The 256267-nt window shown below is 44.4% G+C and overlaps 10 protein-coding genes across 25 annotated transcripts; 8 read left to right on the top strand and 2 right to left on the bottom strand.

The window, feature by feature from the left end:
• Nucleotides 1-8124: 8124 nt before the first annotated feature.
• SPACA9 (sperm acrosome associated 9) lies at nucleotides 8125-11037 on the top strand. The gene is made up of 3 exons (XM_075258985.1): nucleotides 8125-8286; nucleotides 8566-8768; nucleotides 10633-11037. The coding sequence occupies exons 1-3, from the start codon at nucleotides 8143-8145 to the stop codon at nucleotides 10976-10978; spliced, it is 693 nt and encodes a 230-aa protein (XP_075115086.1). The 5' UTR covers nucleotides 8125-8142; the 3' UTR covers nucleotides 10979-11037.
• Nucleotides 11038-14216: 3179 nt separating this feature from the next.
• Nucleotides 14217-32183, bottom strand: TSC1 (TSC complex subunit 1). 2 transcript variants are annotated; one of them, XM_075259632.1, is made up of 22 exons: nucleotides 32092-32183; nucleotides 28304-28471; nucleotides 27736-27839; nucleotides 26993-27145; nucleotides 26598-26742; nucleotides 25042-25196; nucleotides 24871-24944; nucleotides 23510-23676; nucleotides 23303-23412; nucleotides 22846-22969; nucleotides 22449-22543; nucleotides 22314-22374; nucleotides 22052-22144; nucleotides 19850-20408; nucleotides 19325-19368; nucleotides 19076-19242; nucleotides 18575-18757; nucleotides 18328-18438; nucleotides 18045-18167; nucleotides 17743-17930; nucleotides 17428-17589; nucleotides 14217-16627 (listed from the first exon to the last, which is right to left on the bottom strand). In XM_075259632.1, the coding sequence occupies exons 2-22, from the start codon at nucleotides 28407-28409 to the stop codon at nucleotides 16186-16188; spliced, it is 3366 nt and encodes a 1121-aa protein (XP_075115733.1). In that variant the 5' UTR covers nucleotides 28410-28471; nucleotides 32092-32183; the 3' UTR covers nucleotides 14217-16185. The 2 variants fall into 2 exon arrangements, with proteins under 2 accessions (XP_075115733.1, XP_075115732.1); XM_075259631.1 differs by having other exon boundaries at nucleotides 32031-32121.
• Nucleotides 32184-45217: 13034 nt separating this feature from the next.
• On the top strand, nucleotides 45218-56291 carry GFI1B (growth factor independent 1B transcriptional repressor). 2 transcript variants are annotated; one of them, XM_075260519.1, is made up of 8 exons: nucleotides 45218-45362; nucleotides 45452-45757; nucleotides 48824-48938; nucleotides 51349-51480; nucleotides 51566-51834; nucleotides 51925-52062; nucleotides 52772-52937; nucleotides 55807-56291. In XM_075260519.1, exons 3-8 carry the CDS (start codon nucleotides 48827-48829, stop codon nucleotides 55983-55985), a joined length of 996 nt encoding a protein of 331 aa, XP_075116620.1. In that variant the 5' UTR covers nucleotides 45218-45362; nucleotides 45452-45757; nucleotides 48824-48826; the 3' UTR covers nucleotides 55986-56291. The 2 variants fall into 2 exon arrangements, with proteins under 2 accessions (XP_075116620.1, XP_075116619.1); XM_075260518.1 differs by having other exon boundaries at nucleotides 45218-45757.
• Nucleotides 56292-63753: 7462 nt separating this feature from the next.
• On the top strand, nucleotides 63754-79607 carry GTF3C5 (general transcription factor IIIC subunit 5). Of its 3 annotated transcripts, XM_075260283.1 has the most exons (12): nucleotides 65676-65821; nucleotides 66051-66264; nucleotides 67152-67350; nucleotides 68457-68652; nucleotides 68736-68840; nucleotides 69190-69304; nucleotides 69497-69577; nucleotides 70401-70498; nucleotides 71664-71746; nucleotides 72041-72183; nucleotides 74078-74265; nucleotides 79584-79607. In XM_075260283.1, exons 1-11 carry the CDS (start codon nucleotides 65693-65695, stop codon nucleotides 74221-74223), a joined length of 1509 nt encoding a protein of 502 aa, XP_075116384.1. In that variant the 5' UTR covers nucleotides 65676-65692; the 3' UTR covers nucleotides 74224-74265; nucleotides 79584-79607. The 3 variants fall into 3 exon arrangements, with proteins under 3 accessions (XP_075116385.1, XP_075116386.1, XP_075116384.1); XM_075260284.1 differs by lacking the exons at nucleotides 65676-65821; nucleotides 79584-79607 and adding an exon at nucleotides 63754-63777 and having other exon boundaries at nucleotides 74078-74642; XM_075260285.1 differs by lacking the exon at nucleotides 79584-79607 and having other exon boundaries at nucleotides 65666-65821; nucleotides 74078-74642.
• Nucleotides 79075-90572, top strand: LOC142185046 (bile salt-activated lipase-like). The gene is made up of 11 exons (XM_075260281.1): nucleotides 79075-79267; nucleotides 79584-79737; nucleotides 79989-80111; nucleotides 80918-81115; nucleotides 81668-81798; nucleotides 84079-84186; nucleotides 84306-84423; nucleotides 87038-87224; nucleotides 87336-87539; nucleotides 88180-88377; nucleotides 90193-90572. The coding sequence occupies exons 1-11, from the start codon at nucleotides 79205-79207 to the stop codon at nucleotides 90365-90367; spliced, it is 1659 nt and encodes a 552-aa protein (XP_075116382.1). The 5' UTR covers nucleotides 79075-79204; the 3' UTR covers nucleotides 90368-90572.
• Nucleotides 90573-92527: 1955 nt separating this feature from the next.
• Nucleotides 92528-109738, top strand: LOC142184752 (bile salt-activated lipase-like; the record flags this gene model as incomplete). Its single annotated transcript, XM_075259813.1, has 10 exons — nucleotides 92528-92759; nucleotides 103045-103167; nucleotides 103883-104080; nucleotides 104492-104622; nucleotides 105298-105405; nucleotides 105512-105629; nucleotides 105802-105988; nucleotides 108121-108324; nucleotides 108646-108843; nucleotides 109385-109738. Coding segments are annotated over 10 exons (1674 nt in total), but the record flags the coding sequence as incomplete, so codon positions are not given.
• Nucleotides 109739-109774: 36 nt separating this feature from the next.
• RALGDS (ral guanine nucleotide dissociation stimulator) lies at nucleotides 109775-195905 on the bottom strand. 8 transcript variants are annotated; one of them, XR_012711853.1, is made up of 19 exons: nucleotides 137251-138240; nucleotides 122332-122508; nucleotides 120487-120680; nucleotides 120249-120323; nucleotides 119282-119475; nucleotides 119049-119170; nucleotides 118332-118547; nucleotides 118146-118249; nucleotides 117971-118055; nucleotides 116825-116902; nucleotides 116588-116674; nucleotides 116459-116491; nucleotides 116230-116351; nucleotides 115975-116070; nucleotides 115523-115787; nucleotides 114574-114819; nucleotides 113948-114062; nucleotides 111652-113348; nucleotides 109775-111619 (listed from the first exon to the last, which is right to left on the bottom strand). XR_012711853.1 is itself a non-coding variant. In XM_075260271.1 (19 exons), the coding sequence occupies exons 2-19, from the start codon at nucleotides 137431-137433 to the stop codon at nucleotides 113173-113175; spliced, it is 2568 nt and encodes an 855-aa protein (XP_075116372.1). In that variant the 5' UTR covers nucleotides 137434-137457; nucleotides 166307-166319; the 3' UTR covers nucleotides 109775-113172. The 8 variants fall into 8 exon arrangements, 7 of the variants coding, with proteins under 7 accessions (XP_075116372.1, XP_075116377.1, XP_075116376.1 ...); XM_075260271.1 differs by adding an exon at nucleotides 166307-166319 and having other exon boundaries at nucleotides 109775-113348; nucleotides 137251-137457; XM_075260276.1 differs by lacking the exon at nucleotides 137251-138240 and adding an exon at nucleotides 195083-195905 and having other exon boundaries at nucleotides 109775-113348.
• Nucleotides 195906-209985: 14080 nt separating this feature from the next.
• On the top strand, nucleotides 209986-213498 carry LOC142185052 (ficolin-2-like). The gene is made up of 5 exons (XM_075260289.1): nucleotides 209986-210089; nucleotides 212059-212183; nucleotides 212470-212596; nucleotides 212907-213041; nucleotides 213244-213498. Exons 1-5 carry the CDS (start codon nucleotides 210017-210019, stop codon nucleotides 213495-213497), a joined length of 714 nt encoding a protein of 237 aa, XP_075116390.1. The 5' UTR covers nucleotides 209986-210016; the 3' UTR covers nucleotide 213498.
• A 3346-nt stretch (nucleotides 213499-216844) lies between these two features.
• Nucleotides 216845-233614, top strand: RABL6 (RAB, member RAS oncogene family like 6). 3 transcript variants are annotated; one of them, XM_075259801.1, is made up of 16 exons: nucleotides 216845-216918; nucleotides 218620-219055; nucleotides 221500-221634; nucleotides 223237-223284; nucleotides 224084-224139; nucleotides 224853-224944; nucleotides 225258-225398; nucleotides 226490-226595; nucleotides 227353-227456; nucleotides 228122-228462; nucleotides 229072-229222; nucleotides 229314-229511; nucleotides 229590-229809; nucleotides 230442-230610; nucleotides 230691-230746; nucleotides 231452-233614. In XM_075259801.1, exons 2-16 carry the CDS (start codon nucleotides 218926-218928, stop codon nucleotides 231644-231646), a joined length of 2142 nt encoding a protein of 713 aa, XP_075115902.1. In that variant the 5' UTR covers nucleotides 216845-216918; nucleotides 218620-218925; the 3' UTR covers nucleotides 231647-233614. The 3 variants fall into 3 exon arrangements, with proteins under 3 accessions (XP_075115902.1, XP_075115901.1, XP_075115904.1); XM_075259800.1 differs by having other exon boundaries at nucleotides 229069-229222; XM_075259803.1 differs by lacking the exons at nucleotides 216845-216918; nucleotides 218620-219055 and adding an exon at nucleotides 219156-219205 and having other exon boundaries at nucleotides 229069-229222.
• Nucleotides 233615-239295: 5681 nt separating this feature from the next.
• On the top strand, nucleotides 239296-251013 carry AJM1 (apical junction component 1 homolog). Of its 3 annotated transcripts, none has more exons than XM_075260845.1 (2): nucleotides 239296-239309; nucleotides 246915-251013. In XM_075260845.1, exon 2 carries the CDS (start codon nucleotides 246971-246973, stop codon nucleotides 250250-250252), a length of 3282 nt encoding a protein of 1093 aa, XP_075116946.1. In that variant the 5' UTR covers nucleotides 239296-239309; nucleotides 246915-246970; the 3' UTR covers nucleotides 250253-251013. The 3 variants fall into 3 exon arrangements, with proteins under 3 accessions (XP_075116946.1, XP_075116945.1, XP_075116944.1); XM_075260844.1 differs by lacking the exon at nucleotides 239296-239309 and adding an exon at nucleotides 239321-239422; XM_075260843.1 differs by lacking the exon at nucleotides 239296-239309 and adding an exon at nucleotides 239522-240046.
• Nucleotides 251014-256267: the final 5254 nt, after the last annotated feature.

The following is a 256267-nucleotide window of genomic DNA, read 5'->3' as shown; positions in this document are numbered from 1 at the left end:
CTGGGGGCAGAGATGTGGGGACATGAATCTGGGGGCAGAGATGGAGGGACATGAATCTGGGGGCAGAGATGGGGGGACATGAAACTGGGGGCAGAGATGGGGGGACATGAAACTGGGGGCAGAGATGGAGGGGGACATGAAACGGGGCAGATGAAGGGTGTATATGAAACTGGGGGAGAGATAGAGGGGGGACATATAATTTATGGGTGACTGTAGGAGGATTATACTGTGTGCGGGCACATGAAAAATTGAGAATGGGCGGAGTCAACACAAAAGTGGGTGGGGCTAAATTTGCCGTGGCACGCCGCACATTTTGGCCCTCTTTCAGTTCTTCAAAAGTTGGGAGGTATGTTAATTAGACTTTATAACCAAGTCATGCATGATGTTAAGGATGCTGCTAATTACATCCTGGAGAATAGATTTGCATATTTTATACAGAGTAGTCACTGACCGGTCAGAGCGTCCATGCTGACCCCTGACTATGATTTAAGGGTCAGTACACACAGGACATCTCAGCATGTGTGTATGGGGTGTATTTTCTGTCTGCAGTCATTGGTTGTACTTCCCCTTTAAATCCCGCCCAGCCTCAGTCTATGGAGTCGATCCCTCGGTGTTCTTAGGTCAGTGCGCACTTCTGCTGTGTTTGCTTGTGGTTTGCAGGACATCGGGGTGTGTACACATTAGCAGTGTGGATTTCCTCCTGGATTGTGATCTGTTTGTGTTGTGCTCCTCGCTCGGCGCCTCCCATTATCCTCGGGTAACCGCGTCTGATATGACGGCAAATAGTAACCGCGTCCTGTGTTGTAATCACACTAGAGCCCTGTGGACAAGCCCCTGCTATAGAGAGAACGTCCTACAGCTGTGGGGTAAACACCTTAAGGCTAAGAACCCACGGGCCGTATCCGCAGCACTAAAGTGCGTTCATGCATTGCGGTTCTTTCCGCAGCGCTTTTAAGAGAAAGTTCAGAGTTTTCCTCTGTGGACTTTCCCTTAACATTATATCTACGGGAAAGCCGCCGGCGCTTCCATAGATATAATTGACATGCTGTGATTTGCAAAGCCGCAATAGCTTTGCAAACCACAGCGTGTACGCGCTGCGATCTTTTCCGCAAAGTTGGCATGAGATTTGCATGAATCCCATCCACTGTACAATGCCGCAATTTTCCCCACAGCGTATCTGCTGCGGGCAAATCGCGGCGTTTCCAGTTCGTGGGGCCCCGGCCTAAAGGCTGCGTTCACATGGAGTGTTTTGGTCAGGAATTTGCCTCAAAATCCACAATACAAAGCACAGCCGCTGCAGAACCCCACAATACACAGCACAGCCGCTGCGGAACCCCACAATACACAGCACAGCCGCTGCGGAACCCCACAATACACACCACAGCCGCTGCGGAACCTCACAATACACAGCACAGCCGCTGCGGAACCCCACAATACACAGCACAGCCGCTGCGGAACCCCACAATACACAGCACAGCCGCTGCGGAACCCCACAATACACACCACAGCCGCTGCAGAACCCCACAATACACACCAGAGCCGCTGCAGAACCCCACAATACACACCACAGCCGCTGCAGAACCCCACAATACACACCACAGCCGCTGCGGAACCCCACAATACACACCACAGCCGCTGCGGAACCCCACAATACACACCACAGCCGCTGCGGAACCCCACAATACACACCACAGCCGCTGCGGAACCCCACAATACACAGCACAGCGGAACCCCACAATACACACCTCAGCTGCTGCGGAACCCCACAATACACACCACAGCCGCTGCGGAACCTCACAATACACACCACAGCCGCTGCGGAACCCCACAATACACAGCACAGCCGCTGCGGAACCACACACCACAGCCGCTGCGGAACCTCACAATACACACCACAGCCGCTGCGGAACCCCACAATACACACCACAGCCGCTGCGGAACCCCACAATACACACCACAGCCGCTGCGGAACCCCACAATACACAGCACAGCCGCTGCGGAACCCCACAATACACAGCACAGCCGCTGCAGAACCTCACAATACACAGCACAGCTGCTGCAGAACCCCACAATACACACCTCAGCCGCTGCAGAACCCCACAATACACACCTCAGCCGCTGCAGAACCCCACAATACACACCACAGCAGAACCTCACAATACACACCTCAGCTGCTGCAGAACCCTAAACTACACGCCTCAGCCGCTGCAGAACCCCACAATACACACCTCAGCCGCTGCAGAACCCCACAATACACACCTCAGCCGCTGCAGAACCCCACAATACACATCACAGCCGCTGTGGAACCCCACAATACACAGCACAGCCGCTGCAGAACCCCACAATACACAGCCGCTGCAGAACCTCACAATACACACCTCAGCTGCTGCAGAACCCTAAACTACACGCCTCAGCCGCTGCAGAACCTCACAATACACACCTCAGCAGCTGCAGAACCCCACAATACACATCACAGCCGCTGTGGAACCCCACAATACACAGCACAGCCGCTGCAGAACCCCACAATACACAGCACAGCCGCTGCAGAACCCCACAATACACACCTCAGCTGCTGCAGAACCCTAAACTACACGCCTCAGCCGCTGCAGAACCCCACAATACACACCTCAGCTGCTGCAGAACCCTAAACTACACGCCTCAGCCGCTGCAGAACCCCACAATATACAGCCGCTGCAGAACCCCACAATACACACCTCAGCTGCTGCAGAACCTCACAAGACGCCCACATACTGCAGTTCCACACTGAGGACACTTTTTATATACTTTTTCTTCTGAAGTGCTAGACTATAATTGAAATGGTAGATTGTGAAGGTAAATATTAAGTTCCGCGCCGCCGCTGCCGCCATACTCCTACTCGTTGGTACCCAGAGCGGCGCCGTCTGATTTGCCACCTTTTATCTGTTACCCAAGCTGTCTATTGATTGAGATAACATTCACTATGAGAGCGGCTTCTCTGCCTCTTGTGCGCGTCTCTGTAGCCCAGAAAAAAAAACCTTTGATTTTCCTCACTTTGAGAGAGTTCAAAAACAATTCTGAGTGCGCCGGCATCAAAGGCGCGAGCTGGCATCTGCCGCATTGTAACACGCCACTAGAAAGCACAAACCTGCGAGAAGAAAGCCGCGTATCGCCATCAAGGAGCCAAAGCTGAGCATTAGATGTGTTCAGTGTGTTGTACAATGCCTCTGAGGCTGCAGGACGCCGTCTCTGAGCTGCTGACAAATCGCTGGCGGGTGACAGAGCGTGCGCCTCTTCATAGCGCTCCGCAGGAAGGGTCGCAGCCACGGAGGCCTCGGCTCAAAACTACTCTGCAAATGCAGTTACAGCCTGTCTGATCCTCCAGTCACAGCCAAAGCTGCATTCTGGACAGTATGGTCACTTCTCTCTGCACAGTCAGTGGAACATGAAGTTTCAAACTTTTTGGGCTTCAGCCCTTCACTATTCACAGACTGACGCTGATCCCAATACCGGTCACAGCTGAGGGTTTGTTACAGCGGCGTTCAGACTAGACAATCCTATGTGAGATTATTTCACCTCTCCTGATATGATGGTTTGTTACAATGTGTCAGACTGGAGTCTCTTATGGCAAACCCTCAGCTGTGTCAAGTTTGCAGTCAGGAGTTTCCAACCATCAGATGTAAAGAAGAATATTGCAAGCAGAGGCAATGCAAAAGACAAACCATAGTGGAAAGCTGCAGATCTGTTACATTGTGTCAGACTCAACCCCCCCCTTCCTCATATAACACTACTACTACTGACAGATACTACTACTCCCAACATCCATCACAGCAGAGCATGATGATATACACAGATCCTCGCCAGCGCGCCCTGCAGGCTGACACCTGAAAGTAATAGCAGAATGCTGAATACAGCTCTGGGAGAGACCACAGCATGTCCTAGGATATCCTGAAAACTAAATGCAGCTTAGGATGTGACTGGAGAATAAGACATGTCAAATTTAACAGAAACACCCGCAGTATACAGAATGCAGCTCTGGTTGTGACTGGAGTATATCACTCAACAGTAGGGATGTGATTGAAGCTAGATTGGAAAGTGAGTGGAGTATAAGATGTCATGTCGTGGTGGGTATGAACAATAGAGACATGGATTATGCACGCAGCCCTGGATGTGACTGGAGAATATGATATCCTGTTAGGACAAGGATCATGAATGCAGCTTTGAATGTGACTGATGTATCAGATTGAATAAACTTAGAGCTATTACTATAACCAGAAGGATTATGAATGCAGCTCTGGATGTGGCTGGAGTATACTGTACAACATGGAGTAGCAGAAATGTGAATGCAGCTCACTTGGGGGGTGACTAGAGTATTAAACACATCTTGACAACCAGCGGTAAAAGCAGAATTATGGATGCAGGCCTGGATGTGACTGGAGTATACATGATAATGTCCTGAAAGCGGACAGTCATACCATACCTAATGTGAATGCAGCTTTGAATGTGACTAGAGTATACAATATGATGTCCTGAGGGTTAATACTTTCCAAAGTTCTGCAGGTGACTGGAGGACACAACATAATGTCCTGTGATCTGTCAGTAAAACAAGCAGGATTATAAGTGCAGCTTGGGGTGTGACTGGTGTATAATACATGTGGATACAGAAGATTTGTATAATGTATTGAAGGAGATGAACAAAAATGAGGAGAGCCGGGTGTGTGTGTGTGTGTGTGTGTGTGTGTGTGTAGGGGGGGTCCGAGTCCAGACAGCTCTGACAACCGCACATGAATGAAGAGGTTGTCAGACCCGACCCTGTACATTACACTCGTATACCCAGACAGTATACACAAGTCTACGTTGCTGATTCACATCAGGTTTCTCTGGTTTGCAGGTCCCTGACCAAGAAGCTCCTCAGAGCAGAGGATGATGGGATTGTGTGTTATTGTACCATCTTGTACCCCCCTCGCCCCGCTGTCATCCCCTCGCCCGCCTCACGTCTCTTGTTGTGTTTGCAGCCTTTATCTGGGCGGCTGTGGAGTTTACAAGTCATTATCTATAATCCTGCAAGTAACTAACCCAAGGACTCCAGGAGCCGAGGAGCAGAGGGCCCGGGCAGGGAGAGGGGCCCGGATCACTACTGACAAGCCACCATCATTACCCGGCTTATAACAAGGCGAGCAGCGGACGGGGAGCGCACGCCATTAAACATTGATATCTCCAAACATCTGCTCCCCCCGCTCACTAGATCAGCCCCGATAGATGGTCATTAGGACAAGGCTCTGCTGCGCCACCCACTGGGCAAAGGGTAGATGGGACTGAACCACGTCAGAGATTTATGGCCTCTAAGAACAGGAGCAAAATCTACAAGAAACCTGCCAAGAAAGGGGGCAGCGTTATTATAAGACATATTGAGGGGGGGGGGGAAGGAGCTAATGCCACATATAGCGCCTGTATACTGCCACATGTAGCGCCCATATACTACCTGTATAATGCCACATATACTACCAGTATAATGCCACATACAGTGCCCGTATACTATCTGTATAATGCCACACATAGCACCCAAATACTACCAGTATAATGCCACATATAGCGCCCGTATACTACCTGTATAATGCCACACATAGCGCCCATATGCTACCAGTATAATGCCTAACACAGCGCCCGTATACTTCCAGTATAATGCCACATATAGCGCCTGTATACTGCCACATATAGCGCCCATATGCTACCAGTATAATGCCTAACACAGTGCCCATATACTACCAGTATAATGCCACATATAGCGCCCATATACTACCTGTATAATTCCACATATAGCGCCCATATACTACCTGTATAATTCCACATATAGCGCCCATATACTACCTGTATAATTCCACATATAGCGCCCATATACTACCTGTATAATGCCACACACGGCGCCCATATACTACCTGTATAATTCCACATATAGCGCCCATATACTACCTGTATAATTCCACATATAGCGCCCATATACTACCTGTATAATTCCACATATAGCGCCCATATACTACCTGTATAATGCCACATATAGCGCCCATATACTACCAGTATAATGCCACATATAGCGCCCATATACTACCTGTATAATGCCTAACACAGCGCCCGTATACTTCCAGTATAATGCCACATATAGTGCCTGTATACTGCCACATATAGCGCCCATATGCTACCAGTATAATGCCTAACACAGTGCCCATATACTACCAGTATACTGCCACATATAGCGCCCATATACTACCTGTATAATTCCACATATAGCGCCCATATACTACCTGTATAATGCCACACACGGCGCCCATATACTACCAGTATAATGCCACATATAGCGCCCATATACTACCTGTATAATTCCACATATAGCGCCCATATACTACCTGTATAATGCCACACACGGCGCCCATATACTACCAGTATAATGCCACATATAGCGCCCGTATACTACCAGGCTTATGGACCATGTAGGAGTTATACTACTCTCATACCATAGTGTCCATGTAGTATCAGTTTTATTGCCCATATACAAGTCATCCTAGCTATATACCACCAGTCTTACAGCACACGTGCATTATACTACCCATATAGAATCATATCGCCCATATAAGAGTTATACTTCTATAATACCAGCCTCGCTCCCTATATAACACCAGGTGTGGGGCTGTCTGTAATAGTGAAGTAGTATAAAGTATGTGCCCCCCTCCGTCTCCCCTCTGACCTGTTACTCTCTCCCCCCCCCCCCCCCCATCTGATGTGACCAGTAAAGCAGACATGCAGAACATTGCACAATATCTGGGCAGAATCTGATTGGTTGCCACGGACAACAGCTCCACTTCTGATGCGCCGCCCCTTTAATCACAGGCTGACAGGCGGCGGAGTTCCTGGCTACGTCACAATCGTCTCCTAGCAACAAGGCAAACAATCAGACAGGACTGTACACACATAGGAGAGCGCAGAGCGATCAGAGCGAGCGGGGCCCGGGGCAGGACGCAGCCAGAGCCACAGTTATAACTGAAGGTGAGAGGAGAATCTACAAAACAGGACCCTGTTCACACACAACTGCAGGGGATAACGTGGCTGCCGGGACGATTCAGTTCTCTTCATCTTTTTGTGGTTTTATATACCTGGGGCTCAGGGAAGTTCTGCGGCTGCTTAATAGGATCTCTGCTTCATGTCAGTGAAAGGGAACGGCCGAATACAATTGTAACAAACCCTCTGCTGTATTACACCGGAGGTAATGGAGACGTTCCATTCACTGACAGCAAGCACAAGTCTTACACACTCACATGAGACAAGATCTATTAGAGAGTGACAGCTGCACAATACCGCAATCCACGTATATATGACGCTACACAAAACCGCAGTGCACATATATATGACGCTACACAATACCGCAATCCACGTATATATGATGCTACACAAAACCGCAGTGCACATATATATGATGCTACACAAAACCGCAGTGCACATATATATGACGCTACACAATACCGCAATCCACGTATACATGACGCTACACAATACCGCAATCCACATATATATGATGCTACACAATACCGCAGTGCACATATATATGACGCTACACAATACCGCAGTGCACGTATATATGACGCTACACAATACTGCAGTGCACGTATATAACGGTCTAAGATACCGCAGTGCACATATATATGACGCTACACAATACCACAGTGCACATATATATGACCCTACACAATACCACAATCCACGTATACATAACGCTACACAATACCGCAGTGCACGTATATAATATAACGCTCTAAGGTACCGTAGTGCACGTATATATGACGCTCTACAATACCGCAATCCACGTATATATATATAACGTTCTAAGATACCATGCTGCACGTATATATGACTCTCTACAATACCGCAATCCACGTATATATATATATATAACGTTCTAAGATACCGTGCTGCACGTATATATGACTCTCTACAATACCGCAATCCACGTATATATATATATAACGTTCTAAGATACCGTGCTGCACATATGACGCCCCATAATACCGCCCTCCTTTATGGCTTCCATCTATTTTAATAGAAGGCTCAGCAAATACCAGAAAGCAGAAACACTGACTAAATAGTCTGATCTCCAGGGTCCTAGCACCGCACAACACGATGGATGAGGCCAGGCAGACCCTGAAGACTCTGCAGCAGCAGTGTAAACTCCTAGGACAGCAGCAAGTGACCTTCATCACCGCCCTGGAGCGCACACGTGAGCACGCCCATGACAGGATCAAACCCGTGCGGACCCTGGCGCAGGTAACTTTAACGTGTAAGGTCTTATCCTATCCCTTATACTAGAAAATATGGTAACATATTCCCTATTATCATTCCTACCACCAGGTGGCATTGTACTACATGTACTGCAGAGGGCTTATGGGTATTCTCCCCCTGAACTGCACTCCATGTGGCCTGGAGTGGTAGTGCAAGTTAAGTTCAGAGAGAATGGGGTTATATTTTATACAAGGGCATAGAAGTATGAAATGTGGGAACCGACCATATTGTCTACAGGTGACTTCTATTCCAATTATATTGTAGGTGCAAAACTACCTGGACAACTATTGTCATAACAGCACAGACAAGCGAATCCTATCCTTGTTCCTTGATGTCTGCAACAATCTGGTTGATTTTTGCGTCAAGCTGGATGCCATGCAGAGTGAGACTAGGTCAGCAGGGGGCATCCTAGAAGTAACCATGACCCTGCTCAGCCCAACCAATGACCTATCTGGTCTAAGAGCCAAGTGAGTCACTAACTAGCGGCACAGACATGATCGTAACAAACCTCACAGTAGTGATATTGCCCATATTGGTGTACATAGAAGGAAGTATTATAGTAGTTATATTCTTGAACATAGAAGGAAGTATTATAGTAGTTATATCCTTGTACATAGGAGCAGTATTATAATAGTTATATTCTTGTACATAGGAGGTAGTATTATAGTAGTTATATTCTTGTACATAGGAGGTAGTATTATAGTAGTTATATTCTTGTACATAGGAGTAGTATTATAGTAGTTATATTCTTGTACATAGGAGTAGTATTATAGTAGTTATATTCTTGTACATAGGAGGTAGTATTATACTATTCCGTTATCGGGCCAGCAGCAGCGCATTTCAGCACCAGCTTTCGGGACAGCAGTTCAGTTCAGCAGCGGGAATTACAATGACATCCGAGGACTGCTGGCCCGATGCTTGTGCCCAGTAGCCAGTACATCAATGACCCCCCCTCCATCTCCTCCTCCTTCCAGTGCTGCCCCCCAGCTCTCCTTACATCTACCCCGTACCCTCTCCCCGCCACATGACTAAGCCGATGCTGGCCCGATGATAGAGGCCGTGCTTGTGTGTAGTAGGCAGTACATCGATCGATGCCCTCATCCTCCTCTTCCTTCCAGTGCTGCCCCCCAGCTCTTCTTACATCTGCCCCGTACCCTCTCCCTGTAATAGGCCTCACCGTAAATCTTGAGCAATGAATGCTACTAGATAGCCGCCGGACGCTGCAGAAAGTTTGTCCCTCCGGCTCGCTGTAGCTCACCGTTCCTATAGTCGGCGTGTTTCTTGTCAGGGCCTGGATTGAGCCCCGGTGTCTTTCCTTTCGGTCTCGGTACTAGCGCTGAGGTGAGGCCTAGTCGTGTGGCGGGGAGAGGGTACGGGGAAGATGTAAGGAGAGCTGGGGGGCAGCACTGGCAGGAGGAGAAGGATGGGGGAGGGGGGTCATCGATGTACTGGTTACTGGGCACAAGCATCGGGCCAGCAGTCCTCGGATGTCATTGTAATTCCCGCTGCTGAACTGCTGTCCCGAAAGCTGCTGCTGAACTGCGCTGCTGCTGGCCCGATAACGGAATAGTACCGGTAGTATTATAGTAGTTATATTCTTGTACATAGGAGTAGTATTATAGTAGTTATATCCTTGTACATAGGAGCAGTATTATAATAGTTATATTCTTGTACATAGGAGTAGTATTATAGTAGTTATATTCTTGTACATAGGAGTAGTATTATAGTAGTTATATTCTTGTACATAGGAGTAGTATTATAGTAGTTATATTCTTGTACATAGGAGTAGTATTATAGTAGTTATATTCTTGTACATAGGAGGTAGTATTATAGTAGTTATATTCTTGTACATAGGAGGTAGTATTATAGTAGTTATATTCTTGTACATAGGAGGTAGTATTATAGTAGTTATATTCTTGTACATAGGAGGTAGTATTATAGTAGTTATATTCTTGTACATAGGAGGTAGTATTATAGTAGTTATATTCTTATACATAGGAGTAGTATTATAGTAGTTATATTCTTGTACATAGGAGGTAGTATTATAGTAGTTATATTCTTGTACATAGGAGGTAGTATTATAGTAGTTATATTCTTGTACATAGGAGGTAGTATTATAGTAGTTATATTCTTATACATAGGAGTAGTATTATAGTAGTTATATTCTTGTACATAGGAGGTAGTATTATAGTAGTTATATTCTTATACATAGGAGTAGTATTATAGTAGTTATATTCTTGTACATAGGGGGCAGTATTATAGTAGTTATATTCTTGTACATAGGCGGTAATAATAAACTAGTAATATAGGATTAACCCTTTTACTCACCAGATATCCTCATGATGCTGTTAATCATCTCAGTTGCGATGAGGCCAGGAACTTTTACGGTGGAGTTGTGAGCCTCATCCCCATAGTTCTGGACAACATCCGAGAAGCCATGGCCAGGATGGAGAAAGTGCAGCCACACCACCTTGGTAACAGCGTCAGACTAGGTTCTGGTCAGGGGAGCAGGCAGCATAGTGATAAGGCAGGAGGGGGAAACCTCACAACCACCACTGGGGCTCAGACCAATGTCAGTCAGGCAGATTCATCTTTCCAAATGTCAAACAAGAAGAAATACAATGGAGAAACCTTAAAACCCGCCTGGAGGCCGGCCGGACGCCTCTATACCACATAAAGGTCCATACACTCTGCAAACTCCTCCATGTAAGGCAATAAATACTGGGCTGAGAATCATTCCGCTGTGGATACATCCAGTTTTCTCCTTTATACACAATATTGTATTCATTATGATTCCATGACATTAGCCTGCAGTGTAAAGCATGGAGGGTTTCTGTCTGGCTGTCGTGTAAAAACATTTCTATATAATCTATGTATATTAGTATAGACTAGGAGGAAGTGAATATACATACAAAGTAACCATGCCAACACCACAAACCCTCCATACTTTATACTGCTATATGTAACCTTTAATTTCTATTACCATATATCGTGTATTGATCTACCCAGAGGTTTATACATCGACATATTATATAAGACACTCCAGCTTACCATCATTATTATTGTGACAATTACAATATACAAGTCGTTGATTCTGCGCAAATCTGTTTGATACAGTCAGTTAATTCTTAATTGGATCCGTTCCTTGGAAAGCTGAGTGACAGCTATTGAAGGGGTTGTCCATATACACTATTAAGGGCATTATAGAGGGTAACCTCCCCCCCTCCCCATATAGCTGCTGTTCCAATGACTCCATACAGGACCATGTTACCCTATAGAGACCACTGGGGCATTGTATAGCCAGACACCGATCCACCCAGCTGTACCAGCTTTTGCCATCACCCATGGAGGGTAAATCTGCCTCTACGTATGTGATATAAGAGGAAAGAATGTATCGAGACATAAGCAGGTAGTTACCACTCAGGGCAGTAGAAAAGCTGAGTATCAATGGTGGTTATACAAGTTGTCACTCAGCTTTCCCTTATCCTGATATAACCATGAAAGTAAATCTTAGATCTTTTCTTTTTTGCCCTCTGACCTCCACCATACACTGTGCCCAGCTTTACCCCCATTCCTGCATACTTGTAACCCTTTCGTTTCCAAAATTTACTTTAAATCTTAATTTTTGTATTCATAAAATTTGGTGCTAATTTCTTTTTCTATTAAAGTTGATGTGACTTGACTGATGTACTCCCTTCCCATCACCCGTGTGCACCGTCTCATATCTCTAGTGCTGTCTGGTCGGGTCTTTCTACCATAACTACAACTCCCAGGATGTCTTGGTCTATATGGGAGTTGTAGTTTTGCAGACAGTACTTGCAAGTAAAAACCATGTTGCGATTTCCAAGTCACTGTCGGCTCCTGCTACATGGCAGACATCTTGGAAATTCCTATAATCTGTCTTGCAGATGTCGGATTACACTGGGCTACATACAGTAAGTTTAGGACTTACCTTGCTGGATATCCCTCCATGATCTCTCTACGGGGTATAATACGTATATAATTCACAACTGCCCACTTTGCTCCTCCTACATGGCTGCCATCTTTTTCTCCTGTAGGTTAGAGACGTCTCCTCCGAGCCACGGCTGTGTCTGTAATAAAGTCTCACATCTATCATATGCGCCTTACAATGGATTTGGTCTTAGCCTAGTACAGAGTCACAATAAGGAGAACAGAAGGAATCCTAGGCATTCTAAAAGGAAGTCGGGTCAGACATGCCTTTAAATCAGTAGAGCTGGAGACAGGACAACCTGCCATCTTTTCCGTGGAGTATATGAGAGCACGGACATCATGAGAGGTCACCGGGGATAGAGTTTATTGCTAGACAGCCATTCCCTATAAGCACCGACCAGTTCAGCATAGTACACGAGGCCACGCTATTACAGCGATCTCCAAGGCGGAGGCTCTCTAGCTATGGTCGCAGCAGACGGGGAAGGCTGGGAGATGTGGTTTTGCACCATCGGGAGCCACAGGTTGCAGATTGTTGGTCTAGTCAATAGCCAACCTGAATGGAGGTGTCAATTTAATGGGAACTTTGCAGGCTTTATCATTTGACATTGTATCCTTAGACTAGGTCATCAATTGAAGATCAGTGAGTACAATATGGTGGACCCCAACAGATCTGCTGTTTGAAGCAAGAGCAGAGCACCACTTCCACGGCCACATGAGACTCATCCTCACATTACCTGACTACAGCTCAGTCCCATTTAATCAAATGAGGCTGAGCCAAGTACAGCCACGGGCAGTCTTTTCTGCGCATGGGCCACAGAACTCGCCCAAACCCTGCAGGCTGAGTGATGGGGTACATTGGGTGATGCCCACCAATATTCAATTCACAACCTAAGGATAGGTCACCAATTGAGAAGCCCAGAAAATCCCTATAATGATGTGGAATTATAAAAGGACGTTCCCCCTCATGTTCCAATGTGAGGGGGCATTCACATGATGTAATGCGGCATGGATTCTGACACGTAAACTCGTGTCAGAATCAGCTCTGCAAAACAGAATCCCAGTGACTTCAATAGGCTCTGTTTATCGCGCGTAATACATTGAAGTCAATGGGATTCTGCTTTGCAGCGCTGATTCTGACATAAGTTTACGTGTTAGAATGAACACCAGGTTACATCGTGTGAATGCCCCCTTAACGGGGTTTGCTAGAACCATGATACCTGTTCTTAGACTATGCCATCACTTTCAGATTGAGAGTGTTCAGACTCCTGTCACCAACCCACCGGACAGCTGTATGCTCAAATCACTGACCTCACATCTATAGGTCACATGGCCATGAATGGGACTGAGCTGCAATACCAAGTGCAACCACTATACACTGTACAACGTGTGCTTGGTTAGCAAAGAGCTGACACTAAGAAGAGATGTCACGTCCACTGGTCACATGGGTTTGCTGAAGCTTATTCTTATCTTTATGCATACGATTGAGCTGCAGTACCAAGCACAGCCACTATACGATGTAGCGCTGTGCTTGGTGTGCACTGAAGGGGTCACAGCACTTGTCCAGCCGTCGGCATCTCTTGTAAGAGCCGGCCAGCGGAGATGCTGAGGAATCCCTTCCTTCCTGATCTGACGTCAATCAATATTATAGTCCCAGATAATCCCTTTAATGGATTGAAATCTTTGTGCGTACCAACTAGTCTGTCTCCAAATGTCTAAGGACAAGTTGTGAGCACATTACGGACTTGGCAGGACATCGATACACTTAACCAGTGGTCTCTAACCTGCGGCTTGTAGCTGTTGTAGAACTACAACTCCCAGCATTCAGACATCCCACTATACTATATATAAAGAGAGTTACCTGGTTGCTAGAGGATCTACTTATTGCTATCATTTCACGCCTGCTTCCTGTCTGACCTGCGCTGAACTATACGAAACAGAAGCCCCTGAAACAACACAAAGGAAAGTAGTGCAAAACAAGAATCTGTTTTATTTGTTCACAGTTAAACACAAGCAAATAGTCTTATACAGTTCTGGACCTCCTGGGGTGTAGTCAGCTCTGGACTAATACTCGGTGTCTGCAGCCTGTCCACCTGCTTACAGGATCGTGGATTCGTGGTGTGAACCGTAGTCTGCTGGTCAATGGCAAGAATGTGACATAGCAGGGGGTTAAACCAAGCAAAAATACTCACACATGTCTTTTGAGGGGCAGCGGTCAGAAACCACAGAGGATACTATGGCTTGCAGAATTAAACAGGCACCTTCTTTCTAAAACAGCACCACTAGTTCAACAGGCCAGGCCTGGTACTGCGTTACTGAACTGGGGCTCAGCTGCAATACTAGACATGGCCTAGGAACAAGAGTGGCGCCGTTTCGGGAAGAAGGTAGCAATTACAGACTGCAGCCAATAAAAGGTCTAAAAACCAGTGATACCATTAAGGCCCTTCATAGCTCAATGACCCCCTCCTGCCCCCGACAACCCTGCTGAAGATCGGGTAAGCTTACAAAATTGCAGCCAAGGGGGGCATGAGAGTGATGCAAATGGAGTGCTGATGAAAAGCGATCCATTATAAGGAAGGTTATGACAAGCTCCTTCTATGGTTTGAGCATATTAGGATAAATAAGGTAACTGGCTCTCTTGTGGTTGCACTTTACGACATGCTGCAATTATTCTCAATGTAAACTTTACAATCTTGCCATTTAAAGGGGGAGAGGAATCAAAGCTGAAGAACTAGTGAAAATGTTCACTCCGCAAATTTCCAGCAATGGCAATGATCTGGGAACTTGAGAACCGGCCATTATTATATGGGTTCATCAAGCTGTAAACTAGGACGTGGTCTGTAGGATTACACACAGGTAAAGGGGGTGACTGGGTTAATGCTTAAAGTCAGTGCTCCCTGATCTGCCGCTCTCCAGCTGCTACATAAGTGCAACTCCTATCACACTTCCAGGCTCTGACCAGAGTTTTGCAATAGTTGGAAGGCTGCGGGGGAAGGAGCAGGACATGATGTGCAGGGTGTAGGGTGCATTGTGTAGTGTTTACTTCGAGGTTAGGGTTCTACTTTAAAGTGCAATAATCTAAACTGAAAAACTAAAATTCACGTTCAGGCGAATCCCCAATGGTAAGGGGCTATCCCAGCGTACTGCAGACTGAAATGATGAAGGATCGGGCAGCAAGCTCCGCTTGCTAACAGTGGAGGGAGAATTCTGGATCGGGACTGGGCTGTGGGTTGCAAATGCAGATTTTACAAAGAGGGGATATAATGTGGAGAAGTAGATCGAGCCCAGGTAAACTGTTGGTCCCTTACGTCATTTGGCATCCAACTAACATATAAGGCCACTTCTATAAAGCAATAAGCTGGACTGAGCTGCCATATTCCAGCGTCATATGTGGGTAGGGGGACGAGACGCTGGCGATATGTCCTAAGTTATTAGTTGCAGGATGGCTTCTGGGGGGGGAGGGGTTGGACAGAGCAGAAACTAAAGATCTTCTTTCCAGTACTTAAATACTCAGGAGGCAGCGATGATGGCCACAACAAAACAAGAAATCATGAGCAACGATCATTCCAGACCCAGAAAGCAAGAGTGGGGGCCACAACTGTAAGGTGGAGGGCGAAGTAAATAGAAAATGTAGAAATCTAGAAGTACGTTCTGCTCCCTGGATGTAGTACTTGCTTATTCCTCATCGGTCCCATCTGTTCATTGCAAGAAGGGGAATGAAACAAAGTGGGAGAAAACTGAGATGACCGGGATTAATAAAGTGGGGAGGGGGACGTGAAGAGATTTCTTGATCCCTTTCAGTTCCAGTAGTCTGCTACTGTTGCACTGCAGAAGTAGCATGACATCCATTGAAGGTTCAGACACGAAGGAGTGAAGCCAGGAGCCAGAAGGAAGGTAACACTGATTGCTCGCCTCCTAACTGTGGTTATGATGTGTCTAGTCATAGTCCATGATCTGAAAATCCCGTACAGATGGGCCGGCCACATTACTCGCTGAGGAGACCCCGGCCTCAGATGCAGACCCCTGGCAAAGCTCGCTTTTCAGGATCTCAGAGAGGCTGCTCATTCCTTCCTCATCGCAATGGCTCTCACTCTTGTTACGAAACAATTCACGGGCCCGGAGGCCTAGAAAGCTCTTTGTGTTTGGATAAGAGCCAAAAGTCAGAGGGCCACGAGGAGGTAACTCCAGCGCTTCTCTCAAGCCAAGCGGCAAGTTAGTGCCCTTCTCTGGGGTGGACTGACTGCTGCTGCTTCCACTTCCATTCTGGCTCTTTCCTCCGCTGGAGAGGGGGCTTGTGTGCACGACAGCTTGGCCACCATTACTTACATTCAATTCTTCGCTGGAGTCAGGACTGGCAACACCAGCTTGGTCAGAAGACCTACAAAAAAGTATATATGACAGATCAGAAAATGTCAGCACCAATACAATGAGCAGCGCTCGCCCTCACTGTCCGCTAGGAGCTGAGATAAGGAAGAAGGAAACCAAGCAATGAACCGGAATCCTTGTTACATGGAGAACAATTTTGGGTTATTTTTTTACATCTTCATAGTGTTTTAGCCTGAGCTGGATTTGTAACCACTCAAAGGTCTACAATGAAGCTGGGCCATGTGATCATGTTGTAGAGTCAGCTCATGGAAACTCCCAGGCAAGCAGCTCATATCAGCAAACATGGCCCCTACAGCAGCCGCTGCAGAGATGTATTATAACAGGTCACACAATTACTTCAATAACCAATCACATAATAGGGGGCCGGGGATGATTCTTCAATAAGACCCGATTAGTCAGTGACACTATACGCAGCTAAATCAAGTGGGTCCAAACCAGGAGGCCGCCACTAAAGACGTCCATATTGTCCTAATAGATCATATGGAAATAATGTATTGCTGCATTTATAAGGGGCCAAGATCAGAAAAACTTGTCTGCTTTCTTAAAAATGAAAAAAATAAAAAGTTGAATGATCCTTGACCATGGGTCATGTCCTGGACTGCAGCTCAGCTCCACTGAAGTATAAGTCACTGAGCTGCAATACCACACAACCTATAGACGCAAGTGGAAAACGGCAGCCATGTTTTTCTAATCCCAGACAATCCATTTTACAATCCCTTTGGTTTTCTTTACTACAGTAATTCTGTACAGGTAACGTTTAGTAACTCACAAGGTAGTTTCACCATCTCTCACCTCTCCTCCGCAACCTCTGCAGTCTCCGCTTTTTCTTCCGATCGCCTCTTGGCCATTCCTTCCCTCTCAAGCTTGCAATACAAACTGAGGATCTCCATTTCAAAGACCTGACTTATCCTTTTCTGGGCATTATACTTGCTCTCTGCCGCTTGGAGCTGTCCCCTTAAGACAAAGGACATAAAACATTACATATCTCACACACAGTGAATGTGGCAGGACCCAATGTATGATCAGACCACACATCTGGGACTTATTAGCCGGCTGTGCTATTGTGCGTCAAGGGCAAGCATCACTGACTAATAACCGACTACATACCTGTGCTTCAATTTGATATCTTCCAAGAATTTCTTTTGCTCCTGGAATAGCAGCTCCTTCTTGGCCATCTGCGCCTCCAGCTCCACGATCTTCTTCTGGGCACTCTCCAGCTTTTGACTATGCTGCACCACCATACACCGGGCTTTTTCCAGCTCCTTTTTAAAGGCCACCTGTAGCATCTCTACTTCCTGGAGGAATAAGAATGTGCAATAATCAGTACAGGTGCCATATTGTGCTTTATAACATGGTACACAACCTCTGCACATTGACAGACTGGTTCCCGGATAGACCGGGGGACATACCTTATCAGCATTGGTGTTTTTGTGCTGCAGTTGCTCCACATAAAGCTCATTCACCTCTCCAAGAATCAAAAGCTGTCGGTTCAAGAACTCCATCTGATGCTGCACAGACTCACTATTGGAAAGCTGCAGATTGAGAGACGGAAACTCAGGTCAACCACAGAAAACAACAAAATTCATCAGATACAGGGAAGAAATTAGGCTGAAATGAGCAGCAAGATAGTTGTATAGCAGGAAGCCTATGCATAGAACAGGTCCTGACCAGGACACTTGGATAACATCTTACCTTCTGAGACACCTGGCTTAGTTTCAGCTCTGTGTTGCACACCTTATTGTTTGACAGCTTCAGCTCAGACCGCAGGTCTGCTATTGTATTGCGACTATCCTCAAGCTTAGTCTAGAAATACAAAAGACAGTTGTTAGCGCAGGATCAATACAAGCTAAGGGCAAGCGATCACAGTGAAGTCAGGTTTCTCTAACGGTTGTGACAGGATAGTACAGTCTGACAAAAGCGATTCGGTTCAGGTCCTGACCTGCAGCTCCTGGCTCTGATTGTAGAACTCCTCCCTGTCATGCTGGAGTTGTCGGATCTGGCTATGGAGCTGAGTAACTACCGTGTCCTTCTCTTCCTGAAGTCGCCTGTATCGCACCTGCTCTTGTATAAGGCTTTGCTTTGCTACCACTAGGTCTGTCTGTTGCATCTTTAATAGATTTTTCTGGAAAAGAAAATTTTTTTTTTTTTTAAAAAAAATTCAGTTTATACTCTCCACAAGTCACAATGACCGTTCTTATGAGGATGTGAGCAACACAAAGGATGCCGTAGTTACAACAGATGGGAAGAGGAAACGAGTTACCTCCTTTCCCCCTCATCCCAGAGTCTGATTTAGGTTCCACATACACAAGTGTGTGATTGGTCAGTGTGCTAGCCATGTATAACAGCGAGCACATTGACCCATTTTGTACCACCACAGGTCACTGCAAAAATGATTAACAATTTGGTAAATCAGGCACACCACCTGAAGACGCCAACTTACCATAGTACCATTCTCTTCCTCGAGGGCAGTCACTTTGATCACCTTGCGCAGTAGCCGTCTGTTTCGCAGCGCGTGCTGCTGCCTTTTAAACCGCTCATACAACAGCTGGTTGTGAAGCAGCACCAACTGGTTCCTTACCGTGTGGATCTCATCGGTTGGGGGTGAGCCTGTAACAGCAGGAATGCACAATGATGTAGCTGAAGTGCCTTTCCAACCCCCAATACGCACAGCAATACGCTGAAGGCATACCTCCAAAGTGAGTCCAGTCAGCTGATTTGCTGGGTAAAGGCAATCTGCGGGACAAAGCAAAGAAAAGTAATGGACATCACAGACCCAGAGACTGCACGGAAGACCAAAGAACCAGAGTTTCACCCTCACCCTTCCACATAAGTCATAAATAGGACTATAAAGCTACATCAACAAAACTTAACTGGTGCAGAGAATGCATTGTAAAGCTTTATTACTCCCCATTAGCAAGAGCCTGACTTGTGCCACTTCCAATGATCAGCTGTCTGAAGGTGCTGCGTTCCTCGTACCAGCTCTGCAGCCGTATTGTTTACATGGTGTGTTAGCGCCATATTTATTGTAGTGGCTGTTTTGGGTATTGCAGCGATGAGCCCTGATGTAGACAGCACAGAGGATGCAGCCCCTACAAACAACTGATCAGAGGGGCCCCAGTGGTATAAAATTGATGGCCCATCATACAGATACACCATCAGTCTTAAAGAGTAGGATAATCCCTTTTACTTCTACTTAGTGAAGGTTAGGACTTACTTGTTCAGCTCTTTGGTGTGTGCATCAGCCCCTAAATGTATGAGCCGGTCGAGCACCTCTGCAGGAGACACCGAAGTGCTGCTTTCTTCAGTTTCTTCGTTGCTCCCTCTGAATTTTTTGTACAGCTCTTCTGTCTTTTTGGAGATGAAAAAGCTTGCAGTTTTAGGGAGAGCCAGCTCAAAAAGGTGCTCGTAAGGGACAGGATTGAAACAGGATCTGCAGCGGGCCTGAGTTTTGCAAGGGCTAGGGGTGAGGACGTTCCTGGAATTGGACAAAGAGCTAGTAGTCTGTGTCTTCCCTGAGTTGTCATTCTCCTGTCCACTGAGGGGCTCAATGGGGGTGAATGCCTGTTTTGAAGAGTCCTGGGAGTAGGTGGAGGGCAGCTTGCTTGCAGCCGAGTTATCCGGGGTCTGCGAAACATTGTGAGAGTTGCTTTTTCTTTGAGAGTTGGGCTGACTGTCAGATTGAGGACAAAATGGTGAATCAAAGCCCCCGCGGCGCACAGCTGGCTCATGGTCGGATTTGGTGGTGATCTGAAACAGCTCCTGGGATATAGCAGCTGGAGCACAAGGAATCAAACAGGATCAATTAGCAAATCATTCATTGAAACAAAGGATAACATTTCTTCCATAACAAAAAAAGTTTTCCAACCCCAAATTGACCTTTCATACTAATGACCTACCCACAGGACATGTCATCAGTATATGATCTCATAGGAACGACACCCGGACCTTGTACAAATCAGCTGTTGCAGCAGCCAGAGGGTGTCGGAAGCTACTGGTGGATAGACAGGTTGCATATAGCACTGCTCCTATTCAAGTAGTGCAGGACCGTATGGCAGCAGTTATGGGGAAGAGCAGCATTACTCCTATTACTTGAATAGGAACAGTGCCGCAAGAACAGCAATGCAACAGCTGATCTGTGCAGAGCCCAGTTCTCAGACCCCTCACATAACATACTGAGAACCTGACATTAAAAACCTGTGAAGTAGAAGGTGTACCTACACAAGCGCCATAGCTGCATCAGACAGCAAAGGTGTTGGGCTTTAGGACAGGTCATTAAGATTAAACTCCTGAAGGGTCACACCCCTGAAATCCTCACCCACCTCCAGAATGAGGATCCCCCTAAGTAGCATCCCACCTTAAGAGGTGACCACTGGCAGCGAATAAATGAGAGGAAGTAACACATGGGCGCTGCTCTCTACATTCATGGGAGTTGTGGAAACGTCAAGCATGCTGGCTTGGCTAATCCCAATAAAAGCGAATGCACGGTCTCCTTCTCCTGTCTGGCTGCAGCAGCCACACTGCCCAACACTAGTGCACTATGTCTGCATCTATCCAACACTTACTATGGCATATCTTGTGGCTATGCAATAAGATGGGATACCCCTTTAAGAACAAACTATTATAGTGACACATATTTTGAGCATTTACTGGAGTGCAAGGGTTGGGGTTCGAGCGGCTTCACCAAAAATATAAGGTGCAGTTGCAAACCAGTGTATAACAGTGCACTCCTGAAGTTATAGACATGTCTATAGAAGGTTCCTGAGACCAACAAGCCACCACCATGATCACCCGGTCATCGTGCTGCCTCTAAGGTTACCTGTTACACATACAATTTACCTTTATTCCTTTGCCCTAAAAGATGAAACATGAACAGGATATTGCAGACAATGTTGCAGAATGTTTTAGTAGACTTTACACCAAACATATATATATGTAAATATGATAAATAGCAGGCTTAACACTTGAAACTAAGACTGGGGAGACCATACAGCGGGACTCAACCTAAATAGGATAGCCCAAACAAGACTGGCTTACCAACACTGGTTTTAAGCCTCTGTGCACACTTTGGGAACACATGTTCACTGTATGCAATAAGCAAGCTCTGTGCATATACCTGAACATATCCATGGGCCCCACATGCACAGAAAGGGTCCCTTCGGCATATGCTGAGTCAAATGGATGGTATGGGCATAGTCTTCCACACTTCTATATACAGTACAATATTTCACCCTCCCCCTTATTTACAATCAGTCATTGGGTATGCTCCATTACAAGGACATGTCAGAGGCTTCCATCAAGAAATACTCCTAATACCTCCAAGTGTGAACAGAAACCAAGGTGCTGCCGTATTACTACTATTAGATCTCCTGTTCCAAGAAACATTGCAGCAAGAGCCACATGATGCACCACTCCTCACCTTCCTCTGCAGTACTGTGGCTTGCAGATAGAAGAGTTATCACCTCCTGAAGGTCATTCAGCGACACCATATTCTCAACTTTGGGAGTTTTGTCTGAAAAGAATGTAAAAGTGGGAAATCAATATATAGAACATTCACAACTCACAGCAACAACTATTCACTGCGGCTGGAAACAAAAGATGGTGTAAGACAACACACGAAAGGACAAGAGCTCCCCCAAGTGGGCAAATCTGAAGTGCCACCCTCTGCTCCAGCCCCTTACCAGAGCCCTTGTCTCCCTTGTTGAGCGGCTGTTTGGGTTTTTCCTGACTGTGGTCTTCATTCTGATACAGGAGAAGCATTGTTAGAAGGTTGGATAGGGGGAGAGCAATGAACAAGGCCTGGTTTTATAAGTTACCTTTCTGGGGGTTGTTGAGGTGTGCATCGAATCGTCAGAGCTGAGAACGGGAGGAGGGGAGATTGCTGGTGTTCCCATAGGGACTATTTTACCACCTGTAAAAACAACCATTGCAATAGATTAGTAAAGAGCTTTTGGGGACAGATCCTAGACTGTCAGCTGGATTTCTTTCTATGCTTAAAGCCCTGACATCTGAACCATCACTACTACCCTTCTCACCCCCATTTCTGATCAGTGATCCAGGATTAATAATTGATAACCTATCCTCAGGCTAGATCATAAATTGAGGATTGGGCCATGGCTACCATATACGTGTAGGTCCCTGTGCAGTCTAAGAGTATTTTCTATACATTCCCCCCCCCCCTTCTGAAAGAGCAACACACACGTCATAACCTACCAGGTGTGCTTATAGCTTTGCCAGGAGGACGGGAAGCAAAGGAGGAAGAGTCTGGCTGAGCACTGACTGGTGAGCTGGGGGGTGTAGTCATTCCACAAAAGGTAGAAGGGCTCCAGATAGATTCCTAGTAGACACAGATCATATGAAGTTATTAATGACTTATGTACAGGAGAGAAATTTTCGGCGGTTTACTATATACAGCCGACGATTAACTCTGCAAGGACAACCCTGTATAAACTTGTTGGGGTGCACCGGAGTGGGGAGCCAGTTGTTAGTAACAGACGAATACCCCAAGTTGGGCCACTTTGTGAAATGTACAGGCACCTGACATAGTAAAGTATGACCACCCCCTGCTCTAGTCCCAAGAGCAGCAATTGTCAACAACATGGCAGCACCACCGCTAAGAAGATGTCTTGGTCACCATATAGCATATCACCAATTGCCTGGCATAACCTACCGGTGCCATCTCTGCCTGCTGGTGATAAGCTTGGTTTCCGACATGCTGCAGTAGGGGCTCCTGTGTGCAAAGCCTAGGAGTGGAATAGGGCGTGGAGGAGTTGTTGCTTCCTAAAAATAAGTAAATGACAAGTCCGTCACAATACTGGTGATATCTTAAACCCCCTCAAGTCTACGGTGAAGACACCGGCCCATGCCAGTTACACACCATAGCTGCTGCAGGTGTCAGGGTAGGGGCTGGAGCCAAGGTCTTGTTGCCTATGTCGAAACCGGGATGAAAGGGGAGAGTAACCCTCTTCATAGGAAGCTTCATTGGGGTCCAGAGAGATTTTGGCACATTCAACAACGATGTCATGAGTTTCCAACCTTTTCCACCTGCAAATAGACAGCTAGTAAATTAAACTGGATACTAGATCCTTGTGTCTAAGGCTAGGGTGACCGCACTGACGGCCAGTCACAGTAACAACCTCAACACTTGTAGCACTAAATAGCAGGAAGAATTGTAGAAAACTTTTTTTTCTTCAATGGCTTCAACCTGTCATCACAAGGGATTGAAACCGCAGACATGAAGCCATTGCATGATATGTGTGAAAGATGTGAACATTTAAGGGGTTAAGGTTTTTTTTTTTTTACTATTTATTGACTATTGTTAAGATTAAGCAATCAATATTAGATCTGCAGTTATCCGACACCAGGAACCCCTGCAGATCAGCTGTACAGAGACAGTATCACTTACATTCCTAGGGCTGATGCTCACTCCAGATACAGACCGTCACGGCAGTTTGTAGTAGCGGGTGTAGGTACTGCAGCACTGTCCCATATGTTTCAATGGGGTAATGCTGCAGTACTTGCAGATTGTATGGAGAGACACCAAAAATTTCTAATATTGATGGTAAAGGTCTAGTTTCTGTGGGTGACTAATGCGCTGCGTCTTTGAAAAAGGAACATGTATTTGGAAATGCATCTTATTCATCCTGCTTCTCATTCACTTTGCAGGGACTGTAATCATGAACTCTTTTCCTGTGGAGTTTCCACAATGTTTGTCTCACCCTAAGGCTGGATACGTTGTGATTTGCCTATGGCGTTTTACAGTACGTGCAAAGTGGATGGATTCATGTGAATCCCATATCCCCTTTGCATTTAAAAATCGCAGAGTGGAGACACTGCAATTTCCAAAGCCAACGCGCTTTTGGAAATCGCAGCATGTCAATTATATCTATGGAAATGCCGGTGGCTTTCCCATAGATATAATGGAAACAAAGTTCGGACGAAAACTTGTGAACTTTCTGTTCAAAGCGCTGCAATGTGTTCCGGCCATGGTCTTTCCCACAGCGCTTTAGCGCTGCGTATCGTCCCGTGGGGCCTAAAGGAGATTTCCAGGTTTAATAATTTGACCTAAGTGATTAAAAATAAATAAAAAAATTTGAAGACTGGCCAGATTCCCAGGCGTTGGATCCTCGAAGAGGCCGCAGCTTGTGTCTGGTCCCTTCTCTCCCACTGAGCTTCAATTGAGAGCCTATCATAACAGGTCATCAATAAGACATGGAAAAACAAAACTATAATAAGCACCTGCTTGGGTCCAACTCATGGTCTTTGGAACCAGTGACCAGCTCTGGATGAATTCGGACATGTTCCATCATTGGCTGGAGTGTAAATAAAAAAAAAAATGTACATTAGGAGAAAAAAAAAAAAAAAGAAGTTTTTCCAACTGCACTTGAATATAAGACTTCCACTTTTTACCTTTACTATCTCTTCAAACGTCTCAAGGTTTTCCTTCATACTGTAATGGGAGCGGAGGAAGGAGACAAAGTTACACGGATACATCCCGTAGAGGCGGTGGAATAGGGCATAGACACTGGCGTGTAGATGGACGAGGCAAGGCTCTGCTACATGACCTGGCAGGAACAGAAACAACAGATGTGTGATTAATCTACATGCATCCCTGGAAATCCAAGCTGGAGGCTCAGTTATAGTGGAAACATTGCACATTAATAAACAGGACACTGTGTACAGTATCAATAGCCCCTATATATAGATAGCATTAGCAGCTCCAACACAGGCGTCTTCCAGAAGGGTCCAATTCAGTGGCAGGAATCAGAGTCTACAAGGTTGAGCAATCACCAATGAACTGTACAACATATGCATACACCATTAGCATGCATTGTCTACATGCCAGTTGCATACCACATGACAGCATACATTGGTTTTTCCTATGGTAGCATAGCACTGGTTTGCTCACGTAAAGGACAGGTAAACGTTTGCAACCATTTTGTTTGATTTGTCCAGTGCATTTAACAAGGGAAGTAATGGTCTCCATTAATGGATGAGACACTTAGTCTACATCTCCAAAACAGACCTATACCTGCAGGTTATAGACCGAGTGACCATGTAGTCAAACTCCCCTCTGTCACCTAGCAAACAGAAGTTAGTACAAAGCAAGAGATGAATGTGAGGGAGTGACTGCAAGGTCAGAGTACAAAGGGTTTGTGTGTGGTCTGAAGACATGTCTGCATAGGAGCTGCAGAGAAAACAAACAAACAAGAAGCCATTTAACTTGCAAAGTTGCACTGGAGACATGGAAGAAAACAAAAGCTGCAAAACTTTGCATACTCTGCCGTGCAGTGATTGAGTCAACATCAGTAATACCTTGCAGGAAGATCTCAGATTGCAAAAAAGCAAAATACTAAGTTTTCAGCAAGTGCATGGAGTATTGTCATCTAGGAGGGGACTTCCTGCCATATCAGGTGCCAAACAGACTTGTATTCACGAAGGACAATCTGCCCCCTCATCACATGCAGAAGAGAGATCATCAATGGCTATAAAACATCAGCAGACAGGGGTCACAGCAGGGATCCCACCTTTAGGATTTATAAAGCGTTACCGAATATGTAGGCGCTATATAAACTTTAATATTCTATATTTCCAGGATGTGCTATGAATATAGTATAAATGTCAGATAGGAACACTCCTCCAGAGCCGCAGCCATCAATCCTAGAGGAGTCAAAGATACGGCTGCAAATCTTATGCCAAATGCAAAAGCCAAGTGTAAAGTTAGACAGCAGTGAAGCTCCAGAATGTGCCTTTAGTGCCAGGGTATGCGGCATTAGCACTGCTCTATATAAAACCTGGAGAACAAAGACGCATTGTCCTGCACGTGACAGCAAAACAGCAACAATAGCCTCAGAACGAGCGCTGCTCTGAATGTGCCAAGTTAATAAACTTCAGACCTTGTCACAGGAATAAAAGTTTCAACACTCAAACCAGGAGAGGGGGGGGAAAGTCTTTAAACTCCTCACCTGGGTTCTTCAAGCACCAGGCTGACAGGCGGCCAAAAATGTCAAAGAACTCGTGCAGATACTGTTTCCCGGACTGCGGAATCATTGGCAGCACTGTGATTAACACTAGGACTGCGGTGGTGAGAATGACAACATCTGTGTCTGTCTGTAAAACACAAGCGGTGAAGACATCAGCGGAGGGCGACCATCATCCTGCTCAACTGAATTCTACAATGGCGAGACTTTGGTGCAGGGTAATATTGGGAAGGGGGGGGGGGGGGTTCATGAGGCAGTCTCACTGCATAAACTAAGCAAGCCTCCTATTAAGGGTCCAGAATAATTCCAGCAATCACCACTGCAGTAGCCATATTGGTTGACATTGACACTTTACCAACCAAAATATCCCATGCAAATACCTTAAGACACTTTAATAAGGACTGCAGGACAGGTGCTTGTGATAATTTGTGCTTCCAAGATGGCTGACGACGAATCACATGGCCCAGTAGTGTCAGGGTTGGTAAACGGGTAGCTGCTTTACCTAAATATTCATTTATCTTATCCAATAAGTGCTGTCCAAGAGAAAGGAGAATTAGTTACTTCCAACTTGCAGCGATCCACAAAAATAACAAGAGACAAGGATTAATAGTTCACATACACCCCATGACAGTGGAACTATAGCTAAAGGTTCTTCCCTTTTAAAGGGGTATTCCCACCTAATAAAGGAGTAGTATAGTAAAATAGACATGACTATGGATCCAAGGAGTGAAGGAGGTGCAGCAGTGGGGTAGGCCTGTGTCCCATCCTCATTACTTGCACACAGGATAGCTGAGGGTCGCTGACCAGCTCCACATCACTGCTGCACTGCCATCACAGACAACAGAATATTGTTATTGCTAATTTCACACTACCCTCATGGGCCCTGGATTTACCAGCCTGCACAATAGATAATCCCAGCATTCAGTTACATGAGGAGTCTCGCCTCTCCACGCCCAGGTCAAGCTCTGGTATAAGAGGCAAAGTCAAAAGGTAAACTGCCCCGCTGACTCTCCCCTTGTACCAGACTCATTTACTACCCAAGTATTCTCCATTTCTTTGTAGTGACAGCCTGTCAGTACTTCATGGTGCCGGTTATGGCAGCCGTCCTATACACAGCCCTCACCTTGTCATGAGGTTCTTGTACCATAGAGAGGATCAGCATTGCTTGTTCAGAATTATTTTCCAGGTAATGATCCACCAGGTTGTTCACAAGGACTGGAGAGCGATCTAAAGATTGAGAGGAGAAAAAACAAATTACTGATCACATTTAAGGCGGGTTGTCCAGGTTAAGCATTTTATGGCCCATCCCCAGGTTGTGCTGATCAGTGCAGAGCCCCCAAACTGATCAGCTGTAGAGAAATTCTGCTGGTGCAGTCACTGGGAGCGTGGCGACAGCTTCCAGCCTTGTATAGTGTATTGGACGGGCGCTGGATACTGTTCAGACACTGATGAGTCCGGGGGCCTGCTGTTGGCCTACACAGATCAGGTACTGGCTAGACCACAAGAAGTTTAACGTAGACAACCCCTTCACATGTGCACAACATGGCGGCAGGCAGAGCATGGATGCTGTGAACTTCTACACCACCCTGCTTAGCTTCACCATAATGACCTAGCTCTCAGGACGGTCCTGATAGGTGAATCTTTCTCTATTACAGCCTCTGGCAGGTACAGGACCACCACCATGTACCTACCTGAGCTGAGGTGCTCCCGGATCAGCTTGTGTATATCATCCAGTTGTTGCAGGTCTGTGGACTCCAGCAAGTCAAGATGCTCCCACACGTTGATTGGATGGGCCATGCTGGTGATGGACACAGGAGGTTCAAGGTCACAGCAGGGTCCTCATCTGTGCCTCCTCCAAACTGCAAAGACATGTTCAGGTTTACTGCCCCTTTAAATAACTAATTCAGCTTATGTTTGTGCTGGTAAAAGACAAGTGTCATCCGTCTGACCTTGTTCTCGCACAGCAGACCCAGAGCAGCCATCAATAATATAGATTTATCACAGGTAACGCACCATATGGAGATAAACAGAGGCGCTGCCAAAAATAGAGAGGATTCTGATACTCACAGCCCCGCTCCCACCATCAGGAATCAATAGAAGGCTCCCCCAAAACCACAGGGAATAATCCCATTAGTATACAGACAGCCCAAACCCAATGGAAATCAATAGGAAGTACACTCTTAGCCGAGTCATCTGCTTCTGGGAAAGCTGAGTGACCACTTACATAGCCATGGTAAATGCTTGCACAAAGGCTACCCAGCTTTTCCTGATGGGTACACCACTGAGGTTGCAAAAAGTAGAAGGACATCCATGTTTGCACAGACCCTACCCATGGAATGGGCAGGGATAGGCCTATGTCTTGCCGCTCAGCCCTTACACAGATCCATTATAGCTATGCCGATCTGTACGCCATTATTACAGACACACAAGATATAGTAAAACTAGTTGTGTGCACGAAGCCTAATACCAGCAGTATATGTGACCAGAATCGCAGCCCAAGGCCGGGTTTACACAACAGTTTTATTTATTAACACTTGGGGTGCACAGTCACATAGCGGCAGCTGCACCCAGCCAACCACAGTTATACCGTATAATCATTGGCGACCGCAGAGCCGTCGGTATAAGGTCAGACCCTTGAGGTTGGGTTTACATTATGGTCTGCCTGGACCTGTATGTTAAAGACCATTCCACAGAAAACTTCTGGTTACAGATATGAGCAGCACATGTCTATTATAACCACGTGTAAACACAGCCGTAAGGGCAGAGAGTAATCCCAGCAGTATAACTGATAGCTGTGGGCCGGGCCCCGCCATTGTTAGTAATCTCAGGAGTCGGCTATCTCTGGTTCCAGGAAACCTATAGATAGCAGGCATCCAAAATAGAGCAATAGGAGAGATAGTATTGACATATATATAGCATACATGTATACATAGTAACCCTTTCTATAGGTTGGAGGTCATGGAGGGGCTTCTCAGGACCAGGTCCATTAGTTATTGTGCGCCATGTAATGCTTTGTTATGTGCATCAAGCGTTTTTGCAGCACAACCCCCTCCCAAAAATCAGGTCCTGTCATCCGAGCGCTCTGCATACACTGGGCAAGGCTCACCTGTTATACAGATTCATCCCTGTAGAATAAAAGATGTCAGCTACTGCTAATATATGGATCTATATATCTGCTGGATGTCAGTGAATGGAAAATAATTCTCCCTGCTCCTAATATTTCCCACAACTGAGAGTTTGGTACAACTGCATGGTATAGACTGTTTCCTGTGGTAAACAGATCTGCACTTTGCTACAATGTATCAGTCTGGAGTCCTGCGAGGATTTCTTACACTGGATACATTGTAACAAGTTCTCAGACATAATAAAGCCACAGACAGCATGGAAGGGCGGATTCACACAGTCAGGTTTTCAGATGCAGTTTTTGAAGCCAAAAAGCTGAGGCTCCTCTTCAATCCACTCCTGGTTTTTGCTTCAAGAACTGCATCTGAAAACCTGACCATGTGAATCCAGCCCAAGATATTCTCATTATTACAGGCGGTTTCCATTTTTGATCACTGCTCATTTTAAGGCTCCATTTACATGAAAACTGCAATAGAAATCTCCCCAAAAAACTGCACATGGTCTCGATGCAACTTTTTGTGCAATTTCTTAAATGTAATAAATAAATTTCACCTGCAAAACAAACTACCAGAAGCAGCTGCGGTTTTCACCATCTCTACCATTGCAGTGAGTCCTCAGTAGAAACAGCGAGTGCACAGGAAAGGGGCGGAATAAAATACTGAAGACACCTCAGTAAGGGTAGGTTCACATGGTCAGGTTTTCACATGCAGTTTTGAAGACAAAAGTCAGGTGTGGGTCATAAAAGGAGCAAAAGTAGAGAGAACAGGTTATATGGCTGCTTTTTTTTTTTTAATCCACACCTAGTTTTTGCTGCATCTAAAAACCTGACAATGTGAACACAGCCTCACTGGTGAAGAGAAGATCAGCACATGCACCAACATAAGAACAGCAACTAAAATACATAACAGGTGATGGAAATAAGGACTCACTAGGAAGTCAGAAGAGAACGAGGCTGATCCCATCACTCGTGATACAGTCTGCTGAGCTGTGTATCTAATCCTATCCTGTGTGATACTGTATACTGAGCTGTGTATCTAATCCTGTGTGATACTGACTGCTGAGCTGTGTATCTAATCCTACCCTGTGTTATACTGTCTACTGAGTTGTGTATCTAATCCTATCCTGTGTGATACTGTCTGCTGAGTTGTGTATCTAATCCTATCCTGTGTGATACTGTATACTGAGCTGTGTATCTAATCCTATCCTGTGTGATACTGTCTGCTGAGCTGTGTATCTAATCCTATCCTGTGTGATACTGGCTGCTGAGCTGTGTATCTAATCCTATCCTGTGTGATACTGACTGCTGAGCTGTGTATCTAATCCTATCCTGTGTGATACTGCTGAGCTGTGTATCTAATCCTATCCTGTGTGATACTGACTGCTGAGCTGTGTATCTAATCCTATCCTGTGTGATACTGACTGCTGAGCTGTATCTAATCCTATCCTGTGTGATACTGACTGCTGAGCTGTGTATCTAATCCTATCCTGTGTGATACAGTCTGCTGAGCTGTATCTAATCCTATCCTGTGTGATACAGTCTGCTGAGCTGTGTATCTAATCCTATCCTGTGTGATACAGTCTGCTGAGCTGTGTATCTAATCCTATCCTGTGTGATACAGTCTGCTGAGCTGTGTATCTAATCCTATCCTGTGTGATACAGTCTGCTGAGCTGTGTATCTATTCCTATCCTGTGTGATACAGTCTGCTGAGCTGTGTATCTAATCCTATCCTGTGTGATACAGTCTGCTGAGCTGTGTATCTAATCCTAGGGTCTGCTGATCCCTGTATCTAATCCTATCATGTGTGATACCAAATAAGAGGCCATGGAGAAGATCAGTAGGACCCCCATATGCAGTAATGTCAGGTGCTATAGTGTAGTACCACCAGGTATAACCCTCATCCTCCTCACTCCGGCAGAGTTGGGACTCAGGGATCAGCAAGTGTGACACCACCACTCCCTTGGGGGGGAGGCGGCATGCATTTCTTACAGCTGGAGCTTTGTTACAATGTATGCACTACAAGGTCTCCTGCACTAGTACGTTACAATGTGTCAGTGCAGATAACCTGTATATAGAAGCCTAAGACTGTATAGCCTGGATACAACTGTAACAGACCCTCAGCTCCTGCAGGCTCCAGTCACTGACAAGCAGTGGTTATTACCTCCAAGCCTGGTAGCGTCAGGGCAGTGCAGCCCCCTGCCGTCTGACAGGACCCCCGCCCCCCAGCACAGACATGTCTCCCCGCAGACACGGCCACCTCCTGCAGGCCTCCCCTGCCCTCCTCCCGGCTCCTCACCACGGATCTCCAGCCCAGACTTCTCCGTGGCCGACCCCTCACACACAGGCAGCCTGTTTACCTCACAGCTCCTCAGGGCGCCGCCATCTTGTGTCGCAGTGCCGCCCTCTTCCGTCTGTTTCCTTCCGCCTAGGAGAAAAAAATAGTCCCGCTGTCCTCCAGCTCTTCCTTGCGGGCCTGTCCCGGTTTCAGGCCTCGGCTGCAGGGCTGGAGAGTGTGTGTGTCCCCGACTGTGTGAGTATTGGGGCCCTCAGAAGCTGCTGTATAAAGAAATCCCGGAATAAGCCGCGCGGAAGGATCTGCGATAAAGCGCAGCACAACTCGTGATTTACAGCGCCGGGACTACATGGCTGCGGTGACGTCATTGCAAGGCTATTAAAGGCTTACGAGGGGGCGGGGCAGCGGCGAGCACGTGACTGTCAAAGTGTCAGAACAGCTGAGGAGCTGCCAAGTGTCCGGTTACACCTGGGGGGGGGGGGTGTTTAAAGGGGAACTCCATTTGTGTCTCTGCAGATATGTAATGCTTAGAGGAGAGGCCTGGTCAGACACTGCCCCCATTATAACAAGGCTATCAGTGGCTACTTTTGGGTAGTGTACCTTTTGGTGAGACATTGTGCCCACATGACAGATTTTGAGAAAGGGCATCATCAGACAGAGAAGCGGTATGGTCGTTGCCCTGGTGAGATAATGTGGGGATCGGCACATAAGACCGACTGTCACCCCTAGTAGTGATACACAGACATGAAGATCTCATGGCCAGGTGGACAACTAGTACCAGCAGGATAATGCTCGCCCGCACACAAGGGCTCCCAGGAATGTCTCCACCAGATGACACGCTCTCCAGATTTATCTCCAACTGAGCAGAAACCTTAGGCTTAGTTCACAAGAGAATAAGCTGTGGCGGAATTTGGTCCGGAAAAAAAAACGCTTTAGGAATTAGGAAGTGGTTTTTGGACATTGAGGCGTTTTTGGAGAAGTTTTTGGTAAAAACCGCCTCAAAAAACGCCAGGCGGAAAATAAAAACACGACCCGTTTTCCGCCTCTCATTCGCTTGTATTGATTTCCTGAGGCGGAATCAGCGTTGTTTGATCTTGGGGTGGGGGGGGGCTCTCCTGGCATTGTGTCCTGTGCACCAACACAAAATCTGAGCTCCCCCCCCTTCTCTCTGTGTAAGGGACTGCTGTGCGGGGAACGCTGACATCTTATACAATCTGCAGTGCAGGCCCAATCCTGCACAGAAGTATCCGCTATATGTAGGAGTCTGCATCACTTTAAGACAATTGTTGCATCTTAGAAGGAAAGAGGAAGGACCGGATTTATTTTGGAGTGTCCTGCAGTGGATTTGTACATTTATTCTATGGTAGCGTGCACCTCTGTAGTAATTGTATAATGACATCCCACCCCCCGTGTGGACCATATAGACTCACATATATAACATGCCAGGGATGACGCCAGGCTGCAGACTCTCCATATAAGCCAGCGGTAAACAGCTCCATGTCACTGCTGCATCAGAGTCCTGTGTGCCCCCTAGTGGGCACTCTGCAGACCGCACTTTGTTTTTCTGCAAAAAAAAATGACAGTGGGTGCATTCAGCGAGCACATGAGCGGCGCAGTGACCACCATCATGGCATTGTCTCATCTCTAGGGCTGCAGCACATTGCACAGGTCATGCCATCCCGAAACATGCATGCTGCAAAATCACTTCTGCAAGAACATGGCAGATAAAGGGTTAAATGTAGCTATTAGACAGCATGGAGTGCTGATTTCTTATGCTCTTGACCCTAGGAGTGGATTTGTGCTGGGTTCAGTGTTGCCCCCCTGCTGACTAATGTAAGATATAAGATACGATAAGAGGAGCGGGGGAAGGGAAGTGACAACTGCTCTGAGATCATTTCTGTCCCTTTAGGTCCATTCACTGCCTTGCTCTGACATCTTTCTGCGTTCACACAGCTGACGGTTTGTTACACTGTATAAGGTTCTCTGGGGTTGAAGGGTTAATGCTGCTGTGTATTACTCATAGTCATAGTCTACACCTAGCTCTAGGGGGCGTCATTGTACCCAGGTGCTAGCGTGCAGCCTCTAGTGAATCCACTCAATCAGATCGCCGCGTACTTGCGTCATCTTGCTACTTTTGCTAATTTTCCGTGGGAAATAAACAGAGGCGCCCACACCCCTTAAATAAGTTTGGGATTGGAATATATTTATAGAAGCAGCGGAGCCTGACGGCAAACAGAGCAGAGAATGAAACATATGGGAACAGGTGCGACCTGAGAGCCGGTGAGGGCGCCGTGCCAGGCCAATGTACAAGGGCAAACAAAGCTGCGACTGGAGGGAACTTCTCCGGAAAAAAATATAACCCAAACCCCCCCCCCCCCTCCTAATTATTCTACAGAAATGAAAGTTTGAGGCCTCATGTAACGATTTAAAGGGCACCTCCACTCATAGGAAGTCGCCTGGAAACAATGCACTTCCTGTTTCAGTGACTACCACTGGTTGTCACTTAGAGACCATCACCGAGATACTTTCAGATTTCGCGGGACCTTCTTAGATATTGGAACCGTCTGTACAGAGCTTTGTAAGTCACCTGAAGTGTTACTGTAGGAGTGTGAGATAGTTGTGCACTCACTATGGGATCTGGATACCGGTGACCTCACAACTGGATCTTCTTAGACACCGGAGAACTTATCTTTAATACTGGAGGCTTCACTATACAACCATCTTATAGACAATGTAGACCTTGCCATAGGATCTTCTTAAACACTTCTACTGTACAGTTGTCTTAGACATTGGAGTCCTCGCTATAGCACCATCTTAAATACTGATGACCTCACCATGACACCATCTTGGACAATGGAGACTTTCCCATACAATAATCCTGGACTGTGAAGACCTTGCCATAGGACCTTCTTACTGAGTGGAGACCTCGCCATAAGTCCATCTCAAACACTTGAACACCTCACTACCTATCCATCTGAAACAGTGTAGATCTTACCAATGGACTTTCTCTTGCACTGGAGACCTTGTCATAGCATCATCTAGCACCTGAGAAGTCACTATAGGAACATGTTTGATAATTGAGAGTTTGCCATTCACCCATCCTAGACAATGGAGTCCCACCACAGCACCTAGTCATACACTGACGATCTCAGTATTGCACCATCTTAAGCACTGGAGGCCTCCCAAAGAACCATCTTAGATTCGTGAAATCTTGCCATAAGACCATCTTTGATAATGGAGACCTCGCAATACAACGATCTTGGACAATGGAGGCCTCATTATAGGACCATCTTCCAAGCTATAGACTTCACCATGGAACCCTCTTAAACAACTTAGGACCACCTTAGACACTTGGGGTCTCAGCATAGTATTATCTTAGAGACAGGAGACCCTCAACATAGCACAATTTCATCTTAGGACCATGTTACACAATAGAGATCTCACCATAGGACCATCTTAGACACCAGAAACCACAGGGCCATCCTAAATGAAGGAACTGACCACAGGAACATCTTATTTGCTGGAACTGAGGACAGGACCATCTTAGACACTGGAACACTGACCACAGGACCATCTTAGACACCAGAAACCACAGGGCCATCCTAAATGAAGGAACTGACCACAGGACCATCTTAAATACTGAAACACTGATTACAGGACCATCTTAGAAACTGGAAGTGGAATTCTAGGGTTATCAGACATGTTGGGAGTTGTAGTCTTGCATCTACTGGAAAGTCACAGGTTGGAGATCACTGATGTAGAATTTAGAGGCTGTAACTGTAGATACTATAGGGGGATCCCTTTAAATAGTTTACTATCCCTTTAAGAAGGCTCAATCTTGGCTGCTGCTGATCCCATATTTGCCATGTTGAATCTGTCTTGAGAATACGGTAATTAGGGCTGAAATTCAATCACTACAGTCAGAAGAACAATGGGGCGTGCAGCATGAGAAAGCCAGGGGTGTCCACAAATACCTGAGCCAAATAAACCGAAGGTAAATGTGACATTGGACGGATCCGACGATCGCCCTGCCAACGCAAACACCATCAGTGACCACGACCGCCACGCAACTAATCACACCCTGCCCGGTGCTAAGACTTATGCAAAGGAGCAAAACATCCTCCTGGATTGTGTCAGAAGTAAACCATGCATAATGTTTCCGTTGCTTATGGAAAGCAGGAGCTGCCATTTTTGTAGGATGGAGGACGTGACTGATCCATATGAACATGTTTAGGCCTCTGAGGCTGCCAGCTGTAGGGGGCGCACTGCACTCACATTCTTCTACTGCTCTACCTATAAACATGTCAGTTGTTACTGACGTTCTGGCATTCTATTCATGAGCCAGGAGGCTTAGGATGGACAATTACTAAAGCATATGACTATGCAGACCTTCATGGAAGGCTGTTAATTCCCACGTTATCCTGACACTAGAGTCTAGGGTTGTCTGCAGCATCATGCCGGACAATGGTGAGAATGATGGGGGTTGTATTTCACCTGCTGTTACTCATGTAGTAACAATAGAGGTTTTATATCCAAGGCTGGAACTGAAGAGTCTTATATATGCAAAGTAACCGGAGCGCTGATAATTCTTCATTTCTTTCATGCAAAACAGACCTGACTGTGCAAAGACAGCAAAGAGTGAAGAGGGCGACACTGAGGTCGAGGCAAATCCTCGTATCAGACATCTGTCCGAGCCCCCTCAGGTCATCGGCTCACAGGCACTGACCAGGGTCACACATATCAGTTATTAACACTAATTCTGCCTACAAAAGGCAAATTCCACCACAGTTACCGCACCAGCCCTGATGTAACTGATAAGGCTTCAGAGCTGAAATCGTTCTGCATTCAGTGCGTGACAAGTGTCAGAGGTTTGTAAGTGCAATCCATGGACCAAGCACTGCATAGTCATCATAGAGTTATAATATAACAGCTTAGCCTATAGGGAGCGATCTATCCACAAGCTTGCTGATGGCTTCCATTGATGACCTGCAGAACTGTGAATGCAGCTCTGAGGCTCAGTAATATACACTCTGTGCACCAATAGCTATAGAACTGCTTACAGATATATCTTAGCTAAGACCTTAAAATATAGGAGATAGCTAAGGGCTCGTTCACATCTGCGCCCGGGACTCCGCTCTGCAGGTTTCCGTTTCCTGCACAAAACAGGGGCAGGAGAGAGAAACCTGCCGGCATGTTTCAATCCCATTCATTTGAATGGGCTTGAAAAGTCTCCGGCCATGAGCGCCGGTGAGCGTTTTATGCGCTTCACGGCGAAACCGTTTTTTTTTTAAAACCGGACACAGAGTCGGACATGCAGTACCCTGTGTCCAGTTTAAAAAAAAACGGTTTTGCCGCGGAGTGCATAATACGCTCACCGGCACTCACAGCCAAACTCAGCATGACAGGTTTCTGTCTTCTGCATGCAGAAGACGGAAACCTGAAAGCGGAGATCGAACGCTGGTGTGACCCAGCGTTAGACGTTAGGGAGGTGTCTATCAACAAGCCTACTGATGGTTTCCGCTTGGGGACCCAAAGAAAGGAAATCTAATCCTCTTACAAAGAGGTTACCTGCAGAATCCCCAAAGACTATAATGGGGTCCCCGGGGTTTCCAATCGCTGCTTGCAGGACTTTTCTCTCTGCATTTTTTTTTTTAAAGAGGATTCGGGGATAGAAACCATGAATGTACAGCAGGCGCAGGTGTGAACACAGCCTTACAGAAGTGGTGGCAATGTGCGATATTTCGCTGCAGTCAATGAGATTACAGATTTCCCCTGCAGTGTCATATATTTACCACATGATGGCGGTAAACTCAAGTGTAACTGGGGCTGCAAAGTCTTCTCATGATATTTAAGGAAGGTAAATAAAGGGTAGAAGGTCTAGTGATGGACAAGAGCATGGAAGGAGCAGAACGTCATATATACCCCTATAGAGGGCATTATAGCTTTACTGCACCATCAACTTCATTATCCTGTACTGAGACATCACTGTGTGTATTATCAGTTTTTTGCCTCCTCCGCCCCTTCTCCTGATCACTCTCAGAATCTTCCAGATCGGTCAGATGAGCATACCTCCCAACTTTTGAAGAACCGAAAAAGGGATAAAATGTGCGGCAAATGTAGCCCCGCCCACTTTTGTGTTGACCCCGCCCATTCTCATTAATTTTTCATGTACCCGCACACAGTATAATCCTCCTACAGTCACCCGTAAATTATATACCCCCCCATCTCTGCCCCCAGATTCATGTCTCCACATCTCTGCCCCCAGATTCATGTCCCCCCATCTCTGCCTCCAGAGTCATGTCCTCTCCATCTCTGCCCCCAGATTCATGTCCCTCCATCTCTGCCCCCAGATTCATATCCCCCCATCTCTGCCCCCAGATTCATGTCCCCCCATCTCTGCCCCCAGATTCATGTCCCCCCATCTCTGCCCCCAGATTCATGTCCTCTCCATCTCTGCCCCCTGATTCATGTCCCTCCATCTCTGCCCCAGATTCATGTCTCCACATCTCTGCCCCCAGATTCATGTCTCCACATCTCTGCCCCCAGATTCTTGTCCCCCCATCTCTGCCCCCAGATTCATGTCCTCTCCATCTCTGCCCCCAGATTCATGTCCCCCATCTCTGCCCCAGATTCATGTCCCCCCTCCATCTCTGCCCCCAGATTCATGTCCCCACATCTCTGCCCCCAGATTCATGTCCCCCCATCTCTGCCCCCAGATTCATGTCCTCTCCATCTCTGCCCCCAGATTCATGTCTCCACATCTCTGCCCCAGATTCATGTCCCCCCATCTCTGCCCCCAGATTCATGTCCTCTCCATCTCTGCCCCAGATTCATGTCCCTCCATCTCTGCCCCCAGATTCATGTCCCCTCCATCTCTGCCCCAGATTCATGTCTCCACATCTCTGCCCCCAGATTCATGTCTCCACATCTCTGCCCCAGTGTCATGCCGTCCTCTCCATCTCTGCCCCCAGTGTCATGCCGCCCTCTCCTTCATCTGCCCCCAGTTTCACGTTCCACCTCAGTGTACACATTACACTTACCTTCTCCTCGTTCCCTCGCTGCTCTCTCTCTCTCGCACACAGTTGTAGACGCGATGTGACGTCATCACATCGCGCTTACACAGCCAGTAGGCGGCGTGCAGCGGCAAAGCAAGAAGCTGAACTGTGTCAGCTCCTTGTTTCAACCGCGTATGTGTTCAACTCAGATCTGCGTCCTCTGGAATCGGGACATACCTCCCTCCAACTGGGACCACGGGACACGTCACCGGAATCGTGAATGTCCCGCGGAAATCGGAACGGTTGGGAGGTATGGATGAGACATAAATTGATCTCTTTGGCAATAACTCACCTCGCCGTGTTTGGAGGAAGAGAAATGCCGCCTATGACCCAAAGAACCCCAACCCCACTGCCCAGCATGGAGGGAGGAACACAGTGGCATAACTAGGAATGGCAGGGCCCCGTGGCGAACTTTTGACATTCCTGCGCATTCTATTATCCCCCATAGTGGCTCCTGCACACAGTATTATGTCCCATAGTGGTCCCTGCACACAGTATTATGCCCCATAGTGGCCCCTGCACACAGTATTATCCCCCGTAGTGGCCCCTGCACACAGGATTATCCCCCGTAGTGGCCCCTGCAAACAGTATTATGCCCCATAGTGGCCCCTGCACACAGTATTATTCCCCATAGTGGCCCCTGCACACAGTATTATTCCACATAGTGGCCCCTGCACACAGTATTATGCCCCATAGTGGTCTCTGCACACAGTATTATGTCCCATAGTGGCCCCTGCACACAGTATTATGTCCCATAGTGGTCTCTGCACACAGTATTATGTCCCATAGTGGCCCCTGCACACAGTATTATCCCCCATAGTGGCCCCTGCACACAGTATTATGTCCCATAGTGGCCCCTGCACACAGTATTATCCCCCATAGTGGCCCCTGCACACAGTATTATGTCCCATAGTGGTCTCTGCACACAGTATTATGCCCCATAGTGGCCCCTGCACACAGTATTATTCCCCATAGTGGCCCCTGCACACAGTATTATCCCCCATAGTGGCCCCTGCACACAGTATTATGTCCCATAGTGGCCCCTGCACACAGTATTATGCCCCATAGTAGCCCCTGCACACAGTATTATGTCCCATAGTGGCCCCTGCACACAGTATTATGTCCCATAGTGGCCCCTGCACACAGTAGTATGCCCCATAGTGGTCCCAGTACACAGTATTATGTCCCATAGTGGCCCCTGCACACAGTATTATGTCCCATAGTGGCCCCTGCACACAGTAGTATGCCCCATAGTGGTCCCAGTACACAGTATTATGTCCCATAATGGTCCTGCACCCAGTATTATGTCCCACTGTGGACACCCATAGACAATTATTATACTCTGGGGTCTTTTCAGACCCGGGGGAATAAAAACATAAAAAACTACTGTTTCTTACCTGTTTCCCGGCTCCTACGCTGTCGTCCTCTGCTGCCGTCCTTCTGCAATGACGTCAGACGTCACATGATCCGGGGCGCAGGCCAGGTTCATGTGATGTCAGACAACAAGGAAGGAGGCCTGGCAGGATCGTGGAGAGGTAAGTAACAGTGTTTTTTATGTTTCTTACCTCTCCCGGTCCGCCAATCATTATACTCGGGGATCCGAAAACCCCCCGAGTATAATGATAGCAGCGGTAGCGACTGTCACCGGGCCCCTAATGTCCCGGGCCCTGTGGCAGCTGCCTCTGCTGCTATGGCGGTAGTTACGCCACTAGGGGAACATTATGTTTTGGGGTTTCTCTGCTCAGGGCACAGGACTACTTCACCACATCAATGGGAGACTGGATGGAGCCATGTACTGTAACCTCCTTCCCTCCGCCAGGACATTAATAATGGGGGGTGGTCGGGTCTTCCAGCAGGACATTCACCCAAAACATACAGCCAAGGCAACAAAGGAGCGGCCCAAAAAGAAGCCCATTAAGGTCATGGAGAGGCCTAGCCCGTGTCCAAACCTTAATCCCATAGAAAACTTATGGAGGAGCTGAAGCTCCAAGTTGCCGAGCGACAGCCTCAAAATCTTAATGACTTGGAGATGTCCTGCAAAGAGAAGCGGACCAAGATTCCTCCTGACATGTCTGACGTGGGCGCAAACCTCATCACCATCCGAAACCCTCTCACCCCTGTGCGGCCAACCAGGGATTTACCAGCAAGTATTAAGTCTTGTTTGCCAGAGGGGGCACATACTTATCTCCTTCACTGTTGATGTCCAGCCGTCCCGTCCACCCCTGGGCAGGGTCCGTGTGCCCTGTATGATGCCCATTTCCTGCCCCGCTGATGTTGTGTGATCTGGCAGATTAGATCGCCCCTCTATCAGGGCGGTGACTGGGAGGATTCGCTGCCGTTTGTGACTTTTTCTCAGTGTATCTTCATGACCCCATGACAGGACGGTATCTCAACATCTCTACACAGATTGCTGGCTCCGCACAGCACGGATTCACATGTGAAAGGATCGTATCTACACACGATAAAGCGGACTGACACGCAACACACCCTGTGCACTATCAGACTGTGAGAGCAATCCCAGCAGCACAGAGGATTTCAGGAGAGGAGTGTGCTGATCTTATAGAGGAGGTCACAGGGTGAGAGTTATACAGTGGGAGGAGCAGGGTCCCAGCAGTACAGAGGATTTCAGGAAAGCATTTAGTAAATTATGATACTTAATTATGGAGCTCCTAGAGTTTTGCCATTCAGGAGTGGGGGAAAGCTAGGTAAAAGTCTCTGTAATGGACCCCATATTGGTTATCACCCAGCTTTCCCAGAGATAATGGTAACTAAAAAAGTTTTCAAAGTTTTTATTGCGAGTCACAATGTCTAAAACCCTGGAAATATCATATAATGGAGGGGGGTGTACAAACTTCAGCCATTTAATGAGCGCCTGCTGCCACATACAGAATACAGGCTGTCACATACAGAATACAGGCTGCCACATACAGAATACAGGCTGTCACATACAGAATACAGGCTGCCACATACAGAATACAGGCTGCCACATACAGAATACAGGCTGTCACATACAGAATACAGGCTGCCACATACAGAATACAGGCTGCCACATACAGAATACGGGCTGCCACATACAGAATACAGGCTGCCACATACAGAATACAGGCTGCCACATATTGGCTGCCACATACAGAATACCGGCTGCCACATACAGGCTGCCACATACAGAATACCGGCTGCCACATACAGGCTGCCACATACAGAATACAGGCTGCCACATACAGAATACAGGCTGCCACATACAGAATACAGGCTGTCACATACAGAATACAGGCTGCCACATACAGAATACAGGCTGTCACATACAGAATACAGGCTGCCACATACAGAATACAGGCTGCCACATACAGGCTGCCACATACAGAATACAGGCTGTCACATACAGAATACAGGCTGCCACATACAGAATACAGGCTGCCACATACAGAATACGGGCTGCCACATACAGAATACAGGCTGCCACATACAGAATACAGGCTGCCACATATTGGCTGCCACATACAGAATACCGGCTGCCACATACAGGCTGCCACATACAGAATACCGGCTGCCACATACAGGCTGCCACATACAGAATACGGGCTGCCACATACAGAATACAGGCTGCCACATACAGAATACAGGCTGCCACATACAGAATACAGGCTGCCACATACAGAATACAGGCTGCCACATACAGAATAAGGCTGTCACATACAGAATACAGGCTGCCACATATAGGCCACCACATACCAAATACAGGCTGTCACATTCAGAATACAGGCTGTCACATACAGAATACAGGCTGTCACATACAGAATACAGGCTGTCACATACAGAATACAGGCTGCCACATATTGGTTGCCACATACAGAATACAGGCTGTCACATACTGGCTGCTACATACAGAATACAGGCTGTCACATACAGAATACAGGCTGTCACATACAGAATACAGGCTGTCACATACTGGCTGCTACATACAGAATACAGGCTGCCACATACAGAATACAGGCTGCCACATACAGAATACAGGCTGTCACATACAGAATACAGACTGCCACATACAGAATACAGGCTGCCCCATACAGGCTGCCACACACAGAATACAGGCTGTCACATACAGAATACAGGCTGCCACATACAGAATACAGGCTGCCCCATACAGGCTGCCACATACAGAATACAGGCTGTCACATACAGAATAAGGCTGTCACATACAGAATACAGGCTGTCACATGCAGAATACAGGCTGCCACATACAGAATACAGACTGCCACATACAGAATACAGGCTGCCCCATACAGGCTGCCACATACAGAATACAGGCTGTCACATACAGAATACGGGATGCCACATACAGAATACAGGCTGCCACATACAGAATACAGGCTGTCACATGCAGAATACAGGCTGCCACATACAGAATACAGACTGCCACATACAGAATACAGGCTGCCACATACAGAATACAGGCTGCCACATACAGGCTGCCACATACAGAATACGGCCTGCCACATACAGAATAAAGGTTGCCACATACAGAATACAGGCTGCCACATACAGAATACAGGCTACCACATACAGAATACAGGCTGCCACATATTGGTTGCCACATACAGAATACAGGCTGCCACATACAGAATACAGGCTACCACATACAGAATACAGGCTGCCACATATTGGTTGCCACATACAGAATACAGGCTGCCACATACAGAATACAGGCTGCCACATACAGAATACAGGCTGCCACATACAGAATACAGGCTGCCACATACAGAATACAGGCTGCCACATACAGAATAAGGCTGTCACATACAGAATACAGGCTGCCACATATAGGCCACCACATACCAAATACAGGCTGTCACATTCAGAATACAGGCTGTCACATACAGAATACAGGCTGTCACATACAGAATACAGGCTGTCACATACAGAATACAGGCTGCCACATATTGGTTGCCACATACAGAATACAGGCTGTCACATACTGGCTGCTACATACAGAATACAGGCTGTCACATACAGAATACAGGCTGTCACATACAGAATACAGGCTGTCACATACTGGCTGCTACATACAGAATACAGGCTGCCACATACAGAATACAGGCTGCCACATACAGAATACAGGCTGTCACATACAGAATACAGACTGCCACATACAGAATACAGGCTGCCCCATACAGGCTGCCACACACAGAATACAGGCTGTCACATACAGAATACAGGCTGCCACATACAGAATACAGGCTGCCCCATACAGGCTGCCACATACAGAATACAGGCTGTCACATACAGAATAAGGCTGTCACATGCAGAATACAGGCTGCCACATACAGAATACAGACTGCCACATACAGAATACAGGCTGCCCCATACAGGCTGCCACATACAGAAAACAGGCTGTCACATACAGAATACGGGATGCCACATACAGAATACAGGCTGCCACATACAGAATACAGGCTGTCACATGCAGAATACAGGCTGCCACATACAGAATACAGACTGCCACATACAGAATACAGGCTGCCACATACAGAATACAGGCTGCCACATACAGGCTGCCACATACAGAATACGGCCTGCCACATACAGAATAAAGGTTGCCACATACAGAATACAGGCTGCCACATACAGAATACAGGCTACCACATACAGAATATAGGCTGCCACATATTGGTTGCCACATACAGAATACAGGCTGCCACATACAGAATACAGGCTACCACATACAGAATACAGGCTGCCACATATTGGTTGCCACATACAGAATACAGGCTGCCACATATAGGCTACCACATACAGAATACAGGCTGCCACATACAGAATACAGGCTGCAGTATACTCCAGTATGATTATAAAGGGGGCTCTTGCAGTAAGCACCTATTAATGGAGTCGCCTGACATAAGATCCCCATTTTTGGCGCCGTACATTTGCTTGGTGGAGATAAGTGGCAACTGTAAGCAGAAGATTCAGAGAAGTCTGCTGTCAGTTTTTCAGGCTGTGCTGGAGCTCCGGCGCTCGGGAAAGTCTGCTCCAGTTTTGATAAGCAAATATTGTTTCTCGCAGCTTCCCCATTGGCTGCAGACACTCCAGATTTTGACACAAGTAATCAGATTGAAAAATCAGGGCGGGGGAAGAAGCAGAGGGCAAACACTAGTGTCAGGGCAGTCGTGTCGTACACCAGTGTGACACTAGCTGGGGAGGGAGCACTCTCATCATCCTGACTACACCAACCACAGGATCAGAGGGAGCACTCTCATCATCCAGACTACACCAACCAACAGGAGTAGAGGGAGCACTCTCATCATCCAGACTATACTAGCCACAGGACCAGAAGGAGCACTCTCATCATCCTGACTACACCAACCACAGGAGTAGAGGGAGCACTCTCATCATCCTGACTACACCAACCACAGGAGTAGAGGGAGCACTCTCATCATCCTGACTACACCAACCACAGGAGTAGAGGGAGCACTCTCATCATCCAGACTACACTAGCCGCAAGAACAGAGGGAGCACTTTCATCATCCTGAATACACTAGCCGCAGGAGCAGAGGGAGCACTCTCATCATCCTGAATACACTAGCCGCAGGAGTAGAGGGAGCACTCTCATCATCCTGAATACACTAGCCGCAGGAGCAGAGGGAGCACTCTCATCATCCTGAATACAACTGCAGCCAGGTAATAACAGACTATTCACACTGTAAGAGGCTTCATTGTAACAATTTTGATGATAACATTATATATATGATTTTTTTCATGCTGTACACAGCTTATTCTTTAGCTATAGTGCGGGCAGTGTCCAGAGCCAGGGGGTAGATGGAGCCATAGTGGTGACTGACACTGTGATAGATCAGGGGCAGAAAGTCCAGGACTGTAGCGCTATATACTGTATATATCACACCTGAACATTACTGGATACAATATAAGAGGTATAAGAGGTACTATACAATATATACAGTATCTCATATTATATACAGTAACTCTTCTATTGTAAGAGTTTCTATATAATACAATATAACAGGTGCTGTATATAAGATAGAAATAAGATACTGTATATAATATACGAGTTACTGTATATAAGATAGAAATGAGACACTGGAGCTTTATACTTTGTAGTTCTACATTTTATTTATTTAGATGTTTCCTAAGAAAATATTTTAGAACAAGATCACATCTAAAATTACATGAAATTTCTTTCTCTCTTTCATATTCATCATCTTTAGGTTTTTCTATAGAAACAGCGATCCACTGAGTAACTATACTGAGCCTGACGTAGATCTATCTATCTATCTATCTATCTATCTATCTATCTATCTATCTCCTATCTATTTATCTATCTATCTATCTATCTATCTATCTATCTACTATCTATCTATCTATCTATCTATCTATCTATTTATCTATCTCCTATCTATCTATCTATCTATCTATCTATCTATCTATCTATCTCCTATCTATCTATCTATCTATCTATCTCCTATCTATCTATCTAGCTATCTATCTATCTATCTATATCCTATCTATCTATCTATCTATCTATCTATCTATCTATCTATCTATCTATCTCCTATATATTATCTATCTATCTATCTATCTATCTCCTATCTATCTATCTATCTATCTATCTATCTATCTATCTATCTATCTATCTCCTATCTATCTATCTATCTATCTATCTATCTATCTATCTCCTATTTATCTATCTATCTATCTATCTATCTATCTATCTATCTATCTATCTCCTATCTATTTATCTATCTCCTATCTATCTATCTATCATCTATCTATCTATCTATCTATCTATCTATCTATCTATCTATCTCCTATCTATCTATCTATCTATCTATCTATCTATCTATCTCCTATCTATCTATCTCCTATCTATCTATCTATCTATCTATCTATCTATCTATCTATCTATCTATCTATCTATCTCCTATTTATCTATCTATCTATCTATCTATCTATCTCCTATCTATCTATCTCCTATTTATCTATCTATCTATCTATCTATCTATCTATCTATCATCTATCTATCTATCTATCTATCTATAATCTATCTTTCTCTCATATCTATCTATCTTATAACTTAAACCCAAGACATTCGTGGTTGATACTTTCTTTGGGTCCCTTTTTCCTATATTTGAATTTTCTTGTCCCCAAACATTAGGACAAAGGGCAGATAATGAGACAAATAGGAGGTTATTCGGACGCGGTGCCAGCTCTATTCTTCTCCATCAATGGCGGGCTGTGTGTGATGAGGACGGAGCTAAATCCTTGCAGGACAAATGCAAATGTCAAGCAAATGACCGGGCACCTGAATCAGATCTGATGCCAGCAAAGAACAGTTGTATGCTGATGTGAGGGGACTGAGACAGCCTAGGTCCTGGCTGAGAAACTACAAGACTCAGGAATGCTGGGACTTGTAGTCTCCCAGAGGTTGTAGTCCACTGTAATATAGAATTGCATTATCATATAAAAGTGGAGAGCCTCTGCAGGGATATCTACCGCCTGCAGCTGCTCTCTTTCCCAACACTGTCAGAAGAGTTCACTTACACATCTCATAGTGATACATTCTACTGACAGTGCCAGGAAGAGTTGTCATGTGGAATTTCATTTCCCTTCTGTTGCCCTTGTACAGAGAAGTATAGGGAGTTCCATCGTGCGAGGCAACCATATTGACTACAAGCTGTAAGGGCATGCTGGGGGCTGTAGTTTCCCAATAGCCAGAGGTCGTAGCCCACTGTATTCAAGAAATGCATTATCAGTATGGAGTAACTCATGTAAAAGGGGAGAGCTGCTGCAGGGATATCAAACCCTCCGCAGCTGCTCTCCCTCCTAACACTGCCAGAATAGTACAGTCACCATTTACACATCTCAAAAATCACAAATGATAAATTCTACTGCCAGGAAGAGTTACCATAGGGAATTTAATTCTCCTGCAGCTTCTCTGCTCTGTTGCCCCTGTACATTAGAGAGCTCCATTGTGCCAGACAACCACATTGGCTGAGCACTATATAGTCATGGTTGTCAGAAGCCGCATACATGTCCTGCATTAGGGACCCTGGAACTTTAGATCTTTTTTGCATCTTAAAGGAAGCCGCAGACATTGCTACACAGCAGGTTGGGTACGCACGCGGTGTTATGGCCTCTGGGGGATCAGCTTTCTCCTCTCCATGCAAATCCAGGACCATGCAAATCTGTAGACACTTCCCTGCGGCGACGCCTTGAGTCTGTGTGTCTGTGACTGGTGCTCTTGTGATTTATTGTAGACGTAAGCTCTTCAGAGTCCAAGAACTCTCACCGAGAACAAAAACTAGATTTTACTTCTTGTCTTCCAGTAATTTCTCACATCACTGGTCTTTAAGATTGGGAATTACTTTTATATTTGTGGCTTTATGGCATTGGCAGCAGATGGGCATTGAGAGGACGGGCGATATATAATGTATATCCTTGTTACAAGTTATGGGGTCAATGCTCATCATGGGGGGTGACTATAGTGGTCATGGTCCATATTCACATGACGCAGTTACCTGGCTCTCCTATGTGCCAGGCTGGTATTACTCTCTGTTGTCTGCCAGGCTGGCTCCTCTGTCATTTGCTTTATAACACTGAAGACTATGGAGAGAAGGATTCTTATGTATCCCCTGTGCTGCATCCCCTTCATCTCCTGAGCTGTGGGCCCCTGTCCCCAATATGGGCCCCCACTATTGCTTTCATAGTTATATTTTGCTTCACTTTCAGGAAATGCCGCGCTCCTTTTTGGTAAAAACCAAGAAAACTCACAGTTACCATCAGCATCGCTACTCAGAAGATGGCGGCGTACCCAAGGAGGATCCCGTCACAGCAATATGTCATGGTAGGAAGTGCACCTGTCCCGAGGTCTGGCATTGGAAATAGTGATGCACAGATCTAATACTTGTCATAGTTGAGGGTTTGTTACAATTGTAATCGGTCTCTGAGCCTCAGATTTCAGCAGCAAATTCTCTCCTGTCCTGATTGTTACAATGTATCAGTGAACTAACACATCACCCGCAGCGGATAGGTGGATACAATGTATGGGTGCATGCACACTACGTAACGCCAGGCGTGTATGAGAGCCGTACACGCCGGCGTTACAGCAGGGCTGCCGAACACTTCCCATTCACTTCAATGGGAGCGCTCGTAAACGCCGCTGTTACGAGCGCTCCCATTGAAGTGAATGGGAAGTGTTCGGCAGTCTGCTGTAATGCCGGCGTGTACGGCTCTCATACACGCCCGGCGTTACGTAGTGTGCATGCACCCTATCAGTGAACAATCACCCGCAGCGGATAGGTGGTTACAATGTATCAGTGAACAATCACCCGCAGCGGATAGGTGGATACAATGTATCAGTGAACAATCACCCGCAGCGGATAGGTGGTTACAATGTATCAGTGAACAATCACCCGCAGCAGATAGGTGGATACAATGTATCAGTGAACAATCACCCGCAGCGGATAGGTGGTTACAATGTATCAGTGCAGGATCACACTAGCGTTAGGGTTTCTGTTTTTGGGTCTGCTGGAGGACCCGAAAAATGGCAACCCTTTCTGCTTAAAAATTGGTTACATGCTGAAACCCCATAGACTATAATGAGGTCCGTCTGGTTTCTGCTCGGTTTCCACATGAAACATGCGGAGAGAAAAATGCTGCTTGCAGGACTCTTCTCTCCACATGATTCGTGCGGACACTGAACAATAACCACACGGACCTCATTATAGCCTATGGGGTCCATGTGCTTTCATTGCTCACTGCGTTTTAATGTGTATAGGTTTTCGTTTGGGGAAGGGTCCCCAAGCAGACTCCCCAAAAGGAATACCGAATGCAGATGTGACCCAGGCCTCAGGCAGTCACAGACTATACTGAAAGACGTTGTATCTGTGTGAATACCACATTGTATTAATCTGCTCTGTATAAACAGGGAAATCAATCCTATCACCGTTTCCTCTTCCGAAACAGCGTCCACAATGTGATTTATAAAGGTGGATGAAGAACTTCCCTGTTTGTAGAGCATTAATGTGTGAATAGCTGCAGGCTGAGAATAAAACGGCGCCTTCATCCACCTATTGTGACCCCAGGGACCACCAATCAGCAGAGTGAAGGGGGCGCTGTGCTGCATCAAGTGGAGGGCACAGGAAACAGTGCCATACATACTGTTCTGGCTGAGCCTGGTACTGCAGCCACAACTACATGTGCAGCACAATGAAGGGGATTCAACACGTCATCATGAAAGTGGAAGATCCCCAGCAGCACAGAGTATTTCAGGAGAGGAGTGTGCTGATCCTGTAGGAGGTCACAGACTAAAAGTTACATAGTGGAAAGAGCAGGGTCCCCAGCAGCGCAGAGTATTTCAGGAGAGGAGTGTGCTGATGATGTGGCTGATCATTTGAATATTGTGCTACTTATGGGGCCACTAGTCGGACATCTTAGAGGTTCCCCCTGTCCTCTGCCTCCCAGGGTGTCTTGCAGGTACATAAGATCCTGTAGTGCAGGTGCAGCCGCCCGTCCAGTGCCAGCCCTTCTCCCGCACCCTCAGGCACATTCAAATAAACCCTATTCAAATCTCCATTGTGTCCTGTCTAATCTCCTGCAGGTAACTGTTTCGCTGGAACTGTCTGTGCAGAGCAGAAGATCTGCACAGAAAACGTACAGCAATGTGTCCAGCGCTCAAGTCATCAGAGTCGCCCATAATCATCCTCATAAAGGGTCACCCTAGAGGCCTAGTATCATGTATCTAAGCCTTGGAACGATCACATATCTCCAAACATGTCCCTAGATTGACACTAGGGAAGAGCTCTTCACACTGAACAACAAGTATCACACATCATAGGCTTAGATACAACGTGTAGCAGGCAATATCATACGTGATGGTCTTAGATACACCATATAAGCATTGCACTACTCCTGGGAATTCTCACACCCTGAGATACGCAGTTTGTTACGTCTCTGACAAGGATGTACCGCTCGGATATGTTTTCTCAATTCAATCAGAGCCGGATTTTCAAACCTCCATGAATTGGCTCGGTGTCTGTGCAAACATTGTGGTTTGTGTCACACACACTGCGTCAACACATACATGTCTACAGCGCCGGGCCTGGTGAGGTGTGTGCCCTGATCCCGTGATGCGAGCGACCCCAGCCCGCGGTGCAGGCAGGAATGGTGACCCCAATTTTACAACATTTTTGCTGTATGTTCTTGGAGCGGTGTCTTGGCTGCAGATTCATGTTTTATTTCTTATATTACATTAGATCTTCATGACGATGAATCCTCCGGCAGCACCCATAAAGAATACGCTCCTGAGGATCTGTCTAAGAGGAGTCACCTCCAATCAGAAGGCAACATGGAGAGACCCCTATATTTGAGTCGAGGCTCAGGTCCAGGTAATGTACTACAACCCTCACCATCTCATTGCATGAATATTCATGTAGATTAATGTATAACTTGATGCTGTGATCCGTCCTCTAGGGATCCCTCTGTCCTTGCTGCCCATTAAGTCATACCCATCACTCCCCCTACCCGCCTTCTACAAGCCGAGCATCCCCTGGGAGTCCCTGCATTCTGCCTATAGCTTCAAACAAGTCCCGTCCCATGTGCACCCCAACATGTTACCGAGACCTATTGGGTTATACAGCAGCCCCCCTGCAGCTACAGAGTCAGAATATGATCACCCCATTAACTACAGCCTGGAATTCACCTCCTCTATGGACAACTACCACTGTGTCAAGTGCAGCAAGGTGAGGTCTCCAGTCTGGGGAGTGATGGGGGTCACTGGGGTGGGGGGCTGCTGCAGGTCCTAGAGCCAGACAGTCTCTTATGTCTTCCAGGTTTTCTCTACGTCTCATGGATTGGAGGTTCATGTCCGAAGGTCTCATAGTGGAATCCGACCATTTGTCTGTGAGACATGCGGGAAGTCCTTTGGCCATGCTGTCAGCCTTGAGCAACATCTCAATGTCCACTCACAGGTGAGATCCCGCTGTATCTAAGCCAATCCTATGTGATACTATAGTAACTCCTAAACTGGCATATCTAAGCCTATCCTATGTGATACATATGTTGTAATGTTACTGATTGTTACTATAGACAGAACTGTGTGTATATAGAGAGAGAGAGACAGAGAGAGAGACGGAGAGAGAGACAGTGAGAGATGGAGAGAGAGACGGAGAGAGAGACAGAGAGAGACAGAGGAAAGCGAGAGACAGAAAGAGAGAGAACTAAAAGAGAAACGTTTCTGCAAATGGAAATAATTAAAAATTGTGCAGAGATTCTAAAGATTTTCTCTATTCATCATAATTGGTGACAACTCTTGTCTTGATCAGATGCCAATGGAAACGACCATCAATGCAGAAACTTCGTATACTCTGAAACCCAGTCATGATGTGGTCGGGTTATCAGGAGGACACTATGTGTACGAGAAGATAACTGACCACAATAAGGACATCGTGGCTGGTTATGAGAGTGCAGAAAGTTCCTGCCTTCATGGTCGTTACGACTGGCAACCGATCAAGACAAAATCAATATCACCGCTAAGATGGTTAGAGAAAATCTGGAAAATCTCTGCACAATTTTTAATTATTTATATTTGCAAAAAATGTTTAACCTTTAATTGTCTGCATATTAATATATAGTCATATTAATAGGAATTTCCCAACAATAATTTTTAACATATTACAGGAAAGGAGCTTCGAGTGCAAGATGTGTGGAAAAACATTTAAGAGATCGTCCACATTATCCACCCACCTGCTCATCCACTCTGACACCCGACCATATCCATGTCAGTTCTGTGGAAAGCGTTTCCATCAAAAGTCTGACATGAAGAAACATACGTATATCCATACTGGTGAGTTATACTGTCCCCTATGTACAGGAATATAACTACTATAATACTACTCCTATGTACAAGAATATAACTACTATAATACTACTGCTATGTACAAGAATATAACTACTATAATACTACTGCTATGTACAAGAATATAACTATTATAATACTACTCATATGTACAAGAATATAACTACTATAATACTACTGCTATGTACAAGAATATAACTATTATAATACTACCTCCTATGTACAAGAATATAACTACTATAATACTACCTCCTATGTACAAGAATATAACTACTATAATACTACTCCTATGTACAAGAATATAACTACTATAATACTGCCCCCTATGTACAAGAATATAACTACTATAATACTACTCCTATGTACAAGAATATAACTACTATAATACTACTTCTATGTACAAGAATATAACTACTATAATACTGCTCCTATGTACAAGAATATAACTACTATAATACTACTCCTATGTACAAGAATATAACTACTATAATACTACTCCTATGTACAAGAATATAACTACTATAATACTGCTCCTATGTACAAGAATATAACTACTATAATACTACTCCTATGTACAAGAATATAACTACTATAATATTACTCCTATGTACAAGAATATAACTACTATAATACTACTCCTATGTACAAGAATATAACTACTATAATACTGCTCCTATGTACAAGAATATAACTACTATAATACTACCTCCTATGTACAAGAATATAACTACTATAATACTACTCCTATGTACAAGAATATAACTACTATAATACTGCTCCTATGTACAAGAATATAACTACTATAATACTACCTCCTATGTACAAGAATATAACTACTATAATACTACTACTATGTACAAGAATATAAAATATAACTACTATAATACTACTCCTATGTACAAGAATATAACTACTACAATACTACCTCCTATGTACAAGAATATAACTACTATAATACTGCACCTATGTACAAGAATATAACTACTATAATACTACCTCCTATGTACAAGAATATAACTACTATAATACTACTACTATGTACAAGAATATAGAATATAACTACTATAATACTACTCCTATGTACAAGAATATAACTACTACAATACTACCTCCTATGTACAAGAATATAACTACTATAATACTCCTCCTATGTACAAGAATATAACTACTATAATACTGTCCCTATGTACAAGAATATAACTACTATAATACTACTCCTATGTACAAGAATATAACTACTATAATACTACTCCTATGTACAGAATATATCTACTATAATACTGCTCCTATGTACAAGAATATAACTACTATAATACTGCCCCCTATTTACAAGAATATAACTACTATAATACTGCTCCTATGTACAAGAATATAACTACTATAGTACTACTCCTATGTACAAGAATATAACTACTATAATACTGCTATGTACAAGAATATAACTACTATAATACTACTCCTATGTACAAGAATATAACTACTATAATACTGCTATGTACAAGAATATAACTACTATAATACTACTCCTATGTACAAGAATATAACTACTATAATACTGCTATGTACAAGAATATAACTACTATAATACTACTCCTATGTACAAGAATATAACTACTATAATACTGCTCCTATGTACAAGAATATAACTACTATAATACTACCTCCTATGTACAAGAATATAACTACTATAATACTGCTCCTATGTACAAGAATATAACTACTATAATACTGCTCCTATGTACAAGAATATAACTACTATAATACTGCTCCTATGTACAAGAATATAACTACTATAATACTGCTCCTATGTACAAGAATATAACTACTATAATACTACTCCTATGTACAAGAATATAACTACTATAATACTGCTCCTATGTACAAGAATATAACTACTATAATACTACTCCTATGTACAAGAATATAACTACTATAATACTACTCCTATGTACAAGAATATAACTACTATAATACTACTCCTATGTACAAGAATATAACTACTATAATACTACTCCTATGTACAAGAATATAACTACTATAATACTACTCCTATGTACAAGAATATAACTACTATAATACTACTCCTATGTACAAGAATATAACTACTATAATACTACTCCTATGTACAAGAATATAACTACTATAATACTACCTCCTATGTACAAGAATATAACTACTATAATACTACTCCTATGTACAAGAATATAACTACTATAATACTACTCCTATGTACAAGAATATAACTACTATAATACTACTCCTATGTACAAGAATATAACTACTATAATACTACTCCTATGTACAAGAATATAACTACTATAATACTACTCCTATGTACAAGAATATAACTACTATAATACTACTCCTATGTACAAGAATATAACTACTATAATACTGCCCCTTATGTACAAGAATATAACTACTATAATACTACCTCCTATGTACAAGAATATAACTACTATAATACTACTCCTGTGTACAAGAATATAACTACTATAATACTACTCCTATGTACAAGAATATAACTACTATAATACTACTCCTATGTACAAGAATATAACTACTATAATACTGCCCCTTATGTACAAGAATATAACTACTATAATACTACCTCCTATGTACAAGAATATAACTACTATAATACTACTCCTATGTACAAGAATATAACTACTATAATACTACTCCTATGTACAAGAATATAACTACTATAATACTACTCCTATGTACAAGAATATAACTACTATAATACTACTCCTATGTACAAGAATATAACTACTATAATACTGCTCCTATGTACAAGAATATAACTGTAATAATAATAATAATAATAAATGCAACTTTTTTCCTTGTATTTTAGGAGAGAAGCCGCACAAATGTCAGGTTTGTGGTAAAGCTTTCAGTCAGAGCTCGAACCTCATCACACACAGCCGCAAGCACACGGGATTCAAGCCATTTACATGTGACCTTTGCGGTAAAGGTTTCCAGCGTAAAGTAGACCTAAGAAGACACCGAGAAAACCAACATGGACTGAAGTGACCAAATCAGGGAGGATTAATAGTGGAAAATAGTTTGGCCGCTCCATAGTCACAAGTGGCCTCGGGCAACTCATCGGGATCTGTCGATTCAATGAGGGAGGATGGCGGCTTTCTTATCACTTGAAGTACGGTCCCTGTGTACGACAGGGTCAATTTTATTTTATTTATTTTTCATTTTTCATAAATTTTCTATTTTGCCAGGCAATGAAATCTCGTTTTGAAAAAGAGAGGTTAAAAAAAACCCAAAAAAAACAAAAACCACAAGATCGATATGCACCCCTTTAAATTTTTCACAGCTTTATTGATTGTGAACACCAATTATTTTGAACATTTCTACAATAATCCTATATAATGGCTATTACTATATTAATACATAGAATAAAATACTTTATACACAACTTGTCTGTCTCCTCATCGGAGAAATGGCGCCGTTGCCCATAGGAACCCGAATTGGTTGCTTCCGGAAATCTTTCAGCCTTCTGCGGTAAAATGAAAGCTGGAATTTGATTGGTTGCTATGGGCTGCACTTCAGACTGTGCAGAGAAAGAACAGCCAATCAAATCACGACTTGCAAGAACATGATTGGCTGCTAAAATTAAAGCTGGAATTTGATTGGTTGCTATGGGCAACACATTCTTATATAACTCACTTATGACCGTAGAAACCAATCATATTACGGTCCTTATGGTTGCTATGGACAACTACTTCAATTAATTAAAGTCAGATGAGATTTTACGGTCGCTCAGATTCGCATTGTTCGGGACTGGAGGAGGATGGGGGAGTTTTATCCCGCTCGCCGGCCTCCCTAACATTCGGTTTGCAGATCAGACTCTTCCTCTTACAAGAAGTCATTAATATTACTTGTTCCTGTTAACCCTTGATGACTCAGGATACACAAAGATCAATCCATCAATAAATGACACTATCAAGGTTAAGATCAGATGTCATCAATATCTGCATCACACCACAAAGGATGTTGTCGTAGTCAGAGGAAACACTAGACCATCAGGGGTAGGGAACCTTCGGCTCTCCAGCTGCTGTGAAACTACAACTCCCAGCATGCTCCATTCACTTTCATGGGAGTTCCAAGAACAGCAGAGCAAGTTTGCATGCTGGGAGTTGTAGTTTTGCAACAGCTGGAGAGCCGTACGTTCCCTACCCCTGCACTAGACCATCAGGGATGTATACACTGACCTCTGTAATACCCTAGACCACCGGGATATTGATTCTCACCTCTATAATACACCAGACCACCAGGGACACCAACCCTTATAATAGACTAGACCATCAGGGATGTTGACACTGACCTCTTTAATACCCTAGACCACTGGGATATTGATACTCACCTCTATAACACCAGACCACCAGGGACACCAACCCTTATAATAGACTAGACCATTAAGGATGTTGACACTGATCTCTTTAATACCCTAGACCACTGAGATATTCATAGTGACCTCTATACTAGCCTAGACCACTGGGATATTGATACTGACCTCTATAATACACTAGAGCACCAGGGATTTGAACTCCAACCCTTATAATACCCTACACCACCAGGGATTTGAACACGACCTCTATACTACCCTAGACCACTGGGATATTGATATTGACCTCTATACTACCCTAGACCACCAGGGATTTGAACGCAACCTCTATAATACACTAGACCACTGGGATATTCATACTGACCTCTATAATACACTAGACCACCAGGGATTTGGACACCAACCCTTATAATACCCTAGACCACCAGGGATGTTGACACTGATCTCTCTAATACCCTAGACCACTGGGATATTGATACTGACCTCTATAATACACTAGACCACCAGTTATTTGGACACCGACATCTTAGACCGTTGTGGATTTTGACAGATAGACTTGAGAAGTGTCCTGTTATATTATAAGGATATCCTGGACAGTGAGTTGTCTTAGAAATCTGGAAGTTTGGGAGGAGCGGTGGCGACTCCAGTCATTGCTGTTCTGTGATATCCTTATCTGTTCTCACCGCCTGCTAACTGCCATCTCAGCGGGTAAATTTGAGGTGGAGGAGGAGGAGGTGCGACACCCGGAGAAGGCATCAAGACATCAGAAAACACAAGCCCTGAACTTTCATAACTGACCCTTTAGTATTAAAAAGAGATCCGGGATTAACATGACAAATATGAAATTGGTACCCAGCTTTCCTGGAGTCCTGAAAGGCAAATCTACCACCCATCACTGCGTACATCAGAATGGGGTTCCTGGATTCTTCCTGTAGAAGGTGCCAAAAGGGGAAATTACATAGTGGCCTGCGTTGTCTTCACAATGAATGTTAGGGTGCTCGAGATATGGCGTCCCAGCACCTGTAGACAGGTACAAGGATGATGAAGTGACAGGCAGGCGAGACGCCAAGAACAAAGTCACAGTCCTTTACACTATAACACAGCCCAACATTTCCTCCAGGGCCCAGGGGTCTCAACCCACCAGAGTTCACCCCCTTCTGAACAACTGGCCTATTGGAGTCACCATACACTTATGGGTCACAGAGCGGACCCATCTAACTCATACCAATACTGTTATTGTGCTGGTTGTCCAGAGTTTGTTCCCTAGCACGCCCACGGTGGCTCAGTGGTTAGCATTGCAGCACAGGAGTCCTGGGTTCAAATCCCGCCAGGAACAACATCTGCAAGGAGTTTGTATATTCTCCCCATGTTTGCGTGGATTTCCTCCCATTCTACAAAGACAAATTGATAGGAAAAAATGTATATTGTGATCCCTATATGGGGCTCACAATCCACATATCCCCCCCCCCAAAAAAAAAAAACACAAAAAACCCCCAAAAACCTGGAGGTGATGGATACACCACAACCTGGCTGGTTCTGCATACAGCCCTTGCTTTGCAACTGTCCTTGCTCTATTTAGAGACTGAGATGAGAGACTGAATCCTGAGTTGCAGTGAAACCCTTGAAACGATTTGTAAACCTCCCAACCATCAGTGGGATAGTCCTGGATTTTGGATGCAATCCCACTGTCCCAAATGGCAGAGGAATGTCCCAGCTTCAACTCAGGACATAAAAGTAGTTGAGTACTACATTGACGAAGCAGTGGAGCGGGAGCCATCTACCCTCCACCGGGAGCAGAGGTATGTGGCGATGTCAGGCCGCTGGTGTCAGAGGCAAGAGTAGGCTCCGAGGGGCTTATTTTGGCACCAGAAAAAAAAGCTTCCTAATCAGATATATGGATATCTGCTGTCTGCTGCAGCCTGTAGTTCTCAGAAGGTTAGGCAATACACCAATGTATGGGTGTAATGGTACCCGGTGCTGACTCTGCACCATCCATTACACCAACCTATCCATGGGCTGTATATAATTACATATGTACAGCTGGTATACAACTTCTTGTATACAATGATATGGTCCATGCTGGTGTAACCTGGGTATCTCTTGTATATACTATATATTTACAGCTGGTATAACCTGGGTATATACTGTATATAATTATATATGTACAGCCGGTATAACCTGGGTATATACTGTATATAATTCTATATGTACAGCTGGTATAACCTGGGCATCTCCTGTATATAATTCTATATGTACAGCTGGTATAACCTGGGTATATACTTATATAATTACCGTATTTTTTGGACTATAAAACACACTTTTTTTCCCCCAAATTTCGGAGGAAAATGAGGGTGCGTCTTATAGTCTGAATGTGGGTGGAGGAGTGGGTTTGCAGCATGGCCGCGCTACTGCCACCGCTGGTTTTCTTCAGCGGCAGTAGCGCGGCAATCTGCAGGCCCCGGCAGCTAAGACAGTCCCCGGCATCTGATGTAATAGACCGGCGGATGCCGGGGAGTGTCTTAGCTGCCGGGGCCTGCAGATTGCAGCGCTACTGCCACCGCTGGTTTTCTTCAGTGGCTGGAGCATGACAATCTGCAGGCCCCAGCAGCTAAGACACTCCCCGGCATCCGCCGGTCTATTACAGCAGATGCCGGGGACTGTCTTAGCTGCCGGGGCCTGCAGATTGCCGCGCTACTGCCGCTGAAGAAAACCAGCGGTGGCAGTAGCGCGGCCATGCTGCAAATCCACTCCTCCTCCACAGGTCCCAGCAGTCAGTTAGCCCTCCCCACCGGCCCCATACCTTTAGTGATGCAGGCCGGCTCCTGCACGGCGAGGCCGCAGGAGCCGACCTGTTCCGATGACAGCCGGGAGCCTAATGAAGGCTCCGAGGCTTGTCATAGATATATATTACTATCGCGGCTGGTATTGCCGTCTATGGGACTTGCAATCAAATGATTGCAGGTTCAAGCCCCCTAGGCGGGGGATATTAAAATAGTAAAAAAAAACAAAAAAAACTTTAAAAAAAATATAATAAAAAATAAAATAAATAAAAGTTCACCTCCTTTCCCTAGAATACATATAAAAGTATAACATTACTGTGAAACATACACATTAGGTATCCCTGTGTCTGAAAATGCCCGGTCTACTAATATTTTTATGTACAGTGAACGTCAAAATCAAAAGTGCTAAACTGCCGGGTTTTTCTCTCTGTTTTGCCTCTGAATTAAATAAAAGGTGATCTAAGCAATAAACATTTCCCAAAATGGTATATCTAAAAAGTACACCTGGCCCCACAAAAAAAACGCCCTATACATCCCCATACAGCTGCAGGGTCACCTGTCAATGTGGCCTTGCAGCTGTTCCAAAACTACAACTCCCATATATTAAATATTTTACCATTTTTTGCCTGAAAATTTTTTTTCCCTATTTTTCTCCTCTAAAACCTGGGTGTGTCTTACAGTCCGAAAAATACGGTATATATGTACAGCTGGTATAACCTGGGTATATACTCTATAGAATTATATATGTACAGCTGGTATAACCTGGGCATCTCCTGTATATAATTGTATATGTACAGCCGGTATAACCTGGGTATCTCCTGTATATAATTATATATGTACAGCTGGTATAACCTGGGTATATACTGTATATAATTATATATGTACAGCCAGTATACCTGGGTATCTCCTGCATATAATTATATATGTACAGCCGGTATAACCTGGGTATATACTGTATATAATTATATATGTACAGCTGGTATAACTTGGGTATCTCCTGTATATAATTATATATGTACAGCTGGATAACAAAATCCTTATAGCACTGCTAAAGGGAAATTCAGAAATAGGCGGGTTATCGCCTCGTCCACATGTGGCTGTCAGGATTTGAAGCTGTGGTCAGCCTGTTTTTCTCCGAATTTATCTTTCAACTACATCTGAGGAGTCCTAGAGAATGCAGGAACAAGTGTTGAGATGGGGGAAATAAAAGAGACTGGACACTGAAGATATTAACCATTTCCTGACATCAAAAATAAGAAAGCTTAAAATATAAAGCCACAAAGACGTGCGGTAATAAGCAGTCAATCACTTGGCAGAATGGGGGATGCAGCGGGGTGGGGTGGGGGTGTAAGTCGTATATTAGGATGGCCACAGAGCGGTATATTACGGGTTATCATGGGTACAGGGCAGATATCAAAATAAAGAAATTTCCCATATTACTCCATTTCACATTCTTATTAGTCTTATTAGTCCCAAATCCCTGACCCCCATATAGCTGGCTAGAAATTTCAGTGACAAACATCAGACAGCTTTCCGAGAGTCTCAAGTGATGGATTTGTCATTCAGACATGCAGTAATAATGGAGCACGGATGTGTCACTGCATAACTAAGAAGATTTGCAATATATAAGTCTGGGGACACTTGCTGACAAACCCTGTGTCGGGCATATTGGTGGTCACCCAGCTTTCCAGGTGACAGATAAAACCATGAACAGTTGAAGAGTTGACAATGTTATGTGTGGGCTGGCAGAGTGTGACCTGGCTCATAAACAGGGTCCAGAGACCTCTCCTCTATGACATCCGCATATCCTAACATGGCACATGGGCATCCTCTATAATCTCATCCTTTACTTTTGAGACACAGTGGACAAATTTCATGTGCTAGCTAAAAATCTGAGTGTCTTCACCAAAATGTGGGGTTCAGCTGCTATTTGCTCTACCCGTAGATTTTGCAGAGGTCGTTTCAGACTGTGAGATTTGTTCAACCTTGTTTTTGCACAAGGGCTCGGGGGAAATTTGCTGAGTAACTGGGTGAGGATGGGGTGTAGTCACTTTATGGGAGACTGGGAGGCACTGATAAAGAAAGACACTTTCCACCGTCCACCACACACTGAGCGCTTCTTCCTCTTCAGCACTTTGACGTGTCTTGACATTTATAAGATGGTGCTGATGTTTCTTCATTGGATAACATCTTCGCAGTCACTGTATTTCCAATCCCAGTATTAGTACGTTAGTGCTTCCTACTGACATTGAGGAACAAACAAGGGATCATCTCAATTTATAGCACAACATATCGTATATACACTGACAAATAGAAGGAGTTCTTGTCCTGGACTGAAACTTCTCAATGTAATTCAATGATCATCTATGGAAGTGATGACAATATTACAGGCAAAAGAGAAGGGTAATGGGAAAACTGGACAATTGGACGCAGGCTCTAGGACTCTAGCCTGGATACAAGATGAGATACGGCAGGACATGCAGGTTCTGTATGGTATCCTACAGCACATTTACCCCCAGATGGTACAGCTGGACCTGTAGATGCCACACACTTGTAAATTGGTGACGTCCCAGTTGGTCCTATAAATACTGGGTTGGTGATAAGTCTGGTGATCGGGCAGGACCAGGGAGTGTTGGAGACATTCCTGGGAAGGTGGACGAGCAATGTCCTGCTGAAAAACAGCAACAAAGATTTAGAATTCAGCCCCTTTCAGGTGCTACTTAGCATCACCACATTCCTCTATGAGAGAGGTGGTACTTTTATCCCAAGAATGGTCCCTCTTTATTTGCAGAGACCCTTCAGCAGCCATCTATAGTATATACATGTCTAGTATATACACTTTTGGCACTGCAGCTACTGTTAAACAGATACCAGTCAGTATTCTGCAAGCCAGTGGTTGGTAATTTGCAATTCTCTTAATCCCAACAAAAATCTGTGATGGCTGCAAAAGTTCTTGCAGCGTAAAGACTAGTTATCTTCTTAGGCTATGACGCCCCCCTCTGGCTCTCTGAAGAAATGTCTAGGAACTGGAGACGGGTTCACAGGAATAAAATACAGGACTGACAAGGAGCCTCAGATCTGTATCTACCGGACATAAATTTCCAGGATTGGAATACCTCTATAGGTTATGGCCGCACCGGACAAACAGAGCACGTCTTTCTCTCTTTTTCTGCTGTGTTGTGCATTTTCTGCAGCATGAACGCAATGGCCAGAAATGGTGTGACCTCAGCAAGTTGCTGTCAAGAAAGGAATTGCTGTCGCCAGATCCCAAACAGCAACATGGGATTATTGAAATAGCTGTGCAGCGCTCCTCTATGCCGTTTCTGTAGCTCCTGTTTACCTTTATTGGTATTATGGAAACAGAGCAGAGCAACGCCGTTTTCTTGTGATGGGACTAACCCTTTAAGACTCAGGCTACACTGCGACTTTGACTGTTGCCATCTTTATGGCAGATAATGAAAGCGAATGTGTTTTGGTTGTTGCCTACAAGTCGCCATGATCATACCTCCCAACCACCCCGATTTTTGCGGGACATTCACGATTCCGGTGACGTGTCCCGTGGTCCCGGTTGGAGGGAGGTATGTCCCGATTTCAAATCAGATCTGCGTCCAGAGGATGTGATGATGTCACATCGCGTCTACAACTGTGCGCGCGAGAGAGAAAGCGGCGAGGGAACGAGGAGAAGGTAAGTGTAATCTGTACACTGAGGTGGAACGTGAAACTGGGGGCAGATGAAGGAGAGGACGGCATGACACTGGGGGCAGAGATGTGGGGACATGAATCTGGGGGCACAGATGGAGGGACATGAATCTGGGGGCAGAGATGTGGAGACATGAATCTGGGGGCAGAGATGGAGGAACATGAATCTGGGGGCAGAGATGGAGGGACATGAATCTGGGGGCAGAGATGGAGGGGACATGAATCTGGGGGCAGAGATGGAGGGACATGAATCTGGGGGCAGAGATGGAGGGACATGAATCTGGGGGCAGAGATGTGGAGACATGAATCTGGGGGCAGAGATGGAGGGACATGAATCTGGGGGCAGAGATGTGGAGACATGAATCTGGGGGCAGAGATGGAGGGACATGAATCTGGGGGCAGAGATGTGGAGACATGAATCTGGGGGCAGAGATGGAGGGACATGAATCTGGGGGCAGAGATGGAGGGACATGAATCTGGGGGCAGAGATGTGGGGACATGAATCTGGGGGCAGAGATGGAGGGACATGAATCTGGGGGCAGAGATGGAGGGACATGAGTCTGGGGGCAGAGATGGAGGGACATGAATCTGGGGGCAGAGATGGAGGGACATGAATCTGGGGGTAGAGATGTGGAGACATGAATCTGGGGGCAGAGATGTGGAGACATGAATCTGGGGGCAGAGATGGAGGGACATGAATTTGGGGGCAGAGATGGAGGGACATGAATCTGGGGGCAGAGATGGAGGGGACATGAAACTGGGGGCAGAGATGGGGGGACATGAATCTGGGGGCAGAGATGGAGGGGACATGAATCTGGGGACAGAGATGGGAGGACATGAATCTGGGGGCAGAGATGGGGGGACATGAATCTGGGGGCAGAGAGAGATGGAGGGACATGAATCTGGGGGCAGAGATGGAGGGGGGGACATGAAACTGGGGGCAGATGAAGGGTGTATATGAAACTGGGGGCAGAGATGGAGGGGGGACATATAATTTACGGGTGACTGTGGGAGGATTATACTGTGTGCGGGGACATGAAAAATTAATGAGAATGGGTGGAGTCAATACAAAAGTGGGCGGGGCTAAATTTGCTGCGGCGTGCTTAGCGCACCGAACATTTTCTCCCTCTTTAGATTCTTCAAAAGTTGGGAGGTATCCATGATTGTGACACAGTGGTAGCAAGAAATTGAAACCCAATGCACTTATTGTGGCCGTTGCATTGAGACAGCACCAACTTCTGAGTCGCAACGAAGGCAGCTAGGTCCAAAATCATATAAAATAGGTATACGACAGACTCTCCTTTATGGATTAGAGATCATTATGGGAGGTAAATGGTATTTATAGCAATCCACAGCACTCATTAATTTGTATATGTAAATTAGTATTTATTAGTAACAAAACATAGAAAGCATTGACAGGTACAGCGCAATATTTCAACCCGGCACCTGATCATCCAGAGTGTGTTATAGATGGAAGTCTGACGTCATGTGAAATATTTTACGGTCACGTTTATTATCCTAATGTCAGATTAATGGCATTATACATTAGGCCTCATGTGTGACCCGAAGCCTGAAGGAAAGTTGTGCAGTTGGCAGCCAATCAGATTCCAGTTTACATTGCGTCAGTGCCAGTAAGAAAAGGCAACAAGCGATGTGATTGGTTGGTTTCTAGGAACAACGTTTTGTGCCGTTCTATATAGATTGCCCCATAGATGTATAGTGAGGTTTCTCTCACATTAACCAGCCCGCTGTCTCCTGCTCCAGACCGGGGGCGCAGCTTGTAACCATCCATACCCCTGAGCGTGGCCCGGTGCAGGGAGGAACCTTTCTTCCGCGGAACCTTGTCAGCAGGTCGCTGGGCGCGGCGGCGGGTAGAGAGTGACGGACCCTACACCACAGACATGGAGGGCTCCGCTGTGGTGTCTCTTCCCCGGGACCAGAAGCCCATGGTGTGCGTGGAGTACCCGGGCCTGGTGCAGGACGTGGGCAAGATGCTGCGGACCCTGGGCGGAGAGGAAGGGGTGTCCAGGGTGAGGAGCCATTATCTACCATGAAGGGTGTCACACTAATATCTGTCCCCCTGCTGTAGTGATAGCACTATATAGCTGTGCTCCTATATGTAGAGGACTGCTGGCATCCTGCTTGTCTGTACTTGTGGCATTACACTTAGCAGAATTGCTTGTCTCATGTAGATGTGGTAGGGCATGCTGTCACCTGTAGTTCAACAACTTCCTAATCCTTATAATGTTGTTCTGGCAGGTGTACGCCGACCCCGCAAAGAGGCTCGAGCTGTATTTCAGGCCCAAGGATCCGTACTGTCACCCGCTGTGTGCCAACCGATTCACCACCACCACCATGATCCTGCGGGTGAAGAAGAAAATGCGGAAGAAAAAGTCTGATGACCCCAATACAGGAGAGGGGACAATCAGCATGGAGATACTGGGGGTAGTGGGCACCGTCTATAAATTTCAAGGTGTGTGGAGAAATTAATTTAACATGTCTATGAATTATGAATACTTTACATTATTTATCCTGTATTATACTCCAGAGCTGCGCTCACTATTCTGCTGGTACAGTCACTGTGTACATACATTACATTACTTATCCTGTATTATACTCCAGAGCTGTGCTCACTATTCTGCTGGTGCAGTCACTGTGTACATACATTACATTACTTATCCTGTATTATACTCCAGAGCTGCGCTCACTGTTCTGCTGGTGCAGTCACTGTGTACATACATTACATTACTTATCCTGTATTATACTCCAGAGCTGCGCTCACTATTCTGCTGGTACAGTCACTGCGTACATACATTACATTACTTATCCTGTATTATACTCCAGAGCTGTGCTCACTATTCTGCTGGTGCAGTCACTGTTTACATACATTACATTACTTATCCTGTATTATACTCCAGAGCTGCGCTCACTATTCTGCTGGTGCAGTCACTGTGTATATACTTTACATTACTTATCCTGTATTATACTCCAGAGCTGCGCTCACTATTCTGCTGGTGCAGTCACTGTGTACATACATTACATTACTTATCCTGTATTATACTCCAGAGCTGCGCTCACTATTCTGCTGGTACAGTCACTGTGTACATACATTACATTACTTATCCTGTATTATACTCCAGAGCTGCACTCACTATTCTGCTGGTACAGTCACTGTGTACATACATTACATTACTTATCCTGTATTATACTCCAGAGCTGCGCTCACTATTCTGCTGGTACAGTCACTGTGTACATACATTACATTACTTATCCTGTATTAAACTCCAGAGCTGCGCTCACTATTCTGCTGGTACAGTCACTATGTACATACATTACATTACTTATCCTGTTTGCATTTAGGAATGTCAGATTTCCAGTATTTGGCTTTCACCGGTGGCTCAGACAGTTGTCGGACGTCCCTCTATGACAGGGTGTTACTGAAGAAGCCAGAGAAGGAGGAATACTTCCACCAGGACATCGCCCTCCACATCCCTCCTCCCATCTTCTCTCGGCTAGACACCGCTGTGGATTATTACTACCGTCCTAATATCAATCACAGGTACGAGTGGTGACCACTGACCCTTTAGGTGATTGGTCTAATGCGGTTGTTTTTATCTCTCATTCTGTATAGAATAAACTATTTTAAGGCCATGTTCACATCTGCGCCGGATGTGTCCTCTGAAAATTGGTGGAGGAAATATCCCTGCAGCCTTACATAAAGGAATGGAGCAGTGTGCGCTACCCAACCTTCTACTCTACACAAAACTGGCCTGAATTCAGCGCACTGCGCGGCTTTCCCGATCTGTGCCCCGGGTAAAGCGCTATCGGTACCGTAGCGCTTTACAGTCAGTCAGGAACGTCCTTCTCCACAGTAGCGCCTAACGCTCTGTACAGTGTGAGCGGGGAGGAACGCCCCCTCCCTCTACTCACAGTGCTCATACATAGATGAGTATTATCAGGAGGGGAGGGGGCCTTCCTCCCCCGCTCACACTGTACAGCGCGATAGGCGCTACTGTGGAGAAGGACATACCTGACTGACTGTAAAGCACTACGGTACTGGGGCCGATAGCGCTTTACCCGGGGCACAGATCGGTCGGCTTTCCAGCAGTATATGGAACTGCCCGTGCCCAATTTGATGAAAGGTCCTCTTTAACTTAGCTGTATAGCCGGTGACTGGGGGCGCCACTGTGCTTCAGAAACTGAAGGAGCTACAATGCTACACCAGTGCTGAGGACCCTTCATTCTCACATCTGGTTCAAGGTCCTCAGTGTGGTTTTCTGCACCAGAATGAATTTATGGAAAATGTGATTTCCGTTCTTGGCTATAAAGATTTCAAGGTCGGCTGATAAAATTTCTGCAGGCGGAGAGATTTACTCTGCTGGTAATGAGCGGTATCTGTCGCTGCAGCTGAGTATTTCTCACCCCTTCTGCACAGTCAGGTCTCAGCCCTGCTGTCTAGTGAATGATCATTGCACAAATATGGAGGGCAATGCCTTTTCCTGCAATACCATCACTGACCACCAGGGCACGCTCATAGTCTTATTGAACTGCTCTGCTGTGTATGGGGCCCCTGCATGTTCCTGTGTGATGTCCTGCTGCTGCACACTGCCATCTACTGTTCATATTCACTACTGCAGATGTGATTAGTTGTTTATGTTTTTCCAGGGACGGTTATCAGCCTCCACATCTGTCCAGCGAAAATCTGATTGGTCTGAGCAGAGCCCGCAGGCCCCACAACGCCATATTTGTTAACTTTGAAGACTTAGAGGTGCCTTCGGAGCCTCACCCTGCTGCCGTCAAGAACTGGAAGAAGCTGTGCACCAATACTTTAGATAAGAAAGTAGAGCAGGAAATGAAGAGGGTATGTGCGATAGTACTAATATATACCGTATATACACGTCACCAACCATCTAATGTTACTATATCGTTATATTGTGTCTGCAGCTCTTTAGCTGTCGTCCCATTTGGTCCCGGAATGCAATCAAAGCCAATATCAGCATCCACCCCGACAAGCTGAAGATGTTGCTGCCATATTTTGCCTATTACATGGTGGGTATTGCCAATCTATAAGGGTTTTTCTACATAGTTCAGTAACTTGGAGGCTTTACATAAAGCAGAGATCAGTTTTGTGCCTGATTGAAAACTTTTAGCGGCGCTTTGTGCTATTAAAACAAAAAAGAAAATGCAAAAATATAAAAATAAAGCCGTATGTTATAGCCTTCAATCCTGCATGTACCAAACCTCCCATAGTCATGAGTTTGTTATTAGTGTCCGCAGTGGATTTCTTGTTACGTTAACACTCATTGATACGTTTGTTCCTTGGTTATGCAAAATCCATGTTCGGGTCCATTCGTTCTCTTGCCCTCTGCCCTTATTTTGTGTTTGCTCCTCTTTGTAGCTGACTGGGCCATGGAGGAGTCTTTGGGTGCGATTTGGCTACGACCCCAGGAAGAATCCAGAAGCTAAAATTTACCAGGTCCTTGATTTCCGGATACGCTGCGGAATGAAGTATGGTAAGTGTTCGCACGGACCTACACAGTCCAACGAGGCAGGGTTGACACAGGTTACATTGACACGACTTTCCCTATTATTTGGCTTGTCCATCTTTCTCATACAGTGTACATACTTATGCGTAGTGCAGACTGTATAGGAGTGGGAGAAGTGTCCGCTATTCTATATGTAACCCCTTATGTTCTCTCTCAAAGGGTACGCCCCAAATGATATGCCGGTCAAAGCCAAGCGCAGCACTTACAACTACAGCCTGCCCATCACGCTGAAGAAGCCGGGTGAGTCACATAGATTCTGCAGTCACCTCATTGTCTGGTAAACCGTCAGTAGAGGTCGAAAGATATTTAAAGGGTTTTTTCCTAGTTCTGGCCACAGGACAGCTCAGACCTTGCAGTGATGGACAGAGTCAGAAGCAGCAAGTAGTAAGACCAGAGCTGCTGCTCCTTCCACTGTGTAGAGGAGTCACCGGAGCGCTGCACCTCTAGGGCTAATACCTGAATAGGAGACGAGTTGCTTCTGATACTTGCAGGTTGCCGGTTCAGCTGATCAGTCTGGGGTCCTGATGTCAGATCCCCACCAATCATATCCTGTGGTGCTCGTAATAAACCTCTGACCCAGTGCCCCCAGTTGGGGAGTACTCTGCTACCCATAGGTCACCTTTGCCCCCTTATAGCAATTCCTTCCTTGTCACTTTCGGTCTGGGGTAGTTTGCTATATTATCTGATCTGATTGTTTCCTGTACTTTACACTACAGCTCTGCTTGCTCATATTAGCAGTTGTGTATAATCAGAAGCTCAGCTGGAAATTAGATTTGGGATTGTCACACCATGGTATGGTTATTGTTTACTTTAGACACACACACACACATCTCCTCTCATTTGACCCCATTCTTCTGGTCACATGATCTCCATCCCCCTATTGTCATGTGTTTTTATGTAGCTTCCGAAGCCACCAATAATAAATGCAGATAAATCCCTATCTTGGAATGAGGTTCCTGCAGTCTTTTTGGCCAGAGATGTGTAGACAAAACCTATACTGTGTGTCAGTCTTCGCCTTGTATTCATTGCTGAGACCTTGAGCATGTATTATTCTGTTTTTCAGTGCCACAAACAATCAGCATGCAGGACCTGACCCAGGGGCTGGGATCACAGGGCTCTAAAGATGGTAAAAGTCTGCCATCTAATAAATACCAGCTGAAGGTAATGTATGACGGCCATAGCGCTAAAGATTCTCCAAAGGTTTTGGATGGGAAGGGGCGAAGATGAATAAATAAGGAAAGTTATTTGGGGAATATTTTATCTTTACTTGTACTTAGATGGATTCACTTCCATAGGATTTCTAGGAGTTCCACCTTCATTCCGATAGTAGAGAATGGGGCAGAGCACACATACCAGTACTCAATTCACATGGAATAGACAGGAGAAATTGACTCTCGTTCCTGTGTCAGACACAAGGGGGCAGGTAAACAAAGTATTGTGTAACTGTTAGACAGTCTTAGGGCCTGTCTATTTGGGGTGGAATCTGTCCCCAAATCAGCATGAGATTCCGCCCTGGTTCTGCCTTCCATTGTACATAAATGGGGGTCAGACATCAAAGCAGGACGGGGAATAAATAAGGATCCTGCTAAGTCTTGCTACAGACTCAGCGGTGGAAGGCCAATGCTCTGATTGATCATCCTGCCACAGTGAGTCGGGGCTGGAGTATGAAGGGGAATCTCAGGCTGGGGTATGCCTTAAAATCCTCTCGGGTTTGTGTACTATAGACTTGCCTTTAAATTTCACCAGAATTTCTAAATGCTGTTTGAAGATCTGGTGGACTTTGACTGTCTAATCTTACTTAGAGCTCCAATCAGAGGCAGCCAGGGTCAGAGTCCAGAATCCCACCCCTTTGTCTGCTACTGCGTGACTCCGCCCTCATGACAGTACAGAGACTAGCACATGAAGCACTAAAACTAACAGCACTGAGAGGTGGGGGCTACAGAGAAACGTCCTCCTGTGCCAGAAACAGCGGAGCGGCGACTATTCACTGATATTATTAATTAATGTTATACTAAAGGTCTGCACAACGTGGGTTCCCATCTTATATGTTTATGACATAACCACGGGATGTGCCGTACATGTCTAATAGACCGGGGTCTCTCCTCCTGGACCAGCACCTGTCTCCCCCCACCCCTTCATGAAGACATAGCGATGCTATTTCCATTCATTTTCCATCTGGGGGTCATTTCTGGAAATAGGTGCATGTCCCAGCAGTGAGACGGACGCCCATCAGACCTTTCTGCTGACTAGTTCTGTTCTGACCGGTGCGGTGCAATCCTCCTTATATCTCACCTTTCTCTCCTTTTTCCCCTTTCTGCCTCATCAGGAGTCGGTTTACATTTTTCGGGAAGGTAACTTGCCACCGTACCGCCAGATGTTTTACCAATTGTGTGATCTAAATGTGGACAGGTATGTCGGATGTAGTTAAATAGGGGGGGGGGGGGATTTGACAAACAAGCTGATTTCTTGAAGAAAAAGTCCATAGGTTGTTTCTGATGTAGCAGCTCATCTCTATTGTAGTGAATTGGGTTGAGCTGTAATACCGCGCATAACCTGTGGATAAGAAAATGGACGTGTTTTTCTATCTCCGCTGAGACCATTTAGCCATATTTTTTTGGGTCGCACCTTCCCAGCCCCACAGGTCTTAGCATACTGGTATAGTACATGATCCTGAATTATAATGCTTTGAATATTCTGCTACAGTCTGCAGGAGATCATTAAGAGGAATGATGGCGTGGAGAACGAGTGTACTGAACGGGACGGCTGGTGTCTGCCCAAAACCAGCGACCTACTCAGAGACTCCATATCCCTTATGATCAAGCAAATCATCCGCTCTAAGAGACCAGGTAAGAGGGATATACTTCACCAGTATTCACTAAGAAGGGGGTGTGTGTATTAAATATATCCGCATATACACACTGGTCATCCTGAATTACACCTGAATATCACCAAATAAAGCTCTGCAGACACTGAACCAGCAGGGAAATTACAGCTCTCATATCTGGAGAATAACACAGTGACTGCACCAGCAGAATAGTGAGCGCAGCTCTGGAGTATAATACAGGATAAGTAATGTAATGTATGTACACAGTGACTGTACCAGCAGAATAGTGAGCGCAGCTCTGGAGTATAATACAGGATAAGTAATGTAATGCATGTACACAGTGACTGCACCAGCAGAATAGTGAGCGCAGCTCTGGAGTATAATACAGGATAAGTAATGTAATGTATGTACTCAGTGACTGTACCAGCAGAATAGTGAGCGCAGCTCTGGAGTATAATACTGGATAAGTAATGTAATGTATGTACACAGTGACTGCACCAGCAGAATAGTGAGCGCAGCTCTGGAGTATAATACAGGATAAGTAATGTATGTACACAGTGACTGTACCAGCAGAATAGTGAGCACAGCTCTGGGGTATAATACAGGATAAGTAATGTATGTACACAGTGACTGCACCAGCAGAATAGTGAGCGCAGCTCTGGACCATAATACAGGATAAGTAATGTATGTACACAGTGACTGTACCAGCAGAATAGTGAGCGCAGCTCTGGGGTATAATACAGGATAAGTAATGTATGTACACAGTGACTGTACCAGCAGAATAGTGAGCGCAGCTCTGGAGTATAATACAGGATAAGTAATGTAATGTATGTACACAGTGACTGCACCAGCAGAATAGTGAGCGAAGCTCTGGAGTATAATACAGGATAAGTAATGTAATGTATGTACACAGTGACTGTACCAGCAGAATAGTGAGCAGAGCTCTGGAGTATAATACAGGATAAGTAATGTAATGTATGTACACAGTCACTGTACCAGCAGAATAGTGAGCGCAGCTCTGGAGTATAATACAGGATAAGTAATGTAATGTATGTACACAGTGACTGTACCAGCAGAATAGTGAGCGCAGCTCTGGAGTATAATACAGGATAAGTAATGTATGTACACAGTGACTGCACCAGCAGAATAGTGAGCGCAGCTCTGGACCATAATACAGGATAAGTAATGTAATGTATGTACACAGTCACTGTACCAGCAGAATAGTGAGTGCAGCTCTGGAGTATAATACAGGATAAGTAATGTAATGTATGTACACAGTCACTGTACCAGCAGAATAGTGAGTGCAGCTCTGGAGTATAATACAGGATAAGTAATGTATGTACACAGTGACTGCACCAGCAGAATAGTGAGCGCCGTTCTGGAGTATAATACAGGATAAGTAATGTAATGTATGTACACAGTGACTGCACCAGCAGAATAGTGAGCGCCGCTCTGGAGTATAATACAGGATAAGTAATGTAATGTATGTACACAGTGACTGCACCAGCAGAATAGTGAGCGCAGCTCTGGAGTATAATACAGGATAAGTAATGTATGTACACAGTGACTGTACCAGCAGAATAGTGAGCGCAGCTCTGGAGTATAATACAGGATAAGTAATGTATGTACACAGTGACTGTACCAGCAGAATAGTGAGCGCCGCTCTGGAGTATAATACAGGATAAGTAATGTAATGTATGTACACAGTGACTGTACCAGCAGAATAGTGAGCGCCGCTCTGGAGTATACAGTAAGCCGGTGTTTATCAGTTCATAGTGAGTCCACTGTTTATGTAGATGGATTGTATGTACAGTAGCTCTATAATATAATGGTGGTCATAGTTGACATACTACATGCAATCCCTCCCATATATCTATATATCTCACTGTCACTCTATCCTTGTATATTCCATCTAGCCCTCTTCACCAACCCCTCCACCCCCAGTGACAGTAAGGAGCCGCTCACCTACGAGTCTGGAGAAGAGGAAGATGAAGAGGAGGAGTTTCATCCTTCTGAAGGAAGCGAGAATGAGATGGAAACAGAACTGCTGGACTATGTTTGATAGAACTGGAGAAGACTCCTGCAGGAGGTTCATGTATTTCAGGTATTTAGGTGAAGAGAACAGTTTTCCAGGTAGGAGTTAATATGGAATGAAAAGAGTTTGGTGACTATGGAGAGTGCGGACTGCAGGTCTATGATATCAGGAGAAGCCCAGGCTATGGACATGCGTATGGGGCCTATACATCACATTATACCGACATACTGTCTGACTTCCAGGGGTCTGGGAACCTTTGCATATTTGTTTTTGTTTTGTAGATTATTTTTCTGTGTACTCTGTATAGATTAATACCCCTTATGGATGGATGCTGTTCGTTAACCCTTTCCCGGGTCTCTCTTATTCCCATGTGTATATTTTTGTTTTGTTTTGTACTATTATAAAATCTGTTTCTAGTAAAATGACTTGTCTGATTTCTTTCATTACCCCGGGGAACGTTGTCCCTCTGCTTACCCCGGTTGTGCTGGGTCTGTAGTGGATAAGCCGAGTATTTCCCTCGCAGTACTACAAGCTCAGACGTAAAAGGGTTGTCATTGCCATTGTCCACAGAGTTGTTGGTGGGGGCGCCATGTCCTGCACAGCTCTTGGATGCCCATTGCTATACCGGACACACTGGCTGGAGGGCGCTGTACCTGTAGATGGCAGGGTTGTGAGTCTGTGATCACACGCTGGTCACACATCCTGGGGATACGCCATTAATATTACAGCGTGGCAAACCTGTTACAAGCTCTCCTGACACATTGTATATGCAGTTCCTCCAGCAGGCAGCAGAGGGCGCGGGTCTCCATTGATTGTCTATGTGATAGCTGCGGGCTGTTACTATTAATACCTCTCTATTTTTGCCCCTCTCATTGTCTCTTGTCGCTCGCTGTCACTTCTTCGCTCTTTTGTTCTCTTTGTTAACAAACATTGGAAACATCCCAGGGGGGGGGCCGCTATTTATAACGTTATTTCCATCGCTGAAATTGTTCCCAACATCCAAAAAAACCCCAATAGGCTTAAAATAGCAGAGCAATCGATCACGATGTATAGAGCGGATGACAGGCAGCGCCCCGGGGTCCTAGAGCCGACTAGGAGAAGATACATCCTACAAGTCCTAGCCCTGGTGTGTGCAAAGCCAGAAGACACAATGCTAGGATTAGATACAGAGGCCACATGACATCTAATAGACTTAGATACAGCAGCCTACAGGACAGAATCTAACAGGATGGGATTAGATACAACAGAAAAATGGTTTATTTTGTCATTGAATAGGGGCATCATTGTATACACCTCCGTCTCTCTATATATCTCTTACCCTGTACTGTATACACCTCTGTCTCTCTCTATATCTCTTACCCTGTACTGTATACACCTCTGTCTCTCTATATATCTCTTACCCTGTACTGTATACACCTCCGTCTCTCTATATATCTCTTACCCTGTACTGTATACACCTCTGTCTCTCTCTATATCTCTTACCCTGTACTGTATACACCTCTGTCTGTCTATATATCTCTTACCCTGTACTGTATACACCTCTGTCTGTCTATATATCTCTTACCCTGTACTGTATACACCTCCGTCTCGCTATATATCTTACTCTATACTGTATACACCTCTGTCTCTCTCTATATCTCTTACCCTGTACTGTATACACCTCTGTCTGTCTATATATCTCTTACCCTGTACTGTATACACCTCTGTCTCTCTATATATCTTACTCTATACTGTATACACCTCTGTCTCTCTCTATATCTCTTACCCTGTACTGTATACACCTGTCTCTCTATATATCTCTTACCCTGTACTGTATACACCTGTCTCTCTCTATATCTCTTACCCTGTACTGTATACACCTGTCTCTCTATATATCTCTTACCCTGTACTGTATACACCTGTCTCTCTATATATCTCTTACCCTGTACTGTATACACCTCTGTCTCTCTATATATCTCTTACCCTGTACTGTATACACCTCTGTCTCTCTATAGATCTCTTACCCTGTACTGTATACACCGCTGTCTCTCTCTATATCTCTTACCCTGTACTGTATACACCTCTGTCTCTCTATATATCTCTTACCCTGTGCTGTATACACCTCTGTCTCTCTCTATATCTCTTACCCTGTACTGTATACACCTCCGTCTCTCTATATATCTCTTACCCTGTACTGTATACACCTCCGTCTCTCTATATATCTCTTACTCTATACAGTATACACCTCTGTCTCTCTCTATCTCTCTTACCCTGTACTGTATACACCTCCGTCTCTCTATATATCTCTTACCCTGTACTGTATACACCTCTGTCTCTCTCTATCTCTCTTACCCTGTACTGTATACACCTCTGTCTCTCTATAGATCTCTTACCCTGTACTGTATACACCTCTGTCTCTCTCTATATCTCTTACCCTGTACTGTATACACCTCTGTCTCTATATATATATATAATATATATATATATATATATATATATATATATATATATATATAGAGACAGAGGTGTATACAGTACAGGGTAAGAGATATAGAGAGAGACAGAGGTGTATACAGTACAGGGTAAGAGATCTATAGAGAGACAGAGGTGTATACAGTACAGGGTAAGAGAGATAGAGAGAGACAGAGGTGTATACAGTACAGGGTAAGAGATATATAGAGAGACGGAGGTGTATACAGTACAGGGTAAGAGAGATAGAGAGAGACAGAGGTGTATACTGTATAGAGTAAGAGATATATAGAGAGACGGAGGTGTATACAGTACAGGGTAAGAGATATATAGAGAGACGGAGGTGTATACAGTACAGGGTAAGAGATATAGAGAGAGACAGAGGTGTATACAGCACAGGGTAAGAGATATATAGAGAGACAGAGGTGTATACAGTACAGGGTAAGAGATATAGAGAGAGACAGCGGTGTATACAGTACAGGGTAAGAGATCTATAGAGAGACAGAGGTGTATACAGTACAGGGTAAGAGATATATAGAGAGACAGAGGTGTATACAGTACAGGGTAAGAGATATATAGAGAGACAGGTGTATACAGTACAGGGTAAGAGATATATAGAGAGACAGGTGTATACAGTACAGGGTAAGAGATATAGAGAGAGACAGGTGTATACAGTACAGGGTAAGAGATATATAGAGAGACAGGTGTATACAGTACAGGGTAAGAGATATAGAGAGAGACAGAGGTGTATACAGTATAGAGTAAGATATATAGAGAGACAGAGGTGTATACAGTACAGGGTAAGAGATATATAGACAGACAGAGGTGTATACAGTACAGGGTAAGAGATATAGAGAGAGACAGAGGTGTATACAGTATAGAGTAAGATATATAGCGAGACGGAGGTGTATACAGTACAGGGTAAGAGATATATAGACAGACAGAGGTGTATACAGTACAGGGTAAGAGATATATAGACAGACAGAGGTGTATACAGTACAGGGTAAGAGATATAGAGAGAGACAGAGGTGTATACAGTACAGGGTAAGAGATATATAGAGAGACGGAGGTGTATACAGTACAGGGTAAGAGATATATAGAGAGACAGAGGTGTATACAGTACAGGGTAAGAGATCTATAGAGAGAGACAGCGGTGTATACAGTACAGGGTAAGATATATATATATATATATATATATATATATATATATATATATATATATATCTTACCCTGTACTGTATACACCGCTGTCTCTCTATAGATCTCTTACCCTGTACTGTATACACCGCTGTCTCTCTCTATATCTCTTACCCTGTGCTGTATACACCTCTCTCTCTCTCTCTATATATATATATATATATATATATATATATATATATATCTTACCCTGTACTGTATACACCGCTGTCTCTCTATAGATCTCTTACCCTGTACTGTATACACCGCTGTCTCTCTCTATATCTCTTACCCTGTGCTGTATACACCTCTGTCTCTCTATATATCTCTTACCCTGTACTGTATACACCTCCGTCTCTCTATATATCTCTTACTCTATACAGTATACACCTCTGTCTCTCTCTATCTCACCCTGTACTGTATACACCTCTGTCTCTCTATATACAGTATATACCTTCCACCCTGTTCTGTATACACCTGTCTTTCTCTCCCTCTATCTATCTACTGTGTGTACGTCTTGCGCTGTATCTTGTATATCTTTGTATGCACCTTTCACCCTGTACTGTATACACCTCTGTATCTCACTATATACTGTATACACCTCTTGCCATTGTACTGTATGCAACTTTCGAGCTATACAGTTTATACCTCTCATCCTGTATTGTATACTATCTTGCTATATACAGTATATATCTCTTGCCCTGTACTGTTTACACCTCTGTCTCTTGTTGTATACAGTATATAACTTGATCTGTGTTGTATTTACTTCTGGCTGGATACAGTATATACCACTTGCTTTGTTCTGCATATACCTCTGACTGTATACAGTATATAACTCTTGCTCTGTATTGTGTATACCTCTTGTATACAATATACACCTTTTGCTTTGTATTGTATTTACCTCTATTTCTGGCTGCATACAGTTTATATCTTGCTATGTACAGTATATACCTCTTGCTCTGTTCTGTATATACCTCTGACTGTATATAGTACATACCTCTTGCTCTGTTCTGTATATACTTCTGACTGTATATAGTATATGCCTCTTGCTCTGTATATACCACTAGCTGTATACAGTATATACCTCCCCTGGATTAGCTGCAGTTTCTTGCTATCTCTGTAATAACCTGAATTCTTATCAATGGAAAATTTAATGTCCGTGTGTGCGTCCTGACTGGTGCAGGTATCCGGCTCACCAGAATTCACTGTGTGCCCATCCAGATACCTGGGCACAGCTGCTCAGGCTCCCACGCGTATTGGCATGATCTGTCTTTGGCATTGGCACCAATGTCAGTGGATTGGGCGTTGAGGTGAGCGGGGGTATATAAGTGCGCTCAGAGAGGAGTGCGGCCGACTGGAGGTGCAATCTTATCCAGGAGACAGGATGGCGCCCCTGCTGAATCTGTTGGCGTTTTCCAGCCTGTTGGTGGCCGCTCATACTGCGACGGTAAGTCTGAGAATTTACTGCACTAGTATAGTCTGCTGTAAGGTTTCCATTCCTTGCCATCCTTCTGACACAGCTGCAGCACTTGTTTCAGTGTGTCAGGACAGGTTTTCTAGATAAAAATACTTTTCACTGACTGCAAGCAGAGATTGAATCAATACATCTGAAAGGTACTGTGCAGGCCTTGGGTGTCCATGGTCTGTACCTCGTACTCAATAGAGGCTGAGCCGCAGTACCAGACACCACCATGGACTAGAGTGGCGCTAGAGTGAATATTTCCTGAGCCTTCATATTGACTGTATCGATCTTCCGTTTCTAGTTGGGCGTGGTGCACACAGAAGGGGGATTTGTGGAAGGAACCAGTAAGAAAATTGGCGTAATCTCTCCAGATTATATCGATATATTCAAGGGGATCCCATTTGCTGCGCCGACTAAAGTTCTGGAAAAACCTGAAAAACATCCCGGCTGGTCAGGTAAGAGTGAAGTGTCAGTGATGTAAAAATATAAAATGTATCTACTCCTCTCACATCCAGAGCTGCAGTCACAAGTCTGCTGGTTTACTTTAGGGTGGATGGCAGCGAAGTGAGCTAGCCGGGGTTAAAGGAAACCACAGTTTTGAGTGCAGCTCTGGATGTAACTGGAGTTAATATCACATAAGCGTATATAAAGCACAAAGTTACATTACATATAGGATATAGACTTCTAAAACTGTACTTTTCTCCAGGAACCCTGAAAACCACGGAGTACAAGCCACGCTGCTTGCAGGCCAACCTGATGCAGAATGATGTGCGAGGAGACCTGGACTGCCTGTACCTGAATATTTGGGTCCCCCAGTCCCGCTCCGCAGGTCAGAACTATAAGACTATTCATCCTTTGTAGGTGTCCTGCGTCCTGCTCACATCTTCACGGAGATGTTTGGTTTGGAAATCCCATTTTCATATTAGGGTTTAATAGAGGGGAAGGGGTTCTCTGTTCGGGCTCATAATCTCCTGGCCTGAGTGGCTGTAAGAGTCTCTGGAGGACCCGTCCTGTCCTGCATTACACAGATAAACACTGTAATACCTCACTTCTCCATTAGGGGAGCTGCATTGTAGTTAAACACTTGGTAATATTGCAGAGAACCCCTTTAACATTGTAATGTCCCATCCTAGTGTCACTTCTAGTGCTATTTATGCTCCAAGTCAGACTGTATTGCTTGTCGTTCACACGGTGCTGCTATGATGCTGAACCAGCAGATAATTATATGAGTGTTGGGGTCCTCATGCTGTATTATGGGGTGTCGGGGTGATGGCAATTTGCTGCTGATTCAGTACACTAGACCTGTGATGTAAGGAGAACCTTAGACTCTCCCATAATGCACTGCAAACCGCTGCACCTATTACCGGGATACTTTCTCCATCAGGCAGTACAAGTCAGAGCAGAGGGTGAATCGGCAGGGTCTGCACCCGTAATATATCACCCCCCTTTTCTATAGGTTGTGTCTGGCATTTCCGCTCAGCTCCATCCATGTCAAAGGAGCTGAGCTGCAATTCCAGACTCTACCTGTTGGCAGATGTGGCGCTGTTTATGTTAAAAAAAACAGACATTTTTTTTATAAAACTCAACGTGGGAAACCATCAGCATTGGGAGTTCAGCTCTCCGTTTCTCTTATAGTGTCGACAAAATTACCCGTCATGGTCTGGATTTACGGCGGAGGGTTTCTGCTCGGGGGTGGACAAGGAGCCAACTTCTTAGACAACTACCTGTATGATGGAGAGGAGCTGGCCCTGCGAGGGAAAGTCATTGTGGTGACCTTCAACTATCGTGTGGGACCCCTGGGATTCCTTAGCACTGGAGATGCCAACGCCCCTGGTAAGACGTCTCCTTCATTGCTATTGTGTCTGGTATCTGTGTCTTTAAGGGATTGCACAGGATCATACTTTATACTTACCTGTAGTCACTGCTGTATACTGCTAAGAGCGGTGATTGACTGCAGCGGGCCCATTACCATGACTTCACCACTGCAGCTGCTGTGTATGCAAACAGGGCAGCGGTGGTGATCGCGGGCCCAGTGCATGTGGGTGGGAGGGGAGCGTGCAGGTAAGTAGTGACACTTTATCTTGCTGCTCCCTGCATTTAATCTTATGATCCTGGTCAACCCCTTTAAGGTCCTAATATGAGGACATTGGATATCAAATGGTTGGGAAGGGTCTTTGGTCAGGACCCCCTGCCCCTATTAGCAGGATAATTGACATCATTGAAGAGCAGCTTCCTCCTGGCCGCCCCCATGGGCAGTCGGTCATCTGCAGTAGGCACAGACCTGTACCGATTGTCCTATAGGTCACCGGGCAATTGCTTAAAGTGCAGCTCCATGTGGGTTCCATTTCTGGGCGTTTCTTACCAACAACATTTCCTCTTATTCAGGAAATTACGGTCTGTGGGACCAGCACATGGCCATCGCATGGGTGAAGAGGAACATCGCTGCCTTTGGAGGAGACGCTGATAACATCACCATCTTTGGAGAGTCGGCCGGAGCTGCCAGCGTCTCCCTGCAGGTAATGAGCTCATCTGGATGGGTACAGGGTTCTTCTAACTAACTTGGCCCTAGGGGTGCAGGTGCATTAGTGTCTGCCTTTGGAGGACACCTACATAGCCTCACCATGTTCAGGGAGTCAGGTGGGGGCGCTAGTGTCTCCCTGTCAGTAAGGGACAATGTGGACACCATTACTTAGGACAGAGCAGCTCCCACAAATACTCAACATACATGTTGTTACCACTTGGGGTGATTGATATGTTATCATCCATCATTGGGATCTGAACATTGGTCTCCTCCTAGTGATGGCAACAGAAAGTCCCAGTTCTACCAGTTTGTGTTTTATTCTTACCAAATTATGGGAGTAGAAATGAAGTGTAAGATCAGCATACCCGGCAAGGCGTGTAAGACCCCGCATATGACATAACTGTCAGCCCATCCTCCTACACGCATACATGGCTCAGCTGGGTGTGCATGTATTCTGAGAGCAGAGGAAGCTGCTGCCAGGCCCTCTGTCCTTCCTCTTCTCCCCCGGCCCCTTTGTCCTTCTTCTTCTCCTCCGGCCCCTCTGTCCTTGCTCTTCTCCCCCGGCCCCTCTGTCCTTCCTCTTCTCCCCCGGCCCCTCTGTCCTTCTTCTTCTCCTCTGGCCCCTCTGTACTTCCTCTTCTCCTCCGGCCCCTCTGTCCTTCCTCTTCTCCTCCGGCCCCTCTGTCCTTCCTCTTCTCCTCCGGCCCCTCTGTCTTTCCTCTTCTCCTCCGGCCCCTCTGTCCTTCCTCTTCTCCTCCGGCCCCTCTGTCCTTCCTCTTCTCCCCTGGCCCCTCTGTCCTTCCTCTTCTCCTCCGGCCCCTCTGTCCTTCCTCTTCTCCCCTGGCCCCTCTGTCCTTCCTCTTCTCCTCTGGCCCCTCTGTCCTTCTTCTTCTCCTCCGGCATCACATCCTTACACGACCGCAGTGAAGGAATGTAGGTTCACACAACACTAAAGGACCTGTGATGACATCATCACAGGTCCTTGAGCCATTCTAGGATAGGATCATGCTAGGCAGTGGGCGGAGCTACACACTATTTTGTGGGTGGGGCTATATACGATGAAGCTGGACAGTGTGAAAGCTGATGAAAATGGAGTCTCTTGGACGATCAGGAAACTACAGAACATGTAGGATGTGTGTGGGCAAGAGGAGTATATCGGGTGTAGAATTTCAGTGAGCACGACGGGGAATGTGTTGTTCCGCCTCTGATGGGGGAGGGGGGAGAACTTTGGCACATTTCAGCAACATCCGTTCAGCCCTTTGTAACACAGAAGCTTCTCAGACAGTCACATAACAAAACCCCTGTAATCACAATTGCCCGATGTAGCAGAGCTTACGCAGCGCTGTAGCACACCTCTGTAGGTTCTCCATATGCAAACATGTACATACAGCTGGGTATCCTACGCATATGCAACGATGTAGCAGAGTCGAGATGCGGGAGCAGGCTGATCAAAATTTGGCACATTCAGCAACATCCATTTAGCCCTTTGTAACACAGAAGCTGCTCAGACACTGACATAAGAACACCCCTATAATCCAAATGGCCAGATGTAGCAGAGCTTAAGCAGCGATGTAGCACAGCTGAGTACGCTCTCCATATGCAGAGATGTACATACAACTGAGTATGCTGTGCATATGCTGCGATGTAGCAGAGCCGAGACGCGGGAGCAGGCGGATCATCCACAACAGCAATTGGCTAAATATGAGCGGCTCAGCGCCAATAACAACCCGCAGACGAAGTCGCGCGCATATGCTAGTAACAGACAATTGTCACAGGAGAAACAAAAAAGAAGGCAAATGTTTGTACCCAAAGAGATTAGAAATCTGGGTGTATCCATATATCCATTGTGTATACTGTGCACAGCCATATATCCATTGTGTATACTGTGCACAGCCATATATCCATTGTGTATACAGTGCACAGCCATATATCCATTGCATTGCCTTTGGCCCCTCCCATAGGGATGTTTGCAAATCTGTTCAATAGCCACAAAGAACAAAATCTTGGGGTCACCCTCATGGAATTCAAGCACATGTCTGGATAACGTCTTACCTCGCTTATGCACAACATTGATATGTTCGCCTCCTCCGAATCAGTCCTGGTAGTCGCAGCACATTTCTCCTGGTAGTCAGGGCATCAGTCTGTATCTATGTCCAGCAGACCCTGTAATCCCCTCGGCTTATCCTTATATGAGAACTGTCATACATGTGACTATTTGGATTGTCTTACATGCGGCGCGCTGATATTTGTCGCTTACTCTGTTTCTCATCTGCAGACCCTCACTCCTTACAATGTGGGACTGATCAAGCGAGCCATCAGCCAGAGTGGGGTAGGACTGTGCCCATGGGCTATACAGCGGGATCCTCTCATGTGGGCCAAACAGGTAAATTCTATCACTTTCCGGAGACTTTTCCAAGACACATCTGACCTGAGACATAAATGGTTTATGATTGATGGAGACGCCGCGGGAGAATCTAACGGAAATCACTCTGTGTATTACAGCTGGGAGCAAAAGTCGGGTGCCCCGTGAATGACACTGCCAGCCTGGCGAACTGCCTGAAACAGACCGATGCCAAGGCCATCACCATGGCGTATAAACTGGAATTAATCAACTTAGCTTGTAAGAGACACTCTGGGTACAGGACAATGACAGGCTGACACTCGGGGTATAGGATAATGACACTGACACTGGGGGTACAGGATAATGACAGGCTGATACTTGGGGTACAGGATAATGACAGGCTGACACTCGGGGTATAGGATAATGACACTGACACTGGGGGTACAGGATAATGACAGGCTGATACTTGGGGTACAGGATAATGACAGGCTGACACTCGGGGTACAGGATAATGACAGGCTGACACTCGGGGTACAGGATAATGACAGGCTGACACTCGGGGTACAGGGTAATGACAGGCTGATACTCGGGGTACAGGATAATGACACTGACACTGGGGGTACAGGATAATGACAGGCTGACACTCGGGGTACAGGATAATGACAGGCTGATACTGGGGGTACAGGGTAATGACAGGCTGACACTCGGGGTACAGGATAATGACAGGCTGATACTGGGGGTACAGGATAATGACAGGCTGACACTCGGGGTACAGGATAATGACAGGCTGACACTGGCGGTACAGGGTAATGACAGGCTGATACTCGGGGTACAGGATAATGACAGGCTGATACTGGGGGTACAGGGTAATGACAGGCTGACACTCGGGGTACAGGATAATGACAGGCTGACACTCGGGGTACAGGATAATGACAGGCTGACACTGGGGGTACAGGATAATGACAGGCTGACACTCGGGGTACAGGACAATGACAGGCTGACACTCAGGGTACAGGATAATGACAGGCTGACACTCTGGGTACAGGATAATGACAGGCTGACACTCGGGGTACAGGATAATGACAGGCTGACACTCGGGGTACGGGATAATGACAGGCTGACACTCGGGGTACGGGACAATGACAGGCTGATACTCGGGGTACGGTATAATGACAGGCTGACACTCGGGGTACGGGATAATGACAGGCTGATACTGGGGGTACAGGGTAATGACAGGCTGACACTCGGGGTACAGGATAATGACAGGCTGACACTCGGGGTACGGGATAACGACAGGCTGATACTCGGGGTACGGGATAACGACAGGCTGATACTCGGGGTACGGGATAACGACAGGCTGACACTCTGGGTACGGGATAATGACAGGCTGACACTCGGGGTACGGGATAACGACAGGCTGACACTCTGGGTACGGGATAATGACAGGCTGACACTCGGGGTACGGGATAATGACAGGCTGACACTCGGGGTACGGGATAATGACAGGCTGACACTCGGGGTACGGGATAATGACAGGCTGATACTCGGGGTACAGGATAATGACAGGCTGATACTCGGGGTACGGGAGAACGACAGCCTGATACTCGGGGTACGGGATAGTGACAGGCTGATACTTGGGGTACGGGATAATGACAGGCTGACACTTGGGGTACAGGATGTGACAGGCTGACACTTGGGGTACAGGATAATGACAGACTGACACTCTGGTTACAGGACACTGACAGGCTGACACTTGGGGTACAGGGTAATGACAGGCTGACACTCGGGTACAGGATAATGACAGGCTGACACTCGGGGTACAGGATAATGACAGGCTGATACTCGGGGTACAGGAGAACGACAGGCTGATACTTGGGGTACAGGATAATGACAGGCTGATACTTGGGGTACAGGATAATGACAGGCTGATACTTGGGGTACAGGATAATGACAGGCTGATACTTGGGGTACAGGATAATGACAGGCTGATACTTGGGGTACAGGGTAATGTCAGGCTGATACTTGGGGTACAGGGTAATGACAGGCTGATACTCTGGGTACGGGATAATGACAGGCTGATACTCGGGGTACAGGAGAACGACAGGCTGATACTTGGGGTACGGGAGAACGACAGGCTGATACTTGGGGTACAGGATGTGACAGGCTGACACTTGGGGTACAGGATAATGACAGACTGACACTCTGGTTACAGGACACTGACAGGCTGACACTTGGGGTACAGGGTAATGACAGGCTGACACTCGGGTACAGGATAATGACAGGCTGACACTCGGGGTACAGGATAATGACAGGCTGATACTCGGGGTACAGGAGAACGACAGGCTGATACTTGGGGTACAGGATAATGACAGGCTGATACTTGGGGTACAGGATAATGACAGGCTGATACTTGGGGTACAGGATAATGACAGGCTGATACTTGGGGTACAGGATAATGACAGGCTGATACTTGGGGTACAGGATAATGACAGGCTGATACTTGGGGTACAGGATAATGACAGGCTGATACATGGGGTACAGGATAATGACAGGCTGATACTTGGGGTACAGGGTAATGACAGGCTGATACTTGGGGTACAGGGTAATGACAGGCTGATACTCGGGGTACGGGATAATGACAGGCTGATACTCGGGGTACAGGAGAACGACAGGCTGATACTTGGGGTACAGGGTAATGACAGGCTGATACTTGGGGTACAGGGTAATGACAGGCTGATACTCGGGGTACGGGATAATGACAGGCTGACACTTGGGGTGCAGGATAATGACAGGCTGACACTCTGGTTACAGGACACTGACAGGCTGATACTTGGGGTACAGGGTAATGACAGGCGGACACTTGGGGTACAGATTTTCCTCTTTCCTTCCCCAGACCCCCTGGTGCACTATTTGGCCTTCTCCCCGGTCATTGATGGAGATTTTATCCCAGACGAGCCCCGGAATCTCTTTGGCAATGCAGCGAATGTGGATTATTTAGCCGGAGTCAACAACATGGACGGACATCTTTTTGCCGGCGTTGATGTTCCAAATATTAACCGCCCCCTCCAGAGAGTGACCCCGTGAGTGTCCGGCCTGGTGCTGTCCTAGGAGAGATGTATAAATGTCATAGACGTCTCTGTAGAGGTTTCTGTGCACTTGTGGCCTCAGATCTAACTAAGATTGTCTGACAGGGACGAAGTGCACAAGTTGGTGCAGGGGCTGACACTTCTTAAAGGCACCGCAGCCCTGGACATCGCGTATGACCTGTATACTGATACCTGGGGAGCGAACCCTGATCAGGAGGTCGTGAAGAAGACTGTAATCGAACTGGAGACTGACTACATCTTCCTGGTCCCCACCCAAGAAGCTCTAGCACTTCACTTCCAGCATGCCAAGTAAGTAGCCCTACAGTTAGTACATATATCATACCAGGAGATCCCCAGGTTATACCAGCTGTACATATATAGTATATACAGGAGATACCCAGGTTATAGTATATACAGGAGATATCCAGGTTATACCAGCTGTACATATAGAATTGTATACAGTATATACCCAGGTTATACCATCTGTACATATAGAATTGTATACAGTATATACCCAGGTTATACCAGCTGTACATATATAGTATATACAGGAGATACCCAGGTTATAGTATATACAGGAGATATCCAGGTTAACTGTGGCAAATTTCTACAACATCCGTTCAGCCATTTCCAACACAGAAGCTGCTCAGACTCTGACATAAGAACACCCCTCTAATCCAAATGGCCAGATGTAGCAGAGCTTAAGCAGCGCTGTAGCACAGCTGAGTACGCTCTCCATATACTGAGATGTACATACAACTGAGTATGCTGCGCCTATGCTGCTAAATATAAGCGGCTCAGCGCCAACACCAACCCGCAGACGAAGTCGCGGACATATGCTAGTAATTATATACAGGAGATACCCAGGTTATACCAGCATGTTCTGTATCACTATATACAGTATATTTTATATATGGTTTGTTGCTTTAGATGTTGTTTTTGGTTTTAGGAACGCCAAGACCTACAGTTATGTGTTCTCTCATTCAACTCGTATGCCCGTCTACCCCAGCTGGGTGGGCGCTGATCACGCCGATGACCTCCAGTACATGTTTGGTAAACCATTCGTAAACAAACTGGCCTACAGACCCCAGGACAGGGACGTCTCCGAGGCCATGATGGCTTACTGGACCAACTTCGCTGCAACCGGGTAAGACAAGCTCTTATGTGTATATACAGTAATGCAGGACAGGGGAATACAATCTATTACTATCTGTTATCAGCCATGTCAAGAGAGGAGAGGCCGACTGTAGGACAGGGGAATACAATCTATTACTATCTGTTATCAGCCATGTCAAGAGAGGAGAGGCCGACTGTAGGACAGGGGAATACAATCTATTACTATCTGTTATCAGCCATGTCAGGGGAGGAGAGGCCGACTGTAGGACAGGGGAATACAATCTATTACTATCTGTTATCAGCCATGTCAGGAGGGGAGAGGCCGACTGTAGGACAGGGGAATACAATCTATTACTATCTGTTATCAGCCATGTCAGGAGGGGAGAGGCCGACTGTAGGACAGGGGAATACAATCTATTACTATCTGTTATCAGCCATGTCAAGAGAGGAGAGGCCGACTGTAGGACAGGGGAATACAATCTATTACTATCTGTTATCAGCCATGTCAGGAGAGGAGAGGCCGACTGTAGGACAGGAGAATACAATCTATTACTATCTGTTATCAGCCATGTCAAGAGAGGAGAGGCCGACTGTAGGACAGGAGAATACAATCTATTACTATCTGTTATCAGCCATGTCAGGAGGGGAGAGGCCGACTGTAGGACAGGGGAATACAATCTATTACTATCTGTTATCAGCCATGTCAGGAGGGGAGAGGCCGACTGTAGGACAGGGGAATACAATCTATTACTATCTGTTATCAGCCATGTCAAGAGAGGAGAGGCCGACTGTAGGACAGGGGAATACAATCTATTACTATCTGTTATCAGCCATGTCAGGAGAGGCCGACTGTAGGACAGGAGAATACAATCTATTACTATCTGTTATCAGCCATGTCAAGAGAGGAGAGGCCGACTGTAGGACAGGGGAATACAATCTATTACTATCTGTTATCAGCCATGTCAAGAGAGGAGAGGCCGACTGTAGGACAGGGGAATACAATCTATTACTATCTGTTATCAGCCATGTCAGGGGAGGCCGACTGTAGGACAGGGGAATACAATCTATTACTATCTGTTATCAGCCATGTCAAGAGAGGAGAGGCCGACTGTAGGACAGGGGAATACAATCTATTACTATCTGTTATCAGCCATGTCAGGAGGGGAGAGGCCGACTGTAGGACAGGGGAATACAATCTATTACTATCTGTTATCAGCCATGTCCGGATAGGAGAGGCCGACTGTAGGACAGGGGAATACAATCTATTACTATCTGTTATCAGCCATGTCAGGAGAGGAGAGGCCGACTGTAGGACAGGGGAATACAATCTATTACTATCTGTTATCAGCCATGTCAGAAGAGGAGAGGCCGACTGTAGGACAGGGGAATACAATCTATTACTATCTGTTATCAGCCATGTCAGGAGAGGCCGACTGTAGGACAGGGGAATACAATCTATTACTATCTGTTATCAGCCATGTCCGGATAGGAGAGGCCGACTGTAGGACAGGAGAATACAATCTATTACTATCTGTTATCAGCCATGTCAGGAGAGGAGAGGCCGACTGTAGGACAGGGGAATACAATCTATTACTATCTGCTATCAGCCATGTCAGGAGAGGCTGACTGTAGGACAGGGGAATACAATCTATTACTATCTGTTATCAGCCATGTCAGGAGGGGAGAGGCCGACTGTAGGACAGGGGAATACAATCTATTACTATCTGCTATCAGCCATGTCAGGAGAGGAGAGGCCAAATGTGATGTGGGGGAGGGGGGGTGCACATTTGAGGAGATCCTGCAGTTAGATTTTCACTCCTTTGTTTTTTTGGGTTTCTTTATACAGGGATCCAAACAAAGGAAACTCTAAGGTCCCGACTCCTTGGTTAGTTTACTCAACAACGAACGGACAATACCTGGAAATCGACAAAAAGATCACATATAAATCCATGAAGCAGGATCTGCGCTCCCCTTTTGTCAGGTTTTGGGTCACGACCTTCCAAAATCTTCCCAGCCCGTAACCTAAGACTAAGCTAATCTAAGCTCCTGGGCCTGTCCGGGTGGGGGGGGGGCTGCCCCAGACCCTACATACAGACCCCTTCCCCCTCAGTTATATTCCAGGGGCCACAATCATGGGCCGGTGTTTGCATTGTTCCCCGTCCTCCTGTAAACCTCCATAACTGCTGTATTCAGTGCCCGCCCTGAATTAAAGTGCAGATCTTAATAACCTGATCTTGTTACTGTTTTATTTCTCTTCTCAGGATAATATTTTGTAACAAAAAATAATAATTCAGTTTTGCCGTATTGCAGTTTGTATATTGACCACCAGATGTCAGCACAACACAAATCCTCACTTTTTGGCGGTGCTGTGAAGTATCTTTTCTTATTACTAGGAGGAGGTTTCAATGATCTGAAACATATTAAAGAGTTTGGGCTAAACTTCTATCTTACGCATAGCCCCTGGGACCCCACTGATCATAAGAATGGGGGTCCCGTGTCCCTTGTATTAACAGAGCGGCGGTCGATCATGTTCACTGCTCATCTCTATTGGCGAGTACAACGCACGACTGTCTCCGGGTATATCTAATGAACATTAAAGGTTTATAAACCCCTAATCGTACACCCTACTGGGGAATTCAGGGATAATGGGGGAGGGGATATGTTTAGGATCTTCATCTCTTGATCAGACTGGTTATAAAGAGTGTCTCCTGCTCTGGAGGACCCATCCTGTCCTGCATTACACAGCCCATTGATATGTATGGACATGTAATGCTTCATTTGCCCTGTGGTGGCGCTGCAGCGAAACTGAACACTTCGTGTCAGGCTGATCAGCGGGGTTCTAACAAGTAAGGTTTATCCAGAATGGAAACTCTTCACAACATGTGCAGGCTGGGCACCCCTTTATAGATCTTATATATAGTGGTCAGTATTGTCGGCCATATTGGGCTGCAACATTTGTTCCATCACAGGGGTGGAAGAAAAGCAGCTGCAGACGCTGAGACCTTCACACCCCGAGATAACCTATCTTCTGGGACTTTATATATCTCTCCACCATTACTAAAACGTTGCTGTATTTTTCCAGAGACAGCGCCACACCTGTTTACAGGCTGTGCATGGTATTGCAGCAGCTGCATTCACTTCCATGAAGCTGCAGTACCAGACACAACCATGGGCAGGCGCTCCTCAGGATTGTCGAATCTTGGACGAACCTTTTAACTCCTGATAACTGCACAGCCTGGAGTGGCAGGAAGGGTCAGGACCCCCGGAAATATTGGCGCCATTACTTGTTCACCATTTACGTGAAGTTTTTGGCGGTGTTTTTTTTCTGCCGCGTCCTTTGTCACCAAACAAGTAAGTGACTAATGAGTCCTGTTTATAAGCATGGCTGACCCTGAGAGGAGATAAGCGGTGTGTTAGCAGCTGCTCGCTCTCACACTGACGCCCATCAGACGGTTGGATGTGGCTGTACGCCGGCAGCTCGGCCCTGGGAAGCGGTGACAGGTGTGCACGTGCGCCTATATAAAGGTGAGAAGCGGCTTCTGTCTGGGATTGGATCCAGCGATGGCTCCCTGGCTTGCGGTTACCTTGGCACTGGCCGGATTCCTGGCGGCTGCGCATGCGGCATCGGTAAGATACAGAGAGACGGATACGCTGCGGATTTAATATGGGCGGGAACTGTGCGGTGCATAACACATGTTGTTTCTGACCTGCGGTGCGGATGGTAAATCTGCAGGGTGCCCTGTCATGCTGCAGGTCTTAACCCTTTAATGCAGGGGTAGGGAACCTTCGGCTCTCCAGCTGCTGTGAAACTACAACTCCCAGCATGCTCCATTCACTTCCATGGGAGATCCAAGAACAGCAGAGCAAGTATGCATGCTGGGAGTTGTAGTTTTGCAACAGCTGGAGAGCCGAAGGTTCCCTACCCCTGCTTCAATGCAAACCCACAGCAGAATCTGCAACAAATCCACAGGTCTGCAACAAATCCACAGGTAATACACGCAGGTAATGGTGCAGAAAAGTAGTGGTGTGAGGCCAGAGGGGTTAACCAGACTGTAGACCGGGCAGTAGTTAGCGCCCCCTATAGGCACAGACCCCTTCTCTATGGCACAGGATAATGGGCCCTTAAATCATCTGCTCTGCTGGGACCAGCTTCCCCTCCTCCATGTACCTCCCTGCACTGATGGTTGGGTTGGTTGCTCTGTGTCTTCACTGCAGAGTCCAGTCCTTGTACCGAGGTGTCTGAGTCTTGTGTCTTCCAGCTGGGAGTCGTCTACACCGAAGGAGGATTCGTAGAAGGAACCAACAAGAAGATCGGCCTCATTTCTCCCACTTATATCGATGTCTTCAAGGGAATTCCTTTTGCTGCCCCTCCAGCAATCCTCCAGAAAGCAGAAAGACATCCAGGATGGTCAGGTGCGTCCTGAGAGAAGGCAAATATGTATCTCAGCAGCTGTATCTAATCCAATCATGTGTGATACATTCTGCTGTATCTAATGCTATCGTATGATTCTTTCTGCTGTATCTAATCTAATCATGTGTGATACTTTCTGCTGTATCTAATCCAATCGTGTGATAAATTCTGCTGTATCTAATCCTATCTTGTGTGATACATTCTGCTGTATCTAATCCTATCTTGTGTGATACATTCTGCTGTATCTAATCCTATCTTGTGTGATACATTCTGCTGTATCTAATCCTATCTTGTGTGATACATTCTGCTGTATCTAATCCATCATGTGTGATACATTCTGCTGTATCTAATCCTATCTTGTGCGATACATTCTGCTGTATCTAATCCATCATGTGTGATACATTCTGCTGTATCTCATCCTATCTTGTGTGATACATTCTGCTGTATCTAATCCTATCTTGTGTCATACATTCTGCTGTATCTAATCCATCATGTGTGATACATTCTGCTGTATCTAATCCTATCTTGTGTGATACATTCTGCTGTGTCTAATTATATCTTGTGTGATACATTCTGCTGTATCTAATCCTATCTTGTGTGATACATTCTGCTGTATCTAATCCTATCTTGTGTGATACATTCTGCTGTATCTAATCCTATCTTGTGTGATACATTCTGCTGTATCTAATCCTATCTTGTGTGATACATTCTGCTGTATCTAATCCTATCTTGTGCGATACATTCTGCTGTATCTAATCCATCATGTGTGATACATTCTGCTGTATCTAATCCATCATGTGTGATACATTCTGCTGTATCTAATCCTATCTTGTGTGATACATTCTGCTGTATCTAATCCATCATGTGTGATACATTCTGCTGTATCTAATCCTATCTTGTCTGATACATTCTGCTGTATCTAATCCTATAATGTGTGATACATTCTGCTGTATCTAATCCTATCTTGTGTGATACATTCTGCTGTATCTAATCCATCACGTGTGATACATTCTGCTGTATCTAATCCTATCTTGTGTGATACATTCTGCTGTATCTAATCCTATCTTGTGTGATACATTCTGCTGTATCTAATCCATCATGTGTGATACATTCTGCTGTATCTAATCCTATCTTGTGTGATACATTCTGCTGTATCTAATCCTATCTTGTGTGATACATTCTGCTGTATCTAATCCATCATGTGTGATACATTCTGCTGTATCTAATCCATCATGTGTAATACATTCTGCTGTATCTAATCCTATCTTGTGTGATACATTCTGCTGTATCTAATCCATCATGTGTGATACATTCTGCTGTATCTAATCCATCATGTGTGATACATTCTGCTGTATCTAATCCTACCTTGTGTGATACATTCTGCTGTATCTAATCCTATCATGTGTGATACATTCTGCTGTATCTAATCCTATCTTGTGTGATACATTCTGCTGTATCTAATCCTATCTTGTGTGATACATTCTGCTGTATCTAATCCTATCTTGTGTGATACATTCTGCTGTATCTAATCCTATCTTGTGTGATACATTCTGCTGTATCTAATCCTATCTTGTGTGATACATTCTGCTGTATCTAATCCATCATGTGTGATACATTCTGCTGTATCTAATCCTATCTTGTGTGATACATTCTGCTGTATCTAATCCTATTGTGTGTGATACATTCTGCTGTATCTAATCCATCATGTGTGATACATTCTGCTGTATCTAATCCTATCTTGTGTGATACATTCTGCTGTATCTAATCCTATCTTGTGTGATACATTCTGCTGTATCTAATCCTATCTTGTGTGATACATTCTGCTGTATCTAATCCTATCTTGTGTGATACATTCTGCTGTATCTAATCCTATCTTGTGTGATACATTCTGCTGTATCTAATCCTATCTTGTGTGATACATTCTGCTGTATCTAATCCTATCTTGTGTGATACATTCTGCTGTATCTAATCCATCATGTGTGATACATTCTGCTGTATCTAATCCTATCTTGTGTGATACATTCTGCTGTATCTAATCCTATCTTGTGTGATACATTCTGCTGTATCTAATCCATCATGTGTGATACATTCTGCTGTATCTAATCCTATCTTGTGTGATACATTCTGCTGTATCTAATCCTATCTTGTGTGATACATTCTGCTGTATCTAATCCTATCTTGTGTGATACATTCTGCTGTATCTAATCCTATCTTGTGTGATACATTCTGCTGTATCTAATCCTATCTTGTGTGATACATTCTGCTGTATCTAATCCTATCTTGTGTGATACATTCTGCTGTATCTAATCCTATCTTGTGTGATACATTCTGCTGTATCTAATCCTATCTTGTGTGATACATTCTGCTGTATCTAATCCTATCTTGTGTGATACATTCTGCTGTATCTAATCCTATCTTGTGTGATACATTCTGCTGTATCTAATCCTATCTTGTGTGATACCTTCTGCTGTATCTAATCCTATCTTGTGTGATACATTCTGCTGTATCTAATCCTATCTTGTGTGATACCTTCTGCTGTATCTAATCCTATCTTGTGTGATACATTCTGCTGTATCTAATCCTATCTTGTGTGATACATTCTGCTGTATCTAATCCTATCTTGTGTGATACATTCTGCTGTATCTAATCCTATCTTGTGTGATACATTCTGCTGTATCTAATCCATCATGTGTGATACATTCTGCTGTATCTAATCCTATCTTGTGTGATACATTCTGCTGTATCTAATCCTATCTTGTGTGATACATTCTGCTGTATCTAATCCTATCTTGTGTGATACATTCTGCTGTATCTAATCCTATCTTGTGTGATACATTCTGCTGTATCTAATCCTATCTTGTGTGATACATTCTGCTGTATCTAATCCATCATGTGTAATACATTCTGCTGTATCTAATCCTATCTTGTGTGATACATTCTGCTGTATCTAATCCATCATGTGTGATACATTCTGCTGTATCTAATCCTATCTTGTGTGATACATTCTGCTGTATCTAATCCTATCTTGTGTGATACATTCTGCTGTATCTAATCCATCATGTGTGATACATTCTGCTGTATCTAATCCTATCTTGTGTGATACATTCTGCTGTATCTAATCCTATCTTGTGTGATACATTCTGCTGTATCTAATCCTATCTTGTGTGATACATTCTGCTGTATCTAATCCTATCTTGTGTGATACATTCTGCTGTATCTAATCCTATCTTGTGTGATACATTCTGCTGTATCTAATCCTATCTTGTGCGATACATTCTGCTGTATCTAATCCTATCTTGTGTGATACATTCTGCTGTATCTAATCCATCATGTGTGATACATTCTGCTGTATCTAATCCTATCTTGTGTGATACATTCTGCTGTATCTAATCCTATCTTGTGTGATACATTCTGCTGTATCTAATCCATCATGTGTGATACATTCTGCTGTATCTAATCCTATCTTGTGTGATACATTCTGCTGTATCTAATCCTATCTTGTGTGATACATTCTGCTGTATCTAATCCTATCTTGTGTGATACATTCTGCTGTATCTAATCCATCATGTGTGATACATTCTGCTGTATCTAATCCTATCTTGTGTGATACATTCTGCTGTATCTAATCCTATCTTGTGTGATACATTCTGCTGTATCTAATCCTATCTTGTGTGATACATTCTGCTGTATCTAATCCTATCTTGTGTGATACATTCTGCTGTATCTAATCCTATCTTGTGTGATACATTCTGCTGTATCTAATCCTATCTTGTGTGATACATTCTGCTGTATCTAATCCATCATGTGTGATACATTCTGCTGTATCTAATCCTATCTTGTGTGATACATTCTGCTGTATCTAATCCTATCTTGTGTGATACATTCTGCTGTATCTAATCCATCATGTGTGATACATTCTGCTGTATCTAATCCTATCTTGTGTGATACATTCTGCTGTATCTAATCCATCATGTGTAATACATTCTGCTGTATCTAATCCTATCTTGTGTGATACATTCTGCTGTATCTAATCCATCATGTGTGATACATTCTGCTGTATCTAATCCTATCTTGTGTGATACATTCTGCTGTATCTAATCCTATCTTGTGTGATACATTCTGCTGTATCTAATCCATCATGTGTAATACATTCTGCTGTATCTAATCCTATCTTGTGTGATACATTCTGCTGTATCTAATCCTATCTTGTGTGATACATTCTGCTGTATCTAATCCATCATGTGTGATACATTCTGCTGTATCTAATCCTATCTTGTGTGATACATTCTGCTGTATCTAATCCATCATGTGTGATACATTCTGCTGTATCTAATCCTATCTTGTGTGATACATTCTGCTGTATCTAATCCTATCTTGTGTGATACATTCTGCTGTATCTAATCCATCATGTGTAATACATTCTGCTGTATCTAATCCTATCTTGTGTGATACATTCTGCTGTATCTAATCCATCATGTGTGATACATTCTGCTGTATCTAATCCTATCTTGTGTGATACATTCTGCTGTATCTAATCCTATCTTGTGTGATACATTCTGCTGTATCTAATCCTATCTTGTGTGATACATTCTGCTGTATCTAATCCTATCTTGTGTGATACATTCTGCTGTATCTAATCCTATCTTGTGTGATACATTCTGCTGTATCTAATCCTATCTTGTGTGATACATTCTGCTGTATCTAATCCTATCTTGTGTGATACATTCTGCTGTATCTAATCCTATCTTGTGTGATACATTCTGCTGTATCTAATCCATCATGTGTGATACATTCTGCTGTATCTAATCCTATCTTGTGTGATACATTCTGCTGTATCTAATCCTATCTTGTGTGATACATTCTGCTGTATCTAATCCTATCTTGTGTGATACATTCTGCTGTATCTAATCCTATCTTGTGTGATACATTCTGCTGTATCTAATCTTATCTAGTGTGATACATTCTGCTGTATCTAATCCTATCTTGTGTGATACATTCTGCTGTATCTAATCCATCATGTGTGATACATTCTGCTGTATCTAATCCTATCTTGTGTGATACATTCTGCTGTATCTAATCCTATCTTGTGTGATACATTCTGCTGTATCTAATCCATCATGTGTGATACATTCTGCTGTATCTAATCCTATCTTGTGTGATACATTCTGCTGTATCTAATCCATCATGTGTAATACATTCTGCTGTATCTAATCCTATCTTGTGTGATACATTCTGCTGTATCTAATCCATCATGTGTGATACATTCTGCTGTATCTAATCCTATCTTGTGTGATACATTCTGCTGTATCTAATCCTATCTTGTGTGATACATTCTGCTGTATCTAATCCTATCTTGTGTGATACATTCTGCTGTATCTAATCCTATCTTGTGTGATACATTCTGCTGTATCTAATCCTATCTTGTGTGATACATTCTGCTGTATCTAATCCTATCTTGTGTGATACATTCTGCTGTATCTAATCCTATCTTGTGTGATACATTCTGCTGTATCTAATCCTATCTTGTGTGATACATTCTGCTGTATCTAATCCTATCTTGTGTGATACATTCTGCTGTATCTAATCCTATCTTGTGTGATACATTCTGCTGTATCTAATCCTATCTTGTGTGATACATTCTGCTGTATCTAATCCTATCTTGTGTGATACATTCTGCTGTATCTAATCCTATCTTGTGTGATACATTCTGCTGTATCTAATCCTATCTTGTGTGATACATTCTGCTGTATCTAATCCTATCTTGTGTGATACATTCTGCTGTATCTAATCCTATCTTGTGTGATACATTCTGCTGTATCTAATCCTATCTTGTGTGATACATTCTGCTGTATCTAATCCTATCTTGTGTGATACATTCTGCTGTATCTAATCCTATCATGTGTGATACATTCTGCTGTATCTAATCCTATCATGTGTGATACATTCTGCTGTATCTAATCCTATCTTGTGTGATACATTCTGCTGTATCTAATCCTATCTTGTGTGATACATTCTGCTGTATCTAATCCTATCTTGTGTGATACATTCTGCTGTATCTAATCCTATCTTGTGTGATACATTCTGCTGTATCTAATCCTATCTTGTGTGATACATTCTGCTGTATCTAATCCATCATGTGTGATACATTCTGCTGTATCTAATCCTATCTTGTGTGATACATTCTGCTGTATCTAATCCTATCTTGTGTGATACATTCTGCTGTATCTAATCCTATCTTGTGTGATACATTCTGCTGTATCTAATCCTATCTTGTGTGATACATTCTGCTGTATCTAATCCTATCTTGTGTGATACATTCTGCTGTATCTAATCCTATCTTGTGTGATACATTCTGCTGTATCTAATCCTATCTTGTGTGATACATTCTGCTGTATCTAATCCTATCTTGTGCGATACATTCTGCTGTATCTAATCCTATCTTGTGCGATACATTCTGCTGTATCTAATCCATCATGTGTGATACATTCTGCTGTATCTAATCCTATCTTGTGTGATACATTCTGCTGTATCTAATCCTATCTTGTGTGATACATTCTGCTGTATCTAATCCATCATGTGTGATACATTCTGCTGTATCTAATCCTATCTTGTGTGATACATTCTGCTGTATCTAATCCTATCTTGTGTGATACATTCTGCTGTATCTAATCCTATCTTGTGTGATACATTCTGCTGTATCTAATCCTATCTTGTGTGATACATTCTGCTGTATCTAATCCATCATGTGTAATACATTCTGCTGTATCTAATCCTATCTTGTGTGATACATTCTGCTGTATCTAATCCATCATGTGTGATACATTCTGCTGTATCTAATCCTATCTTGTGTGATACATTCTGCTGTATCTAATCCTATCTTGTGTGATACATTCTGCTGTATCTAATCCTATCTTGTGTGATACATTCTGCTGTATCTAATCCTATCTTGTGTGATACATTCTGCTGTATCTAATCCTATCTTGTGTGATACATTCTGCTGTATCTAATCCTATCTTGTGTGATACATTCTGCTGTATCTAATCCTATCTTGTGTGATACATTCTGCTGTATCTAATCCTATCTTGTGTGATACATTCTGCTGTATCTAATCCATCATGTGTGATACATTCTGCTGTATCTAATCCTATCTTGTGTGATACATTCTGCTGTATCTAATCCTATCTTGTGTGATACATTCTGCTGTATCTAATCCTATCTTGTGTGATACATTCTGCTGTATCTAATCCTATCTTGTGTGATACATTCTGCTGTATCTAATCCTATCTTGTGTGATACATTCTGCTGTATCTAATCCTATCTTGTGTGATACATTCTGCTGTATCTAATCCATCATGTGTGATACATTCTGCTGTATCTAATCCTATCTTGTGTGATACATTCTGCTGTATCTAATCCTATCTTGTGTGATACATTCTGCTGTATCTAATCCATCATGTGTGATACATTCTGCTGTATCTAATCCTATCTTGTGTGATACATTCTGCTGTATCTAATCCATCATGTGTAATACATTCTGCTGTATCTAATCCTATCTTGTGTGATACATTCTGCTGTATCTAATCCATCATGTGTGATACATTCTGCTGTATCTAATCCTATCTTGTGCGATACATTCTGCTGTATCTAATCCATCATGTGTGATACATTCTGCTGTATCTAATCCTATCTTGTGTGATACATTCTGCTGTATCTAATCCTATCTTGTGTGATACATTCTGCTGTATCTAATCCATCATGTGTGATACATTCTGCTGTATCTAATCCTATCTTGTGTGATACATTCTGCTGTATCTAATCCTATCTTGTGTGATACATTCTGCTGTATCTAATCCTATCTTGTGTGATACATTCTGCTGTATCTAATCCTATCTTGTGTGATACATTCTGCTGTATCTAATCCATCATGTGTAATACATTCTGCTGTATCTAATCCTATCTTGTGTGATACATTCTGCTGTATCTAATCCATCATGTGTGATACATTCTGCTGTATCTAATCCTATCTTGTGTGATACATTCTGCTGTATCTAATCCTATCTTGTGTGATACATTCTGCTGTATCTAATCCTATCTTGTGTGATACATTCTGCTGTATCTAATCCTATCTTGTGTGATACATTCTGCTGTATCTAATCCTATCTTGTGTGATACATTCTGCTGTATCTAATCCTATCTTGTGTGATACATTCTGCTGTATCTAATCCTATCTTGTGTGATACATTCTGCTGTATCTAATCCTATCTTGTGTGATACATTCTGCTGTATCTAATCCATCATGTGTGATACATTCTGCTGTATCTAATCCTATCTTGTGTGATACATTCTGCTGTATCTAATCCTATCTTGTGTGATACATTCTGCTGTATCTAATCCTATCTTGTGTGATACATTCTGCTGTATCTAATCCTATCTTGTGTGATACATTCTGCTGTATCTAATCCTATCTTGTGTGATACATTCTGCTGTATCTAATCCTATCTTGTGTGATACATTCTGCTGTATCTAATCCATCATGTGTGATACATTCTGCTGTATCTAATCCTATCTTGTGTGATACATTCTGCTGTATCTAATCCTATCTTGTGTGATACATTCTGCTGTATCTAATCCATCATGTGTGATACATTCTGCTGTATCTAATCCTATCTTGTGTGATACATTCTGCTGTATCTAATCCATCATGTGTAATACATTCTGCTGTATCTAATCCTATCTTGTGTGATACATTCTGCTGTATCTAATCCATCATGTGTGATACATTCTGCTGTATCTAATCCTATCTTGTGTGATACATTCTGCTGTATCTAATCCTATCTTGTGTGATACATTCTGCTGTATCTAATCCATCATGTGTAATACATTCTGCTGTATCTAATCCTATCTTGTGTGATACATTCTGCTGTATCTAATCCATCATGTGTGATACATTCTGCTGTATCTAATCCTATCTTGTGTGATACATTCTGCTGTATCTAATCCTATCTTGTGTGATACATTCTGCTGTATCTAATCCTATCTTGTGTGATACATTCTGCTGTATCTAATCCTATCTTGTGCGATACATTCTGCTGTATCTAATCCTATCTTGTGCGATACATTCTGCTGTATCTAATCCATCATGTGTGATACATTCTGCTGTATCTAATCCTATCTTGTGTGATACATTCTGCTGTATCTAATCCTATCTTGTGTGATACATTCTGCTGTATCTAATCCATCATGTGTGATACATTCTGCTGTATCTAATCCTATCTTGTGTGATACATTCTGCTGTATCTAATCCATCATGTGTAATACATTCTGCTGTATCTAATCCTATCTTGTGTGATACATTCTGCTGTATCTAATCCATCATGTGTGATACATTCTGCTGTATCTAATCCTATCTTGTGTGATACATTCTGCTGTATCTAATCCTATCTTGTGTGATACATTCTGCTGTATCTAATCCATCATGTGTGATACATTCTGCTGTATCTAATCCTATCTTGTGTGATACATTCTGCTGTATCTAATCCTATCTTGTGTGATACATTCTGCTGTATCTAATCCTATCTTGTGTGATACATTCTGCTGTATCTAATCCTATCTTGTGTGATACATTCTGCTGTATCTAATCCTATCTTGTGTGATACATTCTGCTGTATCTAATCCATCATGTGTGATACATTCTGCTGTATCTAATCCTATCTTGTGTGATACATTCTGCTGTATCTAATCCTATCTTGTGTGATACATTCTGCTGTATCTAATCCTATCTTGTGCGATACATTCTGCTGTATCTAATCCTATCTTGTGCGATACATTCTGCTGTATCTAATCCATCATGTGTGATACATTCTGCTGTATCTAATCCTATCTTGTGTGATACATTCTGCTGTATCTAATCCTATCTTGTGTGATACATTCTGCTGTATCTAATCCATCATGTGTGATACATTCTGCTGTATCTAATCCTATCTTGTGTGATACATTCTGCTGTATCTAATCCATCATGTGTAATACATTCTGCTGTATCTAATCCTATCTTGTGTGATACATTCTGCTGTATCTAATCCATCATGTGTGATACATTCTGCTGTATCTAATCCTATCTTGTGTGATACATTCTGCTGTATCTAATCCTATCTTGTGTGATACATTCTGCTGTATCTAATCCTATCTTGTGTGATACATTCTGCTGTATCTAATCCTATCTTGTGTGATACATTCTGCTGTATCTAATCCTATCTTGTGTGATACCTTCTGCTGTCTTTTCCTCCCCAGGTACACTAAAGGCCACTGACTTCAAGCCCCGCTGTCTACAGCTCACGTTATCCCAGAATGACGTCCGGGGAGAACACGACTGTCTCTACCTGAACATCTGGGTGCCGCAGCCCAACAAATCCGGTTAGTTCTCCGTGTTCCCGCATGCTTATCTACACCGCTATATACTGCCTCCTTTATATTCCTGCTCCTCTATATACTGCCTCCACTATATACTGCCTCCTTTATATTCCTTCTCCTCTATATATTACCTTCTCTATATATCAGCTCCTCTGTATACTGCCCCCTCTATATAGGGCCTCCTTTATATTCTTATTCCTCTATCCTCTATATACTACCACCTGTACATACTGCCACCTCTGTATACTCCCCTCTATATATTCTTATTCCTCTATATACTACCTCCTGTACATACTGCCACCTCTGTATACTGCCTCCTTTATATTCCTGCTCCTCTATATACTGCCTCCACTATACTCCTGCTCCTCTGTATACTGCCCCCTCTATATACTGCCTCCTTTATATTCTTATTCCTCTATCCTCTATATACTACCTCCTGTATATACTGCCACCTCTGTATACTGCCCTTTATACTCCTGCTCCTCTGTATACTGCCTCCTTTATATTCTTATTCCTCTATATACTACCTCCCTGTATATACTGTATCCTCTATATACTGCCTCCTTTATATTCCCGCTCCTATCTTTTCCATCACTGATGCAGCCTGGGGCCCCAGGTAATTTACTGAAGGGCCACACTTGGCTCCTGAGCTGAAGGTTGGACATAGGGGCCCGCTGGGCTGTGCGGTCTCTGACGTTTTTCTCCATCTTGTCTTCAGTCTCTTCCAACCTGCCGGTCATGGTGTGGATCTACGGCGGCGCGTTCCTGTTTGGTGCAGCGGAGGGCGCCAATGTCCTGAACAACTACCTGTATGATGGCGAGGAGCTGGCCCTCCGCGGCAACGTCATTGTGGTGACCCTAAATTACCGTCTGGGACCCCTGGGATTCCTGAGCACTGGAGACTCCAACGCCCCCGGTGAGTTCACAAGTTCAATAGAAACTGCATACAGCGCCCCCTAGGAGAGGGGAATGTATAGCAAAGACTGGAACGTTGCTGGAGTCTGCCCTGAAGACTGTGGGGTCTGGTCCCCTTTACCCTTATTTGGGGGGCTTCAGGGATCCCGCACAAGTTCTTACCATCAAACCTTAGAGAGAGTTGACCACCCTGGTCTGGGCCCCTCTCTCCAAGGGCCCCGTAGTAACGTCATAGTCTACCCTTGTGTATGTCCATAGAGATCTATACAGTCTGATGGACAGAATTGTTGTACAGTAAGTAAGTGCCCCCCTCTGGAGCCGCAGTCTATGATGAGCCCCCACTATTATAGAGTTCCTAGGACTTAAGGACCACCCATATAAGATGATAATGGCGCCCTCCCCCTCTCTATAGGCAACTACGGTCTGTGGGACCAGCACATGGCCATCGCTTGGGTCAAGAGGAACATCGCTGCCTTTGGAGGAAACCCTGACAACATCACCATCTTCGGAGAGTCGGCCGGAGGTGCCAGCGTCTCCCTGCAGGTAAGCAGCTCATCTGTCCATGACGGGGACTTAAAGGCCCTCCTTCTATGTGATGACATTACTAACTCTCTGAAGGATGAAGGAACCAGGGCTGAGTGTGTGTCACCACTGGTGGTGAATAGTGGTACTGCAAGTGAGATAAAAGATGTTTGTGGTGAAGATGATAACTGTTAAATTGTAAAGGGGACCTTGATCACGTCCAACATTTTCCATCCTTGAATAGACGCTGCTCTACTGATTCCAGCATAGTTGGAATTTTTTCTCTAGCCCCCACCATTCCTGAGCAAGCATTGCTATTAGTTTGAGCACCCAGTATGGTCTGTACGGTGAGGTGGGCGGTCCTAGACTACCTGCTCCAGGGTAAGACCGCCCACCTGAAAGTAGAGAGCAGAATTCTACTGAAACTACCAGCAATGATTGCTCAGGAATGGTGGGGGCTAGAGAAAAAAATCCAACTTCTCTGGGATAGGTGGAGAGAGGACTATTGAAGGATACGAAGAGGTGGAGGTGATGAGAGGTGCCCTTTAAGGAGTATTGATGTGTATGGATTCCAGAGTGACATGACGGCCTGAGGGCTCTATGGATGACGGACTGTGAAACCCCCAATATACAGATGTTCATATTGTAACGTCCCCAGTGATGTGACCTGCGCTCCTGTCCCTCTCTGTATTCTAGACTCTGACTCCTTACAATGTTGGGCTCATCAAGCGGGCGATCAGTCAGAGCGGCGTCGGCCTGAGCCCATGGGCTATTCAGCGGGAGCCTCTCTTCTGGGCTCAACAGGTAAGACTGCAGAAACTCACACGACATATACAGCCTTCACTGCCCGGTGACGCCCCCCGGTGGAAGAGCAAAGATCTAAAGAAGGAATATGTCTATATTTCTACAGGTGGCTAAAAAGGTGGGCTGCCCCATTGGTGACAACGCTGCCCTCGCCAACTGTCTGAGAGTCACTGACCCCGCCGCCCTCACCAAGGCCTTCAAGCTGGACCTTACAAACCTTCAGTGTAAGATCTCCCTGCAAGGGTTAAAAACAGTCAGATAATCTGTAATGTCCAGTAATCTGAGGAAGATGTGATGTGGGAACCAAAGGACCCCTAGAATAGACACTGGGAGCCCCATTATTCAGTGAGGTGTGGGCCCCTGTAGACTGACCTCTGTCTCCTCCCTCTACTCTAGATCCTGTGGTTCACTACCTGGCCTTCTCTCCCGTCATCGATGGAGATTTCATCCCTGATGAGCCACAAAATCTCTTCTCCAACGCGGCCGATGTGGATTATCTAGCGGGGGCCAACAACATGGACGGACATATGTTTGCAGGAATGGATTTAGCGGTCATCAACGAACCGCTGCACAAGATCACCTCGTAAGTATCCAAGTCCTGTGTAAGATACACTAGGGGGCAGTATTATAGTAGTTATATTCTTGTACATAGGAGGTAGTATTATAGTAGTTATATTCTTGTACATAGGAGGTAGTATTATAGTAGTTATATTCTTGTACATAGGAGGTAGTATTATAGTAGTTATATTCTTGTACATAGGAGCAGTATTATAGTAGTTATATTCTTGTACATAGGAGGTAGTATTATAGTAGTTATATTCTTATACATAGTATTATAGTAGTTATATTCTTGTACATAGGAGGTAGTATTATAGTAGTTATATTCTTATACATAGTATTATAGTAGTTATATTCTTGTACATAGGAGCAGTATTATAGTAGTTATATTCTTGTACATAGGAGTAGTATTATAGTAGTTATATTCTTGTACATAGGAGGTAGTATTATAGTAGTTATATTCTTGTACATAGGAGCAGTATTATAGTAGTTATATTCTTGTACATAGGAGCAGTATTATAGTAGTTATATTCTTGTACATAGGAGGTAGTATTATAGTAGTTATATTCTTGTACATAGGAGTAGTATTATAGTAGTTATATTCTTGTACATAGGAGCAGTATTATAGTAGTTATATTCTTGTACATAGGAGTAGTATTATAGTAGTTATATTCTTGTACATAGGAGTAGTATTATAGTAGTTATATTCTTGTACATAGGAGCAGTATTATAGTAGTTATATTCTTGTACATAGGAGCAGTATTATAGTAGTTATATTCTTGTACATAGGAGTAGTATTATAGTAGTTATATTCTTGTACATAGGAGGTAGTATTATAGTAGTTATATTCTTGTACATAGGAGCAGTATTATAGTAGTTATATTCTTGTACATAGGAGTAGTATTATAGTAGTTATATTCTTGTACATAGGAGTAGTATTATAGTAGTTATATTCTTGTACATAGGAGTAGTATTATAGTAGTTATATTCTTGTACATAGGAGCAGTATTATAGTAGTTATATTCTTGTACATAGGAGTAGTATTATAGTAGTTATATTCTTATACATAGTATTATAGTAGTTATATTCTTGCACATAGGTAATATTCTTGCACATAGGAGTAGTATTATAGTAGTTATATTCTTGCACATAGGAGTAGTATTATAGTAGTTATATTCTTGTACATAGGAGGTAGTATTATAGTAGTTATATTCTTGTACATAGGAGTAGTATTATAGTACTTATATTCTTGTACATAGGAGTAGTATTATAGTAGTTATATTCTTATACATAGTATTATAGTAGTTATATTCTTGTACATAGGAGCAGTATTATAGTAGTTATATTCTTGTACATAGTATTATAGTAGTTATATTCTTGTACATAGGAGCAGTAGTATAGTAGTTATATTCTTGTACATAGCAGGTAGTATTATAGTAGTTATATTCTTGTACATAGCAGGTAGTATTATAGTAGTTATATTCTTGTACATAGCAGGTAGTATTATAGTAGTTATATTCTTGTACATAGCAGGTAGTATTATAGTAGTTATATTCTTGTACATAGGAGTAGTATTATAGTAGTTATATTCTTATACATAGTATTATAGTAGTTATATTCTTGCACATAGGTAATATTCTTGCACATAGGAGTAGTATTATAGTAGTTATATTCTTGTACATAGGAGCAGTATTATAGTAGTTATATTCTTGTACATAGGAGTAGTATTATAGTAGTTATATTCTTGTACATAGGAGTAGTATTATAGTAGTTATATTCTTGTACATAGGAGCAGTATTATAGTAGTTATATTCTTGTACATAGGAGCAGTATTATAGTAGTTATATTCTTGTACATAGGAGTAGTATTATAGTAGTTATATTCTTGTACACAGGAGGTAGTATTATAGTAGTTATATTCTTGTACACAGGAGGTAGTATTATAGTAGTTATATTCTTGTACACAGGAGGTAGTATTATAGTAGTTATATTCTTGTACATAGGAGGTAGTATTATAGTAGTTATATTCCTGTACATAGGAGCAGTATTATAGTAGTTATATTCTTGTACATAGGAGCAGTATTATAGTAGTTATATTCTTGTACATAGGAGCAGTATTATAGTAGTTATATTTACTTGCTATGTTCTGTTCTCGCAGGACTGAGGTCTCTAAGTTGCTGCAGGATCTTACCCTCCCTAAGGGCTCTTCAGCGGGTAATATGGCCTATGAAGTTTACACAGCAAACTGGGGGCCTGATCCCAGCCAGGAGCTGATGAAGAGGACGGTCATTGATGCAGAAACAGACTTCATGTTCCTGGCGCCCACACAGGAGGCTCTCGCTCTCCATTCTATGAATGCCAGGTAAGCAGAAAAATAATACTGTTCCAATATGATTTCTGTTCACTTGTTGCAGTTTTTCTTGTGAGTATTTTGTGCGATCTGGTAGATATATTATATATGTTCTGTACTGAGGAGCTCTTTGGCTGTTGTTCATACTGTAACCCTGGGAGTTGTAGTCTCGGTGCTTTTCAGCTCAGGGTGCGATGTCTTGCCTCTCTTATTATGGGACGATGTGTGATGTTCTCCTCTTCCCCTATATATCAGGACCCCACACTCTGTATGATATAAATCAGCCCATACTGAGCGCTCAGTAGTCACACTTGTCTCTCTTGTACTTTGCAGAAGTGGAAAGACCTACAGCTACCTGTTCTCCCACCCATCTCGTATGCCCATCTACCCCAGCTGGGTGGGCGCTGACCACGCCGATGACCTCCAGTACGTCTTTGGGAAACCATTCACAAGCTCACTGGCCTACAGACCCCAGGACAGGGACGTATCGGCCACCATGATCGCTTACTGGACCAACTTTGCTGCCACAGGGTAAGTCCTGGCTTCTGTTTCCAGTACTACTCCTCTCATCAGCTTACTCTTCCCATTGTCTATATGTGAACAGTAGGTCAGATGTTAGGGGTGATTCCAATCGAAATCAATGGGGGCAGTCACATGACTGCATCAGTCCGCACGCCTACCCTCGTATTGGAGCATGAAAAATTCCTTTTATATACTCCGTGGATATGCTTCCTTTGGTGTTCCATTAGGGACTAGTCTTGGGGGTGCGGGCTGGGTCCCTCCACCTTCTCCGATATGGGGCTGTACAATCTCTTATAATAGTACAGGGAACTTACCTGTCAACATGGCAGAGAAAGTGGGGTGACTCAGGGGTTGGGTGTTGGTTCTGATCATGTGACCTAAGATCTGGACCTATTGGAGCCTTAGTGAGTGTTTATTCGGCTCCTAGAGAGCCCCTTTAATCATCTCCGGCACTGGCGTCATATGTGGGATGTGGGAGGGGCTTGGGAAAGCGTACTTTTTGGCACAACTTACTTGTGACACTGACTTGACTTTGTATTTTCTCACACAGAGACCCCAGCCAGGGACCCTCTAAGGTGCCCACCTCCTGGCTCCCCTACAACATCCAATATGGTCAGTACCTGGAGATTAACAAAGATGTCACCTACAAGTCCATGCAGCAGGGCCTGCGCTCCCCGTACGTCCGTTTCTGGGCCCAAACTTACCACAATTTGCCTAATGTGTAAACCACCCCCCCTCCCAAATAATAAAGCCACCCATGTGACACGTGTCTGGTGCCGCCATTTTTTTTTTAGACAGAAGACGCCACAAAGATGGTTCAGGAGTGTCGGAATTTATTGCAAAGACTAGTTTACATTGCTTGTGTACAATGAGCACTTTAGAACAGTCCTTCATTATCCCAGTTACAAAATACAGGACGCACAGTCAGAGACAGGTTACACGTGTAAACATTCGCACCTCGCCGGCGCGCTCGCACAGACACACCGAGTCACACACACAGGCCAAAAGAAGATTGCACTTTAAAGAGAAAACAAGTCATGAAGGAGAGGGCGAGGGTCGTCGCTTTTGTGTCTCCGGGTCGCCCTCGGGTTTGGCTGGAGACGCCGCGGACGTTGGAGTCAGCGAGAATTTCCTTTGTGTGTTACCAGTTTCCACCATCAGGAGGCGACTCTGTAACCCTACAACATTCACAGTTCTGCACTTTTATCTACAGCATCGTATTGCAAAGGGTTAAACTTCACTGAAACTACAAGTCCCAGAATGCATATGGCAGGGCAGGCTTCAGGTTTCAGCCACCAGCCCATCGCTGTACTGATTGGCACTTGTGAGAATCCTCGAAATTCTGGCAGAGAAAAACTAAATATGACCCCAGGCCGGAAGTTCCCGGCAGTAAGATTAGGTTAAGGCGTGGTGAGAGAGCTTGGCATTCTGGGTATTGTAGTTTATCTGGGGGGAGGGGTTCCAGTTAAAGTATAAGATGCCCCTGAGGAAGGGTTGTTAGTCAAGGAAGGGGGTGGAGACTTTTGCAACCTTTACTCTTCCAATGCATCCACAATTTAGCATCTTCATGACTATATAGTCAGATCCCCAGTCTTAACCCCTTCACTACCCAATGGGGATCAGATGGAAGAGAAAATGACTACACCGGGGTTGTTTGTAGTCCGTTACCATGCCACAACCAGAAATAGACAATTTGCTAAGATTTGGATGTAATGGAGCGATAGGATTGCAAAACTCTTCACCCCCCTCTAATTGTGATGCCAAGATCCGCAGCGCATGCGCGCCCGCTGATCCGAGAACTGGTAGAAACATTACAATACTGCACAATGTGAGACCTCTGCTCGCGCTCAGTGATGAGACCGCTCTCAGGGTAAAAGGGATTGTCCATAAATGATAGAGAACCAGCGGGGAGGGGCGGAAATAAAGACCAAGACCGGAACACGGAGACCACACCCCGCGTCTTCTATCAATCATGGACAATCCCTTTAAGGGCTGACCGTCTGCCCTAACCAGATACTAAACAGAACTTCGAGTACATCAGTCTGGAGGATTATCTGCACATTGTAACAAACCCTCAGCTGTGACAAGTAGGAGGTCAGAACAGAAGTAAAACACAAAGTACTTTAGGAAGTTGTGGAAATGTTCACTAGACAATAAGTTATCGGTAAACCTCTTAAAGGGGATGTCCAGGGCTATGAGAGGAATTGCTGCGGCCGCTACCGCGCACAGCGCCGTATGTTACATAGTGGTTGTGCTTGGCATTGCAGCTCAGCCCCATTGATTTGAATGGGACTGAGCTGATGCACGGCCATGTGGCTTTATATCCCAGGCCTGGACAACCCCTTTAAGGCAGATATAGCAGAGCTGAGTTTGTCACCAGGACTGCAGGTAAACATGCATGGCTAGTACTGAGAGTTATTTCAATGCATTACTCAGTGACACCTTCAGCTCTGCTACATCAGTCGGCGCGATTGGAATCGTTCATGTCTCCTCACTGCCAGCCGAGGCCGAAACGCAGGTTTATAAAACGCAACAAGGCGCCGGCCATTAACAGACTGCAAACCCAGAAAATACAAAAGGCATCGATCCAGTAAGTGACCCAGCAGAGCCACAGCGCGGACAAGGGAGTCATAACTCCGCCATTACCGGGCGCTCGCCGCCCGCAGGACTCCATGATGGCTTTTCAGTTCAAGAAGGTGATGGAGTCCAATAACGGCAAATCCGGCGAGCTCCTCGCCTTGTCGTCTTTTGGTTAATGTATACAGGCAGTAAACGCGGCCTCGCGCTGGTCTATGAAAGACTAACCCCGCCCCTTACACCAGCAAACCCACTGCGGCCGCCATCTTGGATTTAGAGCCTCACGTGAGGCGATCTGAAAAAATAAACCCTGATCATGTGGAAATCTGACCTGATTGTGCAAATAGTGAAGGCCGCAGGGAATGTGTGCACAAGAACCGGTCTGACCGGAAGATCCGCGGCCCGAGGGTTCATCTCTGAGCAAACTGCAAATCCAGCCTGTAAACAATGGCGCTATCGCTACAGCGACCATACTGAAAAAGCAATCAGGTCTGATGACATCACTGCTGAAATGGCCCAATCAGCATCAGCCACTACCTGGTCACCATCCAATCACAACTCTCCATAAAAGTTAACCCCTTCACTGCAAAAGCAGGAGGTTAAGAAAGCGGGTCTTGGCCTTATATACAAGAACGGAAAAAAAAGCGCCAAAACAAACGTATAATGGCGGAACATCGCTCTAGCCTCTATTTACAACCAATAAATATTCAGAAAGGGAAAAAAATGATTAAAAAAAAAAAGATTTTTACACTAAAAAAAAGTCAAAAACATTTTTACACTAAAAAACAAAAATCCTCTCCACAGGTCGGACCGTCGCAGCCGCCGCTGCAAACCGGGAAAATTAGTCATTTGGCCCCAATATTTTTTTTTTTTGACAGAAAAATAAGAAAATTTCATGTAAATATTTACAGCAGGAAATGACTGTACAGAATCGGGAGCGTCGTTTAACCCTGTGATTCCCGCAGGATGGGAGAGACCATTGCCTCCACCCTGGGGAGGGGGGGGTTGTATTGTGGCGTGGGATCTTTGGTGCGGTTTGAGATGCTGGATCGGTTGAGGGGGGAGGAGAATGCGGCGATATCTCGGGCCCAAAGCGAGCCTGGTTTAGTGATGAACCCTGCAGTGGTGACGAGGGGCCGTCGAAGGCGCCTCCAGCGTTTTAAGGGTTAATTTTTTTTAAAAAAAAGTTTTCTTTTTCCATCCTTACAAAGTGCTTTTTTTTTTTTGTTTTGTGGTGTTTTTTTTTGTAGAAAATGCACAGATGTGGTATCCACAGGAGTCTATGTACATTAAGGTCCCTTTAAGGGGAAAGATGGCTAGCGTCGGGCTGGTCGGCCTCTCATAGCCTTACGAATCTGCGCCGATTCTTGTAACTGTCCGCACCCATGACTTGGGGTGACTCCATTTTGTCCTCATTCTGCGCTAATACTGGCACCGTGGGCATGGCACAGGCTGGTCGCTTCTTATCTACTCAACCCCCTTCCCTTAAAGGCACCTGTGGCATGGAGGCGGATTCCGGGTCCTGATGGCCTCGCATTGGCCGTTATTTGGCGTCAGTTCAGATGAGACCCATAATCTCCATTTGTGGTTTTTGCCATTTGTCACAGTTTTGTAAAGTCAGACGTGAAGGCCGGAGATGGGCGGAGCCACCCGGGGGCTCATTCCATAGGACATAATGGTGGCTTCCCCCTCTGGAGAAGGTGCTATCCTCTCGGATCCCTCCAGAGCTCAGGCTGGGGTACAGTGGGCAGACTTGGGGTATCAGAAGATGCCCTTTGCTATCTTGAGTCCTTTCTGTTTCATTCGGGGTAACGTGGAGCTGGATCCATGCTTGATCTTTACCCCTTTGGAAAAACCGCGTCTTTTCAGTATAAAGTCATAGTTGGCTCCTGAGTTCATGGCGTAAAAGACGTTGGCGTTATCCGGAATCTTCAGCTCTGAGGAAAGACGGAAAACAAATGTTATTAGCTGAAATTCAGAGCTCTGTATGTACCTGTCTATCTAGTCATGTGGAGCTATATATATATATATATATATATATGTGTGGCTGTTTATGTGAAAAGGGCCCACATTGTCGATATGGAGTTCTTGGTATCATTGTAACGGTTATGGTGTAACATTGTCCGAAACAGCAAAAATTTTTTTATTGAAAGCACAATTGACATATTTTTAAATAAAATTTTTGCATTAAACAAAATTGTGATTTTTTTACCCAAATATGTTTTGGACTATTTTCTCTATAATTAGTATCGACGATCTGGGCCCTTTTCACTTAAACAGCCACATATATATATATTCACTGGTCCATGTCTGGGAAAGCTGGGTGAGCTGCACCGGTAGCCATATTGCTATTAGGATTACAGTATTACATCATCTACCCCAATATTTGTAAGACATCTTATTGCATCACCTCCTCAGGGTATACGTGGCCGGGCACTAGAAGTCGCGTTCCCTCTAAGTAGCCGAAAATAGCCACAAGTTGCACAGAAAGCGCCCGGACCGGTCTAAGTGTAAAGAATTTTAGAAATTCCATTACCTCTCTCCTCGGAAATGATCTGAACGAGCTCGTAGTCCTCCGCCCGCTCTCCATCCAGGTTGTGTTTGGCCATTGCTTTGCGGATCACTACGGGGGTCTTATCCTGACTCGTCACCTGTGGACAGAAGAGAAAGTGATAGGAAGGGTCAGAGGGAGACTCCAAACCTGGCCGAGCACCTCCTTAGGATAAGTCATCAAGCGAATATCAGCGGGATCTTATCACCCAGAAGCCCAACAATCAGACTGCAATTGTACGTGGCTCTGCTTGGTATTGGAGCTCAGCACGTTCACTTGAATGGAACTGAGCTGCAAAGATCTCATGTGCCTGATGAATATGATGTGACATGGCCTGTGAAGAGGAGCTTCAGCGCTTACAGGGGTCCCAGGTGTTAAATCACCGGTGATCTGCAATTGTTAGGTAATCTATTAGCACATCCTCGAAAGCTCCTTCAAGTTTGGCAAAGCCTGACAGTGTCCTCAGGACTGGCTATCTCATGTATGGGGTCCCAACTAAAACCAGAGAGATGATGTCGGGGCAGATAGGATTGGGCATGTTTATTCTCAGCGCTATGACCTCAGGGCCACTCACTGAGCCCGTCACCTAGGCCCGGTCTGGGGTAACTCACCAGGATGCTCTTGTACATGTTGCCGTTGTCCACATCTAGGCTGACCCGGATGATGCAACAATCATCAATCTGCTGGTTGTAGAGCGGAAGAGAAAGAGACGAATAACTGGAGATCCCCGAGACTGAGCGCTTGTGCGTCCGAGAGGCGGAGACAGGCGTAGAGGAGACGGATGATGAAGAGGCGCTGCTGGACCCTGATCCGATACCAGACGTGTCCAGAGACGAGAGCGACGTCGACTCCCAGAACTAGAAGGACAAAACAGAGAGTCAGATATTGTAGACGCCGGATATAACATAAGGATTCCGTGTACTACGGAGGGATAAGGCAGCGCACCCTACAGGTGGTGTCCGTGTACGGCCGGCGTCACATTATCATATACATCGATATAGAGATAACAAGCACAGAGAGAAACTGAACCCCTAAAATCACACTTTACAGCAGATCTCGCACATTATGGGAAAGCTGGGTGACAACCAACGTGGACAACATTACAGAATCTCACAAGAGTTGTCACAAATTTTTTCCCAGAATAAAATGTATAAGCTTCCATAGTCTGTAGTATTGTAGCATGAGACAGAACTGCATTACTGCTCAGAAGCCTGGGAAAGCTGGGTGACACTCCCAATGGAAGCAGCCATACACAATATATATCGCACCACTGGTAACAGCAGCAGCTGTAACTAAAGAGGTTGTCTACAAGGAAACCTACATGGCTCCCTTCTTCCATAAACAGCGCCACATGTCTCTACAGGTTGTGTGTGGTACTGCAAGTGAAGCTAAGCTGCAAAACCAATCACAACCTGTAGAGGGAGACTGCCCATTTGACTTCATCCTTCTTGCAGACAGTTCCATTTATTTTGAGGGGTGGAATTTCTGCTTATATTGTAAAACACAAGTATTCTCTATTCTCCTTTCCAACACAGTAAAACACAGAGAGCAGGGACTGACCCCCAGGGGAGCACAGCGTTCTGTGGCCTGTGCCGGTGGATCTTTGGGCTGTTCCTCTCGTACCTTCTTCTCCTGACAATCCGGGGACTCGGGCACAAAGCTGATGTTGATTTCCTCCACGTCAGAGCTGCTGGATCCGGCGGACGTCACACTGACAGAGTCTGTGGCGTCGCTTCCGCAGAGGTGGGGGCTGCATTTCAGCTGGTCGAAGGACTTTGAGTGCGAGCTGACGCTGGCGCAGGGCTCTGAGCTGGGAGGTTGACGGCTGCAGGAAACAAAATAGTTAATATTCCATGGTTGTCATCAGTGACCTGGTGCCAATCTCTGCAGCTGCGTATCCCCCCTCTAGTGACTTATTAGATTGGAAGGGTTGATGTCCTCTGCAGAACCATTGTCTAACCAGCCGCACTGATACCTTGTGTGTAATGTCTCTGTAATCTAGGGTTACTCACTCGCTCCATCGCTTGATGATTCCCGTGTTTTTCTTGGCCTTTAACGTGTTGCTTGCAGATTCAGATAAAGGTTTGATCTCACAGGACAGGCTGTAGCTGCGACACAAAACAAATCTAGTCAGTACTGAGACTATAAATGTCCAGAAATCCGGCATCATCAGCAGGCGTCAGATTATCGGACTATTAGAGACCTGCATGAATGGCCTCATAGACATCCGATAGACTGGCAGGCGCTGTTCACACTTGTCCTCTTACCTCTCCGCTTCTGTCAGCCGCTCCACGCTGTGAAACCATTCCACAAAAGCCTCTTCTGGGATGAAGCTGTAGTTGTTACAGGCCGACTGCAGCAGCTTTATCTGAGCGATCACCTCAAACTCCTTAGAAAAGCGCAAAAATATACAAATGAGTCCAAAGGAAGCGACAAAACCATCAGAAATGGATATAAAACCCGAAGGTCTATAATAGGATTATAAAGGAAACTCACCTTCCGTCTCTTTTCAAAGTTGATAAAGCCCCCCTGTGAACAAATACATAATATATTACTATGTAAACATGGCCGACGACACGGACTCTTCATACTTTACAATCAGGACATGGGGTCGGGGGTACTGACCTCTACATAATCCTTCATAGCCGTGTCCAGCATCACCAGGTCAGTAAGAAAAGTGCCGAGGTAAGGAATGGTTCCTTGCATGACGCCCTGCATATAGCAAAAAAAAATAAAAAATTAGCAATACTACACGTCAACCCTAGAGGGCGCACATCCTATTGCACAATCTCCATGTATAGCTTATGTCAGCGCCTGCTATAGTAGGGTATATATATGCAGTATATAGAGTCCCCCCCTTACCATTTCTCTCTGCTGTTGATGCCTCTTCTGCGCCCTCTTAGGATTAATATCCAGGGTTGCAAATTTGGAAGTTCCCTCCTGAAAAGCAAAAGGTTAACAAAGGTTAATAGAGGGTAACCAGCAAACACTCTTCACAACAGAAGGGTGGGATCAATCACGTTGCATTCCTGGGAGATCGCCCACATCTGGACAGGCGCCGGTTGCGGCCTAAAGCTATTGAATCGAGCAGCAGGCTCCGCCTTCCCAAGGATTGTTTGTCTGACACAACGCCAGATCGGCGAGATGAAATCTAAACTATGTGCAAGCAATTGTTTTGTGGTTAAAGGAACTTGGCAATGATGGGTAGAATCCATGTGACCGATCCCAAGTTTGTTATGTGGCCATGAGTAGGAGGCGGCATCTTGTATGACATGGCGGCGGCGGCGGCTACTGCTATAAAACAGGGATAGAAAGGTGCAGCTGCCTCTGAGGTCAGGGGAATTCTGGGAATGCAGACGCTGGAATGTGGCAGAGCTTTAGGTGCCCGCTTGAGGTTAGCTGGCACTGACGTGCTTGTATTACTGGAAGGATATGGGCTGACATTTACGCTGGAGATAAGAGGAGGGAATCCCTCGGCCTCCTACATGTAGTATCTGTGATGTTCACCCACACGCCCAGTCTGACACACTGAACGTGCACTTGGCCTGATGTGTAAGGGTGTGTGCAGAGGGTTTCCTTGCTGATAAGAGCAATGACCTAACAGCAGCCTACAGACGTGTCTGGCACATACACATGAATCATATCAGGAGTGCCCCACACACATGACGTGTACAGAAACACTGCAGGATCTTCATGTGCAACATAGGAAAGACGAAAACAACCAGCGGCCTGTCCATTTAACACACCAGGTGACTGCAACGTCACGCATGGCTTCTTTTAAAGGGACTTGGACAGAGCAACGTCTGCCTTCTTGCAAAAACAAGCCACACTTTTGACCACAGGCTGTGTGTGGTACTGCAGGTCACTCCCATTTACTTCAATGGAGCCAAGCTGCAATACCACAAGCAGCCATGGACAGGTGTGGGGATGTTGCAGTCATAAAGCAGCCCTTCATGTACAACCCATTAGGACCACATATCATGACGATGAGCTGAGCCCCCTCCTCACCTTTATTAACAGCTCCCGGCTTAAAGAATGGTTGTTCTCATCGGAGAAGATTTCGGAGAGTTCTGAGAACGTCCTGAAGCTTTCCCTGAAATAGAATATTGCAAGTTATATACAATCCAGCTGGTGCATAACTACAACTCCCAGCATACCGTGCAGCCATGGATTGTGTACTCACCGTGATACTTCATCCCATGTCTTCTTTAGCCTGTGGATGGCGTTGCACTGGAGAGCCGACAGAATGGCGCGGAGAGATGAGAAATTCTTCAGGATTCGACATTCCTATAGAGACAGAGTACAGATTATAAGGGTCCTGGGCAAACACGATAGGGACCATTTGTGGAGGAGACTTCAGTGCACTCACCCTGGCCACGTCTATCCAGCGCTCCACCACCTTCGCTCTCTGCTGGGGTTTCAGCGAGCGGTCGCTCAGGCACGTGGATATAACACAATTGGTGACGCTATTGAACTGAGACACGGTGGCGCGTATCGTAGGCGCCAGATGTTCTTTGCCTTTCTTATCCCTTTGGGACCAGATACAACCCAGGCAGTGATATGGCACCACTTTCTTAAAGAGGTCCTAGAATAGCCAAAAAGAGAAGGATCTTCAGATACACATGGGGTGGTTTTATAGATTCTGATCTGATACAGACTCCAAATCCACTGCACAGACAATTGATACTGTCCTCTGTCCACAGGATTGGTCATCAGTATTAGATCAGTAGGGTCCAATATTGACCCCGCACAGATCAGCTGATTCGGCTACTGGAAACTGTATATAAAGGTATATAGCCACAAGCAGTGAGAAGTTAATGGAAGCAGAGCTGAAGTTCCAGGCCACTATAGTGTACAAAGCTGAAAGCTGTATATAGTGTACAAAGACGTAGCTGTGCAGCCAGGGAACTGTACTCTCCTTCCAGCTGTATACCTTTATATACCTCCATCATCTGACTCGTTCAGGGTCAACGAATTGGACGCAGACTGATCTAATATGGGTGACCTATCCTGAGAAGCCATGTTATACCCATGTCTAACCTATATATAGTTCACACAATATCACTGAACACTTGGGAGTACTCACAGCATCCATGACTGTAAACTGTTCAGCCACCATGTCCTGTCGGAATGACAGGAAGTCCGGCTTCCCCTCCAAGAGAGCGCTCTCCTCCACGAGGCGGAACGTGCAGCTTGTGTGGTCTACAACTGTAAAACAATGGGAAGGTGACGTCAGCGCCAGGCCGTCACGTGAACTACTAGTGGAAGCAGAGGCAGCCGCTTCTATAGTAAATTATACATTGTCCCAATGTAACTCACCATCCTGGTCCAACTCGCTGATTTGCTGCCGCTGAAACTGAGACAATAGATTGCGAGCTCTGCGCTCCAGGTCCGAGCCTGGGATGTTATGTCGTACATACGCGATGAGCTGCTTCAGACACACGTAATCTGGTGCTTGGCGAAAATCCTCTGAATACTGATCCAGCCAAGCTCCCAGGATAGATGAGATGGTGCTGAAATAAGAGAGATGCCTTGTTAATACTATCCGCTCGGGTGTAGAGTGTCAGCTCTGTGGGTCAGGTTCTGGTAATGTAATGTCTGCCTTGTCTAGTGTTTGCATACATGGGGGCTGTTGTACTATATTTGTATCTAGAGGTCTCAGACGAGATTACAAGGTAAGCCTACACGAGAAGGGGCTTTTCAGGGCACCGTCTGCAGACGTCGCCTCCCTCCTCTACACTTTGATCTTACAGAACAGGATTGTGTGGACTGGACCAAGGAGGGAAGACATTTCATTGAAGTCTGGAAAGTCCCTGTTTTTTTTGCAACAATACTTCCTTACCAAGATCTATGGCTGACAGGCAGAATGTAATAAAATGTAAATGGTGTTTTTAAAGGGCCAGTACACAACAATTCAGCAGCCTATAAGAGTACAGGAGTGTTATAAGAGGAGTGGCCGATATCAGCACTGGACATATGTGACATAAATAAGTGATCATGGGGAACAAGGAGGTTTCTATGCTGCAGCTGCTGATAACAGGGAGCAATAGACTAGACAGCCCTACAGCAATACACTGCATAGCAATTAGAGACATGGCCGCTTGCCATCATACATCATGCTGCACTACAGGTCAGTAAGGTGTGGAAGATAAAGTGCCCGATGTGACTGTGTGGAGGACTGGTGAGTGTGTCCAGATCTCTCCTCATGCAGAACATCTTGTATTTCTGGGTGAGGGCCATCAGGCGTAGAGAGGGTTATCATTTGCAGATAGGTGACCACACTTACTTCTTCAGTTCGAGCCGGTCGTCTATGGTGTTATGGGAGTGTTCGCCGTTGAGCTGAGGGTGAAGACGCCCAAACCTTAAAGGGGAAAAGACGCGTAATTTACTATACAATGGTGTCAGACAGTCCATGGCTGACCGTGTAATATACGGCTCTCACAAAGCACAGATCATCTGTTATGTCACCTTACATAGACTTGCTGATACACCCCATACATCACGGACATCACGGTCATACTCACTTGTTCAGCAGCAAATCTAGGACCTGTTTAGTGGTAGCGAATGCCCGGTACGTGCACAGGAAGATGGTGACGTAAGTGGAGTCATTGCCTTTGAACGCGGAGACCAGGTATTCCACCAGCTTCTCCAGGGTCCCAGCCTTGATGGTGCGCACCTTGCATGTTTCATACAGGCTCAGGGCTGTCTCGTTCTCAAACTAGAGGAAGAAATACACAATGTCAGCAAATACCAAATCTGAGTTACTGAGATGATCAGATGGAAATATCAGCTAGAAGAGAGGTGGTTAGATGGCAAGTGGCAGGTTATGTCAGCGTGAGAAGAGTCTCTGGTGTCAGATTATCAGTCCTGCTGTACCGGAGGGACTAGACCCCTCTTAGGACAAACTAACGCTCCAGGACAAGGGGCTTTATCCCTGAAAAATTGGCAATAAAGTCACAGAAACCTACAGAGTACAGGAAGTGATGTGACAATGTATCTATAGTTGGTAACGTTGTAACTGCTGCTTGTTTGCAAATTCGGTTTTAGACCAGTCATTATTATCAATGGGAGTCAGCGGCGGACGTGTCAGTGTGCAGAAGAAAGAACCTTGTTGGATCCTCCATGGGTACCCACAGTATGAGGCTCGTGTTCGATTAGCCCGGTTGTATATGAGACTATTCAGAACAGAACCCAAAGCTCTGTGGGATCCACAGGGACAGGATTTGGGATAAGGAGGACAACAGCCTCAAATTCCTCCATGTGAACTTACCCTTAAGACAATCTCATGTGACATGAGACATCGCTTATTGTGAAGTGAGAGGAAGCGACAATATTAGTTTTATATCAAATACTCGGATATAACTTTTCTTGGGCCAGGTCTAGCAGGAGGAAGGGGGGGAGGGGGCAATTTTGTGTTGTGTGCGATTATACAATTCAATAGTAAACCCGACAAGAGTCACATGATGATGTGCAGATCCATGTGGTTGTCATGGTATAGGGGCACTGTAGATCTATGTGGTGTGGAGTCGCCTTTCTAGAATATTCTACATCAGGACAGGATACCATCAGATATTTGCGCCTTTCCTTCCTTTTTGTCACCACGTAAAGCGCTGACTGTGCAGATCACAGGGAGTTATTTGGTGATGGTCCCCGGGGAGGAGAAGAATGTCAGGATTGTATATTTCTTCTTCCCCATAGTGTTTAGTTTTCCAGGACGCTTACCCTTCCGTCCCTGGGTTCCATAAACTAAACTCTTCCCCCTGGAGACCGGCGGGGTCACTATTCTCAGTTGGCTGCATGTTACCGTATGCTCTTGGCTGACCTCAGCTTGGCCCGCCATCATCCCCGCCGCACCCCGTCCTTGACAAGGAGGCGGTAGGTCTGGCAGAGGTAGAAAAAAATACAGCCCAGACACTTTATTTAACTCTGTCTGTGCCTAGTGAAAGCTACAAGGCCAGAGAATCCATTTTGTTGGCAGTCAGAAGAATGAAAGAATAGAATAGGCCCAACAGAAGCAATGGTGACAACTCAGATTAGTCGGCCATATTGGTTGTCAGCACAGGCAGGGGTAGATTAGTAGTATTGGCCTGGCAGCTCACCGTCATGACACTTTCTGCACCATATTATGGGCTCATAGGCAGATGCATGAACTGGATTTAGACATGAGTAATATATTTTAAGGGTTTTGTAATTGGCTCATCACCATGCCATGCACTTGTGCCATGCATTAGTCAAAGATGGCAGACATGCATGGCTTGTGCCCATCCCTGTCTGTCCCAACTCTATGTAAAATACACACAGACCATTTCTTTCAGGATTTTACACAGGTCCCCCCCACCTTCCCAGATATATCCCACTATCTTCCTCACCGTGGTATCCCGGGGTCCAGCAAGCCCGCCTTCAGCAGTGCCCATGGGGGATGGAACCCTGCTTACCCCCAGCCATCGCTGCCCCTTGTTGGCCGTGTGGTGGAGCTGCACTTTCCGCAGGGAAATGCTGTAGATAACACCGTCATCCACCTCTTCTCCGATCTCCTGCGCGGAGCTCTGTGAGGGAAAGAGAAAGGAAGGGGTTAATGAACTATCACACCCATCATGTAGCAGAGAGTCATTATTATAAGACTAGATCCTAGCGACAGTAATGTCTTCGGCTACCACATGGTGCGCCACTATCGTACCGCAGTATATACCATATTACGCCATATTGGCATTGAACCCAGGTCCACAGCGCCCCCTGCATGTAGGATGCGTATTATTAAGAATTCCTATATACGCCGCCAGGAAAGCTCCTCAGCAGATTCTACAATAATCCTCTCTGGTAATCGGATCCAGGGCCTCTCGGATAGTGACACCCACCGCACGGCGTCCGCGGCAGCTGCCAACCAGCAGATGGCCAAGAAAAGGCGAATCACATAATAAACAAAATACGATTAGCGAGTAAACCTGTTATCGGATTAAGCGTCGTTCTCTTCATCCATCAGAGGCTGCGTCTCCCACAATGCAATACAGCTGAGCTATGTGTTGGAACTGGGTGGTGCCACTGAATATACCTACAGAGTGTAAGCTCCTGGGACAAGGGCGGCAGTCACAGAATCTGGAGACTGGAGCGAGACGAGCCCCGACAAGTGCTGTGAATGTTCTTGTAACAAGATTGAGAAGGTAAACATACCAAGCGCGCCCCGCCACTTCAGTTGAGAAGCCAGGCCATGAGAGATAAGGCTCTGTGCACACTGGGCACTGACCCATCATCATCGGCATAGGACAGGAAGATGTCACCCAGGATAGGATTAGATACATCACTCCGCAGATTGGATAAGAGACACGGCGGAGCAGTATCACACAAGACAGATTCAGCAACTTAGCATCGTATCGTACAGAATTAGATACACCATTCCAGGAGATGGTATCACTCATCATAGGCTTAGATACAGCAACTTAGTAAACAGTATTGCACAGGACTGAATTAGATACACCAATTCAGGAGATGGTCACTCATCATAGGCTTAGCAGACAGTGTGAATATTTCCTAGATGCCCACATGCGGGTGCCAGTGTGTGTACAGGTGTCAGCCGCCAGCTAGGACAATGGCCACTCATTACCTAATACACAAACACAAGTAAAGCAGGAGCAGGATCCTCCATATAATGCGCCAGGACACTACAGCCCTGTATATAATCAGCCAATCACATCGCTCCTTACATCCACTAACCTGCTGAGCCATCCTCAGAGCTGCCATCTGATTGGCTGCTGTGGAACCCTCCGTCAGCACATGACTGGTGGCCACAGAAACTGGAATTTATTTTAACCCTTTCAGTGGGTGTCCCGTGACACTAAAAGTGCTAAAGTCACGCTGATTGCGGTTTCCTTCCTCATAGGTTACAGTTTTATATGCGCCACAAAAAAAACCCCAAAATTACATTATTTTACTTCCTCATAATCAGAACTGGGATTTGAAACGTCTATGTGATGTGTGATGTATGGAGGGTGATGGGGGGGGTGTAAGGACAGTGGGGACTTCTGAGGCGGGATTACTGGCTTAGATACACAGCTCAACACATAGTATCACAAATGATGGGATTAGATACAGCAGGATCAGCAGGCAGTATCACATCTCAGATACACAGTACTGGATTATTCTCATCACCATGGTATACGGTGTACACAGTCACTCTCTGACCTCAAATACATGGTAGTATTACAGTATTATGTGTGGTAATGTACATATCGCCATCACCCTGGTATACTCAGTCACTTGCATTGAGCTCAGATACATGGTAGTATTACAGTATTATATGTGGTACTGTATATATCGCCCTGGTATACGGTATACACAGTCGCTGAGCTCAGGTGCACGGTTGCAGGTTTTTCTGACTAATACTGGAAACCAGTGGGCTGATGGTAAAGCGAGCGCGCGGGGCGAGAGAACCACAAGCGATAACACCTACGAGAGGAGGCGGCCGGAGCAGCGGAGGTATGAGGCGGCGCTCCTAACCACTGAGCCAGTCTCAGATTCTGACTCTTAAAGGTACAGTACACTATAGCTCTGGATTGTATCTACAGGGGCGGACACAGGATGAGGAGTTCATACCAGGTCGGGCAGTCAGCCATGCAAATATAATCCCTTCATTTTATAATAACAGATATGATGAAGGCATGAGCGCACGGCACCCTGGGTAATAAGCAAATGGGAGGGAGAGAGGCCGGGGTGGCTCAGCAAGGGTTAACAATGCAGAAAATAAACAGGAAAAGGCCGTGTGACAACCAATACTCGGAGCCCAGGTGACAACCTCACCCTGACCACAACAATGGTAGCCATACTAATCGTTACCCAGCTTTCCTAGAGGCAGATTTAGCTATATTCTGTATTATTTCGGTGTGGTCACATGACTGCGGTTGCGGTTTATACTTCACCGGTGTTTGTAACATTCGGTTCCTCTTTTTTCTTCTCGTTTTTTATACTTAGTTGCTAATATGTCTGAATGAAACTCCAAGATCGGCAATATGGAGGAGGAAACGAAAAGTACCCGAGGAGAGGCGGGGGGGGGGGGGGGGGGGGGTACAGGCCGTGTGCGGGGGTTATCAGAGGTGACAGGACGGAGACAGACATGGAGACAAGACATGGAGACAGACACGACCAATGAGACGGACTGGGAGATTAAAAATAATCTAATCCCTCTTCCCAAAAGGAAAATCCATTTTCTTAGGAATTCTATTAATAACCTAAAATGACGGATTTCTCCAAAGTTTTGGTGGAAGAAGCGATCAATCCACCGCGCTAGATAAGAGGGACACCCAGCTTTCCCAGATTCCTGCTGAGATAACACTGGTTGCAAGATAAAGTTCTAGCAAAGTTTGCCAATAACCCCCACGGGGCTGTAGTGGAAGCCATATTGGTGATCACCGGGCTGGATGGAAGTTTAACCATTTGGTAACCGAAGGACTTGATTTTAGGAAGAAAGGGAACAGCGCCATGCCTACCCACAGGTTGTGCCTGGTATTGCAGTTAACCTTCACTGTAGTAACTGGGGATGTGCTGTAATACTACAGGCAACCTGTGGACAGGTGAGGCGCTGTTCTGGGAATTCTGTACAATCCCTTTAAAGCTTCACATTGGGAACCTTTAAGTGGGGTTTCTTGCTTTGCACAACTCAGGTACAAGTTCTTGGAACTCCAATAGAAGTGAAGAGGGCATGCTGGGAGTTGTAGTTTCTCACTGCCCATATAACACACAGCCCGGCTGAGATATTCTTTGCTTTACATAATAGAGTCATGCACGTTGCCTCTCGCCCTCTTTTACACCCTCAGCCTAGCGGGGGCGCTGTTTGTCCTACTTTGGAGTATATATAGCAGTACGGATATCGCTATCGCCGTCCACTTCCTTTTCTTGGAACAATAACAAACAGAAAACAAACAAAACCTCCGACCTATCACCAAGAAACAAATCTGCGGCAAAAAGTGAATGCCTGAGATCATGTGACCACCTGCGCTATTGTGGTAGAGTTACCCAAGTATTAGTCATAGGGTGACAATAGCCGGATACATAGTGACACTGTGAAACAAAACACGCCGTGTAACCCTGGTAGTCGCTGCGAGCCATTAGTCAGGGCGGCCGTCACATTGTAAGGAGACAAAGGTGAAAGAGTCCTGGAGATAAAGTAGAAGCAAACAGAACACCAAATTAATAAAGCCAAGGTATCATTTATTTATTTTTAAGTGCTGCAACTTTATAGAGAAGTGGCGCACTCGGAGGCCTTGCGTGCAGACGGAAGAGCGATCGTCGTCCACCATGGGGTCTTGTGACACCGCCATAAAGCGAGCCAGGAGCTCAGCGGCGGATTAAGCCCATAAACCTCTTAGCTTCAGCAGGAGACAGACTGTTCTGATTTTGGAACCAGAAAAGGCGCGGCATTGTTTCTTGGAAATTCGACTACAGAAAAATACATCTTAATGACCCCCGCCGAGTACAATACAAGATCGTGTGGGCCCCCCCACCGCTATAATCCAAGGGGGCTCGGGGCGGACTTGTACGTGCCCGGCTTCTCGGTTGCATAATGTATTATTGGGAAGCGTTTTGTCTAAGTCGCTCTAGTCACATCCAAAGCTGCGTTTACAAGTGCACAGGTTAGCCATTAACAGGAGACGGTGCATTGTGGGAGTTCAGGTTAGTGCAAACAGCGAATGCAGCTCCGGAGGCAACTGGAGAACAAACTAATGTTAAAATCTGATGAAATATTCCAACGGAAAGATCAGTAGGATGTCCAGAATGGTCACAGAAGACAAAATGGCTGCCTCGGCATTGGGCAGGGGTCTAAACATGAGTAAATCCCCACCAATAAACTATACGGCAGCCATAAACCAATCTGTAGTCCGGAGTGGGAGCCTATAGCCGGGATATCGGCTCCATAGAGACCATAAATAGTGATCTACGGATAGCTGCAGATATCTATGACAAGGCTACAATTAAAGATGGCGGCTGTCACCGTGGCACCTGAATATAAAGGTCACGATCTTGTGTAATACGTAAATCAGAGCGGATTAACATTTCCCTGACATTTCCAAACACTGAACCCGATCATTATGTAATAATATAATGTATCATCACTTGAGCTGCGAACATTGAACGGCCTCGGTACAGTCAGTCCGTCTGGGGCGGGAAGTTTGCCTTTGGGCATTGCAAAATGAAATAGATTGTTATTTTTTTTTTATATTCAATTGTTATGGCTTAAAAGATATCCTAACATTCAATTAATTTTGGTAAATTTTTACCTAAACTATTGTGCAAGTCGTGTGTATTTCTATCACTAGAAGATCACTAAATGCTGTTACCAGTGCAGAGGAGAAGCTCAGGCAAGATGGCCGCCCCCATACACATGGACAGAAAATAGAATAATAATAAAAAAAAATCTACAGTCAGAAACTTTAAGACAGATTAGATAAAAGATAAAATTTAGGAAAAGTTGGCGCCACATTTTGTAGTTTGTTACACACGGAGTTAAAGCGACCCACTAAATACTTGAAGCAGATGTAATCAGGGGAGTTTTTGTGTTTTTTCCCCCCTTTTTGAGTCAATAGATGGGCCGGGGGGGGGAGTCTCTTGGCCGCTTCTCTCCATTTGCTGGCAACAAAAGCAGTTAGACTGGAGTCAGTGGCCGGGGACAATGTCTCATCCTGGTGCAGATGATCTCGCACTGGGAATGACACGGATGGATGGACGGCTGCACAGCGCGGTGGCCTAGTCTATACGCTGTATACTAGTGAGTGAGGTTTGTCTCAGGTCTGTCTACAACGGTAAATTAGAGGACGCAGGGCACGCTACACCATCTAATTTGCATATGTAAATTTAGACGGAACATAAACCATTAAACCCTATTTAGAATATTTATCTCTGCAAGTGATTACTCTGGAATGCCCCAATTTGCAAGTTAATTAAATTTGGGTTTTCCTTGATAGAATTTGTGGCCAAACTCTTCCTCCTGCGCCCGAATTCCTGGAGACGGCGCGTCCATAATCACCGGCTAATCGATACCCCACCCACCGCTATAGAAATCATATCAATATGGCTGCAGGGGGGGGGGGGCATGTGCAGGAATGTGCGGCATCCCTATGGATATAACACAATCCAAAGGCCGGCTGTATCCAGGTCACTTGACAATGCCCCTAAAACTTGTTACCATAGCAATATTCACCCGGGGAGGGGGGTGGGATAGAGAAATGTCCTATTTTACAGCTGCAACATATAAACTGATGCAGCAGGGAGGTGTCTTGTGCCGAGCCCGGGCCGCTAACCTCCCCCCCCCTCTCTATAGTGGGCCAGTCCGGCACTGACGGCCGCCATTGCTGCTGGGTGTCACCAGCCCGCCTACTAGATCTGTCATTCAGGACCAGGGTGACACTTGTGGCCATATCCACTGTAATATATTTTTGCATCAATGTATTTTATATTTGTATTTTTAACTTTAAAATAGAAATTCGCTTTTTTTTTTTTTGCATCAAATTCGCCGCCATCTTGACTTTCTAAAGACTAAACTCTCTCTTTTACTCCATGACCTCGGCTTCATTGTGTCCTCCCCCCAACCCCCACCAAAGTCAATACAATGGGAAGTGACTTGTGAGAGACATATTGATTTTCCTGGCTCTCTCTTTAGACAGATGTCTCCTGGGAAGGTCGCTTGCTCTGTTTATTGTGATAAGTGAAGGCTCAGGGGGATAAAACATATGACACCGGTCACAGCGATGGACGCCATGTTTGTCCCTCCCCTACGAGGCTGATGAAGCGACCTGGGAATATGTCTGACCTAGAAGTAACATAACATTTACTTTCCCCATCGACTTCAGAATATAGTGAAACGTAGTAAATAGGGAAGTAACGAGTCAGAAAATCCATCCGAGGTGTCATCAAGTCTGGGAAATACCAAAACCCGTCACTTCTGAAATTATGGCAGACGCTGAGATTTCATATGAGGGTGTGATTGACGTGACCTGAAGGCGGCGGTGACCCGGATATCTACATGGAGGTGTATTACACACAACTATATAGGGGCGTCATCCAATATGGCATCACCCTCCGACCTAAAACACTCATCCCCCAAATGCCCAGCAGCAAAGCTCGCCACTGAAGGACCAGTAGGGGACGCCACTCTACTTTTTGAGAATATCGTGTGACCATTATAACGGCAGCTACAATGACAGTCACTCAGCTGTCCCATAAACAGTAAAATATTCTTAAAGGGGCACTCCAAGTAAAATTGCCAGGCATAAGAGGGGAGGAGCATGACTTTTAGGTGTTCTTTAAATTCCAGTGATGCTCCGCCCCTGCGCTAAGCATAATACGTTGTACTACTTTTACCTGGTGTGTCCTTTTAAGGATTCTCAAGTCAAAAGGAGCAAAGATGACAACGTTCCCTCCGGAGCAGCGCTTCACTTCCCCGGCCTTGTTAGTGCACCTGCAGCCAAGGAAAAAAAAGAGCCGCAGCCCGGGGCGTCATCTGTTTTCCACGACTATGAAAGGCTTTCGAGAAATTGAGTAATTTCGAATTTTTGAAAAAAGAGAAAGAAATAACAAATTCTCAGGCGAACCCCCTCTCGGAATCCATTGTGAGAGGCCATATTGGACTGTGGCGAAAACCCTTCCCATCATGGAATTAGCAGGCATCTGGGTTTCATGCGAAAAAAAGAAAAACAAAAAACCATCTGGAATCTATTCCGTGCAAAAATATCCAAAAATACCCAATAATTAAATAATTAGTCATTAGAAGAAAACAGGGAAAACTTCCAGGGTAGAAATAAATGTCCTCATGTCCGCCGCTCGCCAAGGTCAACCCTCTCAGCCAATCAGAGGTGAGCAGAGGTCACATGATCAGGCTCCGGGACGGTCACACCTGGAGGCTATTTAGAGGGGGTTGCCCGGTTTATTTTTGATAAGACACGTCTGTCCCCCATTGTCTATTCGGTGACGCCCCTTTACAATCTCATTGCTCGCTCGATTATTAATAGCGATAATTGACACGTTCCCGCCGTCGCTCTGTGAACAATTATCTCCGATGACTTATGCTTGATGGTTTTTCATAACGTTTTTTTTTCCCCAAAAAATGGCTTCGCGAGGACGGGGAATCTGCAGATGGCGAGAAACGCTGCCAGGAAAAATAAACTGTATTCCAGGCGAGCAAAGGAAAAAAAAAATAGCGCGAGGCGTCGAGCTCCGGCGTATGGGTCACTTATGTTCCATACTGCGAATACTATACCTTACCGGAAACATTTAACCCTGTGTTGGCAACAAGAAGCTCAATTTTTGATTCACTCACCCTCCCCATTCCTTAAAGCAACAAACAAAACATAGTAAAGTAAATCCAGGTTCGTGGAGATAAGCGGCCAAGTCAGGGGAGAGGTCAAGGAAGGTAAATATTAAACTTTACAGCAGATAACAGGCGGAGGCCTTACATTGTCCCCATGGACTCTCTCAGGGGCCCGGCTATAGGTTATAGGCAACTTCTATTTTGTGCTTTTTCAAGTAAAGAATTTTTTAACTACTTTTTTGTTTTCTGCGTGATCTCAGGGCTCCATTTTGGCAGCTGCTTTTGTAAATATTTGGTTTTTGCAAGTCAATTTTAGGCTAAGGCCCCATGCGACGTCCCAACCTTATACAGGTTTCTGTCTTGAGCAGGGGTAGGGAACGTAGGGCTCTCCAGCTGTTGCAAAACTACAACTCCCAGCATGCATACTTGCTCTGCTGTTCTTGGAACTCCCATGGAAGTGAATGGAGCATGTTGGGAGTTGTAGTTTCACAGCAGCTGCAGAGCCGAAGGTTCCCTACCCCTGGTCTTGAGCATGAATTGTCAGTATCCATACCTATAAAGCTGGTGGTACCAGGACGAAGCCAGGGTGCGTCATTGGTTCTCTCCAGCCTTCCTGATGGATCCTTTATGTGGTTCCACACCACAGACCTGCAGATATGTCGGCTGCCACCATGTTTACGTCTACCAGTAACAGGCCACAAACTCCCCATAGGCTTCCATTTATGTAGGTATATGGTTGTAGTAGAGCCCCATAGACGGTGTGCGCTGTAATATAGACATAAGGGGACCCATTCGTAGCACAATGCCCAGCAAGGCTGAAGGCCGATGTCTATAGACACCTATGGACCCCACACCATGATACACCTAAACACTATTATAATACAATACTACGGACACATGGGACAGCATCTGAACTACCCTTTACAATCTAACACATATAATGTTATCACAACCCCACAAACCCACAGCCATTTGTCACTATCTACACACACCATTGTCATATAATGGAGTAGGGGGGTGCTGTAATAGGCTAACAATCAACGCAATACAATGGGGGGGGGGGATACGAAAAGTGTGATAAATCTGAGACATCATGGGGTTAACAATGACATCATCAAGTCAAATCTCTAACCAAAAACCATCAGGGTCACAAATTTCAGGAGGGTACTAAAAATTCAGTAACTGTTTGTCAAAGCTAAAATACAGGTCACATGGAACTGCCTTTCTAGAAACGTGGAAGGTCATTGTTGAGTTAAAAAAAACAATAAAATTCAATAAGATCATGGGTTACGGTTCTGTCGTCGAAGGATAATAAGCCATAATACAATTTGGCGAAAGACGTAAGACTAAGACGCGGCAGCGGCTTTCCCACTGGGGTAACGTATCACATGTATTATGAGTGGCCCCGGGTATATAATGTATAGAATTTACACTGACGTCAGCCGGCAGCACAGGTAACACGCAAGGTCTAGAACATAATACGGCTGGAGACGACACACCCGGCAATGCTAAGAACCCCCATCGTCCTGACAAGAGGCTTAATGCTGCATTGTGTGATGGGTGGGGAGAAACGGGACAAAAATAGAAAAATGCCAAAATATAGAATAGGTCATGACTAATAGCAAAAGCGATTCAGGGACAATGATCTGTAATCGGCTTCCATGGCGCTCGCTTATGTATGGGACAGGCAGGGACAATGATCTGTCATGGCGCTCACTTACATATGGGACAGGCTAAAGGGACAGAGATCTGTAATCGACTGCCATGGCGCTCGCTTATGTATGGGACAGGCTACAAGGACAATGATCTGTCATGGCGCTCACTTACATATGGGACAGGCTAAAGGGACAGTGATCTGTAATCGACTGCCATGGCGCTCGCTTATGTATGGGACAGGCTACAAGGACAATGATCGGTCATGGCGCTCGCTTATGTATGGGACAGGCTACAGGGACAATGATCGGTCATGGCGCTCGCTTATGTATGGGACAGGCTACAGGGACAATGATCGGTCATGGCGCTCGCTTATGTATGGGACAGGCTACAGGGACAATGATCGGTCATGGCGCTCGCTTATGTATGGGACAGGCTGCAGGGACAATGATCGGTCATGGCGCTCACTTACATATGGGACAGGCCAGAGGGACAGTGATCTGTAATCGACTGCCATGGCGCTCGCTTATGTATGGGACAGGCTACAAGGACAATGATCTGTCATGGCGCTCGCTTATGTATGGGACAGGCTACAAGGACAATGATCTCTCATGGCGCTCACTTACATATGGGACAGGCCGCCATGCTGATTTTAGAAGTAACTTTAGGTATATCAGCAATTTTAGGTTGCTATTGAAGTGCCTGTGTATACAGTCTACCCCCTGTATCAGTCAGCGTTGCGGCCTCCCCTCTACAATTCCTGTATCCCGGAGAGGGAAGGGATGCAGAGGAATGTAGTGAGGCAGATAAAGAGGACGCAGCATCTGCTATGTATTAGCAGGCCCATGTGATGTGTAGGGGGTGGGGGGAGAGGGCTATGGGAAGGGGGGGCCACCACAAAAACTCTATCCCCTCCCTTTGAACTCTTCTGAGTATAAACAAGAGCCCCTTCTGCTTACTCCAAAATGTTAACTCCTTGTTGTGCACTAAGAGGCCAAATACATTGCATACATCTGCACGCATAAGTAATCACATATATACATGTAATATATACTACATATATGTATGTAATATATAACACACTCATATACACAAACTTAACTAAACAAATACATATCAGGCACAGATACATATAGTATATAAAACACATACACAGTATACAACACAGACACACTGTACACACATACATAGCGTATAACATATTCAGTGCACATAGGCAAATGTACACACATAGTATACAGCACGGATACACTGTATGTAACACAGCGCTCTACATTGTACACACACATACAGATATAAATATTCCAGGACACAATACACATTTGTCCTGATTATTCCATGCATGCACACACTGACAGCAGCCGCCATGTTGTTTGCATTAGTACACAGCTGTGTGACGCCTGCGGTGGCCGAGGCTTTACTTCATCCTTTTAATGTGATCCATGATTCCTGTAAGGAGAAAGCAATCTCAGCTAAAGCTGACAAGCACCGCAGCTGGAGGAAAGTCACGCTCCGCCTGTTTTGTAGCAATTTTTTTGGGGTGACATTTTTGGAAACCTGGTAATAAATGTGACGCCTCGGTGTGAGTGGATAGCCGGGGGTGAGGCGCACAAAGCCTGTAGTATAAGGACACCATGACACAGGTGTGAACGTCGCCTTACAGCGCTGCAGAACTCGGCGATAAAGCTTTGTATCTAAAGTTATTGTCCAGTTTTACCAAACTTGTTACAATAATTGATACAAAGATGTCAGAACCTTCAGAGGTCTCGGCCCCTGTGCACACAGCTCTGGAGACAAACACAAGGCAGCTCCGTCCTTACAGCTATCGCCGCCATGGCGAGGGGTGACCGAAAGTTTTATGGACTTCTCTATGCAAACAAAATGAAATGGATAATCCAGAATGTTTGATAATCTAGAATTTACTCTAAAATAGTCCAGAATTTTGCACTAAAATACTGAGACCCCCGATGGCAGCAGCAGAATTTGGAGTAACATTTTATTTATCTGCCTTCTCTGCCTTTATTAATCTAATTTAGTCCCTATCAGTCAATAATCCAGGACCTTTTGCTAATCTAGTACCGATGCAGAACCTTTGCTAATCTAGTACCGATCGAGGACCTTTGCTAATCTAGTACCGATCCAGGACCTTTTGCTAATCTAGTACCAATCCAGGACCTTTGCTAATCTAGTACCGATCCAGGACCTTTGCTAATCTAGTACCGATCCAGGACCTTTGCTAATCTAGTACCGATCCAGGATCTTTTCTAATCTAGTACCGATCCAGGACCTTTGATAATCTAGTACCAATCCAGAATCTTTGCTAATCTAGTACCGATGCAGAACCTTTGATAATCTAGTACCGATCCAGGACCTTTGCTAATCTCGTACCGATGTAGAACCTTTGCTAATCTAGTACCGATCCAGGACCTTTGATAATCTAGTACCGATCCAGGACCTTTGCTAATCTAGTACAGATGCAGAACCCTTGCTAATCTAATACTGATCCAGAACCTTTGCTAATCTAATACTGATCCAGAACCTTTGATAATCTAGTACAGTATCCAGAACCTTTCAATATGTAGTACCCATCAATCAATAACCCAGACATTTTGATAACTCTAGTACATATCAAACACTAATCCAGAATTTTTGATAATCTACTGCCTATTAATGGATAATCCATCATATCCAGTAATATTCCAGGTCATCGGACCATCTTGCCGCTATCTAACAACAGTCCAGAATAACTGATAATCCGGCAACCCTAAAGTAATAATCCATAAACTTCCACAACCCTCCTGTTATAATCTGGCATCTATAAAACGATAATCCGGACACTTGTGTAACAATGATCCAGGTCACCTGAACATCAGACACCTGTGAAATGATATTGCGGACCATTTAATAATCTGGGCCTCATTAGCCCGGTCTTCTATCTATCCTTCCATCTGGTCCTTTCTTCCTGATTGCTCAGCCATGGCATCCTCCTCATTGCTGGCATTCCCTTCGGCTGCGGCTCATCACGTGTACTATGGCATTATTCACACAGTGGGAGTGGAATTCTTGCTGACACAGTCATGTCGCCGGCCGGACGGTATGTCTCCATCCACAACAACAACTAAATACTCTCATTACACCCTGGAAATAATTAAGACAGAACAAAACCCCTCCAGGGCCTCCAGATACAAGGCGGGGGTTCTGCGGCTTTCATCTGCACGTCCAGGGGACACCAGGATTGTCATGGAGGATTTTTTTGCCTTGGGGCGAGAATTCTGAGAATTTTAGAAAGTCGATGGGACGCTTATGGAAGCCGAACCTCTGTGTCTATGGCCGCGCAGACAGAAAGGGTTAAACCTGGCACCTCTATTGTTTTTTGGAAGATCCGGAGGAAGGAAAAAAGAATCCAACACCCCGATAGATTCCCGGAGGATACAAACACTATTGTGAGATTTATCCTCCAGGAAAACTTAGGTGACAACCAATACAACCATGGCAGCACTCCTACAAGTGGCCACCCAGCTTTCCCAGACTCCTGAATGGCACACCTGTCTTACAACTTTATACGTCTATACTGCTATTACAAACAGAACAGTCTCCAACCAAGTGCCTTTCGTTTTGTAATACACAATATCACTCAGCTTTTCCAAACTCCTGAATGGCATTCCTGCCTAGTTACAGCTTATACCAACAACATAGGCAACAAACTGGTTGCTTTTGCTTCCCTAGTTCACAATATCCCCACCCAGCTTTCCCAGCTACACAAACTAGTTATGCAATGAAATATTCCCAGAATCTGTGATTGGCCATTCAGGACACAGAAAAGCTGAGTGACAGTCATGGTGGCCCTTAGCATTGTCACACAGCTTTCCCACACTCCTACTTCTAGCTCCTACAACCAAATTGTCTCCAATTGCCTTTCACTCTAGTATACAACTTCCCCACCCAGCTTTCCCAGAAACCTGAACAGACAAAATAGTTATGTCATTAAAATCTCCAGTACCTGTGATCTGTCATTCAGGAAACGTTGAGTGACAGTCATGAGAGCCCTGTTTGTTGTCACTCAGCTTTCCCATACTAGCGAACAGACAAACTACTTATGTAATGAAACATCCCCAGTCCCTGCGATCTGCCATTCAGGAAACGTTGAGTGACAACGATGACTGGTTGTCACCCAGCTTTCTGATACTCCTGCATTGTGAACTTGCCTAGTCACGACTTGTACACAGTGCTTTCCTTCCACCTTTCATTGGTTCACAATATTACCACCCAGCTTCCCGAGACTCCTGAGTAGACAACCGTGTTATGTCATGAAACTTCCCAACACCTGCGATTTGCTATTGAGGGCTTGGGAAAGATTAGTATGAGACTGGATGAAGGCTTTGTATCTCCATGATAATGTCCAGGTGTCAGGACAGAGCCCAGGTAACAATGCGGCATCCATGACTGTATCCTGCAGCCCCAGGTCCAGCATTATCATGGAAATAGGAACACAACTGCCCCCCCTCCCCATTCTTGGCTGTTCTCACTCTGCCCCCTCCTCTCTTTGATCATCTAATCCCTTTCACAGTCCAGATCCTTTGGAAGCAAAAACTTTGCCCAATAAACCGATCCCTGTGAACTTGATGTGGTTTTTCCATCTCCCGTAATCCACCGATGATTAAAATTCCATCTGCTACCAGGGTGTAAGTCGCTCACCTCGGGGCACCGGTGCCAAGACAAACCTCAAAGACTGGGGCACGCGTTTAACCCTTCACCAACCAGTGCTAAAGTAGTTTGTGGTCCATAAGCAACCCAACACGAAATGTATAAGGAAAAGAGATAAGACGGCACCAGATACAATAAACCAGGACTATACACAATGACATGACACTTGGGGTGCATGCACACAGTGCATATAACGCTGCATGCAGTTTTGATGCAATTTCAAACATGCATTTGATTTTTAACCCTGTAGTGTGCATGAAACCTCAGTCCCTGCAAATTCTGGCTAGTAAGTAGTTAAGCAATGCAAACTGGTATTAAAGTAGATGGAGCACCCCTCTATTTTATGCAATAATCTATAATGGAAAGTTCTGGAACTTGCCATCAAGTTAGTGCCGCAATTCTGCACCGATTTTAAGATCTCTGCCGGCAGCCAATGAATGGAAATGGTTTACCTCCGGACCTAGTCCGGCTCACATAGCTGCTTCTTGTTACAATGTATTAGTTTAGGTTAGAGGTACCAGCCTGGAGAGTTCACTACACCGATACACTGTAACAAGCACATCAGCCAGGTCTAACAAGCAGAGCTCTGGACAAGGGCAGGGGGTCTTGTGTTTGATATTAGGTAAACAGAATCTCTCACCTCCAAAGGGGGCAGATCAGGGTCTAGTTGAGTGAAGCTGCTGAGGACCACCGGACTGCTGTCCCCAGCCACCTCTAGCTTCACCCCATCCCAGAGACTTCTCATCTTCCTGGAGCCATCGAACATCTTTTCTGGGGTGCTGGTTTTGTCATGATGAGGCTCCAGCAACATTAGGAAAATCATAGGGATTGTTTGTCAATTCTGCATCTCTATGGGTGCATGAAGGCTGATCTAGGACCCTCCCTTCCAGATTGAGGGGGATGGGGGGGGGGGGTTACAGGAGCTGTGACCCCCAATTCTAGATGCAGAATCCTGTTATCCTCTGTGCAGGTTGCTAAGACACCCTATCCCTATGATCTTCTGTAACCAGATCCTCTGTGCTGAGACTTTGTATCCCTGGGGTTTTACAAGGTTCTTGTCGGCTTGGAATCTCCTCTGTGCGGATACAATGTAGTCCTCAGTCTGCAGGGAGTAGTGATCTGGCTGCAATGCATCCACTGCTGTACTGGGATCCTCTATTGGTACAAGGTGTTCGCAGCTCTGATGGGAGTTGTAGTCTTCAGTGCTGGGATCATTGATTCAATTAAGTCTCTGCTTTTCTGGGGTTGTGATCTTTATCCACCTACTGTGTTCTGCTTACAGGGAGGACTGTCCTTGATACAATGTATCCAACTGCTTTGTATGGAGTTCTGTTCTTCATACAATGTATCCAATGCTCTGTATGGGGTTCTGCTCTTGATGTAATGTATCCAAATTTCTCTGTATGGGGTTCTTCTCGTAATACAATGTATCCAATTGCTCTGTATGGAGTGCTGCTCTTGATACAAAGTATCCAGTGTTCTGTATGGGGTTCTGCTCTCGCTGAAATATATCCAGTGCCCTGTAGTTGCCTGTGCTGCGCCCTCTGACCCCCTGCAGAGTCTCTGTGCCTCTTCTCTAGCTCCGCACTCTCCTCTCTGTCTGTACTGCAGGATTTCCAGGGCTATGGGTTTTGCCATTCACTCTCTGAGCACACCCACACAGTGATGTAGCAACCCTGTCGTCACCCTCCCATATGCAAACCAGGGATCTGGCTCAGTGTGCTAGAAAACCTGCACTGGATCTGACTGGCACTGGACGGGCATCACCCAGCAACACATGAAGCAGAGCCAGGAGGATACATAGTGATACATCTACAATATCACACTGATATAATGAACTGTAAATTATTCACAGATATACAGTTTTAAAGGGATACTTCTCTATTAAGCAATAAAATAAACTCTAAATCTTGTATAATCAAAAGTTCTTCACCATTTTCTATATCTCTGCTTGTTGTCAGTGAATAGGAATAGTTCGATTAAGATTAGAGCTACGCGGTGACATTGGCTGCAAACAAAGTTCACCATGTTGACATGAGATTTCTTCACCAATTTAAGACAATGGAGTCGTATCGTGACCCTGTGGGGGCTGCACTCTTGTGGTTACAAATCCAACTCCATTGTAACCTAAATCTGAGCTAAACAGACCGACTCAAGGCGGATACACAATACCTGCGCTGATACACTGTAACATACCGGACAGGGGAGGAATATGTGCAGCCAATGAGGTGTTAAAGGGATATTGCTATCTTATAACGTTATGGTGGCCCCTTCAGTCTCCGGATCAGAGGGGTTACTAGAGGTCAGACTGCCATTGATCCTGAAGTCATGACATATTTTAGGAAGATGCTAGCACTTTATAACAGGGCAGTACCCCTTTAAATTCTCAGAGGATATGCTAGAGCGGGCGCTGTTGTAGCAAAGGTGCAGATGTAAAACCTCAATTCCCCTGAGTCCGCTAAATTTAGATCTTTATAGAATTCTATAGGGATTGGTTTAATACATCTGAGGGTGGGGGAGAGTCCGTCAACCATAACGTACAGTCATATACTGTAAAGGGGTTTACCTTATCAGATCGGTGGGGGTCTGACACCCTAGACCAGGGGTCAGCATGAAACTACAACTCCCAACATGCTCCAATCACTTCCATGGGAGTTCTAAGAACAGCAGAGCAAGTTGCATGCTGGGAGTTGTAGTTTTACAACAGCTGGAGTGCAGAAGGTTGCCTACCCCCGCCCTAGACCCTTTTAAGGTTAGGCGACAAGTAGATGTCAATATTTTGCACCTACTGATAGTAAAACTGGTCATATTGTGAGCCGCAAGTTGCAACCCGATGGTCAGCAAAGATTAGGCTGGGTTTGTGAGCAAACACATTCCCCAATGATGACCTTATTTATGGCACCCACAAGTCTCCAGTGGGGTCAGCGTTTTACCTGTGATTTTTATTAACCCCCCCACCCCCCCCCGTCCTCCTCCTCCTCTATCCTGCCCTGGAGCTGCTCTTGATTCATCCTTCACAAAGAGCAGAAACCTAATCCGCCGTCACTTTCTAATCGGATAATTGGCGACCCTTTCAGTTTCCTTGCCGAATGACTCCACAGACCAGACTGATCAAGTGACTTAAGGAAACCGTTCTGACAATTGTGTCCTCGCGTCAGGTCATTGAACACCAGTTTTACCATTGACTATTGCTATTTAGTAACCACTTATAGACAGTGGGAGGAACTTATTAAGACTGGAATGAGATGCACCCGAATTATTGAGAGGCTCCGGTCTCTCCTACTCCTGGTACTGGTAATACCCTCCGATGTTCTGTAGGGGGAGCCACCTCCAATCTTATGTCTGAGGGACTGACAGAAACAAGCCTATGTGTCCAGAGATGATCGGCACAGGAGGTGTCTGGCAGCCGCTCATCTCCTCTACTGTACTGCACTATTAATTATATGATGAGCCATACAAGGGTCTTCCAGGGGAATACATAGCATATAGATAGGTGTCATTGGATCCAGTGAATGAAAAGGAAGACAGATGAAAATCCCACTAGAAATATGGGCAAGACACCCCCTAAAGGTTCTCATCTACTTGAAAGGGGCAATCCCTTTACCCCCTCCTTGAGGAACAAGGCACAGATGTGTAAGACATAGAGTTATCTTAGGTTGGGCTCACGTCTATTGCACACATGACCCTCGCAGCAGACATATCTAATAGTCATTTATAGATCACCGTCATGTTGCAGCGCGCTCCTATGTCCCTACTTCAGGCCCCTGCAGACGCAAGGGACTATTTCATGTAAAGTCAGTCTACCTGAGCAAGTTATTGGCGTCTTAGAGGAGATAAGGTTTCTTTAATCCAATGGCATACCAACCACCATAGCAGTCACAGCGGCTACAGTCCCAGGGGAATCCGGTCACACAAGGTCCTTATACTAGACAGCTTTTAGGGTTGGGGAGCTCAGACCCTCAGGAGCGCAACAGTCTGACCCTGGCCAATATCAGGAGTTTTAAGTGAGGCTGTATGACAAGAACCAAGAAGACCCGAGACTGGTAAGTATATTATATTAGAGCTCTGGGGTCTGTGAATTTAAGGGTCTGATCAGTGGTCTGAAAATATGAGGTCTTGGGCTTAGCAATTTAGGGGTCTGGTCTGGGATGTGAGCGATCTGCTTTGGGGTAATTTTGGCAGGAATGTGTGTCCTTGTCTTTATGCTCGAGGGGGGGAGGATTAAACATTTTGGTATCTTCTAGTTAGGCCCCATAGCAATGAGATGCTTTCCTAGCTGGGATCAAAGTGTTGAATGTGAACATGACTGAAGCGAGGTATTGGCTCGCTACAGACAAGGCCGACCTGAAGCTTCTGCCCAGATGTTCCCTATTAGTATGTGGGATTCTGCTGCACCAGATGTTATAGGATCCGAGCGGCTTATGATACGTATTTTAAAGGGTCAACAAAAAAAACACTTTTCCCCGGTATAAAATATTTAGAGCCAGGACTAGAAAGTCACAAGTTCAGGCCAACAAAAATACGGAGAGGGATTTTGGGTTTTAAGTCCATTTCCCTGCTATTTCCGAGAAGTGCTGAGCTGTCGCTCTGCGGTGTTCTGCTGTGGAATGTGGACAAAACAGGAAGTTCACGGGAAAGGAGCCCTGAGATCGCAGCCAATGGGACGATCCCGATTTTCACTGCAGTCATCATTTTGCTAACTCTGCAGTATTTCCATCACCCGGGTACACAGCCGTAAAGGCCAAACATTGAATCTCGCTTTTTTCCTTATGATTTTGGCTGTAACTCTGGTCGTACAACCAAAGACCGCCCTATTGTGCCCTGAGGATGCTGCGGCCACATCTTATAGACAAATAAAACGATCAGACTGTAGATTTCCGGTATTGTTTACACCAGATTCCTTACGTATATCAGAAGGCATGAGGGACAGAAGAACAAATTGCAATTTTCAATGCAAATATTACTCACAACAAATATGGACACGGATAATAAATATCACCGTATAGCTCAAGTGAACTGCAATACCACATACAGCCTATGGATAAAAGTGGCGCTGTTCTGGGAGAGAATAAAGACAATTGTTCTTTCTGGTCATGTTTTAGACCCCCCCTCTTTCCGAAACATGTCTCCATACTATACAAATGGCTTCTTATATGAGCACCATCACACCTCTGCATGGCCTGCTTATAATCCTGGTGGTCTCCTGTGACAGGAGGGACTACAGAGGATCCTGAAGTTGGAATAATTTGCGATGCCATAGGGATGAGTAAAGGGTTCTGTGTATGGCCCGGGTTAATAGGTTTATGGTGTTTTTGACATCACTATGTGGTAATAAATGGAGACTTTGCTAATCTGACTATTTATTACATAGGTAAAGGCGTGTCTGATCCGAGGGCCTGAGGCAGCAGGAAAATGCATCCTGAATTACCAGGCCATATCCCTTTAATGACTGCAATATGCCTTTACAGCGGCTGTTAAGGGACCTTACTCTACATGGCCGTGTCTTACACCCCTCTACAATAAGTATTGCCCCAGAGTCCAGTGACGGCCATACGTTATATGTATATATTATACGTTATATGTACGCCTATAAAAAATTCAGCTCATCCCACCAAAAGAAGCCCTTCTATGGCTAGGCTGACTACGAAATAAAAACGTGGGAAAAAATTATTACTTGGTCATTGGGGTCCGGGGAGGAAGGGGTTAATAATTTATTTTATTGGCATTTGTTTTCTTTATCTTTTTCTTCTATTGTAATAGAACAATGAGGATTGTTCTGTTGGCCGCCATGATGACTGCCTGCCCGCAGGGTAATAATTATCAGGTTGTTCGTCAGACCGGTCCATGTGAGGAGGCCTGAAAGTAAATGTGACTCCATGCTGAGAAGCACATACACATCCCAAACACAACAACAGCAACTGGACTGAAGGCACGAGACACATACTAACGGCCTAACCCACTATCTGTAGACCTAACCCCCTACCTAATGGCCTATCCCCCATTCTATAGACCTACCCCACTACCTACAGACCTACCCCCCTACCTAATGGCCTATCCCCCATTCTATAGACCTACCCCACTACCTATACACCTAACCCCCTACCTAATGTCCTATCCCCCATTCTATAGACCTAACCCCCTATCTCCCATTCTGTATACCTAACCCCCTACCTATAGACCTAACCCCCTACCTAATGGCCTATCCGCCATTGTATATACCCAACTCCCTACCATCAAATCGGCTTTATTGGCACGTCCGAATGGATATTTGGCATTGCCAAAGCTAGTAAAGTGTGTGTGTGTGAGGGGGGATTTGGTAGCCTGATCTGGGGTATAACAGTCCATGGAGTCTCATCTTCCTCTTAGTTGGTGACCTCTATATTTGGTAGCGCTGTCACTACCGGGGCTCATAATCCCATCTCCCAATCTCACGCACATCAGAAGTGGAGGCCCGGACCAGTCGTGTAGAGGAGGGCTGGTAGGAGCTGCCCTGGTGTAATAATAAGTAACACAACAATGGCAAAAAAACAAACAGACATAAAGAGATGAACTAATAGTCCCACCATGGGGAAATTCAGTGTGTTACAGCAGCATGGATAATACAAAATACAAATACATAGATGGGGGTTAGGTCTATACCTAGTTGGTAGGTCTGTAGATAGGGGGTAAGCCATTAGGTAGTGGGATAGGTCTATAGAATGGGAGATAGGTTTCGGGAAGATTGGGGGTCTAGAACTTGACTAGAAAGAACAATATGTACCTATAGACCTAACCCCCTACCTAATGGCTTATCCCCCATTCTGTATACCTAACCCCGTACCTATAGACCTAACCCCCTATCTAATGGCCTATCCCCCATTCTATATACCTATCCCACTACCTATAGCCCTAACCCCCTACCTAACGGCCTATCTCCCATTCTATAGACCTATCCCACTTCCTAATGGCTTACCCCCTATCTACAGACCTATCCACTACATATAGACCTATCCCCCATCTATGTATTTATATTTTGTATTATCCATGCTGCTGTAACACACTGAATTTCCCCATGGTGGGACTATTAAAGGATTATCTTAATTTAGACCTACCCCACTAAAGGATTGTACATCAATATTTACATCTTGGAAAACCTTTTACTATGAAAAGAATAAAAGCATAATACATCTCCCAATCTTACAGTATAAAACACTAATATTTGGTAGCGCCGTCACTACCGGGGCTCATAATTCCATCTCCCAAGCTCACGCACATCAGAAGTTACATAGGATGTGGAGATGGCCCGGACCAGATGTGTAGAGGAGGGCTGGTAGGAGCTGCCCTGGTGTAATAATAAGTAACACAACAATGGCAAAAAACCAAACAGACATAAAGAGATGAACTAATAGACCCCGGGCGATAACAGGATGACCTCCGTTAGGTTCTCTAATTCCCTCCCATGACCACATGGACTCATCAGGATCACAATGACCCTTTATTGGTAATGACCATTGCTGAAAGCCGGCATTGTGCAAACCCCTGTGAAATCTCTTATCCATTCGTTATGTAATGAAGTATCAGTGCAAGGACAATGAGATACATTACACATGTAATACACTCTCATTGTGTATAGGCCGCACATTTACCATAGTGATGCAGCCCAGCTCGTTAATTTGGGGGCCTCCTATATTTGTGATCTCTTATCATTATGCGATATCATCAGATATATGCCGGAGACTATAGCAGGTTTATAGAAGAGCAGAGATGATCCCCAATGTGGCAGGTCCACCATGGAGCGGATATCTTAATATATATATGACAATTCAGACCATCACCTCCCTGACATGACATCCAATTACCAATCTAACCACTTACAGGGAACGAAGGTGGCATTCCTATATACAGGCTCAGAGACCCTTGGACGATATATGAGGATCCGCACCCCATGTTATGTAACAAGAGCAGAGTAATACAGCATTATACATAGCACATGCGGGCCGGTATGTATTATGCATTGAAGTCCTCTGGTCAATGGAATCCAATGGCTGCCACTGGTATCCCGTCATCTGGGACAGAACACAGCAATAGAACGAGACCCAGATGTGAACTGAGCCCTATAACACTCAACCAGGATGTAATGTACTTGTTTATACAGTGTGAATAGGCACGTGCGCAGACATGTCTGCTCGGCCGCACTGTCAATATAAACGTGAATCAGTACAACATGTTTATTTAATAAGAACAACACGAGGGCCGAATTCCAGAGAGAAGGAAATCGCCGCCATCAGCTGTCCGCTAGATCCTATACATGAGGCACCGCAATTAACCCTCCGATCTACATAGAGATGTGACTCAGCTCATTAGGACAATGTGGATCTCACATGTGTCATTAGGATACTAATTGAATGTGATTGAGTCAGGCCACACCCCCACGTCAACATGGTGCAACCCGCAGCAGACCAATCACCTGCTATTATGTTAATAGTACCATGTAGGGTAAGATCTGATTGGATATGGCGGTTGTATTAACATTCATGTCCTGAAGAAGACGGTGACTGTCATAGGAATGCTAAGTCTCTGATGTTTATCTAACATAATACTAATGTGTGAGCAAAGATTAGCAAGGGGCCCTAAAAAGTGGGGCCCCCCTTCTAAAGCTGGTGCCCCATACAGGACACATATTTCTCACTTTTTAAGATATGCCCACATCCCTAACTTTGTGGTCATTAACACCCATGAGGAATGGCATACCCCTCCCCTCCTCGTGGGACCTATAGTAGCTGTAGGGGTGCGCTCAACCACCTCATCTCCACCCATGAGGCAGGGACACCCTAAGAAACCCACTCATTCCAATAAATTTTAGCAGGGGGTATGTTCTGCTCCATGCCTTACAAAGCATTAACTTAAACCGAGTCCGTCCATTTTGGCCCAACAGGGCCTACATCAGCTGCAGGGGTGCAGTCAACTCCGCCTATGAGGAAAGGTCAACCTAAGCCTCACCAAAATTACCTATTGTAGGAAGTGTGGTCAATTCCACCCATGAGGAAGGGCCCACCTAGGTTCGGCCGCCCCAATAGGGCCAATAGCAACTGCAGGGGTGCGGACGTCTCTGCCCATAAGGGATGGTCACCCTGAGCCTCAACCCACTCTTTCCAAAAAGTGCCGATAGCAGCTGTCGGGGTCGTCTCTATAGTACGTAATCCTCCAATCCATTTTGGGTAAGGAGTGAGGGTTCTTGTATATGGCACAGGCGAGCCGTGAGGTTCCTGATGCCTCTAGCTGATATTTAGGCTTCTATATGAATTACCTTATATATACCATGGCAGTAATGAAGTTCCTTATCAGATCAATCTCATCCTCTATCTGTGATATAACACACAATGACACAGCGAGACAATAAGCAGCAGCACGTGCTTGTGAAGAGGAGGCTAGTGTGAACACCGTCCTACAGAAACTCACTGGCACATGACTTCTCAGTTGCTTTGAAACTATAACTCCAAGTGTCTGAATGATCAGCGGTCGTCCATTATCTTTATTCCAAGCAGGAGCAGCCTTCGGGCTGGAAAATTTGTTGCCAAAAATGCCATCCTATCAGCGAGTGAGTAATGGAGAGCCGACGCACTTCCAGGAACCTGTACACATTACCAGACACATCTAAAGCTCCCTGATAAGAGTCAATGAATCATCGGCTCATTATGGAAGGGGGCCGACTGCCATGTCCTGGGACCCCACTATTCTCACTGCAACATAACAGAGAGTATCAATGGATAATGTACCACATAGCACACCCATGAGGGCAAGGGTCATCTCCAGGAAGGGTCAACGTGAGCCTCAACCCTAACACAAGGGCCAACAGCAGGAGAAGTGGTCAACTCCAGCCATGAAGAAGGGAAGACCTAAGTTTGACCCAGTCATTCAGACTCACTTCTGTAGCTATAGGGGTGCACATGTACCTGTTGTAATTGGGTCCAAAGACCTCCCTACCACACACCAGTATTATAAAGATCACATGGTAGATGAGGGACCCCATTACAACTATTGCAAGGGGCTACGAGCTCCTGCGCACATTACAATAAGTTGATAACAGCTCCCCCTGCTGGAATCTCCCAAGATCAGCGGCAATCTATGGGGAAAGTTGGCGGTAATTTTCCTGCATTGCCTCTACAGGAGAAAACTGGTATTACACATTGTCCATTCATATGACTAGGTTCTCCATGTTATACAGGACGGGACGGGTCCTCCAGAGCAGGCATGTCAAACATGCGGCCCGCGGGCCGCATGCGGCCCTTTACAGGCATATCTGCGGCCCGCACAAAAGTCTCAAACTTTGTCTCTAAGAGACAAAGTTTGAGACTTTTGTGCGGGCCGCAGAGGTGCAATACTCACGCGGCTATTCGCTGCTGTGTAGACGTGATGTGACATGATGACGTCACATCGCGTCTAAATCTTCAGACGGAAGCCGCGCGGGTTGAGCCGCACGGCTTCCGTCCCCGGCAGCTCCCTCCTATGTCGGCTCATTCATTTGAGCCGACAGCGATGGTCGCGGCAGGCGGGAGAGAGAGTGAGTGCGGCGGGGGAGCGAGGACTCGGAATCGTCGGAGAAGGTAATTTTAATGTGTGTATGTATGCATAGAGGTGGAACGTGAAACAGGGCAGATGAAGGAGGGGACGGCATGACACTGGGGACAGAGATGGGGGACATGAATCTGGCGACAGAGATGGGGGACATGACACTGGGGACAGAGATGGGGGACATGAATCTGGGGGCAGAGATGGGGGACATGAATCTGAGGGCAGAGATGGGGGACATGAATCTGGGGGCAGAGTTGGGGGACATGAATCTGAGGGCAGAGATGGGGGACATGAATCTGAGGGCAGAGATGGGGGACATGACACTGGGGGCAGAGATGGGGGACATGACACTGGGGGCAGAGATGGGGGACATGACACTGGGGACAGAGATGGGGGACATGACACTGGGGACAGAGATGGGGGACATGAATCTGAGGGCAGAGATGGGGGACATGAATCTGGGGGCAGAGATGGGGGACATGAATCTGGCGACAGAGATGGGGGACATGACACTGGGGACAGAGATGGGGGACATGAATCTGGGGGCAGAGATGGGGGACATGAATCTGGGGGCAGAGATGGGGGACATGAATCTGAGGGCAGAGATGGGGGACATGAATCTGGGGGCAGAGATGGGGGACATGAATCTGGGGGCAGAGATGGAGGGGACATGACATGACACTGGGGGCAGAGATGGGGGACATGAATCTGGGGGCAGAGATGGGGGACATGACACTGGGGGCAGAGATGGAGGGGACATGACACTGGGGGCAGAGATGGGGGACATGAATCTGAGGGCAGAGTTGGGGGACATGAATCTGAGGGCAGAGATGGGGGACATGAATCTGAGGGCAGAGATGGGGGACATGAATCTGAGGGCAGAGATGGGGGACATGACACTGGGGACAGAGATGGGGGACATGAATCTGAGGGCAGAGATGGGGGACATGAATCTGAGGGCAGAGATGGGGGACATGAATCTGGGGGCAGAGATGGGGGACATGAATCTGGGGGCAGAGATGGGGGACATGAATCTGGGGGCAGAGATGGAGGGGACATGACATGACACTGGGGGCAGAGATGGGGGACATGAATCTGGGGGCAGAGATGGGGGACATGACACTGGGGGCAGAGATGGAGGGGACATGACACTGGGGGCAGAGATGGAGGGGACATGACACTGGGGGCAGAGATGGAGGGGACATGACACTGGGGGCAGAGATGGAGGGGACATGAATCTGGGGGCAGAGATGGGGGACATGACACTGGGGGCAGAGATGGAGGGGACATGACACTGGGGGGCAGAGATGGGGGACATGAATCTGGGGAAGAGATGGGGGACATGAATCTGGGGAAGAGATGGGGGACATGAATCTGGGGCAGAGATGTGGAGACATGAATCTGGGGGCAGAGATGGGGGGACATGAATCTGGGGGCAGAGCTGGAGGGGACATGAATCTGGGGGCAGAGCTGGAGGGGACATGAATCTGGAGGCAGAGATGGGGGACATGAATCTGGGGCAGAGATGGGGGGACATGAATCTGGGGGCAGATATGGGGGGACATGAATCTGGGGGCAGAGATGGGGGGACATGAATCTGGGGGCAGATATGGGGGGACATGAATCTGGGGCAGAGATGTGGGACATGAATCTGGGGCAGAGATGTGGGACATGAATCTGGGGGCAGATGAAGGGTGTATATGTAAATAGATAATTTTCTTTTATGAAACTAACAAAATCTTCTCAGAGAACAAGGCTGACTGATCACCACTTATAATCTAAAAAAAAAAATTTGAAAAAAATGATAGCAAATAAATGTTTAGTTTTTAATTGCTGTATTTTTGTTAAATATATGTTGCTGTTACATATTACTACTTCATATCTTGTTTTCATGACTGCTGTTAAAATACGTGCGTGACATTAGCTGCTGTGTGCGGCCCTCGCAACAACCTCTTGTTACTCATGTGGCCCTCGGGGTACCCTGAGTTTGACATGCCTGCTCCAGAGCAGGATCTGGCCAGGAGATGAGGATCCTAAACAGAAGACCCCTTCACCCCCCTCCACACACACAATAACTCCAAATTCACTGATGAAGAAAATGAACATGGCTTCTCATATAATACATTTGCTTTGCTTAGGGCACCAAGAGGAACCTACCATCAGCAGATTTCAGCTCTTACATAATTGTGGATTTTACAAGAGTCTATTCCAGGAATATAAGGGCTGTAAAGCGGTAAATGTTTGACATGAAGTGTCCTACAGTAAGGGGTGTCTATGTCAAGAGGGAAAGGAGTCAGAAGTATTTACCAGCACCTACATTCCTACCAATATAAGGAGCACTTCACCCCCTAGCCCAGGTCAATACAGTGTACAAACAGTTCAGCTGTTTCCAGTTATATCTGCTCCTGGTAAAGCTGGGTGACTGCCAATATGGCTGCCATTAAATTAATTGAACAATTAAAAGATGTCCATTGACCCATCCCCTGCTCTGACACGACCATATAACTGGTCAAGTTACCATTCTGTTAAAACAGGATAGCAGGGACATCCAGCCATTCCAGAATCTGGTAAGTTACATTTATACACACACTTAGGATATGTTCACACGGGATGGCTATGTAAGGATTCGCAGGTGCAAACTCTGCAGAATAATATAGTAGCTTAAGCTGAACCAAGATAAAAACACAAACTGTGTACAAACTGAGCCATGTGGTGTGTGCGGCATGACATAGTTGTCAGAGTTACTAGCCATACAGTCAGGCTTCTACCGCGGTCTCCCTTATATTCCCAGCGGACCCGTCATACAGATAAGCACCTGCAGAACCTTACTGGAAAGCTCCAGGTGGCCGTAACATGTTCGTTTTCTAAGGCACGGAAATTATTTCGAAATCCAAGTGATCAGAGAGCGGACCTTACTTTATTACTTCCATTCTGCAATTACACAAGAAAGTGCTGATGTGATTCATCCCGGCCGCAGATAAAATTAGACACATTCAGGGCTACCCTGGGTAGGTTATGTACATTCTGCAACATCTTGTGGTTTATTTCTTCCTAAAATACAGAACATCTGCAATATGATATAAGAGAAAACAGAAAACACTATGTACAAGGGATATATATAGAAACAGAAACAATCGATTATCATCAGCGAAACCTTGTAGATATGAGGAAAACAGGAAAACTGTGCTCTAATATACAGCCCCTATGTTGTAACATACCAGCTGTACATATATACATAGACAGGAGATACCCAGGATATACCAACACGGTCCATATCACTATATACAAGATGTATAACTTATACCAGAATTATATACAGGATACCCAGGTTATACATATAGGTATACTGTAGTAGGTAAACTGTACTGTAACTATAGTCTGTCCTATACAGTGACACCTATAGGTTAGATGACGTTACTGCAACCTATTCATACAAGGTATTATTATGGTGAGAGTAGATAGCGGTTACAGACTGGTTTATACGCTCATTGATCACATTATTAGCGCAGTGAGCAGCAGAATCTGTAGGGATGTGACAGAGCTTACTTGGCCTATCATACCTGTGGGGGTTAATCTAGATGTATACAGTATATTCCAGTATAGGACTGTTACACTGTGATCCTAAAGAAAGATACTGAAACCTGTCCAGTTCGGGGAATATCCCAGAGGGCTGCCAAGGAAAGTGACGCTTTATAAAACATCACTTGCATTTCTGTTATCTCAGCGGGTTCTTATCTGGGGAAAACCCACAAATGAAACTGAAAGTGGGGTGCCCTGTGGAAGGAGGGAGTCTGTATCGCGGCCAGACTCATTGAACCATATCACTGGGTCTGTGGAGGCACGGACGGCACATACAGATATCATCCATGCCCTTACCCTCTGAGTCCAAGACTAGCATTGTTGTCATACACATGATCTTCAATTAAATCTGTGTGTACGTGTCCGAAAATCTGCACCAGCTGCTGCAGATTTCTGTGCACATACATGTGGATTTCTGTGTAAATCCTGTTTGTGTGCATGTACCCTGAACTGGAAGAGTCACATCAGGGAGGGAAAGCCCTTAAAGTCTTTTTTGATGGTCCCCAATTGCAATTCTGCCCAATCTGAACATGTCCTAGTTTGGGGAGAGACTTATATCGAGATGAGACACAATCATGGAGGATGGGGCTGCCTTCTTCGGCCCATGACTTATACAGACATCCAACTAAAGTTTTATTTTACATCGCCCCCTCTGGAAAAAAAGAAAGTGCCCCCTAAAGCCTGCAGAACAGCAAAGTAACAACACAAGTCCTGCGCTTCCCAGAAGGAAAGATGTTATTCCGGCAGCTGCGGAGCAGAAGCCATGGCTTGGGCCTAACCCCCCCCAGCTGTGAGAGACAGTGATGGAGAAGAGACATACACACACAGGCCTTGCCTTCATGAGAAGCTGATGTTCTGCAGCGGGACCCCCGGAATCTGCTCCCTTCTGCCCCAGCAGCGAGATCAGGCCATAACCCCCTCACTCAGATCCTCCACAGCTGCCTGTCAGTGACTGAGGCGAGGAGCTCACCCTTGGCAGAGAGAGGTCTCCTCTCAGCTACACCCACGCAAAAACAAGGAAAACCAGAGAAAGTTAACCCGTTCTTCTGGTATTCTCCTGCAACTTTAACACACAAAGTGCTGGAATGTCCAAGAACCCTAAAGCCATCTTAAGATGGATAGGGGCATTGTTTGCCATAATCCTTCAAGACAAAGGGAATGGCTTTAATTGTTGGTAATTGCTAACTTGAGATCAATAGAGGGGTCCCTGTGCGTCTGCTGAGATATGCAAACTGTAACTGTCCCCATATTATGTCCCCCGGTAGGTGTGAATTATTACAAGGACTGTGCTTCTCTTCCATGATGCCCACCTGCCCCAGGGTTATGCTAACACCAAAAGGGGACACCTAGACTGATTTTTAGGCCTCCTTAAAGCCAGTCTAGCAAGGCACTCCAGTATAAGGATTGGGCGTCCACATGGGTGCAGATCCCTGGCCAGTCTGATCACCAGGGGTCTCGCCTCGAGCCAATGATCAGACCCATTGTCAAGTAACCTGAAGATGTCATGACGCCCACTGAGGTCAATGAATGGCAGATGCTGCAGAGAAGACCAGAGCGATAATACTGAGGGACTGGATTGGGGAGCCCCTGCTATTACCAGTATCAATGGGCTGTCGAAAATAACACCCCTTACACCTCTACTATAGATACTATCTAGTCCCAGCTACTCCCATGATAGGAGATATCACCCAGCTAGTAGGTCACACGAGGACTCCTATTTGCAGGGCACCACCAGGGTTATCCAGAGCCTGCAGGGCTACAGACCTCCTCAGACCGCCCCTCGCCATACTGACGTGTCCGGTATACGGCACGATACACACCTGTCACGTTCCGTTTACCTGGGATCTCTAGCACCACCTAGTGGAAGGAATGTGATCACACACCTGAGTATCCCATGGGGAGGAAACCTTCAGGAATCCAGCTGCGATCAAACTACAACTCCCAGTATGCATACCTGCTCTGCTGTTCAGAGAACACCCATAGAAGTGAACAGAGCATGCTGGGCGTTGTAGTTTCACAGCATGTGTATTGGCCGGCTGATCCCTATCCTAGTGCTCGACATTCCCAGAGATGTGTCCGGGAATGAATCCGCTAGACCTGCCAGCTTTCCCCCAACCCTATTTCTTCCACCATCAGGATGGAAATTATTGCGGGAGGGTTTCACTCTGGTTCCCCCCCCCCCCCCCAGGGTCTGGGCTTCAGACTGAACACACACTAGGTTACATGTACTTGTGTCTACATAATAGAAATCTAGACCTGACTCAGCTTGTAACCATAACAACTTGAACGCAAACCTCCATTCTTTACACTGCAGGCTACATCTAGAGCTGGAAATGGTGCAACACACAAAGCAGCGTTACTTACCTCTACGTATTTCCTGACTACACAGATTTAGCGCCCCTTACAGGATTTCATTGGGATCACCTATGGACTTTATAGGTTAGCGCCATGGAGGTGTGATGCCCGCCTCTGGCAAGGGGACAAAACGGGGTTGAAATTTCAGTTACTATGAATATGCCGGCGGATGAGATACCAGAGGTGGATTCTGCTCCTGGGGACATTCCAGCCTTGTCCTTCTGTCTCAGCAGAGCAGCTGTCACAATGTGTCATTTATCACACGCAACACACACGTCAGTCATTGGGGCTCTACATCTTATCCTCAAATATGACAAAAATGTGAGAGGAACGTGCCGTATAGTAACAGCGAATACATAGATATAGCAACCTGAAAATAGTAGAGTATATATGTACACAGTATGTATACAGAGTAATGTGAATAAACTGAACTAAATGAGCATTAAATAGTTCCAGTAGCCTTCACAGGGGAATTCATCCCATTCAAGAGCAGTCCAGTTTGGCTGACATGGTTGATAACAGATAGTAATAGATTGTATTCCCCTGTCCTACAGTCGGCCTCTCCTCTCCTGACATGGCTGATAACAGATAGTAATAGATTGTATTCCCCTGTCCTACAGTCGCCTCTCCTCTCCTGACATGGCTGATAACAGATAGTAATAGATTGTATTCCCCTGTCCTACAGTCGGCCTCTCCTCTCCTGACATGGCTGATAACAGATAGTAATAGATTGTATTCCCCTGTCCTACAGTCGGCCTCTCCTGACATGGCTGATAACAGATAGTAATAGATTGTATTCCCCTGTCCTACAGTCGGCCTCCCCTGACATGGCTGATAACAGATAGTAATAGATTGTATTCTCCTGTCCTACAGTCGGCCTCTCCTCCCCTGACATGGCTGATAACAGATAGTAATAGATTGTATTCCCCTGTCCTACAGTCGGCCTCTCCTGACATGGCTGATAACAGATAGTAATAGATTGTATTCTCCTGTCCTACAGTCGGCCTCTCCTGACATGGCTGATAACAGATAGTAATAGATTGTATTCCCCTGTCCTACAGTCGGCCTCTCCTCTCCTGACATGGCTGATAACAGATAGTAATAGATTGTATTCCCCTGTCCTACAGTCGGCCTCTCCCCTCCTGACATGGCTGATAACAGATAGTAATAGATTGTATTCCCCTGTCCTACAGTCGGCCTCTCCTGACATGGCTGATAACAGATAGTAATAGATTGTATTCCCCTGTCCTACAGTCGGCCTCTCCTGACATGGCTGATAACAGATAGTAATAGATTGTATTCCCCTGTCCTACACGCGGCTCCTCCTGACATGGCTGATAACAGATAGTAATAGATTGTATTCCCCTGTCCTACAGTCGGCCTCTCCTGACATGGCTGATAACAGATAGTAATAGATTGTATTCCCTTGTCCTACAGTCGGCCTCTCCTCTCCTGACATGGCTGATAACAGATAGTAATAGATTGTATTCCCCTGTCCTACAGTCGGCCTCTCCTCTCCTGACATGGCTGATAACAGATAGTAATAGATTGTATTCTCCTGTCCTACAGTCGGCCTCACCTGACATGGCTGATAACAGATAGTAATAGATTGTATTCCCCTGTCCTACAGTCGGCCTCTCCTCTCCTGACATGGCTGATAACAGATAGTAATAGATTGTATTCCCTGTCCTACAGTCGGCCTCTCCTCTCCTGACATGGCTGATAACAGATAGCAATAGATTGTATTCCCCTGTCCTACAGTCGGCCTCTCCTGACATGGCTGATAAGAGAGAACAATCGATGACATGGACCTGTTCTAGAGTTGCACTAGTATCCATAGAGGCCTTTTGGCCTCTGTTGGGCTCTATATGTCTGTGTATGACACCATGACAATGCCTTTGGGTCTCCTGACAATGGATTCTGCTGTGAGCGGCACCTGCTGCGGTTTTGTACAGACTTTATATTGTCATCGTTTTGCAAGAGCCCAAAATGACAAGTGACAGAGACTTCTCTGCCGTTCAGTGCTGAGTACACAATTGTTCACCAGGACAGTGAGTACAGGAGCTGTCATTGTGCTGGAATGTTTGTTGCGGATTCTGGCTTTTGCTGGTAGGGTGGGGGGTGGAGGGGCACAGGACAGAACAATAGAGCCCTTTTTTTGTGTTGGCCACAGGCTGGCACATGAGGAGTACAGTCACCCTGTGACGTGACCATCAGACCCGCGCTTTAACCTCCCCTGTTGCAAAAACTATCTAAAAACAGAGATATATCCTGAAACTGCTCGATCACACAAGAGGAGTCTCAAAGATCACAGAGATCATAACAAAGGGTCAACCAGAACAATCAAAGTATCAGGACTGAATTATAGGAGGGGCAACAAGGGAATCCCCTGTACCCCCCACCCACCGGACTCCACTACACAAGCTTATAAGATATAACAAAGCTATTAGGACAGTGATACCAGGGATTGTATAGTAATGGTGAATAAGAATAGAATGGGTCTGTTATCTGGGTACTGGATAGTGGAATTATATGTGGGCACAAAATATCATTGTTATTAGACTTACATTTTGAGTGTCACCTAATTTTCTACAGTGATGAAACACTAACTACTTTACAGGCCAGCACAAAAAATACCACCACAGTGACACCAACACTGTAAGGGCTAGTTCACACAGGGCAAAATGGTCAGGGCTAGTTCAAGCGGGGATCCACGTGAACACATTCTGTAGCGGCTTTCCGCTCTGGATTAGGCCCAAATAAATGAGTTTGTTCCCGCTCAAGGAAAAAAGAAGCGAGCTGCACTTTCTTCAGGTGGATTCCACGGCTGATTCAGCCACGGCGTCCGCCTCGCGGCAGCACCCTCCGGACGAGGCCCATTCATTTGGGCCTAATCCAGAGCAGAAAGCCGCGCCGGGATGCCAGTGCAATATGTCCATGCGGAACTAGCGTGAACTAGCCCTAATGTCGATGATCCTTGTACATAGTCCTAATGTCTTATGTACAAGAATATAACTACTATAATACTGCTCCTATGTACAAGAATATCACTACTATAATACTACCTCCTATGTACAAGAATATAACTACTATAATACTGTTCCTATGTACAAGAATATAACTACTATAATACTACTCCTATGTACAAGAATATAACTACTATAATACTGCTCCTATGTACAAGAATATAACTACTATAATACTACTCCTATGTACAAGAATATAAGTACTATAATACTACCTCCTATGTACAAGAATATAACTATTATAATACTGCTCCTATGTACAAGAATATAACTACTATAATACTGCTCCTATGTACAAGAATATAACTACTATAATACTGCTCCTATGTACAAGAATATAACTACTATAATACTACTCCTATATACAAGAATATAACTACTATAATACTGCCCCTATGTACAAGAATAGAACTACTATAATACTGCCCCTATGTACAAGAATAGAACTACTATAATACTGCCCCTATGTACAAGAATATAAATACTATAATACTACTCCTATGTACAAGAATATAAATACTGTAATACTACTCCTATGTACAAGAATATAGCTACAATAATACTGCTCTTATGTACAAGAATATAACTACTATAATACTACTCCTATGTACAAGAATATAACTACTATAATACTGCTCCTATATACAAGAATATAACTACTATAATACTACTCCTATGTACAAGAATATAACTACTATAATACTACTCCTATGTACAAGAATATAACTACTATAATACATCTCCTATGTACAAGAATATAACTACTATAATACTGCTCCTATGTACAAGAATATAACTACTATAATACTACCTCCTATGTACAAGAATATAACTACTATAATACTGCTCCTATGTACAAGAATATAACTACTATAATTCTGCCCCCCTATGTACAAGAATATAACTACTATAATACTACTCCTATGTACAAGAATATAACTACTATAATACTACTCCTATGTACAAGAATATAACGACTATAATGCTGCCCCCTATGTACAATGATATACAGTCCTATGAAAAAGTTTGGGAGGATGCTCGGCGACCATCTAACTTAACTGAACTTGAATTGTTTGTCCAAAATACCTTTATCCAGGATCCAGGAACTGATTAAAAGCTACAGGAAGCGACTAGAGGCTGTTATCTTTGCAAAAGGAGGATCTACTAAATATTAATGTCACTTTTCTGTTGAGGTGCCCATATTTTTGCACCGGTCAAATTTTGGTTTAATGCATATTGCGCATTTTCTGTTAGTACAATAAACCTCATTTCAATCCTGAAATATTACTGTGTCCATCAGTTATTAGATATATCAAACTGAAATGGCTGTTGCAAACACCAAAATATTTAGAACTAAAAATGATTAAGATTAATAGGGGTGCCCAAACTTTTTCATAGGACTGTAACTACTATAGTACTGAGACTGTAGATATATAGCTATACAGTGAGATTGCAGAGCTGACTTTTAGAGCTGGACTTCCTGGGTCCTTGAGGACTGAGAACATCTTTTGTCTATGGGATATTATTTGCCCCCATCATGTGTCTCACCGTCCTAATTTACCATTTATCCATATTAGCTTGTGAGTATGATGTCACTGCAGGCAGAGGATCACGCTGCGCTCATTTATCAGAGTATAGCTGGCATTGAAATGGCAGTAAAATGTCAACAACAACAACAACAAGTCTGTGTCAGGTCAGGCAGTGTCTTGTGTCTCTCTCAGTACAAGAGAATATCCCAGCCATGGAGAGTTGTGTGGCCATGTACAGAGATAGATCTACATCACAAATCCTCCGGGCCGAGCAGTCAGGACTCAGATTGATGTATATTTTAAGCACACAGCGCCTCAGTCTCGGTGGTATACATTATGCGTATCTGCTGATGTATACCTCTACAGTTATGCAAAACCGGAAAAAGGAGCAGCCAAGTATTACATATAATAACGTCTATAATACTAAAAATACATAGAAATTTATCAATCAACAGCACATAAATAGTAATAAAATCACCATATCACAGCAGGGCAGACGTCACAAGACAATAAAGACAACAGAACCAGACACAACCTCATAATGTGGGTGTCAATAAGAATACAATGAAAAACAATATCTAATATAAATAGATATCAAATGGTATATTAATGTGTATAATAATAACAACAGATGGAATGTTATAATACCATATACTTCCCAATGCAAACAGTGTATATATACACCCAGCAATCGGCCAGGGCATCAAAGCACAAAGTCAATAATGACAAGGTCACAAGTATAATGGCCCAAAGATCCAGGAGAGCCCACCTTGACACGTTTCACCCCAAAACGGGGCTTCCTCAGGAGGTAGCCTATACCTCTATAGCTATACACTAGAATATATAGCCTATAGGGTCCCACCATATATACCAATACACTTTGGTAACCTTCTCAACCTTCTGCACCTTCCTACACAGATCAAATAAAAAACAATATATTCAGGGCCAGACTTTTCATTTCAGGGGCCCTAAGCAAAATTTGAAGTTCAAAAACTTCCCCTTTACTGGCCTCCACACTATGCTGCCTCCATCTTTGTCCCATACACACCAGATCGTTCCCTTTAATTGGCCCCCACAGAGTGACACGTGAGGCCTCTACCTATTGGACTATTCCAACAGGTAAGTGGCTGATAGTTTACCCTCCTGTCCAGGCCCGCCTCTGCGTCACCCTGAAGGGGGCACTATTCAGTAGATTGCAATGCTGATGAATGCTGAGACATACTGGGCAATGCAACCAGGTGGCTGAAGCCGATGCTGACCTGGACAGGAGTGGGGACAGATGGATAAATAGGTAGCAGCCATAAATAAAAAATAAATAAATGCCATAATGTAATTCACCAATGTGGGGTGCCCTGATCACCGGGAGCACATGACATTGTGGCCAAATCAGGCTCTGGTTATACCGGAACATAACAAGGCCGGCAGAAGACAAAGGAACACTGTTATGGCCTCCATCAAGGGAATAGAGTGCTACACATTACACATAGCGCTCAGATATAAGCCTTAGCTGCACCGATACATTGTAACAAGTTATTCTCAATCCTCTATGAGCTGATGGATATCATTGTAACAAACCCTCAGCTGGGAGAAGTAGAGTACTGCGTTCACACATTGAGGATTTTCATGGAATATCTTATGTGTATTGATAAGAAGATCCAGGGCAGAGGTTAAGCTATAATCTCACCAGTACGGCTGCGTTCACACTGCACAGAGTCCATCTGAAATTGTGGATGAAAAAGTCCTAGTGATATCAATGACAAGACAACAGACACCCAACAGACTCCATAGTCAAAGGACTGGTCTGTCATAGGACCAGAAGAACGGACAGAACAATGCAGATGTTAACGCTCCCTTACTTGTACTGTATGCAGGATGTTAGTGGATTTGGTATGGATCGAGGAATAGAATTCTAAATCCTGAAAATGTGAACAAGGCCTTAGGCTGGGATGGAATCAGAATGTCTTAGTTCACTGCAAGCAGAGATCTGAGATCAAGCTTCATTCCCAGCAGCCTGGACGCCGGCCCTCTCAGCCCCAGACATGCACCACTAAGGGCTGATGTATGGAGCCGCCTCCCTGGTGCACATCGTCTTTATTAGGCATGCTGTTTTATTCTGGAAGGAGTGGGAAAAGATGACATCATCGGCCATAACCAAGACCCCCAGCAGGCCGTGCAGTGATGTGATGTGTCCTGACAAGAATGCTAATGAGCTCAGATCTGCTATCACTTTCACGCCTAATGTCTCACTGCTGGGAAGAGGCTGCTCCGCAGAAGAGCATCTGAATGGCACGACCATGGACTATTTATATTCAGTGATCTCCTCATCTACGCCATGAAGACAACGCAGTCAAGGGCTTCAAGATGTGACTGCAAAGTATCCGAGAATGTCCCCTGGATTGACTCGAACAGAAAATATCTTTACTAAATCCCACTTAGGAATTTAATGTTGGGAGAAAAAATAGGATGAGACTGGAGGGATCCCAAAGAATAGGAAGAGATAGGAGGGATCCCGGTAAAGAATAGGATGAGACAGGAGGGATCCCGGTAAAGAATAGGATGAGACAGGAAGGATCCCAAAGAAGAATAGGATGAGACAGGAAGGATCCCAAAGAAGAATAGGATGAGACAGGAAGGATCCCAAAGAAGAATAGGATGAAACAGGAAGGATCCCAAAGAAGAATAGGAAGAGATAGGAGGGATCCCGGTAAAGAATAGGATGAGACAGGAAGGATCCCAAAGAAGAATAGGAAGAGATAGGAGGGATCCCGGTAAAGAATAGGATAAGACAGGAGGGATCCCAAAGAAGAATAGGAAGAGACAGGAGGGATCCCGGTAAAGAATAGGATGAGACAGGAGGGATCCTAAAGAAGAATAGGATGAGACAGGAAGAATCCTAAAGAAGAATAGGATGAGACAGGAGGGATCCCAAAGAAGAATAGGAAGAGACAGGAGGGATCCCAAAGAAGAATAGGATGAGACAGGAGGGATCCCGGTAAAGAATAGGATGAGACAGGAGGGATCCTAAAGAAGAATAGGATGAGACAGGAGGGATCCTAAAGAAGAATAGGATGAGACAGGAGGGATCCTAAAGAAGAATAGGATGAGACAGGAAGGATCCCAAAGAAGAATAGGATGAGACAGGAAGGATCCCAAAGAAGAATAGGATGAGACAGGAAGGATCCCAAAGAAGAATAGGATGAGACAGGAGGGATCCCGGTAAAGAATAGGATGAGACAGGAAGGATCCCAAAGAAGAATAGGATGAAACAGGAAGGATCCCAAAGAAGAATAGGAAGAGATAGGAGGGATCCCGGTAAAGAATAGGATGAGACAGGAAGGATCCCAAAGAAGAATAGGAAGAGATAGGAGGGATCCCGGTAAAGAATAGGATAAGACAGGAGGGATCCCAAAGAAGAATAGGAAGAGATAGGAGGGATCCCGGTAAAGAATAGGATGAGACAGGAGGGATCCTAAAGAAGAATAGGATGAGACAGGAGGGATCCCAGTAAAGAATAGGATAAGACAGGAGGGATCCTAAAGAAGAATAGGATGAGACAGGAAGGATCCTAAAGAAGAATAGGATGAGACAGGAAGGATCCCAAAGAAGAATAGGAAGAGACAGGAGGGATCCCGGTAAAGAATAGGATGAGACAGGAGGGATCCTAAAGAAGAATAGGATGAGACAGGAGGGATCCTAAAGAAGAATAGGAAGAGACAGGAGGGATCCCAGTAAAGAATAGGATAAGACAGGAGGGATCCTAAAGAAGAATAGGAAGAGACAGGAGGGATCCCAGTAAAGAATAGGATAAGACAGGAGGGATCCTAAAGAAGAATAGGATGAGACAGGAGGGATCCTAAAGAAGAATAGGATGAGACAGGAAGGATCCCAAAGAAGAATAGGATGAGACAGGAAGGATCCCAAAGAAGAATAGGATGAAACAGGAAGGATCCCAAAGAAGAATAGGAAGAGATAGGAGGGATCCCGGTAAAGAATAGGATAAGACAGGAGGGATCCCAAAGAAGAATAGGATGAGACAGAAGGGATCCCGGTAAAGAATAGGATGAGACAGGAGGGATCCCGGTAAAGAATAGGATGAGACAGGAGGGATCCTGGTAAAGAATAGGATGAGACAGGAGGGATCCCGGTAAAGAATAGGATGAGACAGAAGAGATCCCTACAAAAAGTAAGATGAGATAGGAGGGATCCCAACCTGCGTAATCTCCTGTTACCCCTGAAAGTACACATCCTATAGCAATAGACCTCTCCATAGACATTAGACTGCAAGCAGATACAATGGAAACACACAAATAATCTGTAGTCTAGGAGCGGCTGTATTATATCTATGTACTATGGTCATACACTTAGGATGAGGCCCCACGTTGTGGAAACTCAGCTTCTTTTGTTGCAGATTTTGCTGCGGTTTTTTGAGCCAAAGTCAAGAATAGCTGCAGTGGGAATGGGAATTATATAGGAAGTTCTTATACTTCTCCCTTCTGCTCAATCCACTCCTGACTTTGGCTAAAAAAAGACGCAACAAAATCTGCAACAAAAGAAGATGTGTTTCTGCAACGTGGGGCCTCAGCCTTAAAGAGGGTTTTCCCACAAAAGCAAGTTATTCCTTATCTGTGGGATAGGGAATAACTTGCAGATCAGTGGGGGTCCGACCACTCATACGCCCACTGATTAAGAGAACGATGAACGTTCATTACAATGGGGTCGCTTGGCTATCTCCAGCACTACCATTGAAGTGAATAGAGTTGCAGCCACTGCTTGACCACTGCTCCATATAGAAAAAGGGGAGTTTTGTTTCCTGATCAGTGGGGTCAGACCCCTCTAATCTGCAAGTTATCCCTTATCCAGGGACTGGCGTAGATGACTTGCGACACCAGACCAGATATAACACACGTATGCATAATAGATATCTGCCCTACATAGCTGACCCTTCCCAGCTGCCGGTAACAAGAACCAGTCTGCAGGGACACCACAGTCTCCTAGTCCTGGAATATTATCCAGTGATATCCAGACAGTGCGGTTTCCGGTGGCCTTTCCAGAACATGCTGAAGGATGACATTAATCCTGGCAGGGACGGCACAGATAGGTGCGCTGCTGGCGCGGTTATCTAGGACACTGCAGGAGTCGATTCCAGTCATTGTGTGTCAGGAGAGGTCGTCCATCGTGACCCGGGATCTTCCTGGAAAGGGAAATCAAATGTCCATCCGGGACCATCAGGTTACATCTGCACCGTACAAATTATTCTGCAGAACTAGCATGTTCTCACAACACAGTATATATCTGTCACCATGATATACACAGAACCGGCGCGGTCGCAGCGGAGCTTACTCTCCAAACTTCATGTTACTAAACCGAATGTATGCTACAAAGAAGTATGGACACCTAAGATCAGACTACAGAGGGATTATTTGTTGCCTGTTACCTCAGACGTTATAGACACAAAAACATAGCACATAAGACCATTTATTGCGTCATATTAAGAATTATTTACAGGTTTGGTGAATACAAATGACAGACATGATGGCGCTGCCATTCAATGTGCTGACCCAGTGTTCCCGGTAAAGTATCACAAGGATGGACAGAAAATTTCTAGAGTAATGAAAACTTCAGCAAAACTGCAGAAAAACAAGGAACTGCTGGTGACCCGACATAAACCCAGGCCAGCCCAAGACTCTGAGGTTATACACGCAGGTCACCCCAGAATCAAAATGTTATCAGATTTTAATGAGAATTGAAGAATCACAACCATTGTGAGCTTCTTATGTGCCTGGTACATTCGCAGGGGGATTAGGACCAGGCTACTGCATGGCAATGGTGCTTGCAGCTGGACAGAGGGTCGTATGAAGTCTTAGTCTTTGAAGCTCAATGTAAAGTTTTTACCAGGCTCCCCCCATGCACCGAACCATCAGATCACATAGAAGGCATTGATCCTACAGGGTAAAATTTCTCTGCACTTCTATAGTTATCCGATTTTGGCAGGACCGGTCGACCACTATAATGTGTATAGCACCCCTTAGGCACAGAAAGAAGGATCGGGCATGCTGAATTTGCCAAATTTGTCATGCTCAATCCTTCCTATGACATAAGTGACCACTAGAGGAATCTGCCAGGCTAAGGGAGCGTTCATACTGAGAAATTTGGAGAGGAACGAGATGGTCTTCTAGCGAAGAAATCTCTCCACATCCCATCCCTGGAGAGTGTCGGACACAATGGTAAGAAGCCTGAGCCGTGCACTGCGGATTTGGAGGCCGAGTGAATTTCAGGAAGATTGAAGAGCGCTCTTTTCTTTTTGGAGTCTCTCACTGCCTTCCACTAAAACCAATGAGGGGCAGATCATCAGCTCCAAAATCCTCTGTGAGAGCAAACCCTTACTCTCCTCTCACCCAAGCATGCAGACATGGAGGAGAGTCTGTGCATGGGGAAAAGGGTATAGGTAGGAAAAGATGTCACCCAACACTTCTCTCAAGTGTACGGGCACCTGTGGCCTGGACATCGATGGACGCCATTCTCTTATCCTATTCATGAATCTCATTACCAAGGGGGTAAAATGACCCAATATGGGATGGGAGCAGGTGGCATGGGGTTTGTATTAGAAGTGGACCCCATTTTGTATCATTACCCTCCTATTCTCTATGTACTTCAAAGATCTGCAAAACAAAGAAGTAATCCGTCCAGCAAAGAGTTAACCACAAATCTCCTTTATTTGCAAGACTTGCATAAAATGAGGTTTTGTGAGTTCTGAAGAAAAAAAACAACAGACTCAAATCACGTTGTGCTGCGGCTCTTCCACAAAACCACAGCCCGGATTTCACAACGCCCTGTCCATTCCTGAGGCAAGTGCTGATACAACAGAAGTGTCCGCAGGACCCAGGCGGAGGGCCACGTGACTATCAGGAACCCCGCGGCCATGAATGAACAGGCTCAGCTAATTCACCATTGTTTATCCTTTTTGTGAATGCAATGTGTGATTTCTGGGAATGAGAGGAGGCGCGGAGGAGGCGCTGGAGTTCATGTGACTCATTGTCATATTGGAAATTTCCAATGAAATAGATGGCTTTCTATAGAATAGGGTTTCCAATTTCTCTGGAAATATGAGCGGCCGGACACTGCCTATAAATCGCTTATGTTATTTCCAAGCAAAGGTTATATAGATAGTCAGTAAACCAGGGATCAGCGTGTTGCAGAAGTATTCACACCCTTGACCAATTCTCCCATTTTATTTTGGAAATACAATGTTCTCACAATTTCTAACAAAAATGACATCACCATTAAATATGCCGAGGCATAACTGAAAGCTCCTAGGCCCCAATGCTGTCATATAACGGCCCCCCATTTATCATGTGTTAGGTATAATACTGGTGGCTTATGTTGTAGAGAGACTCGTGGGCCCCTCAGGCTCCAGGGCCCGATGGAAATTGGTTTTGTTGCATCACCTATAGCTGCCCCCTGCCCCCATCCCGAACAAAACCTAAAGGACTTTTGGCCTAGAAATCAGTGAATTTGGTTGACAGATGTAAAAGCGCTGAAGATTCTGCAGACTCGTCTCTGTAATCACAGATAATTGGAAAATTAAAGCCGATGATGAAACCTCGAGGGTGACGGCATAAACGAAGTCTGTATTAGGCTCAGTGTACACGTGTGATCTGTGTGGGGTACGGGGTTGTCGTCTCTGCTCCGTCCCATTCTATGGGAAACTACTGGGCAGAGGTCAACAATAACTAAGGACAGGTCATTGGCCATTGAGTCCAGATCACCAGCCCCAGACTATGTCAGGTGATCCACTAGGTTACTATAGAGTAGAAATCCAATCCCCCCCCCCCTTCCCGACCACAGCACCATACCCAACACCGTATATACAATTTATGAAACGCTGAGTTTTGGAACGTGTGATCATTCCCACTATGTACACCTGGGCTGGGAGCCGATCATGGAACACACCTGTTATATTCACAAGCTATTTTATCACTTCCGTCTCACCAAGTGACCGCTAACCGTGTACCAGCAGCCAATCATTAGGGGACAATTTACCACCAAGGACTGGTCAGTCACCAAATAGTCGTTCAATAGGCAATGCTAACCACCAAGAGGCTGACATTCCCATCACACGAGCCCTGACTACCAAGTGATTCGCCACCAAGGATCGACCATTTACTAAGCAGCCATTCACCACCAGGGGGCACGAATCCAGCAAGCGGCCATGCGCCTCCGGGGTCATCCACCACTGACGAGAGGGCCATTTACCCCCGAAGGGACCTCACTACAGAAAAATTCACTAAGAATTATTAACAACTGACTAAGGCAGTTCAATACCAATAGGCGGCCACTCACCAGATGGTCAATCCCTACAGAGAGACAGTCATTCACCTCCAGGGGTGCCGATCTGCCAGGTGACCGTACACCAAGTGGTCATTCAGTACCAAGGGGCAACCATACACCCCCATAGAGCCCCTCACTGCCAAGAGGAAGATATTCACAAAGGATCATTAACCACAACTGCAATACATGTTACCACACCAGATAGTCATACCCTACACAAAGAAAGTTATTCACCTCCATGGTGTGCCGATCCACCAGGTCAAGTAGTCATTCACCATCAACAGGCGGCCATGCACACTGTAGGGTCTCTCACTAGCAAAAGATTCACAACTATGGGGCAGCAATTCACTAAGCACCATAAATCACAGTGGTGGTCATTTAACAGTAATAGCCGGCCATTGACCACCACCACTGGCCAGTGAAGGGAGATCTCTGACCCCTGAAGGGGCAAATATATGGCTCATAGTGTCAGCATGGTCTTGGTACAGGGAGGGCAAACCTTACAACACGATGCCATGCAGTATGTTAGCACTAAACAGGTTATAGCTATAACGTGGCAGCTTACCATGCTCGGCACAGGGACGTGGAGGCAGAAAGTCTCCAAGATCTTGGCCAGGTAGCTGAGGTACAGGTTGTCCTTCTTCAGAGTCATGGGCTCCTCGCGTGGGGCTGGTCGCTTGTTCATACCTGGGAGCTGCTCGTACCCTGCTCTTAAAGGCATTTCCTTCTAGTAGAGGATAAATACTGCGATTGTTAGGACTGAACATTCCTCCGTCATCTTCTTACTTCTGACTTATTTACTTACTGCTAGGAACGCCCACTTAATGCCAGGTTAGCTGCTGGCACAGCCGAACCAGAGCGCAAATGAGTCAAAGGATAAGTGTGTGGCTTATAATAAAGGTTGGGGACTTCCTAATAGGTTTATGGAAAGGGTTAATTAGACAATACATCATAAACCAGCAAACCTAAATGTGAAACCATGTCAGGACGGGAAAATAATAAAAAGTCCTGTAACTTTCCAGATGGTTTCATGGTTTGTCTACTCTGCTTCGTGTCAATGAATGAGAACATTACTAGTTACATCAGCAGACTGAGGATTTGTTACAATGTATCAGTAGTAAACCAACACTTGTGATGTGATCATTTGTTACAATGTTTTAGTGCAGGTGTACGAAGACAGGATACAATTGTACCAAACCCTCAGTGGTGAGGGGTATATGGACAGCTCTGCAGGCAGGGAGCGGTATATTCTGGGGGGCCGAGTAACCAGCAGCAGGTTTAGACTGGCCTCATATACAGCAGGTCCAACACCGCTTACACAGCGTGTCCTTATCAAACCCCACACTCTGCCAATAAGGAAGTCCTTTCATGAAATACTCCGTGTTCATGCCAAGGGGCATCCGTCACCAGCTGGGTTATAATCTGCTCATAATCCATATCTGTAACTGGAGATCCCTGGATTTATAACCGTACATAACAGTCAGCAGCGGGTAAAGACCACCCAATGTGGGAGACAAGACCACCATGACCTCAGGAGCCCCCTCCATTTATCAAGACCAAACTAATACATGATAACACACTTAAAGGGCATGTCCAATCTTACACACCATTATAGAGATATACTATAAATACACACATGGACAAAATTGTTGGTCCCCCTCATTTAATGAAAGAAAAACCCACAATGGTCACAAAAATAACTTCGTAATAGTAGTAAAACTCCATGCTGACAAGTCACAAAGCTTCTTGGAGAATGTCCTATGGAGAGAGGAGACAAAAATCGAACGTTTTGACAAGGAACATCAGCTCTATGGTCACAGACGGAAAAATGAAGAATATCTTGAAAAGAACATTGTCCCTACTGTGACACATGGAGGAGGCTCTGTTATGTTCTGGGTCTGTTTTGCTGCATCTGGCACAGGGTGTCTTGAATCTGTGCAGGGTACAATGAAATCTCAAGACAATCAAGGGATTCTAGAGAGAAATGTGCTGCCCAGTGTCAGAAAGCTTGGCCTCAGTCGCAGGTCCTGGGTCTTGCAACAGGATAATGACCCAAAACACACAGCTAAACCCCCCAAGAATGGCTAAGCGGAGAACATCTGACTATTCTGAAGTGGCTTCTATGGGCCCGCACCTAAATCCTACTGAGCATCTTTGAAAGGAGCTGAAACATGTCGTCTGGAAAAGGCCAAACCCGAGACAACTGGAGCAGTTCGCTCATGAGGAGGGGCTCAAAATCCCTGCTGAGAGGGGCAGAAGTCTCATTGACAGTTACAGGAATTGTCTGATTGCAGCGATTGCCTCAAAAGGTTGTGCAACAAAATATTAAGTTCAGGGAACCGTCATTTCTGTTCAGGCCGTGTCATGAGGTTTATTTTTAATAAAAATTCTGTTGAAGTGAAAAGCAAAGTCTGACTTTCATTTGTTCATTTTCATAGAATTTTTGATTTATTATTACTTTTGGTCAGATTCAAGTTATTTCTGTGACCATTGTGAGGTTTTCTTTCATTAAACGAGAGGACCAACAATTTTGTTCAGGTGTGTATACGGTATATGGTACAATCTAAACTGAGTGACAATGATTCTGAGTTATATCCTGTATTATACTCCAGAGCTGCGCTCACTATTCTGCTGGTACAGTCACTGTGTACATACATTACATTACTTATCCTGTATTATACTCCAGAGCTGCGCTCACTATTCTGCTGGTGCAGTCACTGTGTACATACATTACATTACTTATCCTGTATTATACTCCAGAGCTGCGCTCACTATTCTGCTGGTACAGTCACTGTGTCATACATTATAATACTTATCCTGTATTATACTCCAGAGCTGCGCTCACTATTCTGCTGGTACAGTCACTGTGTACATACATTACAATACTTATCCTGTATTATACTCCAGAGCTGCGCTCACTATTCTGCTGGTGCAGTCACTGTGTACATACATTACATTACTTATCCTGTATTATACTCCAGAGCTGCGCTCACTATTCTGCTGGTGAAGTCACTGTGTACATACATTACATTACTTATCCTGTATTATACTCCAGAGCTGCACTCACTATTCAGTCTCTGCAAATTAACTATTTCCATACATGCTCTATATGGTTAGGGTACTCTCTGTATACATACGGCCATAGGATTGTGGATTTCCTAAGAATTTTACTGTTTGCAAACAGAGCAGAAATGAAAGTGCGTTGCTATGGACGTGAAACGTTCACCTTGTGAATCACCAGATGTTTTCGGATGACACACGGCCGACGTCTGAATGAAACTGAATGTTGTGAAGTGTAAGAGTCCTGCGAGTGCGGGGCGGAGCGAGCAGATGACGCTGCTCTTTGGCTATGTGTACAATGCTCTGCGTTATGTTCTGCATAGTAAGGACCATTTACTTGCCAAAGGAAACAGAGATGTCCCTCATGATGGGAAAGGATTAAACCAATCCATCATGATCGGAGATGTGGCAACGATGGATACTAGCCAAGAGCAACACCATAGTCACATGCACCAAGACTGTTTCCCACATTAAAGGGGATGTTCTTCTGTGACTGGACCCCACACAATTCCTGATGCACTCATGCTTCACGGTGCCCACTGAAATGAATAGGTGTCTGTATAACACATGGACGCCAATTAACCCATTACTAGCAACCCACTAACAAAGGACATCCCTGCATGGCTCTGGTTAGTCGAGGGAGGTCCTGAGGGGACCCCTGTTATTTCCAGGTCATAACAAAACATAAGATAAAATGGCAAATGGGCCCCCCACCTCCAGTCTGAATTGTCTTTAAAGCACATAATTGTAACAAACCCTCAGCTGTGAGATGGGACAGAAAAAGCAACACCAATGTTTCCATCCACTAACTGCTAGCAGAGATCTTCAGGGTTATATAACATTCCTGCACATGACTAAGGGCACAATCATAAATCGCTTCCCCGCCTTCCACACAAGTGTAACAAACCTTCAGCTGTGAGAAAGGACAGAATTTCACCATAGGGATGTAAACAAGTCCAGTTCCAGTCACTGACTTATACAGAGCTGAGCAAACACTAGTGCACATGATATGATGACCCCCTTACATCCCTACACGAAGCGAGCGCGGTGCGACTACAGATTAGCGGCAATTATCTAATAACCTCAGACAAGTGATATGACAGGTCAGTGTCATAGGACACAATGGGAGGGTGGGGGGGATCCGATTTGCTTGGATTTCGTTACAATGTGGCAGAAGTAAACAATCTCTACAAACTGAATCATTGAATTCTATCCAATACGCATTGTTGGTCTTTGATTCGCCAACACTGACTATAAACAGAGCAGATATGAGGGCGGAGCTACAAGAGTAATTAGTAGTCAGTTAATGAATATATAATCAGATGAGAATTAGTTCACGTTCCATATACACCGCATGACTATGCACCACTTGTTCCCATGATAAATTAGGAGTTACCCTCCATGTTTACAAGCAAGGCTATGCTACTATATATCGCCACTATACTATACGCCATATCCAATAATAGCTCATGTTATTTTAAGCTGTTCCTCTCACTGGGGGCACAACCTAACCACAACAACACTATTACAAGCCCCCATAACATCATTCGGCCTTTGTGGCCGGGGGGCGTCTGCAGCCTTCTTCCAACATGATATAATAGAGTTCACCCACCCAAGGCAGAGGGTAACAAGGCGTTTGAGATACAAGGGGTCTACTCACTTCCGGATCCACCAGCAGGGGCATATCCAACATGCACATCTTCACGGGCTGCAGCAAGGCTTTCTGTAGGGTGAATGTCGGTTTCTGCTCCATTGTATCCTCAGGTCCCTTTTCTAATTCAATGCTCAGCCAACCTCAGTCATTGCCCTTCCTGGGCCTGTATGTTCCTCCTCAATGACTCCCCCACTTGAGCGTTGACCAGTAACAGGTGTCCTCTTGTTTTGCAGGGATCACGAAGGTGTGAGGCTTCACGTAGAGATTTCCTTCTCCCTCCAAGACATGAAAAGCTGTGATTCCCCCACCCCACCCTGTGTGAGCGTGCTACAACAAGCCAGGAGGATCCATCTCCAGGATCTCATCTGTATTCTGCAGACATGGATCAGCCTCTCAGCCTGCAGCAGCCACAGCTTCATGAGGCCATCCTGCTGTAGCCCCCGATATTCGGCACAATCCTGCTGCATCCACAGCCAGCTGAGTCACTTCACCGCCCGCTGGACTGCATTGCAGCTTTGTCTGTTGGGTTGTGCAGGTTTTAAGCCTTTGTTTGCCCATAGATGCCAGGAGACGATAACTCATTCTGAGGGTTTGGCGCCTGGATAAGGCCACATGGCTGGCACTACCCTTTCACTGAATAACTGATACTTTGCATGACAACAACTGTAAGGTTTGGTTCAGTTGCATTGTTATTGGGGCACTAGAGGGGGCCCACATGGCTAACGGCGCCCCCTAGGTGGCAGATCCCAATCATAATGGAGAAAGGGCTGGGGTTTGACCTATTGTACTGAAATGTAAGCAAATACAGTTGTCTAACATTGAAGAAATGAATACATTTATGTTTCATCATCATCTCCAAGCCTTCTGCTTTCTGTCAGTGAGCGGCAATATTGCTTTTTATACACAATCTTGTTTATACCTAAGGCTGTAATTCACACATTGCAGTTGTTTGCAATCACACATGTTTTACAACCCTGTTTTTTCCCTGCAGTTTATACAGATAAAATGTAACAACAGCAAGTCCAAAAACCACATTACAAAATTGTAGTATTTTGCAGCGGGGCAGAAACCGTGCAAAACCATCACAGGCTAAGGGCAAATTCAGACAGATCACATTCTGCCAGGTTACTATAAAGGACTGTACTACGGCCACAATGCAGCTTCAGAGGGATCCAGTTCAGTCCATTAGACCTGTGACTAGGATAGAATATGAGGCAGTATTATGGTCTATATAAGACTACATGAACGTATTCATCCTAATATCTGTGAGAAACCGGCACTGACGGCACATCCTTGTCCTTCATGGACCCGTTCATTTCCATACATGACTCTGGGCTACTAAATGGACATGAAGAGGACCTGTCCTTATGTTTTTACCCGAGCTCACTGCCCTCCACATGGATCCCATATACATATACACTACGTGATCAAAAGTATCCGGACACCCGGCTGAAAATGACTTACAAGTTTGTGGCGCCTCCATGGGTAATGCTGGATACAATATGGTGTTGGCGCACCCTTAGACTTGACGACGGCTTCCACTCTCGCAGGCAGACGTTCAATCAGGTGCTGCAAGGTCTCTTGGGGAATGGCCGCCCATTCTTCATGGAGTGCTGCACTGAGGAGAGGTATCAATGTAGGTCAGTGAGGCCTGGCACCAAGTCGGCGTTCCAAAACATCCCAAAGGTGTTCTATAGGATTCAAGTCAGGACTGTGTGCAGGCCAGTCCATTACAGAGATGTTATTGTGGTGTAACCACTCCGCCACAGGCCGCGCAGTATGAACAGGTGCTCGATCGTGCTGAAAGATGCAATCGCCATCCCCGAACTGAAGGTGTTTAATACATCAATGTCAGCCTGTGCTATGATAGTGCCACGCAAAACAACAAGGGGTGCAAGCCCCCTCCATGAGACACACCACCACACCATAACACTATCGCCTCCAAATTTTACTGTTGGCACGACCCACGCTGGCAGATGATGTTCACCGGGCATTCGCCATACCCACACCCTGCCATCGGATCGCCACATTGTGTACCGTGATTCGTCGCTCCACATAACGTTCTTCCATTGTTCAATCGTCCAATGTTTACGCTCCTTACACCACGCGAGGCGTCGTTTGGCATTGACCTGCGTGATGTGTGGCACCCAATCACCTGACCACGTTCGAAGTCTGTGAGTTCCGTGGAGCGCCCCATTCTGCTCTCTCACGATGTCTAATGTCTACTGAGGTCGCTGATATGGAGGACCTGGCAGTAGGTGGCAGCACAAAGAACCTAATATGACAAAACGTATGTTTTTGGGGGTGTCTGGATACTTTTGATCACATAGTGTACATAGGGTCAGTGTGCTAGCAGTAAAAAAACACGGCTAGTAGACTGACAAAGCACATAGTCGTGTGAATGGAGCCTAACACACTGGACATGTGGGGCAGAATTACCAAGTAACACCAGTCTTTGTAACCCCATCACCAGTGGAGAGTGCACCTCATATAACTGACTAGATTCACCTGCACCCTCAGCCAGGCCGTACCGCTGCAGAGAGATCTACACAAGCTCATAGCATGTGGTTATAAGTGCGGAGCTACGTGGTAAAGTCACTATATATATTACTGCAGGGTTAGATCAATGCTTCCTTATTATTACAGCTATTCCTCCCATCATGCCCCAGGACATTGCCTCTTACCCCAGAGAGAGTAAATACATCCAATATCACCCTCAGAGCGGAGGAAGGGAAGCGACAACTTTCATGTACATAGGAGCAGTATTATAGTAGTTATATTCTTGTACATAGGAGTAGTATTATAGTAGTTACATTCTTGTACATAGGAGGTAGTATTATAGTAGTTATATTCTTGTACATAGGAGGTAGTATTATAGTAGTTATATTCTTGTACATAGGAGCAGTATTATAGTAGTTATATTCTTGTACATAGGAGGTAGTATAGTAGTTATATTCTTGTACATAGGAGGTAGTATTATAGTAGTTATATTCTTGTACATAGGAGTAGTATTATAGTAGTTATATTCTTGTACATAGGAGCAGTATTATAGTAGTTATATTCTTGTACATAGGAGCAGTATTATAGTAGTTATATTCTTGTACATAGGAGCAGTATTATAGTAGTTATATTCTTGTACATAGGAGCAGTATTATAGTAGTTATATTCTTGTACATAGGAGCAGTATTATAGTAGTTATATTCTTGTACATAGGAGCAGTATTATAGTAGTTATATTCTTGTACATAGGAGCAGTATTATAGTAGTTATATTCTTGTACATAGGAGCAGTACTATAGTAGTTATATTCTTGTACATAGGAGCAGTACTATAGTAGTTATATTCTTGTACATAGGAGCAGTATTATAGTAGTTATATTCTTGTACATAGGAGCAGTATTATAGTAGTTATATTCTTGTACATAGGAGGTAGTATTATAGTAGTTATATTCTTGTACATAGGAGGTAGTATTATAGTAGTTATATTCTTGTACATAGGAGTAGTATTATAGTAGTTATATTCTTGTACATAGGAGTAGTATTATAGTAGTTATATTCTTGTACATAGGAGCAGTATTATAGTAGTTATATTCTTGTACATAGGAGCAGTATTATAGTAGTTATATTCTTGTACATAGGAGTAGTATTATAGTAGTTATATTCTTGTACATAGGAGCAGTATTATAGTAGTTATATTCTTGTACATAGGAGCAGTATTATAGTAGTTATATTCTTGTACATAGGAGCAGTATTATAGTAGTTATATTCTTGTACATAGGAGGTAGTATTATAGTAGTTATATTCTTGTACATAGGAGCAGTATTATAGTAGTTATATTCTTGTACATAGGAGCAGTATTATAGTAGTTATATTCTTTTACATAGGAGGTAATATTATAGTAGTTATATTCTTGTACATAGGAGGTAGTATTATAGTAGCTATATTCTTGTATATAAGAGGTAGTATTATAGTACCGTAGTTATATTCCTGTACATAGGCGGTAGTATTATAGTAGTTATATTCTTGTACATAGGAGCAGTATTATAGTAGTTATATTCTTGTACATAGGGGGCAGTATTATAGTAGTTATATTCTTGTACATAGGAGTAGTATTATAGTAGTTATATTCTTGTACATAGGAGTAGTATTATAGTAGTTATATTCTTGTACATAGGGGGCAGTATTATAGTAGTTATATTCTTGTACATAGGAGTAGTATTATAGTAGTTATATTCTTGTACATAGGAGCAGTATTACAGTAGTTATATTCTTGTACATAGGAGTAGTATTATAGTAGTTATATTCTTGTACATAGGAGGTGTATTATAGCAGTTACATTCTTGTACATAGGAGCAGTATTATAGTAGTTATATTCTTGTACATAGGAGCAGTATTATAGTAGGTATATTCCTGTACATAGGAGTAGTATTATAGTAGTTATATTCTTGTACATAGGGGGTAGTATTATAGTAGTTATATTCTTGTACATAGCAGTATTATAGTAGTTATATTCTTGTACATAGGAGGAGTATTATAGTAGTTATATTCTTGTACATAGGAGGTAGTATTATAGTAGTTATATTCTTGTACATAGGAGCAGTATTATAGTAGTTATATTCTTGTACATAGGAGCAGTATTATAGTAGTTATATTCTTTTACATAGGAGGTAGTATTATAGTAGTTATATTCTTGTACATAGGAGGTAATATTATAGTAGTTATATTCTTGTACATAGGAGGTAGTATTATAGTAGTTATATTCTTGTATATAAGAGGTAGTATTATAGTACCGTAGTTATATTCCTGTACATAGGCGGTAGTGTTATAGTAGTTATATTCTTGTACATAGGAGCAGTATTATAGTAGTTATATTCTTGTACATAGGAGTAGTATTATAGTACTTATATTCTGAGTAGTATTATAGCAGTTACATTCTTGTACATAGGAGTAGTATTATTGTAGTTATATTCTTGTACATAGGGGGCAGTATTATAGTAGTTATATTCTTGTACATGGGGGCAGTATTATAGTAGTTATATTCTTGTACATAGGGGGCAGTATTATAGTAGTTATATTCTTGTACATAGGAGGTAGTATTATAGTAGTTATATTCTTGTACATAGGAGTAGTATTATAGTAGTTATATTCTTGTACATAGGGGGCAGTATTATAGTAGTTATATTCTTGTACATAGGGGGCAGTATTATAGTAGTTATATTCTTGTACATAGGGGGCAGTATTATAGTAGTTATATTCTTGTACATAGGGGGCAGTATTATAGTAGTTATATTCTTGTACATAGGAGGTGTATTATAGCAGTTACATTCTTGTACATAGGAGCAGTATTATAGTAGTTATATTCTTGTACATAGGAGCAGTATTATAGTAGGTATATTCCTGTACATAGGAGTAGTATTATAGTAGTTATATTCTTGTACATAGGGGGCAGTATTATAGTAGTTATATTCTTGTACATAGCAGTATTATAGTAGTTATATTCTTGTACATAGCAGTATTATAGTAGTTATATTCTTGTACATAGGAGGTAGTATTATAGTAGTTATACGCTTATACATAGGAGCAGTAATATAGTGATTATATTCTTGTATATGTAAAGTATATATAAGTAGTATATAAAAACCTATATAATAGACTTCCTCCCAGGGTAGTGGAGAAGTATTGCTCTTATGGATCAATAATCATATAGAGAGTCCTGCCAGTGGCGGTTCATAACCTGAATATAATGCGGCACCGCAAGGCGTAACGAGACTGCTGCACCTGAATGATCTTTGTGTCCTCTGCAATGTTTGCTATGTGCCTTGTGGTTACCTCTCCCATAGAAAGCCGTCAACTGGCCATAGAAAATCATAGCGTGCAACTTATCTGGCATGTGGAGAATTTGCCTTTCTAGGATGTCTTCCACGTAACAGGACAGTCACCATCTCCGGGGGCATCCCGTGATGTCCGTCCCTATGCAAGTGACGCACTAAGACTCACGATGTTCATATTATACTGTAAATGGAATACCAGGTATCTAAAGACAAAGCCCTAGTCATGAATAACTCTACAGAAAAATTGGATGATAGATTGATAAAGAGATATTTGTAAATATTAGATGGATGGCTACATATAAGATAGATAGAGAGAGAAGGCCGGAGGACCCAATTGGATAAGCGCAAGAGTTCCTAAAATGTGTGGAGACCATCTATGCGGTGTTATTATGCACATGTACAATATGAGTCTAAAGCTGGGAGTGGTACCTCAACTGTGGAAAACATCTTGTGTGGTACCAGTTCCAAAGAAACCAAACTCCATGTGCTACAATGACTACCGACCTGTAGCACTGACATCCCACCTGATGAAGGTCCTAGAGAGACTGGTCCTGACACACCTACGCCCCCTAGTGAGCTCCGCTCTGGACCCCCTCCAGTTTGCCTACTGGCCGGGCATTGGGGTGGATGATGCCATCATCCACCTTCTTCACAGAGCTCTCTATCAACTGGAGAAACCCGGGAACACTGTGAGAAGAATGTTCTTTGATTTCTCCAGGGCCTTCAACACCATTCAGCCAGGGCTACTGAGGGAGAAGCTGGACCTTGGTGGAGGGACCATCACCTGTCCAACTGGATACTAGACAACCTGACAACCCGCCCTCAGTATGTGAGAGCCCGGGACTGTGTGTCTGACACTGTGATCTGTAGTACGGGGGCACCACAAGGTACAGTTCTTGCCCCATTTCTCTTCACACTGTACACTGCTGACTTTAGGTACAACTCCTCCAGCTATTACTTACAGAAGTTCTCCGATGACTCCGCTATAGTAGGCCTTATTACTGATGGCTATTTAAAAGAGGACCGGAATACAGATAGGATCACCGCGCTCAGTAGATGAATAAAAAGTGCTTTATTTTGATAGAAGAAACACAACGCGTTTCGGGCATCTGTGCCGTTTCTCAAGTGTATATACTTAGTTCTCGTCGTACTGGACAAGCGTCCAGTACGACGAGAACTAAGTATATACACTTGAGAAAGGGCACAGATGCCCGAAACGCGTTGTGTTTCTTCTATCAAAATAAAGCACTTTTTATTCATCTACTGAGCGCGGTGATCCTATCTGTATTCCGGTCCTCTTTTAAATATTCAACCGACACCAAGGGTGGTACAGGATCCTGCAGTCTCATTACCGGGTGAGAACCCCCCTCATTAAGTGGTTCGAAAGTCTATATAAGCGGTTGTGGTCACAACCATTCAAGGTGAGAAGATATTTTACCAGCTCTCTCTTTTTTTTAATTATTATACAGTACTTCACCATATGCAGCTCGGTGCTGTTTTTTGTTTTTGTCTCATATTTATTACTGATGGCGACAATAGGGAATACAGAGACTTAAACCGGCTTTTTGTTCAATTGTGCCAGCGGAACCACCTCAGGATTAATGCTGGGAAGACCAAGGAGATGATGGTGGACATTAGCAAACGGAGAAGTGCTCCGACCCCGGTGGAGAGCCAAGGAACTTTCATTGTGATAGTCAGGACCTATAAGTACCTGGGTGTGCTCCCCAATAATAAACTAGACTGGGCTGATCACCTGGAGGCGCTGCACAGAAAGGACCACAGCAGACTCTACCTGCTCAGGAGGACCTTCGGAGTCCAGGGGACACTTCTTAGGGCTTTTTTAAACTCTGTGGTTGCTTCAGCCATCTTTTTTGGTGTGGCCTGCTGGGGGGAGCAGAATATCAACCAGGGACAGAAATAGACTTGACAGGCTGACCAGAAGGGCCAGCTCTGTCCTGGGGAGCCCCCTGGACCCAGTACAGGTGGTGGGTGACAGAAGGATACTGTCCGTGGTGACCTCCATGCGGGAGAACAAATCCCACCCCATGTATGGGACCTTGATGGCACTTAGCAGCAGTGTCAGTGACCGACTGCTTCACCCCAAGTGTGAGAAGGAACTATCGGAGGTCCTTCCTCCCAACTACGGTCAGGTTGTATAATCTACATCAGACCAAGCGAAGATCACTCCGCACAGAGAACTAAATGACCCTGCAGTCTTCCTTCTATTTTCTCTTACTTAGTTGCTACATACTCCTAGTATATCTTCTCAGCATATGTGTGTCTACGTCTGTAATATATTACTGTTTATTATCCTGTACCTGTATTACTATGCTGCTGTAATATACTGAAATTTCTCCACTCTGGGACTATTAAAGGATTATCTTATCTCTTATAGAGCGATAGAAAAATAAGAGATGGGAGATGGACATGTAATACAATAATTTGTTGACATTTGTCTCCTAGTGTATACCCCTTCTGCCCTGTGGTCAGTAGTTTGTCCTCCATGTTTCTGGTTGTCTTGGTGACAGATCTATGGGTATTTTCTGTCCTCCAGCTCCAGGGCTCAGAGATGTTTATGTTGTCAGGCTGTTTCCATGTGCGCTGTTCACACCCTGTGGGTATTGCCTGACTCATCAGGACATGTGGCCATGCAGAAATCCTGAAAATGTTCATTCTTTAAGGCCTCATTACATGCTCAGAATATGCTAGGGAGAGGACAGAGTAAAAAAAAAACAAGATGCTACTGCCATACCAGAGAATGGACAGAGGGTCAGTGTTTGTTTACATAAAGCCTCAAGCCCTAAAACTACTATAATACTGCTCCTATGTACAAGAATATAACTACTATAATACCGTATTTTCCGGACTATAAGGCGCACATAAAAACCTACGATTTCCTCAGAAATCGTAAGTGCAGCTTATAGTCCGGTGCACCTTATATATGGATGGAAGCGGCGGCAAAGTCTGCGTGCCGCTTCCATACATACATAAAAGGCACCGTAAGGGTGCATTCACACTACGGAACGCCGGCGTGTATCACAGCCGTACACGCCGGAGTTACAGCAGGGCTGCCAGACACTTCCTATTCATTTCTATGGGAGCCGGCATGCGAGCGCTCCCCATAGAAATGAATGGACAGACACTTCCCATTCATTTCTATGGGAGCCGGCATGCGAGCGCTCCCTATAGAAATGAATGGAAAAAAGCAGTCCATTCATTTCTATGGGGAGCGCTCGCATGCCGGCTCCCATAGAAATGAATGGGAAGTGTCCGGCAGCCCTGCTGTCACGCCGGCCTGAAACAGAACGTGAAACTTACCCAGCGGTGCAGGGCATTCAGGCCTCCTCTTCCTCCGATGTTCCGTCCTTCTCCTCCGGCGCTCGCTGATAATGGCCTGGGCGCATGCAATATCATAATGCTTCTACTACGGCTACTGCGCATGCGCCCAGGCCATTATCAGTTAGCGAGCGCCGGAGGAGGAGGACGGAACATCGGAGGAAGAGGAGGCCTGAATGCCCGCCCACCCTGCACCGCTCGGTAAGTTTCACATTCTGTTTCAGACTTTTATTTTAAAACGGGGGGGTAGTTTAATCTAACTTTTACGGTTGGGCTCTATCAGCATGATTTTGCTGATAGAGCCCCTCCTCGCCTGCCGAGCGCTTCCAATAGAAGCGGCTGGCACGCGGGGGGTTAAGCGGCCTCTGGCAAAGTCTGCCTGCCGCCGCTTTCAATAACATATAATGCGCACCGGACTGCAGCTTATAGTCCGGTGCGCATTATATATGAACCGAGACGGACTATAAGGCGCTCATGGGCAATGCGGCTTATAGTCCAGTGCGCCTTATAGTCCGTAAAATACGGTACTGCTCCTATGTACAAGAATATAACTACTATAATACTACCTCCTATGTACAGGAATATAACTACTATAATACTGCTCCTATGTACAAGAATATAACTACTATAATACCTCCCCTATGTACAAGAATATAACTACTATAATACTACTCCTATGTACAAGAATATAACTACTATAATACTACTCCCTATGTACAAGAATATAACTACTATAATACTACCTCCTATGTACAAGAATATAACTACTATAATACTGCTCCTATGTACAAGAATATAACTACTATAATACTACTATGTACAAGAATATAACTACTATAATACTACCTCCTATGTACAAGAATATAACTACTATAATACTGCACCTATGTACAAGAATATAACTACTATAATACTGCTCCTATGTACAATAATATAACTACTATAATACTGCTCCTATGTACAAGAATATAACTACTATAATACTGCTCCTATGTACAAGAATATAACTACTATAATACTGCTCCTATGTACAAGAATATAACTACTATAATACTGCTCCTATGTACAAGAATATAACTACTATAATACTGCTCCTATGTACAAGAATATAACTACTATAATACTGCTCCTATGTACAAGAATATAACTACTATAATACTGCTCCTATGTACAAGAATATAACTACTATAATACTACCTCCTATGTACAGGAATATAACTACTATAATACTGCTCCTATGTACAAGAATATAACTACTATAATACTACCTCCTATGTACAGGAATATAACTACTATAATACTGCTCCTATGTACAAGAATATAACTACTATAATACTACTCCTATGTACAAGAATATAACTACTATAATACTACCTCCTATGTACAAGAATATAACTACTATAATAGTACTCCTATGTACAAGAATATAACTACTATAATACTACTCCTATGTACAAGAATATAACTACTATAATACTACTGCTATGTACAGGAATATAACTACTATAATACTGCCTCCTATGTACAAGAATATAACTACTATAATACTACTCCTATGTACAACAATATAACTACTATAATACTACCTCCTATGTACAAGAATATAACTACTATAATACTACTCCTATGTACAAGAATATAACTACTATAATACTGCTCCTATGTACAAGAATATAACTACTATAATACTGCTCCTATGTACAAGAATATAACTACTATAATACTACCTCCTATGTACAAGAATATAACTACTATATTACTACCTCCTATGTACAAGAATATAACTACTATAATACTACTCCTATGTACAAGAATATAACTACTATAATACTGCCCCCTATGTACAAGAATATAACTACTATAATACTACTCCTATGTACAAGAATATAACTACTATAATACTACTCCTATGTACAAGAATATAACTACTATAATACTGCCCCCTATGTACAAGAATATAACTACTATAATACTACTCCTATGTACAAGAATGTAACTACTATAATACTGCTGTTATGTACAATAACATGTATAATTATAGATCTGCAGTTTGCTGTCAGTGATACTTCCGTTACTTCCTATAATATAGTTTTCTGTCATCCGCTTGTTGTGTCTGTCCACAAAAAGTAGAATTTTGTCATATTTTCGCCATTGTTATCAGTTTATGATTTCAAGGAGAAATACAGGAAGAAGTGAGAACTGATAACTCTGAGCGGCTCCTGACCTCAACGCCTCACAGGAAACCCTCGTATCCGTTCTACGACACACGGGAAAGAGATGGCGACAGACACCGCAAACGCACCCAATGTGGGCAAGAGGTCATGGCAGATACCAAACACACAAGCACCGACATCAGCAGAAGAAGATGACCCTGAACATGTTTCTCTGCGAATGTGAAAGTGACAGAGCGCCAAAAACAACGGGGATGGAGCGGTAAGAGTTCTGGACACAGCCCGCCCAGTCACTGACACTTTTGTACTTTTATTAATTGACTTCAATTTTCATTTATTTTTTTTTTATTTATTTTTTTAAAATTTCATTTCTCAAAATTTACATGACAGATAAAGGTAATTTTCTTTACAACCAGAATTCGGCCCACTTTTTTCAGTAATTATACACCATGGTGGTCGTGTGACATTGTCAGACATGTCGGATAGAGTCAGACTTAATATTAGATATAGCTCAGAAGACAGCAATGCAAAATGCAGGCTGAGATACACAGCTCAGCAGACAGTACCACAAAAATAAGACTAGATACACAGCTCTAGAAACAGTACCACACATGGTAAGATTAGATACACAACTCAGCAGACTGTATCACACAGGATAGGATTAGATACACAGCTCAGTATACAGTATCACACAGGATAGGATTAGATACACAGCTCACTATACAGTATCACACAGGATAGGATTAGATGCACAGCTCAGCAGACAGTATCACACAGGATAGGATTAGATACACAGCTCAGTATACAGTATCACACAAGATAGGATTAGATACACAGCTCAGTATACAGTATCACACAGGATAGGATTAGATACACAGCTCAGCAGACTGTATCACACAGGATAGGATTAGATACACAGCTCAGCAGACAGCATCACACAATATAATTAGATACATCACATGGTATGCAGTATTATAGTCTTAGTGTCCTTGTAATTGTACAAATGTAATCGATGATCTCGGGGTCCCCGCATCCTCCTAATAAAACCTTTTCAACTACAGATTTCCACATAGGGGGCGCTATAACAAGCTTCTGTATTGTCAGGGTCAATTAAAAAAAAAACTGATTGCGGAATCTTTTATTTATAAACTAAGGAAGCTTCTAGGCGATGATTATTTTGGCTCATTCCCTGACATAATAGAAATCTAGACATAAACTTCTCTCCTATTTTCTGCCTATCTTCACTGCCCTCCCCCCCACATGCACACACTTGGATCTGACCCATTCACTATACTTCCTGCCTGACAATAACAGGAAGGTCCCATCCAGAGGGATCAGAAGGGGGGAGTTCCTGAACATACACATGGGGCGAGGCGTAAAGTGAATTCTGGTGTTTTTCTGTCTTTTTGCAGATGGAGGGAAGAGACGTCAAGAGATAAAGTGACTGTGATGGAATTGTCTATTGTCGACATCCACAGGGAGTGAAGGAATCTCTTATCACAGGCCGGGATACATTGTGCCAGCTGCAGCTTTCTGTATTTCTGACCTCATATGTTTTTACTCTTTGCTGCAGATAGTTTAACCCTTTTGCCTACAAGTTCTTGGAACCTGCAGCACATAATGGGTAACTGCTTAAAGGGTAATCCCTCTGCTGTAGTAACCATAGTACTCCTGATATACTGTACTCCTAGGACCTGTCCACATGTGATGGATTCTGCATCCAGTCCTATAACAACCAGCATCCCATGCATAGAAATAGGGTTTCCGTAACCCCAAATCTGCAGCATTTTACAGTATGTTATAAGTGGGCGGGGCTTTCAAAATCATGCATGGTCACGCCGTGGCTGAGCTGCAATACCAAGCACAGTCACTATACAAAGGGCAACGCTGTGCTTGGCAAAGAGTGAAGAGGCTGCACCTAAATAAAACAATCTCCTACAAACAGCTGACTGGTGGGTGTGCAAGTGTCAGACCCCATGTAATATTTCTATCCTAAGGATAGGCCATCTATATCTTATTCTCAGAATACCCCTAGCGGAGCCTTGAATAATCTGTAACACATGTGAAGCCCCTTACTCCAGGGGTCGGCCACCTTCAACAGTTCAGTTGTGCAACTACAACTCCAGCATGCACACTCGTCCCATCGCTGTGAAATGAGCATGCTGGGAGTCATAGTCGTAGCTTGGAGGCTGCTGACCCCTCCACCAGCCAAAGATTTCAGAATATTTTCTAAGCCTCGCTCATCTACCAGCCCCTTCATCTGAAGAGTCATTGAATTTCAAGGGTCCTTACTGCAAATGCACTGAAATAACCTCAGCGTCCCGCTGCCAGTACACAGATCATCTCCAGACATCACAACGATAGGAGTAAAGGTTGAATTCCCCTTTAAGCAGTCTCCCATTACATCCTGTCAGATCCCCTCCTCCTATTCACACTAATGAGCCCCCTCTGTCAGACACCCAGCTGATGGATCCCGCAGCAGTCCGGTAATATTGCTGACATCTGACCTAGTTTCTATGGAATGAGCGGGATTCTGCAGCGCTCTGGTAATCTGAAGCCCTGAAACAAGAGCAGAGTTAAAAATTAACTCATTAACATCCCCTAAGTGTCCGATATCCACATTATTATTATTGCAGGGTGCGTTCGCAGCCACCGCCCCACCCACAGAGCTGACAATCTAATTTTCCTAACATTCTCCATCTGAATACCATGTAGCATCTGTTACGGGATAGCCCAGAGTCTGCACAGGGATACCAAACATTACAGGCCAGGTCTAGTCTTTGTCCAGCCCCTGATATGGGCCCTATATGTAGTGACCGCCATAATGCACATAGCAGTCCTAAAGTCTGAAAGTGGGGCTTGTAAAGCACCCCTGAGGTATCAGTTACCAGGGTGTATATTTGGTAGACTAAACCATGGACTCCTCTATTTTTCCACAGCTACACTCAGACTCCTTTATAAATGGCTGACAGTCACGGTCAGTCACAAGCCATAAAGTCAATCAGAGGATCCTTCGGTGGGCACAGGCCCTAACACAATAATGGTCCGGTAGAAGACATCACAATTTGAAGGATATTATGGTTTACTTCTTAAGGGTTGTTGGAGGATAGGCCAAAGGAACCTCCATCTGACACCGGTAAAGCTCCACTACATTACAACCCCCACTGTCACTATATGTATACTATGCTCTACATTACAGCCCCGACTGTCACTATATGTGCAGTATACTATGCTCTACATTACAGCCCCCACTATCACTATATGTATACTATACTCTACATTACAGCACCGACTGTCACTATATGTATACTATGCTCTACATTACAGCCCCGACTGTCACTATATGTATACTATACTCTACATTACAGCCCCCACTATCACTATATGTGCAGTATACTATACTCTACATTACAGCACCGACTGTCACTATATGTATACTATACTCTACATTACAGCCCCGACTGTCACTATATGTGCAGTATACTATGCTCTACATTACAGCCCCCACTATCACTATATGTATACTACTAGCTGGTACCCGCGACTTCGTCTGCGGTGATTGTAGCAGTGGGTATATACAGGCGTGGGTAAGGTTTTCGTACTGTATATAAGGTTTGGGATATGAAATGTAACTTTGTATCTTGTTGTTTCTGTAATTCAGAGAATACGTGAGACTTTTGTGTTGCAGTTACTTTGTATTTGAGCTGCTATATATACGGTGTTGTGAGAAACTTTACATAGTGACTTTGGGACAGAAGTATTTGAAGTTAACCCTTTCCCGCCGATGGCATTTTTGGATTTTCGTTTTTCGTTTTTGACTCCTCTCCTTCTAAACCCCATAACTTTTTTATTTCTCAGCTCCCAGAGCCATATGAGGTCTTAGTTTTTGCGGGACAAATTTTTCTTCATGATGCCGCCATTATTTATTCTATATAATGTACTGGGAAGCAGGGAAAAAATTCAGAATGGGCTGGATTTGAAGAAAAAATGCATTTCTGCGACTTTCTTACGGGCTTTGGTTTTACGGCGTTCACTGTGCAACCAAAATGACATGTCCCCTGTATTCTGTGTTTCGTTATGATGCCGGGAATACCAAATTTCTATGGTTTTATTTACATTTTGACCCCTTAAAAAAAATCCAAAACTGTGTTAAAATTTTTTTTTTTTTGAAAAGTCGCCATATTCCGACAGTCGTAACTTTTTTATAGGTGCGTGTACGGAGATGTATAGGGCGTCTTTTTTTGCGGGAACGGGTGTACTTTTTAGTTCTACCATTTTCGGGAAATGCTATTGCTTTGATCACTTTTTATTCAAATTTTTATCAGAATCAAAACAGTGAAAAAACGGCGGTTTGGCACTTTTGACCATTTTCCCGCTACGGCGTTTACCGAACAGGAAAAATATTTGTATAGCTTTGTAGAGCGGGCGATTTCGGACGTGGGGATACCTAACATGTATGCGTTTCACAGTTTTTAACTATTTTTATATGTGTTCTAGGGAAAGGGGGGTGATTTGAATTTTTAATCCTTTTTATTTGTTTTGTTTTTTTTTTTTACTTTTTTTAAACTTTTTTTTTTGCATTTATTAGACTTCCTAGGGGTATTGACATGGGTGGGTGGTGTCGCGGATTGTCAGAGCGGTGGGGGTCGGCAAATATGGCTGCTCCGGGGCGTTAAAGAGAGCCTCCTAGAGTATCGTTAAGGTGAGGGGCAAAGTGGTAACGTATATGTATATGTGATTGTGTGGGGTTAGGAGCGAGGCTGTAGAGGACAATATGAATTTTGTGGCTTGCTATGGTCCAAAGTGTGTGAGATTGCAGAGATGGTGGTGTGAGTTTGGGTTTTGTGGGGGTTCTGGCACAAACGTATGTGCGCTATTGTGACGAAAAGTAGCCTATTGCGCAATCGGGTGTATTAACTATGTTTGTGGAAAATTTCAGCCAAATCGGTCAAGCGGGTTTTGCGTGATTGAGGAACAAACATCCGAACATCCAAACTCACAAACCCACAAACTTTCACATTTATAATATTAATAGGATACTCTACATTACAGCCCCCACTATCACTATATGTATACTATACTCTACATTACAGCCCCGACTGTCACTATATGTGCAGTATACTATGCTCTACATTACAGCCCCCACTATCACTATATGTATACTATACTCTACATTACAGCCCCGACTGTCACTATATGTATACTATACTCTACTTTACAGCCCCGACTGTCACTATATGTACAGTATACTATGCTCTACATTACAACCCCCACTATCACTATATGTACAGTATACTATGCGCTACATTACAGCCCCGACTGTCACTATATGATATGATACATTACAGCACCTGACTGGCACTATATGTATACCACATACTACATTACAGCACCTGACTGGCACTATATGTATACCACATACTACATTACAGTACCTGACTGTCACTATACAGTATGTATACCACATACTACATTACAGCACCTGACTGGTACTATATGTATACCACATACTACATTACAGCACCTGACTGGTACTATATGTATACCATATACTACATTACAGCACCTGACTGGTACTATATGTATACCACATACTACATTACAGCACCTGACTGGTACTATATGTATACCATATACTACATTACAGCACCTGACTGGTACTATATGTATACCACATACTACATTACAGCACCTGACTGGCACTATATGTATACCACATACTACATTACAGCACCTGACTGGTACTATATGTATACCATATACTACATTACAGCACCTGACTGGTACTATATGTATACCACATACTACATTACAGCACCTGACTGGTACTATATGTATACCACATACTACATTACAGCACCTGACTGTCACTATATGTATACCACATACTACATTACAGCACCTGACTGTCACTATATGTATACCACATACTACATTATAGCACCTGACTGGCACTATATGTATACCACATACTACATTACAGCACCTGACTGGTACTATATGTATACCACATACTACATTACAGCACCTGACTGGTACTATATGTATACCACATACTACATTACAGCACCTGACTGGTACTATATGTATACCACATACTACATTACAGCACCTGACTGTCACTATATGTATACCACATACTACATTACAGCACCTGACTGGTACTATATGTATACCATATACTACATTACAGCACCTGACTGTCACTATATGTATACCACATACTACATTACAGCACCTGACTGGTACTATATGTATACCATATACTACATTACAGCACCTGACTGGTACTATATGTATACCACATACTACATTACAGCACCTGACTGGCACTATATGTATACCACATACTACATTACAGCACCTGACTGCACGGTCTGTCTATCACACAGTGTCTGCTTAGTGCCATGACTAGACACATACACTTTTTGATACTTACATTTATAGCATATACTACCTTACACCCTCTAAATTTGACAGGTGCAGCCAAAATTACATATGTGCTAATGTATGGCTCTCTTATATGATAGATTCTTAACCTAATCTTGAACTATAGGTCTCAGCATGACTAGGGGTCCAATTCAGCACTAGATGTTACAGTAAAGCAGACGCAGCGGGCGCCCGGTCCCAGGATCCATCAGTCAGGGCGAAGTGACTGGATTATGCCGGAGCCCAGCAGGACTGAGTGGGCGCGCGGCAAACACTTGTTATTTTATCAGAGTGATAAATTTAGCAACAAAAACTCCTCTCAAGTCTAACAATGGAAAGTTTCACAATTCTAGACAAATTAGTCACAAAGCAGAACCGAATCAGCAATTTCAATTTCTGGAAAACAGAAGAGTTGCTGACAAACAGACAGGCAGTTATGAAAAAGTCCATGCGATGGCGTCCTCATCTGTCAGCAATCTAATGGGATATTGTTTAGTTATGTTTGGCAGGGGCAAAGCAAGAAGACAACCAATATGGCCACCATCATGGTGGGTGTCACTCCAGGAATCTTCTTATGTAGCTACAGATAAAAGTCAAGAGACAATCCCTTTAGAGGCCGAGAACACTGTCAAATTAAAGGGGTTTTCTGGGACTTCTATACTGATGGCTGATCCTTAGGTGGGGGTCTGACACCTGCAGGGCTGTGGAGTCCTTAAAAAAAAGTGCAAAAACTTTTTTAACCTTGTAAAATTAGATGTAGAGATTGCTACCTATTTAGGGTCTTCACTGCTTCTCACAGATCATCAGCCATTTGTGAGTCGACATCTGGGACCCCCCACATATCAGCAGCCAAACACAGCGCCATGCATATTGTAGGGACTGTGATTAGGATTGCAGCTCAGCCAGATTCACTAGAATGGGACTGAGACGCCGATGGATCATGTGACCAATAAAAGTGACATCATCACCAAAGGAAAGAGGCCACATCACTTATGAGCACCGCAGTCTATTCAGTTGATCTTTTGGGATCCCATGTTTAGGACCCCCCCACACACTCACCGGATATTGATGATCTATTATAGGTTGTTCAGTCCCAGAAAACTTTTTTAAGGCCGGGACCCCAAGGGTCGAAAACGATGCGGGAAAAATTGTGGTGTTTTACAGTAACTGCAAAGTGAATGGGATTCTTGCAAATTCCATGCCCACTTTGCGGTAAAAACCGCAGCGAGGACACGCTAAGATTTCCAAAACCGGCGCGGTTTTGGAAATTGCAGTATGTCAATTATATCTACGGAAATGCCGTTGGCTTCTCCGTAGATATAAGGGTATGTTCACACGGCGGAAAATGGATTCCACGTGTGAACATACCGCGCGGCTAACCATCATGGAATGTCGATGCAGTGTAGCAGCATCCCTTTGCAGCATTCCGCTTTGGAGTAGGCCCGAATGAATGGACCTAATCGGGAGGGAGTCTCGTGCTGCGGAATCCGCGGCAAGATAGGTCATCTTGCTTCTTTTTTCCGCCCCTAGCTAGCGGAAAAAAGAAGCGAGCGACTCCCTTTGAAGTCAAGGTGAGCCGTTTCGGCAGGCGGATTCCGTGTCAAATAACTCTGTGTGGGCGGCCACACGGTGGCTCAGTGGTTAGTATTGCAGCCTTGCAGCGCTGGAGTCCTGGTGTTCAAATCCCGCCAAGGGCAAAAAACCATCTGTAAGGAGTTTGTATGTTCTCCCCGTGCTTGCATGGATTTCCACCCCATATTCCAAAGACATACTGATCTCTATGTGGGGCTCATAAGCTACATAAAAAAAATAAAAATAAAAAAATAACTCTGTGTGAACTAGCCCTAATTGTAACAGAAAGTCCGTGGAGGAAAACTCCACAAACTTTCTGTTTAAAGCGCTGCGGGAAGAACCATGACAAACCATGGAAGATTTACTAGAGGAGGGGGTGAGGTTCTAGTTTTATCTAAATCCAGACTATGCCTTTCATTTTATTATCAACTACACACAAGAAGAAAACTGAAGGCCTGGAATTTACTGCGGAATTGGGGAAATGCAGTGATAGTTCTCATATAACAACAGACTATTCCATGTGATAATACACTATACAGCTACATTAATACTAGATGATTAGATTATGGAATTATAATTATTATTGGATTGGATTATTACTAATTATCATTATTAGATCATAATTATTATTATTTATTTAGTTGCTTTATTGCTATATACTAGATATACTAGACAACCTTCATGAAACTACAGCGCCACCCAGTGGACAAATTAGCCTAAAGTCTTACAGAGAAGCACATGATAGGATTAGAGCTCAGCATACAGTAAACAGATACTAAACAGTATCATATAGGATTAGATACACATCTCCGCAGACAGTATCGCATTGATAGGACTAGGCAGACAAAGTCAGAAGCACAGTATCACACATGGAGATTAGATACACAGCTGTGCCAATAGTATCACACAAGATTCGATAGAACATACATGATCGGCTTAGCTACATGCTCAGCAGACGTATCACACAAGACGGCTTACACTATGTTCACATCTGCACCAGATAGTCTTACCTACATGAGCAGAGCCCGAGGGGCCCCACTGACTAGGATACACAAGGCTTAGATACACAAGCTCAGCGGCATACTGCAGATTACTGTATAATGACAATCAGGAACTCTACGTGATGTGGAATATGCCTTGTGCAGCACAGTTGTGCTGGGAGTTGTAGTTCCACAACACCTGGAAAACCCCAGGTAAACCCAGAAGTAAATGTAGTTGAGTTAATGAACTGCAAGCGCTGAGCGCTTATAGCTCATGTACCAGACGGTGGCAGCGATCTCAGGAAAGCCTCATATATGTGATGTATGTGTCTGCTTAATCCTGCTTTGGTACTTTTGAGGAATTCCTCACATATGCTTTTCATAATGCCCCTGAGTCACGCAACAATTATCACACCGCCAGGTGCCATGAAGCTTGTTACTAGCAGAACATCCACCCCAAACACCAGCTCCACCATCTACAAAAGCTGATCTCATCCTTAATTAACGGGAGGAAGAATATTCACAACTAATTGACATCTGCTACAAGATACAATCACATCTCACAGCACCAAAGACTTTGCTGCCCCCTTCTGGGACTCTCATACATTGCAGAGTAGCACAAAGAATACTTCAATGTGGCTTCTAACCTTGGCAATCTGAAAAGTACTGTGGGTGGAGTAAGGGGGGGCTTCAGCTTCTTCTGACACAAAGCCCCCACCCCTACACTAACCATAAGAATTGCAACACAGGCCCATTCAAGTGAATGGAGGATGCAGAGAAGTAATTCAGTGTAAGCCAATAAAATATACATTATAGCAGGGGACGGCACGATGACATCATTATAACCCAAGGAGCCATCAGATTATTTCATTTTAGGCAGAGAAGCAGCGTGATGGTCAGATCATGAGCAGGATAAGGGTGTGATGATATTCTCAGGGAAATAGTCCTATGAAATCATACAGAGCTCTTGACATCATAGATCTAATGAAGTCTCTGTCAACAGGGAAGCAATTAGATGATGTCATTATAATTAGAGAAGCAATCTGATGATGTCACTGCCAGCAGGGAAGCAATCTAATGAGGTCACTGCCAGCATGGAAGCAGTCTGATGATGTCACTGCCAGCATGGAAGCAGTCTGTTGATGTCACTGCCAGCAGAGAAGCAATCTAATGAGGTCACTGCCAGCATGGAAGCAGTCTGATGATGTCCTTACCAGCAGGGAAGCAGTCTGATGATGTCACTGCCAGCATGGAAGCAGTCTGATGAGGTCACTGCCAGCAGGGAAGCAATCTAATGATGTCACTGCCAGCATGGAAGCAGTCTGATGAGGTCACTGCCAGCAGGGAAGCAATCTAATGATGTCACTGCCAGCAGGGAAGCAATCTAATGATGTCACTGCCAGCAAGGAAGCAGTCTGATGAGGTCACTGCCAGCATGGAAGCAGTCTGATGATGTCACTGCCATAAGCGAAGCGGTCTGATGAGGTCACTACCAGCAGGGAAGTAATCTAATGATGTCACTGTCAGCAAGGAAGCAGTCTGATGAGGTCACTGCCAGCAGGGAAGCAGTCTGATGAGGTCACTGCCAGCATGGAAGCAGTCTGTTGATGTCACTGCCAACAGTGAAGCAGTCTGATGATGTCAGGAAACAATTTTTAAGACATCACTAAAAGCAGTTAAACCATTTGATGGTATAATTTTATACAGGTAACAAGTACATAGCTAGGGTTGGGGGCAGCTGGGCCATGTGTCTCAGGCATGGATTGTCAGCAGGATCCAATACAACACCTATGTGTGTAGTAGATACAGAGTAAGAGTAGAGTGCTGCGGACTATATTGGAACTATAAAAATAAATGTATTATTATTATTATATAGGGTAATGAAATTAACCTTTGCCCCAGGTAACAGAAATGCAAGCTGCAGATGTCACTGCAGTGTGATGATGTCACTATAAACAGCAGTCAGTCTGATGATGTCATTTTAACCATGTAAGAAGCTTGATGATGTCACTTTAAGCAGGACGCTGGTTTGTCCATGTCACTTTATACAGAAAGCAGCGTGATATTGTCACTATCCGCAGAAATCAGTCTGACATGGTCACTATAAGCAGTTTATGTCACTGCAATTTTGATAATTTTACTATGTAACAAAACATTCTGATGATGTCATCAGAAGCAGAGAAATCTGTCTGGTGGCCCCATTGGTTCTGCCACTACCTAGAGACCTAGTTATGGCCCTCACTGTGGTCTCAGTCATCCTCTCTAGTAGACTCCAGTATTCCACTTTCCATATATGATCCAGCCATACTGTCCAGCTGGCCATAATTTATTCATGAGCTGAGCCAGGTCTGTGCAGTCAGGCCTGGTGTGAGGCGAGATAAGATTAGAGCCTGGCAGGCCGTTCATTTACATTCTGCCAATAAAACTACAACCTGGCAGAGTAACAGGAGTGCTCACCGGCAGCATTACATCCAGGCCAATGGCTCCAGACAAGCTATGTCTCCACGTAGCACAGCATATACAGCAAGGGCCGATGGCTCATCCCAGCTATTATATCCTGTGGCTCTACCACTTATGTTAGGTACTGCTCCTACAGAATATTATACAGTTATTATAAGACAAGGCGTGCTTTCCCTACAGGCCAAGAAATTCCGGGATCGCCTCTTTTATCCTTACACCACGCTCAGCCATTATAATAAATGTATATGTATGTAGCTTACTTACATGTAGCAGCTATAATGATTGCAGCTATAATCATTATGACATCACAACCTTCCACTTATACCTATACGTATATTTTAAATTAAATATAAGAATATTACAAAAAAACATACAATGGCATAAATCAACAGAGAATCGACATTTCCAAGATGGTGTCTTGAGTTGAGTAGTTGTCAACCTAAAAGTGTTTTGTGAATGCCAAAGTCCAAGAAAAATATCCAAGGAGCGATAAATAAATAAACGGCATCTAAAGCAGTCAGAAAGAACCATATAGCGGTATTTATATGTACACGAGTGATCAATATTGGAGAGGTAACAGGAAAAAGCATTTCTTGGGGGACTAAGACACCCCCCCCCCCCCAACTCACCTTCAGAATAAAGAGACTTAAGGACTACATGAACCCCTTCAGCACGAACACTATGTTGGACCGCACTTGTCCATAGGTTGTGCCGGGCCTGACAGCTCATTGGGGCAGAATTATTAGGCATTATGCGCTATTTCTCTGGAATACTAGGAATGAAAATCACTAACTTTACGCGTAAATTGTTTTTGTGTCAAAAAATGTGACTTGTCTTCTTTTGCACTGTCGTCATCACATCACATTTTTGGGAAACTGGCGAGGTTGGTGCCAGGGAAGCCCCACCAGATTTATCATTTATGACTATGGCAGCTATGGTACAACAAAGAGTGAGCCTTATTTGTGAGGAAGTGTGCACCGTACCATATGAAAGGGCGCACCCTCCACCAACAATAGGGTTACAAAGACTGGCATTGATAGTCAGTCTTCATAAATCTCCATTGATGTGATTGGGGCAGTGGTGCATTACCACATACAACCTGTGTGAAGGTATGGTACTATTTGTGGAATATGGCTGCCATGTTTTCTAATCCAGATCAGCCCCTTTAAATATTAGAAGATAGGTCAATGCGGACATCCCCTTTAAATAAAAAAAAAAGTGCTCTTCATTAAAGGCAAACTCCACTCCAGGAATGCATTACCCAATAGTTTTGTTGAGAGTGACAACCCTGGATCTCCACAGACCTAATAAATTTCAACATGACCATTCGCAGGCTTCTGCTGCTATTAAAAGATTTTTATGGAGTTCCCCTTTAAGGATGAAGTAAAAACATTGTACACCAGTGATAACATCACTAATCACTGTATAAAAAAATATTACACATTGCAATACAACTCTTCTTCCCATCCAATATACACTCCCGTATCAGAAGAGGAAGTAACAAAAATTCCCATTTGCACAGTACACGAAACTTCCTGTCCGAGAGGTCCGCTAATAATAATACAACACTATAATGTCTGCCGGATTACAGCACATGTGTATATCAAATCCTACCTGAATATCAAGCATCATCATTATATATGATCCTTCATCCTCTCCCTGTGGTCACAAAATCCTAAGAAGATCTGAGGTGGTTAGAGGGCTCCTCAGTGTTAGTTGCCCCCCACCCCAGGGAGGTCACGGTCCTCAGACGGCTGGCACAGATCACTGTCCTGTCAACCAATGACCCATACTGTGTCGGAGAGTCAATCAATCCTACAAGCATTAGAGGCCCTCAGACATCTTCAAGGACTATCCAAGTGGAGCAGGTGTCAGTGGTAGTAACCCTAATTTTGCAGCTTTAACAGGAACCATATCATTGATCAGCCAATGGTGCTAAAAGCAAAAGAGAAGAGGAAGAATCCTGCAGGAGTGAGCAGAGATTTAAAGGGACAGAAGATTGCATCCTGAATCTAGCTCCGGTGCTCTGGAAAGGTACCTTTAATATAAAGGTTGGCTCCTTGAAAGGGAAACATCAGGGGTTCCTCAGCTTCTTCTTGAAATCCATTGTGCTTCCTAGTGGTTAGTGGTCGGAGGATGCTGTCCTTGTCTCACCTTAGGGAGTAAGGAGGGGTCTCAATGGAAGCGATGGGAGTAGTTACATGCCATCAATGCTTCCTACTGAGGAAGAATGACCTGTGTGATCTTATTAGGGTGGCAGCCTTCCTTCTTGAGAGTGGTGGTGGCTGAAGAGGAGGAGGAAGAAGGAGGTGTCGGGTAGGCAGAGGGTCTTCTTGGAGATGTCCTAGTCTTGCTAGTGACAGACAAGGACAGAGCTGGAATGTTGGTTCCCTGGTCATATGAAGACACATTGCTCTGTAGCTACAAAGGCCATGGAAGCAGGGAGGAGAGGAGAAGAGAGAGAAAAAGAGAGAAGGGAGGAGGGAAGAGAGAAAGAGGGAGAGGAAGAGAGAGCGTCTTCTAGCAACCAATGACTGGTGAACAAGCACACACTGCAAATGCCGAGAGAAACAGAAGCAGAAAATATCCCAATATATGTTCCTGGAAACAGAGTAACCATTAATATATCGCTATTTATATTCCTGGAAACAACGTATCGATCCACGACAGGCAGGAAAAATATGAGGAAATAATGGTTTATGGCTGTGCACTCGCTGGCAGCTGGTGTGACAGTATGGGAAGGGCAGGCACAAGGGAGTGCCCCATTTAATTGCCTGTATTAAATGTCCCATCTCCCCCCCCTCCTTCTACCTCCTGCTTCTTCAATAAACCAGCCATTTATGGCATTAACCCCCCTTACCTAAAATGGGAGGGGGGCACTATCACCAGTCCCCTGAGAGCGGTAGCATTTTGACTCCCCTTCAGCAATACTAATAGAAATAGATTGAATTGTGCTGACAATGGTATTCAGTATACAGCTGTTGATGGCAATGAGACGCTGGGTACACCATGGCTGGGGTATATAACTGTCTACATGACCTTTGTGCATGGGAGGAGCACGCAGCTCCATACCATAATACACAGGTGTCCTGCTAGAGGTAAATAGGTCACTGCTGGCTAACTTTCCACTTTCCACTCATCTTAATAATAATGAAATATTTTATGAAATTTTTTTTATTGCAAATTTGGAGTTGCCAAAATAGTGAGTGTAACTATACAAAGTGTAGTCAGGACTAAGGCAGGATATAGAGCAAAGCAAAGGGCATGTCTGCTCCTGAAATAAGCAGAGTGACAACCCACAGACACCAGTCCCAGGGGTAAGTGACAGTCTGTCAAGGGTTCAGATTACAACATCTCCTGCCCCAGGTCCAGCTGAGTAATATTCAGAAACCTAAGAACAGCCATATGTGTGTCTGCTGAATCATATCACTGCTGTGCCCATATAAGACACCGAAACCTGATGGAGATCAAAAAACTAAAACAGTAATAATAATTATATACACCATTAATTTATAATATAAAGTTATATAAGTCAGTTATACTCTCCACAATCTGTTAAGGTTAATAGTGGGCAGTATTATAGTAGTTATATTCTTGTACATAGGGGTAATATTATAGTAGTTATATCCTTGTACATAGGAGCAGTATTATAGTAGTTATATTCCTGTACATAGGAGGTAGTATTATAGTAGTTATATTCTTGTACATAGGAGCAGTATTATAGTAGTTATATTCTTGTACATAGGAGCAGTATTATAGTAGTTATATTCTTGTACATAGGAGGTAGTATTATAGTAGTTATATTCCTGTACATAGAAGTAGTATTATAGTAGTTATATTCCTGTACATAGGAGTAGTATTATAGTAGTTATATTCTTGTACATAGGGGCAGTATTATAGTAGTTATATTCCTGTACATAGGAGTAGTATTATAGTAGTTATATTCCTGTACATAGGGGCAGTATTATAGTAGTTATATTCTTGTACATAGGAGCAGTATTATAGTAGTAATATTCCTGTACATAGGAGAAGTATTATAGTAGTTATATTCTTATACATAGGAGGTAGTATTATAGTAGTTATATTCTTGTACATAGGAGGTAGTATTATAGTAGTTATATTCTTGTACATAGGAGCAGTATTATAGTAGTTATATTCTTGTACATAGGAGCAGTATTATAGTAGTTATATTCTAGTACATAGGAGCAGTATTATAGTAGTTATATTCTTGTACATAGGAGGTAGTATTATAGTAGTTATATTCTTGTACATAGGAGGTAGTATTATAGTAGTTATATTCTTGTACATAGGAGGTAGTATTATAGCAGTTATATTCTTGTACATCGGAGTAGTATTATAGTAGTTATATTCTTGTACATAGGAGGTAGTATTATAGTAGTTATATTCTTGTACATAGGAGGTAGTATTATAGTAGTTATATTCTTGTACATAGGAGTAGTATTATAGTAGTTATATTCTTGTACATAGGAGGTAGTATTATAGTAGTTATATTCTTGTACATAGGAGGTAGTATTATAGTAGTTATATTCTTGTACATAGGGGTAGTATAGTAGTTATATTCTTGTACATAGGAGTAGTATTATAGTAGTTATATTCTTGTACATAGGAGTAGTATTATAGTAGTTATATTCTTGTACATAGGAGCAGTATTATAGTAGTTATATTCTTGTACATAGGAGGTAGTATTATAGTAGTTATATTCTTGTACATAGGAGGTAGTATTATAGTAGTTATATTCTTGTACATAGGAGGTAGTATTATAGTAGTTATATTCTTGTACATAGGAGGTAGTATTATAGTAGTTATATTCTTGTACATAGGAGCAGTATTATAGTAGTTATATTCTTGTACATAGGGGTAGTATAGTAGTTATATTCTTGTACATAGGAGTAGTATTATAGTAGTTATATTCCTGTACATAGGAGTAGTATTATAGTAGTTATATTCTTGTACATAGTAGTATTATAGTAGTTATATTCTTGTACATAGGAGTAGTATTATAGTAGTTATATTCTTGTACATAGGAGCAGTATTATAGTAGTTATATTCTTGTACATAGGAGCAGTATTATAGTAGTTATATTCTTGTACATAGGAGCAGTATTATAGTAGTTATATTCTTGTACAAAGGAGCAGTATTATAGTAGTTATATTCTTGTACATAGGAGGTAGTATTATAGTAGTTATATTCTTGTACATAGTAGTATTATAGTAGTTATATTCTTGTACATAGGAGCAGTATTATAGTAGTTATATTCTTGTACAAAGGAGCAGTATTATAGTAGTTATATTCTTGTACATAGGAGTAGTATTATAGTAGTTATATTCTTGTATATAGGAGCAGTATTATAGTAGTTATATTCTTGAACATAGGAGCAGTATTATAGTAGTTATATTCTTGTACATAGGAGGCAGTAATATAGTAGTTATATTCTTGTACATAGGAGTAGTATTATAGTAGTTATATTCTTGTACATAGGAGTAGTATTATAGTAGTTATATTCTTGTACATAGGAGTAGTATTATAGTAGTTATATTCTTGTACATAGGAGTAGTATTATAGTAGTTATATTCTTGTACATAGGAGTAGTATTATAGTAGTTATATTCTTGTACATAGGAGGTAGTATTATAGTAGTTATATTCTTGTACATAGGAGTAGTATTATAGTAGTTATATTCTTGAACATAGGAGCAGTATTATAGTAGTTATATTCTTGAACATAGGAGGCAGTAATATAGTAGTTATATTCTTGTACATAGGAGTAGTATTATAGTAGTTATATTCTTGTACATAGGAGTAGTATTATAGTAGTTATATTTTTGTACATAGCAAAAACATATATTCTACCGTTGCTGTAATTACTGTAGCAGTTAATAAGTGTTAATATCAAGCCCTTTAAAAATTAGCCCTAAGTCTTCTAAATATAAAAATTCCACCATATTCTGGATCGCTGTACAATGAAGGGTGACACAAGCATAAGATACTTTCTAAATTGAGACATTGAAGGACTTTCCTGGTATCCATGGTAACAGATGGAATAGATAACGAGAACCTGCCCTTGCACGGATATGCGAGTCTATTCCTAGGAGGCTGGAAATGAAAAAAAAAAAGCATGAATATTACATAACTCAGACTGTTAGTACACGCTGCTAAATATAGTGAGTCAGACTCATAACAGTTAGTGCAGGGCACCCTAATAACTCTCCCTATCTGTGATGGTCTGTACAATATATGCATTACATCAATTATTTTATATAAAGGATTGAAGATCCCATAACATTTTTCAACAAAATAAAAATCCCTGGGAGAGGCCGGAGATCTGATATCTCATCGGTCACAATAGTCACTTTCACTAACAACATTTAGCTAGAATGATTACGACACTGCTATAGAAACCATGGAGGTTAGTAATGTTTGGAGGAGGGGTCTAGGGGTGCAAAGCCGATCCAGAAGGACCTATATACATTACATACGTTAGAGCACTGCGGTCCCTTCAGTCAGCTGAGCAGATTGCCACCGTTCTTACATTAATAATTTATGTTATGGACAGGCCATCCCTATCTAAGTCTCCAAAAACACTGTCCCAATCAGGTGTTTCAGCTGCCAGGATCCATAACCTAGGTATACAGCCAAATGAATGGGCGCAGGGTTGCAGTTCCAGTCCCCACCACTACACTGTACAGACTGGAAGCTGTATACAGTGTACAAAGCTCTGTACACTGTAGTGGTGGTGCCTAGAACTGCGGCTACTCTCCCATTCTCTAGAAAAGGAGCAGGCCTGCTACTGCCCGTATACCTACTATATGTCTTCCTGGGGCCAAAAAACATAATCAAGACTGGGTCCAGGTGACGAACCCCAACTGATCTGATAATATCAATCTACCCCGTGGATAGATCATCAGTATCCATTACCTTCAGGTCCTGGACAGCCCCTTTCAGTGATGACCTATCCTTAGAATAAGGTCTTAACTGAAGATCTATGGGTGTCCAACACTCGGGACCCCCTCAGATCAGCCGTTTGACGTTTATCAGTCACATGGCTTGTTGGAATGGGGCTGACATGTAATACCAAGCACACCTTCTATACAAATGTCCGGAATTGTGCTCGGTAAATAGTGAAGAGGCCGCGGCACTCACCTGAATGCCCTTCAAACAGCTGACTGATGGGGACCGGGCGTCTTCAGTTCAAATGATGACCTATCTTAAATATAGATAATCAATTATTAAGCCTGGGAAACGCCTTTAATGCCTATAAAATAACACTGCAGCTCCACACAGTTTACGCGCGGTCAGATTGTGTTTTGGTAAGTATGTGATATTAAGAGATCTGACATCCCCTCAGCAGGGAGTCCTGTAATAGGAGTCATGGAGGGACCTCGGTCACCTGATAACTGGCACAGGCTGATTAAAACGCTGAATAAAAATTCTGGAAAGCCATTGCTGCTGGTACGTGCACGCTCTCGGCTGCCGTTCCCATGACGACGGCGGGATTAACTGTGGATGTCTGTGTTCCTTCCTAGGAGCTATTGTGAGGTCTCCACAGAGTCCGGGAGGAGAGGAGACGGGGGTGGAGATTAGTATTCATATGACAGCAGCAAATACCTTTAGATTCCTAATTACCTCGCTGAGTTCTTGGCAATAATCATTTTTTTTATGCATATTGGACTGACTTAGGAAGGTAGCCAAAGGGTTAAACTGCATAGAAGAGGTTATAATATTCAGACATAACATTGAGAAACGATGGCTATATATAAGTATATGTGCACCTATACATGACAATCCGGTGTAATGTGATCTATGGGATGACAGGCGGATCTATTTCTGAATGCACTGAGCATGGGGGCCAAGCAACGATGGATCTCCAGGTCTGTAGCTGCAAACAGGTCACAGTCAGTCATCCTGCTGAAGGGTCATTATGTATATAACACCCACCATACATGCTATATATATGCTATATATGGGGTCGCTCCTAAAATAGAGAAAATAAAAAAATAAAAATATTAATAATTTGCATGTAACCCTATTTTTCAAGAATGTAAAGCTGTTCATTGAGCAGACATTATCTTACATGCTGCAGCTCGGCAGACTGTATCACATGACAGGATTGGATATAGTGGCTCAGTATACAGTATCACACAGGATAGGATTAGATACACAGCTCAGCAGACTGTATCACACAGGATAGGATTAGATACACAGCTCAGTATAGTATCACACAGGATAGGATTAGATACACAGCTCAGCAGACTGTATCACACAGGATAGGATTAGATACACAGCTCAGTATACAGTATCACACAGGATAGGATTCGATACAAAGCTCAGCAGTCAGTATCACATAGGATAGGATTAGATACACAGCTCAGCAGACAGTATCACACAGGATAGGATTAGATACAAAGCTCAGCAGTCAGTATCACATAGGATAGGATTAGATACACAGCTCAGTATACAGTATTACACAGGATAGGAATAGATACACAGCTCAGTATACAGTATCACACAGGATAGGATTAGATACACAGCTCAGTATACAGTATTACACAGGATAGGATTAGATACACAGCTCAGTATACAGTATCACACAGGATAGCATTAGATACACAGCTCAGTATACAGTATCACGCAGGATAGGATTAGATACACAGCTCAGCAGACAGTATCACACAGGATAGGATTAGATACACAGCTCAGTATACAGTATCACACAGGATAGGATTAGATACACAGCTCAGTATACAGTATCACACAGGATAGGATTAGATACACAGCTCAGTATACAGTATCACACAGGATAGGATTAGATACACAGCTCAGTATACAGTATCACACAGGATAGGATTAGATACACAGCTCAGCAGTCAGTATCACACAGGATAGGATTAGATACACAGCTCAGCAGACAGTATCACACAGGATAGGATTAGATACACAGCTCAGCAGACAGTATCACACAGGATAGGATTAGATACACAGCTCAGCAGACTGTATCACACAGGATAGGATTAGATACACAGCTCAGTATACAGTATAGGATTAGATACACAGCTCAGTATACAGTATCACACAGGATAGGATTAGATACACAGCTCAGTATACAGTATCACACAGGATAGGATTAGATACACAGCTCAGTATACAGTATCACACAGGATAGGATTAGATACACAGACCAGTATACAGTATCACACAGGATAGGATTAGATACACAGCTCAGCAGACTGTATCACACAGGATAGGATTAGATACACAGCTCAGCAGACTATCACACAGGATAGGATTAGATACACAGCTCAGTATACAGTATCACACAGGATAGGATTAGATACACAGCTCAGCAGACAGTATCACACAGGATAGGATTAGATACACAGCTCAGAAGACTGTATCACACAGGATAGGATTAGATACACAGCTCAGCAGACTGTATCACACAGGACAGGATTAGATACACAGCTCAGTATACAGTATCACACAGGATAGGATTAGATACACAGCTCAGCAGACTGTATCACACAGGATAGGATTAGATACACAGCTCAGCAGACTATCACACAGGATAGGATTAGATACACAGCTCAGTATACAGTATCACACAGGATAGGATTAGATACACAGCTCAGCAGACTGTATCACACATGATAGTCTGCTGAGCTGTGTATCTAATCCTATACTGTATACTGAGCTGTGTATCTAATCCTATCCTGTGTGATAGTCTGCTGAGCTGTGTATCTAATCCTATCACACAGGATAGGATTAGATACACAGCTCAGTATACAGTATAGGATTAGATACACAGCTCAGTATACAGTATCACACAGGATAGGATTAGATACACAGCCCAGTATACAGTATCACACAGGATAGGATTAGATACACAGCTCAGCAGACTGTATCACACAGGATAGGATTAGATACACAGCTCAGCAGACTATCACACAGGATAGGATTAGAGACACAGCTCAGTATACAGTATCACACAGGATAGGATTAGATAACACAGCTCAGCAGACTATCACACAGGATAGGATTAGATACACAGCTCAGTATACAGTATCACACAGGATAGGATTAGAGACACAGCTCAGTATACAGTATCACACAGGATAGGATTAGATACACAGCTCAGCAGACTATCACACAGGATAGGATTAGATACACAGCTCAGTATACAGTATCACACAGGATAGGATTAGATACACAGCTCAGTATACAGTATCACACAGGATAGGATTAGATACACAGCTCAGCAGACAGTATCACACAGGATAGGATTAGATACACAGCTCAGCAGACAGTATCACACAGGATAGGATTAGATACACAGCTCTGCAAACAGTACTACATATGATAGGATTAGATAAGCAGACTGTATCATACATGGTGGAATCTAATACATTAAACCGTATCACACAATAGCAGCTCTGCTGACAGTATCACACATGATAGATTTTGATACACAGCTATACAGAACTTATCACATATGGTAGGACTTGTCACACCATCTCAGTAGATAGTATCATACATTTCACGGTTTCTGATCACTTATAACAGGTGTAATTCAGGTTGTAGTTACAGACGCTGCAGCAAAGGTAAGTCCCGACTGTCACAGAAACAAACGTACTTGGTCTATGTGGGAGGACATTTCAGGCAATTTTTGCATAACTTTTACCCCACAGAGAAACAAAGGTGCACAGATTACGGTACATTTTTAGTGAAGACCATTGTTACACTGAGTTGTGCTGCCATCTAGTGTTCATGATCAACATGAAGTACAGAGAATGCTGTGGCCCAAAGATATGGATTTATGCAATGAATGGAGCATGATGACGCTCACCTAAATAGCACATAAGTGTGGATTGACACCCTGTTACCAGCAGGCCTAGTCTTCACTCTGTAGCCACATAGCACATACCGCCATGTATAGATGGGAAGAAGGTCACAGTGGAACTGTATCAGTCCCATTATATAGAGAGAACCTTATGCCCTGGTGGCAGCTCTCTGACATACTGCTGTACTATACCGTACCTTTGGAGGTTTACCTAAGCTTCTGATGCAATAAGCTCACCCTCACGTCCAGCTGCAGTCATTTCATGGCTATATCTATTTCTTAGAAAGCTGGATGACAAGTATATCCATTGATTCTGCTTTCTTGCTCCCCAGAGATGCTAAGGTCTGTAAATTTCAGGACTGTCCATAAAAATAGGCCACTTTCTTTCCGGTATCTATTAAAATAAATTGAGTGAGTGCTTTCTTTTTTTATGATGGAGGAGAATGAACAGAATATTGTGATTGTAATCCACATTTTCACCTCACTGTATCAGTCCTAATAATTTTGGATGCGTCCATGATTTGTGGATGGGTTGTAATAAGAGTGTAGAGGTTGTGAGGTTTCTGTTGTATCTCTGCTGCCACCACTGGACACTTGTGGAATTGCCGTTACTTAGACTTCAATCGCTGTTAGGGTGCATTCACACTGAGTAAACGTTAGCTTATTCTGAACATAAAACACGTTCAGAATAAGCGGCGTCTAAAGCAGCTCCATTCATTTCTATGGGAGCGGGGATACGAGCGCTCCCCATAGAAATGAATGGGCTGCTTCTTTCACTCCGTGCAGTCCCATTGAAGTGAATGGGGAGTGCCGGCGTGTACGCTCCGGCATGAGCAGAGCTTGCCGTATACGCCGGCACTCCCCATTCACTTCAATGGGACTGCACGGAGTGAAAGAAGCAGCCCATTCATTTCTATGGGGAGCGCTCGTATCCCCGCTCCCATAGAAATGAATGGAGCTGCTTTAGACGCCGCTTATTCTGAACGTGTTTTACGTTCAGAATAAGCTAGCGTTTACTCAGTGTGAATGCACCCTTAGACGCTCCAGATTTAACGTATAAGTCCTTGCAGCTCAGAATATATTATACTGCAACATCTATACACAGCATGGGCTGAGTGAGGAATACACCATGGGTAGACTTACCAAGGCTGCGACTAATTTATTCAGGAGGGTTTACTAAGGAATGTCCAAAATAAAGACAATTAATCCAAATCAGTTAGAAGCTTGCAAATATGTGCACGGTCATGTGCCATTTTCTGCCTTCACTATTAAAAAAAAAATTGGGGTAAACTAGCTCCCCACCTGCTTATACTCAAGCACAAATACCAATGCGGTAAAATTACTGATTAGGGCCAAAAAAAAACCCAAAAGGCTGATGCCGAAGCCCTCACCCCTCCTACCACTCAATCTTCTCCCTTACCTGCGTGGCCGGGGCACTACGGTCAACAAAGACATGTGGGATAAATTCAAATCCCTTTCCCTCCTTGACATCACCACTCCCACGGGCTTGCTACCAGCGACCGATGTGTGCCAACTTCTTTCGGAGGTCAAACTGACGTTCTTACATAGACAACATCTGTCATCTGTCCTTGCAGATCTCCAGGGAAAATTCTCTTTCCGCACCCACCTAACGGAGTTTGAAAAATTATTGGCCTCCAAAACATTGCTACTTCGCGGTGTATCTACCTTCCTGCATCGCTTCGTGGCCCCTCCGGACCACTTCAAACCTAAGTTTGTCTCGGCGTGGGAGAAGGAACTCGGCCTGTCCCTGTCGCCCGACGACATAGATGCCATCCTTTCCGCCTCTCATGGCTTTTCCCCATGCATCAGGCTTCAAGAAAACAGCTACAAGCTACTTGCCCGGTGGTACCGTACTCCGGAATGGCTATTTGACAAGAAACTTCACTCTTCAGACAGATGCTGGAGGTGCTTGACAGGACCCGGCTCCTACTTATATATTTGGTGGAACTGTCCGGTCATAGTCCAATATTGGGCTGAGATCCAATCTTACATAAGGCTAGTGAGCTACCCCTACTTTCAAATCACCCCTGAGATGATTTTTCTTTCTTTACCCTCCAAGGAGTACAGTCCTTCCAAAGACAAACTTGTAACACATCTACTGTCTGCGGCAAAATCATTGATCCCGCTTTTCTGGATGCAGAGAGAATCCCCCCCAATTTCACATTTCAAAGACAAGGTAAATCAGATCGCCAGATTTGAAGAGCTGCTTTGCTGGTCCTCTCGCACACACGATAAGTACCTTAGGATCTGGACACCCTGGCTGATACAAAAGCGCTGACTTAGCGACTGGCCTACTCCCCCTCCCTCTCCCCCCCCCCCTCAGTCTTTGTCTCTTGTCTTACGTCTCCTCAATGTTTCTTCTTTGTCTGTGCCCTCTTTCACCTTTCCCTTTACTGTCTGTGATTTTGAAATGCTGCCTATTTGACGACTTTGTAATGTTTTCTATTTTACGCCCTTGTGAATATTGAACTTCTGCTGATTGTGTGTTGTTTTAATTCCATACACTCTGTAAGCGACAGTTCTTACGATTTCTGTATTGTTATCACTTTTTGAAAATAAATAAAACTTTTGAATAAAAAAACCCAAAAAACCAAAAGGCCCCCCCATATATATACAGCCCTGGTCCATGACAAACTGTGGTATATTCGAGGGCCAATTTATAATGTCAGTGTTATACAGTGCCTAGACCCCTAGCAGGTGATGGTATATAAGGTGCATACATCTTCTATATCCAATCTCCGATCTTTAGGGTTACATACACGATCTAGTACTATACATGTTCACCTCAGTTCTTTGTAATCAGAGGTAAAGTGTAGCACGTAATCCCTGGTGGTCAGTGGGTGATACAATAGCAGACATGCATAGTATATAATTCACTGGTGGTGAGTAACATGGGCATAAACCAAAATGGGGTCCCCTCTGGGTCAGGCTCGTCCCCGCCAAACTGCCCCATTGTCTGACTGCCAGTTGCTGAGTTGCTGTAGGTTATATACTATTGGTTATCAGGGGTGTGCGTGATATTTCAATACTCAAAGGTGTTTCTAGTGATACCCTCAATGCTGATACATACTAGATATGGCTATTCTGAGCACTATCAGCTCGTGTGAGATAAATCGGCCACCTGGTGTTTACAGAAGGAAATCCGTATAGAAATTCCAAGAAATAAGGGCATGAAATTATAGAAAAAAGATGAACAGGTTAAAGAGTTTGTCCAGCAGTATACTATTAGGATGGGTGATCAGTAGCAGAACAGTGGGGGTCTGACTCCAGACAACCTGCAAGCACAGCCCCATTGACTTGAATGGAACGTACCTGGCCACTACACAAGGTATGGAGCTACGCTAGTAGTGGCTGCTGCAAACAGTGAATTGCCAGGGATTGTCTGGAGTTGGAACCCTACCAATCACCTATGCTAAGGATAGATCATCCTAGACAACCCCTTTAAGTGTATCTAAGCTTATGATATATTATAGTGTGTTCTCAAAAGGGAATTCATGTAATCAGCATAAGCTAGTATCATGATGTGATGCAACTGTAGACCTCCACCCATTCAGAAAATGAAGGGGCTGCACTGCAGGTTTAGGGGGGTGTTCCCGTCACTGTTTTTCCTACCATACTCCATCATTTATGAGATGGGATACTCCCTTCAGGCTAGGTTCACACTAGCGCTCAGTTTCCATTCTTCAGCTCCCCATGCAGACCTTAAGGACAGAAAGCCTGCAAGATTAAAAAAAGTGGTTATCCACAGACCCCATACAGACTATAATGAGGTCCGACTGGTTTCCTCCAATTTCAGTATGAAATAGGCAAAGAGTATAGTCCTGCTTGATGGACTTTTCTCTCCGCCGATTTAAGCGGAGCCTCGGTAGGATTAGACTGAACACTAGTGTGAACCTAACGCAAGTCAGTAGATCTAAGTTAGTCATGAGAGATACTAGTCACTCCTTGGATGTATCTAAGACTAACTTGTACAATACCTGTCTACAGGTTCTGTGTATCTAATCATATCATTTGTAATACTGTTAGTTATAAAGTTGTATCTAAGTTATTTAGAATTTTCTTAGTAACAAGTCACTGTACTTGTTACTCCTATGCTCCATACAGTATGTGATATTGTCAGCTTAGTCGCTGTATCTAAGTCTATCACATGTGACACTGTCTGCTGAACCACTGTATCTAATACTCTCATGGATGTTGGCTATAATCCTAGCATGCACCATGATACCTGCTGAGGGCATATATCTAATCCTATCATGTTTCATACAGTCTACTGAACTGCTGTATCTAATCCTGCTATGTCACTATGCTGTTGTATGTAACCTTACCATGTGTAATACTGTGCTGCTGAGATTGTGTATCTAAGGCCGGGTTCACACGATGTATTATGGCACGTAATGTGGTACGTAGACGCCGCAGGAGGTTTTGCAGGCTGTATACGCTCCCATTGTTTTCAATGGGAGCCAGTACCGTATACGCGGCTCTATTTTGCGGCCGGTGCAAAATCACGGCCGCAAAATAGCGCCGTGTATACGGTACCGGCTCCCATTGAAAACAATGGGAGCGTATACGGCCCGCAAAACCTCCCGCGGTGTCTACGTACCACATTACATCATGTGAACCCGGCCTAAGCCTACCACATATGATACGGTCCCTGAGAACCGCACACTGTACTAGCTTCCATATCATGTTCTACTAACTAACCATACATTCTTCCCTGACTGCAGGCTGGATTTCTCTCATGGTCCAGATGAAGTTGTGCGGATTTCTAAAGCACAGAAGATAAATGAGACTTTCATGTACATGTTAATAATATTAGTCACAGCCATGTTACCTATAGACCTAAGGTGGAGCCATGTATACGTATAGGGCACAGATGTTCTTGTACCAGGTGGGGTCAGCACTACAGATCCCATTAATGCCCTGGTTTATCATGCTACATATTTACTGGTCTTACATGACTCTTTACTGTATTAACCCTTATCTCCAGTACGAGCTGATAGGACTTACTATGGTGACATATTTCATGACTCCACCTTGGCGGTCACTATTCTGGCCCTCACTCTGTCCAAAGTTGATCCTTTGTCTTTGATTGTGACTCTATCACCATCCTTGGTCCTATAGAAAGCTTAGAGAACACACAGGGTGGAGTTTACAAAATTATTATATAAAGTCGCTCTGTCCCCAATGACGCTACTGAAACCATCAGTCAACAGCAACCATGTGGAGTGTACTGTTGACCCTGCTGCTGGCTGTACTGGCCCATGCTGAGGAAATAGGTAAGGAAACCAATAATTTTAAACACTTCTAGAATGGTTGTTGCTATGCCGCACACTGGGTAGATAATTCACTATTGCTATCACACTCCTAAATATTGGGGGACTATGTGGCGGTATTATGTTTGGCTGTTCTCATCTGTTGCATAGACTTTGAATAGTGGGCAGGGACACACTGCTCCATCACTCCATGTAGACTCTTCTTGCTCCCTGTTCTGTTCTGGTGATCAGCAGGGGTCACAGTGGTCGGACCAGGCTCATCTCATATTTATCACCTCTCCAGTACACAGGAGATAGATGCCTCAGACTGGAGTACCCCTATACGGTTACCCTTATAAGGCTCAGTTACATTTTGGGCCTAAGGCAGTCTTGCTCATTTTGGTCAGGGCAATATTTGTATCATGTATAACTATCTGTCTCTCCTCCTTCACACAGAAGATAGAAGATGCTGTGACGTCCCAGTGGAATATCATGGTAAGTCATGTAATGCTTTCCATCATATGAGCTATGTCAGCCTCAGCTTACCATACAATAAGCTTATAGATATACACATGTGCCAAACTTCACCATCAGAATTATTCTACAACTTTTCGGTGCAGATCCACTACTGACCCGCACCCATCAGCCACAGATGCTTCATCCAGGCTATTTTCATTATAGTCACACAATGTATTTTGCAAAATGACCACACTGAGGCGCTAGCATTCAGCAAGTTCCTTCCTTTGTAAAGCTAGGAAAATACATTTTTCTGAAAATCTGGTTGTTATTAACTCATGGGAGAATATTTACTAATATTGTCTAAGGTTGAGGCAACAGATTTTGGAGATTTTGTCCCAAGTAGAGCTGACAATCTCTCTTTGGAGTGTGGGAACAAGCCGGAGTACCCAACGGGAATCCACAGTAAGGGGGAGTTCACACGGAGTAACGTGCCGCGTGATGTGGCACGTATATGCCGTGTGAGACTTTGCAGGCCGTATACGCTTCCATTGATTTCAATGGGAGTTCGGATCGTATACGCGGCGCTATTTTGCGGCCAAATCACGGCCGCAAAATAATGCCGCATATACGATCCGAACTCCCATTGAAATCAATGGGAGCATTTTGAGCGCGCCATCTGCCGGCACGTGTATACGTGCCAGATTGAGCTCCACTTTACTCCGTGTGAACTCCCCCAAATACAATTTAGACTACACAATGTGTGCCAGATTAATCAATTCCTCTCTAGGTACAAAGCTTCACATCTCATGCCCCACCCCTTTCGAAGTAACCCCTCGTTCACATCTGCATTGGTTTCCGTCCGGGGGAGTCCACCCAAATGGAATACAAAACACAATTGCAAGTGGTGTGCAGTAAAAGCAAACGGATCCCCATAGACTATAATGGGGTCCGAGTGCTTGCCGCACGCTGCCTGCACGAATCATGCGGACAGGAAAGTAGATTGTGAACTACTCTCCTGTCTGCATGTTCCCTGCGGAGATCTGACAGCAAGCACACGGACCCCATTATAGTCTATGGGGAGCTGTGTGCTTTTACTGCACAGCGCTTGCAATTGTGTTTGGTATTCCATTCGGTGGGGTCCCCATGCAGACTCCCCATACAGAACACCAACGCATATGTGAACGAGGGGTTAGCTGTTCCCACTTGTCAGGCAAAAAGAAAACAGAAAGACAGCACCGAGCTGCATAGTGTAGTAATTCAAAGTGATAAATTTAGAACTCTCACCTTGTCAAGTTGTGAAGAATTCACAACTACTTTAAACACACTGGAACCAATTTGCAGAGGGTTCCTCTCTGGTACAAGGGAGCGAGCAGGTCCGGACACCCAGGGGTGTATAAGATCAGTAATCGGACTGAGGAGAAATCCAATGGAAATCGCCAAGGACTGCGCTCTCAGAGATTGATTGTAGAAATCCAATACTTTATTTAGATCTAAACACGACGTACGTTTCGGGGAGAGACCCTTTTTCAAGTGTTCAAAAAGACAAGCGCTTGTCTTTACAGGTCGTGTTTAGACCTAAAGACAAGGCACAGAAAGTGTCAGAGTATGGAAAACAGTTAATAACATGGTGCAAAAGAGTTGTTTAGCACAAATTCCAATAGAATTCTGACAGATTTTCAATAGTAAACGCCTTGGTGTTTTTGATGTTGAGTTTTGAGATATTTGTAAAACTGAGAAAGAAATAAGCAGAAAAATAGGCATGTGTGAATACAGTCTAAGTCCAGGGCTATATTAGGGCCCCTATAACAAGTGACAGAATAGTCACTGTCCATAGAAGCCCGTGTTGTATATGTAAGCATAGTATATATGTACAACAACTGATATCACAATCAATATTGTACAGCCTCATATCTGGAGGCACCACAGACACCCAGAGAAGGCAGCCATACCTGTTCTATAGATATATGGACAGGGCATTCCTAATACAACTACCTCCTTTTTAAAGGTGCCAAAGACTGCAAGGACCTGCTGGAACGAGGGGCACATATCAGTGACTGGTACACCATATATCCTGATGGCAAACCAATGAAAGTCTATTGTGACATGCACACTGATGGAGGCGGATGGATTGTAAGTCAAAAGTAGATCTGAAGCTTTTGCGTGTGTATTGGGGGTTGTAATTTGTTTTGCAAAAAGTAATCAGGACATGTAGAGTTGTTTTATTACATGCAGACATTAGCCCCAGTTGCAACTGCAGCCCTCAAAATCAACTCAGACATTTTATAAGATGTTTGGGCCCTATAGCAAACGTCCTGTTAATTTAGCAATATACATAATAATATATATATATACATAATAATACAAACCTCTTTAGGTTCAGGGACATTCATACCGACCTCTTTTCCTCTGTGTGTAGGTGTTTCACAGGCGCTGGGATGGATCTGTGGATTTCACCCGTAACTGGAAATCTTACAAAGAAGGATTTGGAAGTCGCCAGGAGTTTTGGCTGGGAAATGAGAACATATATAGAATAACCGTCCATGGTAATTTGTGTATTAAAGTCCTCCCTGCCTCCATGCTTTATGACTGCACCAGCATACTCCTTTCCTGAAATACTCTGTGCTTCTGGAGACTCTGCTGCTTACCATGTGATCTGTTCTTTCCACTTGCATTTAGTGGCAGGTCACATGATATTGCCTTCATCACATATGGCCCTGTCCTCACCATCGTGCACTTCACTGTCTCCCACAAGATGAGACCTCTCCTTAAACACTCTCCTTAAGACACAGCTAATTTCTCATTAAACAAACTATGGTAAAAGTATTCTTTCTAATCCTGTTTGGTATTTCACAGGTAAATGGGAGATCCGTGTTGACCTCCATGATTCTGAATCTGTAAAGTATTTTGCTAAATACGCCTCCTTCAAGCTCTTGGGCGAGTGTGAGAAGTACAAACTACTGCTGGGCCATTTCACTGGAGGAAATGCAGGTAAAGAGAAGCGGTAGGGGTTACAAGCGGGCAGACACAGCAATTTTCAATGATCCATGGGGAGGGGTCAGAGAAAAAAGACCCGCCATCTTTGTTTAAGAAAAGCTGACTTATTAAGACAACCACTTTAAAGGGAGTGTGTTAGATTTCAGCTCTGGAGCCTGCAGGATTTGATATCATACAAATGTGCATTGTCTTCTAGGGGACGCTCTGTTTGAGCATAACAACATGAAGTTCTCCACCTTCGATGAGGACAACGATGAACATGCCACTGCTCACTGTGGGCTTCAGTACCGGGGCGGCTGGTGGTTCAAGTCCTGCTTCTCTGCCCACCTGAACGGGCTGTATATTAAGGGTAAACACAAAGAATCCAAAATTGGCATCAACTGGGTCACTGCAAAGGATGAGCACTACTCTTTCGAACATGCAGAAATGAAGATCAGATTTGTGTTATAAAAACTGAAATGACGTTCGGCCAAAACTTACTAGATAAAAGCGACTGAAATCTTTAATTCCCAATCAATTTCCACTTCCTAGGCTGTACACTGAGGGTTGTAGTTAGAGGGGTTGTCCATTCCTTAAATAAACATATTGCATTCTGAAAAATCTGTACGTTTCTAATACATTTTATGTTTCACTCTCTCCCTGCTATCACTGTATAGACCAGAACATCCTAACCTAGTCCTGTACACATAGGTGCACAGTCCATATGATGTGCATATGTGCCGGATGAACAAACTTCTAAAATGTGTCCAGCAAGCAAAGATCTTGAAAATCATAAGCACATCTGAGAAAATATGCAATCACTCTTATCTTTCATCCATCTTATTGGTCATTCAGCACTTTTTCGTAAAGTCAATAGGTTGCAATCCTGGGCTCTAACCCTTTTAGGAGATTACAACACCTATCATCTCCTGACAGATTGTGCAGCATTAAGGAGCTCATCATTTATAATAACACTGCCTGAATATCTATCTTATGGGCTCATAGAAAACCAAAAACCTTCATTACTGTGTATGCAGCCATCCAAATCCTGGACGGCCAAACGTATCTACACAATGTATGTATCCCTAATAATCAGAAACCTCAATAAAATATCAAATCATTTCTTCATACTATATGAGTGTATTTTAAGAACATTACCCCGAGGCGGGTTTCACACAACTGCGTTTCGGCAGTAAAACTTAGTTGTGCGCGAGTTGGATTTAATAGCCTGATCACAGTGCATAGAGGCAGACTCCTAACATTAGTTATCTATGAGGCTAGGTGTCCCTGCCACCCCACCAAATACTGTCCCTATAGTATTCCATGAGGAGGCAGAGATAACTGTAATGCTAAGAGCCTGTCTCCCTGTCATCAGGTCAGTAAATAAGACTTACATGTGTGAAAACAGCCTTGGTTTGAAGGTTTGAGTCCACCTCTCTCCATAGCAGCTACTAATATGATATTGCTCACTGTGTCAGGACATTTTCATGTCTCTCAAGTTTCTGCAAATAGAAAAAGTTACAACAATATGTGCAAATGCCGTAGATATCAAAATAATATCACACTTTACCCACCAAGAGCCCATAGAACGAAGATACTGGGAAAGAGGAACAAAAACCGGTGCAAAGCAGAGTATTTTTTTTTACACTTGCAACCAATCAGGACACAGCTTTCATATTGCAAGGACTCTGATAGTATCTAAACAGCTCTAAATCGTCCCCATATTGCCCACAAAGACCCAATCATAGTCCCAAATAGTGCTAGATAGAACCTGGATAGTAACTGACATTGCACTGAGGAAGCGAGTGTCCATGATTATACGATTGATGATCAGCCCTTAGAAAACAACATTAAAACCAAACAGGGTCATTGCATCTCATCTGCATACAGCAGGTCTTAAAGGGTGTACCCAGTATATAATGGTACCTACCAAAAATACTCCAAGGAAGGACAACTGGTGAACAAGTTCATTGGCATCAGAGGCTCATTGATGTATGCAGGGAAGGGACGGCCATCCTGTCCGGTTTGATCGCACAGACTTGCTGCTGTAAAACAAATTGCTGTAAAAGTTCTTGCTGGCGGTGATAGAAAGATTCCGGTATATACAGGCCTGTATACGGAGAAGGGGTTCAAGTCTACAACAGGCAGGTGAGCATCAGAACTGGAGCACGGAGCAATGGAAGAAGACTTGGGGCTAGTTCACAAGGGGGCAAAGAGGCTGATTTTGACAGCGGATTTCGCTTCAAAATCAGCCCCTTTACAATAGTGGTCTATGTAGACTGCTAGCAGAGAAAAAGAAGCGGCATGACCTTTCTTCAGGCGTTTTCCGCCTGAAGAAAGCAATAGAAGTGAATGGGAGGCGAAAACCGCGTGTTTTTTTGCAAAAATAAGCAACGCTTTTTTTTGCAAAAACCGCACGGAAAAAAACGCCACGTGGTTTTTTCAGCCCATTCACTTTACAGGAGGGGAAAACAGACTGCCTTTTTTTTTTTAAAGCTGTTTTTACAAAAAAAAAAGCTCCAAAAAAAGCTTGGCAAGGTCCAAAATAAAAGCTTCCTAATTAGGAAGCGTTTTTTTCTGGTGCCAAAATAAGCCACACCTTATTTACGTGTAAACTAACCCTTAGTCTGATGGATCCCATGTCACATCAAATGGACAGAAAAGAACATGAGTCACCTACATGGGGGAGAGAAGGCGCCCCTTCACACGGAGGATACGCTGATTCTGAACGTGTAAACGTTTCGAATCCGCAGTGTTTAAAACAGATCCCATTGCTTTCTATGGGAGCCGGCATACGTGCGCTCCCCATAGAAGTGAATGGAAAAAAGCAGCCCATTAATTTCTATGGGGAGCGCACGTATGCCGGCTCCCATAGCAATGGGATCTGTTTTAAACGCCGCTGATTCGGAACGTTTACATGTTCAGAATCAGCCAGCGTATCCTCCGTGTGAAGGGGCCCTAATAGTTTGGGTAATGTCATATTGGAGACCTTGTGTCCTGGCATCACGACCATGTGACGTGCACACCTACCTAAACACTGTTCGGACACAGTAACCCTTTCATTGCACAAGTCTGACGCATGGAGGCCGCACCAACAGGATCTACCGCTGACGTCTCCATATACACAGGGATCGGTGGAGATCTAGTGGGGTCCAGGCCTCAATGGGGGACACACACAATATTATGGGATTAGTTGTAATGTTATGGCTGACCGTAAGGGTATATAAATATCAGGCTTTTGTCGGCATATGTTCACACTATAACAGGACATGGCGCAACTCTACGTCGCTGTACACACAATATCTATATCTTGCCCGGTGTGACCTGTGGACATTGACGGTGATTTGGTTCCACGCAAGAACACCGCACCTCAGATGATATACATAGCATCATGCCTCAGTAGTGCAGCCTCAGGCTTTGGGCCTGTAAGTTCATTTCACAAGAAACATATTCAAACCCAGTGCTCTCTTGTACAGAAGACGTCCTCCTCAGAATTTCTTCACACTTCCCTCCATTATGAGACTTCTGTGACAAGGTTTGTGAGGTAAATCTTTCCTCAGGTGATTTTACTGACAACTCTTTCTTATATAATGTGACTGACTCTTCTTTCCTACCTGTGATAAATGAATATCTTACGTTTTCTGCCTTACTTTCTGTCACAATGTTTTGGGTGACAGGATCCTCTCACTTCTGTATGTAACCTGTCCAATTGGCGCGCCAGCAGGTAAGCGCGCTCTGCGCATGCGTCTCCACAGTGGCAGCTTCGCCTCTCGAAGCTTTCTGACCCCTCTGGGCGTCGTAGCAGCTGCAGAGGCTCCGCCCCATTGATGCTCCCGGGAGGAGGAAGGAATATGGCGGCGCTGCAGTTGTGGCCAGGAGCGAGAAGGGAAGAGTAAGGCTGAGCTGCCCGGGGGTGTGCTGGAGAGATTGGGGTGTGCGTGTTGTGGGGTCCCCGGAGCTGAGGCTGCGGGGTGTACGGGCGCCATTACGGGGGACTGAACCATCAACATCTGTACGGGGGGAGGCAGGACGGTAACACTGCAGACAGCTGTCACATTCCACATGTCACCCCCTACACACACACACACATACAGGACTTGTAGATGAATGATCTACATGTGTATAGATGTCTGTGCCGCAATCATGTATGTTCTCATTCATATTACATCTCACACCCCTCCCCCTACATGTTCTTATTACATCACTCCTCCCTCTACATACGTGTCCTCATTCAATCACATGCAATCCTCCGCCATGTATGTGTCCTCGAATGTCGCCCCCTCTGTCAGGCACACGTCCTCGTGCGTCACTCTCTCTGCCAGGGACATGTCCTTGTGCAGCACCAGCTATGCCACATAGGCACTCTAGTGTACCACCGGGCACGCGCCATCGTCCACCACCAGCTATGCCATATATACACTCTAGTGTACCACCGGGCACGCGCCATCATCCACCACCAGCTATGCCACATATGCACTCTAGTGTACCACCGGGCACGCGCCATCGTCCGCCACCAGCTATGCCATATATGTGGCCTCGTGCACCAAAAGCTGCGCCAAGTATGTGCCCTGATATGTCACCAGCAACACCACAACATACCCTTCTTGTGCATCACTAGCTAAGCCAGATACACGTCTTGGTGCACCCACTTGTGCACCACCAGCTAGGCCACGTACACACCCTTGTGCACCACCAGCTAGGCCACGTATTCGCCTTTGTGCACCACCAGCTAGGCCATGTACGTGTCCTTGTGCGTCAGCAGCTACACCAGGCACGTGTCCTCGTGTGTCACCCCCTCTGCCATGTAACGTGTTCTCATACATCGCCACACCCTGTATACTAGGCTCACACCTGCATTATTATTTCCATTCTTCTGATCTGTTGGAGGATTAGAAGGAACGGATCCGTTCAGTGACAGACACAAACAAAGCCTGAGGCACCGCCATTGACTGTAACGGTGTCTGTCACATGGCAATTTCTGACAAGTCTGCATCAGAGAGTGTGAATTGAGACTTACCTACGCTCTCCTCTACAGCCATGTTGTCATGGCCTTCACTATACACATGTTTTTCCTCCACGTCTCCCCCTCATCCTCGTACGTGGTTTTCTCGCTCCCTAGCAGCCAGTCACAGCTCAGCGTTCACTTTCTGACTCGCAGTGATGGAATAGAATCTGGTCTGTGATTGGTTGCTGTGGACATCATGGCTGCCTCTCCTGCCTGACCGTTTTATTTCGTATGTACGACACACCGTCTCCACACAGTTATCATATGTAATAAGCTCTTACACTGATTTTAACCCTCCAATTCTTGTTCCACACCCAGCTCTCTTAGACTCCTGATTGGCATAGCTGTCTTATATGAGAGCTGGAGTGTAATGTGTAGCTATGAGGAGCCTTGGAAACCTGATTGACAACCCTATATTAGTAGTCACTCGGCTTTCCCAAATGCCTATTTATTTAATATGGAACAAGGAGTCTGGGAAAGCTGGGTGATAACCCTGTACAAATGATAATGCTGGCCATATTGCTAGTCACCCAGCTTTCTGAGATACCTGTTGCTGACATATCCATGTCTGTCTTCTCTTTCTTCTAGGACCTGTGAGCCGGGTGTCAGCCCAGACTGTGGACGTCTCCTGCCATCCCTTTTTGTTGACCATCTGTTTTAGGTTTTGTTTTTTTTCTGTCTTTCTTTACCGGACATGTCTAGTGACAGTTTGTGAAAAATTCGTATCACGTAAGAGAACATGGCGTCCTATGACTGGTGATGTCCGATATTCCCTTTAAGATCTACCACAGATCTCCTTTCTGATATTGATCCAGAATTTCTCCAAGATCTGTCCGGTAACTTGTGAACGTTCCCATATCGACTGGTCGGGGAATCCCCCTCACCACGGTCAAGATGTTCTCCGCTCTGAAGAAACTGGTGGGGTCCGATGTGTCCACTCTACGAGACAAGAATATTCCGGCTGGCCTGCAGTCCATGAACCAGGCGCTGCAGAGGAGGTTCGCCAAGGGAGTGCAATATAATAGTAAGTAATGCCAGACTGGGCCATAGTACTTAAAGGTAAACTCCAACTGAAGTGCCTTATACATACATGATCATGTACAACTCTAGCTCACCATGCAGTCCATGAACCAGGTCCTATAGAGAAGGTTTGCCAAGGGAGTGCAATATAATAGTAAGTAATGCCAGACTGGGCCATAGTACTGAAAGAGAAACTCCAACTTAAGTCCCTTATACATACATGATCGTGTACAACTCTACCTCACCATGCAGTCCATGAACCAGGTCCTATAGAGAAGGTTTGCCAAGGGAGTGCAATATAATAAGTGATGGCAGATTGCTATATAGCGCCTAAAGCGCTCCACCTGAAGTCCTTATGCATACATGATCATGCAGAACTCTACCTCCCCATGCCTACATGCTGTCATACGTGACCCCTCTCTCTACATACATGTTTTTATATGGCATTGCATTCTGGTTATTCTTACATGTCTGCAGGTAACTGCTCACCTAACATACATATCCTACATCGCCACCTCCTCGTCGTATATGTTTCCATATGTCACTCTTGCTCTGCATACATATTTTCATGTCACTATCTTCTCCACATGCATGTTCTCATTCATTAAGCTTTATTCTACAGACACATGACCTCACACGGATGCATTCAGTTCATTGTATGTGAATGGGGGCTATTCATAGGACCGATTTTTTTTTTGATGGACTGTCAAAAATAAGTCGCTTCCTATTTTTGTCATTTTTATGTAAAACCTCAATATACTGAAATGTAAAAGGGATCAGTGAAAACTGACGCCATGAGAATGAGAACATGTATGTAGTGTACTGGTTAACACAAGGTGACTAACAAAACATATGTTAAGTAAGGGTTAATCTATCAGAACACGCATGTAGAGTAACATATCAATATGTACATGGAACAGAATATGAGTGTAGAGTAAGGGTTAATAAATGAACATATATGAGGAACAAAAAGTCGCATAAGAGCATGTTCTCATTTATTAAATCTTACTCTACATTCATGCTGTCATATGTCCCCCTTCTGCTTTACATATATGTTCCATATGTCACCTGTCTGCTGTACATACATATTTTCATCTCACCCCCCATTACATATTCTCATGTATTAACTCTTACTCTTCACTCATATTCTCGTACATTAGCCTCCTGCTGTATATACGTGTATATTTTCATACATTAGCCTTCTGCTGTATATAAGTGTCCTCACTCGTATCACCACAGAGCGCTATTAATTCATTGCGTGTATTAGGATGCGCGGCACCCCCTTAGAATCGGAATGAGTGCTGGTCCCAGCTTACTGTCTATATGATCAGATATTACCAAGGTCTTTTGCCATATAGGAAGGCTCTACTATGTAAAGTCATGTTGGCGGGCACCAGAATGATTATATCAGGAGTTACATGGCCAGAGGTGTGTGGTGTAAATGTAATGTTTATGTGGATAGAACAATATAACATTGTAAGTAATAACGTGGTAAATATAGTCTGGAACTGATCGGCTGTGACATTCTCCTGATCCTCATGTGACCGCACGTCTTATGTAATCCCACTGACTGCACAGAGGCCTGTTCATAGGAAATCTGATACCAGACACCCAGGAAAGAAGCTCCAAAAGGGACCTAGAGGCCACATCAAACAGATTGACTCAATATTTGGGGCAATGACAAGAAACCAAGTAGCAGCAAACAGAATTGTAAATGCAGCTCTGGAAGGGACCGGAGTACTAGACCAGAAAGGCAAAGCATGTGCAGTGTTCTCTATTAGTGTCTCGGATCTGGGCAAGTGTCATGGCGGCTATAAGACGTGTTGGAGAAAAAGTGAAAATCTAGTCTTATCCATACGCACCAAAAGATCACCGCCCTTGTTAGCAAATATAGATAGTGTACAGAGCGCAAGATTAAGCAAAGGAAAATCCCACCTCCTTGTCCAAGCATGAAAGGAATGACGTGTAGGGCCCCAGACACCTGCTGGCAGAGTAAATACTGTACGAGATGAGGCGATGAAGGGACTGACAGGTCCCAGGGTCACCACCGTCCCCTAAAGAGGGATTCACTCATTATAAAATGATGGTGTATCACTAGGGTATGCTCTTTATAATGGGGGAGGAGAGGTCTGACTTCAGCAACCCCCCCCACCTATCCTGAGAATGATGAGGCCAAACTATAGCTATTAATGGAAAACCGAACTGTCAGATTACTTATAACTTTCCTGCTGCCCCTATTCTGATACATTGTAACAGCCCTGCAGCTGTAGGAGCAGGATTGTTTAGTCTTTGAATGTAACCCATAAAAGTTTCCTATTACTAAAACCAACAAAGCTTGTCAAAAGGGTTGAAAACTAAAATGCGATGTAAGATAGGAAGATACCGGATGTTGTGTTGTACCGTGATTACAGGAACGCTGCAAAAATAATGCAAATTTTTCATTTTCAGTGAAAATTGTCATCAGGGGGGACAGAAATACAGGGAAGACCACACTCTGGCATCGGCTGCAAGGGAAGAAGTTTATAGAAGAATATATTCCCACTCAGGAGATCCAGGTCACCAGCATACACTGGAACTACAAGAGTAAGAGGTCTCCTGTCTACCCTTACTGTACACTCTGACACCCTGTACATGACACTTGTCTTGTGTGTGCAAAATATCTGATCTGGGCTCTCCGAACTATATCTTGTGGGACACTTATCTGTTCTCATTCATGGTAAATATAATGTCTTTCAATCTGTCCTCTTATTCCATAATACTCTGCAATAATGTACAATTGTATAGCTACTATAATACTCCTCCTATGTACAAGAATATAACTACTATAATACTACCTCCTATGTACAAGAATATAACTACTATAATACTACTCCTATGTATAAGAATATAACTACTATAATACTGCTCCTATGTACAAGAATATAACTACTATAATACTACCTCCTATGTACAAGAATATAACTACTATAATACTACCTCCTATGTACAAGAATATAACTACTATAATACTACTCCTATGTACAAGAATATAACTACTATAATACTACTCCTATGTACAAGAATATAACTACTATAATACTACCTCCTATGTACAAGAATATAACTACTATAATACTACCTCCTATGTACAAGAATATAACTACTATAATACTACTCCTATGTACAAGAATATAACTACTATAATACTACCTCCTATGTACAAGAATATAACTACTATAATACTACTCCTATGTACAAGAATATAACTACTATAATACTACCTCCTATGTACAAGAATATAACTACTATAATACTACCTCCTATGTACAAGAATATAACTACTATAATACTACTCCTATGTACAAGAATATAACTACTATAATACTACTCCTATGTACAAGAATATAACTACTATAATACTACTCCTATGTACAAGAATATAACTACTATAATACTACCTCCTATGTACAAGAATATAACTACTATAATACTACCTCCTATGTACAAGAATATAACTACTATAATACTACCTCCTATGTACAAGAATATAACTACTATAATACTACTCCTATGTACAAGAATATAACTACTAGAATACTGCTCCTATGTACAAGAATATAACTACTAGAATACTGCTCCTATGTACAAGAATATAACTACTATAATACTGCTCCTATGTACAAGAATATAACTACTAGAATACTGCTCCTATGTATAAGAATATAACTACTATAATACTGCTCCTATGTACAAGAATATAACTACTATAATACTACCTCCTATGTACAAGAATATAACTACTATAATACTACCTCCTATGTACAAGAATATAACTACTATAATACTGCTCCTATGTACAAGAATATAACTACTATAATACTGCTCCTATGTACAAGAATATAATTACTATACTACTACTGCTATGTACAACAATATAACTACTATAATACTGCACCTATGTGTTGGGGGATTGAGTACAAACATATAAGTTCCCCATAGATTATAGATGTCGGTTGTAGTCGGCTCCATCATGATTTTTCCATATGAATGTGCCGAAAGTAAACGTGTCCTTCCCTGTTAACCCCTTGTTGTGTATGATAACAATGCTCCTCTGTCTATATGATGATATGTGATAACGTTCAGATACGTTGTTCTATACACTATTATTACACTGCGGTATAACAGCCTTGCTTGTTGTTTTTGCAGCCACTGATGACATAGTGAAGGTAGAAGTCTGGGATGTGGTGGATAAGGGTAAGTTTCACTGTTGCGTGTGCTTGGGGTTTGTATTAGTCACTGTTTGTCGTCCTCTAGGATCTACGTAATGGGGTTGTGCCATGAGAAATGTTTATCCTTTATCCACATAATAGTGTAATGGACAGAGCGCGGCCATTCTCTTCATTAGGAGCACTTGGATGGCTGTATTCTGTACATCGGTTATTTTCGGCACTCCCATTGATGTGAATAGGAAGTGCAGGCTCATTTGTTCACCAGGTGACACACCTACATGCAGCCAGGCTGAATTCGCAATGGAGGTAAATACACCCTGTTCTCCGGTTCGGTGGGGTCTCAGAGCTCAGACCCTCACCATTTAGATATTCGTGGATAGAGGGTGACTATTTTTCATGGCATAGCCCCTTTTCAATCAGTCTTTTATGACTGTGACCACCGGAGGCGCTGTTCCACCAAAGTCTTGCATATCAAACACTCTTCCAACAGTAGGTGCTAATATCTTGATGTGTAGGTTATGATATACTATATTTAGTGTCCGATCATTGCTACACCCGCTAGTCACAGGAACAGGGGCCCTTGCTTTCCTGTTTGATGAGCAATGGTCTTGTATGGGACGGATGAGAAGCTGAACATAGTGCTCTGTTATCTCTTGCAGCCCCATGGAAATGAATGGAGCGTCAGCGTGTATGCAGAATTTTTGCCCATTTATAGTGTTTCTTGAGACTAGTGATCGGAGGTCCCAGCAGTGGGACCCTCAGACACTTATGTATAGGGGATGAGTTCTGTCCACATAGACTTTGAGTGTAATGTTGTTTTGCAGGTAAAGGCAAGAAGAGAGGCGAGAGCTCCTTAAAACTGGAAAATGAGCCCCAAGAGGTAAGGACCCAGATTCCTACAGGAGATCTTCCTGGTTTTGTAAAGCTTGCGCTGTCATCATGTATTGAGGTGACCTGCCCTTATGGTAGGTCTTCAGTATGTGATCAAAAGGGATCCAAGACCTGAGACCCCCACAGACCAGTTGGTTGTTGAGGCCGTAGTGTTTGTGTGAGCGCTGCAGCCCTTTCACTGAATATCTCCACCATACATATTGTCGGGATTGATGCTGCAGCTCAGCCCTTTCACTTGACTAGGACTGAGCTGCGGCTGTACCATGTGACCAATGAGCATGATGTCACCGACACAGGGAAGAGGCCACAGAGCTCTTCAAATAGCTTGTATAGGGCCCCAGGTTTCGAACCCACATTGATTATATATTAATGATCCTAAGGGTAGGCCATCATTATATACGGTAAGTCCTGAAAACCCCTTTAAAGAAAAATGATATTGATGAAAAATGAGTTTGCAAACAGCAGTAATCTGTCTTAAACTCTAGTCACATCCAGAGCTGCATTCACTTGTTTTGCTTGTTTCTTATAACTAGTGCATAACACATTGTGGCTATTTACAAGGCAGCAAAGCTTGTAGGGTCACATGTGACTGCAGTCACGTCCACAACTTCTTGCTTTGCTTTGAATGTGATTGGAGGAGATGGCAGAATATAACACAGAATCGTGATGTACTTAGATCTACTTTGATTTAATTTCTTGTAGACGGACTCTGACCTGGCCCTGGATGCAGAGTTTCTGGATGTCTACAAGAATTGCAATGGAGTCATTATGATGTTTGACATCACCAAGCAGTGGTGAGTATCTCCCTCCGGGGTATCTAAGCTATTTCTTCCTCCCCTAAGGTCATCCCCATTGTCCCTGGGTAGGAGCAGGTCTCGCACTGTGTAGTCATACCTATATATGATAGGATATTGCTGACTTTCATGTACTGATGCTTTGGGGGTGATTAGAGGATTGCTGGATTGGCTTTGTTTGCAGGTTCCTTCCTTTACTCTCATCCCTCAGTGTCCAGAAGATGGTAATGGGCAGAGAGATGAGAGCCGGAGCGGGAGGAGATTTCTCTGTTTTTTGAGCTGACAATCCACTTTGGTTTCTTTTGGATTTCAGGACCTTTAATTACATCATGCGGGAGCTGCCGAAAGTCCCCAGTCATGTCCCCGTCTGTGTGCTGGGAAACCATCGTGATATGGGAGAGCACAGGGTCATCCTGCCTGATGATGTGCGAGACTTCATACAGAGCCTAAACCGGTGAGTGATAAGACAGCATGCGGGTGACCTCTGACCCTGCGTCCTCATCTGCCCTCTAGAGGTCAGACAATGCAAATATAAAGAGAACCCATCACTCAGGATTTCTATCAGTCTGGAGATGAAACATGAAAGAGCTTCACATAGACTGATACATTGCAACGAGTTCTCAGCTGTGTTGTCTGTGCAGGTTTTTAGCCCCCAGATGTAAATGATGTTTCCATTTACTGATTGCAACTTTATACTGTACATTGATGGTTCAATATATTACCATTTCAACCCATGAACTTAAATTTAGGGTCTCAGGAGTCACAGTGTAAAGGGATTTCCAGAACTTAATTGTTGACCTGTTCTTAAAATAGGTCATCAATTGAAGATCAGCAGAGGTCTGACACCAGGGACCGTCACGGGTCAGCTATTTAAAGCGGCGCCATTTGACATGTGCCGTATGACATCATATTCATCAGTCACATGGCCTACTTGCAGCTCTGTCCCATTCAAGTGATTGGACTGACATGTGATACCAAGTACAGCCACTACACAATGTATGGCGCTGCACTTCACTTCAGCTCTGTAGATTCTTCACACAGCTGTCCGCCAGGGCTCCTGCGTGTCACATGCCTGCCGATCTTCAATTGATGGATCAATTATTAATCCTGGACACCCCTTTAAAGGACTCCAGGACTACGCAGTTCTATCTCTAGGACAGGCTATGAAATCAGTGGATGTCCTTCTTCCTGCACCCATTTTGATTGAAGAAGACACATTGTCCACTTCAGTGTTTACCAGGCACAGCACCATACTTTTAGTGGTATTGCATCCCAAAGTGGAAGGGACTGAGCTGCAGTGCCTGGCACGGCCACTACTTGGAGTATGGTGCTGTGCTTTGGAAGGAGGCTTTCTGGATCATCACGTCCCCTTTCATAAGTATACTGGTGGTGATGTTGGTTTATAATGAACTCATGGTCACCCCCTTTAAGGCCTTCTTTTTCTCCAGTATGGTAGCTATTATATGGATTACATCTTTTCTCTATGTACCCCTATAGTTTGTATCACCTGATAACCACCCTATTACTTTTCTGCTCCTTTAACAGACGCCCCGGTTCCTCTTACATCCGATACGCTGAGTCTTCTATGAAGAACAGTTTTGGGCTGAAATACTTGCACAAATTTTTTAACATCCCTTTTCTGCAGCTGCAGGTAAGACCCAGAATCACAATCCATACCACCCCATGTAACACTGAAAAGACATGTATAGATACATTTCTATACATGAGCAGGGACAGGTAGGTACTAATGTCTTAGGGATTCCCATATATTGGCAGGATTAGTTTTCTTTTCCGTTCCGGTGCCCCCCTATTCCCTGGATAGCTGGGAGTCCTGGATGTGGGGCCGACGTCTTTCAGATATTTGTTATACGCTTTTGCAATTTCATACAGGTCATTTATGGGATTAACCCTTTAGGTCTTATCGTTGCCCTTGGGATTGATGGCTCCTGACAATGTGGCCCTTGAGTCAGGACAGGTTGTCCACCTCTGGCTTGTCTATTCCTCATAGTCTTCTGTAGCAGGGCTTTCCTATAGAAATGCCCTTCAGTACACCTGACCCCATCTAAAGCATCTGAAGTTACAGCCTGAGCTCGGCTCTGTGTCTGGAGTTACAATCCCCATCATTGCTCCAGTAACGGTAACTAAGAGTGTAAAGTTAGCCTGCGGGGGACATGATACCCGCTCGGCCTTACTTATATATTTATATATGGAACCTGACACTATTAACCCTTGTGCTTCTGAAAGCTGTTGCTGCACAAAGGGACCTGGCCCCTGGCCTTCTGGTAGGAAGGGTTAAAGGTCCTGCCTTTTGTTTATGTTGCATGTGAATGGAGAGAGATCTGAACCTGCTACGCTCTGCAGGCAACCATATCTGACATTCAGTTTTTTTTTCTTCATGTGTCCCACAGCGAGAAACCTTGTTACGACAACTGGAGACAAACCAGCTAGATATCGATGCCACCCTTGAGGAGCTGTCAGTCCAGCAAGAGACGGAGGATCAGAATTATGAAATGTAGGTGACTGCTTATTACATGGGCGTTGGTGAGTGGAGAGGGGGTTAGGGAACACTTAAAGGGAAGACACATCATCCTGAATCTAGATTAGAGTGATCCTTTTTTTTTTGCAAGGGAATGTTATTCATGTAAGCCTGGAATCAGCAACCTTTGGCACTCCAACAGTTATGGAACTACATTTCCCAGCATGCACAGTGACTGGAGCATGCTGGGCCTTGTAGTCTCACAACAGCTGGAGTGCTGATTCCTGGTGTAGACCATTATGTGTTGTACATCCACATGTCTGTCACTCTCCCATTAAAGGAGTAGATACAAATGTAGGTCAGATATATTTAACCAGTTCAGGGTATTGTGGTCTATAGGGCCAGGCACAGTTTAGCTATCTTTAGTACATGTAGTATTTTTCATTGTCCCGAATGGTGCTGCAGAAATTCATCCTCTTGTAGTTTTTTGCCCTGCACATCCTTCTGTGTTTTGAGCAGAGTTGGCACCACCAGCCCTATACCGCGTCCACCCACTCGCCCCAGGCTTATTAACCAGATGACACTCTTTTTCTGTGCATGTTTCTGTGTTTCTGTATGAATGATGACGTCTCTTGTATCAGCACAATCTGTCAATGAGATGTTTGTCTCATTTAGATAATATTTCCCGTATGCTCTTGCAGATTCCTGGAAATGCTAGAGAATAATAAACGGCTGGCTTCTCCAGTAGCAACCAACGGACAAAGCCCTTCCTCCGGTTCTCAGTCCCCTGTAGTTCCCATAAACTCCGGCTCTCCTGACAGCTCTGGCCCTGGCACACCTCTTCAGATACCTAATATAGTGCCAGCATCTCCTCCCCTGACTGCGTCTCCACCTCCCCCTGCCCCGGATGTCTCTGAAGTCTCTGGCCCATCTCCCTCCACCGTGTCATCTCCTCCTTTATCTCAGCAACCTCAACAGAAGCGTGGCTTCATGTCTCGTCTCTTTGGTTCCTCCACTCCTGAAAGCCCGCCAGCCAAACCAGGTGCGTCCACAATGCCTGAGGCCTATGGATGTCTATTACTGGGTACCCTAAGTAACAGACACTGATGGCAGCTATTAGAACTTAAGGGGAACATGCAGCGGACATTGCTGCAAAACCCTGGAAAAATCCATGTTACAAAATCCACATGTGTAAAGTGCAGATTTATTATGGATTTTGCTACTAAAGTTCACCTTGTGCCTTGCAAAGTTCAGCGTCCACTGTAAATTTTTTATTTTTTTGCACCATGTGGATTAGATTTATTAAAATTTCATCTACTCTGCTGCGTCTGTGGATTTTCTAGCCACAGAACCTGATCTGCGGCATATTTGACCCGTTTGGACGTACCCATAACCTGAGATATAAGGTAGTGGATTTTCTGACCATCTTATATCTATAGGAGACAATGATGAGCTTGTTTCCTCTACCCATTCATTTTGACATGAGCATTGCCATAGGTATCTAGTAGCTGCTTTATCCCCTCAATAAGAACAGCCTTTTTGGCACATGTTTTGTCCAGTGGGTATGTTACGTTCATGGTCTTGTTCCTGTATTAAATTTAGAGATTACTTTTTTCGTCAATCGAACCTGTTATGTCTTCTCGCTCAGCAGAGACCCCCTCACATGCGGAGCAGCCTGTGAAAGTGCAAAGCGTGGAAGACTTTGTACCCGATGAAAGCTTAGATCGCAGCTTCCTGGAGGATAGCGCAACCCAGAGAGAGCTAGCAAGATCGTCTCCGAGACAAAGGCGAGATAGTGACAGGTAAGTGCACTCTATTGCCATCACCACAGTGGTAAATTGCTGTCTGTTTCTCAGATCTATTCCATTTACCATTTTCCTCCTCTCCTTGCAGTGACGGGGATGTACCTGGAACCAACCCCATGGTGGCCGGCTTCCAGGATGATTTGGATCCCGATGACAGGTTAGCTGCAAAATCCTCTCTGACCGCCATCCCTAGTAAGAACATTACCTTGTCCAGTGATGATGAGGATACCGCAGCCCCTGTGCAGATCACCAGGGATGAAGACCTAGACACAGAGTTATTTTTATGGTGAGCTATGTTGCAGGGCTTATAGCATGGTTACTGCAGTCCTGGTTCATAGTATTGACTTATACACTTGTCTCTCAGGAAACCCGCTCAACCCTCTGTCCCTCAAATGCTCCCTGAAAAGCCGAAAACAGGGCCGACATTAAGTCAGCCCACCAGCAAAGCCAAGAAAAGTAAGGCAAAGGTCCAGGAGGACTCTGACAGCGACCAGGAAGGGCCCATAGCCACACAGATGCTTTCCTTTGTAATGGATGACCCTGACTTTGACAGTGAAGACTCATCCCGTGTATCAAAGACAAAAGTGAGTCCCAAGTATAGAAGCTGACCGAGACTAAAATGTATTCAAAGATCTACGTGGTTATTTCTAGTCTAGCAAGTCTTCTATGAATGCCCTAGATGCGGGTCAAAGGATTGTTAAACTGCAAGGTGCAAAATTGTTAATGCATCATAGTCACATCTTAAAGGGGCTTTATGGGATTTCCCACACTGCTGTTCAGCATCACAGGCCATGAAACTTTGCATTCATAGATATCATGGTGTCATCACAGCTCAGTCTCATTCAAGTGAATAGTCTGAACTGCAGTACTAAGCACTGCCACTATAGAAATGTGCAGCGCTGTGCTTGGTAAATACTGAAGAGGCTGCCGCCCTCATGCAAACATTGCAGCTTTTTAAAACAGCTGATCAGCCTGGGACCCAGGCATCGGACCCCTGCTGATTTTTAATTCATGACCTATCTTAAGAGTAGGTCATCATTTTATATGTCCCAGGAGGCTAGTCTTCAACTTATGGCTGCCCAGCTGTTGGAAAACAACAATTCCCAGCATGCCCTGTGGATTGTGTGTGATTTCATTAGATTTTCACAGTGGACAGTAATGCAGTTCTGATACGACCCCCATAGCCATACAATGACATAAACTTCTGGCCCTGCAGGAAGATTTCCCAGTGCTGAATAACATGTCTGAAAGCTCCAGCGAGGAGACGATCTCATCTGTCCCCACACAAGTAGTGATGCCGAGTGTGCCTGCCTTCAAGATGAGACAAGACTCCGATCTGTTTGGTTTGGGCTTTGAAGAGAAGGTGACCAAGGAAAGCGAAGAAGGTGAGTGAAGCAGCTGCACGTCCTCCTCATCTTTGTAGTAAGCTGGACCCTAATCTTTCATTATTTACTTTGTTTTTCAGAGAAAGACAGTAAATCCTCCAAGGAGAAAAAGAAGAAGAAAAAGAAATCTAAGGAGGTAACGCATGACTTGCAACCAGAGCGGCTCCCAGGCAGTAATCCAGTATCTCTGTGTCCTGCTCCGAACCACTGAGCCGCCTGTTCTCTAGGACATTGTGCTAGGGTCAGGACGCTCAGACAGCTCTATTTTGACTCTGGCCTGGCTGGCATTGTGCCAGTATAAGAGGCTGCCAATACGCATTGTACATGGCAGGTCTGCAGACTTATAACTGTTCTGCCAGTCTACGTCTCTGTGCACACTGAATATAAGCCTCCTATCAGATATATGCTCTGGGTTTGCTCCTTCTATTTGAGGAGGTCTCACGAGCATTTTACAGTTGCTGAACTGCTTTGAGACTTGTGGCACCCAAGTCCGCTGCCAGGGCACCAAGAAAATCTGCAAAATGTAATTTTTTTTTCTTGGTTTCCTGTGCTGCACAAATATCTGGGACACTCTCTGTCCTGTTTATTGCTAACCATAATGGACACTAGCACTAACATTAAAACTAGACATATCTGCTAAAAAATAAAGGATGGGATAAGCGCACCCATGTTCATGTGTGTCTGTGCGCGCACGGACTAGGCTCACACTGCACATGGACCCAATGTAATGATTGGAGGGTGCGTGCATGGAAAGGACTGACTGCACTAGAACTGATTGGATGGTCGCTCTTTCATAACAGATGGTTAGATGCATATTGTAATGTCTTATTCCTCTGGACAGGCTCCAGAAGACGAGAAGTCAACCAAGAAAAAGAACAAACACAAGAAAAGCAAAGAGAAGGAGGAAGGCAAAGAAGAGAAGAAGAAGAAGCCCAAGAAAAGCAAGGAAAAGAAAGAACTTGATGACCTGGAAGCTTTCCTTGGAGGAGGCGAACCCAGTAAACCAAGTTCAGGTGGGGAATATGAGGAGCTTTAGGTTGTCCATTCTCTTCCATTGGATTGAGATCTCTGCCTCCCTCACCATGTGCTCCACCCGGAGCCAGCACAACCTTCAGTATGGTGGCGCTCCTTAGCCGGGGCATGAGAACCTCTCGGAGGAGAGAGATACCAGGTGTCCATCCTCTCCCCCCATCTTCCTGCCTTCACGTATCTTGATCATTGCTCCTCATCCAGAACTTTGCGAAAGCGAGAAACACTAGAGACTGTGCTTGGGAAGAACATTGAGGAAGTTTTTCCGTGTCTCGCTCATTACTTTGGATTCATTCCGGTCACTTCTGACCTCCATCGTACTGTAAACCAAAAAACAAATACTCCTTACCACTGCACTAAACCACAGACTGTGAGATCTCTCCACTCACTTCCAGGAATCTCTGCAGTCTCCTCAGTAGTGACTTGGAGGAGGGACCGACCTGTCCGTCTACTGGTGGGCCGGTCCCTGGACGGTTGACAGTCACTCTGACCAGCATGCGTGTGTCTGCAGCAACGCCCCACCCATCAGACTTATAGTCTACATTGCTCATTTATGTTGCCTCACTTCTTGAGACATTTAGGACTTCAGTACTCTCCCACCCCCATCCCCTTTAATCTTTCCCACCCACGCTCCCTAATTTTGTGGATTGTTTTTAACTGCTAACTTGCTGGTAGTTTTACTGCAGCGCTGGCACAGACCAAGCCCAACACCAATATATCCAAGAACTCCCCAGTTGCACAAATTTGTCAAGGGGGAGGCAGAGAATTATTGGTTTTAACGGTGATAAGTTTCCATTTTCTTTGTGTTGTTTGTAGTGCGGTTGTTCGGTATTTTTTGTCTCCCGCCCTCCCCCCGTGTTTGAAGTGTTGCGGTACTTTCTACCATTGGCGACCAAATTTTAGTTGAGGTCAAAGCCAGAACGGCATGAAGCAAATTCATTCCAGTGCCCCTTACCCGTCCTGTAGATCCTGACAAGGTTCCTTCGCAGACCCAAGACCCTTGGTGGTTTTATTTGCTGTTAACCCTTTCCCCCCTCCATGCACAGGAGGCCTCCTGCTCTTCCACTGTTATAATATCTGGCTCCTGACTGGGTCTCGAGGGTTTGACGCGACTGTACGAATCTGTAAGGAAGGGACATCTAATATTTGCACAGATGTGTCTGCGTGTTGCTTGTTGATCTTTGGGGGGAAAAAGTGCACATTAAAAAGAAAAAAAGTTGCATTGCTGTCACTGACGTCCATGGGCTCCATCGATTGCACAAGACAAGTGCAGGTTCCCTATTATATCTGCATATAATCCTTCAGCCACATCCAAAGCTGCATTTACAATTCTGATTGATTCCTGTGTGTTTTTTGACTATTGAGACTTACAACATGTTGCTGCCCCCTGTTGGTCCGGTGCTCGTATCGAGCCTGCTGGGACATACTGCATAGTAGTGTGACTGGGGAGTAAATTTCTGACAAAGCTCCATGATCCGTTACCATTGGCCACCCCATTTCTTGGCACAGTGCCTATGTTGTATCTTGTCTAAGCTTTATATGATGTTTCCTTATATTAGTGAATGCATTCTGGATGCAGCTTTGGATGTGACTGGAGTGTAACATATACTTTACTTGTCTTGGGTTATACTGTATTATTTGTACAGGTACTTCCATTGGCTGGCTCTGATCCTCAGCTTGGAAATATTGATTGATCACCGGGGGAGGGGAGGGGTATTCGCTTCCGGTCTGCAGCACAATTTCTAATCTCCATAAATGCTTTATCAATAAGTCTTTGGCCATCATTACACAGTCTTTCCTGGAATCCAGCGATGGTCTCTGGAAAGCCCGCTTGTATTGGAGAGCAATTATATTGGTATATATATTACAGCAGATAAGTGCTCGTCCTGCTGTGTCCGATGGAGGAAGCCGCAGCCCGGACCAGGCTCTGTACACACCGAAACGCTGGAAAATAAATGACAATACATTGCGTGAATTCTTGGTGTAGCTCTGATTCCCTGCCAGAAATGTGAACCTGCCCAGCGTCGGAGCAATGATCATATGTAACATCATCCCAAATGTACTGGGTTATTGCAAGAGGATAGGTTCAGAATAAAAGTAAATAGGAGTGTAAAATCCATCACCACCAGCAGAATACAGGAGCCTGGACACCCAGGGGAGCGAGAAGGAGAAATGGAAGCCCCTACTGCCCCCTATATTATTTGCACAACCTCATTGTACAGGGAGCTGTATCAGTACATCTGGTGTAAGTGATCCTACTATGGGGTAGCAGAACATTACCTGGTAGAAGTAAGAGCTGTGTACATACATTGCATTACTTATCCTGTATTATCCTCCAGAGCTGCACTCACTATTCTGCTGGTACAGTCACTGTGTACATACATTCCATTACTTATCCTGTATTATACTCCAGAGCTGTGCTCACTATTCTGCTGGTACAGTCACTGTACATACATTCCATTACTTATCCTGTATTATCCTCCAGAGCTGCGCTCACTATTCTGCTGGTACAGTCACTGTGTACATATATTACATTACTTATCCTGTATTATACTCCAGAGCTGCGCTCACTATTCTGCTGGTGCAGTCACCGTGTACATACATTACATTACTTATCCTGTATTATACTCCAGAGCTGCGCTCACTATTCTGCTGGTGCAGTCACCGTGTACATGCATTACATTACTTATCCTGTATTATACTCCAGAGCTGCGCTCACTATTCTGCTGGTACAGTCACTGTGTACATACATTACATTACTTATCCTGTATTATCCTCCAGAGCTGCGCTCACTATTCTGCTGGTGCAGTCACTGTATACATACATTACATTACTTATCCTGTATTACACTCCAGAGCTGCGCTCACTATTCTGCTGGTACAGTCACTGTGTACATACATTACATTACTTATCCTGTATTATACTCCAAATCTGCACTCACTATTCTGCTGGTGCAGTCACCGTGTACATACATTACTTATCCTGTATTATACTCCAGAGCTGCGCTCACTATTCTGCTGGTACAGTCACTGTGTACATACATTACATTACTTATCCTGTATTATACCCCAGAGCTGCGCTCACGATTCTGCTGCTACAGTCACCGTGTACATGCATTACATTACTTATCCTGTATTATACTCCAGAGCTGCGCTCACTATTCTGCTGGTGCAGTCACTGTGTACATACATTACATTACTTATCCTGTGTTATACTCCAGAGCTGCGCTCACTATTCTGCTGGTACAGTCACTGTGTACATACATTACATTACTTATCCTGTGTTATACTCCAGAGCTGCGCTCACTATTCTGCTGGTACAGTCACCGTGTACATACATTACATTACTTATCCTGTATTATACTCCAGAGCTGCGCTCACTATTCTGCTGGTGCAGTCACTGTGAAGTTCTGAGAGTCCAGCTTTGGTTGCAGCTTTACTTGTGAATGGAGTATAACCGCTCAGGGTCACTATCTGCTATATAATGGAGTATATTTCTGTCAGTGTGTCCGCCATTGCCCCTCCTGTGAAGGTCACGTTGCGGTTTCGGGGTTTTCCTCTGTCCTCGGTGATTTCGTTCCTGTCATGTCACCTCCAGGGCAGAGAAAGACCCGGACTCCAGGATTCTCCTTATAATAAATAGAAAAAGATATCGCATTGTGTATTTGTGCGGCGGCCGAAGGAAACTTGTTGCTATGGAAACCCTGGATTCTCTCGCCGCCTGGGAACACCCTCCGCCGCTGCCGCTATATTTAGTTTTAGTGGAAAATACTCGCTTTACAAAAAATACGACAATTCCTCCGAGCCTCAAATTATAAGAAGTCTCTGGTTACGAGAGGAGCGTAACCCCGGGGCCGGCAGGGAGCAGTGCATTGTGGGTAATCCTGATTGGTTACAATTAGGGCTGAGGGCAGTCACATTCATTGGTTGTACAGAGCGAGCGGGAGAGCGCCGGAGTCCCCTGTCCTACCGATCACTGGGGTGGGGGGGGGGGGGTCCGCAGTCAGACCACCCCCCCACCTAAAAGCTGTTAGGCTGGAGGACCCTTTTAAAGCTTTAAGTGCACTGACTTGCAAAAAGCTAGTTGTCGGTGATCTCTCACCAAGAGATACACTACCCAAAAGTAGCTTCTGAGATCTATAGTGTCTTGTGACCTGCACTATTACGCCCTCTTGTGGCAAACCCAGTGTGTAGCCTGACCGCACCTGTCATTATTTACATATCTGCAGGACGAGTGTAGTATTTTCTTTGTGAATGAGTGTACAATGCCAGCGGGTACTGTTTCACTATCCCTATGACAACACTTCCTGCTCACGAGGCTGAGTCTTGTTATAGAGACTGTATAAGTTTATCTGCATCATGACTTGTGCTCTTCAGACTGGAGATGGTGACTTGGATCCGCACAATGTCCCTATGACAACACTGACTGTGGTTGTCACTGGCCCGCCCCCGGACCGGAATGAGGAAGATGAGGCCGATCTCGGGTTAGATTTCCATGTGGGCAGAGGCTGGAGGTTGGACACAATGGCACTGGCACCACGTCAAAAAGTACTACAGGCTCCTGAAATATAGTCGTATATCTGTGCCTGGGAAAGCTGGGTGACCGCCAATATGGCCATCACCAGGGTTAATCACCCGCCTTTCTGTGAGCCCTGAGTGATAAATCCACACAAGTAAAGTTTTCTTCTAACACATTGTGTTATATTGAGGTGAGTTTGCCATTCTGGGCTGTGGGAAAGTTGGGTTAATTAACATTAATGTGAGATCACGGCTGAGGACTGTTTGCTGCCAGCATTAGGTCAGTGGTTGTTCACATTGGCACACATGGTTGGATGCTACAAGCCTGGACTTGCTGGTTGCCCGGGCTCTGAGTACACACAGGAGTAGGCCAACTATCCATATAGTGAATGTGCGGGGGGAGCTGCAGGTAGTATCATACAGGTAGTATCATACAGGATAGGATTAGATACACAGCAGGCCGTATCACATGTCTTAGGATTAGATACGCAGCAGGCGGTATCACACATGTTAGGATTAGATACACAGTTGGCAGTATCGCATGTGTTAGTATTAGATACGCAGTATCACACACGTTAGGGTTAGATACACAGTTGGCAGTATCACACATATATCACTCTCCCCTTATGTTCTGATATCTGGCGGTGTAATGACATTGGCTCTGTCAGTATTTCTGCACTTTCTTGTGGCCTCTGTGCAGGGTCCGGTCTCCGCCATTACCAGCCTGTCACACTCCTGGCCTCTGTATCACAGACATGACAGATCTCAGCATCTACAGTATGGAGAGAGGATGAAAGATCTACAGCAGCGAATATCTGTATATGTGATATACCCTTATGTGTGTACAGGGTCTGACTACTGATGTACTCCGTACAAAGCCTTATTCACACTGCTGTAGTATCTAATCAGTATTTTGCATAGATAGATAGATAGATAGATAGATAGATAGATAGATAGATAGATAGGAGATAGATAGATAGATAGATAGATAGATAGATAGATAGATAGATAGGAGATAGATAGATAGATAGGAGGGAGATAGATAGATAGATAGATAGATAGATAGATAGATAGATAGGAGATAGATAGATAGATAGATAGATAGATAGATAGATAGGAGATAGATAGATAGGAGGGAGATAGATAGATAGATAGATAGATAGATAGATAGATAGATAGATAGGAGATAGATAGATAGATAGGAGATAGATAGATAGATAGATAGATAGATAGGAGATAGATAGATAGATAGATAGATAGGAGATAGATAGATAGATAGATAGATAGGAGATAGATAGATAGATAGTGAGATAGATAGATAGATAGGAGATAGATAGATAGATAGATAGATAGATAGATAGATAGATAGATAGATAGTGAGATAGATAGATAGATAGATAGATAGGAGATAGATAGATAGGAGGGAGATAGATAGATAGATAGATAGATAGATAGATAGATAGATATTAGATAGATAGTGAGATAGATAGATAGATAGATATTAGATAGATAGTGAGATAGATAGATAGATAGATATTAGATAGATAGGAGATGGAGATAGATAGATAGATAGATAGATAGATAGATAGATAGATAGATAGATAGGAGATAGATAGATAGATAGATAGATAGATAGATAGATAGATATTAGATAGATAGATAGATAGATAGAGAGATAGATATTAGATAGATAGGAGATGGAGATAGATAGATAGATAGATAGATAGATAGATAGATAGATAGATAGATAGATAGATAGATATTAGGGTAGGTGATACATAAGATAGATATGAGATAGAAGACAGATTATTACCAGGAGACAGCATCTGCTGTGTGGGCTGGTAATCTATATCTTTCTGTCTCTTTCTTCTTCTGCTTTCTTTTATATTTCTTCTCTTTTTTCTCTCTCTGTCTCTCTATAATTTATTTTCCCCGGAGCATTTCTTTAACATGGAGCTGCCCTCACCTGATGTCTAAAGGAACAGTTCACACCCCAGGTAGGGGGCAGTATAAGACATGCAGTACCGCACTGTACTGAGAGGGGCGCTACTAGACAGACAATCTGTATATGAGCAGCAGTAGGTGGTAGAGAATTGGACGGTACCATACTGCAGCTATAGGTGGTAGAGAATTGGATGGTACCATACTGCAGCTATAGGTGGTAGAGAATCATAGGGTACCATCAGTGGCGTAACTAGGAATGGCGGGGCCCCGTGGCGAACTTTTGACATGGGGGCCCCCCAAACCGAGACGGAAAACCTCGACCGACCCCCTCCTCCGCACTCTATTATGTCCCTTAGTAAGCCCTGCACACAGTATTATGTCCCTTACTGGCCCCTGCACACAATATTATGTCCCATAGTGGCCCCTGCACACAGTATTTTGTCCATTAGTGGCCCCTGCACCGCAGCGGTAGCGGCTGTCACCGGGCCCCCTAATGGCCCGGGCCCTGTGGCAGCCGCCTCCGCTGCCTCTATGGTAGTTGCGCCCCTGCGTACCATGCTGCAGCTATAGGTGGTAGAGAATCGGAGGGTACCATGCTGCAGCTATAGGTGGTAGAGAATTGGATGGTACCATGCTGCAGCTATAGGTGGTAGAGAATTGGATGGTACCATGCTGCAGCTATAGGTGGTAGAGAATTGGATGGTACCATGCTGTAGCAGTGGGGTGCTAAGGTGCCAAGTTGCATATATGGAAAGATGCAGCTATAGGGGACACAGATGATGCATATGGACATAAATGCCCGGGGCCCTTTGTAGCTCAGGATAAAGGCGGTGACACATGAGGCGGTGATGTGAGGACAATCTCTGGACCATACACCTTGTCTTAATGGAAATCTCTATCTCCAAATAGGCATGAAGGATAATGCTCCATACTGCTCCAGGGCTTAACCCCTTGTGTGCAGGGCCCCTGCATCACCTTCATTGCAGAGGGATTCCCCCTGGCCAGTGGTGCGCACAGGCAGCTGGATGGTTAATAACAGCCCCAGTCCTCAGGAGCTGCTGCCCTGCCCCCACCTCATACAGCCCTTATTGCCTTCTCTATGGCATACGTACTGGCTCTTTAAATGCAATCTGCTGAGCGGCCACCAGGGGCGCTGTAGATGCTGAAAGTGCAGCTCGAATCTTCTAAGGAGACAGCAGAGATTAACAGGTACCTGGGGGGCTCTTGGAGTACAGAGGCAGCATGGGAGGCTGGGGTGACCCGCAATGCAAGCCTGGGCAGTGGGGGGCATCGGACAGATGTCTGTGGAGGAGGAGGGGAAGGTAAGGAGGCAAAGGGGGAGCTGACTGGTAGCATGCATCAACTGTGCATCCATCCTGCATCACATAGGAGCAGAGAGCAGAGATGCCAGGGTAATGCCACATCCTGCATAGTCTGGTGAGGATGCCAGCCTGTGCCACCCAGGAGCAGACTGCATAGATGCCAGGCTACTGGGCAATGCCCCATCCTTCATCCAGGCTGCATGGAGTGATAGCGGCATCCTTCATGCAGCATCCTGCAAGGAGCACATTGCCAGGCAGGGTAGCATCCTGTATCCTGGCTATACAGGGGCACCCAGCATCCTGCCAGGCAATTGGGCAATGTCACATGCTGAATCCAGGTTGCATGGGATGATGGCAGGGCTTCCTTCATGCAGCATCCTGCTAGGAGCACTTGGCCAGGCAGGGTAGCATCCTGCATTCTGCCAGGCAATTGGGCAATGTCACAGCCTGCATCCAGGCTTCATAGGGTGTAGCAGAGCATCCCACAATCCGCCCGCATCATCTCAGCTGCTGGGTAATGTCACATCCTGCCTGCAGGCTCTAGGGGACATACAGCATCCTGCATCCCTGGGTGACAGCACTACAAGCTGCCTTCATCATACAGCATCCTGAGCACAGCACCCGGTATGTAGCATCCTCTACAGCTTGCAGAGGGCACTGATGCCAGGCTATCGAGCAATGTCACATCCTGCATGCAGCCTCTAGGGGGTATAGCATCCTTCATGCAGAGGGCACTGACGCCAGCCTATGGGCACATCCTGCATGCAGGCTATATAGGGTAAATGTTGGATCACCGCATCCCTGATTCCTGGGTACCACACACAATCCCTCCCGCTGTGTCCAGGGGAGGGGGGGGGGGGAGGCGAGCTGACATGGGATTACGGCTGCCTAATGAGCTCCTGTAATAAGGAGCTTGGTACGGCTGCAGATCAGGGACTGGGGATCGGTCAGATCGTATGAGGCAGATACCGGGATCTGTATCCGATCCATCCTGAGGTGTGTGTGCAGCCATATTTAATGACCTCATCTGTCTACATGTCATTTACTGCGTATAGCGATGGTGGACGGGATGTGTTCTGTATTCTGTCTTGTATCTGGTGCAGATACAGATGAATTACATCCTCCATCCTGGCTACATTGCAGCTGCCACTAGTGTCTTCTATCATATGGAGGTATTATAGATCCTAATAATGTAAGGATGTGTATATGGATACGTATAAGGTCATTTACTACTGCAGGGGCCCTTTAAGACTTCTGATGGCGACCATATATCATACGTCCTAGTTATATATAATATTCATCCTGCAGAAATGTAGGGGTTGCAGTGGTGATTTGTTCGTTGTGGGGCGGTTCGTCATATGTACCAAAAGAATCACACGATTCTTGTTGAAAATTTTTATTAGAATATAATATTTATTCCATAATAATGCCGTCATATTTTACCACAGTATTTTTTTTAAATTTTGGTAATACCTGTCAGCTTTACGCCATTACATGGACTGTAGCCCATAGCAACCAATCAGACTCCAGCTTTCATCACTCCGCTACAAGTTACGGAATAAGAGAAGTGATCTGATTGGCTGGTAGGGCCATAATGAGGGCCAATGTCTCCTGATCTATACTGACTGCTACATCATGGCTGCCCAAAGTTTACCCCTGTGACGGTATAATGTAGCTACCTATAACTACAGGGCACTTGTATCTCTAGGCCTTATATATGTGCTAGCCCATAGCAACCAATCAGATTCCAGCTGTCATTGTTGTGGTGCAGGTTAGGAAATGAAAGGAGAAAGCTGATTGGTTGCTGTGCACAACTGCTTCATCGTACATAAGGCCTATGTATAATAGGGCCTTATTGACAACGTAGCCGGCACATGGCGGTCTGCGTGCCGGCCGCTTCCATGCATTTCTATGGGAGCGTGCTATTCGAGACAGCTGTTTTGAATAGTGTTCGCTCATCTCTAATTGATACAGTCCTATGAAAAAGTTTGGGCACCCCTATTAATCTTTATCATTTTTAGTTCTAAATATTTTGGTATTTGCAACAGCCATTTCAGTTTGATATATCTAATAACTGATGGACACAGTAATATTTCAGGATTGAAATGAGGTTTATTGTACTAACAGAAAATGTGCAATATGCATTAAACCAAAATTTGACCGGTGCAAAAGTATGGGCACCTCAACAGAAAAGTGACATTAATATTTAGTAGATCCTCCTTTTGCAAAGATAACAGCCTCTAGTCGCTTCCTGTAGCTTTTAATCAGTTCCTGGATCCTGGATAAAGGTATTTTGGACAAACAATTCAAGTTCAGTTAAGTTAGATGGTCGCCGAGCATGGACAGCCCGCTTCAAATCATCCCACAGATGTTCAATGATATTCAGGTCTGGGGACTGGGATGGCCATTCCAGAACATTGTAATTGTTCCTCTGCATGAATGCCTGAGTTGATTTGGAGCGGTGTTTTGGATCATTGTCTTGCTGAAATATCCATCCCCAGCGTAACTTCAACTTCGTCACTGATTCTTAAACATTATTCTCAAGAATCTGCTGATACTGAGTGGAATCCATGCGACCCTCAACTTTAACAAGATTCCCTGTGCCGGCATTGGCCACACAGCCCCAAAGCATGATGGAACCTCCACCAAATTTTACAGTGGGTAGCAAGTGTTTTTCTTGGAATGCTGTTTCTTTTTGGACGCCATGCATAACGCCTTTTTTTATAACCAAACAACTCAATCTTTGTTTCCAAAATGAAGCTGCCTTGTCCAAATGTGCTTTTTCATACCTCAGGCAACTCTATTTGTGGCGTGCGTGCAGAAAAGGCTTCTTTCTCATCACTCTCCCATACAGCTTCTCCTTGTGCAAAGTGCGCTGTATTGTTGACTGATGCACAGTGACACCATCTGCAGCAAGATGATGCTGCAGCTCTTTGGAGGTGGTCTGTGGATTGTCCTTGACTGTTCTCACCATTCTTCTTCTCTGCCTTTCTGATATTTTTCTTGGCCTGCCACTTCTGGGCTTAACAAGAACTGTCCCTGTGGTCTTCCATTTCCTTACTATGTTCCTCACAGTGGAAACTGACAGGTTAAATCTCTGAGACAACGTTTTGTATCCTTCCCCTGAACAACTATGTTGAACAATCTTTGTTTTCAGATCATTTGAGAGCGGGCTGTCCATGTTCGGCGACCATCAAACTTAACTGAACTTGAATTGTTTTGTAGAAAGAAATGGTCCAAAATACCTTCATCCAGGATCCAGGAACTGATTAAAAGCTACAGGAAGCGACTAGAGGCTGTTATCTTTGCAAAAGGAGGATCTACTAAATATTAATGTCACTTTTCTGTTGAGGTGCCCATATTTTTGCACCGGTCAAATTTTGGTTTAATGCATATTGCGCATTTTCTGTTAGTACAATAAACCTCATTTCAATCCTGAAATATTACTGTGTCCATCAGTTATTAGATATATCAAACTGAAATGGCTGTTGCAAACACCAAAATATTTAGAACTAAAAATGATTAAGATTAATAGGGGTGCCCAAACTTTTTCATAGACTGTATATGTCGCCTGAAGAGTAAACTATAGGCAGCCATGATGTGTCAATACAAGATAGACTGGGTCTCAGTATAGAAATAAGAACCAATCAGATCACTTCTCTCATTTTATAACTAAAATCTGATTGGTCTTGTTTTTATGTGAGGCCGAGTGAGCGACAGTCTATACAATGGTGTAAGATAATGGAGAGACTGGTGCATGTAATGAGAGGGGTATATCATGTCAACATATATCAGTGTATCACATCATCTATCAGTGCATCACGTCATCTATCAGTGTATCACATCATATATCAGTATATCACATATATCAGTATGTCACATCATATATCAGTATATCACATCATTTATTAGTATATCACATCGTCTATCAGTATATCACATCATATATCAGTATATCACATCATCTATTAGTATATCACATCGTCTATCAGTATATCACATCATATATCAGTATATCACTTCTTCTATCACTGTATCACATCATATATCAGTATATCACATATATCAGTATATCACATATCAGTATATCACATCATATATCAGTATATCACATCATATATCAGTATATCACATTGTCTATCAGTATATCACATATATCAGTATATCACATCATATATCAGTATATCACATATCAGTATATCACATATATCAGTATATCACATCATCTATTAGTATATCGTGTTATATTTTAGTATATCACAACATATATCAGTATATCACATCATCTATTAGTATATCGTGTTATATTTTAGTATATCACAACATATATCAGTATATCACATCGTACATCAGTGTGTGACAGTAACTATCGCCATGTGTAGATTTGTGCAGTCGTCCACACTGCCACTAGTCTCTATATACTATAGATCCTTGAAATACAAAACCCAAACCATAAGCACTGGGCAAAAGTAATTATGGTTTTAAGGCTCAAACTACAACTCTCAGCAACCTTGGTGGCCATGTTATGTGAATGTATTGACCTTTTTTTTGATGGTCCATTAAAACGGACCATCAAAAAACCTGTCATGTGAATAGCCCCCTTTCACATACAGTGAACTTAATGGCCATCATGCAGCCGATTTTCACTGCGAATGTAGGCTTGGGCTGTGTTCACACAGTGTTTACAGCATACCTTCAGAAAGCCCCTGCCGCTTACTACAAAATTATCATCAATTTATTGACACAATGGATTCCAAAAGCATCTCTGGGCAGTTATATGTTGGTATACTTGCCACATGGCATATAGTAGGGCTGTGAGTTTGGGGCATATGGCATATAGTGGGCCTATGAGTTTGGGGCGTATGACGTACAGTAGGGCTGTGAGTTTGGGGCATATGGCATATAGTGGGGCTGTGAGTTCGGGGCATATGGCATATAGTGGGGCTGTGTGTCCAGGGCATATGGCATATACGGTGGACGTACAACCCGAGCATGATGTGAACTGGGATGAGACTTTTTGCTTTTCTCAGCAGATTTAGAGAGAAATGAATCCCAGCTGTCAGTACAGGGCAGCGGCAGATAATCCTACTACGGCCTTTCCGTCTGTGTATCTGTAGTCATCTAATAATCAGGGCCACAATGGACGGCGATCCTAAGAGCTTGTTACGCTGGTTAAATGTGATGGATAATCATTCGATGAATACAACATCGCGCTCTGATGTATTACCATAAATCTCCGCTGTGCGCCCGGAGCAAGTCAGAGAATATTACAGGATCGCCAAAACCAGCTGTCCTCGCGCCCTAGAAATAATCACTTACAGTAAACCTCTCCCAAAATCCAACCCCCCATTACACTGTCCTAATATTTTCACTTTTATACAATATATAATGAGCAGATGTCATGGCCCCATCCCATTTGCTATCCTTAATAAATAGTAACTTTAGAGGGGAGTTCCACCAATTCTAGGCAATTGTTAGGCTAAGTTCACACGTCACGAATATAACATCTGATAAGAAATTTAGCTTTGGGGGCAACACGGTGGCTCAGTGGTTAGCGTTGCAGCGTTGGGAGTCCTGTGTTCGAATCCCGCCAGAAACAACATCTGCAAGGAGTTTGTATGTTCTCCCCTTGTTTGCATGGATTTCCTCCCATTCTACAAAGACATACTGATAGGAGAAAAAAAAAAGTACATTGTGATCCCGATATGAGGGCCCACAATTTACATTATAAAAATAATAATTTAGCTTAGCAACCGATCTCAGCACAGCGGCCATTTTAAAGGGATTCTACTATAGATGACCGAACACTGTTCGGATCAGCCGTTCCGAACAGCACGCTCCCATAGAAATGAATGGAAGCACCTGGCACGGCAACCGGCTGCCAGCAAAGTGTACGTGCCAGGTGCTTCCATTCATTTCTATGGGAGCATGCTGTTCGGATCGGCTGATCCGAACAGTGTGCGCTCATCTCTAGATTCTACCATTAAAACTTTTTTTTTTGTTGATAAGACGTCGGAATAGGCTTTAGAAAGTCTATTCTTCTCTTACCTTTAGACATGGTCTCCGCTGCGCCGTTCCTTAGAAATACCGGTTTTTACCGGTATACAAGTGAGTTCACTCGCAGTGATGGGGTCGAGCACCAGCGCTCAAACAGCGATAGGGACGTCCCCACCGCTGCCAGAGAATTGTCTCCAGCGCTGCCTCCTTCTTCGTCCGCAGCGTGATCTTCAATGTCTTCTTCCGGCGCAGGCTCGTAACTTCTAGGCCTCGGGCCTTGAGCAGAGCAGACTGTGCAGGCGCACAGGCCACAGGAAAATGGCCGCTTGCACAGTATTATTAGCGGCCATTTTCCCGTGGCCTGTGCGCCTGCACAGTCTACTCTGCTCAAGGCCCGACGCCTAGAAGTTACGAGCATGCGCTGGAAGAAGACATTGAAGATGACACTGCGGACGAAGAAGGAGGTGGTGCTGGAGACAATTCTCTGGCAGCCGTGGGGACGTCCCCATCGCTGTTTGAGCACTGGGGCCCGCCCCCATTGCTGTGAGTGAACTCATTTGCATACCGGGAAAAAACGGTATTTCTAAGGAACGGCACAGCGGAGACCACGTCTAAAGGTCAGAGACGAATAGCCTTTTTAAAGGCTATTCCGACGTCTTATCCACAAAAAAAAAAAAAAGGTTTTAATGGTAGAATCCCTTTAACTAAGCCGTTTACAAAATGGAAGCTTCTCTGAGGTGGGTTACCCAAGTCAATGCCCACGCCTCCTATCCTATCCTATTCCTTTGATCACCATAGAGTCGTAACCGCTGGTGGGCCAGATATCTGGGCTATAATAAACAGAACTAAAGATTCAGCCTAAGACAACCATATTATTGTGGAATATTTTATCTGATCCCATTCTGCCGCTCCCATCCTTCTCGGGCCTGGGAAATGCCACTTTGCTCATATATTAAAAGGGCAGCTCTCGGAGGAATGGTTTTTGTTCAGTTACAGACACATTTTTTTGCTTTGTGTTGTGGTTACAAGTCAGAATTTGTGTGAAGGGCGGGCAACACTTTCTAGAAGGTGGCGCAGCTTTCACACCCCCTTGAAATTTACTAGGGTCACAGATTGCTAGACAAAACCTAGGTAACGAGGAGACACCTCTTGGCTGAGGAGCGGAGCTGACGGCGTGCAGACACATTTGGAGACTGCAGTCGTGCTTGAAAACCTGACACGAGAAAACATCGCCACTGTGTTCATCTCCATAAATTTCCACAGTGTGCCCTCAGTAGGCAATATGGTGTCCTTAAGGTTTGGACCTTAATATTCGGCTGCCCCTTTGAAAGTAGTCCTGAATCTTTACACACAACTATACCCAATCCATTCTGAGGAAGATACCAAAGACTAGAAATGTTATACATGTCATTTGCTACATTTCTAAACAGAATGAATTATTACAGTCGCTGACATTTGTGCATGGCGGTGCTGACATTTGCTTTTCCACCCACAGATCACATTGTTGAGATGAGGTGAAGACGCATCACTACACGGCCACGCTACTTTAAAATGACACGAACCGACCCGCCTGACATACTCTTGTCTACAGTTTATCAAGACGTAAAGGTGACGCTGAACCCAAATTCTCCAATCCCCTGCTCGACTGCACAATGTGACAGCTTCATGTCTAGCCACAGAGAGGTCAGTCAACCACCATTCAACAAGAGGCACTGCCGCAGCTTTGACTTCCTCGAATCTTTAGACGATCAGGTAACCAACCCAACAGTCATGGAAAATCCTCAGCGAGGAGGTCACAGGCGTGCTGGAACTCCAGAACCATCATCCCAGCCTGTGGGGAGGAGGTCTTCTACCAGGACTGAAGCTCAGTATACTTCTCAAGGGATGGACACTGCCAGGGAAGCATCCAAAGAACAAAGAAGGCGACCAAGGTCAAAGAGTGCTCCACGGGTCAAAACCACCTTCACATCCGTTCCCATTCAGATGTCTTCTTCACAGTCTCCTCCTCCGACTTCGAGAAGAGGTAGAGAGGTGACCAGGACTTCTCGAGAGCCTCAGAAATCTGTGGCTTCTCCAAAAAGGGAGGTCACTTATGCACCTACAAAGGTATTAATGAATGAGGTGCACCCCATAAAATTACAGCCACAGCGCAACAGTGCCAGTCGTATATCCCCCTTGTGTGTCACTAACAATTGCATGGAGGACTCCCATGGTGGGAAGCCAATCTCCAGCCCTCATGTGCGCTGTCGAGTAGACATAAAGCCTGATGATGCCGTAATTCAGCATGCTGCCCACAGCTCCTCCAAACCCTGCCAGTCTTGGGGTGATACTCAACACTGCACAAGGCAGCCAGGCACCCCAAGGAGCTTAGCTGTGCCAAATGCAAGACTTATGTCTGTGTCACGTACGCCTACACCAAGTGATTCCTACAGTGTTGATCCAAGGATGACTCATTTTGCTTGTACCCCTGCGGGAGAGATATATGCTCCAGATGTGAGAGGTATTCCTTACCAAAGTGTTGCTTCACCAAGGGACTTCACACAGTATACCACGAGGGACTGCGGGCAGTATGTTAGCCCAACCATGCCCACTGCATTCTACTATGCTGATGAAGATGCCAACTTCAGTCAAACAATACCAATCAAGAGTCGGGGGTATTATCCCCGTCCATATCCCGATCCTGGTGTTCCGGCACACACATACTACACTGAAGAGAACCACACTATGGCACCAAGGACCTATTACATTGAGGACCCCAGATCTTATGCTATTCAAGAAGCCCCAATAAGGACGTTTTATGGTGAGGACCCCCGTTATTACCCTCCTCGTAGTGCCCCTTCCAAAAGCGTTTACGCTGAAGACTCGAGATCTTACCCAATTCAGAGTACGTCATCAAAGCTCTACTTTACTGAGGATATTGCAAAGTATTCAGAAAGGGAGGCTCTATCCCGGACATACCCTTATCCAAGGAGCACACAGCCCTTGCAGTACAGTGAGTGGTACTTTCCAGATCAGAGTCCCATACCGTACCAAACCCTACAGATGCCTGCTTTTCCCACGCACACTTCTGGGAGGGAGGCAATGCTTTCTTCTTGGCATGCTTCGTATAGCATGAACCAGCAAAGACTTGGGACTGACTCCAGAAATTATTCTCGGTCTTGGGACAATATCTTGAACACTAGCGGACGCAAGGAGGACCCACTATCCCGAGGGCGCAGCTATGAAAACCTGTTGTGCCGCGAGCGACGTGCCTTATCTCCGGATGACAGGCGCCAACCTGTCGTTGTTAATCTCTCTTGTTCTCCCAAGCGCTATGCCGCCCTCTCGCTCTCCGAAAATTCTATTGTTGAGAAGGTCCATACAGATGGGGGCAGTGGGAGGTACACAATGGGACGTTCATGGTTTGTCACCCCAGAGATCACCATAACAGACAATGATTTAAGAGCAAATGGTGTGGGAAGGAGCGAGAGGCGTTCGGCCAGCTGGGATGTGATAGATTCTGGAGTGTCACCACCTGCTTACCCAGCACATCCCTCCTATCCTACCAAAGAGAAGTTGCCGAGCAGGTCCTCAAGGCACCGTAGCTTGGAGCAGCTTGACGAACTCATTGCGGATCTCGTAATAGATTATAAACCACCATCAAGTCGTCGACCCAGTGAGGCAGATGCCCTGGCTGATCAATTAAGGAAGTTAATTAAGGAGGACATGATAGGGATACCAAGGAAACCAGAACAATACGGTCAGATGGCTCACTTATTACAAAACCGACCTCTCAAGGAACAGCCAACTCCTACTTTCCCCGAGTATCAAAGAGGTCAAAGGAGGGGGCCGTTTCCTGAGGTGCCAGTGACTAGTCCCCATAAGCCCTTAGAGGACTGTTCCCCGGACCTCAGCGCTGATGAAGATGACCTACTGACCTGTTCTAATGCCAAGTGCAGGCGCACAGAGACAATGTTCAATGCCTGCCTGTACTTCAAGTCCTGCCATAGCTGCTACACATACTACTGTTCCCGTAATTGCAGACGGGAGGACTGGGACATACACAAGGAGAGCTGTATCTATGGAAGGATGGGCAGTGTCTGTCGCCACGTGCTCAAATTTTGCAGAGAGAACACTGAGGTGCACAAAGCCTTCTCCAGAATTGCCAAGGTGGGGTATTTGTCCCGCGGAAGAGGGGTGCTCTTCCTGGGTTTCCCTAACCCAGGTTCTGCAGATAATTTCCTGCAGCTAGGTCTGGAAGGACTGCTCATGTCTCCCACCTACTTGTCTCTGAGGGAGCTCGAGAGCTACTCGGACAATCTTGGAGAACATGCCAAGGAGCTTCAGATAGCCGGCAACCAGTACGACCCTGAGGAATGTTTCCTGCTGAATGTAACTGTGGCGGTGGGACAAAGTGGCCCTGACCGACTTTCAGCCAGAGCCCACCATATCCCCACTGTCCGCAAGTATGCCAAAATAGCCTTAGCCTCTTCTAGTCCAGAGAGGAAGATCACAAAAAAGGAAAAAGACATGGAGACCCTTATACTTACCCCACCACCGGGCACGGCCGACCTGGATAAGGATGGAGAAGAAGGGAGGAAGGCCAGGGAGGTTTGTTTTATACATATTCAGAGGGAGTTACGTATCAGGGGGGTCTTCCTTCGACATGAGTATCCTAAGATCTACCAGCAGCTATGCGAGTTTGTGGAGAACAATAAGAGGTTCACACCTACCACAATTTACCCCATCGATCGGAGGACTGGCAAACAGTTCATGTGCATGATTATGGCAGCTTCAGAGCCTAGGACTCTTGATTGGGTAGCCAGTCCCAACCTCTTGGACGATATCATGTGACAAGAACACACCATAGACAAAAAAAAATCCCAAAATCGATCCTTCAGACACCTTGTTTTGTAGTCTACGTATTCTTTTGTATCAGGAGTCATCTCACGATACAGCCTTTTGGGCAGGAGATGGATACGAGGATTTCTTGAGCTGCACTAAACAGGTTAATGGTTGACAGAAAGGGGAGCCATGACCCCAAGAGCAGGAGACGATGACCACCTATGGCTCTCCAGCTGTTATGTGACTACAACTCCCAGGCTGTCGGGGAACGATGGGAGTTGTAGTTCCACAATAACTGAAGAGCCGCATATTAGAGACCTGTGCCCAAGAACGTATGATAGGCATGACATATGATGGATGCAATGTAATGGAAGCGGTGGAATCTCTTATGTACCAAAGGCCGGTATTCTGGAGGAGCGATGGCTTTTTCTATAGAATTACTATATAGTTTATTTTATAGTAAGACGATAGCGTAGATTGCTATTTATTATTATATAAATCTATATATTGGCTGTTTCCACCCTGATGCCTGGTGCTGATACGAAAGCAATGAGTTACTTTTTATGAATTTATCAAGCGGAATTGCGGGTTTCGGTAAAAGACGTTTCTCTCTATATGATACGTATGATACTGTACACTGACGCTGCTCACTTACAAAGGATCGTGAGGTCGCTCATTATTTAATTACCTAAAGAGCTGATACGCTCTCAGATCACTCACTTGGCTGTTGAAGGGTGTCAGCCATTTTGTGGACTGAGCTAATGGTAAAAATGCGGCACATCCATTAGGAATCGGCACGCGGGCCAAGGAGCCCTTCCAGTCAAACCATATCTGACGTTGGGTTAGTCCACAAAATGGCTGCCTTTGGTGTGTGATGTAATGTAGAAGAAGATAGTTGATTGCTTGCCATGGGCAACAGCACCATTACATAGATTTTAGAAGTCATGTTTGCTCGCTATATAGCCAGTGTTAAGCAGTGGTGGAGCTTCACTTTTATAGAGTTGGCTGGTTTAGGATAAATCATGTGATCATATAATGTGGGATACGATTCACCCTAAATTTTATTCCTGGGGTTGCCTTGGATTGGGAAAATATGGCTGCTGTCTTACAAAAACAGTGCCACACATGTCTACAGGTTATGTGTGGTATTGCACTCACTTCAGTGGCCCCCGAGGAAACAACCAGAAAAGCCCTTGACCATATTCCTAATATGGTGGAGGTTACATGTCATTTTTGTGGCAACAACCTCCGGAGTCGGCCCATTCATTTGAGCCTACTCTGGAGGGGAAAGCTGCGACAGTCATGGAAGGCGGGTTTTGGCCCGAGAGTGACGCAGCTACCTGCGTCACTCTCAGTGCCAAAATTCGCCATTACGCTCTCCGTGTGAACTAGCCCTTACCATCCCAGAAAAACTCTACTAAACTGTTGTTCCACCAACACACATGGCAGATAGGATATTAACCTAATAAAATGGTCGCTTCTTCCCCAAAATTGACGGGGTGTTTAGGACCATAAAAGATCCTGTTAGTGTGAATTTTAAAGAATATAGATAGATATATATAAATGTATATCTATATATATATATAATGTACATATCAGGAGAAGTAACCTATAGGGCCGGTGGTAAGCTGTGATCTTACAATTCACAATATATGATCATTGGGCATTGCGTAATTTCCAATCGTTGCGAGCAATTCCCGCAGCACAATGTATAGGGAGGATTCTTACGTGATCTTTCCGCTACTGGTGTAGACAATCCTTTGCTTTACGGATCCAATACTATATATAAATTTTATCTATTTCTCCATATTTATAAGGAAAAATATATATTTATCCAACCTGGTACTCTCTGGATGTGGTGAGACTACAATCCCGACCCTGCTCTGACCCGCAGTGAGTTAGAATTTCACCATGGGTTGCAGGTTGTAAAGCACCTCTGTTAGTTTCCACTAAGGCAGCCATTTTGAATGCCAGGCCTAGTAGAGTCTGGGCTGAGGCAAAATCCAGAGAGGGTTTATGATACGTCCACTGGGGTGGCTGGCAAATAATGGGCTACTTGGCTGGGGCCTGGTTTTATGGTAAGCCCCATGTTTATTTTGCTTTCCACCCTCCCTCTTGACTCTATCAGCACAAAAACCGTCCGCCTCCATTGCACGCAGGTGAACTGCACTTTAATTCTGTTCTCTATAGGTAAGATGACTACGATATGACCCTCGCACACTGTGTTTCGGGGCTATATATATAATAATATAGGCGTCATGAACTGTTATGAGAAACTCAAAATGGAGGTGTTACCCTTAGCAACCAATGAGATTACAACTAGTAGAAAATGGTAGTCGTGACTTTATAGGTTACTATCGGGATTTAGGTCCCCTCAGATTCTCACACATCCCTGAAATCTTCATGCCAATCGTCCCGCACCAGGATTACTGTTTCATGGGGTATTTGCTTCCAGTTTCACCAATATGGCGTCCCCCACTGTGCTAGGTGCCATGTTTTTGCTTTGCAAACATTACGACTGTACATCCTGTGTACATAGAACTGTTCTGTATCATCGCATGAATTATACTCCACTCAAATTTAAAGCAACACCACGAAATGCTTAGATTCTCCATAGTTCTGGGAGAAAATGGAAGATAAAAAGTGACTACGCCTGGCACCATCTTGTGACAATCTTAATCGGATGTCCAGAAAGTTTCTTTCTTTCAGAAACAGCGCCACATCTGTCCGCAGGCCGTGTGAGGTATTGCAACTCAACTTGATTTACTTCAATGGAGCTGCAATACTAGATACAACCCATGGAAAGGTCTGGTGCTGTTTCTGGACAACCCCTATAAAGATGTAGCTTATGTCCCCCAATGCATAATTCTTATCGCAGCTTTAGATGTGAGCAGAGTATAAGAGTCTGAAAAACTAACAGAATTTTTTTATAAAAGCACTGACATTTTTCTTTTTTTCCGTGGCATGTGATGATGTCACAGTAATCGGATAAGCTGCTGTTACCATGAGCTGACACGGGGCCATTGAGCCCCGACGCACGCTGTCACTCCATGCTTTCACCTATGGGGGAAGGTACAGTGCTAAAATGATGCGGCCATGTAGGAGGAAGCCTACATGGGGTAAGATTTGCTTGTAATACCCTTTATATGTTGCTTTTACTGCTGCTGCGTTAGGCTATGGAGCGCTGGTAACAAAACAAAGCCCCCATGGGTCACGTTACCGCACAAAATGGCTGAACTGCAGCTTACCATAAGTGGTAACAACACCGCAGCAGAAAAAAAGTGACCTCGTATATAACCAGAACATTTAATCGAGTAATAGAATTTCCTCATCTTCTTAAAGGAGAACTCCACCAAACAGGGTGTCTCAAAAAATAGCGCTGATGGTGGAAATGGCAGCTTTGTCATATATGGCGTTTTAAATGGGTCTCCATAGACAGAATATGAAGCAATATTTAGAGACAATGATTTCTTGCACGACCGCTGTAGTCACTGCCTCCATGGAGGAGGGGGCAGTCTTGTGTCACCTCTTTGGTGCCTTTCGGGGACGGATAAATCAGGCAGATGGTCATGTGACAACGGCTGAGAATGACGCTTCAGTGAATTCGTAACAACTTCATTTTACAGATTTGCGTTCTTTCATCACCAGATGAGCGCCTGTCACCCACATACAGCAGCGGCAGCCATTGTGGGGCCCAGGGTATGAATCCCATTATCCTACCGGTGATTTGGTCCTACTACACGACTATGGGTACCCTCCTCATTCTCCATTTTTCTCAGTGCACCAAAACAATAGCGACTTCCTAGGATCAAACCATTTCTGCAGTTTTGGTGCATATCCTCCCTTCAATATATTTGAGGGGGAGTATTGTTTCTTTGAGTGACATCACTGTGCCTGTGTGATGACATCACAAATTTTCACCCTGTTCTGGGAAACAGAAGACAGGTGACTATGGAGAGCGCCATCTTGTGGCAATTGCTGTTTCCCTGCCCTGGTTATTTAGCTGCCATTTATCTCGCCAAATCCTTCCATAACTGGTGCTTTGTTTCGGCCAGGACCTATCAAGGGCGCTGGAGAGGGTGGGAGGATAGAACAGGAATCTAACATGGCTGGCCTAAATGTCCAGTCCAATGAGCTTGTTAGTCCGCCATCTTATACACCTTAGATTATCACCTTTCAAAATGGCCGCCACCGCTGTATTCAGCTGACAGGTGACTGTCATCACCTTAATCTTGGATTTCTATTGTCATTGAGCTACCGAAGATGATCCCATTTTTCCATATGGCCGTGCTTTACGTTACCGCTCACCCCCTCTTGCACTTTCCGTATACCAGTTATCCACACCTACGTGTGCATGAAAGTTTAGTAGAGAATATACTAAAGGCCCGGGGATGATTGGGGGGCTCGGTCACAGAAGTGGGGGCTGCTCTCGTCTCAGGTCAGTGGTTAGATAGCATGCAAAGCTCTGTATTTCTGATATTTTTCAGCGAGCATTCAGGAAGCACTCGTGTTTCTTCATATTTTGTTGTAGAAAAAAAAAATTATTTGACAGAAAAGAAATTGGAAATAAAGGTTTTAATGGATTATAATAAAATATAAACTTGAATGTACGAGGGGTTAATGTCGTCATTCCTGGCTGATGTTATTTCCTGTGGACATCTGGATCCTCATCTGGTCTATTCCATATCCCAGGGCCCAGAGTGCCCCATAACAGTGCCCATACTAATGCTAGCCATAGTGCCCCCAATACCAGAGACATAGAGCTAGTAATGGTGTACGGCCAGTCTCATCAATAGCCCACCATACTTGAAGGCCCCGTTACAGATTTTCCATTGGGGCCAAGGAGCTTTAAGTTATCCCTAAAAATATCTGTTACCGCAAGTGGAAATGAAGAGGATCACAAGATACAACAGCGAGAAGAGGAGAATATCTGTAAAGCCTAATCTGGGTTTGTATCTGTATATGGGCCATGATTTTACACATTATTTTAGCAGGCCTGGTCTGGGGGCCGATGTTGGCCGAGGGGGTTTAGTCAAGTTTAGTAGTGAGGCTGCCAAACAGGTTGAGATGCAGCAGTTTAGAGGGTCAGGGTCAGTATTTGTTTACAGGATCTATCCTGTAGTTGCTATTACATATGGGGTCTGGTGTTTTTATTTGTTTTAGGTGTCTACGTAAGTTTAGGGGTCTGGTCTGGGGTCTGTATTAGTTTAGGGGTCTGTATTAGTTTAGGCATTGGGTCTGTATTAGTTGTGGGGTCTGTATTAGTTTAGGGGTTTGTATTAATTTAGGAGTCTGGTCAGGGGTCTGTATTAGTTTAGGGGTCTGGTCTGGGGTCTGTATTAGTTTAGGGGTCTGGTCTGGGGTCTGTATTAGTTTAAGCGTCTGGTCTGGGGTCTGTATTAGTTTAAGCGTCTGGTCTGGGGTCTGTATTAGGTTAAGCGTCTGGTCTGGGGTCTGTATTAGTTTAGGGGTCTGGTCTGGGGTCTGTATTAGTTTAGTCTGGTTTGGGGTCTGTATTAGTTTAAGTGTCTGGTCTGGGGTCTGTATTAGTTTAGGGGTCTGGTCTGGGGTCTGTATTAGTTTAGAGGTCTGGGGTCTGCATACCTCCCAACTTTTGAAGAACCGTGCCAAATTTAGCCCCGCCCGCTTTTGTGTTGACTCCACCCACTCGTTAATTTTTCATGTGCCCGCACACAGTATAATCCTCCTACAGTCACCCGTAAATTATATGTCCCCCCTCTATCTCTCCCCCAGTTTCATATACACCCTTCATCTGCCCCCAGATTCATGTTCCTCCATCTCTGCCCCCAGATTCATGTCCCCACATCTCTGCCCCCAGATTCATGTCCCTCCATCTCTGCCCCCAGATTCATGTCCCTCCATCTCTGCCCCCCGATTCATGTCCCCCATCTCTGCCCCCAGATTCATGTCCCTCCATCTCTGCCCCCAGATTCATGTCCCCCATCTCTTCCCCCAGATTCATGTCCCCACATCTCTGCCCCCAGTGTCACGCCGTCCTCTCCA

Source organism: Leptodactylus fuscus, chromosome 11, assembly GCF_031893055.1.
Source record: "Leptodactylus fuscus isolate aLepFus1 chromosome 11, aLepFus1.hap2, whole genome shotgun sequence".
In the NCBI taxonomy this organism is placed as follows: Eukaryota; Metazoa; Chordata; class Amphibia; order Anura; family Leptodactylidae; genus Leptodactylus; species Leptodactylus fuscus.
This window is presented reverse-complemented; position numbering and strand designations above follow the sequence as displayed.

Excerpts from the sequence above, each read along its gene's own strand:
- SPACA9 (XM_075258985.1), top strand. The coding sequence starts at position 8,143 with ATGGATGAGGCCAGGCAGACCCTGAAGACTCTGCAGCAGCAGTGTAAA. Across the intron at positions 8,287-8,565 it reads CCGTGCGGACCCTGGCGCAG|GTGCAAAACTACCTGGACAA; the intron begins GTAACTTTAACG and ends ATTATATTGTAG. Across the intron at positions 8,769-10,632 it reads CTATCTGGTCTAAGAGCCAA|ATATCCTCATGATGCTGTTA; the intron begins GTGAGTCACTAA and ends TTTACTCACCAG.
- LOC142185052 (XM_075260289.1), top strand. The coding sequence starts at position 210,017 with ATGTATAACTATCTGTCTCTCCTCCTTCACACAGAAGATAGAAGATGC. Across the intron at positions 210,090-212,058 it reads CGTCCCAGTGGAATATCATG|GTGCCAAAGACTGCAAGGAC; the intron begins GTAAGTCATGTA and ends TCCTTTTTAAAG. Across the intron at positions 212,184-212,469 it reads CTGATGGAGGCGGATGGATT|GTGTTTCACAGGCGCTGGGA; the intron begins GTAAGTCAAAAG and ends CTCTGTGTGTAG.
- TSC1 (XM_075259632.1), bottom strand. The coding sequence starts at position 28,409 with ATGGCCCATCCAATCAACGTGTGGGAGCATCTTGACTTGCTGGAGTCC. Across the intron at positions 22,375-22,448 it reads CCTCAACAACCCCCAGAAAG|AATGAAGACCACAGTCAGGA; the intron begins GTAACTTATAAA and ends CTCCTGTATCAG. Across the intron at positions 16,628-17,427 it reads GCAGAGGTTGCGGAGGAGAG|GTCTTCTGACCAAGCTGGTG; the intron begins GTGAGAGATGGT and ends ACTTTTTTGTAG.
- RALGDS (XM_075260271.1), bottom strand. The coding sequence starts at position 137,433 with ATGATTTTCCTAATGTTGCTGGAGCCTCATCATGACAAAACCAGCACC. Across the intron at positions 120,324-120,486 it reads CTAGATTTGCTGCTGAACAA|GTTTGGGCGTCTTCACCCTC; the intron begins GTGAGTATGACC and ends TTCCCCTTTAAG. Across the intron at positions 118,250-118,331 it reads GCTGGATAGACGTGGCCAGG|GAATGTCGAATCCTGAAGAA; the intron begins GTGAGTGCACTG and ends CTGTCTCTATAG.
- GFI1B (XM_075260519.1), top strand. The coding sequence starts at position 48,827 with ATGCCGCGCTCCTTTTTGGTAAAAACCAAGAAAACTCACAGTTACCAT. Across the intron at positions 52,063-52,771 it reads ATCTCAATGTCCACTCACAG|GAAAGGAGCTTCGAGTGCAA; the intron begins GTGAGATCCCGC and ends AACATATTACAG. Across the intron at positions 52,938-55,806 it reads ACATACGTATATCCATACTG|GAGAGAAGCCGCACAAATGT; the intron begins GTGAGTTATACT and ends CTTGTATTTTAG.
- LOC142185046 (XM_075260281.1), top strand. The coding sequence starts at position 79,205 with ATGGCGCCCCTGCTGAATCTGTTGGCGTTTTCCAGCCTGTTGGTGGCC. Across the intron at positions 84,187-84,305 it reads CTCTCATGTGGGCCAAACAG|CTGGGAGCAAAAGTCGGGTG; the intron begins GTAAATTCTATC and ends TGTGTATTACAG. Across the intron at positions 87,540-88,179 it reads CTTCACTTCCAGCATGCCAA|GAACGCCAAGACCTACAGTT; the intron begins GTAAGTAGCCCT and ends TTTTGGTTTTAG.
- GTF3C5 (XM_075260283.1), top strand. The coding sequence starts at position 65,693 with ATGGAGGGCTCCGCTGTGGTGTCTCTTCCCCGGGACCAGAAGCCCATG. Across the intron at positions 68,653-68,735 it reads TAGAGCAGGAAATGAAGAGG|CTCTTTAGCTGTCGTCCCAT; the intron begins GTATGTGCGATA and ends TTGTGTCTGCAG. Across the intron at positions 70,499-71,663 it reads CTAATAAATACCAGCTGAAG|GAGTCGGTTTACATTTTTCG; the intron begins GTAATGTATGAC and ends CTGCCTCATCAG.
- RABL6 (XM_075259800.1), top strand. The coding sequence starts at position 218,926 with ATGTTCTCCGCTCTGAAGAAACTGGTGGGGTCCGATGTGTCCACTCTA. Across the intron at positions 228,463-229,068 it reads AAGCCCGCCAGCCAAACCAG|CAGAGACCCCCTCACATGCG; the intron begins GTGCGTCCACAA and ends CTTCTCGCTCAG. Across the intron at positions 229,512-229,589 it reads GACACAGAGTTATTTTTATG|GAAACCCGCTCAACCCTCTG; the intron begins GTGAGCTATGTT and ends CTTGTCTCTCAG.
- AJM1 (XM_075260845.1), top strand. The coding sequence starts at position 246,971 with ATGACACGAACCGACCCGCCTGACATACTCTTGTCTACAGTTTATCAA.